The 215397-nt window shown below is 42.4% G+C and overlaps 3 protein-coding genes across 6 annotated transcripts; 1 reads left to right on the top strand and 2 right to left on the bottom strand.

Moving 5' to 3' along the window:
- Window positions 1–17553: 17553 nt before the first annotated feature.
- gpib (glucose-6-phosphate isomerase b) lies at window positions 17554–56139 on the bottom strand. The gene is made up of 18 exons (XM_060923000.1): window positions 55967–56139; window positions 54445–54535; window positions 54184–54252; window positions 51794–51913; window positions 50031–50114; window positions 44422–44568; window positions 43473–43544; window positions 43251–43295; window positions 43126–43179; window positions 42325–42385; window positions 42202–42245; window positions 37010–37162; window positions 35665–35794; window positions 34246–34322; window positions 34013–34141; window positions 30588–30663; window positions 21175–21241; window positions 17554–17937 (listed from the first exon to the last, which is right to left on the bottom strand). Exons 1-18 carry the CDS (start codon window positions 56083–56085, stop codon window positions 17814–17816), a joined length of 1662 nt encoding a protein of 553 aa, XP_060778983.1. The 5' UTR covers window positions 56086–56139; the 3' UTR covers window positions 17554–17813.
- Window positions 56140–68545: 12406 nt separating this feature from the next.
- Window positions 68546–208653, top strand: LOC132888128 (granule associated Rac and RHOG effector protein 1-like). Of its 4 annotated transcripts, none has more exons than XM_060924142.1 (14): window positions 68546–68634; window positions 143674–145096; window positions 159978–160181; window positions 164516–164656; window positions 167891–167986; window positions 172582–172743; window positions 176152–176310; window positions 179993–180090; window positions 186994–187119; window positions 191290–192311; window positions 195530–195695; window positions 198413–198550; window positions 204283–204361; window positions 206076–208653. In XM_060924142.1, the coding sequence occupies exons 2-14, from the start codon at window positions 144581–144583 to the stop codon at window positions 206397–206399; spliced, it is 3231 nt and encodes a 1076-aa protein (XP_060780125.1). In that variant the 5' UTR covers window positions 68546–68634; window positions 143674–144580; the 3' UTR covers window positions 206400–208653. The 4 variants fall into 4 exon arrangements, with proteins under 4 accessions (XP_060780125.1, XP_060780126.1, XP_060780127.1 ...); XM_060924143.1 differs by lacking the exon at window positions 68546–68634 and adding an exon at window positions 68643–68769; XM_060924144.1 differs by lacking the exon at window positions 68546–68634 and adding an exon at window positions 68959–69051.
- ss18l2 (ss18, like 2) lies at window positions 208354–212782 on the bottom strand. Its single transcript, XM_060924145.1, has 4 exons — window positions 212635–212782; window positions 212079–212155; window positions 208852–208921; window positions 208354–208777 (listed from the first exon to the last, which is right to left on the bottom strand). Exons 1-4 carry the CDS (start codon window positions 212701–212703, stop codon window positions 208721–208723), a joined length of 273 nt encoding a protein of 90 aa, XP_060780128.1. The 5' UTR covers window positions 212704–212782; the 3' UTR covers window positions 208354–208720.
- Between the last annotated feature and the right edge of the window lie 2615 nt (window positions 212783–215397).

Below are 215397 nucleotides of genomic sequence, written 5' to 3'. Positions count from 1 at the left end.
AGAAAGTCTTCGTTTATCAGTAATGTAACATGCAACATTTTGGGTTTAACAACAAGACAGATTTTTAAAAAATGAGACCGGGAACTAACTTATTTGCTGGATGATGGACTATAACTATAAGCTGATTAAAAAAAGTGATGAATTGTAATCATCTTCAAATTGCTGTGGTATAAGAGGGAAGAAAACTCTTTGGGGTGTGCTGTTATTATGGGGTGTAACAGTAATTATTATATCAACATTCACTGGATATGAGCAATAGCACACACTGATTGGCTACTCTACTACTAGGATATCAGCTCATATACCGTGAGTAGAGAAAAACAAAATGGCGGAGTGAATTAAGTCAGAGATATGTTTGTTAAAAATAAAAATAATAATAATAATAATAATAATAATAATTTCAACTTATATAGCGCCTTTCAAGAAACCCAAGGACGCTTTACAATTATAGACAAAGAAAAAATAACAATAAAAAATAAATAAATAAATAAATGAATAAATAATAAAAAATAAAAAGTCCACCAAGTAGGGGTCAGGATGTAATTCCAGTGTTGTAGCAGCCACAGTCCCACCAAAAGGTGCATGAAAACGAGTCCCACATCTCCAGCACAGCCGCCGTGACGCCGTCAGCCACATCGCTCGAACACCACGCCATGGATCCACAAAGCAAGCAGAGAAGCTCCACCACGCAGAGCGCTGGTGTGTCCCAAACCGCCTGCACAGCCGCCGCGACGCCACCGAGCAACATCGCTTGGAACATCACGCCAAGCATTAAAGCGCAGAGCGCTGGACAACCACGAATGTTAAATGAGCAGCGAGTTCACTGCAGTCCACAGCTGGGAGCGCAGGCACAGCGAACCAAGGCCTAGAGGGAACCAACGCCCAAAACTGGGTCCGGAGCTACATCACAACTGGCGGACAAAACACTCAAACAAACATCAAACTACACAAACACACAGAAAAAAAAATAAATAAAATGAAAATTGAAAAAGAAAGAAAATAAAAAGAAAATAAAAAAAAAGCTCTGGTGAAAAGTGGCAGCCAGAATGCACACGAACGTACTCTCAACCGGAAACGGAAACCAAAAATATATATATATATATATATATAAAAAATACTTGTTAGCAAGTATTTAAAAGAAACAGAAATAGCTAAAATAATATAGTCCATCCTGTATATCTCCTGTTCCACACTCCAGTCCAGTCAGTGGCGGTAAGGCCTTTTTAAATTGGTTTGCCAACCGCCAAAAAACCCTGAAGAAGAAGCAGAAAATGGCGGAGCATGTTGCTGAACCAACCAAGGCCGAAATAAAAACTCTACTTGAAAACAAAACCCCAAAAAATATTTAAAAAAGCAACAAAATATGGAATGAAAGTATTTGATGGTAAGAACGTATCTTTTTTTATTTTTCAGGAATTATTATTATCACATTTTTCACAAATTGCTCCTGTCATTTCACTGGTTTGTTAACATTCTAAGCGGAAATTATTTTCTCGGACGTTTTGTATAAAGTTTTTATTTATCAAATTTGCAAAAAATAAAAATAAAAACACTCTGTTTCTCAAAATCCAGTGAATGTGGATAGAATAAAACAGTTATTCCACTCAATATCATCGTACATGGTTTATAGCTAATGCCTCAGCGGCTATCAGCTCATGTACGACTCGATTTCATGGAAGAACTGTTAATTATTTTCCTATAACAGTACAACCCCAAGCAGTTTATTCCTTGCAAAACTGAGGACATCACTAGATCACAACATTATAGCGATAGATGGCTGTGAAGGTCATGATTTAATTTATTATGGTATTACAGCATACGTCCGTCGAGACACTCGAAGAATATTTAACAGTCCTGTGTTTTATCGTTCTCATATTTTCTTTGCAAGATTTCCAGTTATGAATAAAATCCGTTTTCTCTGAGAAGTCCCTAAAATTCCAGTGCCATCAGTGAGATCAGAATGTTTATTCAGCGGTGTTATTGCACCATATCGCAGTATGTGCTATTATGGGCTCTAATCATGGCCCTGCACGCAAACAAACCCCTTTCCCCCAGCACTGTCCCAAAGGGAAGCAGAGATAACTGCTAGCCCTGCCCTGACGCCAGATAACCACCGTCTCTATGGATTTTGCTACACCAAAATGACCCGCTGGAATGACCTCAGCTCGAACCCAGTGGTTCCAGAGGTTCAAGTGGAATTAAAATGGCCTTTTTTAGACCTTCGGCATCTGAGTCCCAGCAGATGGACGAGAAATGAAAGAGGATCAATGGACCATGGAAATAAAAGTCGAGGTCCTGCCATGGAAAAGACTCAAACACTGTGGCTATGAAGGGGATTTTAAATAAACAAGGGAGGAGATTAAGGTTTAACAATGTGGAGGAAACCAGAAGGGCAGAACAAGGCAAAAGTGAGACTTTTTCATGTTTTGGGAAAAGGAAAAGGGTTTAGAAATTGAGAGTCTTGAAATTGTGATCCTATTATCACTAGAGATGGTGTAGAAAAGAACTTTACTTGCAAGAGTCCAGCTTTTTTATTGAGTCCAGCCTACATTTTTATTGAGATCTCTGTAATAAAATAAAAAGATGTCTATCTGAATATCCTGTTCACACATCATTTATTTCCATGTAACAGTAATACATGCCAGTAACAACATCTTGCGTCTTACAGCTCGGTCCAGAACAACCCAATAATAATTTCCTTGGACATCACTGGTCACTTGGAAGGCCTTCAGTGCTTGTGCATGAGAAGACTTGGACTCACCTTCAAAGCCAAGCTCATCTACATTGACTAAATGGAGAAATGGAGTTCCCTTCTCAGCAGGACATCTGTTTCTACCAAAAACCACCCAGCTAGACTCACCACAAGCCTGGGCGATATTAGCCATGTAGTAACGCTGACCTTGACATAACTTGTGTAACCGTGCAGGCCGTGGGAACTGGACACAGAGCTCCACTCAGTGTAATATCTCGGATAGATCTCAGTGCCAAAACTACGCAATATACAATTCTGTAATATGGTGGTTAGGCTGAGAACAAGGCCTTGGGCAGTTTATGAGAAATGATTTTGGGGTGCAAGTTGCTTGGATGAATTGCATCATTATAAAAATTGTTTGCTTTTTTGTTTGTCAGAGTGCGAGGAATGATTAATGATTGCCAAGAGAACGTAATGGGAAAAATGGCATGCAGGAAAAACCTATTTTATCCTAAATATAGTTGATAAACCAAGACAAGTATGAGATCCAGAGTTTGCTTCTGGACTGGTCTTAATGTTAACAAGGAAAGGAAGCTTAATATCACAGTTACAGTTTAATATCGCCACATGTTTTTCTTAGCAAGGCAATTTCTACATAAAGTGTTTCATAATCCTGCTGAAAAATCGAGCTTGATCTGACAAAAACACCCAGCTGGTCAAACTGGTAGACCATCTTTGCCAACTGGTAGATTATTTATTATAGCTTTGTTATTACTTGTCAAAGATGATCAAAAGTATGAAGTTTTAAAATTGCTTTGTTGATGTTGAGATTTTCTTAATAATAATAACTTGTATTATTATTATGAAAGCATTAGTAGCAGTAATTCAGTAAATGTTACCAGCTGGCAAAGATATAGACACAAGTATTTTTACTGGGAAATACGCCACTTGTATTTTTCATACAAACTACAACTGTGACATAAATCTCTATGTGTCACTTGTGAGGAAATCGATGAACTGTTTTGATAAATTTGGGGACTTTATGTTGGTGAATGTGTCACTATAATAAAAAGAAAATCACACATTGACTTGAAGATAAGAAGTTTATCTTCTCGTGTTGAAAAACTCGCATTTTTCATATGAAATATGCGACGAGTCATGGAATCCACGGACATGAATAACATTAACTTTAGCATAATCTTGCCAAATAAACAGAATGTAGAAATCTTTCTTTTCTAGTAGCATTAGCTACCCAATATGATTCCGAGTTTGAAAAGAGTTTGCTAGCGTGTCAGGTGGAGCTTCAGCTCTATACGTTCTACAAACTAGTCAGAAAATCCAGTCAGTTGCTTCAAAGGCATTAGGTTTTGTAAGTGTTGTGGCAATAATACAAAAATGCGTTGACAGAAAATGTACTTTTAATACTTAAGTATTTTTAAAAGCAAATACTTCAGTACTTTAACTTAAGCAAAAATTTGACTGGACAACTTTCACTTGTATCGGACTAACATTTAACCAGTGGGATCTGTACTTTGAGAGTCGGAACGTAGATTGACCGGTAAATTGAGAGCTTCGGCTTTTGGCTCAGCTCCTTCTTCACCACGACGGACCGGTAAAGCGACCGCATCACTGTGGAGGCTGCACCAATCCGCCTGTTGATCTCACGCTCCATCCTTCCCTCACTCATGAACAAGATCCCGAGATACTTAAACTCCTCCACTTGAGGCAGGACTTCTCCACCAACTTGAAGAGGGCAAGCCACCCTTTTCTGGTCGAGAACCATGGCCTCGGACTTGGAGGTGCTGATTCTCATCCCAGCCGCTTCACACTCGACTGCAAACCGCCCCGGTGCATGCTGGAGGTCCTGGTTTGAAGAAGCCAACAGGACACCATCATCCGCAAAAAGCAGAGATGAAATCCTGTGGTTCCCAAACAGGATTCCTTCCGGCCCCTGGCTGCGCCTAGAAATTCTGTCCATAAAAATTATGAACAGAACCGGTGACAAAGGGCAGCCCTGCCGGAGTCCAACATGCACCGGGAACAGGTCTGACTTACTGCCGGCAATGCGAACCAGACTCTTGCTCCGTTCATACAGGGACCAGACAGCCCTTAGCAAAGGGCCCCGAACCCCATACTCCCGAAGCACCCCCCACAGAATACCACGGGGGACACGGTCGAATGCCTTCTCCAGATCCACAAAGCACATGTGGACTGGTTGGGCAAACTCCCATGAACCCTCGAGCACCCTATGAAGGGTATAGAGCTGGTCCAGTGTTCCGCGACCAGGACGAAAACCGCATTGTTCCTCCTGGATCCGAGGTTCGACTATCGGTCGAATTCTCCTCTCCAGTACCTATGGCCATGAGCTTTGGGTAATGACCGAAAGAACAAGATCGCGGATACAAGCGGCCGAAATGAGTTTTCTTCGCAGGGTGGCTGGGCACTCCCTTAGAGATAGGGTGAGAAGCACAGTCACTCGGGAGGAGCTCGGAGTAGAGCCACTGCTCCTCCACATTGAGAGGAATCAGCTGAGGTGGCTCGGGCATCTTTTTCAGATGCCTCCTGGACGCCTCCCTGGGGAGGTGTTCCAGGCATGTCCCCCCGGGAGGAGGCCCCGGGGAAGACCCAGGACACGCTGGAGGGACTATGTCTCTCGGCTGGCCTGGGAACGCCTCGGTGTTCTTCCCGAGGAGCTGGCCGAGGTGTCTGGGGAAAGGGAAGTTTGGGCTCCCATGCTTAGACTGCTGCCTCCGCGACCCGGTCCCGGATAAAGCGGAAGAAGATGAGACGAGACGAGACGATCTGTACTTTGACTTAAGTAATGAAGTTGGATACTTTGTCCACCTCTGCTCACTTGTGAAATCTACGTTCACCACTCAAACTTCATATCCTGGCACAGCTGTGTAATAGTTTCAAGTATTCACTTCCTACCTGATTTGTTTGCTGTTTTAACACTAAGCTATGTTTTGAAGCAGCTTCAAGATGTCCGTGATGCCATTTTGCCTTATTTATAGATAACGGTGTGATGTGTCACTATTAAACATATTAGTTGCTCAAATACAAAATGAAAGAAGCAAACTTTGAACACTAAACCTGCACTGATTGATGCATTAAGAGTAAAAACAGGACTACTCTTTTAATCTTGTTATTTTTGGTCTCAGCGTATGAGTCAGCATAATGGTCCAATTTTGCAGAACTGTAGATGGTGTCTGTGACTCCTCTCATTACTTTCTTTTACAAAGATTTGACAGACATGTTCAGTGACAGCTCCCACATTCAGGCTTTTAAGGACGCTCCTGAAGGTACGTTATGTACTATGATGAAAACATCTGTTTTCCTATTGAGCGTTTCAAAGAGATGTGTACAATGGGACTCCCTGGTCATTTCAGTTCTGCCTGGAACACTTTACATTCAGTAAGCACTGGTGCGTTTTCATTTTGCATCTTTATGAATCTTAGTTATCACTTTTATTCACAGAGGTTATACAGAGCGGTTTATTGTATGAGTTTATGTTGCCATGGTGACCAGCGCTGAGACATTAGACATAAGCTGTGCATTTTATTACTGTTTTTTTTTAACACGACCTTGTTGACTTTCTCCTCACGGTCTGGATGTGCATCACACCATTGTCCCACTTTGTTCATACTGGGACGTGATTTTAATAAGAGCTCGCTCAACCTTGGCAGCAAGAACTAAAAAGCAACTGAAGATATTTTTGTTTCCTTTTCCTCTGAATTACACTATGCAGAGAGTCCGGTCAGCATGCTAATTAGCTGGATTGCTAACTAGCTGACAATAAAGCAGCTAAAAGCTGTCATATATAGCATTAATTAGCTTTAAATCAGATATTATATTTAAAAAAAAAGATTTCTAGTGACATTTATACCCAATAGTTTACCACACAAACACGACCAATTTATGACTGTTGTTTTTAAAGGAAGATTTTTTTAGACATCATTTATGTGAGCATTGTCAAGATTAAACTTTGAAAGATTGTTGGTGAAAACTCAGCAATAAAGCATTCCATGCTGAAAATAGTGAAAGAATTAATTCACAGCTAGCTGGGAAAGGCAACCCTTACAAAAAAGTTCATTCAAGTTTGCTTCGAGTACTTCTTTTAAACTAAAAATAAGAGAGTATGCTTTCAGTTTACTTTTTATTTTCTTATCAGAGATATATAGTGGTGCTTGAAAGTTTGTGAATCCTTTAGAATTTTCTATATTTCTGCATAAATATGACCTAAAACATCATCAGATTTTCACACAAGTCCTAAAAGTAGATAAAGAGAACCCAGTTAAACAAACGAGACAAAAATATGATACTCGGTCATTTATTTATTGAGGAAAACGATCCAATATTACATATCTGTGAGCAGTAAAAGTATGTGAACCCCTAGGATTAGTAGTTAATTTGAAGGTGAAATTCGAGTCAGGTGTTTTCAATCAATGGGATGACAATCAGGTGTGAGTGGGCACCCTGTTTTATTTAAAGAACAGGGATCTATCAAAGTCTGATCTTCACAACACGTTTGTGGAAGTGTATCATGGCACGAACAAAGGAGATTTCTGAGGACCTCAGAAAAAGCATTGATGATGCTCATCAGGCTGGAAAAGGTTACAAAACCATCTCTAAAGAGTTTTGGGCTCCACCAATCCACAGTCAGACAGATTGTGTACAAATGGAGGAAATTCAAGACCATTGTTACCCTCCCCAGAAGTGGTCGACCAACAAAGATCACTCCGAGAGCAAGGTGTGTAATAGTCGGCGAGTTCACACAGGACCTCAGGGTAACTTCTAAGCAACTGAAGGCCTCTCTCACATTGGCTACTGTTAAAGTTCATGAGTCCACCATCAGGAGAACACTGAACAGCAATGGTGTGCATGGCAGGGTTGCAAGGAGAAAGCCACTGCTCTCCAAAAAGAACACTGCTGATCATCTGCAGTTTGCTAAAGATCATGTGGATAAGCCAGAAGGCTATTGGAAAAATGTTTTGTGGACGGATGAGACCAAAATAGAGCTTTTTGGTTTAAATGAGAAGCATATATTTGGAGAAAGGAAAACACTGCATTCCAGCATAAGAACCTTATCCCATCTGTGAAACATGGTGGTGGTAGTATCATGGTTTGGGCCTGTTTTCTTGCATCTGGGCCAGGACGGCTTGCCATCATTGATAGAACAATGAATTCTGAATTATACCAACCAATTCTAAAGGAAAATGTCAGGACATCTGTCCATGAACTGAATCTCAAGAGAAGGTGGATCATGCAGCAAGACAACGACCCTAAGCACACAAGTCGTTCTACCAAAGAATGGTTAAAGAAGAATAAAGTTAATGTTTTGGAATGGCCAAGTCAAAGTCCTGACCTTAATCCAATCGAAATGTTGTGGAAGGACCTGAAGCGAGCAGTTCATGTGAGGAAACCCACCAACATTCCAGAGTTGAAGCTGTTCTGTACGGAGGAATGGGCTCAAATTCCTCCAAGCCGGTGTGCAGGACTGATCGACAGTTACCGGAAACGTTTAGTTGCAGTTATTGCTGCACAAGGGGGTCACACCAGATACTGAAAGCAAAGGTTCACATACTTTTGCCACTCACAGATATGTAATATTGGATCATTTTCCTCAATAAATAAATAACCAAGTATAATATTTTTGTCTCATTTGTTTAACTGGGTTCTCTTTATCTACTTTTAGGACTTGTGTGAAAATCTGATGATGTTTTAGGTCATATTTATGCAGAAATATAGAAAATTCTAAAGGGTTCACAAACTTTCAAGCACCACTGTATATACAGCTCAAAGCCACAAATTGAATTTTTTTCTCTGAATCCTGACTTGCCAGAGGATTCCAGAGAATCATAATATTTTGAGAAAGTTGGAGTTGCATCACAGTTATTGTTCATACGAGACGGCATTTTGGATTTGTATATCATCCAACATGGCGGCGGATACATACGTCAGGCTATTTTGTCACGTGGTTGCACACGAAGAATTAGAAAATTCCTTCCCTCAGTCCCTCCTGATTGCTCCATCCTATGGTTTCATCTAGTCTTCTCATTGATGGGAAAGCTATGAAAGCTGAGGAAAGTCTTTTTTTGTTGTTGTTCAGAACTATAACACAAAGGGATGCTGCAAAAGCTTATAGTGTTCAATTCAGTTGTTGTGGCTGTATTGGAAGTGCGAAGGCTACTTCCAGTAGGAAAAACCCAGAAGTGTGAAAAGGGCCCATTGCATCATCTTGCAATGCCTTCTGGGTAAGTTCAACTCCCAAAGTCTATTCATGTTTACTCAGTATCCCGAGTCTTCAAAGTCTAATCTAATGAACTAGCAGAACTGCCTGTAAAAGGGCAACTGGGATCCTCTTAAGCAGAAAACATCTAGGGCTCATTATAAACTGTACTGAAATGCAGCCTGAGATCCAGTTAGTGAAAAAGAAAGGGTACTACAGTATATGACTGGTAGATTAAACCAGAATAGAAATGTGGTTAAAGGTTGTCTGCCTTTCAGATTTTTCAAGTGTAGATCATAAAAAAATTTTCCCTGACACCCAATTATTTTTGTTCATTGAACCGAAAGCTACTGAAATAGAATCACAGACTTCCAATTTTATTAGTTTATTTTAAATAGAACAATTGATTAATTTAAGGCCACGTGGCCCTAAATTCTCCGCTATTTTTTCCTGCTTCACCATGACGCAATTCAAGATACTACGTCATGCATCACATGGTGGGTTTTCCCCGTTTGTGCAAAGCATTGTGGGATACAAATTTGAAACAGGAGAGAAAAATGGAGGACGCGAGTGTGCGAATGAAACGTGAAAGACCGACTGCAGTAACGGAAAGAAAGCGAGAAGAAAAGATGTTATGTTATATACAAAGGAAAGGAAACACAGGACCAAACTAATAAATATCAGCGCTCAGCTCGGTGTGATCAGCTGTTCGTTTAGCAACAGAATGATGGAACTGTCAGTGCACGCTCAAAGGTAAACCTGCACATGCGCACACATGGACTTCCTCTGTCTGCTTGACTGCGCAAAGCGAGCGATTTCATGCACATTATTTGCTTTAATCCCCTCTAATTAAATAACTTCCCAGCCACAGTGATATTTTGTGAGATATTACAGAAATAAACATATATCACAATGACCACATTTCAGATGGAACTAAATTTCACCGATTTTACGAAATCATAAGGCCGTCTAGCTTTAACAATTGAAAAAGGAACTACTCAGCTATTTGTTACTCAACAAAAATTATCGTACAACTTGTGACATAACAAGATGGCCGTCATGCATCATGATTTACATGTCAAGGGCAATGTTTGAACCAGGAAGGAAAAGTACATAAACGTGTTCCAATTTCATTACTTCATCTTACCGAAATCATTTCAGAACAAACTCGAGGTAATATGCTCTTGAATTGAGCATGAAAAGAAGTACAGCTCAGTTAGGCTGGAAGTAAAAAAGACTTGTTGCCAAGCAACAGGCTCCCTAAACTGATCTCTCAATCTCTGTCTGCTTCAGAATAAAAAAAAATAATGTATTATAGCTGCTATTAGTCTCACTTTATGGCTTTATCTATCTGTCTACATTCACAACAGTTGGCAGACTCTATTATAACAGCAGTTAGTTATTGGTATTGAGTCATAAAGTATACACCCCTTTCTTATTTTGACTGAGTGAAAGGAATTTAGCCAGGAACGTGATGTTTTCCAGATGCTCTTGGTATTGATTTCCCTTTCTCTGAGGAAGCCCTGTCACACAGAATAGCTTGGGATTTGAGAAAAGCAGAAAAGAGGTGACCTTCGACCTTATGTTCCATAGTGGAAGTGCTGGGAAATCAGCAAGCAGACCAGTGGCTTTCCAGGAAAAAAAAAAACATGGTGACACCTGGTGGTTGAAAGTGGAAGCTCCACCCCATAAGTGTAATGCAGAGAACAGGGTCTTCAGTGTTCTTCATAAGACTGTGTGCTGGTGTGGCTGCAAGCTTTCAAACAGGAGCCAAACCTGATTCCACTTGTTTACTCAGTTCATCTTAGTCTACAATCAGGTATCAAGTGAACCTCCTATTTGGCTGGAATGAAAATCTACAGCCACAGCATCACTTCGTGCCTTTCCAGATAAGACTGAGGACCCCTGTGTAAGAGCAGGATCATTAATTTAACATAAAAACAGGACCAAAGACAGTGATGTGGTGTACAATGTAAAAATTGTATTGTTTGTTTTTTTAGCGGGCTCTTCCCAAAGGTTTATGGCAGTTACTATAACAGTGTGCTGGACAGAAATGTCTGGTACATCCTGATCCAGATCTGGAGATACTTTGCAGTTTCAGACTCCATATGTAGAATTACATTACAGGCCAGTGTTGTAGTCGAGTCACTAAACCTCAAGTCCGAGTCCAGTCTCGAGTCCTCAGTGTTCAAGTCCAAGTCATTAAAGAAAATTGAGTCAGAGTCGGGCGGCACGGTGGTGTAGTGGTTAGCGCTGTCGCCTCACAGCAAGAAGGTCCTGGGTTCGAGCCCCGGGGCCGGCGAGGGCCTTTCTGTGTGGAGTTTGCATGTTCTCCCCGTGTCCGCGTGGGTTTCCTCCGGGTGCTCCGGTTTCCCCCACAGTCCAAAGACATGCAGGTTAGGTTAACTGGTGACTCTAAATTGACCGTAGGTGTGAATGTGAGTGTGAATGGTTGTCTGTGTCTATGTGTCAGCCCTGTGATGACCTGGCGACTTGTCCAGGGTGTACCCCACCTTTCGCCCGTAGTCAGTTGGGATAGGCTCCAGCTTGCCTGCGACCCTGTAGAAGGATAAAGTGGCTAGAGATAATGAGATGAGATGAGTCAGAGTCGAGTCCGAGAACAACACTCCACCCGCACCATTTGACGGTGGCTATTGCTGCCTTTACGTGAAAGCGTCTCTGCGACTGTGTTGGACTAACGTTGCTGCTCGACTGCCCCATTTTATTAACAGGCTACAGATAAAAAGCTTGTTCATCACTCAGCAAGCCCCGCCCACTATCAACAGGGCAAATGACATGAGAGAGGGTTAGCACGAGCTAGTTCATCGCTCAGCAAGCAAGCCCCGCTATCAACAGGGCAATGAACATAGCGTGTCACTTCCTTCTCTGGGTGGAGTCTTACCAAATGACGATTGAAGTTCGAGGTTGTCCCCGTCGTCTCCTCGATAGTTCTTCTACATATGGAACACATCGCAGTGCATTTTTTCCCACTGCACGAGACGTCTGTATAAGCAAAGCGGACAATCCTAGGGGCGTCTCTCCAGGTGTTTTAGCGCCATTAACGTTAATTTGTTCCTGAACATGACGTATGAACAGGTGAATGTGCATTCTCTTGCATGAAATTAGTATAAAATTAATGTTGATATAAATATCTTATGGCAAATTATTAAGGCTTGTTACAAAAAATAAAGAAAAAATCTGAGTCCTCATCTCCAATTTATGAGTCCGAACAGTTAATGGATGAGTCCCAGTCCAAGTCCAAGTCAAGTCATGAGTCCTTAAAATTAGGGCAGGAGTTGGACAAGCCTGTTACAGGCATTTAGTAGATGCTCTTATCCAGACCAACATACAATATACTCAGAGCAGCCTGGGGAGCAGTTGGGGGTTAGATGCCTTGCTCAAGGGCACTTCAGCCATTCCTGCTGGTTCAGAGAATCAAACCAACAACCTTTTGGTCCCAAAGCTGCTTCTTTAACCATTTGGCCATGGCTGCCCCATGGAAGTTAGAAGCTTATATCAAGAATGCAACTGAATGCATCTATCTGTATCTGTTTAGTGCTCTAAATATTCATATCATTCATGTATTTGTGTTAAATATGAACCCTACAACTTTCTTTGTTTCTGGTTTGTCTCCTGAGTTCAATATTGCTGTAATCATCCTTTCTTACAGCTGAATTAGGCGGCATGGTGGTGTAGTGGTTAGCGCTGTCGCCTCACAGCAAGAGGGTCCGGGTTTGAGCCCCGTGGCCAGCGAGGGCCTTTCTGTGCGGAGTTTGCATGTTCTCCCCGTGTCCGCGTGGGTTTCCTCCGGGTGCTCCGGTTTCCCCCACAGTCCAAAGACATGCAGGTTAGGTTAACTGGTGACTCTAAATTGACCGTAGGTGTGAATGTGAGTGTGAATGGTTGTCTGTGTCTATGTGTCAGCCCTGTGATGACCTGGCGACTTGTCCAGGGTGTACCCTGCCTTTCGCCCGTAGTCAGCTGGGATAGGCTCCAGCTTGCCTGCGACCCTGTAGAAGGATAAAGCGGCTAGAGATAATGAGATGAGATGAGACAGCTCAACATGGCCAAGTCGAAGGTATATAAAGGTGCCACTGGCAGCCGCCATACTACTTATGCTCAGATACAGTATTTACAACTGCAAGTCTTTGGACTGTTGGGGAAACCGGAGCACCCGGAGGAAACCCACACAGACACAAGGTGAACATGCAAGCTCCACACAGAAAGGCCCCCATCAGCCACTGGGCTCAAACCCATAACCTTCTTGCTGTGAGGCGACAGCACTAACCACTACACCACCATGCCGTGCCTCTTCTAGTCCCAATCTGATTTCTGTGAAGTGATCTAATAAAAGAAAGAAATAAAAAAACCTCATGTACATGTATAGCGCATATTTTTTCTTCAATCTGAATAGTGTGTTTATGTTCAGTCACATCCCACAGAGTGCATAAGCAAGGGATGTAACATCTCATCTCATTATCTCTAGCCGCTTTATCCTTCTACAGGGTCGCAGGCAAGCTGGAGCCTATCCCAGCTGACTACGGGCGAAAGGCGGGGTACACCCTGGACAAGTCGCCAGGTCATCACAGGGCTGACACATAGACACAGACAACCATTCACACTCACATTCACACCTACGGTCAATTTAGAGCCACCAGTTAACCTAACCTGCATGTCTTTGGACTGTGGGGGAAACCGGAGCACCCGGAGGAAACCCACGCGGACACGGGAAGAACATGAAAACTCCACACAGAAAGGCCCTCGCCGGCCACGGGGCTCGAACCCGGACCTTCTTGCTGTGAGGCGACAGCGCTAACCACTACACCGCCGTGCCGCCCGCGGATGTAACATCTAAAAACATTTTAGAGTCCAAACATTCGTTTTCCAACACAAAATAAAATGTTAAAGAATTTTTTTTTTCTATCTGAGCAGTATATTACATAAGAGCCCACTTTTCAGATTAAAACAGAAAACATAACGAAGGCTACTGGATTTTGGTGCAAAATGAAGAAGTGAGTGTGACAGTCAAAGTGTCCAGAAGAACTGTGGCTGGTTCTGTAAGATGCTCAGTAAAACCTACAGCTCATTTCCGCATAAAACTGCACTCATTGTACCTGAGATGAAGCAAAGGGTCGTCTCACACCAAATACTGACTTTGTTTCATTTATTATGGCTTAGTGCTTACTGTTTATAGTGGGGTTTTTTTATGTTGAAACATTTCATTTCATTATTTTTTCAGCCATTTTTGGTCGACAGCATTTCTTTACATGTGCCTAAGATCAGTGTTGTAGTCGAGTCACTAAACCTCGAGTCCGAGTCCAGTCTCGAGTCCCCAGTGTTCAAGTCCAAGTCATTAAAGAAAATTTCATGTCAAGTCCGAGTCGAGTCAAGTCAAGTTTATTTGTATAGCGCTTTTAACAATAGACATTGTCGCAAAGCAGCTTTACAGAATTTTAATGACTTTAAACATGAGCTAATTTTATCCCTAATCTATCCCCAATGAGCAAACCTGTGGCAACGGCGGCAAGGAAAAACTCCCTCAGACGACATGAGGAAGAAACCTCGAGAGGAACCAGACTCAAAAGGGAACCCATCCTCATTTGGGTGATAACAGTCAACGTGATTATAACATTTTAACAATTTTAACATGAAGTCAGTTTCGTTGATGTTATAAACTCTTCATTGATGGACACTTATTGATCCAAGTCGAGTCCGAGAACAAGACTCAAACTGCACCATTTGACGGTGGCTGTTGCTGCCTTTATGTGAAACTGTTTACGGCACATGTGCAAGAGTTTGCTTGACGCGTGCGCTGTCCGGAGCGCACCCGAGAGTCTGTCTGATGCACATGCCAAGGCGTGCAGGTGTGACACTCTTGCATGAAATTCGTACAAAAATGAATGCAGTTATTAATATCTTATGCCAAATTATAATGGCATGTTACAAAAAAATAAAGAAAAAATCAGAGTCCTTGTCTCTAATTTACAAGTCCAAATGCAGTTAATGTACGAGTCCGAGTCTCATCTCATCTCATTATCTCTAGCTGCTTTATCCTTCTACAGGGTCGCAGGCAAGCTGGAGCCTATCCCAGCTGACTACGGGCGAAAGGCGGGGTACACCCTGGACAAGTCGCCAGGTCATCACAGGGCTGACACATAGACACAGACAACCATTCACACTCACATTCACACCTACGCTCAATTTAGAGTCACCAGTTAACCTAACCTGCATGTCTTTGGACTGTGGGGGAAACCAGAGCACCCAGAGGAAACCCACGCGGACACGGGGAGAACATGCAAACTCCACACAGAAAGGCCCTCGCCGGCCCCGGGGCTCGAACCCAGGCGGCGACAGCGCTAACCACTACACCACCATGCCGCCCCGAGTCCGAGTCATCAGCGCTCAAGTCCAAGTCAAGTCACAAGTCCTTAAAATTAGGGCATAAGTCTGACTCGAGTACTACAAGCCTGCCTAAGACTTTTGCACAGTGCTGTAAATACAATAGGAACTAAAGAGACTGTTTTGTTCATAATGTCCAATATCATGAATATGTAAGATTCTGCACTATTCCGAGGTCCCTATTTAAATGTAAGCAAATTACTGATTTTCATCATGTTGTCTGCTTTGTACAAAGGTTCAGTTTTCCTCATGTCTAATCTTCTCTACTGAAGCACGTGATCAGACGACACTCCATTGGATTTGATCTAAAATGGATCAGAAGGTTTTGCACAAACTTGTGAAGTTCATGCCAGCTCGAGTATACACTGTCATTCAAGCAAACAGGGGATGTACTGAATACTCAGAAACTCTGAAATTCATGTAAATATTTCAAAGAGTCTCAAAGATTTTCATGAGTTGTTGTCAATAATATAATTTGTAATGAAACCCCTGGTGGTCATATATCATAGCTGTCCAAAATGTCATCTTGGGAGCTAATAAAATAGTAGCTCAGTGGTCAATAAGTTATTTTCCTGTATGTTGGAGAAGCTGCCAGTGCTGCTGTGTTCATGTGGCGGGATCTCAGCAGAGATGGACAGTAATGAAGTACATTTACTTAAGTACACTTTTTGAGTATCTGTACTTTACTTGAGTATTAATTTTTTTGGAAACTTATGACTTTAACTTCACTACATTTGAAAGGCAAATATTGTACTTTTCACTCCACTACATTTCTATTAAGGTCCTCATTACTCGTTACTATGAAGTGGCTTTGAAAGTGGATGTTTTTTTGTTTTCTTTTCTAAAACGTGATTGGTTTTTCGCAGGTGACACTGAGATAGCCGATCAGTAATCACTAGGGTCACGTCACGTCCATAGACTGTATAAAATCAAGTTCAAGTTCTCAGCAGTATTATTTAAACACGATCAGTTGATGGCAGAATGGAAGGAGGCGGTTCTTCTGGAGAATGCACGCTCTCATGACCATACCTAGAACCTATGTTTCAGTTTTCAGAAAGGAATAAAGATTTGTTTTGTTTTAAAATGTTTGCTTTGTTTGCCTAAAACGAACCACATCACAGCGTTCAAAAACTCGCCATCCAACCTGCGGAAGCATATTGAGTTATATAAACGTTTTATTCCAAGAGGAAGCTTGCAATGAAGTTGTCTGTGCTTTTAGATCTAGTGATAACGTTGCAATAGCCATGCAGTCTGGTTAGTCAAATGACTTTCTATGGATTTGCCTGCCAAGTTGCCATCGCCTTGTCCACAGCTAACGTTAACACATAGCTAGTTAACTTAGACACTGTTAGTTAGCATGTAAACACAGAGTTATGTTAACATGAATAATGTTAACTTTAGCATAATCTTGCCAAATAAACAGAATGTAGAAATCTTTCTTCTCATCTCATCTCATTATCTCTAGCCGCTTTATCCTGTTCTACAGGGTCGCAGGCAAGCTGCAGCCTATCCCAGCTGACTATGGGCGAAAGGCGGGGTACACCCTGGACAAGTCGCCAGGTCATCACAGGGCTGACACATAGACACAGACAACCATTCACACTCACGGTCAATTTAGAGTCACCAGTTAACCTAACCTGCATGTCTTTGGACTGTGGGGGAAATCGGAGCACCCGGAGGAAACCCACGCGGACACGGGGAGAACATGCAAACTCCGCACAGAAAGGCCCTCGCCGGCCACAGGGCTCGAACCCGGACCTTCTTGCTGTGAGGCGACAGCGCTAACCACTACACCACCATGCCACCGAAATCTTTCTTTTCTAGTAGCATTAGCTACCCAATATGATTTCGAGTTTGAAAAGAGTTTGCTAGCGTGTCGGGTGGAGCTTCAGCTCTTCAGGTTCTACAAACTAGTCAGTAAATCCAGTCGGTTGCTTCAGAGGCGTTAGGTTTTGTAAGCGTTGTGGCAATAATACAACGATGCGTTGACAGAAAATGTATTTTTAATACTTAAGTATTTTTAAAAGCAAGTACTTCAGTACTTTAACTTAAGTAAAAATTTGACTGGACAACTTTCACTTGTATCGGACTAACATTTAACCAGTGGGACCTGTACTTTGACTTAAGTAATAAACTTGGGTACTTTGTCCACCTCTGGATCTCAGTGATGTGAGCCAGCAATGAGGACGCAAATCAGACCAACATATAAAACAGGACAGGTTTAAATACACAATGTTGTTTCGTAAATGTGGTATTTTAATTGATTGAGGAAGTTTTACACTTATAATAATGAGGTGATATATTTCTAACAGGAAGTGTTGTGGTTATTATTAAAGAATTTGAATTTCAAACTCAGGCCACATGTAAAACATTCAGACTCAGTGGTTTTATACAGCTACTGATGGAAGGTTCCAGAAATCCCAGGCGGCCGTAGGGCAGGCAGGGGGCCTGTGAAGTATGTTTTAGGATATGTGTGTGTGTGTGTGTGTGTGTTCAAGCAAAGTTCTTCTTGATGAAATTGATGAGGCCATTCGTAGAGGAGTCATGGGAGCTGACCTCAGCCGTGTCCTGCAGCTCCGGCTCGATCTTCTTGGCCAGCTGTTTCCCAAGTTCCACCCTACACACAGAAATGGAGCAAAGCATCAAGACCAGACGCTGGTGTGTGTGTGTGTGTGTGTGTGTGTGTGTGAGAGAGAGAGAGAAAGTTCTGACTATGAGCTACTTGAACAAGTCATTTATGTAAAGAAATATGACAATAATTTGCAGGATGTATGTGAACCCATTCCTCACACACAGACAGTAAACAGATTTTTTTTCTGAGCAGATTGCTATAATTTCATTATGCAAATATTTCAGTCTTAGTGTTTACACTAATGTGCCGCTCAGAGTCAGTGTTATTCATTGCAAACTGAAAATATCACTGAATTTTGCAGAATTTATCCAAAATCATGAACCCTATTTTAAGACTTTTTTGTTTACTAATTTCAGTGTTAAACCCTTCTTGTTCTATTGCCAAGCATTTATTCCTAATATTTATAAAATAATTTGCCAGGAGAATAAGACTATTTCAAGCTGGAAAAGTATCTAGAAATGTCTATGTTTAATAATCTTTAAAAAGTATATGCTTCATGATAATATCAAAATATTAAAATTTTCTCCGATAATTAAAGCTAGACTGCCTTTCAAATTTTTCAAGTATAGGTCATAAAAAAAATTTGCCCCGACATCAAGTTATTTTTGTTTAGTGAACCAAAAGCTACTGAATTCGAATCACAGACTTCCAATTTTATTAGTTTTTTAAAATAGAGCAATTAATGAATTTAAGGCCACATGGCCCTAAATTCTCCACTATTTTTTCTTGCTTCACCGTGACACAATACAAGATACTACGTCATGCATCACGTGGTGGGCTTTCCCTGTTCACGCAAGGCATTGTGGGATACAAATTTGAAACAGGAGAGAAAAATGGAGGACGCGAATGAAATGCGAAAGACCGACTACAGTAACGGAAAGAAAGCGAGAAGAAAAGACGTGATGTTATATACGAAGGAAAGGAAACGCAGGACCAAAGTAATAAATATCGGCGCTCAGCGAGCACCTCGGTGTGATCAGCTGTTCGTTTGGAGACAGAATGATGGAACTGTCAGTGCACGGTCAAAGGTAAACCTGCACATGTGCACACACACACGCGGACTTCCTCTGTCTGCTTGACTGCACGAAGCAAGCGATTTCATGCACATTATTTGCTTTAATCCCCTCAAATTAAATAACTTCCCAGCCACAGAACAGAATGGCCTGATATTTTCTGAGATATTACAGAAATAAACAGATATCATAACGACCAAATTTCAGAGGGAACTAAATTTCACCGATTTTACAAAATCGAAAGGCCGTCTAGCTTTAAATATATAGAAAACTCATAAACTTCAGACATGAATAATCACATGACTCACACGGGAACTTTACACGTGGTTTTTAAACATTTGTGAATTTTACTCTTTCTTTTCTTTTTTTTACATGAAGGACATGTTGGTTCATTTGTTTAATTTTTTTTTTGTGATTTACTTCCATGAATAATCACATATTGTTCACACTTCACGTTTTATTGAGTTCACGTGTAATTTCAGGGCATAAAATTGAAAATAAATTTTTTTAAACCTGTGCTTACATATTGCTCACAATATGTGATAACACTGATCTCTGCGACTTTGGGTTTTATGGTTATCTTTAATTCTGCAACATGCTTTTTTTGTATATTTTATAGATACCAGTGTATTATATATTGTAACAAAAATTAACCACTTGACACAGTTTGCTGCAATGCAAGTGTGTTTAGCATTGATGCTGGCTGATCAACTACATTCCGTGAAAACTAAAAATAGCACCAATCTGATAAACAGGATCCCTTTCGGGGTGATATCAGTAAATAATATTGGATCAGATATCAGAGAGAGAGAGAGAGAGAGAGAGAGAAAAAAGAACAAACACAATCTAATGTATTTTTGTTCAGATTGATTTTATTATATCTATACTTGATACGTAAACAAAGCTGCAGTTTTGTGTTAGTAATTTTTAGCTATGTATTTTTCCCATATTTACTGAAAGGAAGTGTTTCAATTAAAATCAAAATTATTTGGTAACGCTTAGTAGTTTTTTTAAAGAAAAAATATCATCCGAGTCTCGGCTGATACTCGAGCTTTCAGTATCAGTCACTACGTTTACATGCACATAGAGAGAATCGAATTTCTGCCGTTGCTCGACTGAAATCGAAGTTCAAAATGCCATGTATACACCTTAATTCGGCTGAAATTGAACCGAACTTGATTTCTCGGAATCGAGCTACACGACCTAGTTTATGCGATTTCTGCCGAGCTACTTTGTGCATGTAAACCCTATCGAGCTAGTTGTCGAGCTACTTCCGGAAGTGACGAGTGACGAGACCACAAGCGGGAAACACAACAGCCTCGGTCAGCATGACAACGAATCATGACAACGGCATGAATCTTTTCTTTTTGTGGCATTGTTTGCACTGTTAAAATTTAGCTCACTTACTGTATCACCAAATACATCTGTACAGCTGTTGCATAGCTGTGAATTGTGTACATAAACAAGTCATTGTATTTGTGTGTGTGTATATATATATATATATATATATATATATATATATATATATATATATATATATATGTGTGTGTGTGTGTGTGTGTGTCCAACATCTGAAGAATGTCAATAAAAACAAAACAATTGAACTTTTTGTGTGTTTATTAAGACATAAGTTAAATTGTAAGCAAAAAAATATATATTTTTTGTAAGCAAAAAATGGACTTTAGAAAAATATTATTGTGCAAAATAAGTTGTCTTACAAAACAGTGGTCTGCGCCCGGACAGTTTGTAGCCATACAGTCTGTTAGAGCAAGCCTAACAGCTTGAACACGGAACTGCTAGTGTTGCCAGATTGGGGGTGTTAAGTGCATTTTAGCGGATTTGAACATGTTTTGGGCTGGAAAACGTCAGCAGTATCTGGCAACACTATAGCTCTTCTTCATGACGACAACCGGAAGTGTACCAACACGATGGGGCATGTAGCGCCACGTGTGGCTCGGGTGCACAATGCACCTTGCACAATAGCCCGATTTCACTTGTGCATGTAGGATTGGATTTCTCTGGCACCCCTGCTGGGACCCTTTGCTCGATTACCAACAGCAGCTCGATTTGGACGTGCATGTAAACGTAGTCAGTATCGCTACTGCGTAAGAAAAACGTGGTATCACACCATCTCTAGTATAAACTAGGAAAAAAAATTTCACCACTGTTTTGCTATAAAGCCCTTCGAATCAGTGTGCATTATACTCACCCCCATTGGTCAAAGCTGTTGATCTCCCACATGACCCCCTGGATGAAGATCTTATGCTCATACATCGCTGTAGTACCAAAAAACAAGCAACATGCTCAGCAATGCTGTCGGATTATTTTCTTCCTTCAATCAGTCATTCAATTCCTTAATCTCTGAACATATTATAATGTATTCTGTTCTCTATGAAGACCTCAGTGAAGTGCCTCAGATGTATGAGGTTGTAGTAAAACTAGCACTCATGCTAGACCATGTCATGTTTAATGTTCATATGATATTTTAGGAAATGTTAGCACTTAGAATCCATCCGGTCTAATGAAAGCTCTTAATCATTAAAGATTCTGACTGTAAAGTTGAATTCTGGGCAAAATGTTCTGTTTCTATTGCTGTTGGAGTTTCGAGATGTTTCGCTGCTGCACACACACCATATATCCTGTGTGTAAATGTTTTACCGAGATAAAAAGCATCCTGCATTTTACGATTCCGCCTCAAAATCCGACCCTATACCTCACAGCTGGCGAGGGGGTGTAACATTGAAGTAGGGGATTGCCTGCTGAGGCTGTGCCATCAGTGGTGAAGGTCATGTCCAAAGAACCACCTTGAGCGCTACATGAGGTGGACAGGCTCAAGAGGAACCTTGAATAGATGGCTAACGTGGGCGGCACAGATCTGGGCAGCAGCAGATCTGGTATCACAAGAAGGGAGGAAGACATATGGCAACATATGGCTACGAGGCCTGGACGTTGAAGAAAGAGGAAGAGACGAATCCAGGCTTTTGAAAACAAATTCATAAGAAAGTTACTGCGGATATCGTGGACAAGGAAGATGACCACTGAAGAGGTTCACCGCCTGGCCAGAACAGAAAGCAAGCTGCTATGTCACATCAAATCCAGTAAATTGAGGTATTTTGGTCACACAATGAGGAAACCACATGACACCATCGAAAGGAGCACAATGACAGGTCTTGTTGAAGGCAACAGACAACATGGAAGACCTCGTATATGCTGGTATGACAACATCCGGGCATGGACTGGCTTATCAGGAGTAAATTTATTAGCAGCTACAAGAGACAGAAGGCATTGGACAGCATTAACTCATCCATGTAGCCTACCATCGCAAAGCGACGATGGCATATTGACATGACACATCTTACGATTCCGGAGATCGCTGAAGCAAGTGAGCAACAATATCACGTGACCACTGTGGGGTGTGTCTGACCTACTTTTAACCAAAACAAGTCTGCATGGATGAACATGGCGGACTCGGCTTTCCCGCCAGCTACAATCCAACGGAAAAGAAAAGGAAACTTGCCTAGTGAGTGCAACTGCAAGATAGAGCAAGGTTAAATGATATCATTTTTCTGGACAGATAACTAAATCATTCTAGCTAGCGCTTAGCTATCTTAGCCTTAGAATCCATGGGCTCGACTCCACAGTAGCAAGTATGGAGTTCTACACCGAATGTTTTGAGAAAGAAACGATAACACAAAAGCACTACCAGAGAAAAGATATATTCGTCTTTTGTTTTGCGAATGTCAACCACAAATTACATCCCTGCGGCTCAAAACTCTCCGAAGTCGATGCAGAGTCACGAGGTTTCCCGCGCATTGCCATCTTAGTGTGACGCAGTTCCATGGTTATGCTAATTAGTTAAAACTCCTTGTGTTCGGCTATTTCCTGTTTCCGTATGGCCATACTGTTTACCTCAAGAGGGAACAAAACAGAGAAAAACGACCCTCAGGACATCAAAATGATCACATCTCGTCCGCATGATATTGTTCTTGTGAGACGTAGGAAAATGCCACACATGATTTAAAAAAAAAGTGAAAATTTCAGATGACTTTGCAGTCAGCACCTTTAAGTTTGAATTTTTCATACACTGTAGCTTTGATAGCTGAGGAGCAGTGTGTCTAACCCATAATGCACTGTGAGTGTATGTCTGGGTTAAAGGAGAACTGAAGTCATTTTTAAACTTGCTTTATTTCTTAATTAATGTGTTATTCAATTACGCTTTCAGTTTTAGTAACCTTATATCGTGACTCGTATTGGCAACTAATTGCAATTAAATATGATACTTATTGGCCTATTCGTTTTTTAGCCGTGTTGAATTTAGTTCGTTTGGTCCACGGCAGGTGTCGCTTATCCGCGCAATCTTCACGAGACTTGTGCGAGACTTCGAAACGTGAAGTGTCAGCCAGGTGTCAGTGCCACCATTTTGAAAACTGTTTTCCAAATGAAATATTGCACAAAAATGAGTTTAAATGACGATTACTGCCTACTTTTTTCAAACTTTCCTGATTGCCGTCAAAACAAACAAAACTTCCGGCTTGATTACGTCAGTATTCGAAAGAGGGCGCGCATCTTTTGACAATGTTGGCAGATGTTGGTCACTTTGATTTCCGCTGTATGTTTTACTTCCGTCCTATGATATCTCGCACAGGTCTCAGTGAATCTTGTTTACGACCATTGCTTTGACATAAGGACTGATATATTACAGAGCATATTTCAAACACTCATAACTTGCTATAGCAGTGACAGAATAGCTCTCAAAAATGCATTCTTATATTTAATAAAATGAGAAAAATAGAATGTTGATAATTAACAATTTGCCTTCAGTTCTCCTTTAACATTCAGAAATATCAACATACAGTGATTTAGCTTACAAATGTAACATTTATGATTGTTAATGACATTATGATTAGCACATAGACAACGGGAAGATGTGTTGAGTTTCTATTTGAGCCATCAAGTGTAGATTTAAGTTGAGTGCTAACTCGTACACTAACTAATTCACTTCTTTATAGCTAACAATGTAACAGCTTGCTGTAGAAAGGGATTTAAAGGTGACAAGCTATGCTATTCTTTTATCTAACAAGTCTTAACCCTTTGATGCAAAACATATGCACACCCCTTCTAATGCACAACATGGGTCAAAAATGACCCGCATTCATTTTCCAGGTTATTTCATGCTGAGTGAGTTTTTCTTTGCTCTATCTTTTGAAATCAATTTATTTTATGATTGAATATTCCAAGTATTCTTTAAATATCTTGTTTTTAATTACCACAGATCATTAATTTAATTTTTTCTTTCCTACTTTATGAACAAAAATACTTTTTATATTACTACACATGGGTCATCCAAGTGTGATTTAAAATTAAATGTCTTAATACTATAATAATAATTTGTTTGAAGTAATTACTTTAGCAGTGAATGGGGCCAGTTATTTATTTATTAACTATGTAGTTAGCTAAGCCAACTACAGTAAAATTAGCTAACTAAAGTAGAATATGTCAACAGCTCGGTAGCTAATAGTAATTACTTGTAACTTTCTGACAAGTAATCTACTCACTCTCAAGGTAACCTAAACATCATCAATTTTTTTCTAAGGTAATGTGAGAACAATTGAAAAACATTACTTCCATGTATGAGATGGGCAAAGGGCGCTGTGCTGAGCTGTGAAATGTCTGACACAAGCACAATTCACAGTTCCCACCAAACGCTGGAGTAAATGCATGGGGGTCGTTTCTGACCCATGTGTGTAAACTTGATGTAGAATTACAAAAGCTGTGCTTGTTCATAACTTAAGAAAGGAAAAATAAAAATGATGATTTGTGCTAAACAAAAACAAGATATTTACTGCATATTTGAAAAGTAAATGACAAAATGAATTTATTTCAAAAGTATATCATAGAAACACTCAGCCATACATGAAATAACCTGGAAAATGAATGCAGGTCGTTTTTGACCCATGTTGTGCATTAGAAGGGTAGTGATGATACAAAAAGGGTTTTTATTCAAAAAGTAAGAAAGGAAAAAATAAAATAAGGATGTATGATGATCAAAAACAAGTTAATTGAGGAATACCTTGAATACTGAATGATGGAATTAATTTATTGCAAAGATATAGAAGATAAAAACTCAGCCGGGTCACTTTTGACCCATGTTTTGCATCAAAGGGTTAAAGGTAAAATCCAGCAGATTTATTCTCAAACTTATTTTCAGTAAAAGTAGTCGCAGATTTCAAAAATCAAACTTTCATTTTTGGAGACCAAATAGTGTTCGAGAAAAATGCCACACTACACTACACACACGCTTTTCCACACACACTATCTGTAAAAAAAAAAAGATTTTGCAGCGCGAGGTCTTGTATCTGACCCAATTTCTATCGGTGACCCTCTGCCACAGCTGATCAAGCACATTTTGCATTTTCTCTGCAGAAATGCGGTCTAGTTCCAGCTTGTGCTTTCTTTTTAGCATCATTGTGGCATTTATATGCGACAAAATGATGCATACTCATTAGGGTGCATCAGTTGCCCTCACTTTCATAAAATCTGATGCATTTTTGTTTGGGTTTTCCTTTTCACCAATAAAGATATCCTGTAAAATTTTTTGACCAGGGCGGCACGGTGGTGTAGTGGTTAGCGCTGTCGCCTCACAGCAAGAAGGTCCTGGGTTCAAGCCCTGGGGCCGGCGAGGGCCTTTCTGTGCGGAGTTTGCATGTTCTCCCCGTGTCCGCGTGGGTTTCCTCCGGGTGCTCCGGTTTCCCCCACAGTCCAAAGACATGCAGGTTAGGTTAACTGGTGACTCTAAATTGACCGTAGGTGTGAATGTGAGTGTGAATGGTTGTCTGTGTCTATGTGTCAGCCCTGTGATGACCTGGCGACTTGTCCAGGGTGTACCCCGCCTTTCGCCCGTAGTCAGCTGGGATAGGCTCCAGCTCGCCTGCGACCCTGTAGAAGGATAAAGCGGCTAGAGATAATGAGATGAGATGAGAATTTTTTGACCATATTGAAAAGTCTAATGGTGGCACCATGAGGTTCATTTTTTGCCAAAAAACGCTTATTTTATGTTTTTGCGTAAGGTTTGAATCACAATGTTGGACTCCATTTATTGATTTCTTTTGAGCCAGAGATCATCTTAAGAACCTTTGCAAGGGATCGAGAAGCATTAATGTGATTCATAATACATTTGTATTGTTTAAAAGTAGTTGAACAATGATTCAATGAACAGCTAAAACTCAAACTGTGCTTGATAATATATTTAGAATATGTACTAAAAATGTGTATCTAAGATATTTGGTATACTCTATAAGGTGCCATAATGTTTCATTAAAAGTGATCGAAATTTTGTCATAAAAGTCATAAAATAGCAGCTTTTTCCATAACTTTGAGCTCCTGGTGCCACCATTAAACTTTTGAATTTTGTCAAAATATTTCACCCAGTGTGTTTTCTTACCAAAAGGAACATAAAAACAAAAATGCATCATAATCGTAGGAACTTTTAATTTTTAGGGGGCAACTGATGCACCCTAATACTCATTTAAAAACTGATAAATTCCATAAAATATTTGTAAAACTAGCAAAACTATGATGTAAACAGAGAATATAAATAGCTGAGTTGCTCCAAGCGACCACTACCTGACGTCATCGCATACGTCACCACCACATGAAGCCCATCTGGCATTTTAAAGAAAATTAAGTTTTCCTGAACATTATTTACATCACTATATGAGGTACCAGCAGATAGCCTGGACCTTTTGATCCAAGTAGATGTGGTGGGTCATAAAGGACCAGAAGAAATTTAATGTCACTACACGGCGCAGAAAAACTAGTTCATGCTTTTGTTAAAACTGTTAAAAATGTTATAATCACATTGTCTGTTATCACCCAAATGAGGATGGGTTCCCTTTTGAGTCTGGTTCCTCTCGAGGTTTCTTCCTCATGTCGTCTGAGGGAGTTTTTCCTTGCCGCCGTTGCCACAGGCTTGCTCATTGGGGATAGAGTAGGGATAAAATTAGCTAATGTTTAAAGTCATTAAAATTCTGTAAAGCTGCTTTGCGACAATGTCTATTGTTAAAAGCGCTATAAAAATAAACTTGACTATTTGGTCTCTGAAAATGAAAGTTTGATTTTTGAAATCTGCAACTACTTTTACTGAAAATAAGTTTGAGAATAAATCTGCTGGAGGATCCCTTTAATGATGCAGGGGAAATCTCAACCACAAACCCTGATCTAACCCACTCGTTGCTTAAAGGAGATACGCAGATTTGTTTATAAATGCCTTGAGACCTCAAGAATGGCACAGGAATAGTTTTACTCATTAACAATAAATCTAATATAGTAAATTTTACGATTAAAATGATTCATACAGGGCGGCACGGTGGTGTAGTGGTTAGCGCTGTCGCCTCACAGCAAGAAGGTCCTGGGTTCAAGCCCCGGGGCTGGCGAGGGCCTTTCTGTGTGGAGTTTGCATGTTCTCCCTGTGTCCACGTGGGTTTCCTCCGGGTGCTCCGGTTTCCCCCACAGTCCAAAGACATGCAGGTTAGGTTAACTGGTGACTCTAAATTGACCGTAGGTGTGAATGGTTGTCTGTGTCTATGTGTCAGCCCTGTGATGACCTGGCGACTTGTCCAGGGTGTACCCCGCCTTTCGCCCGTAGTCAGCTGGGATAGGCTCCAGCTTGCCTGCGACCCTGTAGAAGGATAAAGCGGCTAGAGATAATGAGATGAGATGATTCATACAGGTAGCTGTCTGAGTGAATGACCTTGACGTCTGTGATGTCACATCAGAAAGTCTATCGGTCTCATAGCCATTTCCGCTATACTAAAACACAGAGCTAACTGCAACTTCGATCCTCCATTTTGAGCTAATTTATCGCCATGCCATGTAGATGTGTTGCTGGTGGGTGCAGCAACATGACAGAAGGTGGATTTATGTTGCATTCATGGCCCAAGCATGTTCAAACTGCAAAGACTTGGACGCATTTTGCGAGAAGTTCACGGGCACATTTTACTGACAACTTGTACGAAACCTCTGATCTGTTGAGGAGCGTTGGCTATAAGCCCGTATTGAAAGAGGGTGCAGTACCAACAATTAAAGGAAAAGAAAACTACAAGAATAGGAACGTAAGTTCAGTTGCACCAGTTCTCCCGGAGTGTGAGCCAAGCAGTAATGGCGGAGTACTCAGTATGGAGAAGATGGAGAATGAATGGACCAGTCGTCCGATTTCTCTGCTGAATATGCTTCCCCCCCCCCCACTGGATATGCTTTTTTCCCCCCCGCTAGATATGCTTGCCTCAGCAGCAATAGTTACGTGGAAGAAGCGAATGAACGAAGAACTGAAAGTCAGATTGTTTCAAAACAATCAGCCCCAAGATTGGCCTTCAAGAAGCGAGAACACAGACGGGTAAGCTCCGACTCATTTGGTTGCATACCAACAACAACAACACTCGTTGTTTACTTGCATTTAGATTAATACATGTAACTTGTATTGTGTGTTTAAGTTACCGGTATAAGATTACTTAATTTGCTTCAGAATGTGATTGTCTCAGTTCGTCTGATTATTTAATTAGCCTTTTACATTTTATCGGTGAAAATGCATGCATGTACATGTATGTTGCATAAGTTATGACACCTATCCTGTTTTAATGAGAGTCACATGAGACTGTCAGTTCAATTCCATCCAATTCTCTCGACGGCTTTGTTCTCTGGCTTTATTTCGTAAGGTGGGGGCCTCCATGGCCACTGTGTTACTATTGGATTCACTTTCCGATGGTTCGAACTGATACAGTTCTATGTGTATAGCAGTAGCATGTACACACATTCCAATTTCAGGACTATCACAGTCAGATGTATCATTATCTGAGGAATCCGAAGAATCTCCAATAAATCCGAATGAAGAGGCCATTGCAACCACTCTCTCCTGCCGAGTCTGGCTTTGGTCTATAGCTGTCAAAGGCCTCGGCCTTAAAACCGGTTCCCGCTGTGACGTCACGCACTCAGGGCTGGCTGGTTCAGCGGGACAACTCAAATGCCAACTTTGCGGTCGATTTTAACTCTCAAAAATATATTTTTTAAATTCCCATTTATGCAGCATGCAAGAGTCAAGGACGGAGATATAACCCCAATTCCAAAAAAGTTGGAACGCTGTGTAAACCGTAAATAAAAATAGAATATGATAATTTGCAAATCATGGAAACCCTATATTTCATTGTAAATGGTACAAAAACAACATATCAAATGTTGAAACTGAGAAATTTTATTGTTGTTTGAAAAATATATGGTCAGTTTGAATTTTATGTCAGCAACACATTTCAGAAAAGTTGGCACAAGGGCAACAAAAGACTGAAAAGTTGTGTAATGTTAAAAAAAATCTAATTTGGTTAATCAGTAATAGGTCAGTAATATGATTAGGTATAAAAAGAACATCCTAGAGAGGCGGAGTCTCTCAGAAGTAAAGATGGGGAGGGGTTCACCGCTCTGTGAAAGACTGCGTGGGCAAAACAGTGCAACAATTTAAGAATAATGTTCCTCAGTGTAAAATTGCAAAGAATTTGGGGATCACATCATCTGTGGTCCATAATATTGTTAAAAGAATCTGGAGAAATCTCTGTATGCAAGAGACAAGGCTGAAAACTGACATTGGATGCCTGTGATCTGGCATCAAGGTCTGACGAATCAAAAGTAGAAATTATTTTTAGAAATCATCGACACCACATCCTCCAGGCTAAAGAGGAGTGGGACCATCTGGCTTGTTATAAGTTCACAGTTCAAAAGCCAGCATCTGTGATGGTATGAGGGGGCATTAGTGCACATGACATGGGTAGCTTGTACATCTGGGAAGGCATCATTAATGCTGAATGATATATACACGTTTCAGAGCAATATGCTGCCATCTACACAATCTTTTTCAGGGAAGGCCTTCCTTCTTTCAGCAAGACAATGCCAAACTGCTTTCTGCACATATTAAAACTGCATGGCTCCGTAGTAAAAGAGTCTGGGTGCTAAACTGGCCTGCCTGCAGTCCAGATCTGTCTCCCATTTAAAACATTTGGTGCATTATGAAAAGCAAAATACGACAAAAGGAGACCCCGAACTGCTAAGCAACTGAAACTGTATATCAGGCAAGAATGGGACAACGTTTCTCTTTCAAAACTACAGCAACTGGTCTCCTCAGTTCCCAAACGTTTACAAAGTGTTGTTAAAAGTAGAGGTGATGCAACACAGTGGTAAACATGTCCCTGTCCTAACTTTTTTGAAAAGTGTTGCTGACATCAAATTCAAAATGAGCGTATAGTTTTCAAAAAACAATAAAATTTCTCAGTTTCAACATTTGATATGTTGTCTTTGTATTATTTTCAGTGAAAGATAGGGTTTCCATGATCTCCAAATTATTGCATTCTGTTTTTATTGACACTTTACACAGCATTTCAACTTTTTTTGGAATTGGGGTTGTACTATCCACTCAGAAATGTATTTAAAAATAAAGGTTCTGCGTATCTCCGTTAAGATTGAGCATGTATGTGTTGCTAGGGCTCAACGACAGTTACCATGGCAGAATGGATGTCTAAAACATGGGCAATCCTTCTGTTTTAAAACTTCAATACAGTCTAATAAAGGACTACTAAAGAATCTCACCGATAAGCACTCCCAGGGTGAATGGTGTCAGCTTTTTGAAGACAATCGAGTTTGTTGGTTTGTTTCCTTGGAATACCTTTAAACAGAGAGACGTTTGTTAAAACAGAAAAAGCTCAAACACACTACCGAATTGTAGGATAAATGTTTTCTGCCCTAGAGCTGAGTATCAAATCACATATGATGTCCTAATAGTAGAGCAAATTATTACACAGGACACACTTTTAAGTAGTTTTGTAGCCTACTGTATATGAGGACATACGTTTGGTACATTTTGTACTGTAATAACTAAACCAACCGTGTTTTAGTTTATTTATATAGCACTCTAGGTACAAATCTACAATATCCAGGTCAGCTTATTCACTAAAACAAGGGGCAGACTGGGACATCAACGATGTTTGTGAAGTGCAAATCTTTACGATACCTGTGTCAGACCATCTACACTGGCATAAGGTGAGTCACAAGTGTGTTCTTTTTTCTTAATGCCCTGTAACGTTAAACATTTTGACACTGAGATACAGCTACAGACAAACTCTCTACTGCAGTCCCTGGTAGCCATGTTGGTTTTGTCTATAATCTGGTACAAACCCCTTCTGTTCATTTTTCCTCCTATTATCCATAAAAGGACAGGTTAGACAGTCCATCATCCAACTACGGTTATTTATCCACCATTTACAAAATACAGACGAGTCACGGAATATGAATTTACGGAAAATAAAAAAAGATCTTTTATTCACAGATATGTGATATTTTCTGTGAAATATCAATAGTAACTTAATAAAGAAAACATAAATGCAGGTAATATATTTTAATTATGAACTTTGGCAAAACAAACATTTAATTGTTTTAGATTTCTTAATTTGTTTTAAGAAGTTGAAGTTGAAGACTTTGGTTTAATTTGTTCAACATGTCTTCCATGCCTAAAATTACAATAAGATCCGGAAAAGTTGCAATAAAATGAAAAAATCCTTCGTCTTCATATGCCATTGCTTGCAAATTTATTCAGGCGTCTTTATTCAGCCTTTCTTCTGTTTTTGTTTTTCTCTTTGAGGGAATGGATTTGACGGCCGTTCCGTGATTTATGCCTTCTGTTTTTTGGTTACGGACTCTTTGTATAATTACCTTGCCCAGGACAGAGTCCATCAGGGGGCGAAGTATTGTTTTCGGTAGGGTTTCTTTGTTTTTTTTATTAGCAACATTACGGAAAAATGGCTGGACCAATCTTCATGAAACTTTCAGGATAGATGGGCATTGGTCTCAAAGAGAACCTCCAACATTTTTGAGGGTCATCCAGTTAAGGTCAAGGTCACAGTCACCCAAAAGGTCAAAATCATTTTTTCACGATATCTTCCTTCATGTTCATCATATTTACTTCAAACTCAGTCCAAAATGTTCATCTTTCAATTCTGCTGCCATTGATATGCTACATGATGGGGTATCTCTTCATAGTTTTCTTAGTGGATGGGGTCAAATGTCAGGGGTCAAGGTCACAGGTTTTCAGAGGCTCAAAACTGGGAAACGGTTCAAGATAGAGAGATACTTAATATTATTGACATATGGGAAGTCATATATGGGCTTTCTTTTGGCACCATGACCTTTAACCTTGAGTGACCGTGAAAGGTCATACGCAGGGCCACGGATTTTCAGAGGCTCCTAACTGTGAAACGGTTCAAGATAGACAGATACTTAATATTATTGACATACAGAAAGTCATATATGGGCTCTCATTTGGCACCATGACCTTTGACCATGAGTGACCTTGAAAGGTCAAACTCAAGGTCACAGGTTTTCAGAGGCTCATAACTTTAAAATGGTTAATGATGGACAGATGTTTATCATTTTCAACATATAAAAAGTCCCATATGGGCTTTCAGTTGCCACATGACCTTTGACCTTGAATGATTTTGAAATATCAAACTCAAGGTCATGGATTTTCATCGGACTATAACCTGACAGCTGATGATTGAGAAATATTACCATTATCAACATATAAGTAGTCCCATATGGGCTTTCATTTAGCACCATGAATGTTGACCTTGAGTGACCTTGAAATGTCAAACTTAAGGTCACGGATTCACCTTGTAAGGTGAATAGGCCAGACTGCCGGGCGAGGTTTGTTTTGCCTGGCAACATTTGTTTATGGGCACTTCGGTCAGTCCGTGATGCTTTTTACCGTCTCCTCCATCTTTTTTCCAGTTTAGACATAGATTAATTGCCGGTGTATTGTAACACTGCAATGTTCTTAAAGTTTGGTGACAACGGGACGTAAACTTCTTCTTTTTGAACTACTTTTCTCCATCAGTCTTTGGGTGAAATATATAAACTTCACCCCTTTTGGCAAAATGGCATTTCAGAGTTGTGTTGTCTGTATATTATTATTAGATGTTCCACATCTCTTATCGAAAGACTTGTCTGCCGATTAGTTAGTATTGGCTTGATTATGTGTAGCTACCATCGGCAGATAACATCACCGTGGAGACGATCTTTGTAATGTCTATGTCGTTATTCTGTAGACTCATAGCAACATCCATAAAATTAACCATCCGCGATACATCATCCGTATGAAATCGGTAACCAATCTGTAATATACTGAAACGTCCATAACCAATCCGTAAATTACTAGCATCCGTATTAAAATCCGTAACCACTCCATATTTTGTACCCTTTTTTTATTACATTTCCGTAATCCGTAGTCCGTGACCTATCCTTATTTTGTCAACCACCTTATTTATCTTTCTTAGCACAAATGCACTAGATGGTTATGTATACTGAAATAATGTCTAGTATAGTCTGTAAATGTAATGAACTTGCACATAGCAGTCATATTCATGTTTCAATAACAACGTCTAATACAGAGTCCTGTCCCAGAGGGTCACAAAACTGCATTCTGTGTATTCCTTGATTTAACACAATTCGACCTATCTCATTAGATAATGGCATTCATGAGTGATGTCTTATTACAAGCTGTATTAATTAAAAAAAAATGCTTCTTTGATTGTGAAAAGGAAATTTCCAAATATTCAGCAAAACAATCAACTCCTGTTAAGCTGAATATTGTGAAGAGAAATGACAAAATAGCGTGATGAAACAGAGACTAAATAAAACCCCACACATCTGAATAATACCTCTTGTTTCCTTGGTGACAATGATAGTCATCATCAGATCATCAGCAGACAAAATTAATCATTGATATCAGGTATTAATCATTGATATTCATCAAATTCAGCTAAAAGTTTACATTCTATCTATCCCCCCTTACACTTTTATTCAAATGAAAAAAAAATCTTGAAAGGTATTTACAATTTCACTGGTCTGACATTCACTTGAAGGGAGCACTAGGCTAAGCTCCACCACTAGGGAGTGTATTAAATATCCCCACTATACTAGGGGGCAGTAGAGTATACAGTTCTTCACAAAGGGTCTCTTACTTTATGGGGAAGAATCTTCTCCAGTTTCTCTCCACTCATTCCACCAGCCTCCAGCTCCTTCTTTGCCTCCTCTGTCGTCTTTCCTTTCATCAGAGCTTCGGTCTGGGCCAGGAAGTTGGCAATCAGGATCTACACACACACACACACACACACACACACACAAGATCAGAAATGAACTAATACTAATACTGTATGTGTATAACAGTTATATTTTCTCTTTAATCTTCAGGTACTTTATGGTGCAGGTTGTTTCTGACTGGATGCTGAGTCTGGGCTGGGATAAAGAAATCAGCAGGGACCATACGAGTTCCTATAGAGGAGACAGAAGGATGAAATATTTTTACACACGAGAGAGAGAGAGAGAGAGAGAGAGAGAGAGAGAGAGAGAGAGAGAGAGAGACCATGTCTGGACAGAATGGGACTGAGCAGAGCTTTTTCTGCTGGGAGATATTTAGAGATTTTAATTCTGATTCTGACTGTGCAGAGAAATTCTGGCTTCTACATTTCAAATTAGCTAAAGCTTAATTTGAATCCAAATCACATGTATTCAGATTACAAATCTGATTCTGATACTACATTCCAAATTGGCTAAAGCTTGTTCTGAATCCGTATCAAATTATTTTGATTCCAAATCTGATTCTGATACTACCTTCCAAATTAGTACAGAATCAGAATCTGAATCACTTTGATTCCAATCAGATTCTGATACTACATTCCACTAAAGTTTGTTCTGAATCTGAATCAAATTTATTTTGATTCCAATCTGATTCTGATACTACATTCCAAATTAGCTAAAGCTTGTTCTGAATCTGAATCAAATTTATTTTGATTGATTCCAATCTGATTCTGATACTACATTCCAAATTTGAATCAGAATCAAATTTTTTTATTCCAATCTGATTCTGGTACTACATTCCAAATTAGCTAAACGCTTGTTCTGAATCTGAATCAGAATCACATTATTTTGATTCCAAATCTGATTCTGATAATACATTCCAAATTGGCTAAAGCTTGTTCTGAATCCGTATCAAATTTATTTTGATTCCAAATCTGATTCTGATACTACCTTCCAAATTAGCTAAAGCTTAATCAGAATCAGAATCTGAATCACTTTTTTTTATTCCAATCTGATTCTGGAATCAAAATCCAGAATTTTGATGAATCAGAATCAAAATTTTTGATTCCAAATCTGATTCTGATACAACATTCCAAATTAGCTGCAGCTTGTTCTGAATCTGAATCACATTTATTCTGATTGTGATTGTAGAAATATCCGCAACAGCTAAAGCATATCTGATGTTCTGTTTGTGCATTAATTTGTTGAAGCCTTATACTGGAATCCTGACATGGATTAGTGAAGCAGCTTTTAAGGTTGTTTTTTCTTTCTTTCTAATTTTGTGATATCTCAAAGGACAAAATAGGAGTCTGCTGCTGCTATAAATATGTATATGAAATCTGAGTCAGTAGTAATACTGAAACTTGTTTAGGACAGATTTGGTTAACTTCTCTCTCTTATCTCTCATTGCCTGAGGGCTTAGCAGGAAATGTTATTCAAGACAGAGTCACTGAATTAAATATTTTATGGAAGTCTACAGGAAAAATAGCACCATGTTCATGTTCTCCCTCTGTAAAGTGTATCTTGCAGATATCACCTTGGTGAATTAGCTGGTAGAAGGCATGTTGTCCATTAGTGCCAGGCTCCCCCCAGACAATGGGTCCTGTATGGTAGTTCACACGTGTGCCATGGTTGGTTATGTACTTCCCATTCGACTCCATGTCACCCTGGACATGGCAAGAGAAGTAAATATCAAATTTATTAATGAAATGTTGTACACTACATGTTATACACTAGGATGTCAACTTTCATCCATCTGTCCCTGCCATCCAACCCTGTCATCCAATCATCCATCCATCTTTCCCTACCATCAATTTTACCATTCACCATCTCTACTATCTCTATTATGTAAAGTTGTTTTGTGACAATGTCCATTGTTAAACGTGTTATATAAATAAGCTTGAATTGAACTGAATCTCTACCATCCAACCCAGCCATCCCATTCATCCATCAATCCCTATAATCCCATATCTACCATTCATCCCTACAATGCATCATTCCATCTCTATCATCCATCCATTAATATCTGCAGTCCATCCATCCATCGCATCAATCCATTCTGACCATCCTACAATCCCTCCCATCAGTCTATACCATCCACCATCACTAACATTCATCCATCTCTGACCTCCCTCCATATTTACCATCCATCCTTCCTTTTCCACCATACAACAAACCTTACCATCCATCCATCCATACTTCTCTACTATCCATCATAGATTCCCTAACACACATCCCAACCATCTATCCACCCCTGCCATCAATCAAACCCTAAAATCTATCCCTACACTTAATCAGTACCATCCATCCATATCTACCATCAATCCTTCCATCCATCTATCCCTCCCTACTACAGGTATGTATCATTCCATCCCAACCATCAATCCACATCTACCACTGATTTATTTCTACTATCCATCCCTACCATCTATCCATGCATACCATCAATCCAACCCTGTAGTCCATATCTATCTATCCATCCATCCATCCATGTATGTCTAGGGCAGTGGTAGCTCAATTGTTTCTGGGTTGATGAGAAGGTTGGGGGTTAAAGCCCCAGCACTACCAAACTGCGACTGTTGGATCCTTGAGTAAGACCCTTAACCTTCTCTGCTCCAGGGGCACTGTATCATGGCTAACCCTGTGCTCTGAACAAGCTGGGATATGCAAAGAAATGAATTTCACTGTGCTATAATATATATGTGACAAATAAAGGTTTCTTCTTCTTCTTCTATGATCCATTCATCCTGATCATGTATCATTACATCCCAACCATCCATCATCAACTTCCCACAATCATTCCAACCCTATAATGCATCCATCCATTCATCCAGCCATCTATCAAGAATCTGGGTGTTCCAACAGTACAGTCAGGTATCCACCTGCTGGAAGTAGGCAGCGAAGCGGTGCATGTACTGATCGTAAGGCAGCAGACAGTGAGTTTCCACCTGGAAGAAGTTGATGTACCAGATACCCAGCATAGCCAGCAGAACCGGTGCATTCTGATTCAGTGGAGCTGTCCGGAAATGAGTGTCCTACACACAATGTGAGTAATATGTTAACATTCACAGGTTGGCAATAAGGTGTTGTGTATATTGGACTCCAATGATTTCTTTGAACTGTTTTTTTGTCTTTGGAAGAATAACTGTACAGCATAACTCTTTAATAGAAAAAAAACAAGAATTTGGTGCACAAGTTTTAATTTATTTGAGGTTTTCTGAAATCAACACAGGGTTTTAGTGCTTCTTTGGGAGCCAAAGCAAGGAGTAAGAATGAGGGGAAGACCAGCACTTACTTATGTTGACCAGTTGAGGAAAGACACCGGATTACCCACTGAGGAATTGAAAAACATGATTGATGACCATGAAGAATGGAGGAAGCTAGTTGACAATGTCCGAGCTAGCTTGAACTAGTAGTAACACAGGGTCAAAATTATGCATATGTGAGTTGTTTGGCCATCATAACCAGAGGTACAGAGGAACACTCTAACAACTGCTAAGTTTAAAACAAGTCCTGACCTCAACCCTATCAAAAATACATGGACTGTGCTTAAAAGTCAGGTCTGTGCTAGGAAACACATGATCCATCCATCCATCCATCCATCCATCCATCCATCCATCTTCTACTGCTTATCCAGATCTGGGTCATGGGGGTAGCAGCCTAAGCAGAGCAGCCCAGACTTCCCTCTCCCCGGCCACCTCCACCAGCTCTTCCGGGGGAATACCGAGGCGTTCCCAGGCCAGCTGAGAGATGTAATCTCTCCAGCATGTCCTGGGTCTGCCCCGGGGTCTCCTCCCAGTGGGGCATGCCCAGAAAACCTCCCTTGGGAGGCGTCCAGGGGGCATCCTAATAAGGTGCCCAAACCACCTCAACTGACTCCTTTCGATGTGGAGGAGCAGCGGTTCTACTCCGAGTCTCTCCCGAATGACCAAGTTTCTCACCCTGTCTCTAAGGGAAAGCCCAGCCACCCTGTGGAGAAAACTCATTTCTACCACTTGTATCCGTGATCTCATTCTTTTGGTCACTACCCATAGCTTGTGACCATAGGTGAGAGTGGGAAAGTAGATGGACCAGTAAATTGAAAGCTTTGCCTTTTGGCTCAGCTCTCTCTTTACCACAACAGACCGGTTTAGCATCTGCATCACTGCTGACGCTGCCCCGATCCTTCTGTCCAACTCCCACTCCCCCTTACTCTCACTCATGAACAAAACCCTGAGATACTTAAACTCCTCCACTTTAGGTAGCAACTCCCCCCTGACCTGGAGTAGGCACTCCACTTGGTTCCAGCTGAGCGCCATGGCCACGGACTTGGAGGTGCTGATCCTCATCCCAGCCATTTCACACTCGGCTGCAAACCATCCCAGCGCGTGCTGTAAGTCACAGATTGATGCAGCCAACAGGACCACATCATCCTCAAAAAGCAGAGATGTGATCCTGATGCCACCAAACCAGACACCCTCCACCCCTTGGCTGCGCCAAAGGACAGCCCTGGTGGAGTCCAACATGCACCGGGAATGAGTCCAGCTTACTGCTGGCAATATGAACGAAACTCCTGCTCTGGTCATACAGGGACCGAATGGCCTGCAGTAGTGGGCCCTGAACCCCATACTCCTGAAGCACCCCCCACAGGGCACCATGAGGGACATGGTCGTAAGCCTTCTCCAGGTCCACAAAACACATGTAGACCAATCGGGCAAACTCCCATGCACCCTCCAGTACCCTTGCAAGGGTAAAGAGCTGGTCCAGTGTTCCACGACCAGGACGAAAACTGCATTGTTCCTCCTGAATCTGAGGTTCAAAGTTCAGGGGGGCTGAGATGTGTGATCCCCCTATAGTTGGAACACACTCTCCGGTCCCCCTTTTTAAAAAGGGGGGCCACCACCCCAGTCTGCCAATCCATAGGCACTGTCCCCGACCTCCACGCAATGTTGAAGAGGCGTATCAGCCAAGACAGCCCAACAACATCCAGTGCCTTCAGGAACTCAGGACGAATCTCATCCACCCCTGGAGCACAGCCACTGAGGAGCTTTTTAACCACCTCGGCAACCTCAGCCCCTGTGATAGGCAAGTCCTCCCAAGCAGCCTCAGACTCTGCGTCCTCCTCGGACAACATGAAGGTGGGATTGAGGAGATCCTCAAAGTATTCCTTCCACCATTGGATGATGTCCCCAGTTGAGGTCAACAACACTCCATCCTCGCTGTAAACAGTAGAGACAGAGCACTGTTTTCCTTTCCTGAGCCGCTGGACGGTTTGCCAGAATCTCTTTGAGGCCGACCGAAAGTCACTTTCCATGGCCTCTCTGAACTCCTCCCACACCAGAGTTTTTGCTTCAGTGACTGCCAGAGCCACATTCCACTTGGCCCGTCAGTATCTGTCAGCTGCCTCTGGAGACCCACAGGCTAACCAAGCCCGGTAGGACTCCTTCTTCAGCTTGATGGCTCCCCTCACCACAGGTGTCCACCAGCGGGTTCGGGGATTACCGCCATGACAGGCACCAACAACCTTGCAGCCACAGCTCTGCACGGCTGCCTCAGCAATGGAGGTGCGGAGCATGGTCCACTCAGAATCAATGTCCCCATCCTCTCCTGGTATGCAGTTGAAGCTGTGCCGGATGTGACAGTTGAAGATTTGACGGACGGGAGCCTCCACCAGACATTCCCAGCATACCCTCACTACTCGTTTGGGCCTGCCCGGTCTGTCCGGCCTCCTCCCCCGCCATCTGATCCAGCTCGCCACCAGGTAGTGACCAGTTGACAGCTCTGCTCCTCTCTTCACCCGAGTGTCCAAGACATACGGTCATAGATCAGATGAAATGACTACAAAGTCAATCATCGATCTGTGGCCTAGGGTGTCCTCATCCCACGTGCACTTATAGTCACCCTTATGCTCGAACATGGTGTTCGTTATGGCAAACCATGCATGGCACAAAAGTCCAACAACTGAACACCACTCGGATTCAGATCAGGTAGGCCGTTCCTCCCAATCACACCCCTCCAGGTCTCACTGTCATTGCCCATGTGAGCATTGAAGTCCCCCAGTAAAACAATGGAGTCCCCTCGTGGTGCACTGTCTAGCACCCCACTCAAGGACTCCAAGAAGGCCGGGTACTTTGAACTACCATTTGGCGCATAAGCACAAATGATAATCAGCAACCGTTCCCTGACCTGAAGGTGCAGGGAAACGACCCTCTCATTCACTGGGGAGAACTCCGATGTTAGCGCACCAAACTGGGGGGCTACCAATAGCCCCACCCCTGCCCGGCACCGCTCACCCTTGGCAACTCCAGCATAGAAGAGAGTTCAACCCATCTCCAGGAAATTGGTTCCAGAGCCCAAGCTATGCGTTGAGGTGAGCCCAACTATATCTAGTCAGTACCACTCAACCTCACGCACAAGCTCAGGCTCCTTTCCCACCAGAGAGGTGACATTCCATGTCCCAAAAGCCAGTTTTGTCAGCCAGGGATCAGTACACCAGGGTCTCTGCCTTTGGCTGTCACCCGATCCACAGGCGCCCCTAGGCGCAGGAAACACATGAATGTAATTGAAATCTACTAATTCTGCCAAGAAGAGTGGTCAAATATCCAACCAGAATTCTGTCAGAAGCTTGTTGATGGTTACCAAAAGCATCTGGTCAAGAAACCTGTTGAGGGACATTTCACCAAATATTAAGTGTGCTGTATGTATATTTTTGACCCTGTGTTGATTTCAGAAAAGCCAAAATAAATTAAAACTTGTGCATCAAAGTCTTATTTTTTTCTATTAAAGTTATATGTTGTACAACCATTCTGCCACAGAAAAAAAACAGTTCAGAGAAATCAGTGAAAGTCCAACACTGCCATGAAATTCATGTCCATGATGAGACTTATGTCCATGTATGTAAACTTCTGACCACAATTGTGTGTGTGTGTGTGTGTGTGTGTATATATATACATACACACAGGCGGCACGGTGGTGTAGTGGTTAGCGCTGTCGCCTCACAGCAAGAAGGTCCTGGGTTCGAGCCCCGGGGCCGGCGAGGGCCTTTCTGTGTGGAGTTTGCATGTTCTCCCCGTGTCCGCGTGGGTTTCCTCCGGGTGCTCCGGTTTCCCCCACAGTCCAAAGACATGCAGGTTAGGTTAACTGGTGACTCTAAATTGACCGTAGGTGTGAATGTGAGTGTGAATGGTTGTCTGTGTCTATGTGTCAGCCCTGTGATGACCTGGCGACTTGTCCAGGGTGTACCCCGCCTTTCGCCCGTAGTCAGCTGGGATAGGCTCCAGCTTGCCTGCGACCCTGTAGAAGGATAAAGCGGCTAGAGATAATGAGATGAGATGAGATAATGAGATGAGATATATACACACACACACACACTCCATCTTTATTTCTCTACTTGTTAACCATCAACTTGTCATGATTACTTGTGTAACCCTTTGAAAAATAGGCCATATAGTTCATTGATTCATAAATAGGGAATTAATAAATAGTTATATAATAGTTAATAAATAAATATAGAGAGTAAGTTCATTAAAAGAATAAATAGGATTTATAGGATTTGCCGGCTATAGCTAAGAGTTGGGTGTTAATATTTCAAGTGAAATTGAACTGTTGATTGTGTGGTCAATTGGACCACAACATATTGAGTGAGTGAGAAAAAGCTAAAGCTATTTTGTTTACAAATCCAACTTAAAGTGTACATATTTAAACTTTTTTCTAGTAAATAGTTACTATATTTTTATAATCCTTTTGTTGTCTCTGAATGGTTATTTGCATTGAAGCCTTGACATTTAGCTTGGGTTATCACCCCACACTTTGTAGGAGGTTATATGGTACTTAATATTTAAAGGTAAGTCAAAAGACATTTATTTAAAGAAGATTTAATGCTCATTAGTCCAAGTAGTCTTGCTATATTGTTGTTATTTCCAAAAACAGATGACAAAGTACAACATACATTAAAGGTAGAGATACCACTCTATTTAAAGAACTCAGGATAGCCACCCCTATTAATGCCTGCACAGCAAAGGGGCGCAACATCCACTATTTCTGATCTATTGACTGTCATTCTACTCCTTTTATTTATAAAGGAATTAGCACCTACCATCCAGTGAGCTCCGGCGAGGAGCTTTTCAAAGTTCTCATAGCCTAAGAAGGAAAAAAGATGGAAACCAAGTTTGAGTTTAATAAAACAATAATATATTAAACAGTGACTGTTGTGACTTACCAATGTGCAAAGCGATGGATAGTCCAATTGCAGACCATAGGGAGTAGCGCCCTCCAACCCACTAGAAAGCAGATGACCTTGTTAAAAATAACAATAAACTCCACTGTTCTGCATTTCTGAGATTTCACTTTTTCCAGCTTCCACCTACACGACATACTGTTCTTTAGTCTTGATCCTACATAAATAAACATTTGCTTATTGCATCAACAAAACTTTCTCAAAACGTTTTTTTGTTTTTATTTAGCAAATATTTCTACCTTGTACATTTTTCCATCTGTTTATCAGCAAGGATATATTTGGGATGAAGCTATGAGACTAATGTAACTAAATAATAATAATAATAATAATAATAATAATAATAATCTAATTCATCAAGCTTGCTTCGAAAGTCTACCAGGAACTGTTGGAACTAAGTAATGCTGAAATGTATTTGTTTTCATTTTTTGCCAGCTTGCTTCTATTTGAGCCTAACTTTCAGACAGGACATGTCCACACAGCTGAGACCTTGCACTTCAAATATCAACAATGTGACGAAAACCAGCCTACTGACCTTTGGTGCAACCCAACCATTGATTGACCTCTGCATAAGATAAGGTCACGCTGTATTTATAACATCAGCCAGAGCCATGAGGAAAGATTCCAATTACCGTGCAGCTGCCAGTGTACGGATCTAGACGCCTACTTCACAGGTCAAACGATCAGCTAATAATAGCCTTTGCATGAGCCTCTTTCAATAAGGCAGGCTCAAACACTCAGCTTAAAGATAGGGTCTCGTATACACACACATACACACACACTTACATCCCAGAACTCAAACATGTTCGTCGTGTCAATGCCGAAGTCCTTCACTTTGGGCTAGAGGACAAAAAGACAGAGATTACAACAAGGACACAGAAAACTTGAATATTAAATGTGAATAGTCATACCTCATTGGTAGACAGGGCAACAAAGTGCTTAGCAACAGCAGATTTCTGCAAGCGTGAAAGATAGAAAAAGTTCAAATATATAGTATGTTAAATTAGGATACGGTTTCTTCTGGTATCTACATAAATTTGACTATCAATTGTTCAGTTTCCAGACTCATGTCCACAAAGTGCACTCAGAGGACACAAATAATGAGGCTCAAAATTCATAGCAAGATTCCTCACATCTTTGGCAGCCTGCAGGAACCACTCCTTGGCCGACTCTGCATTAGTGATGGTCTCTTGAGTGGTGAAGGTCTGAAATGGACAGAAGAGACTTCAGGTAGATTCACAAAATACATTATTCAAGATGATTATTAGAAGAGTTGGTCAATCTCTGAAATAATGAATAAAACACTTTCGGTGTACTGTAATAGAAAAAATAATCAACAGTCAGTGCATTCTGAAGTGTTGTATTCCTCTAAACCGACATGCCAAAAAAATACATTATTTATTTATTAAAGAATAATGCCTCCTAGTTTTCATCCATTTATTGGTACTATTAGTGTTGTGAATAAGGGAACCGTCAGGGCCTTCTAGACCTTTAGAGAAGGCCCAGACATATCAGCATTTCAAATGTTATCTTTAATTTCTTTCATTCTTTAATTGCTTTCAATCTTTCATAATTTCATTATAATTATTCTCTTTTAATTCTAATTTGGCCCCATTTTCTGTCAAATTTGCTTCAGAAATGAGGGCGGCATGGTGGTGTAGTGGTTAGCGCTGTTGCCTCACAGCAAGAAGGTCCGGGTTTGAGCCCCGTGGCCGGCGAAGGCCTTTCTGTGTGGAGTTTGCATGTTCTCCCCGTGTCCATGTGGGTTTCCTCCGGGTGCTCCGGTTTCCCCCACAGTCCAAAGACATGCAGGATAGGTTAACGGGTGACTCTAAATTGACCGTAGGTGTGAATGTGAGTGTGAATGGTTGTCTGTGTCTATGTGTCAGCCCTGTGATGACCTGGCGACTTGTCCAGGGTGTACCCCGCCTTTCACCCATAGTCAGTTGGGATAGGCTCCAGCTTGCCTGCGACCCTGTAGAACAGGATAAAGCGGCTAGAGATAATGAGATGAGATGAGATCTTTCTTCTCCTGTTTAATCTGAAGTTTGATCTGAGCACCATTATCCTAACTGATGATACCTTTGAGGCGATGATGAAGAGTGTGGTCTCGGCGTTGAGCTCCGCCAGCGTCTTGGCGATGTGCGTGCCATCAATGTTCGACACAAACCAGACACGTGGTCCACCTTTGGAGTATGGCTTCAGCGCCTCAGTCACCATCAGGGGACCCTAAAGAGTGCAGGTGCCAACAATGAGCTTGTATATACAGTTGCAACCAGAAGTTTACATCCAGTTTAGAAAAAGACATAAAAAATGTTTCTCCATGTCTGACAGTAAAATTGAGGAAACTTTTCCTGTTTTAGATCAGTTAAGATCCCAAATTATTCTTATCTTTTTGTAAAATGTCAGAATAATCAGACAGATAATTTTTTAGAGAATTTTTAATTACTTTCATCAAAGTCAGAAGTTTACATACAATAAGTTGACTGTGACTGTAAACAGCTTGGAGCTTTCCACATGATGATGTTTTGGCATTAGAAGCTTCTGATAGGCTAATTGACATCATCTGAGTTAATTGGAGGCACACCTGCATCTGTGGATGTATTTTAAGGCACACCTTCAAACACAAAGGCCTCTTTGCATGACATCATGGGAGAATCAAAAGAAATCATCAGGAAAAGAATTGTGGATCTTCACAAGTCTGGTTCATCCTTGGGTATAATTTCCAGATGCCTGAAGGTCCCATGTTCATCTGTTCAAACACCAATAGGAGCACACAGCCATCATACCGCTCAGGAAGGAGATGGCTTCTGTGTCCCAGAGATGAATGTGCTTTGGTGCGAAATGTGCAAATGAACCCCAGAACAACAGTGAAAGACCTTGTAAAGACGCTGGCTGAAACTGGTAAGAGAGTATGATTATCCACAGTAAAACCAGTTCTTTACCGACATGAGCTGAAAGGCCGCTCAGCGAGGAGAAAGTCACTGCTCCAAAACCACCATAAAAAAGCCAGATTACGGTTTGCAGCTGCACATGGGGACAAAGATCTTCATTTCTGGAGACATGTCCTGTGGTCTGATGAAACAAAAATTGGTCATAATGATCATCGTTATGTTTGGAGGAGAAAGAGGGAAGCTTGCAGGCCTCAGAACCCCATCCCGACCAGGTGTGGCAGCATCATGTTGTGGGACTGGTGCACTTCACAAAATAGACGGCGTCGTGCGGAAAGAAAATTATGTGGATATATCGAAGCAACATCTCAAGACATCAGCCAAAAAGTTAAAGCTTGGGCGTGGATGAGTCTTACAAATGGACAATGACCCCAAGCATACCTCTAAATTAGTTGCAAAGTGGCTTAAGGACAACAGGTATTGGAGTGGCCATCGCAAAGCCCTGACCTCAATCTGATAAATTGTGGGTGGCACTGAAAAGACGTATGCAAGCAAGAAGGCCCACAAATCTGACTAAACGCCACCAGTTCTGTCAGGAGGAATGGGCCAAAATTCCAGCAAGATATTGTGAGAAACTTGTAGAAGGCGACCCAAAACGCTCAATCCAAGTTCAACAGTTCAAAGGCAATTCTACCAAATATGAATCAAGTGTACAAGTATGTAAAGTTTTGACTTTGATGAAAGTAATTAAAAATTCTCTGAAAAATGTTCTCTCTGATTATTCTGACATTTTACAAATTTAACCCTTTGATGCAAAACATGGGTCAAAAGTGACCCGGCTGAGTTTTTATCTTCTATATCTTTGCAATAAATTAATTCCATCATTCAGTATTCAAGGTATTCCTCAATTAACTTGTTTTTGATCATCATACATCCTTATTTTATTTTTTCTTTCTTACTTTTTGAATAAAAACCCTTTTTGTATCATCACTACCCTTCTAATGCACAACATGGGTCAAAAATGACCTGCATTCATTTTCCAGGTTATTTCATGTATGGTTGAGTGTTTCTATGATATACTTTTGAAGTAAATTAATTTTGTCATTTACTTTTCCAAATATGCAGTAAAATATCTTGTTTTTGTTTAGCACAAATCATCATTTTTATTTTTCCTTTCTTAAGTTATGAACAAGCACAGCTTTTGTAATTCTACATCAAGTTTACACACATGGGTCAGAAACGACCCGCATGCATTTACTCCAGCGTTTGGTGGGAACTGTGGATTGTGCTTGTGTCAGACATTTCACAGCTCAGCACAGCGCCCTTTGCCCATCTAATACATGGAAGTAATGTTTTTCAATTGTTCTCACATTACCTTAGAAAAAAATTGATTATGTTTAGGTTACCTTGAGAGTGAGTAGATTACTTGTCAGAAAGTTACAAGTAATTACTATTAGCTACCGAGCTGTTTACATATTCTACTTTAGTTAGCTAATTTTATTGTAGTTGGCTTAGCTAACTACATAGTTAATAAATAAATAACTGGCCCCATTCACTGCTAAAGTAATTACTTGAAACAAATTATTATTATAGTATTAAGACATTTAATTTTAAATCACACTTGGATGACCCATGTGTAGTAATATAAAAAGTATTTTTGTTCATAAAGTAGGAAAGAAAAAATTAAATTAATGATTTATGGTAATTAAAAACAAGATATTTAAAGAATACTTGGAATATTCAATCATAAAATAAATTGATTTCAAAAGATAGAGCAAAGGCGGCACGGTGGTGTAGTGGTTAGCGCTGTCGCCTCACAGCAAGAAGGTCCTGGGTTCGAGCCCCGGGGCCGGCGAGGGCCTTTCTGTGTGGAGTTTGCATGTTCTCCCCGTGTCTGCGTGGGTTTCCTCCGGGTGCTCCGGTTTCCCCCACAGTCCAAAGACATGCAGGTTAGGTTAACTGGTGACTCTAAATTGACCGTAGGTGTGAGTGTGAATGGTTGTCTGTGTTTATGTGTCAGCCCTGTGATGACCTGGCGACTTGTCCAGGGTGTACCCCGCCTTTCGCCCGTAGTCAGCTGGGATAGGCTCCAGCTTGCCTGCGACCCTGTAGAAGGATAAAGCGGCTAGAGATAATGAGATGAGATGAGATAGAGCAAAGAAAAACTCAGTCAGCATGAAATAACCTGGAAAATGAATGCGGGTCATTTTTGACCCATGTTGTGCATTAGAAGGGGTGTGCATATGTTTTGCATCAAAGGGTTAAAAAAAAACACTTTGGGGATCCTAACTGGCCTACAACAGGAAAAGTTTCCTTAATTTTACTGTCAGACATGGAGAAAAAAAAGTTTGTGTCTTTCTCTAAACTGTATGTAAACTTCTGGATGCAAGTGTAATACTAGAAATCATTTGAATCAGAAGTTAGAAAATAAAGTACACTCTGGGTAGAAGAGACCTTCCCAAGTTTACAGGTAGGAAATCCAAGTTGAGAGGACGTTTTCTGTGTTTTTTTTTTTTTTTACTCGTCTAAGAATGGCATTTCTGCGATACAGGTTTATTCATCCAACAAAAAATGCTAAATAGACCTTTAAGGCTTATTGGTTTAACCCAAAGACTTCATAAGAGAAGAGATAAGATTAGATATTCCTTTATTGAGCCCTATGAAGGGAAATTTAAGTGTTGTACCAACCTGTACCTGAAAAATCCTCCATCATCATGGAGACAAGATCATACACTTCTGTACTAGCTAGGTGAACTCATCCCTTGATTGATTGTGTTCGTCTTTTAGCTTGCTCAATTGATATTCCAAGCAGTTTTAATATTTTGATCCACGGCTCTCGATAAGGATTCCTGGTTGGTTTGGCAAACGTCATTTTTTTTCCTTTGTAATAGATGTATTCTCAGCTCTACATGCATGAGCAGTATATTTAAGGTATTGCGCATCAATGAAGCTGCTCACAGTTTGAGTAACAACAATCTTCCTGATTTGCTCGTTGTGGTACACATAGCTATAATCTACATCAGTACCTTCGTTTTCCTTTAGTATATTATTTCACGTCCAACCATTCGCCTCTCACCATGCTTCTCAAACACTGGGGCCAACATATTTCAAGCTTCCTCTTCTGTTCCTCAGTAGAGTACCATGCTTGTCCTGTACGTTAACCTTGAACACATGAAACTTTCTAATAGCTTCTGACGAGTCTGTATAGTTATGGTTTTATCAGTTAGGACATTACGGGTTTCAGTAAACTTTGCCGTTCTTTGTTCGATACGATAACTGGTGAAGCACACTGCTTTATCGTTACTGATTACTTGGCCAAGGTATGTAAATTGTTGAACATTCTCTATTGTTTCATCTTTAACACTAATTAGAGAATCTTTTCTAGCAAGTTCATCATTGTTAAACACCTGTGATTTGTTTTTTGGTGTTGGTTTTGTTTTTTGCTTTTCTTGAATGATGATGTTCTCAGTGTCAGGAACAGATTTGCAGAAGAGGACTACATCATCCAGGCAGCACGGTGGTGCAGTGGTTCGCACTGTCGCCTCACAGCAAGAAGGTCCTGGGTTCGAGCCCAGTGGCTGATGGGGGGGGCCTTTCTGTGTGGAGTTTGCATGTTCTCCCCATGTCTGCATGGGTTTCCTCCGGGTGCTCCAGTTTCCCCCACAGTCCAAAGACATGCAGGTTAGGCTAATTGGTGGCTCTAAATTGACTGTAGGTGTGAATGGGAGTGGTGACTGTACCTAGCCTCTCGCCCATAGTCAGCTGGGATAGGCTCCAGCTTGCCTGCAAGCCTGTACAGGATAAGCGGCTACAGATAATGGATGGATGGATGGATGGATGGATGGATGGACGGACTACATCATCCCCATAGAGTATCCATCTGATCATTTCTATTCCTCTCAGTTTTCCCTTTCCTCTCTGTTCTCTATTTGTACACCAGTGTGAGATCTCATCTCATCTCATCTCATTATCTCTAGCCGCTTTATCCTTCTACAGGGTCGCAGGCAAGCTGGAGCCTATCCCAGCTGACTACGGGTGAAAGGCGGGGTACACCCTGGACAAGTCGCCAGGTCATCACAGGGCTGACACATAGACACAGACAATCATTCACACTCACATTCACACCTACGGTCAATTTAGAGTCACCAGTTAACCTAACCTGCATGTCTTTGGACTGTGGGGGAAACCGGAGCACCCGGAGGAAACCCACGCGGACACGGGGAGAACATGCAAACTCCACACAGAAAGGCCCTCACCGGCCCCGGGGCTCGAACCCAGGACCTTCTTGCTGTGAGGCGACAGCGCTAACCACTACACCACCGTGCCGCCCCCCAGTGTGAGATATTGTATTCAAATGAAACACCCCAGCCACCTGGGTAGGCTTGATCAATCTCATGAGCAGTGAGTTTTAGTACAGAATCAAAGTAATAATTAAAGAGGCAGCAGCTCATGTACAGAGTAAAATATAGATAAATAGTAAAAAAAATAGAATAGAATGAAAATCGAACTAAATAAGGACAATTGCTCACAAAAGACAGCAACAAACAACAAGGATTGGGAGTGGCATAAACTAGTGGTGTAGAGCCATATAAAGTGATGCAATGAAGACAGGTAGCTGTAGGTGTGGTGGAACTGGAACAATAATCGTGCAACATGTGACAAGGTACATGATAATGGTGCAGATAAGAGTGAAAAAAATGATACATGATCACACATTTTTGCTAAATTATCACAAAAGGACAGAACAGGAAAAATGATGATAAAGAAAAAAGGATGATCAAGTTGACATATTGCATTTACCAGATCAGAGCCTCCGATGCCAATGTTCACCACATCAGTGATGGATTTCCCAGTGTAGCCTTTCCACTCTCCACTGCGGACTTTCTGCAACGAGACACGCAAACACAGGCTGAGACATTGTCCACATTGCATATGATTATAAATCAGCCAGCAACCTAAATCTAACTAACATTTACTATCCAGGTGAAACTGGTTTACAAATATTATATGCGATGTTCAGTTTAGCAGAAATTGCATAATGTAGCTAGAACTATATGGATGCTGTTGGATTGGATTGCATGATTTAATATTGCAACATCATCAAGACTGATGATTAGCCTCAATCTGAGTGCATGGACTACTTGGAAATGAAACCATCCCACATGACTGGAAGAAAGGGCTAATAATAAAGCTTCCAAAGAAAGGAAATTTGAAGGAATGCAAGAACTCAAGAGGTATCACATTATTGTCCATTGTAGGGAAGATACTTGGAAGAATTGTTATTGACAGGATATGGAATGGTGTTGACAATAGGTTAAGGAAAGAACAGGCTGGCTACAGAAGAGGAAGAGGAACTATAGAGCAAGTATTTATACTGAGAAACATCATAGAGCAAGTAAATGAATGGCAAGCAACTCTGTATGTAAATTTCATAGACTTTGAAAAGGCGTTTGATTCCGTTCATCGTGAAAGCTTGTGGGTAATAATGCAAAAGTATGGAATTCCAGAGAAGATTATACGCATTGTGAGGCTATTTTATGAAGATTTCCAATGTGCAGTTGAAGATCAGGGTGAAACTGGAGAGTGGTTTAATATCAAGACAGGAGTGAAACAAGGTTGCAATATGTCAGGTTTCATGTTTTTACTGGTCATGGACTGGATACTACGAAGAACGTTTGGAAAAGGTGAAAATGGAATAAGATGGAAATTTACAACCAGACTTGACGACCTAGACTTTGCGGATGATATAGCATTGCTTTCCTCCACTAAACATCACATTCAGGAGAAGACAGCAAGACTGGACGGTGAGGCCAGGCGAGTGGGATTAAGGATAAATTGGGACAAAACGAAGATGTTGAGGATAAACGCAAAGCAACATGGAAAGATTACAATCAGTGGAGAGGAGATCGAAGATGTCAGCGAATTTACTTACTTGGGAGCAAAAGTCTGCAGAGAGGGTGGGGGGATGAAGGATCTCAGAAATAGGTTATTGAAAGCAAGGAGTGCATACACTAGGCTGAAACGTATATGGAACTCAAAGAAGATCATGAGAAGAACAAAGATAAAACTCTACAAGTCGTTGGTACTTTCGGTTTTGTTGTACGGTTGTGAGACTTGGAAGATGAATAAGGAGGATCAAAAAATGTTAGACGTATTCCAACAGAAGCGCTTGAGAAGGATCCTGAAGATTCACCAGGAAGACTATGTGATGAACAAAGAGGTGCGGAGAAGAGCAGGCGTACAGCAAATTGAGCTGTGAAGTGAAGAGGAGGCCATGGAAAATGATTGGACACGTGTTCAGGCAGGATAGAGAGAACGACTGCAACGTAGCATTGACCTGGGCACCAGAAGGCAAAAGGAAACAGGGAAGACCAAAAACAACATGGCAAAGGACTGTGGAGAAGGAAAGAGGCGAGGCGGGGTGGAGGACCTGGGAGGAGGTGCGGTCAAAGGCAGCGAACAGGGAAAAGTGGAAAAGCGATGTGAAGGCCCTATGTGCCACCAGGCTTGAGGAGGACAGGTAACATGTGTTTCAGCTCTAATTCACAGTGCATCATACTCACGTGGCAAAACCCTTTCATCTTTTCAAGGACCTTGTTGACCTCGGGCATGACATCTTTCCCGTCCACTTTTATGGGAGTGTTAGAGCGGTTCCGCAGCGCAACATGGAGCACAGCACGACCCTGAACGCAAACCCAAACGGAGATTTTCTAGGACCATCATGCAGAACTACAGATGTTATTTTAGGTGTTTTTTTTTTTTTTTTACCCATTTGTAATATACAGTCCTGTGCAAAAGTCTTACACATGTAAAGAAATGCTGTAGACCAAAAAATGGCTTAAAAATAATGAAATGAAATGCTTCAACATTAAAAAAATACTATAAACAGTAAGCAGTAAGCCATAATAAATGAAACAAAGCCAATATTTAGTGTGAGACGACCCTTTGCTTCGTCTCAAGTACAGTGAGTGCAGTTTTATGCGGAAATGAGCTGCAGGTTTTACTGAGCATCTTACAGAACCAGCCACAGTTCTTCTGGACACTTTGACTGTCACACTCGCTTCTTAAAGGCGTCACGCAGTGGCGATAACAGTCGCATTATTCTGCACCAGAATGCTTTTGAGATTCGAAATAAATTGACCGTCGATTTTTCAAAAGCTTCCCGCGGTTGTAATCGGTCCTTATTTGGTTATGCCCATCACTTGAAATTTCCCGCGTTCGCAGCGCCCCCTCTCGGTCAATGGAACAGCTGCGTGACGTCATACCAGTAACCACTCGGTGCAGTTGCAATGACGGACACACCAGAAAATAGGAGCGATGCTGAGGAAATTAGCTTTGATTTTACCGATACAGAAGAAGAAAATGGCCCACAAGTAGAGATTTTGACAGCTGAATGTCCTGGTGGTATCCAGCCTTACAGATTTGAACCTGAGCGCTCATCTTCAGAAGAAAATGAGGACAGTTCTGAGGACGACAGAAACGAAGACAAGAATGAAGAAGACCGGCGACTTGAAGACTTGTTTTGGTTGGTTTCTCTGACTAAATCACTACTTGTGTGTATTTTTAAAGACCATTTTCACTTGAATTAGAATGCTGTGTGATTAATCTATGATTATGTGTAATACTGATAGCTGTAGGGGGTGAAAGTAGAGCTAGAAAGATTGAATTCTAGCAACTTGACAGCTTGCGATCTCGCGAAATGCAGTGGGCCTTCTGATACAGTAGACCCCTTGATATTCCAGTTTTCATCATTTTTCTTTTATTGCGGTTGATTTTAACTTGATATTCAGTATGTTATAGGCTGGGAGTATTGAGCTTTGTATTGTATTGTTTAGTAAACGTACAATCGTCAGTAATAAGTGATAATTATTAGTTAAAGGCAGCTCTGTGGCATAAATCTTTCAATTAATCTTCTGTCATCCATTTGCTAAAATTATGTGCCACATATGTTATCAAGACAACACTTCATGTGACAAAGAAAGATATGACAAATACATAAATGTATGAAAATCATTTTGTACAATTAATGATTGATACATAGAAACACTTAACATGTGTTTTTTAAAAAAATATTTTTTTTTCTATCAATACCTAGCCATGACCTTGAAATCAGATCCATTGATAACAACAGTCACAAATAGTGTTCAGTGTTCGTTGTTACAGCCAAACACAATACACCGATTAGGCATTTTGTATCACAGAATATTAATACATCATTTCATAGTGTTTTGAGTGTTCAAAACTATCCACAAACTGAATAAATCCACAAAATCCGCAATGTAAACAACTCTGGTAAACGCACGCTATAGAGAAAACATGGCGACAGGCCAGCATCACCCAAGGGAGGTTACTGGTATGACGTCACACATAAGTTGACCTAGTTAACGGCTGGCTGCCTAAATTTGGCTGTGCGCGTCAACTTTAAATGCTTGTAGCGGGCGCATCGTGACACTGAGATCGCGGGAAACCGAGGGGCTTGAATAACCCACCAAACCCGACATTTTGACACATGATATAGCCTGATTGCTGAAATTACCGCACGACGCCTTTAATTTTGCACCAAAACCCAGTAGCCTTCATTATGTTTTCTTTTTTTAGTCTGAAAAGTGCTTTCTTATGTCATATGCTGCTCAGATGCAAACTTTTTTTTCTGTAGCATTTAATTTTGTGCTGGAAAACGAACGAACGTTTGGAACTTTAAAATGTTTTTTATGCTGACTCGATAATGTAGAAGTCATAAACTAGAAATTTATAACAAAGTTTGTATGGGGAAAAAATATCAGGGGGGCTAAGACTTTTGCACAGTATTGTATGTTAGCTTCATATGATGTGTCTGATTGTATTCTTGTGTTCAGGGGGGAAAAATCTATATACTAAACTATACAGCGCAGAGATTCTGCTTTCCAAATAAAGAATAATTTCTCATCAGAAATGCACGAGCCATGATTTAAACCTCAGTGAAGTTGATCTTCTCGCCGGAGAACATCCTATCACGTGCAGCCTCCACTCCCCTGGACTTCGCCTGAAAGCAAACAAACAAAAACATATAAGGAAGATTCTTTTTTTTTCATACAAACTTGCAAGATCAAGCTCTAAACCCTGAGCCAGTCACAAGAAATTTGGATATAGAACTGTATCTGCACGTTGTTTTGATGATCCTATGCCATTATCATACTGTAGGTTGAAGTAATGATTTATTAGATCTCATCATTACCAGCTCAATCAACATCTTCATAACGTCCTCATTGATGAGATTCTTGGAGTAATCCAGAAGAATGTCACCATCATCGGTTTTCAGTGTTAGGCTGTTTAAGCAGACGGAAAACAGTGACAGGACAAAAGTAGTTTTCAAAAAGTGCAGGACATGGACATTTAGGGTCATTCATTTGCAGAAATGTTTAAACAAATTTCTGGATCATTTCAATCTTTTCATTCAGGCTCCCCAGTGGTCCGCCTTCATTTTGGGATCCTGTGCAGTCACAACCACGATCTCCTTCATTTATGAAGGTAATAAACTAATTATTCTCATCTCATTATCTCTAGCCGCTTTAATCTGTTCTACAGGGTCGCAGGCAAGCTGGAGCCTATCCCAGCTGACTACGGGCGAAAGGTGGGGTACATCCTGGACAAGTCGCCAGGTCATCACAGGGCTGACACATAAACACAGACAACCATTCACACCTACGGTCAATTTAGAGTCACCAGTTAACCTAACCTGCATGTCTTTGGACTGTGGGGGAAACCGGAGCACCCGGAGGAAACCCACGCGGACACGGGGAGAACATGCAAGCTCCGCACAGAAAGGCCCTCGCCGGCCACGGGGCTCGAACCCAGGACCTTCTTGCTGTGAGGCGACAGCGCTAACCACTACACCACCGTGCTGCCCTAAACTAATTATTGTTTGAAAAAAAAAGATAAATTACCAAGATTATGCCCACGTTTTTTTTTCTTCAATATTCAATCATAATATTACTGTAGATTTTAACGTTTCTCATAATCAAGCAGCACACACTCACCGGCCACTTTAATAGGAATGTGTTCTTGATTCTAAGATCCCACCCGCTCACCACGGTTGTAAAGAGTTCCTATGAGTTCCTATATCCTTCCTTCCTGGCAAAAAAAGATCGAACCAATCTGTCCATTTCCTTCTGACCTGTCTTATCAACAAGGTGTTTGTTTCCACCCACAGAACTGTCGCTCACTCACTCGATGTTTTTTGTTTTTCACACCATTCTGTCTGTGTAAACTCTGCAGACTGTTGTTTGTGTGTGAAAACCCCAGGAGATCAGCAGTTTCTGAAATACCCAAACCATCTGGCTCAAACCAACACCCATGCCACAGTTAAAGAAAGTCACACTTTGAGATCACAATTTTTTCCCATTCTGATGTTTGAACATTGTAAACATTCATAAACTGAAGCTCTTGATTTGTATCTGCATGATCTGATGCATCGCGCTGCTGTCAAGGGATTGGCTGATTAGAGAACTGCATAAAACAGCAGGTGGATGTATGGATGGATGTTCCTCATAAAGTGGCCGGTGATAATGGATAGTTTGTGCAGCATGCATTGCAGTGTTATTTATTAATATCACAATATCAGTTATCCTGCAAAGATAACAGATGACAGATATAATAATGTAGCTTCTCGAGCTCTTTAAGGTGCATGATGTGATTATTTTTGTACACTTCGGTTATTTTGATGTTGAAGAGCTGAAAACTTCTGCAGGATCATTTACCTGAACTTGCTGAACCTCTGCTTGTCAGCCTCGAACATCTGCCTCATGTTGAGGCTCTGAGAGTTGGCTGTGTACCATTGCTGCAGTTTCTGGAAGTTTGGGTCGCTGCTGAGTCCCATGCTGAGCGCTGTGACCGTGTGTGTGTGTGCGCGTGCCTGCCCCGGAGTAACACACTGGCACTGGAGAGCCTCACAAGGACAATATGAGGAGAGGAGGGGTAGGGCAGGGGGTGTCTAGTGACATCACGACAGGGTCCGGAAGTAAACTCCCAATGAGATGAAGGTACTGGTACTCAAAAGCGTATTTATCTCATGAGCTGTTTTATTTTCTCTCATTGTATAAGTTTATCATATGAGTTAATGTGAATCTGAGGAAAAATATATAGATTTAAAAACATATACAGTGTCTTGCAAAAGTATTCATCCCCTTTGGTGTTTGTCCTGTTTTGTTGCATTACAAGCTGGAATTAAAATGGATTTTTGGAGGGTTAGCACCATTTGATTTACACAACATGCCTACCACTTTAAAGGTGAAATTTGTTGTTTTATTGTGACACAAATAATAATTACGATGAAAAAAATAGAAATCTGGAGTGCACATAGGTATTCACCACCCCCCAAGTCAATATTTTGTAGAGCCACCTTTTGCTGCAATTCCAGCTGCAAGTCTCTTGGGGTATGTCTCTATTAGCTTAGCACATCTAGCCACTGAGATTTTTGCCCATTCCTCAAGGCAAAACTGCTCCAATTCCTTCAAGTTAGATGGGTTGCGTTGGTGTACAGCAATCTTCAAGTTATGCCACAGATTCTCAATTGGATTGAGGTCTGGGCTTTGACTAGGCCATTCCAAGACATTTAAATGTTTCCCTTTAAACCACTCCAGTGTATCTTTAGTAGTATGTTTAGGGTCATTGTCCTTCTGGAACGTGAACCTTTGTCCCAGTCTCAAACCTCGGGCTGACTGAAACAGGTTTTCCTCCAGAATTGCCCTGTATTTCGTGCCATCCATCTTTCCTTCAGTCCTGACCAGCTTTCCTGTCCCTGCAGATGAAAAACATCCCCACAGCATGATGCTGCCACCACCATGCTTCACTGTAGGAATGGTGTTCTCAGGGTGATGGGTTTGCACCACACATGAAGTTTCCTATGATGGCCAAAAAGATCAATTTTAGTCTCATTTGACCAGAGAATCTTCTTCCATGTATTTGGGGAGTCTGCCACATGCTGTTGGGCAAACTCCAAATGTGTTTTCTTAAGCAATGGCTTTTTTCTGGCCACTCTTCCATAAAATCCCACTCTATGGAGTGTATGGCTTAAAGTGGTCCTATGGACAGATGCTCCCATCTCTGCTGTGGATCTTTGCAGCTCCTTCAGTGTTATCTTTAATGTCTTTGTTGCATCTCTGATTAATGCCCTCCTTGCCCGGTCTGTGAGTTTTGATGGGCGGGGCCTTCTCTTGTCAGGTTTGTAGTGGTGCCATATTCTTTCCATTTTGCTATAATGGATTTAATGGAGCTCCCTGGGATATTCAAAGTTTGGAATTTTTTTTTATAACCCAACCCTGATCTATACTTCTCCACAACTTTGTCTCTGACCTGTTTGGAGGCTCCTTCGTTTTCATGTTACTTGTTTAGTAGTGTTGCAGAGTCAGGGTCCTTCCAGAACAGGTTGATTTATACAGACATCATGTGACAGATCATGTGACACTTTGATTGCACACGGGTGGATCTTAATCAACTAATTATGTGAATTATGAAGTGAATTGGTTGGACCAGCTCTTATTTAGGGGTTTCATATGAAAGGGGGTGAATACTTATGCACACTCCAGATTTCTGTTTTTTTCATCTTAATTATTGTTTGTGTCACAATAAAACAACAATTTGCACATTTAAAGTGGTCGGCATGTTGTGTAAATCAAATGGTGCTAACCCTCCAAAAATCCATTTTAATTCCAGCTTGTAATGCGACAAAACAGGACAAACAAGGAGGATGAATACTTTTGCAAGACACTGTAGCTCTTTCTGCAGGTCATAACAAAGACATTAGAGGGGAAAAAACTTGTTACAACCAACAATCTAACCGTTATAATGTTGTTATAATTATATTATGGGCCTAATTCCATACACTTTGACATGAGATGTACAGTACAGTCAGGTCTATAAGTATTTGGACAGTGACACAATTTTCATAGTTTTGCTTCTTTACACCACAACAATGGATGTGAAATGACACAATTAAATATATTTTTTGGGGGGGCTTTTGGGCGGCATAGTGGTTAGCGCTGTCGTCTCACAGCAAGAAGGTCCTGGGTTCGAGCCCCGGGGCCGGCGAGGGCCTTTCTGTGCGGAGTTTGCATGTTCTCCCCGTGGGTTTCCTCCGGGTGCTCCGGTTTCCCCCACAGTCCAAAGACATGCAAGTTAGGTTAACTGGTGACTCTAAATTGACCGTAGGTGTGAATGTGAGTGGTTGTCTGTGTCTATGTGTCAGCCCTGTGATGACCTGGCGACTTGTCCAGGGTGTACCCCGCCTTTCGCCCGTAGTCAGCTGGGATAGGCTCCAGCTTGCCTGTGACCTTGTAGAAGGATAAAGCAGCTAGAGATGATGAGATGGGGGGCTTTTTTTCACCTTTATTATTGGATAGGACAGTGTAGAGACAGGAAACGAGCAGGAGAGAGAGACGGGGAGGGATCGGGAAATGACCTCGGGCCGGAATCGAACCCGGGTCCCTGGATTTATGGTATGGCGCCTTATCCACCTGAGCCACGATGCCCCTGAAATGACACAATTAAGATGTGCATCAGGTAATTTTATAAACTAACATAATCATAAATAAAAGGGTTATTTTTAATATTTGGATGCAGATCTGGTGGCACGGTGGTTCGAACAGTTTGAACTTTGCGGCTGACTTTGTGTGGAGTTCTCCCTGTGCTTGCATGGGTTTCCTCTGGGTGTCTCTGGTTTCCTCCCACAGTCCAAAGAAATGTAGATTAGGTCAACTGGCTATTCTAAATTGCCCGTAGGTGTGAATGTGAGTGTGAATGGTTGTTCGTCTCTGTGTTTGCCCTGTGATAGATTGGAGACTCCGCCTCTTGTCTGAAGTTACCTGGGATTGGCTTCAACTCCACCCCCTGATAGATAAGGGGTATAGATCAGGGGTTCTCAACCTTTTCTGCTTTAAGGCCCACCTATTCATACTTGTAACGAGTCGGGGCCCATTAAAAAAGACCCTCAATTATTTTTGGTTCATCTATTCTATTAGAATCTAATAATCTATTATAATGGGATACAACATCACTCCCTGTTATAGATGGGAGTCCAGGAATGAAATGAATGCAATAAAAGCAAACTGTTTTTAGTAGGTATTATATTTAAAACTGTATGAATGTGCCAGAAAGAAAAATTTACTAGCTAAATTTGACATCAGTTGAATAAATTTTGATCCTATTGTAGCCGTAACTAAATACAAAGACAATAGTTATGCAGACTATTAATTAACTTAATGTGAGGATAATTAACAGATAATCAACAGATTTTAAGGTTTTTTAAAGATTGTGTATATTTTTAGTCTTTTGTATTTGTAATTATTTGTATCTGTACATGCACGACACCACCAGCTCTACTGATCAACTTATCATGTTTTAAATAAAGTCATTCATTCATTCATTCATTATGAGTTGGAAAATTATCCATCCGTTGAGTTCCCCGACATCTCAAACTACCTGGTGCTGCAGATATCGTTCTACACAGGGACACAGATGAAAACCTGAAAGAGCATGGAGGAGTACAACTTTTTATATGTGGCTGGGTTAAAGATCTGGGGATCAGGACACTATAAGATAAATTCTGTATTGTTTTTTTCCCTGGTAAGGAGGAATTTCTGGGCTTTTATACGTGTCTTTGCAATGGTTGCTAAGACGCTACAAGTTTTAGTATCAGGTGTAAACAAACAACTGCTCGATCCCAATCCTCCCTGCTCTTCTCTTCCAGCAGGCATCACAGATCCATATATAGTAATTTACCCACAAACATATTTATTTCTTCAGCACCCTGCGCTCTCTGTGTGTGTGTGTGTGTGTGTGTGTGTGTGTGTGCGCATGCACGCACGTGCAGGTTAAATGTGACAAAATAAAGGCTTGTTCTTCTTAATTTATCCACAAATGTATATATTCCACTTGAAAAATATATGGCAAACCAGCTACCGGATTTGGGACACTACAACATCCTGAACTATTTAGTATTTGCCTTCAAACTTGAAAAAATTTCACGGCCCACTAGATGGCACAGTGGGCCAAGGCCTAGTGGTTGAGAAACACTGGTATAGATAATGGATGAATGGATGGATGCAGAGCCTTTGCAGTCAGTGATCACCTGAAGTCTGGAACCCGTGGACATCACGAAATGCTGAGTTTCCTCTTTTGAGATACTTTGCCAGGCCTTAAGTCAGCTGCCTTCAGTTCTTGCTTGTTGGTGGGTCTTTCTGCCTTGAGTTTTGTTTTCGGTAAGTGTACAGTGGTGTTTGAAAGTTTGTGAACCCTTTAGAATTTTCTATATTTCTGCATAAATATGACCTAAAACATCATCAGATTTTCACACAAGTCCTAAAAGTAGATAAAGAGAACCCAGTTAAACAAATGAGACAAAAATATTATACTTGGTCATTTATTTATTGAGGAAAATTATATAATATTACATATCTGTGAGTGGCAAAAGTATGTGAGCCTCTAGGATTAGCAGTTAATTTGAAGGTGAAATTAGAGTCAAGTGTTTTCAATCAATGGGATGACAATCAGGTGTGAGTGGGCACCCTGTTTTATTTAAAGAACAGAGATCTATCAAAGTCTGATCTTCACAACACGTTTGTGCAAGTGTATCATGGCACAAACAAAGGAGATTCCTGAGCACCTCAGAAAAAGCGTTGTTGATGCTCATCAGGCTGGAAAAGGTTACAAAACCATTTCTAAAGAGTTTGGACTCCACCAATCCACAATCAGACAGATTGTGTACAAATGGAGGAAATTCAAGACCACTGTTACCCTCCCCAGGAGTGGTCGACCAACAAAGATCACTCCAAGAGCAAGGCGTGTAATAGTCGGCCAGGTCACAAAGGACCTGAGGGTAACTTCTAAGCAACTGAAGGCCTCTCTCACATTGGCTAATGTTAATGTTCATGAGTCCACCATCAGGAGAACACTGAACAACAATGGTTTGCATGGCAGGGTTGCAAGGAGAAAGCAACTGCTCTCCAAAAAGAACATTGCTGCTCGTCTGCAGTTTGCTAAAGATCACGTGGACAAGCCAGAAGGCTATTGGAAAAATGTTTTGTGGACGGATGAGACCAAAATAGAACTTTTTGGTTTAAATGAGAAGCGTTTATAAGTGTGCATGCGCCAGCTCATGTGCAGCCTGCAACAAATGCTCCTGATCCTTTTTCTCTATTTTTTTCAACTTATCTTGTTTTTTTTTTTACTGTTACCATAACACTGTAATCAAGCCACTATGAGGGTTGCAAGAGTTTTGGTGTTTTTGCTCGCAGTCGCAAAACTTTTTTTCAGTGCAGCCACGCAACAACTCCACGCCGCCCACATTGTTTACACCAGGGATCAGCTGATCAAACTGAAGCCGGCCACTCTAGCGACAAGACTGGAAGAGATCCCTGTGGAAATTTGGCGGAAAACACACAGAGGATGCAGAAGAAATAAGAAGCTATGGAGGAAGAGGGTGGCTTTGAGACAACGGAAGCTTATTGAAATATCTTATAAGCTGTTTCTCCCCTCTATCATCATGGGGAACGTGAGGTCCCTCAGGAATAAAGTGGACGAGCTGACGGCACTGGCCCAGAGTCAGACAGAGTATCGGGAGTGCAGTTTAATGTGCTTCGTGGAGACATGGCTGCACCGGGATGTTCCTGATGACAATGCTACAATCAAGGGCTTCCACACGGTGCATGCAGACAGAGACTGCGCCAGGAGCAGTAAGTGCAAAGGGGGAGGGCTTGCCGTTCTTGTGAACAACCGGTGGTGTAACCCAGCTCACATCACCGTGAAGGAGCGCATCTGCAGCCCGGATGTTGAACCGTGTGCTGTCAGACTTCGTCCATGTTATCTGCCCAGGGAGTTTTCCAATGTTATCATGGTGGCTGTTTATGTTCCCCCCTCTGCAAACCCACACACTGCTTGTGATACTATTCACTCTGCAATAGACCGGCTACAGACTCAACACCCGAGTGCATTCATTGCTATCTCAGGTGACTTTAATCATGTTAATTTGGACAAAACACTTTCCACTTTCATCCAATTTGTGAACTGTCCTACCAGAGAGGGAAGAACAATAGACCTGCTGTATGCTAATGTTAAAGAGGCTTACAGCTCTTCCCCCCTCCCCCCACTGGGCAGGTCAGACCACAACCTGATTCACCTCTCCCCCTGCTATGTGCCTCTGGTGAAGAGACTGCCCACCACATCAAAGATAGTGAGGAGATGGACAGACGAGGCCAATGAGACACTGCAGGGATGCTTCGAGGTAACAGACTGGCAGACACTGTGTGAGCCCCGCAGAGACGACATTGATGGGCTCACAGAGTGCATCACGGGATACATCAACTTCTGTCTGGACACCATTGTCCCAGCTAGGACTGTCAGCTGTTACCCCAACAACAAGCCGTGGGTAACAAAGGACATCAAAGCCCTCTTAAATGAGAAGAAGAGGGCTTTCAGAGCCGGCAACAAGGAGGAGGTGCGAGGAGTACAGCGTGAACTGCGAGCAACGATCAGGGAGGCCAAGGATAAGTACAGGAGGAAGTTGGAGTGGAAACTCCAACAGAACAACATGAGAGAGGTGTGGAATGGAATGAAGACCATCACTGGTTACAAGCCAACCAACAGTGAAGGAGTGGATGGCAATGTGGAAAGGGCGAATGAGCTGAATATCTACTTTAACAGATTTGATGGCGTGACCCCAACCCACCACCACCAATCTTCTGCGGGATGGCTACAACCACACACTTTACATTCTCTCCCCTCCCCCACCTCTTCTTGCCCAACCTCATCCCCATTTCATGACTTTGCTTGCACCTCCTCAACAGACCCCCTGGCTGAGCAGACCCTCCAAGAAACACCTTCATCCCTCCCCCACCCATCACCCCCACACTGATCATCAGTGAGGAGCAAGTGAGAAGACAGCTGAAGAGACTCCATGCAGGAAAATCAGCAGGCCCGGATGGTGTTAGCCCCAGGGCCCTGAAGACCTGTGCCCTTCAGCTAAGTGGAGTACTTCAACATGTCGTCAACATGAGCCTGGGTCTTCAGAGGGTCCCCGTGCTGTGGAAGATGTCATGCCTTGTCCCTGTACCGAAGAAGCCGCATCCCAGCGACCTCAAAGACTACAGGCCCGTGGCATTGACATCACACATTACAGTATGAAGACCCTGAAGAGACTCATCCTGGAGCAGATCCGGCCTATGGTCCAACCACTTCTTGACCCCCTTCAGTTTGCCTACCAGCCCCGTCTTGGAGTAGAGGACGCAATCATCTACCTGCTCAACAAAGTCTACGGACACCTGGACAAGCCAGCCAACACTGTGAGGATCATGTTTTTTTATTTCTCCAGTGCTTTTGACACCATCCAGCCGGCTCTGCTGGGTGAGAAGTTGACAGCGATGCAGGTGGATGCCCCACTGGTGTCCTGGATTGTAGATTTGACTGGCAGACCACAGTACGGGCGCTTGCAAGGCTGTGTGTCAGACAGAGTGATCAGCAATACCGGGGCTCCGCAAGGGACTGTCCTTTCTCCTTTCCTTTTCACTCTCGACACCACTGATTTCAACTACTGCATGGAGACCTGCCACCTCCAGAAATTTTCTGATGACTCTGCAGTGGTTGGACGTATTACCGGTGGTGATGAGAGCGAGTACAGGATGGTGGTGGACAACTTTGTCACATGGAGCAGGAAGAACCACCTACAGCTCAACGTGACGAAGAGGAAAGAACTGGTGGTTGATCTGAAGAGAATCAGGGCTCCGGTGAACCCTGTTAACATCCAAGGGGTCAGTGTGGACGTGGTGGAGGAATATAAGTACCTGGGGGTGTACTTGGACAATAAACTGGACCGGTCCAAAATGTGGACACTGTATACAAAAAGGGCCAGTGCCGTCTTTATTTTCTGAGACGGCTAAAGCCCTTCAACATCTGCTGAACGATGCTGTGGATGTTCTATGAGTCTGTGGTGGCCAGCGCCATCCTGTACGCTGTTGTCTGCTGGGGCAGTGGCTTGAAGGTGAAGGACACTAACAGACTCAATAAGATCATCAGGAAGGCCGGCCATGTTGTAGGCATGCAACTGGACTCCCTGACAGTGGTGTTGGAGAAGAAGACACTGTCCAAAATAAAAACAATCTTAGACTGTCCTTCCTACCCTCTACATGAGGAGCTGATCAGCCACAGGAGCACATTCAGTAAACAGCTGATTCTTCCACGCTGCACAACTGAGAGACACAGGAAATCATTCCTACCTGTTGCTGTCAAGCTGTACAATGCCACTGTATAACTGTGGTACACTTCCTACCATGTATCCTTAACTCAGGTGCAATATATGTATATAGGAATCATTGTATATAAAATCACTTCATTTTGCTTTTACTTAAGTTATTGAACTTATTTAAATTTATTTTATTTATTCTCTTTTAAAGACTATTTTATCTTCTATTTTTAGACATGTTTACTTCTTCCTTGATTCAGGAGCTTGGTTGCACATTTGAATTTCCCTCCGGGGATTAATAAAGTAATTCTGATTCTGATTCTGTTATGTTTGGAGAAAGGAAAACACTGCATTCCAGCATAAGAACCTTATCCCATCTGTGAAACATGGTGGTGGTAGTATCATGGTTTGGGCCTGTTTTGCTGCATCTGGGCCAGGACGGCTTGCCATCATTGATGGAACAATGAATTCTGAATTATACCAGCAAATTCTAAAGGAAAATGTCAGGACATCTGTCCATGAACTGAATCTCAAGAGAAGGTGGGTCATGCAGCAAGACAATGACCCTAAGCACGCAAGTCATTCTACCAAAGAATGGTTAAAGAAGAATAAAGTTAATGTTTTGGAATGGCCAAGTCAAAGTCCTGGCCTTAATCCAATGGAAATGTTGTGGAAGGACCTGAAGCGAGCAGTTCATGTGAGGAAACCCACCAACATCCCAGAGTTGAAGCTGTTCTGTATGGAGGAATGGGCTAAAATTCCTCCAAGCCGGTGTGCAGGACTGATCAACAGTTACCGGAAATGTTTAGTTGCAGTTATTGCTGCACAAGGGGGTCACACCAGATACTGAAAGCAAAGGTTTCACAGATATATAATATTGGATCATTTTCCTCAATAAATAAATGATCAAGTATAATATTTTTGTCTCATTTGTTTAACTGGGTTCTCTTTACCTACTTTTAGGACTTGTGTGAAAATCTGATGATGTTTTAGGTCATATTTATGCAGAAATATAGAAAATTCTAAAGGGTTCACAAACTTTCAAGCACTACTGTAAAGCATGCTCAGTTGGGTTGAAGTCAGGTGTCTGACTTGGCTGTGAAACACCATCCTATGAGTTCTGTAGCATTTGACTGAATCTGAGCAGAAAGTACAGCTCTATATACTTCAGAATTGATCCTGCTACTTCTATCAGCAGTCACATCATGAATAAACACCAGTGACCCAGTTCCATTAGCAGCCAGACCTGCCCATGCCATAACACCGCCTCCACCATGTTTCACAGATGATGTGGTATGCTTTGGATAATGAGCCCTTCCTTTCCTCCTCCAGACTCTTCTCTTGTCATCATTCTGGTTCAAGTCAGTCTTGATTTCATCTGTCTAAACAATCTTGGTCCAAAACTGAGCAAACTTTCTCACGAAGTCTTATCTGGCCTTTGCGTTCTTGAATGTTACTTGTGGTTTGAATCTTAAAGTAAACCCTCTGTATGTACATTCATGAAGTGCGTCACTCTTGATTATAAATTTTGACAATGATTTCCTGACTTGCGAGAAAGAGATCAAAATGGAAGGCTTGTGTAATAGTAGTGTAATGCAATATCTGTATTTGTATCTGTTTAGTGCCCAAAAAAATTACACAGTGCCCTCCACAATTATTGGCACCCCTTATAAAGATTAGTAAAAAGGGTTAGAAAAAAATCCACTTTTTGGTGAAGTTGCTTCATTTCACACTGAAAAAATGAGAAAAATCCAACATTTAATTGAAATAAATGTATTCAGAGAAAAACACATCCCTCATCAAGAAAATCATTTTCAACAAAAACACGTGTGCCATTATTATTGGCACCCCTGGAAATTATAGTGAACACAATGTAACTAAAGCATGTTTCCTATTTAAATTGTACTGTATTTTTGAGTTGATTGGAGTGTGTAAGAACTTTCAACCTGCAATCCATGACTTCCTGATGAACTGGGGAAGAAATATGAGGTGACAGAGATGCCAGTCAAAGTCTACATTTATCAATTTTGACTTTAGAAATCACAAAGGTTAACTATTTTTGTGTACAGAAAAATATTTTGGGGCGGCACGGTGGTGTAGTGGTTAGCGCTGTCGCCTCACAGCAAGAAGGTCCGGGTTCAAGCCCCGTGGCCGGCGAGGGCCTTTCTGTGCGGAGTTTGCATGTTCTCCCCGTGTCCGCGTGGGTTTCCTCCGGGTGCTCCGGTTTCCCCCACAGTCCAAAGACATACAGGTTAGGTTAACTGGTGACTCTAAATTGACCGTAGGTGTGAATGTGAGTGTGAATGGTTGTCTGTGTCTATGCGTCAGCCCTGTGATGACCTGGCGACTTGTCCAGGGTGTACCCCGCCTTTCGCCCGTAGTCAGCTGGGATAGGCTCCAGCTTGCCTGCGACCCTGTAGAACAGGATAAAGCAGCTAGAGATAATGAGATGAGATGAATGAGAAAAATATTTTTTTTTAAGTATCAGGATCCTCGCTTTAGTATGACTTGGTATGAGATCAAAAAGAAAATCAGTGGTACCGCCCAGTTCGAAAACACACCCATATTCCCGGATACATTTGTATTTAGCGCCACCTGCTGTAAATCAGGCGTATTAAATTACAGATGCTGTAAATATGTGATACGAGTTCTGACCACTAGAGGGCGGAACAGTTCAATTTAACATCTCTACTATTTTATTTCTGTTTCAATCTTCAGTTTCTCAAAAATATCTCTATTCCAATACAATAATTGATCGATCTATCTATCTATCTATCTATCTATCTATCTATCTATCTATCTATCTATCTATACGTCTTAGGCACATGCAAAGACCAAAAATGACTTTAAAAAATGAAATATTTCAATGTTTAAAAAAAAATACTATAAACAGCAGTAAGCCATAATAAATAAAACAAAGTCGATATTTGGTGTGAGACGACCCTTTGATTTAAAAAAAATAGTAGTCTGAGGTACAACGAGTGCAGTTTTATTCAGGAAATGAGCTGTAGGTTTGACTTGCAGAACCAGCCACAGTTCTTCTGGACACTTCTGTCACACTTGCTTCTTAATTTTGCAGCTAATTTTTTTTCATTATGTTTTCTTTTTTTTAATTTGAAAAATGCTCTCTTATGTAAAATGCTGCTCAGACACCCCCGGTAACATTTAATTTTGTACTGGAAAACGAACTTTGGAACTCTAAAATGTTTTTGTCCTGACTCGATAATGTATAAGTCATAAAATAGAAATTTATAACAAAGTTTGGATGGGGGGGGACTAAGACTTTTGCACAATATGTAAAGTAGTAATTATATTAATGGTACTACTACTACTACTATCTCTAAATCTCTAAATGGTACAGGGCCCAATTACCTCTCTGATATTTTGCAGCGGCCTAACCCAATCAGATCTACCAGATCGCAGCAGAAAAATTTACTGTTAAATCCTGTTGTTAAAACAAATTGTGGTGAAGCAGCTTTTAGCTACTATGCAGTACAGCTGTGGAACCAACTCCCAGAGGACATTAAAAATGCTCCTGCTGTTGGCAGCTTCAAATCTAGACTAAAGGCCAAGCTGTTTTCAGATGCTTTCTGCTAAATTATTAATATTGCCATCCATCTCTACATGTTTTAAACTCTTTACTTTTACAGTCTCTGCATGTTTTAAATTTTACTTAACTTTTATTCTATTTTATTCTGCTGGGTTTTTAATTGAACTTTTATCTCATTTTATTTCTACTATTGTTTAATTCTTATTAATTTTCTTCCCCATTTATTTTATGTAATTTTATTTTCTATTGTTTACTGTTTTGCTTTTACTTCTGTAAAGCACATTGAACTGCCACTGTGTATGAAATGTGCTATATAAATAAACTTGCCTTGCCTTACTACTACTACTACTAATAATTAATAATAATAATAATTATTATTATTTAATTTCGTGAGTCTTTTATTGTAAGCCGAATTATTATTATTATTTAATTTCGTGAGTCTTTTATTGTAAGCCGAATTATTATTATTATTATTTAATTTCGTGAGTCTTTTATTGTAAGCCGAAGGACTTCCGGTGGCGCGCGCGCGCGTTCTCGTGTCTCTAGTTGTCGTTGTCTTCGCTCGCACGCGCGCGCTCCCGTGTCGCTGGTTGTAGCTGTCTTCTCGCGCGCGCGCCTGCCTGTCAGGAGGGTGGGAACACGGAGCGGTAAGTGATGTGATTATCAAGTCGACATTAACGGCCACTTTTACTGAAGAACCGCGACGCTGAGCGCCGCCTATACGGACATTCGCTTGCTGCCATTAACTGCTGCGCCACCGATAACCGCCGCTTCATTATTTTGTAAGTTCTCGGTGCGGGTTTTTCCGTTAAAGGGCACCGGGGCTAACATGTTAGCTGGAGAGAAAATCCTCCACTGTTGCTGCTGCTAGGCTGCTATCGTTATTCGTTATCCTCCACCCCACCCTTATTCAGGTTTACTGCTCTCGGATTGGCTGAGCGGTCATATTTATTGAAGCTGTCCAATCAGATCACAACTTTGAGACGCCACTAGCCAGTCACAGCCGAGGAGGCGGGATTTTTTTTTTGGGAATACGGCTGAGGAAGAAAAACGCCTCTGAGGAGGTAACATTAGTTCATATTAGCAGGTTAGCAAAGCGGGTATGTCTGTATGTTTGTATGTATAGATGGATGGATGGATGGATGGAGCTAGCTAGTTATCTCTGCGAGCTCTTTTCATCCCGTTTGTTTTTCCGGGAGGCGTAAAATGGAAATGAATCAACGTTCTGGTCATTTCAAGGCGTGTTGTTAGGTTTGAAGTGTTAGTGTTGGTTGGTGTCGTTGCTAAGAAAGACAGCTAATGGAAGCCGATTAAATCGCATTAACCTGGAAACTATGTGGCAGCAGCACAACTGGAGGCTCCTTTAAAATTAATCCCTGAAATGACTCGGTAGGTTCATTATCTTCTCAGATTGGTTCGTGAGAACTTTAACTTTATCCATCTTTCCTATTCGACCAGGGCTCGATTCTAAATGTCCAAGCTGATTGTGTAGGTGCCCTAGTAAGTAACCCTATATTTAGCGTACGTTATATGTAGAAAAATTTAGGATTTAGGTTTAAGATGTCTTTGAAGAGGTGCTGGGGTTTTTTTTTTTTTATATTGTCTTGTGCTTTCTGGAGAAATGCTAGCATGTATATTCTCTCTCATGAGGACTTTCTTTCTATTAAACCTGACTGATTGTGTTCTGATCCACTTCCTGCACATCATCTTGATATATGTTGAACAGAACCAGGTGTCTCATCTCATTATCTGTAGCCGCTTTATCCTGTTCTACAGGGTCGCAGGCAAGCTGGAGCCTATCCCAGCTGACTACAGGCGAAAGGCGGGGTACACCCTGGACAAGTCGCCAGGTCATCACAGGGCTGACACATAGACACAGACAACCATTCACACCTACGGTCAATATATGGCCCTTTTCCACTACCCTTTTTCAGCTCACTTCAGCCCGACACGGCTCGCGTTTCGACTACCTCAGAGCAGCACGACTCAGCACCCAAAACTCGCGCGGTTTTGGAGTAGGGCTGAAGCGAGCCAAGTGGGGCTAGGGGCGTGAGGAGACGCTCCCCTGTGCACTGATTAGTGAGGAGGAGTGTCCTCACATGCCCACACACGCCCCGCGAGCACGCTGGGATCTGTAAACACCGTAAACCCGGAAGAAGAATAATTACGAATTACGAGAATTTCTGAAGCCTTATGCGCCTCGCCTCATCTATACGCTCTTGCCAGTATCTGTTGGCGTTGTCGGTGACAACAAGCCACAGCACCAAGACCAGCAACACTAACGACTCCATGTTTATTGTTTACTATCCGGGTCGTGAGACTACCGCTTAAAAGGTCACTGATGTCACTGTTTGCGCCGCCTAACGACATCACGTGACGTCCACACACTTTCGTTAACTCCACCCAATGTGTCCACCCACTTCCAGCCAGCACGGTTCAGCACGGTTGTAGTCGAAATGCAACTCCAACAGCCCCACTCAGCTTGACTCAGCACGGCACGGCTCAGCCCAACTCAGCCGCGTTGGTAGTGGAAAAGTGGCATTAGAGTCACCAGTTAACCTAACCTGCATGTCTTTGGACTGTGGGGGAAACCGGAGCACCCGGAGGAAACCCATGAGGAGAACATGCAAACTCCGCACAGAAAGGCCTTCGCTGGCTACGGGGCTCGAACCCAGACCTTCTTGCTGTGAGGCGACGGCGCTAACCACTACACCATCGTGCCGCCAGAACAAGGTGTGTATAGGAATTTTTTAATCACCTAGGGCTGCATGGTGGTGTAGTGGTTAGCACGGTTGCCTCACAGCAAGAAGGTTCTGGGTGCGAGGGCCTTTCTGTGTGGAGTTTGGATGTTCTCCCCGTGTCTGCGTGGGTTTCCTCCAGGTGCTCCGGTTTCCCCCCACGATCCAAAGGTTAATATGGGACGGCCTTAGGCTGAGGTGCCCTTGAGCGAGGCACCTAACTCCCAACTGCTCCCCGAGCGCTGTTAGCATGGCTGCCCACTGCTCTGGGTATGTGTGTGTACTCATTGCTCACGTGTGTGTTCACTGCTTCAGATGGGTTAAATGCAGAGAGAAAATTTCACAAGTGTGTGATGAATAAAGTTGTGCTTTCTTCTGTATGCAGGAGATCATACACGTTACTACCAGACAGTCTCTTTTTCTAAAGCGTTACTGTAAACACAGTGAGTTCCAGGGCTCGACATTAACTTTTAAACCCACTTTCCCCTACTTTGCAAGTACCACCTTTTTTTTTTTTTTAAGGAAAACCATAGAATAGTTGTGAATTGTAGCCTAAAATGAAGATCACACATTGAGCTGAAGTTTGGTAATTGGTTACTTTCTACTTGTAACGGACAATAACAATTTTATCCAATATTTTTCCTGCCTTAGTCGATTTATTTCCATTTCACATGCATGCAGCTGTTGTAAAGTTCAGTGTGTTTGTGTAGAACTCTCAAGACTGTAGGTTCATAACTCGATAATGTCGAAATCATAAAATAGAAATCTCTGACAAAGCTTGTATGAAGAAAACAATAGGGTGCCAAGACTTTTTAACAGTACTGTGTTTGAGAATATTTATATATCGTGGTTTTTTTGTTTGTTTTTATCATCCACCTCTAGGTTTAAAAAAAAAAAAAAAACTGCGCTGCATCATGACACAGGATAATGTTTCCGTTTAAAATTTAGTGTGTAGGTTTGGGTGTTTTTTATACAGACCTGGCAACCTGTAACTGAATCAGTCTGGCCGGTCTGTCATGGCGCAGCTTTTTTTTTTTAATAAACCTAGTGGTGGATGATATTAAAAAAAAAAAAAAGTACATGTTGGGGCGGCACGGTGGTGTAGTGGTTAGCGCTGTCGCCTCACAGCAAGAAGGTCCGGGTTCGAGCCCCGGGGCCGGCGAGGGCCTTTCTGTGCGGAGTTGGCATGTTCTCCCCGTGTCCGCGTGGGTTTCCTCCGGGTGCTCCGGTTTCCCCCACAGTCCAAAGACATGCAGGTTAGGTTAACTGGTGACTCTAAATTGAGCGTAGGTGTGAATGTGAGTGTGAATGGTTGTCTGTGTCTATGTGTCAGCCCTGTGATGACCTGGCGACTTGTCCAGGGTGTACCCCACCTTTCGCCCGTAGTCAGCTGGGATAGGCTCCAGCTTGCCTGCGACCCTGTAGAAGGATAAAGCGGCTAGAGATAATGAGATGAGATGAGAAAAGTACATGTTACCAGCTGGGAGGTTCATATTGTGAAATACCGTGACCGAGGTCTTGAAAGTACTGAGCGAGGCCCTCTGGGCCGAGGTCAGTATTCAAGGCCGAGGTCACAGTACTTCACCATACGGACCGACCTTAAGCTGGTAAATATTATATATATTTTTTCTTTACCAAATCCTAACAGAAAACGAGAGTGCCCGAAAAGGAAAAGCGAGGTGAGCTGCCATTTTGAATCCTCATTCATGGCTGTAATGCAAATTGCTTCCTCCTCGGTATACAAGTGCACTTTCATGGCAGGAAAAAAAAAAACCCTACATTTTTCCGCCTATGTAGTCCCCTATGCAGGCTTTCGTCTAAACCGGGGAACAGGGGTGCTGCGCCCTCTTACTCTCGAGTCACACTTAGGCCATGCACTTATATGCTACTGCACAACATGCAATCTTTCTCAAACCGATCTTTTCTCCGTGAAAAAATCCCAGCAACACCACGTGACAATGTGTCTGATCAAATACGTTATAATTACTCCAAAAATATTCCAATCATAGTAGATACACCGCCAGACGGTGCAAAAACAATCCGAATTGGCGTTTTCCAGACTGAGGCGCCATGTTGTTTGTTTACTTGTCGCGGCTGCTCTCGCGAGATTTGACATGGGTTACATCATAGACATATGGGTTACATACAAGGTCAGCTGACTTGTAGAGCGAGATTCCTCGAGACGGGATGACCTTTCACCCACCGGCGCAGGAGCTTTTGACAGAAGTAGTTCGCGAGTTGTTTTTGTTGACACTTGGGCATTTAAAGATGTCATCCCGCGGCACGAAACGGAAGAAAGCCAAAGACTGTCCGGGGCAGAAGAAGATTACTTCTTTCTTTTTCAATGTTGACAGACAATTTGTTACAATTTCCCTCTCAGACAGCCTCAGAATGTCCCATTGGAGCCTCAATTTTTCAAAGGCTTCGTATGGCGGAGGGGGGGACGGACACCCAGCACCCCCCCCCCCGCTTCACTCCCTCGCCATGGTGAGCGCCCTCATACTAAATTTTTCTAGAAAAAAACCCTGCCTATGTATACAAAATTGAGTCTTTCGGTATTCAGCCATGTTTTTGCTCGGCGTTGGCAACAGTTACGGGTTTTTAGCTTTCTCCTAAAATGTTTTCTTTTATTTCTTCTTCCTCAGGGTAGTAAAACTCGCTTTCTCTGTGAAGACTGTCGTTATCGCTGTCCATGCTGTAAAATTAATGCTATTGTACTGAGAAATGCGAAAATAAATGTTGACAAAAATTGCTACGATGTTTGTTGTTATGAATGAGCGAGTCGCCAGAGGTCCGTAACTGGAGTCTGTATCGTAGGATACGGACCCGCTCGCCAGCCAATCAGAGTGCAGGATTTGATGGAAACTGGACTGCGAAAAAAATAAATATAATAGATATTTTTCACAGGACTGTGTTCCTCTGATAACAGAAACAAAGCTCCAGCTCTCTCTGCTCTTAATCTGTTCTGTTCTTTCAAGATTCATCACGCATGACGCTCCTTGTTGAGATTTTTTTATGCCCGAGTTGTTTGAAACCAGTCTAGGCTTTGTGTCTAATAAGGAAGCAGCTTCACCTGTAAGAAAATCAAACACTTTCATGAAGGCGCTAATTCGAATGTGAGCAGAAAAAAAAAATTATAAAATGAGATTCTTCAGCAAACTCTTCCATCCTCACTTCCAACTTTGTTTTTGTAAAATACAATCGTGAATTTCTCTGGAGTTTTCAGGCTGAGCTCCTCTCTCCGTATTCTTTAACCACTCATTTCCTCGTTCTTGAAGCATTTGCTTCTATTTGTTAACATTTTTCTTCATAGCGGGGAGACAGTAATGCCTTTTCTCTGTTTGTGCAAGCAAAAACGGCGCAAAAATTAACCATATTGAAGACAGATTAAGCCTTGCTTGCATGAAAGACGGTGTCTGTTTGACCCCACCTGTAATTATCACGTGATGCGTGACGTCATGTACAAGGGGTCTATAAACAGTACGCGTACCATACTACAACAGCGGGAGTATATAAAATTAAAGCCGCAAGCGGCCTCGACGGGCCCTCGCGCCAGCGGCCAAGGGGGGCGGGGGCATGCGTCCCCGCGAAATACCGTAAAGAGTTTGCTTGCCAAGTTTGACAAATAAGAAGCTGCAATATCATTTTTGCCATAACCAGCACCCCCAGGGGCGAAAGTACACAAAATTTGGCGCATATGTCAGGTGAGCTGTAAAGAGTTTGCGTATGAAGTTTGATGACAATTGAGTAAATAGAAGATGAGATATAGATTTTTGAAGAATAAATTTTTTGGTTTTTCCCATGTCAGTAGGTGGCGCTATGCTGTACATGAGCGATCATGAGTTGGAAAAATAAGTGTCTACAACAGCAACGTACTTTCACAAGGTAGTGGAGTGAAGGAAAAGCACTATGGAATTATTTACCAAAAACCCGTTTTGGAGCAATTGCGTCGGCCAAAAACAGCGCCCCCCCATGGACAAAAATTCCCAAAATGTGGTATACATGACATGGGACATAGTAAGAGGGTGGCCGTGAAGTTTGACCAAATTAGAGGAAAGATTCGATTTTTTTGCCCAAAAATCGCGCCCCCAGTGGCGAAATATCACAGAAATTGGGTACCATGTCAGAAGCCCAATGAGTGATTTGCGTGTGAAGTATGAGCAGTTTTGAGCAATCAGAAGATTTGTTAGGAATTTTTATGCATGTAAAATTTTGCATCGAAAATTGATTGACGTATAACTTCTGAACGGTTTATCCGACGTGAAACATATTTAGTAACTTTTGTCAGCCATGTCTGTAGATGATGTGTATCAATGTTGTTGACATTCCTATGAACGGTCTAGGAGGAGTTGCGCCGTCTTCGTGGCCATGCATTTCGCACAAAAGTGAAATTACCTCACTTCCTGGTGGGCGTGGCTAATGCATTGGCATTACATTTTTGTCCGGCTTAGTGAGATACATATGCGTACCAAATGGCATGCCACTACTACAAACTACATGGCAACCAGGCACCTTAATGCGGGAGGCCAAAATCACAACGAGTTAGGGGGCGCTATAGAGGCCCTGAGGCCCGCCTGGATCTGGGCTTCTGGTTCTCAGTAGCGGTGGCAGTCTAAGAAAAAGGAGCCAAATTTCGTGCGTTGTCGACCATGGCAAGCGCGCCAATAAGGGTCTTGTAAAGAGTTTGCTTGCCAAGTTTGACAAATCAGAAGCTGCAATATCATTTCCGCCATAACCAGCACCCCCAGGGGCGAAAGTGCACAAAATTTGGCGTACATGTCAGGTGAGCTATGAAGAGTTTGTGTATGAAGTTTGATGACAATTGAGTAAATAGAAGATGAGATATAGATTTTTGAAGAATAAATTTTTTGGTTTTTCCCATGTCAGTAGGTGGCGCTATGCTGTACTTGAGCGATTATGAGTTGGGAAAATAAGTGTCTACAACAGCAACGCACTATCACAAGGTAGTGGTGTGAAGGAAAAGCATTATGGAATTATTTATCAAAAACCCGTTTTGGAGAAATAGCGTCGGCCAAAACAGCGCCCCCCATGGACGAAAAGTCCCAAAATGTGGTATACATGACATGGGAGGTAGTAAGAGGGTGGCCGTGAAGTTTGACCAAATTTGAGGAAAGATTGGAATTTTTGCCCAAAAATAGCGCCCCCAGTGGCGAAATATCACAGAAATTGGGTAACATGTCAGAAGCCCAATGAGTGATTTGCGTGTGAAGTATGAGCAGTTTTGAGCAATAAGAAGATTTGTAATGAATTTTTAAGCATGTAAAATTTTGCATCGAAAATTGATTGACGTATAACTTCTGAACGGTTTATGCTACGTGAAACGTATTTAGTAACTTTTGTCAGCCATGTCTGTAGATGATGTGTATCAATTTTGGTGACATTCCTATGAACGGTCTAGGAGGAGTTGCGCCGTCTTCGTGGCCATGCGTTTCGCACAAAAGTGAAATTACCTCACTTCCTGTTGGGCGTGGCTAATGCATTGGCATTATATTTTTGTCCGGCTTAGTGCGATACATATGCGTACCAAATGGCATGCCACTACTACAAACTACATGGCAACCAGGCACCTTAATGCGGGAGACCAAAATCACAACGACTTAGGGGGCGCTATAGAGGCCCTGAGCCCCGGCCAAGTTTGGGCTTTTGGTTCTGAGTAGCGGTGGCAATTCTCGGAACTGGTGCCAAATTTCGTGCGTTTTCGCCCATGGCAAGCGCCCCGAAAATGGCCCGACAGCGGAGAAAAATAAAGAAGAAGAAGAAGAAGACGGAAGAATAATAATAGTGAACTCTTACAAGAACAATAGGGCCTTCGCCCATAGGGCTCGGGCCCTAATAACTTGCAAAGCAGTAAAGAAAACAGCCAAGACATAATGGTGGATACCTGAAATAAAAGATTAAAAAGCCTAACTTTTGTGGTGCTAGTTTGTAATACATGCTCATTCCAACTTGCCCAGTCAGGCATGTCGGGGACATATCCCACTTGCCCCGGGCAATCGGGCAGTGCTTAATGTCGAGCCCTGAGTTCAGTGCTTGAGTGTTTATCTTTATTCCTAATCCTGCAGGTACGAGTTCCTAAATCAATACCGTCTCAAAAAGATCATTATGCATCTCATCGGAGTGGATTTCTTAATCTGTGATGTCAGGTTTGATTGATCTGGAACGATATTTGAGAAGTGGTATGATGCGATCGTGGGATATTTTATACTGTGTAGAGCCGTAAGTTTTAAAGAAACGTCTCAGCTGGTTAAAGATTTTCCCACCTTTTTTTAATTTGTATTTGATTTAAATATTTCTGTTGGTGTAGAAGTGAGTCAGAATTACTTCCACTTTTCTGCCTTTACCCTGAGCACTCGTTTCGTGCTCTCAGCTGTCTGTGCACGTTACCTTTTATGGAGTTTTGTGGGCGTCACTACGTGCAAAATGAGCAGTGTTGGGAGTGTGCTTTGCAGTTTATATGTGAGCCAAAGGGGGGGGGGGGGGGGGAATTTAGGCACAACTTTTACTAAATTTTGATAAACGAGGCTTAATGTTGATTCGGCAACAAACTGTCAAAACCTCAGTGAGAGATTTTGTCGTTGCTTGATTTTACAAACCTGGTCATGAGAGAAAAGAATTTTTTCTTTTCTTTATTATTATTTTTTTAATTTTATTTATTTATTTATTTTTTACAAGTTAGTATCAGAAATGTCAGATTTTGTGTGATAACATTTTAAAATTTACTATGAGTCACATTTCAGTAGCCTGGCAAGCCAGACTAAATGTGAATATTTAGTCTGGCCTCGATCCGTAGACATTTCCGAAGCGGGTAGGAGGCAGGGCTCGAAATTAACTTTTTTTCTTTGTGTCCCCCAGTGGTCCCGAATTCTGTGTTGTATTGTCCCGAATGGAAGCAATAGTGTCCCCATTTTTTTCCTCTCTGAAATAACCAGTGGTTAATATTATCATATGAAGTTACTATTATATTTGTAACTATGCGATTTTGAACCCTTTATATCATTTTTACAATAAGTCACAAGACACAAGCGACACATGTCCTATACATCATCTACTTCAAAATTACAGTTATTGCATTTTCAGTTTAAACTTTGGCGATCTCACTGTATGAATAGATACCCGTTTATTTAAAGGGGCCAACTAGCTCATTCAGAAAATGTTTCAACTCCCTACATCTGCAGTACACTTTAGTTGAAAATAAGACCCCTTTTATGTTCATTTCATCTACTTATACCTTGAATATCTGTTGGCACTTATAAGGCCAACTTATAATTTTCACCATTACCATTATCCATTTTATGAACTTTCCGTTATCCATTACCGTTATCCATTTTTATGAACTTTCCGTTACCCATTTTATGAACTTTCCGTTATCCATTTTATCCATTTTTTTCGTTATCCAGCCACATCATTCCTGTTGTATTTTATAACGTGTCTAACAGTGTTCATTAAGTTCATTCAGTTGCTAGCGTTGCCTGCAGACCAGGCGATGACACTTTGGATCCTGAAGGTCCCGGAGACGTTATGTCTGGGCTTTCAGTTTCTTCCCCGCGGTCGGTCCGCTTCAACCACTTAAGCATTTTTGTTCTGGCAAGAGTCGGCGCAGCGTGTGCGGTAGCAATTCCATTCCAAGTCCATATAATGCGGACTCCGGCCGAAGATTCTAGAACAGAATGCGCTGCTCTGTAGCCTACGGATGCAGGTGCATCGAAAGTGTAGCTACTATGTATTTTTCGCTGTTAACGTTTTAAAATTAAAATTGTCAAATTAGGTGAATGTCTACGTATGGTTTACGGCTTTGTAAATAATATTAATGTAGAACTTTTTTTCTAGATCTATTTTTTTCCATTGTCCCGGGATTGTCCCAGATATAATAATTTTGTGTCCCGATGACATTTTTTATGGTCCCCGGGACGTCGGGACACCATTAGTTTCGAGTGCTGGTAGGAGGAACAAACCACTGTCTTTCAAACTGTCTCTGTGCGGATAGGCCAACGCTCTGACCAATCAGCGCAACTGTGACGTAGTCAGAGCAACAGAAAGCAGTGGGGGAGACCTTGAAATAAATAATTTTTCAAAATGCGTATTAATTAATAAACAGGTTCTAGATATTAAGAAGTTTGGAGATAATGACCACAAGTTTGGAGTCTGTACCACATACACATTTTTTTCCAAGTGTTTTTCAAGGGTTTGCTTAAACTGTTTTTGAGAGTTTTTATTTAGTGGTGTTTGGTGAAATAATTTTCCTTAAATTTAAAATAACGGGAAAATAAGAAACAATCAAAAAGTAATGTTTCAAAGCTGTTTATTAATTCTTTGTACTGCACAAACTAGCCCCATCCTTTTGGCTACGAGCGGAGCCAGCTGGTAGATCAGACTTTTGCCATAGCCGGTCGGCAAAACAGCGAAAACGTCCTTCTTGAAAAGGAATGAGCGGAGAGCCTCTTCCTGCTCATGTTTCAACGAAAACTCCAAGTCTGATTCTTCTAAAACTGATTCCAAAGCGGAGTCAAACGCGCGCTGTTCACTAGCCGTAGCCATCTTTCCTGCTGTGCTTTCTCCAGCGTCGCGCAGCTTTGTCGTCACTCCTGCAAAAGCCCGCCCAAAGAATCCAAACAAAAACCTTGCGTTGTGATTGGCGGGCACGATTTGATGCCCGGGGTGTTTTTGTTTATATGGTGTGAGGCTAGACCCACTCGCTAGGCAAAAATATTTTTGGCCGCTAGGCGGGTGGGTCTAGTTTACTAGGCTAACATTTCAGTGGAGTCGCATTAAATTATGTCTGTCTGAGTTTTTTTTGTTGTTTTTTTGCTATCCCGACATACGACACGTGTAGTTCAGGAATAATTATTATAATAATAACAATGGATGAGATTTTCTGTCCATCTACTTCTACTAAATCCACTAACATTGTGTCTCAAATCACATACTTGTGTACTATTCTAGACTGTTATGGCACACTAATACTAATAGGAAAATCAATTAGTTAGTGTTTGAACTTTTAAAACCCTTTCACGTCGTTATCAGGCCAGCAAAAGATCTGCGTGCCAGTCTTCTGGACTTTTCTACATTAGTAATACATTTGTATTTAAGGTCAGAGTTTTGGATTTATGATGCAGAATCAAGAAGACAGCAAAAGGTTTTAAGGGAGACGGATGATGCAAGGATTTTTTTTTTTTTGGTTTTTAGTCACTTGTTACGCGTACATATTTTACTGATGTAATAAATAGAGGATATTACACAGTGGTGCGAAGATATGCTCTTCGAGTGTTGAAAAATATAAACTTCATATCTTCCTGCCGCCGTGTAATGTTCTTTATATTATTTGGACTCATCCACGCAAAAAAAAAAATGCAAGTTAATCAAAAGAATTTTAACTTTGAATCTGTTCGCCAGTTTGACAACGCATGTCCAGTCAGTGGGAAAACACTGGGAGTGACATCATCAGAGTGAAATGTCAGGAATTATTGCACATACAGGACACTTTTTCCATGGAATAAAAACGCGTTCTATTCCCTTCTAGCGGGTTTCATTTAGGGCTGTGCGATATGGGAAAAAATGAATATCCCGATACATTTTCTCCATTTCACGATATACGATATATATCTCGATATATTGAAATCTCCTCTAAAGGACCCCATGAAATCTAACGGTTACTCTTTACTGTTTTCACTACAATCCCTGCAGATTAAATAACATTCTTGGTTAACTTTACAGGTGGTTTTCAACAACACATTTTAAATTTTCATGCTCGTGATTAATCACAATTGAGTTGAAATAAGACTATTTTTATTCAACAAAGATGTGGCACAAACTGCAAAAACAATCTTGAAAATTGCAACAAAGGGGCAAAACAATACAGAGCTGCTCAGAGCTCAAACCAATAAAGTGCAAGCTCAACACTGAGAAAGACATTTATGGCCCTTTTCCACTACCCTTTTTCAGCTCACTTCAGCTCGACACGGCTTGTGTTTCGACTATCTAAGAACAGCACGACTCGGCTTGCTTCAGCCCTGCTCAGCCCCCAAAACTCGCACGGTTTTGGAGTGGGGCTGAAGCGAGCCAAACCGAGCCGAGTGGGGCTAGGGGCATGAGGAGACACTCCCCTGTGCACTGATTGGTGAGGAGGAGTGTCCTCACACTCCCACATGCGCCCCGCGAGCACGCTGGGATCTGTAAACACCGTAAACCCGGAAGAAGGAGAATTATGAAGCCTTATGCGCCTCGCCTCATCTATACGCTCTTGCCAGTATCTGTTGGCGTTGTCGGTGACAACAAGCCACAGCACCAAGACCAGCAACACTAACGACTCCATGTCCTCCATGTTTATTGTTTACTCTCCAGGTTGTGAGACTACCGCTTAAAAGGTCACTGATGTCACTGTTTGCGCCGCCTAACGACATCACCTGACGTCCACCCACTTTCGCTAACTCCACCCAATGTGTCCACCCACTTCCAGCCAGCACGGTTCAGCGTGATTGTAGTCGAAATGCAACTCCAACAGCCCCGCTCAGCTCGACTCAGCCCGACTCAGCACGGCACGGCTCAGCCCAACTCAGCCGCGTTGGTAGTGGAAAAGCGGCATTAGCCTAAATAAGAAAAGTGCTCATTCATTAAATTATTTAAAAAAAAAAAATAGATCTCCAAGCTATTAACCTGACTACTGAGAACCACTGGAACATTCACAATAGAGAGAGAGATTGAGGGAGAGAAGAGAGAGATCTGCAAAACAATTTTTCTCTTTGCACACTTTTGAACTGAATGTTTTCTGGCTCTGCCTCTCAGATGTGTATAATTCCGGCAGCCTTTCATGATGACAGGTTTTTTTTGCACACTTTACAAACTGGCATTTGCTGTTCCACGTCTTCCTCGCGATATCCAAAAAAATGCCGGATGACTGACCCCTTACTAGTTCTTTTAGGAACCAATTCCTCCGCTTCCATTTTTAATTTGTCGCTGAAATTGACAGAGCTTACATGGTAGAGCCCTGCACTCCCGCGGGAGTCCTGCGGGACTCGCGGGACCCGCCGCAAAGCAGTGCGGCGCAGGACAAATTTTGAAAGCTCATTGCGGGCGCGGGCGGGACCGGAAGTGCACATATGCAGGCGCGGGTGGGAGCAGGAGTGCACATATGCAGGCGCGGGTGGGAGCGGTGATAAGCTGCAGTCCCGCTAACTAAAAACGTGTTTTAAACAGGTTACACAGTGACGGTAGGCTTGACTCAATGCTATCCCAGAAATCCTTCCTGTAATATGCAAATTTGGCTGTCCAATCAGAGGCGGCCAAATTTGCATATTACAGGAAGGATTTCTGGGATCGCATTGAGTCAAGCCTACCGTCACTGTGTAACCTGTCTCTCTGATTAGAGTTGTAGACTAACTCAAGCAGTAAATCACTTCACTCATGGTACAAAGCAAGCCCATTCACTTTTTTATGCTGATCAATGGTTTCTCATGTGACAAAAATGTGCGATTCGCGATTAAATATTTTAATCGCTTGACAGCACTAATTATTATTATTAGAGACACTACATGCCGAATTCAGAAACAAGGTAAATAATAACAAATGTGAATGTGAGCTGTAGATATTTATGCTCAAATCCACTCAAAGTAGGGGGCGGGGCACCATCGCGCGGTGTCAAGACAAGAACTTTCCTGAGAAATAACGCGAACGTCTGCATCATGCGGGATTTGCGGGCGGGAGCGGGACTGAAAATCATAATTCTTTGTGGGCGGGAGCGGGACTGAAAAATCATAATTCTTTGCGGGCGTGGGCAGGAGTGGGACTGCACAATGCGGGCGCGGGCGGGAGCGGGACTGAAAAATCCGACCCGCGCAGACCTCTATTACACGGTAGCCTGTGCAACACCAGCGATTGCACGAACTGAGTCAGCGCTGTAAACCGGAACTAGGAAATCTTCCCGCCGGCAGTGTTGCCAGATACTGCTGACGTTTTCCAGCCCAAAATATGTTCAAAACCATAGATTTACATAGAAGACTAGATGCCTCGTCCCCGTTGCCCGTCAACGAATTCGAACGTCCGCACATGGCGGCCATCTTACCTCAGACAGCTGGCTTACCCATTACATTGTGTTGGTAGCGATATGTACTTTTCAGATGACCGTAACTTCCTCAAATTTCAATCGATATTCAAACGGTTTGGTTTGTTATATTAAAAAAACAAACGGAAGTATGTATTTGATATTAATGATGAATAATCATTTTATGTTTTAAAAAAATACGCATAGCTTGGCGAAAATATTTCAGTATACTACAGACTGTAAGACAGGATGCATGCTGAAATTCCTATGCTGTGAGAAGCCTAACACTGCATACTTATGGATAACTGTGGCCTTAGGACAAATAACCATACAATTTATTTCCAATTTTTAGTGAAAATATTTTTACATGTGATAGGGCCGTAGGGGAAGCTAAAGTTAAATAAACGGCTTACTCACTTCTGAAACTTCAGAAATACTTCATCCACCTCAAAAACCTAATGCACTCACATCATAGCATAATAACAAATGTAAACTCACATCATAGCATAATAACAAATGCACTGCCCAAGTAAGTAATAGTATAAAACAGTGACAGCGACTCACGGTAGTTTGTGACAAAAAAAGCATTTAATTAATCATGTGGTTATACTTCCAAGGATAAAAAGATATCTTTACATTTACAAAAAGAACATTCAAAGCTGATTATCATGTCAAAGTCAATATATGTTAGCACAGAAGATTGAAATTTCATTTGACTAGGCTCCAATGTGCAGTTAGAATAAAACTAAACATACTGATATAAACATCTACAATTAAAACACACACAGACACACACATCATCTCGTCATCAAAGTCAGTACTTTGATTTCCTGTAAATCATAATGTGAGTGCTGGGCTGTGCTTGCGTAAGTCTTCATACCCTTTGTCTGTGGTAAGATGGCCGCCCTGTGCGGACGTTCTGGAATACGCGGTGAGGAATCTAGTCTTCTATGTAAATCTATGTTCAAAACCCGCCAAAGCGCACTTAAAACCGCCCAATCTGGCAACACAACCGAAACTAGAAAATCTTCCCGGGAGTTCCTTTCAGCACCGAGATGTCGCCCGGGATTGGTTGGCGAGTGCGTGACGTTATTGTTTTCTTTACCCTTAGGCAGCCTCTCACGTTACTGCCTGAGGGACAGGGAGAAAGCCACCGGGAAATGTTTTAAATAAACACAACAAACACGAAACGAACGCAAGTCGGAAGATGACCATAAAATACTCTATAGTTATGATATAATAATTTTATGTATCGCACACAGAATTTTCGGCGATATATCGAGTATATTCGATATATCGCACAGCCCTAGTTTCATTCATTTGGTTTGATAGCATGCAATATTATCATATCGCTTATCCTAAGTGTATTACATCACTCTACCCAATGGAGAATGAGCGTGCGATATTGTTATAATATTGCACGTTGTCCAGACAACACGATGTCACATGTCGGAGCTCATGCGAAGATACAATCACACAACTTTTCTGCTGCGCATGCGCAGAATCATTTCTTTGTCAGCCGGGAAAGAGAGAAGACGAGGCTAATCCAGTGCTACTGCTAGGATTAGCTATGCTATGATTAAGGACTAAATAAATAAACTGAAACTAAAGACGTGCTGAACACCCGAAAGGCTACCAAAACTTTATTATATATTCTTCGCACATATTTACAAGAGAAAAACATACCAACGGACATTGAAAAACTGGAAAAGGGACGCATCGGAGATGTAAAATTTCCCCATTAGCGAGTGACTGTGACGGTTTGTAAAGAATCATGGTAGCGAGGTTTGCTTCGTTAAAAGCGGAAGATTTTGAGAATTTTGGCTGCCAGGTTGCTCCGTTGTGTGTAGTTGTCAATGTTGATTTTAAAAGTAACTAAGTAAATTATGTAGGGATCAGGCTTTCGTCTAAACCGGGGAACAGGGGCGCTGCGCCCTCTTACTCTCGGCGTGCGCCCGCTTACCGAAATGCCGATTGAACCCCAAGTCACATTTAGGCCATGCACTTATATGCTACTGCACAACATGCAATCTTTCTCAAAACGATCTTTTCTCCATGAAAACATCCCAGCAACACCACGTGACAATGTGTCTGATCATCAAATACTCCAAAAATATTCCAATCATAGTAGATACACCGCCAGACGGTGCAAAAACAATCCGAATTGGCGTTTTCCAGACTGAGGCGCCATGTTGTTTAGTTGTTTACTTGTCGCGGCTGCTCTCGCGAGATTTGACATGGGTTACATACAAGGTCAGCTGACTTATAGAGTGAGATTTCTCGAGACTGAATGACCTTTCACCCACCGGCGCGGGAGCTTTTGACAGAAGTAGTTCGCGAGTTGTTTTTGTTGACACTTGGGCATTTAAAGATGTCATCCCGCGGCACGAAACGGAAGAAAGCCAAAGACTGTCCGGGGCAGAAGAAGATTACGTCTTTCTTTTTCAATGTTGACAGATAATTTTGTTACAATTTCCCTCTCAGATAGCCTCAGAATGTCCCATTGTAGCCTCAATTTTTCAAAGGCTTCGCACGGCGGCAGGGGGGACGGACACCCGGCACCATCCCACCTGCTTCGCTCCCTCGCCATGGTGAGCGCCCTCATACTAAATTTTTCTAGAAAAACCCCTGGGGATGATGATATTCTGTTTGACTGCGCTAGCATTGGCCTGTGCTAACACTACACCAATTAGAAAGTAACTGGACTGCAGTGCTAACAGCACACAGTTGTGGGTAAGCTCGTGTCGGCCTTCCCTAAATGCTACTGCTACACCTGCTAGAAGCTAACTGGACTGCCACGCTAACGGCACCAAGTTGCGGGTAAGCTAGCGTTGGCTTTCGAGAATGCTGATATGAAGCGTGTGTATGTATAATAATATCGGCTGGCTTTTTTTTGGTGGTATATCAGCTCTATTCCATTCAGCAACTCTTCTTCAACTTGTTCAGTATCCTGCTAGCTGAATGGAATAGATCTGATAGACCACGGAAAAAAGCCAGCCAATATTATTTAAATAAGGTGGGGTTTACATCAGCGGATCATCAGATTAATGTTTTTAAAACGATTCGCGTGCACACAGCAACGCCAATACACGATTCGCGTGCACATAGCAACGCCAATACACGGATACGCTCGGCTCCGCAGGCATCCTGCGCTCCAAATCACTCCGCCCTGAACAGCGAGTGCCCTCTGGAGGGTGCGCACTCCGGCCCTGCGCAGCTCACAGAGTGCGCGAGTGAAGCGCACGAGCAGTGATTCGGGACTGAGCCGCTGTGTGTGAGATCCCAGCGCAGATCACTTACCACTTGCAAGTGGAAGGATGGCAAGCCTAAAGACAATCATAACTACACAATGGGCAGTATTTGCATCAGTATTTGCAGTATTTTCATACTTTTATACTCTTTAATGAAAGGTGATACAAGGCGGAAGTCCGCGCCGTTTTTCAGCAGTCGCGTCACATGACCAACGCCAGCGAATCAGGAAGGTGGATGTCACAGTGACGTTGTCCAATGACGACGCCAGCTAGAGCTCAGCACAGCGTATCCGCGTATTCTCAATGTTTACACAGCACCGGACCAGACACGATCTGGATTGAATACGTGGACCCTGGCGGATTCCCGTTTCCCGGCGTTTTAATGTAAACGGACAGTGCATCCGCGAAGAAAACGAGACAGATACGGTCTAATGTAAACTTGGCCTAAGTCACTCAGATCTGCAATGTATTTTGTATGAAAAGTGAGTTTTTCAGCACAAGAAGATAAACTTCATATCTTCAAACCAACATGTGATTTTATTATATCAACACATTCACAAACAGTCCCCAAATATATCAAAACAATTCCTCGATTTCCTCACGAGTCACATGTAGAGATTTGTCACGGTTTTGGTTCTCCATATCCCAGATGGGGCTCGGAAGAAAAGCACATGTGGTGTATTTCACAGTAAACCACTCGTTTCCATATAATAAAATGTTCATATGTTACAGTAATCCTATATTATAAATCTAGAATTTAAAAAGGCTTCTCTCACTGGAAAGAACTTTTTGTTTATAGCTGCTTTAACGTAAGTGATAACAGGAGCCACTGTCTTGTAAATGTACTCATAAACAAAAAGTAAACAAAAAGTTGCTGTGGTGCAAGAGGAATAAAACACTAACTCTGCTTCATGCCAGGCATCACACCACTGCATCTTGGATTATTTTCCTATAAAAACACATCTTTTGAGTGTTTTGTAACTCTTATATACGCGTGCACACTCCTTAACAGAGCCACGTTTTTGTTTCTTTATGATGATTATTGAAATGATCGTTCATGAGCGTATATTAATTGTAACACCGTGTCCTCTTGAAAAATGACACAAAAATCAGTTTAAACGTAGATAATTAATTGCTGGTGTCATGGAGCAGTCTACTGAGCGCAGCTTTAAACTCTGGAGCCGTTTTCCCTGAGCACCGAGAGCAGACCGAGGCTCTGGGCATTGTACCGAGTTTGTCAAGTGAAGCTGTTTGGCAGTCTTGCTCTCGCTGAGGTCATGTGGAATGTATTTCCTGTTTGGGTCCCTTCAGTATAGGAATGAAAGGAGGGAAAAAAAGTACGCCTTGCTGCTGAATCGATGGTAGTCTTTGGAAAAATGATCCAAGGACTTTTCAAATATGTCATGTAAAGAGTGTGTGGGTTTTTGCCAGTGCAGACTCACTGTTTTATTTATTTATTTATTTATTTAGACGTTTATACGAAATGATACGCTGTCTAGAAAGAAGAAAAAAGGATTTAAATTTGCTGAATAAACAGTACATTTCCTAATGAAGGAATTCCAGTTCAACATTTAGTAAAGAATAAAACGTTTTCTGGGAAAATAATCAACAACGGGATGTCGTGATATTGCCTGATGTGTAGCAGAGATACACCTACAACACAGAAAGTTGATTCATTTCCTGTAACAGCACGTCCTGAAGTGTTTTATTCCTCTTGTATCACAGCAGTCTCTTCACAATTACGTTGGTTTTGTTTATGAAAGAACGTCACATTTCTAATAAAACAAAAACCCTGCGTTTCATCATATTAAGTCACAAACTGTTAACTCGTCCATCCAGATGATGTCAGAAAGCATTGTTAGTTTTATCTTTGACACTAGAGACGAAGGGCCTCTGCATGCTCTTGCGACAAGGTTTTCGCAGATAGCTTTTCGCAGACAGTTGTAATTTATCGTTGAGCGGGGAGTAATAGGCGTGCGCGATGTTATTCACCGCCACAACGCAAGGGGGTGCGAAGTCGCGAAATCGCTAGGAGTAGTTGGTTGGTGTGGTTAGTGGAGTGCTTATCCTCCGGTTACTTATGATTAGAACTGGAGTCGTATAGATGTACGTACTTCCTCACTTCCTCGATCAACCGCTCTTCGTGCTGCTCCATCTTCGCTCGTGTTTTTAAAAATGGCGGTCGTGGAAAGAAACCAAACCGGGAAAGTAGGGAAGCGGAAGTGCGTGTACAGCCGATGTAGAGTGGACCAATCGGAGCCCTCTTGTCTGCGACGCTGTCTGCAAGGCTTCTGCGGTGGTCATAATTTTTGGGAGGTGCGCACAGAGCATCTGCGAAGGTGGGGGGGCTACGCAGACGCCATCTGCGAGGACTGCGTTGTCAGCATAAATTGGCCTTAACGTTAAGGCCCCCATCACACTTATTCGGAATTAGCAGGAATCAAGCAGAACCAGCCGGAATGAAAAATTTTTAAAAATTCGTGCGGGAATTTCAAACTGACCAACATTCTTACAGCTTTGTAAGAATGCCGCTCGAATACTTCGAACCCGCCTCGAATGATTCTTGCGCGTTCCGGGTGTATTAGCTTTCGAATGCAGTTCATATGTAGTTGGAACACGGTAGGAATACCTAGAATGCAGTAAGAATATTAAGAATGCACTTCGAATGCCGTACGAGTGCGGTTCGATTGCTGCCCGAATACCACCCGAAGTCTGGTCGGAAGGTGCCTCGAATGCTGTACAAATTCACCTCAAAGGCAGTCAGAACGCTCCCGGAATAGCCGCCGAATATGTTTTAAACATCTAAAAATTGAAAGAGAATGCAGCTCGAATACTTAGAATGTACTTCGAATATCCCGGAATATACGAAGAATTTTCATTCCAGCTCATTCAAGGCACATTCGGGACATTCTGGCAGGATTTGAAGTGGCTTGCCGTTTCGATTTTTCCCTCGAACGCGATCAGAATGTTTCGAATGCTGTTGGAACGCCGTAAGAATATTTAGAATGCTGTTAGAATACACTTCGAATGCCGTTTGATATTTCTCCCCTTCAAATGCACCTCGAATGTTTTGAGCATGAGCAAAACATTCGGGTCAGCCACAAGAATGGGCCCGAATGTTTGGAATGCACTCAGAATTTTTAGAATGCACTTCGAATATCCCAGAGTATCAGAGATGCCTACTAGTACGGATTGGCCGTATTTTGTACGGAAAAGTTACGTAAATACGATGTTACGGCAAACAGTGTTATTCTGTACGGAATTATTATAAAGTCTTAAATTCCAGTGAGTTGTTTTTAAATGTCCGAGCGACTTTTTCAATCCATGTGCGATTCACGGCTATTTATTTTTACGACAACCGCACATGCTGTGTGTGACATGCGCAGATTCCGCACATTTGTTCGCGCTATTTTCGATACGGTAGAATGGCCGTGCATTACACCCAGTCAAAAGGGCAATGGATACGCGCACTGCAAACTGTGTAGAACTGACATTAACATCACTCATGGTGGTCGCGATGACTGCACGCGGCATGTCAACTACAAAAAACATATGGAGTATGCTGAAATGGCGAGTCAGGCGGAAAGTAAATCTGGGGATATCCAGCAGTTTTTTACGAAATCTGTGGATGAAAAGACACGGAATGTGACACGTGCTGAAGCGGTGATGGTTGACCTGTGCTTGGAGTTGAACTTGCCAATTAGTGCCATGAAATGTGAGTTAAACTTATTCAGTTTCTTTTTACATGTCTGATTTTTATTCACGGAAATATCAAACACTGGCTGGACTTCTTTAATTCAAAGTCTTTTCAGTGTTGCAAGTGCAAAATGTAGTCTGATCAAAAACAGAATTTTATGATTAGTGCTGTTGGGATTGTGGCAAAAAATTTATCATTCCACTGTTTTAAATACAATTATAAATGTAATTTTATTCAATGTCTCTTCTGAAGCATTATGCTGAAGTATTTATATATTGGGACATTAAGATAACAATGTCGGACTCTCTTTGGCATGAAATAAGAAATTTTTTTTAATTTTATTAGAATCCGTTAACAGGTAGAACATTTTGCCAGGCAATATAATATAATACTTTTGAGGAGTTACATTCAATACCAATGATTGGTAGTCAACCGTAATGTCTGCGAACAGGGAACACTATTGTATTTATAAAAATGTGAGAAATTGTATGCTCTAGAAATTTGTTGAGTGGAAATTCAGTTGAGATGGCTGCTCACGTTTTGTTTATTCAATTCACACAAAACAGTTCTTTTTAATAATTTAAATGTTAAACACATTGGTATATACACCTCTTTATAATGGAAATGCGCATAAATTAATGTTACTGAAAGTCATTCCAGAATACTGAAAAATGTCTTCAAGAATACTAAAATTCAAAATTTGGGGTAGGCATCTCTGGAGTATATGAAGAATTGTCATTCCGACAGCATTCCGGCTCATTCTGCCTCTAGTGTGACTACCCTATAAATAAACAAAATGGTAACATCATCGACGATTACACAGGCACTCTGAATAAAGAGTGTATTAATGTCATTAGGGCTACAGTCACATTACAGCTCGTGATGGGTTTGCGAATACTTGGTGATGAAATCGCCACCAATCATGCGATGCACAGCGAATGTTCTCCGAACTTCTCAAGTTATTTTTTTGGTGCGTCTCCGCCTTGTGAGTAGCCAAAAATGTTGCGAAAAATTTTAACGCATGCGTTGAAATTTGGTGCTGATGTTTTCATCAGTAAACTAAGCGGCGAATACTTACAGATGGGTTTGGGAATGTTTCCCAAAGTTCAGGGAACCTTCTTCGAATTTTGTTTGTTTGTCTCGAATCCATGTTCCCGATGCTCGCAAGAGCCTCATCAACACAGCGGTGAGGTATAGCCGAACCTTCAACGCGACTTATAGAATGCATTTACGTTCTGGGATCCTTCAGAGCGCGCTGTGCACGCTCTCGGGACCCAGTCGTTATGGGAAACGCCTGGTGCTGATTTGAACACAATCAGCATGTGCATATAAGGACGCTGTTTTCACAGAGACCTTGTAAAGTATTCTGTGCAGAAGTGTTTATTAGCAGGTGTGATCTTTGCAGAACAGAAAGCAGTCATGAACATGGCTAGAAACAAACGTGACGGTGATGACAATAATACTCCACAAAGTCTCTGTGAAAATGGCGTCCTTGTATGCGTGTGCTGATTGTGCTCAAGTGAGCATCAGGTGTTTCCTATAACGACTGGTTCCGACGAACGAGCGTGGCCAGTCGAACGCATGAAGCCGTGATGGTCAAGTGTTCGCCTGTTGTACGACCACAACTTTTATCTTGCCTGTATATCGCCATGCATCGTCACCAAAACACCATTTTCATCTCTAACCCATCGTGAGCTGTAGTGTGACCGTAGCTTAAAACCTCACAGCCGGAAGTGGTGTCCAAGCTAATTTCTAGTTTATCGAAACTCAACCTCCATTTCTGACCAGTCAGAGTCGAGAATTCAGCAGCACTGCACTATCAGTCTCATTCAGCCTTTAGTTCCATTCTGCTAATATGATTGGCCAAGCTGGTTCCTCTAACCTCACGCAAAATTCCACTTCCTGGTTTGAAACGGTTACTATAGTAGGCTTAGGGACATCATACATCGTAGTGATGTCAGTATGTTTCAGATATCATGTTTGTCTATCAGATGAAAAGGAAGAAAGGACACGAATTTACTTCGACGCACCTTTAAAAGGAATGTACAGATCAGCGTGAGCAAGCTAGTGAGCTAGCCAGCGTGCTCTATAGTGAATGTGGCTTCTTCGGGATCCGTTTTCGCTAGTGGAGCATAAATAACGAGAATGTTTGGCCATATTGTGTTCAAAATGGGGAAGCCATGATCTAATGGTTAGAGAAGCCGTTTTGGTACCAGAAGGTTGCTGGTTCGACTCCCTGGACCAGCAGGAATGGCTGAAGTGCCTTTGCGCAAGGCACCTCGCTCCCAAATGCTCCCCAGACACCTCTGGATAAGAGCATCTGCTAAATACCTGGTTTTCATCATTCATTATTTCTTCAGTAATCATTTTATCATGGTCGGAGTCAGGGTGGATCCAGAGTCTATCCGGGCTGCGAGTCAGGAAGACGCCCTCTATGTATGCTGCTCCCTCAGCTGCCTGGGGAGCAGTTGGGGGGTGAGGTGCCATGCGCAAAGGCACTTCAGCCATTCCTGCTGGTCCAGGGAGTCGAACCAGCAACCTTCTGGTACCAAAACTGCTTCTCTAACCAATGTAATGTCACTTGATTTATATTAATTTCTTGTTTGTAGAACTTGTATAAAATCAATACACAGCGTTAATTATAACCGCACAATAATCACAATCGTGCACTTATCCTGAATATCATCTCTTGCTCGTGTTGTATTTCTTAAATATCGAACATTTGTTTAACACGCTATCGTATTATTGTTGACGCTCTTTTGAGAGTTAATGACTGTTTATTTGTGTGTGTGTGTGTATGTGTGTGTGTGTGTGTGTGTATATATATATATATATATATATATATATATATATATATATATATATATATATATATATATCACACACACACACACACACATATATGTATGTATGTGTGTGTGTGTGTGTATATATATATATATATATATATATATATATATATATATATATATATATATATAAAAAAAAAATAAATTTCCAGTGTATAAAATCAGGAGTTGTCATAACTTCAGGTTCGTACATGATGCAGTATCGTACAGAATGAACTGGAAATAAATTTGATCTCCTCACTGAGTGTTGCCCAAACATCTGGGTTTGCTGGAAAAGGTGCATCTGCTTTTAGCGTGCAGGACGTGTAGATGATATTACATACTTCATTGAGTATCATCCCTCTAATAAAAAAAAAAATAGTGTCTGAATCACGATAAACGTCACCTCCATGTCATAGTGTCATATCGCTTCAGGAGTCGTGTTACCAATATTCATTAATATCAGATTTGATTGGAAATTCCAGACGTGTAATATTGTGTATCGTAGCGACTGTGTGTTCCGCTTATACCACAGCCGTTTTCCAACATTACAATATTTAATTTATTAACCAGTGACACATCACACTTTATTAATGGTTTATAGTTGATATGGAACGCCTTCAGCTTCTGTTGGTTAGTTCGTGACATGATGGTGTAGCAGGCAGCGTTCCCGCTTCACAGCTCCAAGGTCTCTGGTTCGATCCTGAGCTCAGGTTCCTGTCTGTGTGGCGTTTCAGCCCGTGTTCTCCCCGTGTCTGTGCGGTTTTCCTCTGGGTTCTCTGGTTCTGTTAAGACTGACCCTCTCCTCCCAAATACATGGCACTGGGTGAATTAGCTGTGTTAAATTGCCCGTGTGTGTGTGTGCGCACATGCCTCCAGGGTGTCTTCCTGACTCGCACCCCAGGATAGACTCTGGATCCACCCCGACTCCGACCACAATAAAATGATGACTGATGAAGTAATGAATGATGAAAACCACTCAAATTAATAAATCTCTTTCTCCCTTCCTTTCTGCCCCTCCATTTCTCCCTCCCTCCATTCCTAGCCCCCTCTCTCCATCTCTGTATTTCTTTCTCTACCCCATTCTCATTCTCTCCCTCTCACTCTGTCACTCACTCTCCCTCTTCTGTCTGTCTCTAGCGCTCTGTCTGTCGCTCTTGCGCTGTCTTTCACCCTCACTCTTCTGTCTGTCTCTCTCTCACTGTCACTCACTCTCCCTCTTCTGTCTCTCTCGCTCTTGCGCTCTCTTTCACCCTCAATCTTTTGTCTGTCTGTCTCACCCTCCCTCTTCTGTCTCTCACCGTTCCTCGTCTGTCTGTCTGTCTGTCTGTCTCTCTTTTTCACTGTCCCCCATTCTCTCCTTGTGTCCCCCCCCCCCATTCTTTTTGTCTGTCTGTGTGTTTATTAACCCTCTGGGGTCGAGAGCTTCGCTGGTGAAGCTCAACAGGTTTAGAATGAGTAGGTCATGTATTTAGGTAAATTATGTTCGAGTTTTTCATCATGCAAGCATGATAAACATATTGACAAACTTTTATACTTTACACTCTCCTAAGTGCCGACTGCCAAATAATATTATAGTTTTTAAATGATCTAAATTAGGTGAAACATAAAACTTGTCACCTTACTCGGTCACACCGGAGTCGGAGCAGTGAGCGCCCACTTATTCATGAAGGACTATTCACATGGTAAAGGCATGATAATCACTTTCACTATTTCGGTTTCAATTGGTTTCTCTTTCACTGTGGGAACGCCCACCGTAAACAGGATAAAATCTGTCAGCCATATTTTAGGCTGTTTGGAGGTAAAACTCGTTGTGAGGTGGCACGTGGATTTTATGCGCTTCGGATGATTCAATTCAATCTTGAGAACTGCGACACGGATGAACAGTGCCTTTTTTTTTTTTTTTAAACTTCGACTCGATCCAGCCAAACATCAACTCGAGTAAGTGTAAATATTTCTTCTATTTCTGATGAGCAGATCGGTTGATGTGTATGCTGTAGTGCATACACAGGAAAAATGAACGAGCAAATTTCCCAGAGTTAAAAGTATTTTCCTCAAATAGTTAATTTTGCTCTATTTTGAGTTTAGAGAGTAAAATTTTGAGTTTGCATAGGAGCAGAATTAGAGTAATTGTGTAACAGAGTCGGTTGTGGCTCTGAACTGAGTAAAATAATGCAAGAGTTAATTTCAAGACACAGTGAATAGAGTCAAATACCAGATAAATGAAGCTGTTAGTAAAAGCAGTTTTAGAACTGTGCTGTAATGTGTGAAAAAACATGACCTTTATTGGAACTTGACCTGATGGGATTAAGAGTTGGCAGTGGGAGGGGTTTTCACTCTTCTCATTGAATGGAATGGAATTTTTTACTCTTCTCATTGAATACCCCTCCCACTGCCAATCCTTTATCCCAGAACAATAGGACGTAAATTTTTTTTTGATGGCCAGTTAATTGTCCAAGCCAGTGGAGCAGATTTAAGTTTTGTGCTTGATCCATTCCTAAGACTGAACAGAATGACCTCAAGTGACTAAAACGGTTTGACACAATGGGTAAGATCATGTTTTTTGTGTTTTCACACATTCCAACACAGTTCTAAAACCGCTTTTTACAACATCTTCATTTCTCTTTGTACTTAAAAAAAAAAAAAAAAATCATGACATACATAGATATAAGGGGTGTTCACACGGCACATATTTGCATCGATGCTGCACCGATGTATTTTGTTGCGATATATCTTACACCAGTGCAAATTTTGTGGAGCGTTCACACGTCACAAACCTGCTTACTAGAGAGAAGCGTGTTAGCACCGGTGCAGCCCCACTTGCGTTCACACGGCAGTTTTTGCGACCGTGCTATACGATAGTAGTAATGCGGAAATGAAATATGCGCATGCGTGAAAATGTACTTCCTTTCCCCGGTTGTCATGGCATCAGGAAGCGCCGGGAAAACAACGTGGATGAAGACACCAGTGTTGCCAGATACTGCTGACGTTTTCCAGCCAAAAATATGTTCAAATCCGCCAAAATGCACTTAAAACTGCCCAATCTGGCAACACTGGAAGACATGCAGTTCTGTTGTTGTGGATATTCGCCATTTTGGAAGCGCAAAATACCAGGATGCAAATTATGCAATGCCCGTATGTAATCAACTCTCCTCACGCGTAGTGAGTCTACCCCTGTAGCGTTCAGACGTCCCATTTTATATCGGTGCTGCCCCGCAAACTTAGCCTGGCTAACGTGACTTCAAAGCTCTCCGAGCTATTGGTCTGGCCAAGATATTAAGCCCAACCGTTTCCCAGAGCCCGTGGTTGACCCACCTCCCTGAAATGCCTCAGTTTGCTACTGGTCGAAGCCAGAAAAGGCTGTGACGAAGCTTAAACCAATCACATCACTCTTTCCTCTGACGTATGCGACGCGACGGGGCTAACTGGTAGATTAAACTCTTACCAAAGCCGGTCGGGAGCAAGGCGAAAACGTCCTTCCTTTCAATAAATACCTCCAGGGCTGCTCTTTGCTCCGTTTTCAATGAGAACTTCCCATTGAATGCTTTCAATACAGCATCTATGCGTAATAGATGCGGAAGCGTGAATGAAGCGCTTCCGGCATAGATTCTGTAAACAATCTATGGCTTCCGGTCGCAGTTCTACTACGTCAGTGCCTTGAACACGCCTCTACCCAGGGCCGTTGGAGATGCTCAAAGTTGATTGGTTCCCGATTTTTCAGGAGCTTGGAAGAGCTGTAGATAGCTTGCCTGGCCAGACTAAGCTCGCAACAGGCCCTCGTGTTGCGTCACGCTTAGGATGGGCGGGCCCAGGCTACCGCAAACTAGCATTTACTCTGGAGTAAATTTCTTAAACCACCTCCTGAGCAGGGTTAGATTTGCACCGGTTTAAGCAGCTTTCAGGGGCTACACCGGTATAACTTTGTACCGTGTGAACACTCTGCCGGGGCAGCCCCGGTGCTACACCGGAGCAAAAGCTGCCGTATGAACGCCCCAATTATTGTAGCTGAACTTGTGCTGAATACAAAAGTCAGACGACTTTGAAAATACTGCTTAGATTTGTTGAAATTCACGACAAAATCAGAGCATGCCAAAATCATTAGAGTGCCAGGAAATACCTTCAGACCTCAGAGGGTTAATGTGTAATGGTGGTGTAACAGGGGCTAGATTAGGAAAGTGCTGCCCCTTGTTTCGTGTTTCTGTTGTTGCTTGTTTGTTTTTGTTTTTTTTCTCTTCCCTGCCTGTGCAGTGATGTGTGGAATATGTGACTCATCTTATTTGTGTGTACCTGTTAGTGTGTTTGTGGTGAGTGCAGGAGTCAGAAACCTTTCTTTGAGATTTGTCCTGAATTAAGATGACTTCCTCATCCCGATAAGCAGAGCGAGCTTTTCTCCTCGAGGAGATTTTAGGAGAGTCCGTGTTTCTGACACAATCATACAAGTCCTACAAGTGTACTCTGGTGTTTTCCAGCTGGTAGGGCTGAACGATTTTAAGAAAAAATTGAATTGCGATTTTTCTGGCAGATATTTCGGTTTCAACCACGATTTTTTTCCTTTAAATCGAGTTTCAGTGCAAATTAATTAATACAATGAATTCCATAAAGCTACATTGAGTGCCTGAGGAACAAGTTATAATAACTTAAAATAAAAATAAAGAGAGCGCCATCTTTCTTAAGTAAACTTTTTTGCTTCTTTTACTTTTCCCATCTACAACATAAAAATGCCACTGCATCTCTCTGCCCCGTTCCACAGTTAAACACAAGCAGTATTGGGAGACTTCAAAGTTTACCCACGAAAGGGTTAATTTTTCTCGTCTTCTCACAACCCGTCTTAAAATGCAGATGATCCACGAGTTACACATTTTGTATATTGAAAACCTGTGTTCTTGAAGCATTTTGCAATAAACTTGTGTGAAATTAATGCAAAAATATTGAATATAAAGCTGCTAATGGCGATAGACAGCCTTTCTATGGCGTTTGTATTGTTAAAGTAGCCTTGCGCTAACAGTTTGTCAGCTAACGATAGCTTGACTGCAATCTTGTCAGTGTTTCATTTTTTTTTTCCCCTCCCAAACTGTATTTCAGTGTTCCGAAACAAAGTCAAGATCTACTTCAGGCAAACGAATTATGATTGTTACCGGTATTGACTTTAAGGGACAGAGAGGGCAGAGTAATATAGCAGAGACTAGAGGAACTCTGCGAAGATAATTACAAACATACACACTCGCACAAACACAGGTTCCTCATCTCATCTCATTATCTCTAGCCGCTTTATCCTTCTACAGGGTCGCAGGCAAGCTGGAGCCTATCCCAGCTGACTACGGGCGAAAGGCGGGGTACACCCTGGACAAGTCGCCAGGTCATCACAGGGCTGATACACATAGACACAGACAACCATTCACACTCACATTCACACCTACGCTCAATTTAGAGTCACCAGTTAACCTAACCTGCATGTCTTTGGACTGTGGGGGAAACCGGAGCACCCGGAGGAAACCCAGGCCATTATTAAAAAATGTTCTGTTTCCGGTCCACCGGCCAGGTGAGTGCCGTTTGTGCGGGTGAAATTGTTTTTTTAACGCCGGTTTTTCGACATTTTTTTTCGGGCTCGTAAATCTAAACTCGAACTTGACATTTACGCATTCCCAAGGCTTTCCACTAAGGCTCATACTGCCTCCGCCGAGTGCGCGCGCACACTACCGCCTCCGCCGAGTGCGCGCGCACACACCGCATGTCGGGGGCGCGGATGAGTTACTCTCCCCTGATCAATGAAGTCGGCGGGGAATTTGTGGTTATTATCGGTACAAACAGCGCGAATCACAACTTAAATGAGTGCGGTTCAGTTTGACATTATTGTCAGTCCGTTAGATAAACATTTAATTTTATTAAAATCGAAAATTAATATTTGGAGCCTGTGGGCTACAAAAATAGTCATTAAAGTAGCCGGCTGGACTTAATTGCGTGGCCGCAGCCGGCGCTTGTGGAAAGCCCTGTCGAATCAGCTCTGCGCATGCGCCGTGCGGCACAAAAAAATGACAGTCACCATGAAGGAAGGAGATCTGGAATTTTCAAACATTTGCTTAAGTGTGAAATCGCAAAATGGTATTCTAGCGAACAACAAAATAGTAAAGATTCAGAAAAACAAATCATTCAGTGATCATTTTAATAGTGTAATTTCATCCGAACTAGGCCTAACGGCCGATTTAGAACTACAAAAAGTCCGCGTGTCGGACATTTTAAGTACCTTTGTAAAAGTTTTGCAAATATTGCAGTCAGCATTTAAAATGCTAAAGTTTTTGTACAAGTTTCAGTTGATTTAAAATGTCATATTGTATTAAATGTGTCTGCTTTTGTAATAAAGTACTGAAAGAAAAAGCAAACCGCATTGCAATTTCTTATCCATCCATATATAATAAAAAAAAAAAAAAAATCCCTCCCTCCCGACTGAATTTTTTTGCTCACCCGGTGGACAGGAAACGGATTTTTTTTAAGGATGGCCCCACGTGGACATGGGGAGAACATGCAAACTCCGCACAGAAAGGCCCTCGCCGGCCACAGGGCTCGAACCCGGACCTTCTTGCTGTGAGGCGACAGCGCTAACCACTACACCACCGTGCCGCCCACACGGGTTCCTGTACTTACCAATTGCAAGATGCAGTCTGTGTCCGAAACACTGCAGTCTGGTCCATTGGTTAAGTTCCATTGCTTTTATCATATTTGTAGCGTTGTCTGTTATGCACATCTGGGCCTCTTCTTTTAGACCCCAGCTTGACAAACACTCTTTCAGCCCCATGGCAATATTCTCTCCGGTGTGGTCAGTGGGGAAGTATGCGGTCTGCAGGCAGCGACTTCTCAACTCGAAGTTGGCATTGACGAAATGCACCGTCAGACTCGTATATGGCTCGGTCGTCCCAAATGGCCCACGTGCTGTTTTTCTTTGGGATCAAATCCCCTGACTCCGCTTCAGCTCCCGCTTCAGTCATGTCTGAAATTGAATGACCAGCTACACTGATTGGAGTGGATAACGCGTGACCTGTCCACGCGCAGCATGCAGCTTCTTGATTGGTAGCTGACACAGAGTGTTTTTACACCATGCTGGGGCAATACGCAGAGCATACATGTGTGAAATTATTGACGAAACAAAACATGGGTCAGTTTAGGAGCACTGAGAAAAACCGCGGCTTTGACGATCCCAAAATCGTGTTGTCTGAGATGGCGATTTTCGGTCGAAAACGATAGATCGTTCAGCCCTACCAGCTGGTATGCAACACGTGGGTGGGGGTGGGTGGGTGTGGTCATCAGAGGTTTGTGTTACTGTAAATCATTATCTGTCGTGCTGATGGACAGGGTTGTAAAAATTCCTTTGTCGGTTTCTTACACTTTTTTGATACAGTTGAGACTTGTCATATTTAGGTAATGAAAAGCAGACCGTTTTGGACATTGTACAGAGACTGAAACGGCTGCGTGAGCGTGAATCAGAACATCTAAAGGGATATTATGGGTGAAGGTAACCGGTAAATGTCTAGACACATTATTCACACTTCACTTGCAAGTACAAGTCACAGTTGCTAATGAAAACTTCATTGTGTGCGTCTCTCTCTCTCTCTCTCACACACACACACACACACACACACACACACACACACACACACACACACACACACACACACACACAGAGCTAGCTCAGTACTGAAAGTTCAGACCAAAATTATTGACTGATGGAGAGAATCCAGAAGACTGGGACACAAAACAGAGCTTTCAGCAGGTTTAAGAGGTTTTTAAAATTTTTTATTAGTGTAGTGCACAAGCAAGTGACGCATCAAACTGAGGATACCTGCAGCGGCCATCTTCGTATGCGCCACACACACCCTTGCGTGCGCGCTCGCTCTCTCTGTCTCTCTCACACACACACACACACACACAAAGTGGTGCGTGTACACACTCACACTCTCCCTCTCTTGCTCGTCTCTTTGTGTGTCTGTCTCTCTCCCTCTCTTGCTCGTCTCTTTGTGTGTCTGTCTCTCTCCCTCTCTTGCTCGTCTCTTTGTGTGTCTGTCTCTCTCCCTCTCTTGCTCGTCTCTTTGTGTGTCTGTCTCTCTCCCTCTCTTGCTCGTCTCTTTGTGTGTCTGTCTCTCTCCCTCTCTTGCTCGTCTCTGTGTGTCTGTCTCTCTCCCTCTCTTGCTCGTCTCTGTGTGTCTGTCTCTCTCCCTCTCTTGCTCGTCTCTTTGTGTGTCTGTCTCTCTCCCTCTCTTGCTCGTCTCTTTGTGTGTCTGTCTCTCTCCCTCTCTTGCTCGTCTCTGTGTGTCTGTCTCTCTCCCTCTCTTGCTCGTCTCTCTGTCCCTCTGTTGCTTGTCTCTGTGTGTCTGTCTCTGTCTCCCTCTCTTGCTCGTCTCTGTGTCTGTCTCTGTCTCCCTCTCTTGCTCGTCTCTGTGTCTGTCTGTCTCCCTCTCTTGCTCGTCTCTGTGTCTGTCTGTCTCTCTCTCTTGCTCGTCTCTTTGTGTCTGTCTCTCTCTCTCTCTTGCTTGTCTCTTTGTGTCTGTCTCTCTCCCTCTCTTGCTCGTCTCTTTCTGTGTCTGTCTGTCTCCCTCCCTTGCTCGTCTCTTTCTGTGTCTGTCTGTCTCCCTCCCTTGCTCGTCTCTTTGTGTGTCTGTCTCTCTCCCTCCCTTGCTCGTCTCTTTCTGTGTCTGTCTGTCTCCCTCCCTTGCTCGTCTCTTTCTGTGTCTGTCTGTCTCCCTCCCTTGCTCGTCTCTTTGTGTGTCTGTCTCTCTCCCTCCCTTGCTCGTCTCTTTCTGTGTCTGTCTGTCTCCCTCCCTTGCTCGTCTCTTTCTGTGTCTGTCTGTCTCCCTCCCTTGCTCGTCTCTTTGTGTGTCTGTCTCTCTCCCTCCCTTGCTCGTCTCTTTCTGTGTCTGTCTGTCTCCCTCCCTTGCTCGTCTCTTTCTGTGTCTGTCTGTCTCCCTCCCTTGCTCGTCTTTCTGTGTCTGTCTGTCTCCCTCCCTTGCTCGTCTCTTTCTGTGTCTGTCTCTCTCCCTCCCTTGCTCGTCTCTTTGTGTGTCTGTCTGTCTCCCTCCCTTGCTCGTCTCTTTCTGTGTCTGTCTCCCTCCCTTGCTCGTCTCTTTCTGTCTCCCTCCCTCCCTTGCTCGTCTCTTTCTTTCTGTGTCTGTCTGATGTCTGATTGTGAAACAGGTGTTATGGAATTGGTTGCTTCAGTTCCCTCAGGGTCAAGCTTCACCTTTTGCAAATCTGCTCATGACTCTTACATAAGAGGCCCCTAACACCATCGCCTCAGGCCGCTCTCAGATCTCTTTCAGCCGGACAGAAACACACAAACGACCTACATCTTGAAGACAGAGTAACAGAATGATAGTAAATAAACACATCAGTATGAAGCAAATTGAAACTCTACTGATAACAGAAGAATAACGCGTATAATCATTAATAAATGTAGCAATAATTTGGAAGGGGAAAAATTTCAGTCTGGTCCTGTAACAAATCTAAAAGATTGGGAGTGGATTTGGAAAATAGTTTCAGTTGAACTGAATAAATAAAGCTGTGGTTTTGTTTTTAGCTGCGTACAGTATTTTCGTGAAGTCTGTGTTTCTCAAAAAAGTGAAAAGATATCATTTTAAAGCTTAAGTTTTTTAAAGGGAAAATCAGTTGCATTTTGTGAAAAGAAGAAAGATTGTGCTCTGTTTAAATATTATCGTCATTGTCGTAATCATGCGTGTAATTTGTTTGACAAAAGATCCAAATCCGCCTCTATTGTTCAGCAGTACCTGTAAATAGTTTTACCCTGGGAGGAATTATATACCTGTCAGGGAGCATTTTGTGAACATTCAGGCTTAAGAAAAATACAAACTCGCATTCACGAGCAGCTGCAAGAGAGAAAAAGGTCATTTTGTGTGCAGCAGCAGCTCAGGAAGCTCCTGTATGGCGTCGTGATGTGGATTTGAACAAAACCACCACGACATGTCGTGATTCTTTATCTTAACACACGCCATACGTTTGTGTTGGTCCTGCGTGTAAAAGTCGACTTTGTTGAGATGTTGGGCTTCAGGCTATGTTTACAGGAACGTTTTGGACCCCACACACACACGTCACTGATTTCCATGAGGACGTTGCTGAACGTTCAGTGGGCTTCCTGCTCACATGACTGCTGGTCACACTGGTGGAAAAATCCCCATCAGTCCACGCCTGGAGCACAGCAGATATCAGGACAGCCTTGTGAACTTGGCCTGTGATTCTCCTTGGTTAGATCCTGTTTGTGAAGTTTTAATTTCCTTAACGGTACTCGAGCATTCGTTTGGAAGAGCGTTCGTAAACCTTTCTACAGAAACGTATTGCAGCCGCGCCAGAACGCGGCTCAGTATCACGTTATAACGTGAAAACGTTATTGATAGAATATTTTCACGTTCTAATGACCTACAAATAAGATACTTTTCTAGTTATAGCAACATGCTATTTGTCTTGTTATAACCTGATAATTTATGCTGTAAGGTGTGGAGAATGGATAAACTGATCACTGGTGGAAAACCTCACAGGATCTTTAAGGATCCATGAGGATTTTCAAAGACCTGCGAAAGATCCTTAAATAAGGGGTTTTTTTTTAGGATCCTTAAAGGAGCTTAGAAAGATCTTCGTATGCAAAATCATTTGTAAAGCTCCTCAAGGATTTGACTAAGATCTTTTTAGGAGCCTGCAAAGATCCTCATAATGATCCCCGCAAAGATCTTTGCAAGGATCCTTTAAGATCCTCAAGGATCTTTCAAAGATATTCGAAGGATCCTTCTAAGGATCTTGTTAAGATCTTTGCTAGGATCCTTGAGGATATTTGATGAGGCTCTTTTGCAAAGATCTTGACAAGTTTTGACAAGGATCCTTCAGAGATCTTAAAGATCCTTTTCAGGATCTTATAAAAATCTTAACTGGAATCCTCAAGGATTTAATCAGGATATTGTCAGGATCCTTGTCAAGGTCTTTGAGATCTTTGTGAGGATCCTTTAAGATCCTCAAGGATCTAATGAGGATCTTTCAGGGTTTTTTATATTTTTATAAAAAATTATCCTAATTCAACAGAATTGGCAAGGATGGAAATCGAAACTTACATAATTAGGATTCATATGGATTGGATAAGGATATACCAAGGAATCCTGAATAGCCAACATCTTAAAAGAATCTTTCATGATTTTCAAGGTTTCAAAGATCATCTTCTCCTGGAAATGTAAGTGTATGTTACGATGGCATCAGTGAAGAATTGTTTTGTTTGGAATTGAATGTGGGGTGGGTTTTTATTTATTTATTTAAAAAGATTCTTATAGATCTTGTCAAGAATTTCAACAATCCTTGAAGACCTTGAAAAGAACTTTGAATATTCTTGAAGGTCCTTGAAAATCTTGGCCAGAAGTTAAAAGATCTTTTGTTGACCCTTGTAGATCTTGCCAAGAATTTTAAAGATCCTTGAAGATCTTTTGAGGATCTTTTGTTGAGATCCTCAAAGACCTTCACAAAGAATTTTACGGATCCTTGAAAGGTTTTCACCCGGGGAGGAATACGGCTCGTTGAGTCGCATTGTTCAGGTTCTACTTCATGCTTGGGTTGAGACACAGTGAGATTGTTCTGTTCCTGAGCACGATGGATGATGATATAATATCTCCTTAGAATGTGAGTTTCTATTTCATAATGACGTGAAAATATGATCTTAATCAACTTTTCATAACATGATTTGTTTTCTTTCCTGGTGTGGCAGGAGTACGCGTCCGTACCTTTTTATTTGTGTTTATTGGGAAAATTATTCCTTTACCATCTTACCCTCTTTAATTTCTCTCTAAATTGGCCTTGTCCATCAGCGAGGGTGAAGTCTGACAGTAACAGGGCAGCGTGCAACAGTCGTATGCAGAAGAGGGTAGATAGCGTTTTCCTCCATGAGCTCCCTCACGATTGGCTCGTGCCAGTGTGATTGACAGGAGTGTGTGTGCGTGCTTGCTTGTGCATGCCCCTCCTGCCCAGAGAGCATGGACAGTTTTCCTGACATGGATGTGTGTTTATAGATAAGTCTTCCGGATTTACCCGGAAATCCGGATATTTGACAAAACTCTTGAAAATCTCCGGTTTTCCGAATGGAAAAATGTATTTTTCGGATTTTTCGCGTTCCTAGACGCGGCGTAATACTTTGCATCGTCCTTGCATGGGCGCGGTCCTTAAATAGCCCAAACATAGTTCATTGATTAAAGACAGATGCTCTTTGTTAACGGCGCGCGTGCCGGAGCGCTCCTTCAGGTGCACGAGCTAAGGCGCGCAGGACTGACACCGTTCTGCGCAACACAATCGCACTAGAAAGCATGATCAGGCTGCCAGTGTAGCTGCAGTCTTTTTAGTTGCAAATTACAAGTATTTCCTCTTGTGTTAATAATTCGCCATGTCAAAACAAGCAAAACTTTCCTCCTTCTTTCGACGTGAAGAGAGGTAAGCAATTTATTAGGGGTTTTTTTTTCCATCAAAATTGCATTTTGTGGCTTCGAAGCCAAGTTTTAGTGCCGTTTCTAGAACACAACATCAAGAAACCGTGGAAGAAACAGCAATAATGGAAGAGCCGGTTTCTAAGCTGCCTAAAACTAGCAATGGTAATTTTATTTTTTTGTTACATAATGCACTCAGGCTGCCAGTCAGTGTGTGACACACACACACCCTGAAAAATCCTCGCTACGCCCCTGATTTACATGAGAAATTTGGTTTTCATTGGTGTGTCTAAATTTACAGGCAATACGAACTAATGTAAACAATTGGCTTCAACTCGCATAAATATGAATTGGAAATGTTTAGTTCACTTTAGCTTACGCAAACGCACAACTCTACTAAAAGATTGATAAACGAGGCTCAATGTCCCCAACATTGAAACCTGAAAGCTTTAGGCTACATCCATACAACGGCAACGAAAATTTTTTTTTTTTTAAATATCGCGTCCACATGGGCAACGGATCAGTAAAATTTCAGGTACATATGGCAACGCAATGCTTGCTGAAAATGATGCAATACACATGCCACACCTCTACGTGCGCTGTAAGACTGTCCCATCGGAGACACCACGACAATAGAAGTAGACGCATGCACATAAACCCCTTTTTCTATAGCATCAGCCACATAAAGTTTTGATTATTAATCAGTAGCGTAAAACGAAAGACGCGGAAAGAGGAATGAATGGGGGTAGATGGAAGCCGGTACGCCAACATTCTGATATCCTCCAGAATTTTTAATGGTCCGGAATAAATTGAATGCTACACGTTGATGGATTACTTTGTTATTCTGCGCCCTTTTTGAGGAATGTATTGTCGGACTTAAACCAACATCTGAAGAGGTGAGATCGCTCCTTTTTTTTTTTTTTTTCCTTATTTATGCTGGCGGGATTGTTTTTGTTTTTGGAAAGCGCACGGGCGGTGCGCGGTTTGGTTATACTCAGTACTTCCGCAGTGTTTGGACTAAAGACTCTGCCCTAAGGGCTATTCTCTCTCTCTCTCTCTCACTTTGCACCATTACACAATAAATATTCACAGTGAAAAATATTTTGTAAGCGCGTTTCATGAACCAAGTTATAGGATTTGTTGACAACTCGCATCGAGTTCGTTACACTTCTACCCGGCGTGAAGCACTGACAGTCATGTGGTTGTGACGTCATCGTAAACAAATCCGTTCTACTCATCCAGACGACTTCGCAACGGCGCCGTTGCCAGATTTTTCCACTCTGGGACCCGTTCTTAAAAGATTTCGCTTTGGGCACCCAAAACGCCGGTGCCGTGTGGACGCCAGGCCGAAACGATAAACAATTTTGTCAGATTCACCTGAATCCGTTGCCGTGTGGACAGGGCCTTAGAAACTCTAACAGACCTTTACTTTTTAACAGGACTGTTTTGGGATTTTGCTGAGTTTACCTTCAATTGTCTGATATCTTTCAAAGTAAGGAAGTGTGTAGGCAGGAAAATCACCGCATTTTCTAAACGCACTCCTGAAAATTACTCATTAACTCGGGGAATTAAATTTGATCTTTTTGACATGTTAATCATTAGTGTACATGAAAGAAAAAGGCTTAAAAGTTATAACTTGTTTTAGTGAAAATAAGTACTAAAATGCACTAGAATGCAGGGTTTTGCGTGTTATTAAAATTTTTTTGGGGGACGTTGCCCCCCCCAATCTTAGTTTGACTTTCAAAAATTCAGGATTTGTTTCTTTGCTCCACTTTCATCTTTGTGTTGTATTGTCAGGGTTTGAATCTCCAAGTTTGGCAAACCTTTTTCTGTTGTGCCAATCTGTATCGTAGTCCTTCTTGCCAGATAGAAACGACACCTCCTGGTTTCACCGAATCGCAAAGAAGTTTGCGGACTTGACATGCACACGAGCAGAACTGCATGAAATTGAAATGTTTTAAAGTGGCTCGTTATCGCTGCACTAAAACATTTACTTGACCGTTTATAGTTACATGTGCTATACATTGTGGAATGTCCACGAAACAAGTTCACCATCTGAGGTTTTTCAATGGTTAATATAACAAAAAAATGCACCTGGTTGTATCCTGACGACTTCCTGTTGCAAAGCGCCGACACTGGAGACTCCTTCCATAAAATGTTACAAACGCGTCCTTCCAGAAAACCTCAGTGTCAGCGATTATACTTTAAATTAAGCACGTTGTTCTGTTTATTAGTCTTCGATTGTGTCCATGCGATTGAGCTGTTACGATAGAAACGAGAACATACGAGAAGTCATGCGTGAGCATAAACCTGTAATTAGTCTCGACCAATCAGATTTGAGATGAGAAGGATGTTTTTAGAAATCAGACTGGCCTCAGAGAGTGGGAGAAAATGGCCAATGTAAATCGGAGGAAACAAATGAGACAAAAATATTATACTTGGTCATTTATTTATTGAGGAAAATGATCCAATATTACATATCTGTGAGTGGCAAAAGTATGTGAACCTCTAGGATTAGCAGTTAATTTGAAGGTGAAATTAGAGTGAGGTGTTTTCAATCAATGGGATGACAATCAGGTGTGAGCGGGCACCCTGTTTTATTTAAAGAACAGGGATCTATCAAAGTCTGATCTTCACAACACATGTTTGTGGAAGTGTATCATGGCACGAACAAAGGAGATTTCTGAGGACCTCAGAAAAAGTGCTGTTGATGCTCATCAGGCTGGAAAAGGTTACAAAACCATCTCTAAAGAGTTTGGACTCCACCAATCCACAGTCAGACAGATTGTGTACAAATGGAGGAAATTCAAGACCATTGTTACCCTCCCCAGAAGTGGTCGACCAACAAAGATCACTCCAAGAGCAAGGCGTAATAGTCGGCCAGGTCACAAAGGACCCGAGGGTAACTTCTAAGCAACTGAAGGCCTCTCTCACATTGGCTAATGTTCATGAGTCCACCATCAGGAGAACACTGAACAACAATGGTGTGCATGGCAGGGTTGCAAGGAGAAAGCCACTGCTCTCCAAAAAGAACATTGCTGCTTGTCTGCAGTTTGCTAAAGATCATGTGGACAAGCCAGAAGGCTATTGGAAAAATGTTTTGTGGACAGATGAGACCAAAATAGAACTTTTTGGTTTAAATGAGAAGCGTTATGTTTGGAGAAAGGAAAACACTGCATTCCAGCATAAGAACCTTATCCCATCTGTGAAACATGGTGGTGGTAGTATCATGGTTTGGCCCTGTTTTGCTGCATCTGGGCCAGGACGGCTTGCCATCGTTGATGGAACAATGAATTCTGAATTATACCAGCGAATTCTAAAGGAAAATGTCAGGACATCTGTCCATGAACTGAATCTCAAGAGAAGGTGGATCATGCAGCAAGACAACGACCCTAAGCACACAAGCTGTTCTACTAAAGAATGGTTAAAGAAGAATAAAGTGAATGTTTTGGAATGGCCAAGTCAAAGTCCTGACCTTAATCCAATCGAAATGTTGTGGAAGGACCTGAAGCGAGCAGTTCATGTGAGGAAACCCACCAACATCCCAGAGTTGAAGCTGTTCTGTACGGAGGAACGAGCTAAAATTCCTCCAAGCCGGTGTGCAGGACTGATCAACAGTTACCGCAAACGCTTGGTTGCAGTTATTGCTGCACAAGGGGGTCACACCAGATACTGAAAGCAAAGGTTCACATACTTTTGCCACTCACAGATATGTAATATTGGATGATTTTCCTCAATAAATAAATGACCAAGTATCATATTTTTGTCTCATTTGTTTAACTGGGTTCTCTTTATCTACTTTTAGGACTTGTGTGAAAATCTGATGATGTTTTAGGTCATATTTATGCAGAAATATAGAAAATTCTAAAGGGTTCACAAACTTTCAAGCACCACTGTAGATGTTTGTGTGCTAAGCATATAGAAACACGGCGGCATGGTGTCCGATACCAAACCTGGCAAATTCTCAGTGAAATGGGGGTGAAAGTCACGTTCATGTAAACTCTCTTGCAAAGCATTATCCTGTGTCGTACACGATCGTTTTGGTAATCGGTGTGTTCATGGAGAGTTCATAATGTGTTGTGTTAGTCACATTTCCTTCTCTTTTAAAGATGTGGAAAGGGAATAGTTCTCTGACGTGAAACAAAGTTCTGTAATTGGCAGGAACCGAGGAAACTTATTTATTTATTTTCAAGTTATTTGAGACTAAATGTTTCTTTTTATGTCTCCGCCACCTTAAGGTGCAGGAGGCGTTGTTTTCGGGTTGTCCGTGCGTGTGTCCGTCCCGAAACCTTGTGAACACGATATCTCAGAGACTAATGAAAGGAATTTCACCAAACTTTCACCATTTGTGCGCTTTGGGACAAACATAAACTGATTAGATTTTGAGGTTAAAAGGTCACAGGTCAAGATTACTGTGAGGTCAAATGTCCATCCCCAAACCTTGTGAATGCCATATCTCAAAGACTAATGAAAGGAATTTCACCAGACTTTCACCATTTGTGCACTTTGCGACAAAGATGAAATAATTAGATTTTGAGATCAAAAGGTCTAAGGTCAAGGTCACTGTGAGGTCAAATGTCTGTCCGAAAACCTTGTGAACACTATCTCCAAGGCAAATGAAAGGAATTTCACCAAACTTTCACCATTTCTGCATTTGGGGACAAACATTAACTGATTAGATTTTGAGGTTAAAAGGTCACAGGTCAAGATTACTGTGAGGTCAAATGTCCATCCACAAATCACAACTTAATAAGGCGTGTAGTCTACCAGGCGGAGGCGTCCCCATCGACGCCGTTGGCATCGAGTTCTATCTAGTTTTTTACTCCAGTCACAAGAATCATGTTCTCATAGTCGGATTATGGGATTGTGTGTGTGTTTAGAGTCAAGAGGGCAGCTTTTTCCTGTTGGTTTCTGAGGTAACGCGTCTGCCGCCTGGCTGCTCTGTTTGCATGTGAAATTCCCTGAGAGGAGCTCAAACAGTTTCTGTATTCCTTTTGCATTGAATCTCAGAAGATTCAAAGTTTAGTAAAATTATAGCTGTGTGTTCCAGTCGTGATTTTAATGCTCATCAATTTTTGTCTCCGAGTGAAATTTCACTTCACAAAGTGTTCGATTGATTGAAGTGACCTGCTTGCTTGGAGTCATATAATCATTCCAGCTTGTTAAACTGTTTAACTAGCTTGGAGAATAAACTGCATAAGCTACTGCAGCTGGTTTATAGATTCCGTGCTACATAACAAACAATTTAAACATAGCAAATTTATGGTGTTGGGGAAATTCTGCCATGGCTTAGGATGTGAAATTTCACAGTATGATAGATTTTTTTTTTTCTTCATCCAAAATATCTCTTTCAAAAATGCACAAGCTGGTGGTAAAAATTACATGAGATGTTAGATTCTTTGTAAAAAAAAAAAAAATTTTTCCCTCCCCCTTATCCACATCCAGATACCAAAAGAAACAAAGATACCATGAGTGGTGTCCCTTCTTAGACGTTTTTTACTTTTCCGTATAAGCTGTTACACCTGTTAGTATTTGGCACGTTATCGTTATAAACAAAGAGAGAGGGAGAGAGACGGACGGACAGGGGAAGAGGGAGAGAGACAGACGGGGGGCGAGAGAGAGGGGGAGAGACAGGGACTGGGGAGACAAGGAGATGGGGGGGGAGAGACGGACTGGGGAGACAAGGGGGGGGGGAGAGACAGACGGAGACGAGGGGGGAGAGAGAGACAGAGGGAGAGACGGAGAGGGAGACCGGGGGGAGGGGAGAGACATGGAGATTGGGAGAGACACGGGGTGGGGGGGAGAGAGACAGACGGAGACACAGAGATGAGGGGGGAGAGACACGGAGACCGGGGGGGGGGGGACAGAGAGGGAGACTGGGGGGAGAGACACGGAGATTGGGAGAGATGGGGGGCGGGGGGAGAGACAGACGGAGACACTGAGATGAGGGGGGAGAGACATGGAGATGGGGGGGAGAGACACGGGGTGGGGGGGAGAGAGACAGACGGAGACATGGAGATCGGAAGAGACGGGGGAAGAGACAGATGGGGAGAGACACGGAGATTGGGAGAGACACGGGGATGGGGGGACAGAGACGGGGGAGAGATACGGGTGGGAGAGACACAGGGATGGGGGAGAGACACAGAGACGAGGGGGGAGAGACACGGAGTTGGGAGAGAGACGGGGACAGGGGGAGAGAGAGAGGGAGACGGGGAGAGACATGGAGACGGGGGAGAGAGAGAGAGGGAGATGGGGGGGAGAGAGAGGGAGATGGGGAGAAATGCGGAGGCCGGGGGGAAAAACACAGAGACGGGGGGGGGGACACGGAGATTGGTAGAGACGCGGAGGCAGGGAGAAACCTGGAGACTGGGAGGGGGGGGCGAGAGACGCGGGGAGAAAGACAGACGGGGAGAGACACACAGAAAATGAGACATGGGAAGAGACACAGAGAGAGAATGAGATGGGGAGAGAGAGGAAAACTAGCACACTGAGCCAAAAAGGTCAGAAATGCAGTTTAATCTCTATTTTGTAAAAGTCAACGTAGCGGTAAGTGTTTGATTGATTAATAACTCTGATTAATCATGACGATCCTAAAAGAGACTAGACTTTGAAAAACCACTCTTTTGAGGAAATGAAATTGACTGATGTGTTGTAAAGACTGACTTTTTTTACTTTCCTAACAAACGTCGATTATGAAATTCCAAAAATAAAAACACCAGCGTGTGCACTTTGGAGAGGAGCGAATTAGGGGTGAACGATGCAACAAATTTATCATATCGCCCTTCATGGAGACTTTTTTCTGTGATACATGATATGGCTTATGAGATGCACATAAACTATGAGTTTGCTAACAAACTGCCTGGAAAAAAAAGTCTGTAAAAGTAAATCAGAAACTGACGAGTAAAAATAAATAAATAACCCTGAATTTTAATCAATTTAAAAATGAATTTCAAGAAGTAAGAAGCTTTAATGTATATAAAAATTTACATTGAACTGAAGAGGGTACAATGTGTTTTATTTTATAAAATGTTCAGTACAAAATATTAACATCAAACAAATCGGCTGCTTTTGATCCCAGATGCATTTAAAAAAAAAAAAATTCATGATATATGTGATTTTATCCAAGAAGTGTATCATGATGTAATTTATCACAAGATGACGATTACATCACTCAGCCTTGTTTTCTTTATCATGGTTTGAAATAATCCTAAAGATCCACTCGTGTGAATTATTTATTATATTTTTTTAAAATACAGAAACTAGGACAAAGTGCAGAGTTGAGGCTTCAGCTCATGAATCCAAATGAATTGCTTGTGCTTGTGATTCAGGTGCTGTTCTGTTACGTGTGTGTGTGAGTGAGGGTGTAAGTAACAGAAGGTATAATCTTGTCTCCTGTCTCTGTTAAACCCCAGTCGAGTTGTTTGAGCGCAGAAGTCGGAGCAGCGTTCCTTCCCAGACCTTTAAAGGAACAGTCCACCGTATTTCCATAATGAAACATGCTCTTATCTGAATTGAGACGAGCTGCTCCGTACCTCTCCGAGCTTTGCGCGACCTCCCAGTCAGTCAGACGCGCGGTCACTCCTGTTAGCAATGTAGCTAAGCTTAGCATGGCCAATGGTATTTTTTGGGGCTGTAGTTAGATGTGACCAAACTCTTCCACGTTTTTCCTGCTTACATAGGTTTATATGACCAGTGATATGAAACAAGTTCAGTTACATGAATTGAAACGTAGCGATTTTCTATGCTATGGAAAGTCCGCACTATAATGACAGGCGTACTAACACCTTCTGCGCGCTTCGGCAGCGCATTGATATCTGAGCTCCGCATCAATGCGCTGCCGAAGCGCGCAGAAGGTGTTAGTACGCCTGTCATTATAGTGCGCACTTTCCATAGCATAGAAAATCGCTACGTTTCAATTTGTGTAACTGAACTTGTTTCATATCACTGCTCATATAAACCTATGTAAACAGGAAAAACGCGGAAGAGTTTGGTCGCATCTAACTACAGCCCCAAAAAATACCATTGGCCATGCTGAGCTTAGCTACATTGCTAACAGGAGTGACAGCGCGTCTGACTGCGTCTGACTGACTGGGAGGTCGCACAAAGCTCGGAGAGATACGGAGCAGCTCGTCTCAATTCAGATAAGAGCATATTTCATTATGGAAGTACGGTGGACTGTTCCTTTAACACGGCGTGCGAGTTTGAAACCTGAGCCACGTTCTCTTTTGGTCCGCCACTCAGACGAAGCCCGGATCGTCCTGGAGTCAGGAGGTCACTTTGCATCCATGATTTGAAAGAAAGTGAGCTCAGGGATTATCAAAGGCGTGAAATTTTGGTTTCAGTAAAAACGTTACGTTTTAGTGAGTAGGAAGCATGCGGTCATGAAACACGCGACTTCTAAGATTTTACCGAGTCCGAAGTATAAACTTTGTGTTGTCTTTTACGTTTAAACATCTGTGTTGTGAAGTGAACCATGTAGAAGACACACTTGTATTTTGTTGTGTGTTGGATATTTTCCTCAGCAGTAAACGACACAGTTGCTTCTTGCCACTTGTGCCGCTGCCGAGTGTGACCTCTGCCCTCCCCACATTGGGAATGTCCATAAATACTCTCTCAGAGCTGAATAACTGCTCACACACATTTTGTCCAACACGTCCGGTATTCAGTCCTCAGTGAAGCTTTCCTTAAAACGCCTTTTAAATGTGGCTTCATAAACGGCACCTTGACTTATTACTGTGTTTGTAAAATCAGCATGAAGCCCGTTCTGGTTAATTTTACAGTCATACTCTCAGTCCTGGTGTGTCTGCTTACTTAATAATCTCAGATCAGACTGAAAAACGAGCGAGGAATTTGGCTGAGCATGTCTAGTCTGTTAGTCAGCTCTGAGCAGCGTTCCTGGTCGCTTATATCATTGGTCTGTTCAGGCGAAATTAAATTACAGGAGTATGTGGAGGTGCAGCAGGCTGGGTTTAGACACATTTCATTTTTTCCCTCGTGTTTTAATCACCATGGATATGACTGACTGGTAATTAGAAGCCATCGGAACGTCAAGGTTTCTCCATACAGCGACAGGAGTGAACAAATCAGTCAGGCAGATTTAGTGTCCGTGCATCCAGCAATCGGAGAAGGAAAATAAATTAACTGTATACTTTGATGGTTTCACACCAAATTGCAGCAAATTTGATTCTTGGTTTGTTTTGTGAACCAAAAAGCAATAAAAAAAAATGTTGGATGAAAAGTGTGTAGGACTAACACGGCATACCAAAAACTCTTATATTTATTGGTCAGAAAAGTTTAATAATAGGATTTAAGACATTTAGTGCATCGTGTCCAGCGTGGGTTTTTTTTTTTTTTAAAGGGGTACCAAATATAATATATACAGTTGCTGATGTGACAAAGTAACGTATTCTTAAGTATTCTATCAAATTTATAGACTAGAAAACAACGAAATATCTTGGTAATTGTAAATATAATAGTCGGTACGCTAAACGGCACAAGAGTCGCCATTTTTAAAAGACCGTGACGTCAGCGCTACCCACTGCACTAGGAGAGAAGCGTGTAATCATGGCGTCGGGCGCATCAAGTGAAAGCGACAGCTCTGTCGAATCATACGAAGAGATCCCGCAAGACACACTGCAAGCAGGCTATGGCTTAGAAGGGTACCAGTTTGAACCTAGGAGAGGTACTCTCGACTCCGGTGATTACGAAAGAAGAGAAGAAAGCTCGAACTCGCTTGGTGTTTTTCAGCGGAAACGAGTGAAAAGACACGTCTGGAGGATCGTTATGCTTTCCATCGGTCCTGTTATCACACCCGAAAGCAACACACTGTGGCATTGTGTAGCCGATCACTTACAATTCATCCTACTTTCCGATTCACACGTACTATTCCCAAGCTCAATGAGCCAACACAACTGGGCACATACATACGTCATGAGTGTTGCGCAGAGAAAATGAACGCGCATTCAGATTGGATAAAATTAATATCATGGCGGGCTGTTCAAACTGCGGAAATAGTTTGCTCGAGCTACTTTCAAAACACTATAACTTTCCAACCTTAGAACAAAAAACTTTTGTAAGTCTTGAATAAGGTTCGTTAATGTGTGTTTTATTGTTATATTTGCTCTATATATTGCCCTCTGTTCCCCTTTAAGGATTCCAAATGCCTAATATTGGAATGTTGTTGTTGAACAAGAACAACAGAAGTAGTTGTTCTGCTTCTGGTTCTTGTTCTTTGCCGCTCGTCTGGCCGACAGGTGATGAGTTTACGCCATCGTGTGTTGTCCGTCTGACATCATCCATATTTCATGAAAATTGCTGCTTCTTTCTCAATTCTTCACCGATTTGTATTCTTGTTGGCAGGAAGGTAGGTCTGCCTGGGGTGCACATGGCTTCTACCCAGATTTGCATAATTGCAGTTAATAATGGAGATATGGAGTAATTAATTAAGCCCTAACGAGCAGTTTCCACACATCACTATTTCTCCCTCAATTCTTCACCGATTTTGATTCTTTCTGGCATGAAGGTTGGGGTACCTAGGGTGCATATAACTTCTACCCAGATTTGCTTAATTGCAATTATTAATGACGTTATGGACTAATTAAGCCTTAATGAGCAGTTCAACAAAAATCGCCGCTTCTTGCCGTTTTGGATTCTTTCTGGTAAATAGATCGGTATTCCTAGGGTGGATATCACTTGTATATAGTGTATATAGCTTGCGACATGTATTGTGCAAGGTGGCCCATTTTAGATCGCTCCTTCTGGACTAGACGGGACTGGAGTGAGCTACGCCGTCATTGACGGTCTCCTTGTTGTTAATGTTATTGTTCTTGTCTTTCTTGTTGTTGTTGTTGTTGTTCTTTGATGTGAAACTTGGTCATCAGGTAATACTCGGTGTCTGATCCCTGACAAGTCCTACGCTCATATAATGCAGGGGGATATAGCTATTTCTCTGTCCGTCTGTAAACATTTTAGTTTCCGGAGCTTAACTCAAAAACTATTATGAAATTATTATTTTTTTTTTTTCCACAAAACTGGACAGTTATGTTTAGTGACTAGAGGAGTTGTGCCTTTTGACATTTTGGGATTTCTGGGTGTCTCCCATAACCCGGTATGGAAAATATGAACCGGAACGGGACGGCACATTACAATAACGTTACGTTTTCTAAATATTCAGGGGTTTCAGACTTGTACTCTCACGTATCACTCAGTGCGTTTCCATGCACATCCAAATCGAGCTACTGTCGGTAATCGAGCTAAGGGTCTCAGCAGGCGTGCCAGAGAAATCCAGTCCTACATGCACACAAGGAAATCGAGCTATTGTGTGAGGTACATTGTGCACCCGAGCCACAGCTGGTGCTACATGCCCCATCGTGTTGGTACACTTCTGGTTGTCGTCATGAAGAAGAGCTATTCAAGAGTATAAACAAAGTTATCAGTTCCGTGTTCACAAGAAGAACGAGGACAGCAACATCGAGAGATGTTGTTCCTCTTGACCTCTTCTGCTGCTCGCTACTACTACTGTTGTCATGCCTACCGAGGCTGTTGTGTTTCCCGCTTGTGGTCTCGTCACTCGTCACTTCCGGAAGGGGCAGTGCTGAAGTAAGTAGCTCGACTACGTAGCTCGATAGGGTTTACATGCACTAAGTAGCTCGGCTACAATCGCATAATCTAGGTCGCGTAGCTCGATTACGAGAAATCCATTTCGGTTCGATTTCAGCCGAGCTAAGGTGTTTCCATGGCATTTAGAACTTCGATTTCAGTCGAGCTACGGCAGAAATTCGATTTTCTCTATGTGCATGTAAACGCACTGACTGTCATGTATTCTTTGATTATCCAGTATTATATCTTGTCACATTGTATTAACGTTATATTCACGATATTTTCAATCGAAATTGATCTAAAAGCCCGGAACTCCAATTATGGAATATTGACCCTTCCCACTCACGTGACCTTCGTAAACGCGACCGCCATTTTGGACATGAAGTGGACTTTGGTTCGAATCGGTTTGAATGTGAGGAAGACAACAAACGAAAAACAAAAGAAAAAGGAGCGAGATGCAGAAAACACTTTCACTATCCAGTGACGTAGGGCATTTACAGGGTGAGCAGAGGGAGAGGTATTTGCAAAAATTGAGGTTAGCAGGCTTAGAGAACAACGTTTACCGTACAGAAATAACGGTTTATGGCGCAGACCCTTTCGGTTCTCGCTCATCTAGCTGCTACAATGACTGCTTAGACTGCAACAATAATACCTAACACACGTTTAAGTATCCATCGTAAAGACGTGAAACTCGTCGAGTGACGAGTGTGTTCATTGATAAGCTAACACAATCTAAAAGTAGACATACCATCACACTGCCCTGGCGCTGTGTACAGTTTACCTTCTATGGGTTGTGCACTCACTATTGGCCATTACTTTCTCCAACCGTTGTTGCAGATTACAGGGAACGGCCTGGATTTAAGAGACAAATACATGTTCCTCTTGTTTTGAACACTTATTTGTAGGACATTACCTCTGATCTGTCCTACAGTCTACCAACAGCAAAGGAACACAACGTTAGCTAATGTCGTTAGCTAATAGCTACTACAGAAGAACAAAGAGGTTACAATGGGTTATTTTAACCTATTTGGTTACACACTCGCCGCCACAAAATGTTAACAGCAATGTAATGCCTTTTCTGGCTAATTTTATTCGTCTTACCTCCAACAAAGTGGTCATTACACAAGCGTTGGTATGCCGAGGGCTGCCAATCTTTCCTGTTAATGGCCGCTATCCATCTTCTCCGTCGGTCAGCATCTGTCGGGATCTGATAAAATGATGCCTTGTGTGTTGATGGTTACTACATCCAGGTGCACAACAATATAATGGCATGATGGAAGTCTCGCTGAAAGTAAAAACTTTCTTTGATGGCTATATTCCTTTCGATGCTTCGCCGTCGTTCCTCGTTGTTGGCTGTGGTAGACTACTGGTAGTTCATGCCCAAAATGGCAGCCGCATTTGTTGTGACGTCACGTGGGATGGGTCAATACCTCGGCGTGATGTCACAAAGAAATTCCGTGTGGGATTTCAAGAAAGATAAGGACTTGAAATGTATACGATGTCAGCCGAAGAAACGAAAAGGTCGAGGTAGGGGAAGAGGCAAGTAATTGTAAAATAGGTGAATAAATGTGTTATTTACCAGCTGGGAGGTCCGTATCGTGAAATACCATGACCGAGGTCGGTATTCAAGGCCGAGGTCATGCTATTTCACCATACGGACCGACCTTAAGCTGGTAAATAATATATTTTTTCTTTACCAAATTCTAACAGAAAACGAAAGCGCCCAAAAGGGAAAACCAAACCGAGCCGCCATTTTGAATCCTCATTCACGGCTGTAATGCAAATGGCTTCCTCCTCAGTATACAAGTGCACTTCCACAGCAGAAAAAAAAAAAAAAATTTGCCACCTATGTAGTCCCCTATTTATACAAATGGGAGTCATTCAGGATTCAGCCATGTTTTTGCACGGCGTTAGCAAGTTAGAGGTTTTTAGCTTTCTCCTGAAATGTTTTATTTCTTCTTCCTCAGGGTAGTAAAACTCGCTTTCACTGTGAACACTGTCATTATCATTATCCATGCTGTAAAATTAATGCTGTTCTCCTGAGAAATGCTGGCAAAAATTTGAGTTTTGATAATCTTATAAAAAAAAGATAAATGTTGACAAATTCTACTGTTTGTTGTTATGAACGAGCGAGTCGCCAGAGGTCCATAACCGCGGTCTGTAACTGGGGTACGTATCATGGGATACGGACCCGCCCGCCAGCCAATCAGAGCGCAGGATTTGATGGAAACCGCACTGCGAAAAAAATAATATACATTATGTAAATAAAGGTCACAAAAATGGTCTTGCGGGACGGAACGCTTGTTATACGTGGGACGGAACAGCATATAAAAACCCTGAAGGCAAATATAAGAAAATACGTGACACCACATTAAAATACACGGCTGTACTGTTCCGTCCCATTCTGTTCCGTACCGGGTTATGGGAGATGCGGATTTCTGTGATATCCCCCCCCGTATTTCCATGGCAACCAGTTGAACTTAGGAACATTTTGGAGTGGGGTTTCATGTGGAGGCCAGGAGTATAGGTTATCTCCTGATGGCTCTTGTTTTCCTCTTATTCCTTAGCTTGAGTGAATTATTTTTTTTTTAAACACTTTTTGGTTCAAAGTAATTTTTTACATTGCTGAGAAGCATGTTTTTATTTATTTGTTAAATCTAGCACTACTACATCACTACCAGTTGGTTGTATACATACAGTATATCATGGTGCATGTAATGCATCGTACAAATGTTTTAGGGTATTGTTATACACAGTTTTTTAATTTTATAATGCTTTTAACAACGGACATGGTCACAAAGCAGCTTTGCAAAAGTCTGGATCGGAAATTAAAATTTATCCCATGTGAGCAAGTCAGAGGCGACGGTTGCAAGGCAAAGCTCCCGGAGACTAGCCTGGGAAATCCCATGCTGCTTTGCACAATCGTTCCGATCTGAAAAGACAGCATGGAAACTATGGTCTAAAGGCTCGCCTGAGTTAGGGAGCCAATCAGAGAGTGGGGAGGGGTGGAAAGACGGTGACGCGTACTACTCGACAAACGGAAGCTTGTAGTTTATTTGGGACTGTTTACGGATCACATTTAACATGGCGGCGAGCGATACGAACCAAACCAGCTTCTCTCATATTTGTCTTGCACAAACGGCAGTAATCGTTCGGTGCCATTGTTTTCCTATTTTTGTTTTGCCTTCTCTTTCTCTTTCCTCCTCTTCTTCGCCTCTTCGTCACTCTAACTACGTCACCGGGTACAACTGCCATGATTGGCCATGGGCTACATATACGTCAAATGATAGACATTCGCAACGTCCAGTAAACGGCCGTTGACAATCGTAAACCACACCTCCCCTACGAGAAATTCAATTGGTGGATTCCAGACCATATTTCACTTGTGATATGGTCTGGTGTTAACCAGACTACCCGGAGACCACATGAAGTGCAAACCTTGCGAGGGACCAGATCGTTTCTCATTCCGTAACTCTATAATATAAAGTTAAGCAGAGTTAAATGTATTTAAAGGAACTCGAGTATGAGCATCATTTGAGTTTTAACTTGAAGTCTGTCGTGTCAAACGGACGTTCAGTGACTGAGTGTAAACTGTTCTCTGTAATTGCAGCCTTGATGCTATCTAATGCCCCTTTTCCACCAAAGCAGTTCCAGGGCTGGTTCGGGGCCAGTGCTTAGTTTGGAACCGGGTTTTCTGTTTCCACTGACAAAGAACTGGCTCTGGGGCCAGAAAAACCGGTTCCAGGCTAGCACCAACTCTCTGCTGGGCCAGAGGAAAGAACCGCTTACGTCAGCGGGGGGGCGGAGTTGTTAAGACCAACAACAATAACAAGACCGCGAAAGATCGCCATTTTTAAGCGACGAGAAGCAGCAGCTGTACAAACGCAAAGTCAGCCATTATTATTGTTGTTGTTGCTGCTGCTGCTTCTTTCATGTTGTTTTTGCTTCGATATTCGCGCCAAGGTTTAAGCAAACGTAGCGACGTAACTGACGTATACAGCGACGTAATGACGTGGCACCGCGAGCTATGGAAAAGCAAACTGGTTCTCAGCTGGCTCGCAAGTTGAACGAATTGTGAACCAGTACCAGCACTGGCCCCGAACCAGCCCTGGAACTGATTTGGTGGAAAAGGGGTATAAGGAAGAACGTCCACAGCCGTCTTTAGAGTGGACACGTGTTTTTAGTATCGTTTAAACAGGACCACGTTAAATTGCACTGGCAGTGACTGAGAGTGAATTGTACAAAATGTTTGTTACATGATGTCTTGCACCATGTAAGGGTAACACGACCTTAAGCTCTATCCGGTAGGTTTTAGCTGGAACTCGGCGAGCTGTGCTAGCGGGGAAGACTCCCAGACGGGCTGTGAGGTAAAACATTCCTCTGCTTCATTGGCACCAGATGTTCAGGACGGCTGTGAGAGCCAAAGCAGCTCAGAGTTGGCGCTCTTGCTCTCACACACACTCTAGCTCTCTCTGCGTGTGTAAGAAGGATAAGGGATGATGATAAAACTGATATTAAAAGTGAATAAATAGTTAGAAGCACCTCTGTAGTTCTCGTGTTGAAGTTTGTGAGCAGCAGGCCTTCATTTTATCTTGTTTAACTTTTCTAGCGCTTTATTTGTGCACTTTTCTCTTCTGTGTGAAAGCACATTCTTTAGATTTGCAGGAAAGGTAATGTACACATTTAAACTCCAACCATAGATCATCAGACACAACATCTAAAGTGTCTGTCTGCTTTCTCAGCTTTGGACCTGAGTAACAGGAGTCTATATGAAGTTTTTGCCAAACTATTCTGATGTTTTGTCGATAGACATTGTATTAGGTACGCCTCCTCTTTCATGCAATCATCGCCTCGGTCACAACCGGCCGTACGTGCTCCTACGGCCGGTCTACGTGCAAAAAATGCAAGAAACGCACGGAGGGCGTGCATGTGAGGTGCTGATTTTCAAGCCGTAGACTAGCCGCAGAGGTTCTTTGTCATGTCAAACAAACTCTACGGGCGCTTAGGTTTTTTTTCAGGTTGCAAGACAAACTTACGGCCAACGTGCGTCTTTCTCCACGAAAAAAAAAATGCAGCGATTTGGGAAACGCCAAAAATCGCACGGCCAAAAAAATCGTATATCCGGTTGTGACCTAGGCTTATGTAATGAGCCAATCACGTGGTAGCAGCAGTACGGTGTGTTAAATCCTACAGAGACCAGTCAAGAGTGTCAGTTGTGTCATTTTTCTTTCTTTTTTTTTTTTTTTAAAGATTTTTTTGGGGGGGCTTTTTTCACCTTTATTGGATAGGACAGTGTAGAGACAGGAAATGAGCGGGAGAGAGAGACGAGGAGGGATCGGGAAATGACCTCGGGTCGGAATTGAACCCGGGTCCCCGGATTTATGGTATGGCGCCTTATCCACCTGAGCCACGATGCCCCGTTGTCATTTTTCATATCGAACATCAGAATGTGATCTCGGTGATTTTTTTTGATTGCTGGTGGTAGGTGGATTGGTTTGAGTATTTTCACCCATAACGGGCTCAAGAGTTTGTGCGAAAAACAAAAAACATTCAATGAGCAGTAGTTCTGTTGGAAGAAACGCCTTATTGATGAGAGAGCTTAGAGGAAAATGGCTTGGCTATCTCGAATAATCACTCTTTACAGCTGTGCTGAGCTAGTCTGGTTAACACCAGACCATATCACAAGTGAAATATGGTCTGGAATCCGCCTATTGAATTTCTCGTAGGGGAGGTGTGGTTTACGATTGTCAACGGCCGTTTATTGGACGTTGCGAATGTCTATCATTTGGCGTATACGTAGCCCATGGCCAATCATGGCAGTTGTACCCGGTGACGTAGCTAGAGCGGCGAAGAAGAGAAGGAAAGAGAAAGAGAAGGCAAAACAAAAATAGGAAAACAATGGCACCGAACGATTACTGCCGTTTGTGCAAGACAAAGCTTGATCGAAAGTTTGGTTCGTATCGCTCGCCGCCATGTTAAATGTGATCCGTAAACAGTCCCAAATAAACTACAAGCTTCCGTTTGTCGAGTAGTACGCGTCACCGTCTTTCCACCCCTCCCCACTCTCTGATTGGCTCCCTAACTCAGGCGAGCCTTTAGACCATAGTTTCCATGCTGTCTTTTCAGATTGGAACGATTGTGCAAAGCAGCATGGGATTTCCCAGGCTAGTGCTGAGCAGAAAAGCATTTCAGAATGCACAAAGCTCGAGTCGGATGAGGCACGATGGCAGAAAACATCATCGGGTTCCGCTTGTCAGACAAGAACAGGAACCTGAGGTTGCAGTGGACTCTCGGTACGGCGCTTTTGCTGTCCGTGTGTAAATCGGAGCTGAGGCACTGAGACGGGGTGCAATTTGTAGTCAGCAACAGTAAGAACAGTTGAAGAAACCTGAGCTGGTTTCCTGTCCGAAGGAACAGCCGGGAACAAACGTTAGAGAGCTCGCTAAGCTCAGCTGGCTCAAGGCCAAGTCCTCTGTCTCCGTCTCTGGCTCCGAGAGTAAATCTGTCTTAACGTCTCGTTAGATTTCCATTCCTCAGCTTTTTCTGCGGAATTTTTACCCAGTGATGAAATAATACTGTAGGTTAAACGCATTCATGTTAATTCTCAGTGACGGTTCAGTGTTAGAGGTCCATCAAGCAACGGTATGAACGTGTCTCTGAAGGCGTGTAAGGGAAAATTTAAAGTCTTGCTTTTCCATGATTGAGTAAAGACACAGATTCATCGTGATAAATATTGTGATGAATTTAGTTTTTGGTCTGTCATTGATTTCTAAACTGTATGAGACTGCAGACGTAACGAGAAATTTAACCGATTTTTAAAATATTTTAATTTGTAAGAACCCAGACCAGGTGATCATATCAACGTGCAGGACCACACACTTGGTGATTTCTACTAGGGATGTTAACTGATGACCGTTTGACTGGTGGTTGACCGAATCAACGTCAACCGGTTAATTTTTTTTTTGGTTGTCGGTTAAAAAAAAAATCAATCGTTTTGAAGCTGCCGATTTTGGAGCGGAGAACCTGGAATTCTGTGTTGTAAACGCTTGGGGCATGCCATGTGGTGTAAGGACGACAGCTGACAAATCAGAAACACCCATTCAGTCATGTCCCGCCCCAGTTGAACACAGCTGCCACTCGGCGAAAGAAAAAGTGTAGACACAGGCTTTTTAGCTTGCAAATTACTATTGTTTTTTTTTAAATTATTATTAGAAGGCACATCGAGTTTAGTCCTGCTTTGGCCAGTGCATTCTGAAAGTATGTTTCGGTCTGTAGCCAACAATGCATGTTATTGCAGATCATATCTCTCCACACAAACTAAAGGCGCAGATGCCGACTTTTTCACGGCTGAATCGTGCAGATCCGATTTTTTTTTTTTTTTTTTTTTTTTTTTAGGGGGGCGTTGGAGTGTCTGAATAATCTCATCAGAGTAAATTCTGTATTAAAATTACTACATAAGCAAATGCCGTTACAGTCCATGAAACATAGGAAGTATGAGAAGAAAACAGTAAATCAGAAAGCTGCGCACGTAACTTATTCAGACCCCCCCCCCCCCCCCCCCCCCTTAAAAAAAAAAATCGGATCTGCACGATTCAGCCGCGAAAAAGGTGTGCCGTTTGCATCCCTGTTTAAACTCATAGGTTAACCGGCTAATGAGGCTCGGTGGTCGGTCAAGATTTTTTTTTTTTAGTTTTCGCCATCCCTAATTTCTTCTGAATGATTTCAGAGTGGCGATTCTGGGAACTTGGGATCTTGTAGAAACTCGCTCTGAAAAGTTCAGAGTTTGAAGCACTTGGAGTGGCCAAGCCAAAAAAAAAAAAAAGACGGCGCGCTCTGAGAAAAATATCACTACGTTCACACTGCAAGGCTTAATGCTCAATTCCGATTTTTTTGTGAAATCCGATTTTTTTGTGAGGTCGTTCACATTAACAAATATATGCGACTTGTATGTGATCCTCAGTATGAACGAAAAGCGACCTAAAAGTGTTCCGCATGCGCATTGCAGGATACGACGACGTCACACGCAGTGAGCATGGCCAGTGTTTACGGAAGTAACCTAAAGTTTCCTGTGTATGACAGTAGCCAGCATGGAGTACCTGGCGATGATGCAGTTGTTGTTGCGACGGAGCCAGAACATGCACAATAGCCTGATGTTAAGGAGGAGGTTGAGAAGGAAGAGGGCAAGGGTTTTGGCTCAGGCGTTCTGCGGGGTAGTGACCGCAACCTCCGTTCAAAGGAACGTGTGGGTGCGGAGTCGCATTGATGTCATGCGCCATGTTGTTGTAACTTTTTTTGAGAGACCCGCCGCCTACTTCAGCGCAGAATAGTGACGTTCGTGGCTTGTTGATGACGTGTAAGTCGGATGAATGCTACCTGGTGGTTCAGACTGAAGTCGCATATGAAAAGATCGGATAGGAATCGGAATTAGGCCCACATATCCAAACGGCCTGGGTCGGATTTGAAAAAATCGGATCTGTGTCGTTCATATTGTCAATAAAAGATCGGATACAGGTCACATATGGGTGAAAAAATCGGATTTGAGTCACTTCAGCCTGCAGTGTGAACGTAGTGCAAGAGTGCAGTGTTCACTCATCATTGGGAACAACCGAGACACTGGGCGGAACACGGTATGGACACCTGTCCCTCTACATTTTGCAGCGTGAGCTGGAGGTGAGCTAGTGCAAGCTCGTGATGTGTGCACAGGCGGAAGCGAGCGTGAAACCCGGGATCATTAGGAATGTTTTTATACATTCTCCGACCTCCTACTGCATTGGAGATGCCATGCTAAACATGACGCTTCCTGGTCAACTCGCTCCCGACTTAATATTCATCGCTGTGCCTTTCACACCACACCATTTCTAGTGCATGATTATATACTAAGTAACTTTAAAAACGCACAATGGAATTCAACACGATATCACTTTAGATCCATGCATATATTTGAAATTTATGATATTGTATGTAATGCATACACATCTTGAAACATCGATAAAGGACATTTATTGTCAAACTCAAGAATTAATTCACAATAAAAAAATTCAAAGTGACAGTTGGTCCATGTTCGGACCGTCATGCTGGAGATTCTGGGTCTGTGTCGTCCAGGGGTCTCAGCAGCAGTGACTAAAGGCCTCTGCATGCTCATGCGACAAGGCTTTCGCAGATGGCTTTTCGCAGACAGTTGTAATTTATTGTTGAGCGGGGGAATAGACGTGCGCGATGTTATTCACCGGCACAACGCAAGGGGACGCGAAGTCGCTAGGAGTAGTTGGTGGGTGTGGTTAGTGGAGTGTTTATCCTCCGGTTACTTATAATGACTAGAACTTTTTTTATTTTTTATAATGACTAGAACTGGAGTCGTATAGATGTACGTACTTCCTCAATCAACTGCTCTTCATGCTGCTCCATCTTCGCTCGTGTTTTTAAAAATGCCGGTCGTGAAAACAAAACAAACCGGGAAAGTAGGGAAGCGGAAGTGCGTGTACAGCGGATGTAGAGTGGACCAATCAGAGCCCTCTTGTCTGCGAGGCTTCTGTGGTGGTCACAATTTTTGGGAGGTGCGCGCAGAGCGTCTGCGAAGGTGGGGGGGCTACGCAGACACTGTCTGCGACACCGTCTGCGAGGACTGGGTTGTCAGCATAAATTGGCCTTGAGGGTGTCAGGAATCTGTCACGGAGGTGAGCTAGCCTGATGTGCTGATCCTGAACTGGCGTCGTGACTCGAGGCTGACCAGGGCGTGGACGATCCCTGGTGCTCCCTGTCTGTCTGTAACGCTGACTCAAACAGGAAATGGTCGAATGATGAACACCGAAGTGCCGGGCGACCTCTGTCTGTGTACTTCCGGCACGCAACATCCCGATGGCCTGTTCACGTTGATTTTGGCTTAGGCGTGGCATCTTCAATAATGACAATTTTCCCATCATTTCGCCCGGGTATTTACAGGCAAGATTGTGTGTGTACAGTGTGTGCAAAATTTGTTTGAAAATTAAAGCCTGTCCAGTCATTGACTACCCGAGTCATATTGTACGTTATTGAGTACAACTCCCTTAAATTCTGATTTGAGCACAGATTTGGAACTTATTCGGGCGGAACGAAGTTATTTTTCCATTGTGATATATTTATTTTCTTCTTGAGATAAACTCAGCACGAATTCAGCAAGTTTTATCAATGTGCGTTTTTAAAGTTACTTAGTGTATGTTTGATATTTGTGATTCAAAATCAGGGAGGCGCCAATCCAGTCGGTGACCTTGTGTCTGCAAACTCCTCACACTATAGGATCATTTGGGCGGATAATCCCTTCCAACCAGCCTCAAATCGGGAACGCCCTCGCGATTATCAGAAGGGGAAAATTGAACCCAAAATCAGCCTGATTATCCTCTGGTGTGGGGTCAGTCTAATCCACCACGGTTTTTCCTGCTGGTAGCTTTGGGTGATGTGATTTTTCTCATGCTGGTTGTCATGCCGTAGTGTTTACTCTTACTGTAACAGGTTTTGCAAATGACAAAAGTCTTGTCAAGTGTCTTTCCTTCCTTCCTTCCCTCCAGTCTCATAAAACCCCAAAGTGTTTACCAAATGTCAACCTTTTAAAAAAGAAACTGCTGATTTGACTTCATGCTGTGAAGGTTCCTTATGACTTCTCAGAGGATCTCTGTGCCTGGCTGTCCCTCTCTCTCCTTCTGTCTCCGGCTGTCCCTCTCTCCTTCCTTCACTCTCATTCTGTCCGTGGTTCTCTCCCTGTCCCTCTCTCCTTCCCTCACGGTCTCATTTTCTGCCTCTCATTCTTTTCCTCTGTCCTTTTCGCATTCTGTCCCCGTCTGTCCCTCTCATTCTGTCTCCGGCTGTCCCTCTCTCCTTCCTTTGCTCTCATTCTGTCTCCAGCTGTCCCCCTCTCCTTCTGTCCCTCTCTCTTTCCTTCACTCTCATTCTGTCCCTGGTTCTCTCCCTGTCCCTCTCTCCTTCCTTCACTGTCTCATTTTCTACCTCTCATTCTTTCCCCGGCTGTCCCTCTCTCATTCTCATTCTGTCCCCGGCCCTCCCTCTCTTCTTCTGTCCCTGACTGTCCCTCTCTTCACTCTCATTCTGTCCCTGGTTCTCTCCCTGTCCCTCTCTCCTTCCCTCACTGTCTCATTTTCTGCCGCTCATTCTTTTCCTCTGTCCTTTTCTCATTCTGTCCCCGGCTGTTCCTCTGTCCTTTTCTCATTCTGTCCCCGGCTGTCCCTCTCTCCTTCCCTCTCTCATTCTGTCCCCGGCTGTCCCTCTCTCCTTCCCTCTCTCATTCTGTCCCCGGCTGTCCCTCTCTCCTTCCCTCTCTCATTCTGTCCCCGGCTGTCCCTCTCTCCTTCCCTCTCTCATTCTGTCCCCGGCTGTCCCTCTCTCCTTCCCTCTCATATTCAGTCCCCGGCTGTCCCTCTCTCCTTCCCTCTCTCATTCTGTCCCCGGCTGTCCCTCTCTCATTCTGTCCCCGGCTGTCCCTCTCTCCTTCCCGCTCTCATTCTGTCCCCGGCTGTCCCTCTTTCCTTCCCTCTCTTTCTGTCCCCGGCTGTCCCTCTCTCCCTCCCTCTCTCATTCTGTCCCCGGCTGTCCCTCTCTCCCTCCCTCTCTCATTCTGTCCCCGGCTGTCCCTCTCTCCCTGTCCTTTTCTCATTCTCTCCCCGGCTGTCCCTCTCTTCTTCTGTCCCTGACTGTCCCTCTCTGCCTCCCTCACGGTCTCATTTTCTGCCTCTCATTCTTTTCCTCTGTCCTTTTCTTATTCTCTTCCTCTCTCCCTCTCTCCTTCTATCATTCTTTTCCTCTGTCCTCTGTCTGTCTCCCCAGCTCTCCCTCTGTCCTTGTCTCCCTCTCTACCACTTTCATTCTCTCCCTGGCTCTTTCTCATTCTCCCCGTTTCTCCTTCTGTTCCTTTTCCCCCCTCTGTCTCATTTTGAATGTCAATATGATTGTTTTTAATGATCAGTTCCTGCATCAGTGTAGAATCATTTAAGCGTCTTGATGCATTGTGCAAATGATTATTTCCCCTCAGTGCTGCTCATAGAGTCTGTTAACAATTTTCTGAATAAGTAAATAAGTACAAAGCGAGTTTTCCACCGTTTTTTGCTCAAGCTGTTTTGATCCCCCCCCGACACACACACACACACACACACACACACACACACACAGTGGTTTGTTTGTTTGGGTGCTGGCACTAATTCTCTCTGCAGCACGACAAAGAAAGTGCAGTCAGTCACATCAGTATTGATTCCCCTATTGTCCTTTAAACACTCCAGCTCCTGTATCTACTGACATGGAATGCATCATTCGTCAGTAGAGGTGTCATGATGCACTCCAGTAATGATTCGATTCACAATACTGACTTCACAATTTTGATTCCCGGAATATTTTGACTGTTTTTATTTGTTAATTAACAGTGCAAAACATTGTGCCTTCTTGTCTGTGTAAAGCTAAATAAATTTTAAAAAGCTACAAATGGAGGTTTAACATTGTAAATAAAATGTACTATAGAGTCACCATATTATAAAAATAAACAGATTTATAAATTCCTCCAAAAATTTGAGCAAAGTGTCCGACCTGTGGAAAACGATCGACTGAAACCGAATGAGCTCTGTAGCAGACATGGAGCATGTCGAGAAATGTCTGGTTTCCGCTGCCTTTGGAGTTGTTTATAAGCTACTCGAGAGCTCTTTTTAATCGTTAGAACGTGGTCGTATAACGTATCATGCGTGTTTGTTGCAGTCCAGTGCTTTCAGTCCCTTCACAAGTGCAGATCTCACAAGCTCTCCACGAAAGAGCATGATCACCTGACCAGCGTGTACGTTGTATCTTTTAACTCTATGGGTCGCACAAATTGGGACCCCTGATGTTCAAACAGTGCAACTGCATTGCATGTATGATTTAATAGCACACTTTCGTGATGCACGTCGTCATATTTTTGAAGCATCACATTACAATATATACAATACATATGTTATTTACCAGCTGGGAGGTCCGTATGGTGAAATACCGTGACCGAGGTCCTCTGGGCCGAGGTCAGTATTCAAGGCCGAGGTCACGGTATTTCACCATACGGACCGACCTTAAGCTGGTAAATAATTTTTTTTCTTTACCAAATTCTAACAGAAAACGAGAGCGCCCGAAAGGGAAAACTGAGCCGAGCCGCCATTTTGAATCCTCATTCACAGCTGAAATGCAAATGGCTTCCTCCTCGGTATACAAGTGCACTTCCATGGCAGGAAAACAACTGCATTTTGCTGCCTATGTAGTCCCCTATTTATACAAATAGGAGTCATTCAGGATTTAGCCATGTTTTTGCTCGGCATTAGCAACAGTTAGAGGTTTTAGCTTTCTCCTGAAATGTTTTATTTCTTCTTCCTCAGGGTAATAAAACTTGCTTTCGCTGTGAAGACTGTTATCACTATCCATGATGTAAAATTAATGCTATTATACTGAGAAATGCTGGCAAAAATTTATAAGATTTTTGATAATCTTATAAATAAATCTTATAAAAAAAAAAAGATAAATGTTGACAAAAATGCTACCATGTTTGTTGTTGTTGTGAACGAGCGAGTCGCCAGAGGTCCATAACCGGGGTCCGTGACTGGGGTCCGTACCGTAGGATATGGACCCGCTCGCCAGCCAGAGTGCAGGATTTGGACCGCGAAAAAAATAAACCTTTATTAATTCTCCCAAATGGGTTTTTCCGAATTAATTTACAATGTATTGTTAAACCCGTTAGTTATTAGTCATGGTGCGTTTTATGATACGTATATTATTTACCAGCTTAAAGTGCCATTCCACCATTGGATGTATTCTTTGGCATAAAATGCAATATATTTTGACAACATATATAAATGGTATCACTAGATAGAGAAATCTTTTAGCTTCAAAATGATATATCAAACATAATTTTTTGACAACGACAAGTATATTAATTTTGCGACCAAAGTCACCTACCCTTTTAATTTCCGCGCGTGATGTCATCGGCAGGTTCCCCTTCTTGTGTACCACGTGACGTGGCACATATTATCAGCAATGGCGGATAGAACGTGATAAAAATAATACCAATAAATCTAGCTAATACCAATAAATCTAGCTAACTGAAAGATTAACTCAAAATTTTTCGCAATTTTTTTGGCCCCCATATACGAGGAGAAATGACTCTCTCACTTTAGGGGTTTCCTGGTCTAAAAATAGACCGACACGTGGTACACAAGAAGGGGAACCTGCCGATGACATCACGTTTCACTACCGCGCGGAAATTAAAAGGGTAGGTGACTTTGGTCGCAAAATTAATATACTTGTCGTTGTCAAACATTATGTTTGATATATCATTTTGAAGCTAAAAGATTTCTGTCTAGTCATGTTGTCATAAAATATATTGTATTTTATGCCAAAGAATACATCCAATGGTGGAATGGCACTTTAAGGTCGGTCCATATCGTGAAATAGTGACAGAGGTCTTGAAAATACTGACCGAGGCCTCTGGGCCAAGGTCAGTATTTAAGGCCAAAGTTACAGTATTTCACGATACGGACCGACCTTAAGCTGGTAAATAATAATTATTTTTTTCTTGACCAAATTCTAACAGAAAATGAGCGCGCCCAAAAGGGAAAACAAAGCCAAGGCGAGCTGGCGTTTTGAATCCTCATTCATGGCTGTAATGCAAATGGCTTCCTCCTCGGTATACAAGTGGCACTTCCATGGCAGGGAAAAAAAAAAGTATATTTTGCTGCCTATGTAGTCCTCTATTTATGCAAAAATAGTATAAGTCATTCAGGATTCAGCCATGTTTTTGCTTGGTGTTAGCAACAGTTTCAGGTTTTCAGCTTTCTCCTGAAATGTTTTCTTTTATTTCATCTTCCTCAGGGTAGTAAAACTCGCTTTTCGCTGTGAACACTGTTGTTATCGCTATCCATGATATAAAATTAATGCTGCTATACTGAGAAATGCGAAAATAAATGTTGGCAAAAATTGCTACTATGTTTGTTGTGAGCGAGTGAGTCGTCAAAGGTCCGTAACTGGGGTCCGGATCGTAGGATTCCGGATCGCTTGCGAGCCAATCGGAGCGCACGATTTGATGGAAACCAGACCGCGAAAAAAATAAATTTCAGTACATATTTGGCGATTTTGATATGTTAAAGCTGTTCTGCGATGCACACTGCGTCCGGTTGTGTAATTGGGACACGTTCTCATTGTCTTCAACTGTGTAACCTTTTTTTCACAATTGGTTACAGCGTGGCTATTATTATTTTATTATTATTATTTAACCCGAGACCTTCAGGGCACACATGAGCAATCATGAGACTTCCTTATTCGCCCATGTGCACTTCACTTTCTCAATCGGATCTTTTTCTTGAGAAGAATCCAAGTAGTGCTTGCAAGTAAGTTCAGGCCTCAGGGCTCTTTTGCTGGGCTTGTGGGTACGCCTGGAGTGGCTATTAATCTGTCAGATTTACAAGCAGGAGCTTTATTTCAAAGCCTTGAAATCGACCCCCATCACTCACTTTCCATCTGCGCATTTCGAGAGAGGTGAGGTGGTGGGGGAAGTTTGCTTTTGAGGAGGGAGAGTTGTTCAGCAAAGAGCCTCTTGACACGCTGTAGCCGAGGTGGCATAATGGCCAGGCTGGGTAAACACATGGATCTGTTTGCACTGGTGTTGGAATCAAGATTGCTGTTTGTCGTCACCTCCGCCCTACACACACAGACACGGAGACGAGCTGTGGTAATCCATGGGACCTCCAGTACATGATGAAACTTTTCAGTGTTTGTTTATTATGACTCTGTCTCTGTTACACTTTCTCTCTCACACGTACACTTTGTCAAAGGAAGCGAGGTTTGGAGATCAAGCTATGTGGCGTACAGGAATGTTAGCTCAGTGTAACTACGACGATGCCTGGAGCGGAGGGCCGACGTCAACCAGACGCATCCTCAGGAAACGAGTGTATTTTTCTTTCCCATTTGTTTCCCTCTCAAGCTTCATCTCCAACCAGCAGCACGATTCACACAGAGCCATGTGCATCACATCATAACACACCCGCCAGTGTGTTTTTCCAAGCAGGGGTTTGGTGTCCATTTTTCCATTGCGGTCGCAGTTAATTTAAAAAAAAAAAAAGTATTGAGAAACAAAACGATTGCTTTTTCCACTGAGGTTACTGTTCGTTCTGGGGATACGATGTGCAGAAGGAAGTATTAATAACGGGTCACTTAAAAAAAAAAAAAGTATAGATTTACCATGATCCCCCCCCCAATGTAAGTTTTACCTTAACTAATTACAAAGCTGTCGTCTCTTCTTCTGCTCACTTGTATAGGTGAAAGGAAAGCCGGATATTTGACACAACTCTTGAAAATCTCCGGTTTCCCGAATGGAGAAATTTATTTTTCGGATTTTTCGCGTTCCTAGACGCGGCGTAATACTTTGCATCGTCCTTGCATGGGCGCAGTCCTTAAATAGCCCAAACATAGTTCATTGATTAAAGACAGATGCTCTTTGTTAACGGCGCGCGTGCCGGAGCGCGCCTTCAGGTGCACGAGCTAAGGCGCGCAGGACTGACACCGTTCTGCGCAACACGATCGCACTAGAAAGCATGATCAGGCTGCCAGTGTAGCTGCAGTCTTTTTAGTTGCAAATCACAAGTCTTTCCTCTTGTGTTAATAATTCGCCATGTCAAAACAAGCAAAACTTTCCTCCTTCTTTCGACGTGAAGAGAGGTAAGCAATTTATTATATATTTTTTCCATCAAAGTTGCATTTTGTGGCTTCGAAGCTAAGTTTTAGTGCCGTTTCTAGAACACATCATCAAGAAAACGTAGAAGAAACAGCAATAATGGAAGAGCCGGTTTCTAAGCTACCTAAAACTAGCTATGGTAATTTATTTTTTGTTACATAATGCACTCAGGCTGCCAGTCAGTGTGTGACGCACACACCCTGAAAAATCCTCGCTACGCCCCTGATTTATATGAGAAATTTGGTTTTCATTGGTGTGTCTAAATTTACAGACAATACGAACTAATGTAAACAATTGGCTTCAACTCGCATAAATATGAATTGGAAATGCTTAGTTCACTTTAGCTTACGCAAACGCACAACTCTACTAAAAGATTGAGCGTCGTTTATCAATCAGGGGTTTTTCTAGAAAAATTTAGTATGAGGGCGCTCACCATGGCGAGGGAGCGAAGCGGGTGGGATGGTGCCGGGTGTCCGTCCCCCCCTCCGCCGTGCGAAGCCTTTGAAAAAAATTGAGGCTCCAATGGGACATTCTGAGGCTATCTGAGAGGGAAATTGTAACAAATTGTTTGTCAACATTGAAAAAGAAAGAAGTAATCATCTTCTGCCCTGGACAGTCTTTGGCTTTCTTCCGTTTCGTGCCGCGGGATGACATCTTTAAATGCCCAAATGTCAACAAAAACAACTCGCGAACTACTTCTGTCAAAAGCTCCCGCGCCGGTGGGCGAAAGGTCATCGAGTCTCGAGAAATCTCGCTCTACAAGTCAGCTGACCTTGTACGTAACCCATGTCAAATCTCACGAGAGCAGCCGCGACAAGTAAACAACTAAACAACATGGCGCCTCAGTCTGGAGAACGCCAATTCGGATTGTTTTTGCACCGTCTGGCGGTGTATCTACTATGATTGGAATATTTTTGGAGTATTTGATGATCAGACACATTGTCACATGGTGTTGCTGGGATGTTTTCACGGAGAAAAGATCGTTTTGAGAAAGATTGCATGTTGTGCAGTAGCATATAAGTGCATGGCCTAAAGGCCTCTGCATGCTCTTGCGACAAGGCTTTCGCAGATGGCTTTTCGCAGATAGTTGTAATTTATTGTTGAGCGGGGAGTATAGGCGTGCGCGATGTTATTCACCGGCACAACGCAAGGGGGCGCGAAGTCGCTAGGAGTAGTTGGTGGGTGTGGTTAGTGGAGTGTTTATCCTCCGGTTACTTATGACTAGAACTTTTTTTTTTTATAATGACTAGAACTGGAGTCGTATAGATGTACGTACTTCCTCAATCAACCGCTCTTCGTGCTGCTCCATCTTCGCTCGTGTTTTTAAAAATGCCGGTCGTGAAAACAAAACAAACCGGGAAAGTAGTGAAGCGGAAGTGCGTGTACAGCGGATGTAGAGTGGACCAATCAGAGCCCTCTTGTCTGCGAGGCTTCTGCGGTGGTCACAATTTTTGGGAGGTGTGCGCAGAGCGTCTGCGAAGGTTGGGGGGCTACGCAGACACTATCTGCGACACCGTCTGCGAGGACTGGGTTGTCAGCATAAATTGGCCTTTAGTGTGACTTGGGGTTCAATCGGCATTTCGGTAAGAGGGCGCAGCGCCCCTGTTCCCCGGTTTAGACGAAAGCCTGTCAATGTCCCCAACATTGAAACCTGAAAGCTTTAGAAACTCTAACAGACCTTTACTTTTTAACAGTACGGTTTTGGGATTTTGCTGAGTTTACCTTCAACTGTCTGATATTTTTCAAAGTAATGAAGTGCGTAGGCAGGAAAATCACCGCGTTTTCTAAACGCACTCCTGAAAATTACTCATTAACTCGGGGAATTAAATTTGATCTTTTTGACATGTTAATCATTAGTGTACATGAAAGAAAAAGGCTTAAAAGTTATAACTTGTTTTAGTGGATATAAGTACTAATGCACTAGAATGCAGGGTTTTGTGTGTTTTGTTATTAAAATTTTTTCGGGAGACGTAGCCCCCCGACCCTGACACCCCCCCCCATATCTTAGTTTGACTTTCAAAAGTTCAGGATTTTTTTTTCTTTGCTCCACTTTCATCTCTACACTTGGCTGTCTTCAAAACAAAGTGTTCACTCTTGGACAGACTCAGGCTACGTTTACATTACGTCGAATCAGCGGATCATCAGATTAACGTTCTTAAAACGATTCGCGTTTACACTAAAACCGTTAGCCGTGCACACAGCAACACCAATACGCGGATACGCTCGGCTCCGCAGGCATCCTGCGCTCCAAATCACTCCGCCCTGAACAGCGAGTGCCCTCTGGAGGGTGCGCACTCCGGCCCTGCGCAGCTCACAGAGCACGCGAGTGAAGTGCACAAGCCACGATTCGGGACTGAGCCGCTGTGTGTGTGATCCCAGCGCAGATCACTTACTACTTGCAAGTGGAAGGATGGCAAGCCTAAAGACAATCATAACTACACAATGGGCAGTATTTGCATCAGTATTTGCAGTATTTTCATACTTTTATACTCTTTAATGAAAGGTGATACAAGGCGGAAGTCCGCGCCGTTTTTCAGCAGTCGCGTCACATGACCAACGCCAGCGAATCAGGAAGGTGGATGTCACAGTGACGTTGTCCAATGACGACGCCAGCTAGAGCTCAGCACAGCGTATCTGCGTATTCTCAATGTTTACACAGCACCGGAGCTGACACGATCTAGATTGAATACGTGGACGCTGGCGGATTCCCGTTTCCCGGCTTTTCCAGGTGGTTTAATGTAAACGGACAGTGCATCTGCAAAGAAAACGAGACAGATACGGTCTAATGTAAACGTAGCCTCAGTGAGGCTGTAAAAAGTAAAAACCAACCTAACTAACTTTCTGTTAACATTCTGCAGTTGTCAAGTGCATTACGTTACATCAGCGTGTTGTCTAGAAATGGAGAGAAGGGTGTCTGATGGCCAAGCGAAGAACTGCTGGGGGGTCCGGGGGCATGGTCCTCTAGGAAAATTTGAAATATTGAAGCAAATTTGTGGCCCTCTGGTGCATGAAAAAGCAGTTGTGAGAAGCTCAAGGTGTTTTAGGTAGTGAATTTCTGAAGAAGGAATCAGCTGACTCAAATAATTTCAGGAAAATTCTTTCTAGTGCATGTAGCCTTTGTGCCTGATTTTGCAATGCCCAGTCCTGATTAGTATGCTGTGGTAAATCGGTAATGGATTTCCCAACCACACAAGCTAACCTTTCAATATGTACATATTGAGCATGTGTAAATATTAGAGATTTCACACACGCCTCAGATGAGGTTGCATGAAAAGTCCCTCAAATGAGAAGTCCTCAATGGCTATCTTGGCGTAGCTTAGATGAGCAAGGCGGTCCAATGTCCAGACGCTAAGTTGTTTGCGGAGGCTAACCTTTATTCTGTTGCGACAGCTGAACCTGGGTGTAGTACGAAACAAGGACTATGGTTGGTTGCCGTGCTGCGCGTTGGCCAATGGGAGCGCGCCGTCGGTTCTGAGCAGCAAATCACGTCCCGCCTCAGAAGTAAGGCGGAGCAAACATTGGACCGGAGAGAAACACACGTAGGATGCAGAGTTACTGTGTGGTTCGGGGTCCCCATTCGTCTACTGGCATTTGTTTTGATCTGCCAGTGCTTGTTTTTGTTTCATCATAATTTTCCCTAATAGGAATTTTGAAGCCCGTCCTCGTATTGGTCGTTGAAAAGACGGGTCTCTAGAGGCAGATTCTACCATAACAGAGGCCAGTTAAGTCCCATCTCTTTAAATTGCTGAATTGATTATTTTGATCATTCTATTAAGTTTTTCTAGTAGCATTTGGGGTCTTGGACATTCACAGTAAATTTTAGGACAGTAGTCCTGGTAACTAACGCTACGTTCACACTGCAAGGCTTAATGCTCAATTCCGATTTTTTTGTGAAATCCGATTTTTTTGTGAGGTCGTTCACATTAACAAATATATGCGACTTGTATGTGATCCTCAGTATGAACGAAAAGCGACCTAAAAGTGTTCCGCATGCGCATTGCAGGATACGACGACGTCACACGCAGTGAGCACGGCCAGTGTTTACGGAAGTAAAACCGCCCGGTTGCGGTATGACCCATCCAATCTAGCTTGAATAGCTGCATCCCCCCAAATGGAAATCAGCTCCCTAACCTCTGCGTCCTTCCATTGAGAAGATTCAGAACCTTCACAGCCCGAAGCGTCCCTCGCATTGATGTCATGCGCAGGGGCGCAGATACGTTTTTTGAACTGGGAGGGACAAAAAACTGGGGGGGGACAAAGCTGCCAGCAAACCAACCCCAACCCCGATATGCCTGTCAAACTTGTTGTTAGTAACCATAGCAACCAAGCTCGAGCTCGCAACCTGTGCAGTCTGCGCAGCTCAACCAACCGAATATCAGTCTGTTTTATGTGAGTTGTTGCAACTATGTATACACTGCTGTGCACCTCAATAAACCGAATGGTAATTAGTCTTTTGATTTTTCCGTGAGGTTTGCCTTATGCAAAGAAAGACAGCATAGACGTTTTTTCCTCCCTATAAGTGGGGGGGACCGAGCGAGGTGAATTTAAATCTGGGTGGGACGAGTCCCACCCTCTATCTGCGCCCGTGATTATGTGCCATGTTGTTGTAACTTTTTTTGAGAGACCCGCCGCCTACTTCAGCGCAGAATAGTGACGTTTGTGGCTTGTTGATGACGTGTAAGTCGGATGAATGCGACCTGGCGGTTCAGACTGAAGTCGCATATGAAAAGATCGGATAGGAATCGGAATTAGGACCACATATCCAAACGGCCTGGGTCGGATTTGAAAAAATCGGATCCGTGTCGTTCATATTGTCAATAAAAGATCGGATACAGGTCACATATGGGCGAAAAGATCGGATTTGAGTCACTTCAGCCTGCAGAGTGAACGTAGCCTAATTAATAAAAGCCTGACATGACCGACATGGTAAATGACAATAGAAACACATCGGTTTCTATCATCAAAATCTGACAGACAAACTAACGTCTACCATCATATTCTGACAGACACTCTAGATGACAATAGCAACAAAACTGTTTCTTACATTATTAATCTGACAAATTTAGTAATAATATTAAATACCTCATCACTAGAACCAAATAAAATAAAATTTATTTTCAAAATTGAAATATCATCAATAATTGTCAGAACAGTGACGATAGACACGACTGGGTCACTTTCGCGGGGAAATAACACATTGAAATGGCCTGTCGGCTGAAAGGGTCGCAAGCGGCTCTGATTTATCTCAACTTGCGATAGTTTTCCTCCAGAAAATTTTAAATACGAATGCACAAATATATTCTCAATGTTTCTATTGTCAAAAATTTCTATCGTCAGGATAGCTGACTGAAAATCTTACCTTGATTTATTTGATGAAATCTAGCTGTCAGAACTCCAAGTCTTGCCCGGAAGTAAATGTCTGCTGTCACAAAAATCACGCGCAGTAGAATTTCCTCTTTGCGTCAGTCAACATGTGCGTGGTGAGGGCTTGAATTTCGCTATCGTCAGGTGCATTTGACTGACAGACTGACGATAGCATTTTTTAAAAATAACTGTGGGCTTCTCTCGTGAACGAAATAGTTTTTTCGCTGTTAATCTATTTCAACTCTATCTGTCGACACCCAAAAATGATAAAGCCTACTTCCACACGATAACTACCAAAGATCCATAACGGCCGAGTCTATCGTCAGGTCATCTGACAGAAATTCACTGACGATAGCAACAGAGATAATGAAAGGGATTTTTAAAATGGGAGTTATGTCTGTCAGATATGTCAAAGAAATAGAACTTTATTCTTTAAAAATCTTTTATTGATATACTCGGTGTATTTTTAAATGACGTGCTGTTTTAGAAGACCGAATACCATATTTTCAATCTTGAAAATATTACCTCACTGAAAAAAGGACAAGAAAAATTTCTTATTTTGTGGGCAAGTGGTTAATGGATCCAGTTACGGTAGAATCTGCCTAGATAACACGGAGCATTACGTTACGTTAATGGCATTTAGCAGACACTTTTATCCAGAGTAACGTACAACATACTTGGAGCAGTTGGAGGTTAGGTGTCTTGCCTAGGTCAAGGGCACTTCAGCCATTCTTGCTCGTTCAGGGAATCGAACTGGTGACCTTTTGATCCCAAAACTGCTTCTCTAACCATTAGGTCATGGCTTCCCTGGCCTATTATATCCTGTCCTGAGGTGTGGTGCTTTATCTTTTAGTATTAATACACTCCAGGAAGTGCATACTCTTTTCCTGTCATCAAAGTTTAAAGCACACAACAATAAAATATAGACAATGCTATGGTCATGTGAATTATGAATGATCGAGTGCTCTCGCAGCCGCGCCCCCGACAGCACGGACCAGAGCCGTGAGTTTGTATTAAAATAAGGTGCGTGGGATTTATTTATTTATTTTTGTGACTCTATATTTTGAAGACACCCCCACCTCTGTGCTGTATGCATTGCTTATCACATGCAAATCAATCATAATTACTACACATGTCCTACAGCAACATTTACGTCATTGATAAATATCCAGAAATGATCTCGTCTGAATAGTACTTTGGACAGGAAGATGATCAAGAGTGCATATTAGAATACAAGGCTACGCCCAGATACTTTGGACGGGAAGATGGCAATCAAGTGCGCTTATCTCGGATGCGTATTCATACATGTCAACCTTTGGTCAATCAAACCTGTATAACCAACCTCCAAAATCCGTATTTCCCTTATAAAATCCGTATAAGATGCAAATTAAAATAATTTGCCTAAAATTTGAATGATAATTAACAATGATGTATCCCAGTTACTTTTTATTCAATATTAATAACAATAAACCTTCAGAATGAATACAAAGCTCCAGTGTTCGACAAAAACAGTGTTATCAGCGTAGTTACGAAGGAAATACTTCGTTGTTTGGAGACAGGTTTCACCGAGCGGCTATTATGCACGAGACTTCATATTAGCCGGAAAATCTGTTCGTAAAATTACGTTATGACCAAATAAAATGAAAAGTATTTTTCCAGTCTCACCTGTGAAAGGTAATCCCATGTGATCTCGTTTGGACGGTAAACCTGTTGGTACAGTTAAACGCAGCACATGAATGAGGCATCTTTATTCTCGGCTACTGTCTAGACGCTATAGAGGATTTCGACGTGACGTCACAGGTGACGTGACGCCCCGGTGTCCGCCATTTTGAAGGTCAAGCTAGCTAATGTCAACAACAGTAGCTAGTATGTTACTGTAGCAATGTTTACGTTCAGTCATTTGGATGACTGTTAAAACCTTTCAGTCTCAAGTTTTTCCTTTACTGTATTTACTAGTTTACTGAGCTAGCTAGCTCGGGCAGGCTGGGAGCGAGCGCGCTAGCTCCCAGCCTGCCCGAGCTAGCGCGCTCGCTCCCAGCCTGCCCGAGCGCGCTAGCTCAGTAAACTAGTAAATACAGTAAAGGAAAAACTTATAATGGGCCATGTCTCAACAGACTAAGAAGTTATTTCAATGACATTTAATAACATTTTGTTTATCCTGAGGACCGAAAGTAAATGAAAATGTGAACAAACCTTAGCTGTCAGTGAACAGTCCTGGTGGAAGCAGGTAAACGTCGTTCTCTAAGCCTGCTAACCTCAATTTTTGCAAATACCTCTCCCTCTGCTCGCCCTGTAAATGCCCTACGTCGCTGGATAGTGAAGGTGTTTTCTGCATCTCGCTCCTTTTTCTTTTATGTTTTTTCCCTGGTATTTCCCACACGCCTGACTGCAGGTCAGGAAGATCACCCACGCTGCACCGCTGCAAAGCCAAAAAACGATAGCCTGGTAACGTGTACGGATCACGTACACCAGCATCATTGATTTTCTGGTGATATCGCTTCTTACTCGCGTCATCTAGGCCAGATAAAATACTCGACAATGAGACTTCGTCATGATCAACAGTGTATCGCTACCGGTAGTCGCCATATTTGTGACCGTCAAAATGGCTCCGGCTACTTGTTGACATGGCGACGGTCACGTGGGTCGAAAACCTCTATACCAGAGACGGGTGAAGAATCTCCACTTTGCCACATCCAATGTGGCGGCGAGGATGACGTATGATTCTACGCAGAAGACGGCGTCTATGTTTATATGTCTATGACTTCACGGTTGGCGGGATTCTCGCAATGCGGTGTGCGCATGATCAAAAGTGGAACGAAGTCTCGCTAGCACAAGATAACGCGCGATTTCATAAGACTCTTTACTGGCTGTCTGTGGTGTACAGTACGGTTTGTAAATGTTATGCGCTCTTTTATCATCGTGGGAATTGATTATAGCTCTAAATATTGAAGTTTTTTTAAAGAATCCGTATAACTTTATTTATACGCCCGTATACTACGTTTATTGAATCAAATCCGTATAAAATACGGACATTCCGTATAGGTTGACATGTATGCGTATTGTGAAATAATTTATCATGATCATCGCCTAGTTTGCGCTTGAACAACAAAAAAAAAAAACCTTCAAACCTTGGTGTATTATAGGTTTCGAAAGCGGTGCTGTGTGAGAGCTGTAAAAATGATCATTTCTGCTGTTCAGATATTATACTTGAGCCTTTTTGGAGAGAAGGGGGGAGCTGGAACATTTTGTGCTGGCCAATAGAGAAAGCACATTTCCAGACTCGTGGTGCTAAAAGTTCTGGTACTTTGTCTATAGGAAGAAGAAAGCAGTGGGATTTCACTAAGGCTCAGTGTCGTGAGAACCACTGCTCAACCTTTCACCTCGTGAGCTCAGCTGTAGGCTTGAATCATTTCCCGTCTCCGTTTTGGATAAAAGCATCTGCCGCATGAATAAATGTAAATGTCGCCTTTTTCTATTTCCATGTATGCAAATTCGGCGCTGGTGGTTTTTTTTTTTTTTTTTTTTTTTGGTGCTGGGATGTCAGAGTGGCAGTGGTGGAAATGGGTTGAATGGTGGTATTGATTCTCTGTGTACAGATCATCAGTGTGTCTGAACAATGGGACACTTTGGTTCGGTCTCGAAGCGGCTCCGTGTCCTGATATGTCGTGTGTGTCGTGGGTTTCTGAAGCAAAGCATCTAGCACAGCCTGGACCAGGAAATGACGTCATGTTTCTATGGTTACTCAAGTCTTAGGCTCCCCCCCCCCCCCCCCCCCCCAAAAAAAAAGCCAGTGCAAGGTTTGTAATGACCTTTGACCTGAATGAGTTTTATTGGAGCTATGCTTTGAATGCCAGCATTGCTTTATTAAACAATATACATTACTGAATATTAGGGCTGTAACGATACACCCAACTCACGATTCGATTTGTATCGCGATTTTTGACCCACGATTCGATACACCCACGATTTTTTTTAAAATGTATTTTTAAAGTAGTAAATTTGACTTATTAACATTTACTTACTTACATTAACTATTTAATAACAAATAATTCAGACCACTGCAGAGAATGAGTAATCTGTATGCAAAAATGAACAAATGTATATCCAAAGACTGTTTTATTTCTCAAAATAATACTGTTGAGCCGGAAGCTCTGTTTTTTTTCAGTTCTGAAAGTCATTTTTCCAAATCGTGTAAATCCGTTAAGATTTTTTTTGGGGGGTGGCTCTCTCACTGTCTCACTCTCATAGGGCCAATGATTTTCTGTGATCGCGGAAAACAGATGGAAATTACGGAATTTTTATGGTGAAACATTGCTCGCGTGTCAAAATGTAACTGCCGCAGAAGGCTTCCGCCCAAGCAGACATGCCTTCAGTGTTGCCAGATATTGCTAACGTTTTCCACATATGTTCAAAACCAGCCAAAAAGCACCTAAACCCGCCCAATCTGGCAACACTGCATGCCTTTCCGGTCAAGTGATTGTGATTGGCTTGTGGCACACCTAGCCAGCCAATGAGCTGCTTGTTTACAGATTCGCTCCCCGCGTCGCAACCAGAATGGCAGCCACTTAAAAGAAATGAACGCTCTGCCAGTGGCGAGTGTGGACGTTGCGTGACTCGCAGAAGATTGTCGCAGGTCGGCGAAAAAACGACTTACTAATAGATGTAAAAAAATAAAAGTAATTTAAGTAAGTTTAAAATGTAATTTAAATAAAAAGTAAAGTATTCATAAATTGAAGTTTGGAAGCGCCTCTGTTTTTGGGCTGAGGAGAAGTTTGAAAGGGTGTACCGCGATTCTGCCTTCTTGTATCGCGACACGGATCGTGGCTCTGCGTATCGCGATTTCGATACGCATATTGTTACAGCCCTACTGAATATCATTGTGTGTGTAAGAGAAATGGTGTGAATGTTGGCGCATATTTCCTGTGATATCATTTTGACACTCTCTCTCTCTCTCTCTCTCTCTCTCTCTCTCTCTCTCTCTCTCTCACTCAGGAAGTGACCGTGAGGCCTTAGACACGCTGTGCTTTGTGTCGCTTTCCCGGAGAATACGAAATCTGCGAACACACATGCTTCCTTTGAAGATAAACTACCTCCGGGGCATTGGGGAGGAATTCTAGACGGGATCTGGATGAGTTTCCCAGCAGCAGCAGCGGTGTGTCGTCTCTCTGACAGACTGGATCTGTCAGCCTCCTAGTCTTCAGTCTGTGCCAAGGCTCCATCATCCTGTAGCTGGACATTCGCTTTTTCACTTTCCTTACTGTTGACCAGTGGACCGTTACTATTCTCATAATCATACTGTGGGATTGGTTTTTTTTGTTTTGTTTTGTTTTTTCTTCTGACACCTTTTTAAAAGTTTTCTATTTTTTATTAGAGGTCTATATATACACAAAAAAGGAAACACATTATAAAGCTATAAGGTTTTTTTTTTTTCCCCTCCACTTCCGTTTGAAGGATATATTATGCACTTTTTTCAGGATTTATGGTTACTTGTGGTGTAAGGATAGAGATTTTATCTTTAACTCGATTACAAAAAATAATATAGCATTGATCCTGTATTTTGTTTATGGTTGGATTATTATTTTTTTTTCTTTCCCCTCCACGTTGTGAGCTACAGCAGTGCTGCACGTCTCATTCAGACGTCAAACTAACGTGACTTTGCTTCCCTCTCTCTTTATCACTTCTCCGCCACAATAAGGAATACTGACATGACAGGATATCTCTGGCTCATGGAGCATTTAAGCTATCAATTTACTTGAGGGGAAAAAAAAAAAAAGTTTCCGAGGCTTTACATCCAGGCCGAGATCATTATCGATTTCCAAATCAAAATAAAGGCAAACGGAGAAAGTCTTTGTCGAGCCTGTGGTGGGAAAAGGGCACTTCCTGGCCGTGTCCACTACTTATGTATTGTTGCAGCGCGCAAGAAAGTAAAATGGACTACAAGCGACGCTTCTTGCTTGGCGGGTCCAAGCAGAAAGCGCAGCAGCAGCAGCACCAGCAATACCCGCTGCCCGAGCTGAGCCGAGCCCTTAGTGCCCCTCTCGGGACTTCCTGCTCCACCCCGACCCCGCTGGCACCTGTAGGCTCCACCCTTTCCACTTGCCATGATGTTTCAGGCACAGGCAACGCCACAACCGCAATTGCTGACATCCAGCAAGGGATCTCGAAGTACCTGGATGCTCTGAACGTCTTCTGCCGCGCCAGCGCCTTCTTGACTGACCTCTTCGGCAGCGTGTTTCGCAACTCGCGCTACTCCAAAGCTGCCATGCAGCTCAAGGACGTGCAGGAGCATGTGATGGAGGCGGCCGGCCGCCTCACGGCAGCCATAAAGCCCGAAATCGCCAAGATGCTGATGGAGCTCAGTGCCGGTGCTGCCACCTTCAAAGACCAGAACGACTTCAGCCTTCAGGACGTGGAGGTACGATGCAGGGAGTAAACAGCATTTATTTTATATAGTGTGATCCTAATTATGCTGATGAAATTAAACTCGTTGGGTCAAAAAGAGCCAACAGAACAGCTTCAGCACATCCTAGACATCTCCAGGAACTCGACTGGAGCAAAAAAGCCCTCTAATTCTTCGATAACGTTCGCTTCTGTGTCACTATAAAGTCCCAGTGTACATTGGGTTGCGTGATGTCTGGCGTTACAGGCTCACTCGAGCATTTAAATCCACTTAAATCTGGTCTTTTCGTTTCAGTTCAGGATGCGTTCCCGGTAGAAATGATGAATCAACTTTTGACCTGTCGACTGGGACACTTCTCGAAAGTATAGCTGCTTTTTTTTTTTTTTAAAGCACTGCCGTTATTTGCTGAGTAAACACACTGACTGGAGAGAACAGGGAAATAAGTTCTGCTTATCATTTTGAAAGTTATTTCCATTTATGTGCAATATCGTCAGACACTCATGATTTTGAGTAATGTCTGCGAGGGCTGTTCTCCTTTGTTAACATGACCATCTTTTTCCAAACATGAACTACTTTTAATGCTGATGTTGCAGCATATCTCTGATATATGATGATTCAGTAGGATTTGATTTATAACGCACAATTGATGCACAGTAATTAATAATGCATGATGGCAGCAGAAATTAAAGCATGCACATCTCCTCAAAATCACAGTCCTTGGTATTTTTAAAGAATAAGTGTTCGAAAAACCTTTTTTCTGTATTGTTGGCGTTATTCCTACTTGTTTGTATCACATTACGCTGTCATTGCAGTCGTCCCAGCTTCAGCCGTCACCACTTCCCAGGCTACGTTTAAGCTGTGTTCACATATATACCGGTACGATAGTGGTATACCCTTTTCAGTCACGTGACCTTTGTAAACGCGACCGCCATTTTGGACATGTAGTGGACTTTGGTTCGAATCAGTTTGAATGCGAGGAAGGCGACAAACGAAAAACATAAAAGAAAAAGGAGCGAGATGCAGAAAGCACCTTCACTATCCAGCGACGTAGGGCATTTACAGGGCGAGCAGAGGGAGAGGTATTTGCAAAAATTGAGGTTAGCAGGCTTAGAGAACGACGTTTACCTGCTTCCACCAGGATTGTTCACTGACGTACGGAAGTACACGAAGCCCTCGTCTTTACCTGACTTCGGCCCACATGATCTGTATACCTATGTCGTTAAAAACCCATCGCCATACACAGGTATTGATCTGAAAGCGTATAAGAGTTTGGATGCCTACAAATATTTTGTGTCAGGCTGGGTAACATGCCTACATCAGCGGGTCGTCCCTGGAGCCGGTGGTCGCCATCTTATTACAGCTAATGTTTGTTCACATCTTCATTTACTTTCGGTCCTCAGGATAAACAAAATGTTATTAAATGTCATTGAAATAACTTCTTAGTCTGTTGAGACATGGCCCGTTATAAATTTGCTGTTACCAGGCAATGACCAAGAACTGTATTATTAGGGTCAGTGTCTGTGTTGTAGCAGTGTACTAGCTGTTAGCACTAGCTAATGTCAACAACATAGTAGCTAGCATGTTACTGTAGCAATGTTTACGTTCAGTCATTTGGATGACTGTTAAAACCTTTCAGTCTCAAGTTTTTCCTTTACTGTATTTACTAGCGTCCATGTTGGTTTGATGTCGCGTCGTAAAGGGGGAAGGAACTGGTTGTTGAAGACTACCCCAAGTTGACCATTTGGAATCTCAAGTTGAGGGGCGTTTGAGGGTTTTTACCGCTTGTAAGCAGGGAATTAGAAGGCGCCTCACAGCTACGTGTGAAGAAATAAAACGGACTGAAAGTTATCTTTTCATCCGAAACGACCCAATGCTTCTACTCCTAACATGGATGCATCATTAGCCTTTTAACTGCCAAGTTGAAGTGGTGTCATGTCAAGACGCATTTGAGAACATGATCATTTCGTGCTCGCCCAGTCTGAATATTTCCAAATATTTTGAGCGTTTATTTAAAAAAAAAAAAAGGCGTTTTGCCTTTGGTAGTCCTTTTTGGAGAAAATGTGCATCCTTGCTACACCACATACAATGGTCTTGGTTTCGCTTTGAAAAGATCAGTGTGAAGCCTAGGTCACAACCGGACGTACGATTTTTTTGGCCGTGCGATTTTTGGCGTTTCCCAAATCGCTGCGTTTTTTTTGTTTGTTTGTTTGTTTTTTGTTCGTGGAGAAAGACGCACGTTGGCTGTAAGTTTGTCTTGCAACCTGAAAAAAACGTAAGCGCTCATAGAGTTTGTTTGACATGACAAAGAACCTCTGCAGCCAGTCTACGGCTCGAAAATCAGCACGTCACACGCACGCCCTCCGTGTGTTTCTTGCGTTTTTTGCACGTAGACCGGGCGTAGGAGCACGTACAGCCGGTTGTGACCGAGGCATAAACTGGGTCAAGGGTGAATTTGAGTAGGGATGGCAAAAACTAAAAAAAACCAACCACCGAGCCTCATTAGCCGGTTAAAGTCGGTTAACCTATGAGTTTAACAGGGATGCAAACGGCGCGCCTTTTGGCGGATCCCGCCTTTTTCACGGCTCAATCGTGCAGATCCGATTTTTTTTTGGGGGGGGGGGCGTTGGAGTGTCTGAATAATTTCAACGGCATTTGCTTATTTAGTAATTTTAATACAGAATTTACTCTGATGAAATTATTCAGACACTCCAGCGCCCCCCCCAAAAAAAAAAAATCGGATCTGCACGATTCAGCCGTGAAAAAGTCGGTATCTGCGCCTTTAGTTTGTGTGGAGAGATATGATCTGCAATAACATGCATTGTTGGCTACAGACCGAAACATACTTTCAGAATGCACTGGCCAAGGCAGGACTAAACTCCATGTGCCTTCTAATAATAATTTAAAAAAAAAAAAAAGAATATTAATTTGTAAGTTAAAAAGCCTGTGTCTACACTTTTCTCTCGCCGAGTGGCAGCTGTTTTCAACTGGAGCGGGAGGGCGGGACATGACTGAATGGGTGTTTCTGATTTGTCAGCTGTCTTCAACTGGGGCGGGAGGGCGGGACATGACTGAATGGGTGTTTCTGATTTGTCAGCTGTCATCCTTACACCGCATGGCATGCCCCAAGCGTTTACAACACGGAATTCCAGGTTCTCCGCTCCAAAATCGGCAGCTTCAAAACGATGGATTTTTTTTTTTTTAACCGACAACCAAAAAAAAAATTAACAGGTTGACGTTGATTTGGTCAACCACCGGTCAAACGGTCATCGGTTAACATCCCTAAATTTGAGTGAAGACAGCACCGAGACCCAAAGCAGTCTTGTTGCTCATCGTTTGTAAGCAGCTTAAGGGTGTTAGCTACTGAAACGTTTTCTCAGAGCAGGAATTGTTTGAGACATTCGAAGTGTGAATAAATATTAGCTTATTTGTCCTTTTGTTCAAGTATCACTATCTGGCCGAGACTTTTCTCTGAAGCAAACATCAGGTTGCACAAACATGACATCTTTTGTAGATTTTGATTTGAAATCGTGTTCAGGGTGTAGAAAGTGCGATTCTGACTGGAATACAGTGGAAAAAAGCTTTAGAAAGATTTCTGGCGTGAATTTTAGACTGCGTTTTCTAGAAGCTTTAATCAGTTAGTGAATAAGTAGATTCCAGAGTGGCACGAGGGTGTGAGGTCTTAGTCTGGTGTCAAGAAAGGGACAAGCTCGGTGTTTGTTTTTTTTCTAATTTAGTTCTTTTTTGAGATCAAAACACTTTCCTAAACAGGCTTCGGTCTGACTTAATGGAAATTCAGTTTGAGTGCCTTATAAAGGAATTCTTCCTGTCGCTTGTCCAAAATATTTCAGCGGCGCAGTCTATTTTCCCCTCTCTCAGGCAACAGTAATCTCTCCTTCGTCTTGCCGGTCGTTCCTGAGGTTAGCCGTGCTCGTGTTTTCCCAGAGTCGGATCGAGCGAAGTTTAGCTCGTCAGCTTGAATGAGTTTAAAACGGTCTTTTATGATTGAAGGAGGACCATGCCTATGTGGATGTGGTTGTGCCCAGAGCAGGAAGGCCGCACGCCACAATCCGTAAAGCAGGTCATCTTGTGGTGAGGAGCAAGAGCCGCCTCAGAGCCAGCGAGACCTCAGCACTTCTTCGCTTCCTGCTGAAGTTTAAATGTAGATTTCTCACTGGAAACTAGAAAATTATTTAACTTTGTTTGTGAATTTTGGAAATTATGTAATCAAATCAGATAGACGTGCTCCCCCCCCCCCCCCCCCCCCCCCCCCAAGGTTTTTTTTTTTGACTGCTAATGTTGGAGTTGCTTTGTGCAACTGGAGAAAGTGTAAAAGTTTGCTAGTGTATGCTAGCTCACCGTGAACACATCTCATGCCATTTCCCTTCCTATAACTGCTATTAGGATGTAGCTTAAGTCCTATAATTCACTCAACATTATTATAGCACCAAATATACTTCCGAGTGTATACTAATTATCCCCCGCTGGCCGAAAGGCCCGAGGGGGGATTGTCGTAGCGATTTCCCTCCATCCGTCCTAGAAATCACCTTCTGAAATCAACTCCTCTCACAATTTTTGGAGGAATTTCACGAAACTTGGCAGGATTCTTTGTTATATGTCAGTAATACACACACACACACACACACACACACACACATATATAAAATATTAGTGCTGTCAAGCGATTTAAAATATTTAATCGCGATTAATGTCGCGACTGTCATAGTTAACTCGCGATTAATCGCAATTTAATCGCACATTTTTGTCCCATGAAAAACCATTGTAATTCTCTTATCAGCATAAAAAAGTGAATGGGCTTGCTTTGTACCAATGTTTGTTTGGTTTTTTTTTTTTTAATTGCAGAGCATAACACGTCTTGTCACAGCCCCTGACATCCATAACTTCCATATTAGATGAGAAAACCAAGGGATGAAAAATAAAGTGCATATCACTGTGAAAATAAAAAAATGTTTTATTTTACTCTTCATTAGTTTCTTTTGAAGAGAAGTATTTGCCATAAAAGAAGAAAAAAAACAGATAAAAATAAAAACATTCATCATACGTTCAAAAACGTTCATCATAGTGTGGCACTGTATTATCTAATTCTCACTGCTTATAACTCTACACCTCCCCGGTGGAGATGAGCTGGGAAACTGAAGACTGAAGGAACAGTATTGAAAAGTATTTTTCCAGTCTCACCTGTGAAAGGTAATCCCATGTGATCTCGTTTGGACGGTAAACCTGTTGGTACAGTTAAACGCAGCACATGAATGAGGCATCTTTATTCTCGGCTACTGTCTAGACGCTATACCAGAGACGGTTGAAGAATCTCCACTTTGCCCCATCCGATATGGCGGCGAGGATGTTTATGCCTTTCTCCATCACTCACACGTACTCTTATTGAAGCAGCGCGCGACAAGCCTCAACAGGAACTACGGGTGACTCGCAGGGCCAAATTAGAATTTGCGTTAACGGCACTATTTTTTTTTTTTTTTTTTTTAATCGCGTTAAATTGAGATCGCGTTATCGCGTTAACTTTGACAGCACTATATATATATATGAGTGATTCCACGCTTATGGGTACTGAAATGGGGACATGAACTTATTTTTAAAAATTCAGCTAAAACCATTTCTTTTTTTACCATCAGGTCACAAAACATGTAATCTTTAATGAATGATATGTTAAAAGATAACTTTAATTTTCTGAGATGTAATAAAAACATATTTATATGCCAAAGTCAGAACGTAACAGAAGTGTTGTGGACATATATATTCTCAATTTTAACAATGTAGAATTACTTTTTGAAACATAGGAAGGTGATATTTTAGCAAATATAATTAATAAACATGTGTAGTAGAATAAACATACACATTCTTTCAATAAGATTAACATGGTATATAGCTAGATTGTAATTAATTTGTAACAGACGCGAGATGGACAATCGTAACAGAAGTAATGGAACAGACATCATTTTGGAACTCATAGGCTTGACTTTGGCATATAAATGTTTTTATTACATCTCAGAAAATTAAAGTTATATTTTAACATATCATTCATTAAAGATTACATGTTTTGTGACCTGATGGTAAAAAAAGAAATGGTTTTTGGTGAATAAGTTCATGTCCCCATTTCAGTACCCATAAGCGTGGAATCTCTCTCTCTCTCTCTCTCTCTCTCTCTATATATATATATATATATATATATATATATATATATATATATATATATATATATATATATATATATTAGTGCTGTCAAAGTTAACGCGATCTCAATTTAACGCAATTTTAAAAAAATAGTGCCGTTAATGCAAATTCTAATTTGGCCCTGCGAGTCACCCGTAGTTCCTGTTGAGGCTTGTCGCGCGCTGCTTCAATAAGAGTACGTGTGAGTGATGGAGAAAGGCATAAACATCCTCGCCGCCATATCGGATGGGGCAAAGTGGAGATTCTTCAACCGTCTCTGGTATAGCGTCTAGACAGTAGCCGAGAATAAAGATGCCTCATTCATGTGCTGCGTTTAACTGTACCAACAGGTTTACCGTCCAAACGAGATCACATGGGATTACCTTTCACAGGTGAGACTGGAAAAATACTTTTCAATACTGTTCCTTCAGTGTTCAGTTTCCCAGCTCATCTCCACCGGGGGGGTGTAGAGTTATAAGCAGCAAGAATTAGAGAATACAGTGCCACACTATGATGAACGTTTTTGAACGTATGATGAATGTTTTTATTTTTATCTGTTTTTTTCTTCTTTTATGGCAAATACTTCTCTTCAAAAGAAACTAATGAAGAGTAAAATAAAACATTTTTTTATTTTCACAATGATATGCACTTTATTTTTCATCCCTTGGTTTTCTCATCTAATATGGAAGTTATGGATGTCAGTGGCTGTGACAAGACGTGTTATGCTCTGCAATTTAAAAAAAACACATTGGTACAAAGCAAGCCCATTCACTTTTTTATGCTGATAAGAGAATTACAATGGTTTTTCATGGGACAAAAATGTGCGATTAAATTGCGATTAATCGCAAGTTAATTATGACAGTCGCGACATTAATCGCGATTAAATATTTTAATCGCTTGACAGCACTAATTTTTAGATAGATAGATAGATAGATAGATAGATAGATAGATAGATAGATAGATAGATAGATAGATAGATAGTGATTTCGGTAGATTGGGTCACATTTTACCAGAATTACAACCCTTGATTAACAAAGTTATACTTTGTGTTTTCCTTCTGAAATCAACTCCTCTTTCAATTGTTGGAGGAATTTCATGAAACTTAGCAAAAGGTATTGTTATATATCATTAGTATGCGTATTGTAATTTTGTTCAATTCGGTCGCATTTTACCAGAGTTACAGCCCTTGGTTTTAACAACCTTGTACTTACACAATTTCATGAAGGTGTGCTCGCCTTCTGACGTCAACTCCTCTCTCAATTTTTGGAGGAATTTCTCGAAGCTCGGTAAAAGGCCTTGTTATATGACGGTAATACGCATGTTGTGATTTAATTTCGTTTGTGAAAATTTGACCAGGGTTTTGAGGCTTGATTAAATAACTTGGACAATTTCATGAGGGTGGACGTTCTTCTGAAATCAACTCCTCACACAATTTGTGGAGGAATTTCACCAAACTTGGCAAAAGGCTTTGTTATACGCATATTGAAGTTTCGTTTAATTTGGGCAAATTTTACCAGAGTTATACCCTCGATTATTAACAAACTTGTACTTCGGCAATTTCATCAAGGTGTGCTCGCTTTCTGAAATCAACTTCCTTCAATTTTTGGAGGAATTTCATGTAATTTGACCAAGTTTTTGTCCCCCGCTGGCTGAAAGGCCCGAAGAGGGATTATGTCGTGGCGATGTCCATCCATCTGTCCTGAGAAGGGTACTCGCCTTCTGAAATCAACTCCTCTCTCAATTTTTGGAGGAATTTCATGAAACTTGGCAGGATTCTTTGTTACGTGTCCATAATGCGCATATTGCAATTTCATTCAGTTCAGTTGCATTTTACCAGAGTTACAGCCTAGTTGCCAGCAGGGGATATTGTGCTCTCGGCGCACTCTTATTCTTATGCCATCACATCAGTGGAGACGTAGCATGCTTGAATCTGATTGGTCTAGGTGTGCATTATATTTGTATTACAGCAAAGCACTATTTAAAGGAATGTTTTAATATCCTGCATATTGAAGTCAAATGTGGTTTTGCGTCCCTGAAACCTCTTTTAAAGAAGACTGACGACTCACATTTTCTCCATTAAAATATTTCTGCTGTTGATTTTGTCCTCGCTTTAAAGTTGATCTATGATCGTGTGTTCAGAGAACACTGGAATGCAGTGCAAGTTCTCTTGAGTCTCCTGTTTTGCCGGGGAAATTCAGGATGCATGGAAAACAAATTGCATTGTGGCATTTTTAAATCCGAGTCGCTGTCTGCTTTGTGCGACTCAGCTGCCAAATATGCATGAAAATGTCATGGTTTATTAGCCTGCTGTCTGCTGTGCTTAGGAGCTAACCACAGGAAACAGAATTCCGGACAGGCAGAACCAGCACGCACACAGCACGGACTGTACGCAGCGTAGCATTTCTGGGTGTCTTGTTTTCGTTGTTTTTGCTCCGAGGGAAGCCTGTTCTCTGTGGGGATTGAGGTATTGGATTGCGCTAAAGCTGCCATACTCTTGGCAGGATCAGATGCCGGGTTTTCCCCACCTCCCCTAGGATACCCGATACTGCTTTTGTCTAAATTAAACACTGCTATTATCTGCAGGGAAGAACAAATAGGAAGGATATAACACCCAGCTTGCCTGGGTGTAAGGTGTCGTCTTCTAGCTGGGATTTTTCCCTCCTTCAAAGACTTTCCCATGTTGATGGGCTTTTGTGTAGAACGTCTCAGTCATGGCCTTTTCAGCAGATTTGGAAGGTTTTTCACAAACGGAGCAGATCTGCAAGCTGCTTAATCCACCCTGGAAATCCTGATGTGTGTAGTGCAAGAGGCAGTGGGATTCAGAAAGCTCAATGGTTACAGCGTCGAGGCGCGTCACATTCAGTTTAAACACAGCAAAGGAAAACCTATTGGTGAAGTCAATGTTGGAGGTTTTTCTTTCTTTATCTGGTTGTTCAGGGGGCGGCACGGTGGTGTAGTGGTTAGCGCTGTCGCCTCACAGCAAGAAGGTCCGGGTTCGAGCCCCGTGGCCGGCGAGGGCCTTTCTGTGCGGAGTTTGCATGTTCTCCCCATGTCCACGTGGGTTTCCTCCGGGTGCTCCGGTTTCCCCCACAGTCCAAAGACATGCAGGTTAGGTTAACCGGTGACTCTAAATTGACCGCAAGTGTGAATGGTTGTCTGTGTCTGTCAGCCCTGTGATGACCTGGCGACTTGTCCAGGGTGTACCCCGCCTTTCGCCCGTAGTCAGCTGGGATAGGCTCCAGCTTGCCTGCGACCCTGTAGAACAGGATAAAGCGGCTACAGATAATGAGATGAGATGAGATCTGGTTGTTCAACCTACCAAAAAAAAAACCCCACACAATTAGCCTGGCTACAAAATATGTTTCGGGTGCCCAGGCCTTTAGAAATTGTGTTGCTCATGCGCTCCCTGACAGGCGTCTCATCACTTCCAGTGAAGGAGGTGTGGCCTTTGCCCGGCAGTGTTTTCAGGGTAGGGGGCATGGCCTTTGCCTGGCATTGCATTACATCACATCACATAATATTAGACATTTAGCAGACTTGTGCATTTGGGGGGGGGGGGGGGGGTTAGGTGCCTTGCTCAAGGCCATTCAGGCATTCCTGCTGATCCAGTGGAATCGACCTGTTGACCTTTTGGTCCAAAAGCTGCTTCTCTAACTATTAGGCCATAACTTCCCCTGGCAGTTTCAGTGTAGGTGGCGTAACCTTTGCCTGCGTCTGCAATTTAAATGTACTATTTTTTACCATCTAGTCAACTAAAGGTCAAATGTTTCAAAGCTTTCAGTACACATCAGTTTAGTTTTCCTCAACCAGTGGCATGGCTTCCTTCTTTTGGTGTAGAACGGTTCGTTTGTGCTCGTCACGGAGTTCATTATTGACCTTTCCTCTGAAACGCACTCGATTTTCCAGGCTCTGAATGAAGCCAGTCTGGTTTCATTATTTGAGCTCCGTTCTTGGGGTCAGGGTTGTCTGTGTACAACTGAAACTAGTGCAGCCTTGCCTTTCCTCTCTGTTGCTACAAGGGGGATGGGGGGCACATATTTCTGTTTTTTACAGCTCAGCTTGTAGGTATTTTTGGCATGCACCTGTGGGAAGGAAAAAAACAGCCCAGCTTCGCTCGGTGAAGACGGGACGCAGCGTCCTGTCGTCTTCCCCCTTCCTTCTCTTTCACACCGCATGGTGAAAAAGTAAAGTCCCCGTGTGTTTTGGTCTGTCTGTATTTATACTTGTGAAGCACTTAGCATTGCATTCTCCACACGTTGCTTGTAGTGTGTTGGATGGCATTGGAAGACTGGAGTCAATTATAGAGGAAATCTGAGATGTTTGGAAGCAGGATGATGGGTCAGGCAATCCACACTACAGCAGGCCAAATCGAGGCTTGTTTCGTGTACCGTGTGTCTCCGTTGTAGTGGTTTGCGCTCTGGCCTTGGCCTTCACGTCCAGATGAATGGCAGGGAACGAGAGATTCCCTATTAAGGCAGAAGATCTTGTGCCTGAGCATCTGCGTAAAGGAACCAAAGCGCCGTTAGTATTCAGAGTATAGTTTAGGAGCAGCAGGTTCTCAGACAGTTAGTGCTCTCCTTCAAGTGCATACAGCTGCTCAGTGACGTTTGAGTGTTTTTTTGTTTTTTTTTTTTAGTTATTTTGAGAAGATGGAGAATAAAAACTCTCAGCTGTTAAGCTCTGAAATTTCTTCTTTCATCCTCCTGGTCACAATAAAAGTCATATTTTTACTCCGGGAAGGAGGGAAAGTGGCAACGTTTTCTTTGGAAGTTCCCCTTAGGTGGGGTTTACATTAGACCGTATCAGCGGATCATCAGATTAACGTTTTTAAAACGATTAGCGTGCACATAGCAACGCCAATACACGATTCGCGTGCACATAGCAACGCCAATACACGGATACGCTCGGCTCCGCAGGCATCCTGCGCTCCAAATCACTCCGCCCTGAACAGCGAGTGCCCTCTGGAGGGTGCGCACTCCGGCCCTGTGCAGCTCACAGAGCGCGCGAGTGAAGCGCACGAGCAGTGATTCGGGACTGAGCCGCTGTGTGTGTGATCTCAGTGCATATCACTTACCACTTGCAAGTGGAAGGATGGCAAGCCTAAAGACAATCATAACTACACAATGGGCAGTATTTGCATCAGTATTTGCAGTTTTTTCATACTTTTATACTCTTTAATGAAAGGTGATACAAGGCGGAAGTCCGGGCCGTTTTTCAGCAGTCGCGTCACATGACCAACGCCAGCGAATCAGGAAGGTGGATGTCACAGTGACGTTGTCCAATGAGGACGCCAGCTAGAGCTCAGCACAGCGTATCCGCGTATTCTCAATGTTTACACAGCACCGGACCAGACACGATCTGGATTGAATACGTGGACCCTGGCGGATTCCCGTTTCCCGGCGTTTCCAGGCGTTTTAATGTAAACGGACAGTGCATCCGCGAAGAAAACGAGACAGATACGGTCTACTACATCAGTGTTTGCTTGCTTGCTAGTTATATTCATGATCACGTTCTAGTTTAGTCCTTTAGGTTTCCATGCAGACAAAACAAGGTCTTGGCAGCACAAAGAAGCTTCCAGGGGTCCAATGGGTCAACTTGGTTTCGTAGTCTGAACGTGGTCCCTGGTCTGTATTAGGAAGTAAAAAGATTCCTGAAACTATATCCTCGTAATTAAATCCATCAAGACGTGACCCTGAAGGGAGGACAATTACTGGGTAATTAAATTTGTCCCTGTGCTCATGTATGCTGGTGTATCTGCCAAGTCAAGGAGGTGATGAGAAGAGTAAGCAGACATTCATCCCTCTGCCTGAAATTAAAAAAAAAAAAAAAATCCCCATATCACATGATATGCATCTAAATGAGAACATGGGTAATTCCTAAACACATTTCTTCCTCCTTCATATCAAAGACCTGCTTTATGTGGTCTTGTGGTTGTTTGTCTGATTCTCCCACTAGAGCTATCAGGTGTCTAAAGCCAAAATTACGACACGTTGAATTAAAGAAGCCAAGTTGAGAGGGTGTTGGGTTAGCTCGTCTGATTTAATTTAGCCGGTAATGAGGCACAAGCTCAAGTGTGTGTCTGCGTACATGAGCCAGAAGTTTTCATATTGGAGGACAAATGAATTGTGGCAGGAGTACGATTACCTGTAATGCAAAATATTACGGCTCATATAACGGTTATTAGTGGTCTCTTAGACTCTCATCCGGTACACTTTCTGTAGACATCACATGGCCCTTTTAACGTTTATATTTGCGGTATTTTTACGAATGTTATATGTGAACTGGATGTGCACTATTGCAGAGTATTTTATTCTATACAGACTTTACTCTTGGCTGAATTTACCCAAGTGTGTGTGATGTAGCGCTGATACGATATCTATAAAGCTGTGTTCACACATATACCGGTACGATAGTGGTATAACTGTATCGATACAAAGTATACCGGTACAGTTTAGTGCATCTGTCCACACTAGCGAGAAAGGTTTGCGGTTTTCTTTCACGGTAGTTGAAATGCGCGTGCGCGAAATGTTTCCGTGGTTACCGAGTAACTTCCTTCCGAGAATATGGCGGATGAAACAACGTGTGTGTGCTTTTTGTTGTCAGTGTACAGTCTGTATTTCTGGTGGTCGTTTATTCAGTCGAATCGTATAAAACGTACGAGGCAGTTGAGAAAGAAACAAAGAAAACGAATCTCCGTTCTTCACTATTCAGCGAAGACATCGATTGAGGTGTGTGAGTTTGCGCATGCGCATTATATTTGTATCGATACAGAGCCGCTTCATCTGTCCACACTACAGCGAAGCGCTACTGTACCGGTACGAAACCCATACAGTTATGGGTTTCGTACCGCTACAGTACCGGTATAGACCCTTTTCATGTAACGTCACGACAAACGCGGCCGCCATTTTGAACATGAACTATCAGTAGTCTACCGCAGCCAACAACGAGGAACGACGGCGAAGCATCGAAAGGAATATAGCCATCAAAGAAAGTTTTTACTTTCAGCAAGACTTCCATCATGCCATTATATTGTTGTGCACCTGGATGTAGTAACCATCAACACACAAGGCAAGATTTATCATTTTATCGGATCCCGACAGATGCTGACCGACGGAGAAGATGGATGGTCTCTAAAATATTGGCAAAATGATGTTTATTGACATAGCAATCGTGTGTAACGGGAAGCATTTGCATATCCGAAGTGTTGTGTTTACATCAAAGATAAAATAAACCGATATGACAACGACTGCTGCTGCCAGGTTGGGGACACAAACTAGTAGAAAGGAAGTGTGCCAACAGTGCCAACACACTTCCTTTGTGGTCGATTCTGCTTTAAGGTAAGATGCATTTAATTATTCGTCTGCTGTGGGTTTGGAATCGGTAGCCTGACCGATTCGTTCATGTTTGTGGTGCCATGTGTTTGTTGACGCGTGTTGAAATGGAAGATTGGTTGTTGACCTGATTTCCAGTGATGCTTTGGTGCTGCTGTGGATCAGATGTGTTGAGTAGCCTGACTGTTTTTTTTGTTCTTGCGTGTGGCATCATTGTTGACGCGAGGTTGTTTTTTGAACATGCCAATGCGGACACGATTTCCCCTGATGAGTTATGACTTCAGACGCGATGCATGTGTGGAGTCCGCGTGATATGTGCGTAAGAGAGGCTTCTCATGTGTTTGGAGATCCGCGCTCTGAGACGAGCGCAAGCACCCCCCAAGGGAAAAAAAGGGACCCCCCCCCAAAAAAAATATCAGCATAGTTCGAACACTGGGTTGGAGAAAGTAATGGCAAATAGTGAGTGCACAAACCATAGAAGGTAAACTGTACACAGCGCCAGGGCAGTGTGATGGTACGTCTGCTTTTAGAGTGTGTTAGCTTATCAATGAACACACTCGTCACTCAACGAGTTTCACGTCTTTACGACGGATACTTAAATGTGTGTTAGGTATTATTGTTGCAGTCTAAGCAGTCATTGTAGCAGCTCGATGAGCGAGAACCGAAAGGGTCTGCGCCATAAACCGTTATTTCTTCATGTCCAAAATGGCGGTCGCGTTTACGAAGGTCACATGTGGACAGGTGTTGCGGTACGAAAATAGTATCGTATCGGTACAAAATCCCTAGTGTGGACAGGGTATATGTCATTTTGTTTGGCTCTGGCAACGTAAATCAGAAAAACAGACAGTGGATAATCATTTCAGCCACTATAAAGAGAGACACAAATCAGTATGTAATTCTCAGCCTTTTCATAATCTGATAGTCTTTATAGATTATAAAAGTTACTCGAGTACCCCAGCCTTTCCGCATTTTTGCTCTCAGTGCACCTGAGCCAGGTAAAAGGTGTTCTCCACACTCCGTTAATCGCTGCGGTGTGTTGGGAACGGGAAGAAAGCAGGGATCTTGAAGGATGATTATACACCTACACAGTTATGTTTAGCATTTAATGATTCTCTAGAGGACCAGATAAAAATATAAACACTTATTTATTTTAAGCACTCCATACTTAGCCTTAATGTCAAAACGTTTATTTTGGAAGGTGCCTATGTTTTGTTCGGCGTTTGATCTGATCCATAAATAGAGCTCAGTAGCTACAGTGACTCTCTCCCGGTCCTTTTGGGATTTAATCTCACACCCTTGTAGTTGCTAAGCGCAGAACCTGAAACACAGAGCTGTGGCGGTTTTTTTTGTCATCTTCACCTGGTGCTCTTTTCTTCCCTCAGGTCCTGGGCCGCTGTTTTCTGACTGTGATGCAAGTTCATTTCCAGTTCCTGTCTCAGGCTCTGCAGAAAGTGCAGCCGGTAGCGCAGTCGTGCCTGGCGGAGGCGCTGGCGCAGGTGCAGGAGCGCTGCACAGGGGCTCGCAGTCAGCCCGGAGCGCTCAGCGAGCTGGATGAGGCGGCACGCTCGTGGAAAGGGGCGGCAGAGGTGTGTCGTGCATACGCTTTCAGTTACAGCACACTTGAACACTGCTGAAAATCTTACATAACACATTGATTCTCATCTGAAAGCACTAAACGTGCATGAAAGGCCGATAATCGGGTACAGCCGCGCTGAAATGTCCTCCGCTGTGTTTGTTTTTCATCTGAATTAACATTTGTTAGTGATAAATTCACCAAGACCAGAAGTGTCAAGAGTCAGGATTGTTGTCGACTTGTTCACAGATGTGGATAGAGTTATCATTAGTTAATAGAGAGAGTCATCGTTTAGTTAATATTTACACGTTAAAGTGCATATCCTGGACCAAATTTGTTTTTGTTTTTTTAATATGAAAAAGTATGTCCCTTTACACACTCATCCAGAAGGGTAATTTTGTATGGAATCAATTTTGTGCCAAAATGTTCATACAATACTTTTGAAATATCAAACGAAAACGACAAATCAAAATACAAAAAAAAAGAACAAAAAGTCAATTTTTTTTTAGACTGGCAAACAAATTATTCGTGTAATCATGTAGAATATCAGTCTATTACTCTTCAGAAACCTTTTATTTTTGTTCCGCGTCTTTCTCAGTTTTGTTTGACGTAATTTATTTTGGTTGCGATTCCAGCTTTCTCGTTTGCGCTCCCTGACTTTTTGCTTGCAGTTTTGGCACAAACTTCCCGTGTGGGTGGGCTGTCCAGGAATGCATTCCCATTGGCTAACTTGTGTTTGACTGACAGCTACGCTCAGCCATTCCCTACTCGGATTCTGGCGGACTGTTTGACGAGTGACCGATCCATTGACAGTAAACAAGGATGGAGTGGACTTGAGTGGCGACTGTGATATTGAATTTACACTTTGTTGAATTAATTCAATATCATAGTCGCCACTGAAGTCCACTCCATCCTTGTTTACCGTCAATGGATCGGTCACTCGGCAAACAGTCCGCCAGAATCCGAGTAGGGAATGGCTGAGCGTAGCTGTCAGTCAAACACAAGTTAGCCAATGGGAATGCATTCCTGGACAGCCCACCCACACGGGAAGTTTGTGCCAAAACTGCAAGCAAAGTCAGGGAGCGCAAACGAGAAAGCTGGAATCGCAACCGAAATAAATTACGTCAAACAAAACTGAGAAAGACGTGGAACAAAAATAAAAGGTTTCTGAAGAGTAATAGACTGATATTTTGCACGATTACACGAATAATTTGTTTGCCAGTCTAAAAAAATTGACTTTTTTTTTTTGTATTTTGATTTGTCGTTTTCATTTGATATTTCAGAAGTATTGTATGAACATTTTGGCACAAAATTGCTTCCATAATTTTGCACAAGGCCATCTGTCTACAGCAGAAAAAAAATAAAATAACAAAACGCGTCTGGAAGAATCCCAAGGGAGTCTGGAGCCAGATTCGTGACGTTACCTGCGGAAGCGCCAGCAGGCTGCGCGAGCTTGCTCGGTTTCAGTGCAGACCAAGTTTAGCAGCTAGCGATTTTGCATTGAAATATGGAATTGTCACCTGAGCGCAATGTTACTTCACCTTTGGATGAAGAATATAATGAGATGTCAGAATTATTTCTTACCCTGGCAAGTCAACTTGTGAATTGGTCTTTTTCTCGGCTCTGCTTGGTCCTCGGCTTCGAAGGCCTCAGTGGATGCGGCACTTCGCCTTCTGTCAGGGCAGACGAACACGGCTGGCTCCTTTGATGACTCTGACACAGATGGAGACGGTGTTGCTTTGGGCATTCTGACACATGGAACTGCGTCTTTTTTCAGATCAAGTTGCCTCGCGAAGCCCATTTCCCACTGCAAATAGTTCTCAAAGTCGTCGGGCCTTGTGAAGTGAGCACCGCAAATAATGCTGTAGCATGTAGCCGGTTTTTCCGGGTGCCTCGCACGAAGCGCTCCCATTTCTCTCATTGTCCGGTCTTTTGGAAACCGATGAGTACTAATCCCATCAAGATTGGTGTTGCTACACCCTCCTACGATACATCTGTTAACCATTTTAATAATTACATGGTAACGTGGGCGGCACGGTGGTGTAGTGGTTAGCGCTGTCGCCTCACAGCAAGAAGGTCCGGGTTCGAGCCCCGGGGCCGGCGAGGGCCTTTCTGTGCGGAGTTTGCATGTTCTCCCCGTGTCCGCGTGGGTTTCCTCCGGGTGCTCCGGTTTCCCCCACAGTCCAAAGACATGCAGGTTAGGTTAACTGGTGACTCTAAATTGACCGTAGGTGTGAATGGCTGTCTGTGTCTATGTGTCAGCCCTGTGATGACCTGGCGACTTGTCCAGGGTGTACCCCGCCTTTCGCCCGTAGTCAGCTGGGATAGGCTCCAGCTTGCCTGCGACCCTGTAGAACAGGATAAAGCGGCTAAAGATAATATGATAACGTTGGAGAAATGTGCAGAAAACCACCAGGTCGTTTTCTCATAAGCAAACCAGCGCTGACGTAAGATTCAGAAGGAGGCGTTCCGCACGCGACGTCACGAAAATCAACATTTGCCGGGAAATCCAGATGCCTAGTTTTTTCAGAGGCAGACCAATTCGCCTCAAATGGCTGGATTTCAACTGAATTTTTCTGGTATTGCGCAAGGTAAAAAAAATTGCAAAAAATGTGACACATATTTGACCAAAGTTTAATACAAAATAGGAGATTTACATTGATCTTGCTCCTGAATTTACCCGTGATATGCACTTTAAGCCACAGGTTACTTTCTTAACGTTACAGTATCGCTTAATGCTAAAGTCCGTAGTTTCTTGTGTTAATGTTAAACATGTGCTTAGATGTAAAGAGAAAATGTTTAAGGGGAGGTTTGTGAAATCGTGTACGGTATACCATCATCCTATCACTGTGATTTTGGAGGGGGTGTGTCATGTACATTGACATCATTACAATGTACATGACGTACATGGAAAAAAAAAAAAAAATACCGGAAGCTGGTTACAAGTCAGCCGCTAGCATTAGCATATAGTAAATTATTAGTTGTAACGAAGCTCATTCAAAGATGGCGTGCTTACACATGCACACGGATTTTGAAACGGCCCTGATAAGACATCGTTTTATTTTCTCAATTTTAATCTCCATTTATCATTTGCAACTGAAGACATTCATGGGGTGTTTTTTTTTTTTTTTTTGAATAATCTGCTTAAGATACAACACAACTTATTTTTGTGGTTCTTAAAGCCGGAAGCACCACGTTTCCTGACACGTCCAAGTTGATAACCATCCCGATAGATTCATGATACAATCATCAGTCATCCCAAACCTAGTTTAATATTAAAACTTCAGGACGACGAGGGCAAAATTGACCTTGTGTGGGTAGGAGGGATTACGTTAATTATAGCCCCCGTCAATCACAGTGACACAAGCCCAATCGTGTACATCTGTAAGCTCATGTATGCAGAAGAGGGTAGATAGCGCTTTCCTCGTCTCTTCAGCTGCCCCGTAATGCAGCATGACCAGCAGTTGTCTCGCCCTCCCTGATTCCTGAGTGCAGATTGGTGCAGATTCGGATTTAAAAAAAAACAACAACTCAGAATTCACCTGATGGTGCGAAGGAAATTTTCAGTAAAACGCCAAGTGCAAAAAGTCAGTGTCATCATATCCCCCGCCAAGTCACAGTGCTTGCAAAAGGGCAACTGACGTACCAGATAGTCTAGAAGTTGATGATAAAACTATCATTCTGGTTTTGGATTTGCCAGTGAATGCAACAACGGCATTTTTCCAGTAGGATAAATTAACAATATAAAATTAGCTCGTCACTTCAGATACAGATATGAAGAACAGCCACTTCTAGGTTGAACTTTGACAAGCTGTTGTCGTGTCAGAAGGAAGGAGTTTTTTTTTTTTTTCTTTCTGATTTTAAATGAGCCTCGTGGAGTTCTTGTGCCCTTTCGGAGAGCTGGTGAAGTGTAGCCCATAGCTGACATGCCTGGAATGTGAGGTCATCTGTTTCACTCGGTATTTCATTAGAAATGTCATTGGGCGTTATTGGATTTCGAGCGGGTAGTCGAGGCATGTAGTGCACTCCCTGGATGCGGAGATTAAACTGAACTACGAGCGACAATGTTGTGTTGTTTTTTTTTTTTAAATAAGTTTTATTATAGTTATATTACTTGTCCAAGTTGTGAGGTCTTGATTTTTTTTTTCTTCTTCTTTTTAAGTTTTATTGAGTAAAAGTTGGGGGGGGGGGACAAAACAGTTGTTCAGAAAGGATATCGCATCACGTGGTTTTTCTAGCACTGAGTACTAAACTAAAAACGTGACTTTTTTGCGAGTAATGAAAGCACTCACATTTGACATTATCAGAATCCGGTAATAACGGAATAATGGTGTGTGCGCTCTTCAGGCAACGGCGTGTCTACGAGAGCGAGGGCGTGACGGCTGTCTGGCTGGTTTTCAGGTGCAGCAGCTCTTCTGCTCCCACAGCCCCTCTCTCCCTGACCAGCAGCTCAAAGAGCTCAACCTGAAGATCAACAGTGCTCTGCAGGTCAGACCTCCAGCGACTATATGTCCGTTTGGCTTTTAGAATAAAATACTAGTCCACATGTTTACACAGTTACAGCAGCTGACGCACCCGAGACACTTTCTTTAAAGGAACAGTCCACCGTACTTCCATAATGAAATATGCTCTTATCTGAATCGAGACGAGCTGCTCCGTACCTCTCCGAGCTTTGCGTGACCTCCCAGTCAGTCAGACGCGCTGTCACTCCTGTTAGCAATGTAGCTAGGCTCAGCATGGCCAATGGTATTTTTTGGGGCTGTAGTTAGATGCGACCAAACTCTTCCGCGTTTTTCCTGTTTACATAGGTTTATATGAGCAGTGATATGAAACAAGTTCGGTTACACAAATTGAAACGTGGCGATTTTCTATGCTATGGAAAGTGCGCAGTATAATGACAGGCGTACTAACACCTTCTGCGCGCTTCGACAGCGCATTGATACGGAGCTCAGATATCAATGCGCTGCCGAAGCGCGCAGAAGGTGTTAGTACGCCTGTCATTATAGTGCGGACTTTCCATAGCATAGAAAATCGCCACGTTTCAATTTGTGTAACCGAACTTGTTTCATATCACTGCTCATATAAACCTATGTAAACAGGAAAAACGCGGAAGAGTTTGGTCGCATCTAACTACAGCCCCAAAAAATACCATTGGCCATGCTGAGCCTAGCTACATTGCTAACAGGAGTGACAGCGCGTCTGACTGCGTCTGACTGACTGGGAGGTCGCGCAAAGCTCGGAGAGGTACGGAGCAGCTCGTCTCAATTCAGATAAGAGCATATTTCATTATGGAAGTACGGTGGACTGTTCCTTTAAGGTCAAGGTCACTGAGCAGCAGGTAAAAGAGCAGAACATCTCAGTTGCTCTACTGCCATCTCACCGAACTCTTCGGTGTTGGAGATAGCTTCGTACATAACCAGCGCTAATGTACACAAACTCGCCCACAATCTAAAATACAGCACAGAGAACAAAACCGTCACACTTACATTGTTTTTTTTTTTTTTTTATTATCCGTTTTGTGGTTTTGTATATTGTAGGCAATTCTATAAGCTTTCAGTAATTTGTTTTTTTTATTCTGAAGCCTTTTAAAAACCTTACACACAAGCAGGATAGTCTTAGCATGATAGCTAAAGCATGAAGCAATAATTACACACACCAGCGTGAAGAGATAACAACATGATTCTGTCTGATAATGGTGTAAAATGAACTTTACATACAAAAATACAGAGGAGATGAACAACAGCACCTGACCATCGTGAGTTCTGTCGCTAAATAAGATTTACAACTGGGTAATGATGCAAAGTCAAATCTGTTATACAGTGGTATGCAAAAGTTTGGGCACCCCTGGTCAAAATTGCTGTTCCTGTGAACAGTTAAGCAAGTTGAAGATGAAATGATTGATTTCCAAAAGGCATAAAGTTAAAGATGACTCATTCCTTTAATATTTTAAGCAAAAACAATTTTTTATTTTCATCTTTTACATTTTCTAAATGACAAAGGAAAAGGGCCCGAAACAAAAGTTTGGGCACCCTGCATGGTTAGTACCTAGTAACACCCCCTTTGGCAAGTATGACAGCTTGTAAACACTTTTTGTAGCCAGCTAATAATCTTTCAGTTCTTACCTGGGGGATTTTCACACATTCGTCTTTGCAAAAGGCTTCCAGTTCTACAAGTTTCTTGGGCTGTCTTGCATGCACTGCTCTTTTGAGATCTATCCACAGATTTTCAATGATGTTTAGGTCAGGGGACTGTGAGGGCCAGGGCAAAACCTTCAGCTTGGGCCTCTTGAGGTATTCCATTGTAGATTTTGAGGTGTGTTTTGGATCATAGTCTTATTGTCGGACCCTTCAACTTTTTTACAGATGGTGTGATGTTTGCTTCCAGAATTTGCTGGTATTTATTCGAATCCATGCTTCCCTCGACCGATGAAATGTGCCCTGTGCCACTGGCTGCAACACAACCCCAAAGCATGATCGATCCTCACCCATGCTTCAGAGTTGGAGAGGTGTTATTTTCCTGGAATTTGACACCCTTTTTTCTCCAAACATACCTTTTGCACATTGTGGCCAAAAAGTTCTATTTTGATTTCATCAGTCCACAGGACTTGTTTCCAAAATGCATCAGGCTTATTTAGATGTTCATTTACAAATTCAGACGCTGAATTTTGTGGCTCGGACGCAGGAACGGTTTTCTTCTGATGACTCTTCCATGAAGGTCATATTTGTTCAGGTGTTGCTGCATAGTAGAACAGTGCACCACCACTCCAGGGTCTGCTAAATCTTTCTGAAGGTCTTTTGCAGTCAAACAGGGGTTTTTATTTGCCTTTCTAGCAATCCAACGAGCAGTTCTTTCAGAAAGTTTTCTTCATCTTCCAGACCTCACCTTGATCTCTACCGTTTCTGTTAACTGCCATTTCTTAATAACATCACAATCTGAGGAAACGGCTACCTGAAAACACTTTGCTACGTTCTTGTAGCCTTCTCCTGCTTTGTGAGCGTCAATTATTTTATTATTCAGAATGCGAGGGAGTTGCTTAGAGGAGCCCATGGCTGTTGATTTTCGGGACAAGTTTGAGGAGTCAGAGAATTTATAGGCCTATAGCTTTGAAATCTGCATCATCTGACCTTTCCTAACGAAGAATTTGAACAAGCCACAGCTCAATAAGCTTATTAAGGTTTGGAACCTTGGTAAAAGTTACCTGAGAACTCAAATGTATTGGGGTGCCCAAACTTTCGCATGGTGCTCCTTTTCTTTTTTCACTCTCCAATTGTACAAAACAAAAATAATACGCAAATCTTGGGGAAAAAACGCTGAAAAGAAATGTCGTCTTTACCTTTATGCCTTTTGGTGATCAGTTCATCTTCTGCTCACTTAACTATTTTCAGTAAGGGTGCCCAAACTTTTGCATGCCACTGTAGCATGATATTGACTCTCATTCGGATTCTTGTTTGCTTATTCTTTCTCTCCCCTGATTGGCTGAAGGGTTTTGCCTGTCACACTGTAATGTGACGACTTTTGTGCCAAAAGTTAACGTATCATTGCTGGAGCATGACACACACAAGCCTGAGACGGCACTAATTGTGATTTATTACTACAGGGATCTCATGGTGACTCTCAGCAGCTCAGGAACATCAGATTATAAAGGGTTTTTGCTGCTTTTTTTTTTTTTAACAATTTTTTTTTTAAATGCACAGATGCTTTAAATTGTGTTCACTTGCACAGGCATACAGATCTGCACTGGACTCCCTGGGTCACTGTGAGTACGCTCTTAAAGGAGGCTTTCACCTGAAACCCAAAGCTGTAGAAGCTGCCTTACAGGTACGGACTGCTGAGTCGGTGTGTGTGTGTGGTGATGTGTTTTGTCGATTTCAATGCCGTGTATGTATTACTAGATATGTATGAGTGTGTTCATGCCTTCTTCATTTATACAGTACTGTGCACATATAAAGAAATGCTGTAAAATGGCTTGAAAAATAATGAAATTAAATGTTTCAACATTAAAAAAAATACTATAAACAATAGTAAGCCATAATAAATTAAACAAAGTCAATATTTGGTGCAAGATGACCCACCCTTTGCTTTCAAAATAGTAGGGTAGTTCTTTGGTAACGGAATTACATTCACAGCAGAATGTGGTAACTTTTTTTTTTTTTTTGGTTGCAGTACTCAAGAAATGGTATTAAATAAAAAGTTCATACTGTATGGGGTATCTTTTGAACCTAAAAAAAAAAAAAGCCTAGAAAAATCGACTATGTTTTAACTCTGAACGCAAAATCATCTACAACCTCTGGCAAAAAGTATGGAATCACCAGTCTTGGATGAGCACTCATTCAGACGTTTTATTCTGTAGAACAAACTGAGATCACAAACATGATACAATAATGAAGTCGTTCCAAAGTGCACCTTCTTGGCCTTCAGAAACACTAAAATAAACGAAGAAAATACATTGTGATAGTCAGCAAATGTTACTTTTATAGACCAAGCACAGGGAAAAAAATATGGAATCACTCAATTTTCAGGTAGAAAATAAGGACTCACCCAGTCAATTTCCTTTCCCTAAATTGACACCTGCCTCAGATTAGATCTGCTCGTTAGTCTGCAGTTAGAAACAGCGCAGTTATCACACCTTGGAGGGCTGCTGGACCAAGTGGATTGGCAAGAATCATGGCTCCAACAAGAGAGATGTCTCTTGAAACAAAAGAGAGGATTGTCAAACTTCTTAAAGAAGGTAACTCTTCACGCATGGTTGCCAAAGATGTGGGCTGTTCACAGTCAGCTGTATCTAAGGCTACATCCACACGACAACGGCAACGAGATGTTATTTAAAAATATATCGCGTCCAAATGGGCAACGATCAGTAGAATATCAGGTCCATATGGCAACGCAACGCTTGCTGAAAACGATGCAATACACATGCCACACCTCTAGGGGCGCTGTAAGACGGTCCCTTCGGAGACACCAGAAGAATAGAAGTAGTAAGGACGCATGCGCATAAACTATTATGCACGAGACTTCATATTAGCCACAAAGTCAGGAAAATCTGTTCGTAAAATTACATTATAATGACCAAATACAATGAAAAGTATTTTTCCAGTCTCACCTGTGAAAGGTAATCCCATGTGATCTCGTTTGGACGGCAAACCTGTTGGTGCAGCTAATCTTTATTCTCCGCTTTGACCTATCCAATATGGCAGCGAGGATGACGTATGATTCTACGTGGAAGGCGGCGTCTTTAATGGTCCGGAATAAATTGAATGCTACACGTTGGTGGATTAATTTGTTGTTTCTCACCTGTGAAAGGTAATCCCATGTGATCTCGTTTGGATGGTAAACCTGTTGGTACAGTTAAACGCAGCACATGAATCTTTATTCTCCGCTTTGACCTATCCAATATGGCGGCGAGGATGATGTATGATTCTACGCGGAAGGTGGCGTCTTTAATGGTCCGGAATAAATTGAATGCTACACGTTGATGGATTAATTTGTTGTTTCTCACCTGTGAAAGGTAATCCCATGTGATCTTGTTTGGACGGTAAACCTGTTGGTACAGTTAAACGCAGCACATGAATCTTTATTCTCCACTTTGACCTATCCAATATGGCGGCGAGGATGACGTATGATTCTACGCGGAAGGCGGCATCTTTAATGGTCCGGAATAAATTGAATGCTACACGTTGATGGATTAATTTGCTCTTCTACGCCCTTTTTGAGGAATGTATTGTAGGACTTAAACCAACATCTGAAGAGGTGAGATCGCTCCTTTTTTTCCCTATTTTTGCTGGCGGGATTGACTCTGCCCTAAGGGCAGAGTCGCTCTCTCTCTCGCTCTCTCTCTTGCTCTCGCTCTCGCTCTCTCTCACTTTGCACCATTACACAATAAATATTCACAGTGAAAATATTTTGTAAGCGCGTTTCATGAACCAAGTTATAGGATTTGTTGACAACTCGCATCGAGTTCGTTGCACTTCTACCCGGCGTGAAGCACTGACAGTCATGTGGTTGTGACGTCATCGTAAACAAATCCGTTCTACTCATCCAGACGACTTCACAACGGCAACGTTGCCAGATCTTTCCACTCTGGAACCCGTTCTCAAAAAGATTGCGTTTTGGGCACCCAAAACACCGGTGCCGTGTGGACGCCAGGCCTAAACAATAAGCAATTGTATCGGAGTCACCTGAATCCGTTGCCGTGTGGACAGGGCCTAAGATATGGATCAAGTACAAACAGCATGGGAAGGTTTTTAAAGCCAAGCGTACTGGTAGACCAAGGAAGACATCAAAGCGTCAAGACAAAAAACTTAAGGCCATATGTCTTGAAAACCGAAAAAGTACAACAAAACAAATGAAGCATAAATGGGAGGAAGCTGGAGTCAATGTACAAGTATGTGACCGAACCGTGAGAAATCGCCTAAAGGAAATGGGATTTTCATCTAGGAAAGCTAAAAGAAAACCATCATTGACACCTAAACAGAAAAGAACAAGACTACAATGGGCTAAGGAGAAGCAATCATGGACTGTGGATGACTGGATGAAAGTTATCTCCAGTGATGAATCACGAATCTGCATCGGACAAGGTGATGATGCTGGAACTTTTGTTTGGTGCCGTTCCAGTAAGATTTATGAACAGGACTGCCTGAAGAAAACATCCAAATTTCCATAATCTTTGATGATATGGGGCTGCATGTCAGGCAAAGGCACTGGGGAGATGGCTGTGGTTACTACTTCAATAAATGCACAGGTTTACATTGACATTTTGGACAGTTTTCTTATCCCTTCAATTGAAAAGATGTTTGGGGATGATGAAATAATTTTCCAAGATGACAATTCATCGTGCCATAGAGCAAAAACTGTGAAAGCATTCCTTGGTGAAAGACACATCCAGTCAATGTCATGGCCTGCAAATAGTCCAGATCTCAACCCAATAGAAAACTTGTGGTGGAAATTGAAAAAAAAATGGTCCACGACAAGGCTCCGGCCTGCAAAGCTGATCTGGCAACTGCAATCAAAGAGAGTTGGCACCAGATTGATGAAGAATACTGTTTGTCACTCATCAAGTCCATGCCTAAGAGACTGCAAGCCGTTATAAAAGCCAGAGGTGGTGCAACTAAGTACTAGTGATGTGTTTTGAATGTTCTTTTGTTTGTCTGTTTTTCATGATTCCATATTTTTTTCCTCAGAATTGAGTGATTCCATATTTTTTTTTTCCCTGTGCTTGGTCTATAAAAGTAACATTTACTGACTTCCGCTATGCTTTTTCTTCATTTCTTTTAGTGTTTCTGAAGGCCAAGAAGGTGCACTTTGGATTGACTTTATTATTGTATCATGTTTGTGATCGGAGTTTGTTCTACAGAATAAAACGTGTGAATGAGTGCTCATTCAAGACTGGTGATTCCATACTTTTTGCCAGGGCTTGTATGAGGAAAGAAAAGTCAGTAACGGAATTACGTCGGGAAAAAAATGAACTTTGGTTTCTTAAGATTCAAATCAAGATTTCTGTGACGCGACTGTCACTTATAAAAATAGTTTTCAGTACATTTTGCCTTGGATTTCATACTTTAGCCATGTCACTGAGCTGACAAGTTAAGGCAGTCTGATTAATTTCATAATTTTGGCCTCTCTGCTGAAGTAGTCAGAGGTACAATGAGTGAGCTGTAGGTTTTACTGAGCATCGTACAGAACCAGCCACAGTTCTTCTGGACACTTTGACCTGTCATACTTGCTTCTTAATTTTGCACCAAAACCTAGTAGCCTTCCTTTTTTTTTTTTTTTTTTTTAATCTGAAAAGTGGCCTCTTATGTAATATGCAGCTCTTGGAGGGTATACTGGTTTACCTCCGTCTGTCCGAAACACCACCCTTTTTCTCAGCAACTACAAATCACAACTGCTTGATATTTGGTACCGAGCTTCAGCTTGGGGTTCTGTACCGTGTATACCGTTTTCAGGTCTGTCGCACATCGACTTCCTGTTTATCGACTGAATGTATTTACGAAGCGTATAGCGTGGATTTTGATGCCATTTCAAAATGAGTTTCCCAGGATGCTGTTTGAAATCCTTGGGGAGAACACTGCTCTTTACTTACTCGTTTCAGGGTTCATTACTTGTCGAAGTAAACGTTCATCATAAGTGTCCTGTTCCTTCAACGGCTTGCATTCTGATATAAGTGAGAACGGGGGGGGATACGTAAGTGAGCAGTAGCTCACAGTTAAGCTTGGTCTTTTTTCTGTAAAGTTTAATTTTGTGCTGGATAACGAATGTTTGGAACTCTAAAATGTTTTTGTATTGACTCGATAATGTAGAAGTCATAAAATAGAAATTTATAACAAAGGTTGTATGGGGAAAAAAAAAATCAGGGGGGGCTAAGACTTTTACACAGTACCGTATATGAGAATAAATGTGTGTGTGTGTGTGTGTAGGGTTGCTGTAGTGAGGCTGAGGCTCAGCAGGCAGGCCGAATGCAGACCACATCTCAGCCTCTCCAGTGCGAGTTACCCACAATCCCCCTGCAGATCGGCTCACACTTCCTCAAAGGAGTCTCCTTCAACGAGTCAGCCGCCGACAACCTCAAACTCAAAACGGTACACGCACTTCACAGCGCACACTACTCATGTCTCAAGTCCTGATCCTTTGTTCCAAGAACAAAATTTTACGTATTGAAGTTTCTCTACGCTGCCTCTTATCCCTCTCGCCAGCCAGTTTTTTTTTTTTCTGCAGCTCACCTGAGAATAGCTTTGCCAATCAGTCTCTAATGATGGAAGATGATCATTTTAAATGACTATTGAAACAGGCATGGGTTTTCCAATGACGGCAGTTATTCTTGCCCACACTTACCTGGAGTGTTCATCAGATCCGAGAGCTTTAACACGCAAGTCGCAAAAAGACGATGGAAACCTGTGCAACCGCTCTGCATTCCTGTCCTGTCTCGGCTCCACTATTACAAATTCCTACAAGTGTTTTCCTGCATGCTGACGTCCCCTGGAGCACAGATTTTTCCTTTCTTCCTGTCTTGCCTTGTCTTGGGAAGCATATGTTTATATTCCACTGCAGTAGTTTTCCCAAGCAGATTCTTTCAAAGTGAGATTTTGGCTAATCGTTTTTTTTTTTTTCTTTCTTCAGCCAAAACATGTTTGGTGTCTAAATTTTGCTTTTATCTTGCACTTTTGGCAACAAAATGGGGAAGTTATATTATAGTCCTCCAGATTAGCATGTTTATCAGATTGAATTTGAAGAGATGTCACAGTTAAAGACTAGAGGGGGGGGGAGCAGACCTTTAAATTCAGATTTTGTGTGTGTGTCACAAGATGATGAGTTTGTGCAAATTTATAAATAATGACTGATTCTTAAGCCTCGATTAATCACTTTTTTTATTAAACCTTATAATTGGTGATTCAAGGTGAAATCACTTGTTTGTTTTAATTACACATGAATTTAATGAAAAATCCCCCCCTTCCAAAAAAAAAAAAAAAAATTCAGTATTAATGACTTGAAAGAAAGCAGTCCAAAAACTAAATTCATAAATCACCACAAATAAGACTTGCTATTCAATTAAGACAAAAGTAATGGCACCTTATAAGAGGATGAAAAGCTAGTGTGCCTCTATAGATAGTTTTCACTGACGTCACGTCTTTCCGGGGAACGCCCCCCAGCCGCCATCTTGCAGGGCAAACAAAACGGACCATCGCCACTACCGGCTACGTTATCTCAGACGAATTTATGAAGTTATATAGTCAGTTTCCTAAAATAAAGATCAATGTTGGCAAAATCAAGCAAACGGAAGTATATGGATACATTTAGATGACATCTCACGACAGCGGTATGCAGCCAAACTGGCCTTGATTGGGGGAATTGACCCCTAAGAAGTGGACAAAGAAGCATTTTCAAGTGACTATGCAGGGCTGCCATCCATATCGTACCCTGATATTGTGAACTGTTTCGTGAATACTAAAAGCGCCTACACACTTGACGACCTCAAAGCATACAAGTCGCTGGAGTCATACAATTATTTTGTCTGTGGCTGGGTCCGTGAAGTCCACCAAAAACAAGTGAGAGCCGTATCCTAATTACAGCCAAGGTATGTACACATTGGAGTTTTAGAGCTCTCAACACTGCATATTGCATATATTTAGAGCTCTCAACACTGCATATAACACGATTGTTTATTTAAACAACTTACCACTTATAAAATGATGGGAGCAGACTTTGCTGTATTTGGAAGGCTGAAAATCCTTGCGGTTGATTCTCGCAAGCCATAGATTTCTCCTTTGTATGCTGAGTTTCTTTGTTTGCTCGCCTTCGTGCTCCCGTACAGTGGGAATTCCATAAAAGCTCCGCTTGACGTCATCATCTGACCTATTACGACAGCCGTGAATGCAACAGGTGTGCACCATTGCTAGCTTTAAATAGTAATAATGTAGCTATAAATGTAAATAATGTATAAATAAATGTAACTCGCGCGTTACAACGTGTGCTCAGTGACCCGTACGGTAAGCTTGCCCTACAAGATGGCCGCCACCAGGGAATCCCCGACTCTGTGACGTCATGTGAAAACTATCTATTGTGACTAAACTCCATGCCTGGAAGATTTATCACGCACTCTTTTTTTCAAGAGGCGCTCATTCACCGTTTAGTTGTCATTTTGTCGATTTCAACTGTGAGCTTTGCCTTTTAAGGAGTTTTGTGGGCGTCGCTACATGTAAATCAGCTGCACCGTAATTTCTGTTTGGTAATTTATTGGCAAATAGGCATTTATTAACGTGCACACAAGGATTAAAAAAAACAAAAATAAATCCGCATTGTAAAATATTTTTAGTTTGGTTTAGCCTATTCACACACAACTTGAGTGAAAGCTGGATTAATGAGGCGGAGCGTGGGATATTCTAAACTTGATATTCTTCCTTGCTTAATAGCTACTTCACTATGGAATCAATTTTGTGCCAAAATATTCATACAATACTTTTGAAATATCAAACAAAAACGACAAATCAAAATACACAAAAAAAGTCAATTTTTTTAGACTGGCAAACAAATTGTTCGTGTAATCGTGGAAAACGTCAGTCTATTACTCTTCAGAAACCTTTTATTTTTGTTCCGCGTCTTTCTCAGTTTTGTTTGACGTAATTTATTTTGGTTGCGATTCCAGCTTTCTCGTTTGCGCTCCCTGACTTTTTGCTTGCAGTTTTGGCGCAAACTTCCCATGTGGGTGGGCTGTCCAGGAATGCATTCCCATTGGCTAACTTGTGTTTGACTGACAGCTACGCTCAGCCATTCCCTACTCGGATTCTGGCGGACTGTTTGCCGAGTGACCGATCCATTGACGGTAAACAAGGATCGAGTGGACTTCAGTGGCGACTATGATACTGAATTAATTCAACAAAGTGTAAATTCAGTATCATAGTCGCCACTGAAGTCCACTCGATCCTTGTTTACCGTCAATGGATCGGTCACTCGTCAAACAGTCCGCCAGAATCCGAGTAGGGAATGGCTGAGCGTAGCTGTCAGTCAAACACAAGTTAGCCAATGGGAATGCGTTCCTGGACAGCCCGCCCACACGTGAAGTTTGTGCCAAAACTGCAAGCAAAAAGTCAGGGAGCGCAAACGAGAAAGCTGGAATCGCAACCAAAATAAATTACGTCAAACAAAACTGAGAAAGACGCGGAACAAAAATAAAAGGTTTCTGAAGAGTAATAGACTGATATTTTGCACGATTACACGAATAATTTGTTTGCCAGTCTAAAAAAATTGAAATTTTTTTTTCTTTTTGTGTATTTTGATTTGTCGTTTTTATTTGATATTTCAAAAGTATTGTTTGAACATTTTGGCACAAAATTGATTCCATACTTCACAAGTGTTTTATTTTTGGCAGAACTCTTCCTTTGATCATAAGCCTTGGAGTCCTGAGGTGAATTTTATCATAAGTGTGTGTAAATGGGTTTGTCAGTCAGTTTTGGAGTTGTAGTGTCTTACCTGGCTTTTCTTCTGCTCTTTAGCACACCATGTTACAACTCATTAAGGAAGCGTCGGGGCAGAACGGCGTATCGGCTCGTGACGACTCGCCCGTGACGGAGGTGCTGAACTTGGTGTGTCCCTCTACATGGAGGGGGGCGTGCAAAACTGCCGTGCAGCTGCTGTTCGGACAGGCCGGACTGGTGAGGCCTCTACCTCTTATGGCATCTATTTCTTTATTCGTTCAGATGAAATCCATACCCACAGCTGAGCAGATGAAGATTAATGGCTTTAAGTGTTTATTTGGCAGTCCTCTGAGCCATCACTGCCTCTTCCACAATTATAAACAGATGTATAGCAACCACACCTCCACTTTCCTCCATTATATCCTCCATAGTTCTGTGCAGGATGGAGGAGTTCATACATTAAATATTATTTACTGTCTGTTAAATTCTTAAATCTAGCACTGTAGCGTTTACCCTGATATAACTGGAATTTAGTTGTTAAGATGGATGATGTGTTTTACAGCAGGGAAACCAGTGAACTGTAGAGTTCTGTGTAAATTAAGGACGAGCTGGTCTTGAGAACCCAGAGTGTAGTGATTTTATTGGATTTAGATGGGTATGAGACAGCTGCAGAGATTGAACGTAGCGTCTACATAGAAAGCTCATGTCTCAGATCTCTCTCACACACACACACGGAGCTCGTTTGTTGTTCGTATATTATAATTAAGAAATGTAGAAATGGGTCTCTGTATCTGTTGGTCAGAGTAAAGGAGGCGTGGTCTCCCGTTCCTCAAAAAGGCCGATGCTGACATAGCGGACCGTTCGGTACGTCTCGACTTGATGAAATTTTTAAAAGAATGTTAACGCCCTCTAACCAGACGTGGGTGGCCCACCTCCCACAGCCCTTCCCTTGAGTGGGAGTCGTCTGTGAAACCGTGCTCATTTTCAAATATCCTTCACACTTCCACACCCCTTGTCCATTTTTTTTTTTTAAGCTTTTTTTAAATGAAGCAGTATGTGGAGTTAGACTCGGAGCTGAGGGTGAGGTTACACTTTAAATAAAGCTGTTGTGAGAGCTTGAGTGTGTATATGTATAAAACTTGCATTTAAAAAAAAAAGATCACTAAAATCATCCTTTCTCAATGTTCTAATCTCTAAACAGATTTCCCGCTGACCCACAAAGTGTGTGTGTGTGTGTTGGTGTCTTAGTGCTTCAAGGAGTCAGGGTCATTTGGATCGTGAGGATACACCTTCTCTATAAATAACAATAGAGCAGTTCCTGTCCAGCAGGAAACACAGCCCCCTCACGCAGACAAGGAAAACTGCTGTCTCTTTCAAAGAACTTGGATTAAGTGCCTGTATTGGAGAACATTCTTGAGAGAGAGAGAGGGAGATCAGTGAAACCTGGACTTGTTTATTGGCTTTGTGAGCTGCATTGTCGAGTTAAAAGTAGTTCTGCCCGAAACTGAGTTTTGAGCTTTGCGTGTAGTGTCACTCAGGTTTCCGATGTCCTCAAAGGGAAACCGGGCACCTTTTATTGGGTCACAATGACGACAAAACATCAAAGTGTAAACTGTTTTTGTTGTTCGTATGATTAGAGATGATGCACAGTATTATTAAAGACTTTGTATAAGCGCTTGTTCCTTCCAAGTATTGATTTGTCTAAATGCTCTTAGTGGAGTGCTTAGTTGCATATTGTGGCTTTCTGTGGAATGCAGGATTGGGACAGTTCAGCATTATGGATGTCACAGTTAATCGGAATATCGATTTTGTCATGTTTTTGCCCAAGCTTAGCATGAGTGAGACAGTTTGCATGACTGGTCATGTGACCTTTCAGGGAACATGCACATCACTGTTTGTTTGTTTGAAAGTAAGGTCTTGTTTCACGATTGCGTAGAAATTTACAATAAAAAATGTCATATTAAGAAGAGAAGCCTTTATTTGGTCACATGTACACTCAAGCACAGTGAAATCCATCTGAAACAGTGAACACACACACACACACACACCCAGAGCAGTGGGCAGCTATGCTACAGCGCCCACGGAGCAGTTTTAGGGGTTAGGTGCCTTGCTCAAGGGCACTTCAGCCACGATTCAGCCAAATATTTTATTTATTTATTGTGTGTGTTTGTGTAGTTTGTTTGTTTGAGTGTTTTGTCCGCCGGTTGTGGTGTAGCTTCGGACCCAGTTTTGGGCGTTACTCTAGGCCTTGGTTCGCTGTGGGTGATGCCTGCGCTCCCAGCTATGGACTGCAGTGAGCTTGCTGCTCATTTAACATTCGTGGTTGTCCAGCGCTCTGCGCTTTAACGCTTTGCGTGATGTTCCGAGCGATGTTGCTCGGTGGTGTCGCGGCGGCTGTGCAGGCGGTTTGGGACACACCAGCGTTCTGCGTGGCGGAGCTTCTGTGCTCGCTTTGTGGATCCACGGCGTGGTGTTCGAGCGATGTGGCTGACGGCGTCACGGCAGCTGTGCTGGAGATGTGGGACTCGTTTTCATGTGGCTGCTACACCACTGGAATTACATCCTGACCCCTACTTGGTGGACTTTTTACTTTTTTTATTATTTATTCATTTATTTATTTTTTATTGTTATTATTTTTTTCTTTGTCTATAATTGTAAACCATCCTTGGGTTTCTTGAAAGGCGCTATATAAGTTGAACTTATTATTATTATCTCATCTCATTATCTCTAGCCGCTTTATCCTTCTACAGGGTCGCAGGCAAGCTGGAGCCTATCCCAGCTGACTACGGGCGAAAGGCGGGGTACACCCTGGACAAGTCGCCAGGTCATCACAGGGCTGACACATAGACACAGACAACCATTCACATTCACATTCACACCTACGGTCAATTTAGAGTCACCAGTTAACCTAACCTGCATGTCTTTGGACTGTGGGGGAAACCGGAGCACCCGGAGGAAACCCACGCGGACACGGGGAGAACATGCAAACTCCACACAGAGAGGCCCTCGCCGGCCACGGGGCTCGAACCCGGACCTTCTTGCTGTGAGGCGACAGCGCTAACCACTACACCACCATGCCGCCATTATTATTATTATTATGATACAGAGGGAGGGGAAAGTGCTGTTCTTTCACTCATCACCCCTCACGTTTTTCTTGCCGGTCCCAGGAATCGAACCGGCAACCTTTTTGGCCCAAGGGGCTGCTTCTCTTAACCTTCAGGCCATGGCTACCCCTATGATATGAAAAGAGAAACAAAGAAGAATAAAAAGTCATTATTTTATTAACAGAGAAGAAGCATTTCAGTTCAGGAATACGTGTCGCTTTTAGAACTTGGTGTAAGTAGAAAAGGTCAGAATGTAACCATATGAAGCGGTCTTGTTTTTGCATTCTGAATGTGACCTGTCTGAACACATCCTCATCGTGTGTGTGTGTGTGTGTACTTGGTTATATGAAAGAACTAAAATATGATTTTAAACTGAAAATAAAGAACGAATACTAACCCAGCCTCAGCATTACTGAGTTTAAAAACATGCCTCTGTGATCGTAGAGGCTCAACTTTAATCTTCCATGGTGAGGTTGACATTTGTGTGGAATTGCCCTCTATTATTTGTCCTATTTATTTATGCCCCGATATTTACTGCTCGTCTGATTTGATCGTTTATTGTTCCTTTCAGAGAACTCGTGTGAAGGCCAAAGGGCATACCTAATACTTATGAGCAAGAAAATAGGTCAAAAATACACTGAACACACCAATCAAAATAATGACACATTGCAGTTCTTAAAACGGCTTGGTACATTACCGTCTGTTTCCCATTAGTAGCAAAGCACATACACAGACGATGCTGTTTTCATCAGTGTTCCCTGATGTATACTCTGTGTGTATAACATAACATTTTTTCCCCCTCCCTGTGTGTGCAGGTCGTGGTAGACACGGCTCAGATCGAGAATAAAGAGGCGTACGCTCCACAGATTACTTTAGAAGGATCCAGGGTTGTAGTGCAGGTTCCTTCCACATGGTGAGTACAACTGTTCATGTTTATGGAAAATGTCTGTCTGGACATCCTTCAAAGCTCAGCACAAATGTTTTCCTTCATCTGAACCCGGTTTTTCACTGCTTTAGAGAATCTCTGAAATAGTTCTGCACGTATTTGTTTAATAAGAGTCAGTTTCGATGTTTTCCACTGCTGGGATTTGAAGCTAGTTTTGTGCCAGAAATATTAAACAAAATCACTAGCTCTATAAATGAAGAATGAAAAAATAATGTTGCAAATACAAATAGTAAAAAATAAATAAATATAGCCTTTTTAAAATTATTATAAAATATGTGCTCTCTTTTTAATACTGTGCAGTTTTTGTCTTTTTTAATAAATGTTTTTTTTTCTTCGCTTCTGATTTTTTTTTTTTTTGGCAATTTTTCACGGCTAGATGGGTCTTAGAAGAAGCCATACACCTTAAATAGACATTAGGTCAGTTGGAATGTGGAGTGACGTGACCTCTGACCCCATTAGCCACACCCACTCGGTGAGCCGTCATTCCTGTGTCCACAGGGCAGACCCGTTTGTCCAAGCAGGAATATCCAGCTGAGCATGAACGCACACGCAGGTGACATCATTGAAGTAGAACCGCAGAGTGCAAACAACCGAAAACACTGATATTGTGTTAGCTGTTAGACTGGAAAAGATTTAGGATAAGCAACAGGAAAAGCAGCGAGGCGCTGTGACGCCTTTTCACCCCCCACCCAAAAAAAAGTGCATTTGAAAGGTGTTTGCAGCATATATTTTTATTATTATTATTATTATTATTATTGGGCCTGTTTTGTATTTATTTTTACAAACCAAAAAATGTATCACTTGTGTGAAGGGGGAATGAATGAATTTAGCTTGACGACAGCAGCCTTTTAAGTTTATAATACCAATAAAATACTTTAACACAGGGCTTTTCAAAGTGTGGGGCGCGCCTCCCCTAGGGGGCGCCAGAGTTCTTCGGGGGGGCACAACGTGAGGAAAAATAAACCAGAATGATGGTGCGTTTATGTGCTATGGGAATTATGGTAAATACCAAACGCCGACATGGAAAGCACACATGAACGCCCCCTCTTGTGGTATTTTCCACTGGGCAACTCGTAGAAAATTTTGATACACGAGTTGCCGAGATGAGATGAACTTTAACCTTTTCAACATGGCGGCAAGCGGTACAAGACTAGCTTATGAACCAAGAAAGAAGTGGTTTTCGCCTACGGAAAGCTGACTCTCGCATTTTAAACGAGTCATGTTATGTATATTATATTATTATAATATGTATATTATAGCCTAATACAAAATATTCTGTGGCTGTCCAAAGAACGCCAACAATGATCTAGATACTGGCTACTCTCATTGTGGCTACAGCCAAATTTCCAAAAACTGCGTGGCATTCAATGTGTTAAGAAAATCTCTACTTGTCATGATCAGGAAATATTCAGCATTATTTAACTTTTGACTTTTTTGATAACTCATATTCCTGCTGCAGCTGATGAACAAGGCAATGTATAATTGTTTTAGCCAAATAACAGGCCTGATTCTGAATCTGGTCCACCATCTTTAATTTGTCAACAACAACAAAAGCATGTGAACACAACACACTGGTAAATACCACTTCCCAACTGGAAAATATCATCTTCCCATAGCACATGAACGCAGCATGAGTTACTATTGCGGACATTTAGCGAACTTCAGCTAGCCTTTGCCAGAGACAAAATGGATCGATTTTTAGTACCTAAAGCTACAGTGAGTGAGGAGACAGAGTCTGGGTCAAGCAAAAAAAGAAGGAAGTATGACCACGATTATTTAAAGTTTGGATTTTCATGGACTGGATCTGAAGATGCTCCACTGCCACAGTGCGTTGTCTGCCAAGAGGTGCTAGCTAACGATGCTATGAGATGTTTAAAATGTGTAAAACAAGATGTTAAAAAAAAAAGCACAGATGTTTAAAATGTGTAAAAGAAAAAAATAATGTATACAACAACCATTTTTAAAAATACGAATGGAACATTAAGTATAGCAACAACAAAAATTGTAAAGGGGGGCGCGCTGCTGTTTCTTTGCTCTCTGAGGGGGGGCGGACTCCCCCACACTTTGAAAAGCCCTGCTTTAACAGATTGTAAGATAACGTGCTCTCCATGATAAAGATCCTATAAAGCAGATGACTACTTGAACTCACCGGCAACTTTAAAAAGAACTTGTTCTTGATTCTATAGGGGTGTTCACACGGCAACTTTTACTCCGGTGTAGCACCGGGGCTGCCCCGGTAGAGCGTTCACATGGTACAAAGTTATACCGGTGTAGCCCCTGAAAGCTGCTTAAACCGGTGCAAATCTAACCCTGCTCGGGAGGTGGTTTAAGAAATTTACTCCGGAGTAAATGCTAGTTTGCGGGGCAGCACCGATATAAAATGGGACGTCTGAACGCTACAGGGGTAGACTAGCTACGCGTGAGAAGAGTTGATTACATACGGGCATTGCATAATTTGCATCCTGGTATTTTGCGCTTCCAAAATGGCGAATATCAACAACAACAGAACTGCGTGTCTTCATCCACGTTGTTTTCCCGGCGCTTGGTGATGCCATGACAACCGGGAAAAAGAAGAACATTTTCATGCATGCGCATATTTCATTTCCGCATTATTACTATCGTATAGCACGGTCGCAAAAACTGCCGTGTGAACGCAAGTGGGGCTGCACCGGTGCTAACACGCTTCTCTCTAGTAAGCAGGGTTGTGACGTGTGAACGCTCGACAAAATTTACACCGGTGTAAGATATATCGCAACAAAATACATCGGTGCAGCATCGATGCAAATATGTGCCATGTGAACACCCCTTAAGATTCCTGTTCTTGGCTGCAGGACTGGAACCCAATGTGGTCGTCTGCTGTTGAACGCCGAGATGCTTTTCTGCTCACTATGAGCTGCTCCATCATTCCTGGCAAAAAAAAAAAAAAAAGCTCGACCCAATCTGGCCATTTTCCTTTGACCTTTATCAACAAGGCGTTTGTTCCCACCCACAGAACTGTCGTTCACTCAGTGTTTTTTGTGGCTGCTGCCTCACATAGAGGTTTAGCCACTATGTAAGAATGAGCGTAACAGTCACGCACTGCGCATGCACATACAGGTGTTCCTATTAAAATGGCTGGTGAGTGTATACAATTCGGTTCACCATTCGAAATAAATGGACTAGACCAGGGATTTTCAAAGTGTGGGGCGCGCCTCCCCTGGGGGGCGCCAGAGTTCTTCGGGGGGGGCGCAACGTGAGGAAAAATAAACCAGAATAAGTTACTATTGCGGACATTTAGCGAACTTCAGCTAGCCTTTGCCAGAGACAAAATGGATCGATTTTTAGTACCTAAAGCGAGGAGTGAGGAGACAGAGTCTGGGCCAAGCAAAAAAAAGAAGGAAGTCTGACCACGATTATTTAAAGTTTGGATTTTCATGGACTGGATCTGAAGATGCTCCACTGCCACAGTGTGTTGTCTGCCAAGAGGTGCTAGCTAACGATGCTGAGAGATGTTTAAAATTTGTAAAACAAGGTGTTTTTTTTTTAAAAAAAAAAAAAAGCACAGATGTTTAAAATGTGTAAAAGAAAAAAATGTGTACAACAACCTTTTTTTTTTTTTTTAAATACAAATGGAACATTAAGTATAGCAACAACAAAAATTGTAAGGGGGGGCGTGCTGCTGTTTATTTGCTCTCTAAGGGGGGGCTGACTCTCCCACACTTTGAAAACCCCTGGACTAGACTAAAGAAATCGCTTTCAGACATGTTTATTCTTATTATCGAGGGAAAGTGTGTTCCTATTTTAAAATATACTCCAGGTCATCCCCCTTTCCTCACCTTCTTCGGCCAGTGGTCCCATGTGTGACGTAGATGTGACGCACTTCCAAGTCGTTACAGGAAGTTATTGAAAAGAGACCGCTGAGCTCTAGCACCGGGCCTTTTCCGGGAAATAAGAGTTTGGGTCACGGTGACCGCGTGTGCATGTCCACTTTGGTTCCGAGGTTTCAGTTTCAAAAATTATAAGAGATTTAATATAAAGTAGAGACACTTGGTGTGATTTTTTTTTTTTTTTTTTATGATTCATTTTTGTGGCTACTGCCTCATAGAGTAAATGTATATGCTATATTTACTGTATGGACACGGGATCAGAAAACCATGTTATTTATAAGCAGTAGCCACAATAGGGTGCCTGTTTTTGTTTTTCCCACTGTTCTGTCTGTGTAAACTCTAGAGACTGTTGTTTGTGTGAAAACCCCAGGAGATCAGCAGTTTCTGAAATACTCAAACCAGTCCATCTGGCTCAAACCAACACCCATGCCACAGTGAAAGTCAGTCACGCTTTGAGATCACAATTTTCCCCATTTTGATGTTTGAAGTGAACGTTAACTCAAGCTCTTGATTTGTATCTGCATGTTCTATTCTTTAAGTTCGTTTCTTAAGACACGTATTTTTTAGGTTGTTACCTTGTTTGTTGACAGTTTCGGCGAACACTTCCGCCTTCTTCAAAACAGTCACCAGATGTCGAGTGGTGACGTGCCTTATCAGCTGATGTTACTCTACGGAGGCGTGAACGTCCCGCCCAATTTGACAGGTAGTCCACGCCTCCTGCTGTCAGGTCGCTGGCCCAGGACTGCGCTCCAGGTGTGTGACCGCGCGTACGCTCCCTCATCTCGGTTCATGGTCCTTTGCGCCCACTTGCGTATCTCCACTGCCTCTAAAATCCAACGCTGGTATTTATTCTCTTCAGCGTGAATGACTCTGGCCTCTTCCCAATTCATAATATGATTTTGCCGTTTGCAGTGGTCTGAAATGGCTGATTTTAAGTTTTCTTGGTTTGCTTTTTCTTTTTCGGACCTTGTGAGTCTTTTTGTTTCTTTTTCACATTCTAATTGGTGTTCTTTCCTGCAAGTGTGGAAGCATCTGCCCGTTTCACCAATATAGACTTTATTGCATGAGCGGCAAGGAATTTCATATATGATATTGCATTTATTGTCCAGTTGTATTTTGTCTTTGGGGTGAACTAGCAGCTGTCGGAGGTTCTTGTATGGTTTGACCGGGGTGTTGATGTGGTATTTCCTCATGGATCGTTGGATGCGTTCTGTAACTCCTTTTATGTATGGTAGTGTGACAAAGCCCCGGTTTGTTTTTTTTCCCTTTTTTTGTGTCTGTAATTTCCCTTTTCGAATTGCCCACAGTGGATATTGGCAGTTTTTTAATGCCTGTTGGATGTGTTGTTCCTCCTCCTGTCTGTCTTTCTCCTCCGTGATGCTCTGTGCTCGGTCGTATAATGTTCTGATTACTGACATTTTGTGTGCGATGGGATGTTCAGATGTCCAGAGTAGATATTGGTCGGTATGTGTAGGTTTTCTGTATGTTGTGATTTTAATGTTCCCTTCTTCTGTGTGGTGTATTTTTAGGTCCAGAAACGCTATTGTCTTGTCCGTTTCCTCTTCGTGTGTGAATTTGATGTTGCCTGTCTTGTCTATGGAGTTTAAATGATCCGTGAGTTGTTGTGTGTGGCCTGTTTTGGTTATTTCCAAAATGTCATCAACGTATCTTTTCCAGAAGATAGGTTTGCAGTCGTCCGGTGCTGTTTCTATGGCTCGGGTTTCCAGATCCTCCATAAAAAAGTTGCATAGAGTGGCAGATAGCGGGTCCCCCATTGCAAATCCCTCTTTTTGTCTGTAAATTGTGCCTCTGAATTGGAAATATGTGGAAGTGGAAATGAAATGTAATAGTTTTATGTCCTGTGCTGTAAGTTTTGTTCGTTTTTTCAGGGTTCTGTCTGCTTTTAAGCGGTTTTCTACTATGTTGAGAGTGTTTGTGACCGGTGTTTTTGTAAAGAGGGATATGACGTCATGTGATACAAAGATTTCATCCTTTTTCATCTTGATTTCCTTTAGTTCTTTCGCCAGTTGTTTTGAGTTTTTGCAGTGGTATTCCGTAAGTCCGAGGAGTGGTTTAATTATGTCTGCCAGCGTCTTGGAAAGGTTGTAAGTAACTGATCCTATACTGTCACCACTCGACATCTGGTGACTGTTTTGAAGAAGGCGGAAGTGTTCGCCGAAACTGTCAACAAACAAGGTAACATCCTAAAAAATACGTGTCTTAAGAAACGAACTTAAAGAATAGTTATAATAGTTATACATAATGAACTTTCACTACATATTGTATCTGCATGATTTGATGCATCGTGCTGCTGTCAAGGGATCGGCTGATTTTTAGATAATTGCATAAAACAGCAGGTGTACGTATGGGTGTTCTTAATAAAGTGGCTGGTGAGAGTACGTTCTGCTTAAGTCATCAACCAGGGCTCAAACAGAAAATGGACTCGAGCCCTCGGTGTCGTAACGGAGATGTTATTCGTAGAGAAAGCACCTTTTAAAAGGCTGGGTGAAGGAGGGTAAAGGAGGAGGTGTGGAATGTCCGTTCTTTAAACCGAAGAATATTTTTATTTAGCTTTATAGCTCACTGTACAAGAGGTCAGGCATGTAGGCTGGTAATGTTACATTAATTTATTGATGCGAAGGAGTTATTTATTTTTTTTAAATCAAAATGATTGCTCGTTTTGTGTTTCGACTTCTACAAACCTCATATCCACCATTTTAGGAATCATGTAATATTGTTGTGGTTGAGCCTCACAGCTTTTATTTTCATCTGTAAATCAGCAGCAAGTCCAAGCCTGTCTGTAAATACTGTCCTTGATTAAAGCCACATGAGAATTTTGCTGTGAAAACCAGCTCATCACTGTGTTGTGCAGGTTTCTGCAGCTCAGTTCCGAATAGCACAAATGACCAGTTTGTACCTTCATGCACACGTTTCATATTGGTGAAATCTCATCAGCGTCTTTTCATCAGCTGCATGGAATTTTAATGCGGATTAAATTCGACAGGTGTCTGAAGGAGGACCCGGCCACCATGTCCCTGCTGCAGCGCAGTCTGGACCCGGAGAAAACCCTCGGCCTGGTGGACGTCCTCTACACCTCCGTGTTCGACATCACCCGCTGGAAAGAGCGCAAGTCAGTCAGATCCTCTTGCTGCTTCTCCGTTGCTGGAGCGTTCTTCTTTCTGTATCCTGTTCCTGCGTCAAAACTTAATAATAATGGGCTAGTTTTGAACTTATTAACCCTTTTTCTAACTATCAAGCTGTTAATTATTAAAGTTTTTGTTATATTTTTATTAGAAATGTGAGACAAGAAAAATAGACATCCCTGTTTTTAAACCATGATCAGCACAGGTTAAACGGTACTGTGAAAGTTTTGCAAAAGAATAATAATTATGAGTAATAAGGATGGAAGGAAAAGAAAAGGAAATCCACCCCAACTGTCAGCTGTTCAGGAATGATAAACCTGCAACAATCTCACTTTACTACAGATGGTTGAGGTACCGGTATGACGTGGCAAGAAAGTACAACTTGTACGTTTGTTTGTTTATTTATTTATTTTAACAACACGCAGCTGTAATCTTGTAGTATGAGCTCAGAGGTTATGTTTTAAGGAATTTGTTTGTCGAGCCTCTGGATGTGTACTTGACTTTTTGCTGCTTTCGAAATTGACAAGTCTATAAACATCTCATCTCATTATCTCTAGCCGCTTTATCCTTCTACAGGGTCGCAGGCAAGCTGGAGCCTATCCCAGCTGACTACGGGCGAAAGGCGGGGTACACCCTGGACAAGTCGCCAGGTCATCACAGGGCTGACACATAGACACAGACAACCATTCACACTCACATTAACACCTACGGTCAATTTAGAGTCACCAGTTAACCTAACCTGCATGTCTTTGGACTGTGGGGGAAACCGGAGCACCCGGAGGAAACCCACGCGGACACGGGGAGAACATGCAAACTCCACACAGAAAGGCCCTCGCCGGCCCCGGGGCTCGAACCCAGGACCTTCTTGCTGTGAGGCGACAGCGCTAACCACTACACCACCGTGCCGCCCGTCTATAAACATGTTTAGACGAATTTCAGTATGAATGTATTTCCTATGAGGTTCAAGATGAAAAATCATATGGCGTTTCATTTTTATTTGGACACTGAGGATGGGTACAGGCAGGGGCGCCGCCAGAAATTTTGGGCCCCATGAAAGATTAGAATTTTGGGCCCCCTAACTTTGCCCACCCTCATCACAATTGCACTATTGTCATTATTTGACTTTTGATAGCCCATGGACCTTGAGTTTGTGACTTTATTACATTTAATGTATTAAGGCTAATTTATGCTGACAACGCAGTCTTCGCAGACGGTGTCGCAGATAGCGTCTGCGTAGCCCCCCCACCTTCGCAGATGCTCTGCGCGCACCTCCCAAAAATTGTGACCACCGCAGAAGCCTTGCAGACAAGAGGGCTCCGATTGGTCCACTCTACATCCGCTGTACACGCACTTCCGCTTCCCTACTTTCCCGGTTTGGTTTGTTTTCACGACCACCATTTTTAAAAACACGAGCGAAGATGGAGCAGCACAAAGAGCGGTCGATCGAGGAAGTGAGGAAGTACGGACATCTATACGACTCCAGTTCTAGTCATTATAAGTAACCGGAGGATAAACACTCCACTAACCACACCCACCAACTACTCCTAGCGATTTCGCAACTTCGCGCCCCCTTGCGTTGTAGCGGTGAATAACATCGCGCACGCCTATTACTCCCCGCTCAACGATAAATTACAACCGTCTGCGAAAAGCTATCTGCGAAAGCCTTGTCGCAAGAGCATGCAGAGGCCTTTAACCTACCAGGGACTAGATGAAAACTGGCTGTGTTATCAGCAATGCATGCAAGTTAGTTAATGAAAAAGTTTGATGCATTTAAATGAACTCCATACTCAGTAGCCTTACAAATGTTACCCATAAAAGACAGGAAACATCTTATTATAAATTTATTTCAAAGTGACACGGAGTGACATTTCAATCTGATCAATTACGTACGCATTTCTTCATATGTTGTAACCTCTATCCCTCTTTTATGTGTGCTGCGCTTTGTCCAGCTCCTCAATTTGAAACCAATGGTTTAGAACGTGTGAACATTCCACACACGTAACCATGTCAAACACTGACTGGTGTCCGTTATTAGCAACACTTTAATCTAGCAAACTGTATATGGCGCTCGCTCATTAAAAACTTCAATCCGAAAGCATTTATGGGTTGTATTGCTGCTTACCTCCTTCTCCAAAGGGGGGTTCAGTGGTTTGGTAGGGCGGAGGTCCCCCTGAGGCTGGATCTGTGCATATTTAGGGCACCCCATTAGTTATGAAACTGGTTATTAGCACCAGCATAACGTAATATTTCATCTTGTTTATCAGACAAGTCAGTTCAGTTATTAAAATGGGAAAAATGTCACTGTACAAACTGTAAAAGTGTTCTCTTGATAGGCTAATCCAACCACGTTCATACTGTTCATTTACCATTCGCTAATATTTTGAACTCACATGTGAGCGATAGCTACCTTTCTTTGGGAAAAACTGAGTGACCAGTTGCCTGCCTCTCCAGTCCCTCTCAGCTTTCAGCTGCCTTTCTTTACGTTTTTGACAGCCACTCTTCATATTTAGCGATCATAGACTGTACGCACTCCACTGCTGGCTGGCTGCTGCACCGCAACACAGCAGCAAGTAGCGTTGCACTGATCAGCACACAGATTTAACACATCGCGCTTCTACCAGAACTGGACCGTACCATTTCACAAAAGGAGGAGGGTTAAATGACAATATGTTGAAGAACTCAAGAAATAGACAACCTTGTTCAATTAGCTCATTTTACCAGATGGAATATTGCATTGTTGTTATTTCAAAAGTCTTATTAAAAGCATATCAGCCCCTTAAAGGGCCCCATGGCAGTGCTGGGCCCCTAGAATTGTTCTAACCTTTCCCCCCCGGCGGCGCCCATGGGTACAGGGGACAAGGCCGCAAGTTAGTGTCTGATGCGGGGGAAAAATGAAAGAAGAAATGTGTGTATATATATTTATTTTTAAATTATTATTGAACATGTCCAAAGTGTGAGAGAGAGAAAAGTTTTGTATAGCAGTCGCACTTATCTTCTGGGTCAGGAGTCAGGAAAAAGTTTGGGTTTGCACAGATGCTAATAAGTTCTATGAAGCACAGGAGGTAATATCGTCACATTTTTATCCTGATCAAACTTGCTGATGTGCCTGGTTCTCATTTCTGTCTCCGATTTATGGAAAGAGGTACTGCATTTTGAATTTCAGATATAAAATATTTCAACGCAGGCAGCAAGACGAATTGGTTTAACTTTTTTTTTTTTTTTTAAAAAGCAGCTGTCCTTGGATAGGTATGTCTGCTGTATGGTTTACTCATTTTAAAAATATTTATTTTTCTGAAAAGCCTTAAAGCTTAAAGCTGCTGCTGCATAATCCCCCCCCCCTTCAAAATGCACAGCAATCTGCTGCCTCAGCACTTTTAGCCGGAGTTGAGAAACCAGGCCAGAAAGGAAGCTGATTTATGTGTCTGTTTGAGGTCACTGGTCCTGCCCCATATCCCAGAAACCTTCTGTTTCCCAGCCACCTTGGAGAAAAATTTATACATCTCGCCTCCTTCTCTTCCTCTCGAATGGAGCTGTAATTAGTTTACACTGATATTTGTTTGTGGAAAATTATACTTTTAAAAAAAAAAAATAGTCTTACAGAGGATTTTGAAATAAAACCTAATATCTGTATTCATCAGTATTACTGTATCTAGAATAAGCAGAATGCATCATCACTGTCCGTACAGTGTTCATAATTATTGGCACCCTCGATATACATTTACACAAACGTTCAGAATTTGCCCTCGCCCAATCGGAGAAATTATTCATCCTCGTTCTAACAAAAATGGTTCTCGGTGGAGCTGCAATGCAAATGGTCATGCCTTTGGTACTCAGGAACTCTGTTGCTTACTTTAAACATGTCCTGTTTTCCTGGGGTACGGTTATGAGGTTGGACACATGTAAAATCTTTTGGTTGCCCATTACTGTGTGGAAGAACACACAATTTCAACAGGAATCACAATAATTATAAGGGTGCAGATCATTTTAAAATCAGTAATTTGCAAAAAATAAAAATTGTACTACTTGGGGTAGTTTTATTTAGACTTTTTTTTTAAAAATGTTCTTTTTATATAGATTATATTTTATTCTTATTAGCAGGCTGCAGTTTGTTTAGTCCTGCTGTAATGTAATGTAATATGGGTCTTGTGTGTCCTCAGGGAACAAGCTCTTCCCACCATTCAGATCCAGCTTCAGAGGGACAGCTCTGATTACACAGTCCCTGCCGACCTCCACCCTGGCAACAGCAACAAGTCCTCCAGCGGCCTGCCAAAGACCATATCTAAACTCACCTCCAAGTTCACCAAAAAGGCTTCTTCCAGCTCCGGAAGTGGCGGAAGCTTCTCCATCCCCAACACACCCTCTCGAAGCACAAGCGGCGTCGATGATAAACCCAAAGCGCCGTCCCAGGTTCTCCAAATGACCGTGTCGTGTACCGGAGACTCTGGCCAGCATGCGGCCAACGGTTCAACTCCGGAGGAGCAGGGAATGAATCTGCCTACGGACCAGGAAATGCAGGACGTGATCGACTTTCTGTCCGGTTTCAACATGGGCAAGTCGCAGCAGGCCTCGCCGCTGGTCAAGAGGAGGAACTCGGTCGCCTCCAGCAATGCGGCTGACCTGAAACCACCTGGCTCTGTGGCCCCACCCACTTCACAAGCACCAGTTCTTCATGCTGCAATCCCATTGGCTCAAAATCTGCCACAACAGCAGCCGCAGCAGCAACCTCCTCCTCAGCTACCAACTACACCCAAACAGCAGCAACAACAAACAGTTCCTCCACAACCACAAGCCCCAACACAGGCTTCACCTTCCCCACAGACCCTGCAGTACTACCAGCACCTCTTGCAGCAATCCCAGCAGCCCTCGCCTGTCTCACCACAACTCCCCTCACAGCAGCCCCAGCCTCTTCCCCCACAGCAGAGGGCTCCTGGAAAGTGGCCCCAGGCTCCCCCGGGTGGGCTTTCGCCCATCACTCACATGACTCAGTGGACTTTGCCTGACCTGAGCTCGGACCTGTACAGCCTGGGGTTGGTCAGCACCTACATGGACAGTGTGATGTCAGAGGTTTTGGGTCACAAGGCACCGCCAGGGCCACGCAACAACACCTGGCCTAACCGTGAGCAAAGTGAGCAGGGTATGTTTGGCGTACTGGGAGACACGATGCCCTTTGACCCTGCAGGTGAGTCACAGTATTTTGTGTGTGTAAAACATCCATACGGAGAATGCAGTTTGTCATGTTTGCACTTTCTTTCAGTGTTTCTGAGATTTATTTACTTGATTCTTTCTAAATACCCTGCGAAGTTGACCAAGATGAGTCTTTTTGTGTGTTAACATGTTCAGTGCCTGTTTAGTTCTTGACTTCAGGCCAACTCGTTCAGTGATGACTGCGGTGTTAAAAATGTGCATGGTTGATTTTAGGCTGAATGTCTAATCACTCAAATGTACTAGCTAGAGATCAGAGTCCTGAACGATGGACATGAATGTATGAGCGTGCTTGTTTAGCCTCCTCTGATGTCATTTATGCCCTGCAAACTCTTAACTCGACAGATTATCCGTGACTGTGGGGTGAAAAATGGTCCATTGTGTGCTGTTGGTTGGTGTCAGGATCTGACAGGACAGTGGGTAGAAATGCACACTGCAGCCAGTTGAATGTGCGAGTGTTATTGTAGCAGGAAAAATACACAGCTGCTAGTGTTTTTGAAGTAAAGAATTCAGAACCATTGGATCTCCTCCATAGCTCCATCTGTCATCTTTTTTCCCCTTTCTGTGAGATCTTTACATACAGCATAGCCATATGCCGTAGCTTGATGCACCCTTCCTCATAAATGTAACTACACACTGCAGCGACGCATACCGCAACAACTCTGATTGGTCCACTTGGTAGCATCCCATTTCCTCCTCCACCATTTTCGAATCAAGTTGAACAAACGTGGACCAACTTGAATAGCGGTTACCTGAGAAGGTCTGTAAATAAGTATACAGTGGAGCAAAAAAGTATTTAGTCAGCCACCAATTGTGCAAGTTCTCCCACTTAAAAAGATGAGACAGGCCTGTAATTTTCATCATAGGTACACTTCAACTATGAGAGACAGAATGGGGGGAAAGAATCCAGGAAATCACATTGTAGGATTTTTAATGAATTAATTGGTAAATTCCTCGGTAAAATAAGTATTTGGTCACCTACAAACAAGCAAGATTTCTGGCTCTCACAGACCTGTAACTTCTTCTTTAAGAGGCTCCTCTGACCTCCACTCATTACCTGTATTAATGGCACCTGTTTGAACTCGTTATCAGTATAAAAGACACCTGTCCACAACCTCAAACAGTCACACTCCAAACTCCACTATGGCCAAGACCAAAGAGCTGTCAAAGGACACCAGAAACAAAATTTTAGACCTGCACCAGGCTGAGAAGACTGAATCTGCAATAGGTAAGCAGCTTGGTGTGAAGAAATCAACTGTGGGAGCAATTATTAGAAAATGGAAGACATACAAGACCACTGATAATCTCCCTCGATCTGGGGCTCCATGCAAGATCTCACCCCGTGGGGTCAAAATGATCACAAGAACGGTGAGCAAAAATCCCAGAATCACACGGGGGGACCTAGTGAATGACCTGCAGAGAGCTGGGACCAAAGTAACAAAGGCTACCATCAGTAACACACTACGCCGCCAGGGACTCAAATCCTGCAGTGCCGGACGTGTCCCCCTGCTTAAGCCAGTACGTGTCCAGGCCCGTCTGAAGTTTGCTAGAGAGCATTTGGATGATCCAGAAGAGGATTGGGAGAATGTCATATGGTCAGATGAAACCAAAATAGAACTTTTTGGTAAAAACTCAACTTGTCGTTTTTGGAGGAGAAAGAATGCTGAGTTGCATCCAAAGAACACCATACCTACTGTGAAGCATGGGGGTGGAAACATCATGCTTTTGGGCTGATTTTCTGCAAAGGGACCAGGACGACTGATCCGTGTAAAGGAAAGAATGAATGGGGCCATGCATCGTGAGATTTTGAGTGAAAACCTCCTTCCATCAGCAAGGGCATTGAAGATGAAATGTGGCTGGGTCTTTCAGCATGACAATGATCCCAAACACACTGGCCGGGCAACGAAGGAGTGGCTTCGTAAGAAGCATTTCAAGGTCCTGGAGTGGCCTAGCCAGTCTCCAGATCTCAACCCCATAGAAAATCTTTGGAGGGAGTTGAAAGTCCGTGTTGCCCAGCAACAGCCCCAAAACATCACTGCTCTAGAGGAGATCTGCATGGAGGAATGGGCCAAAATACCAGCAACAGTGTGTGAAAACCTTGTGAAGACTTACAGAAAACGTTTGACCTCTGTCATTGCCAATAAAGGGTATATAACAAAGTACTGAGATGAACTTTTGTTATTGACCAAATACTTATTTTCCACCATAAATTCTTTAAAAATCAGACAATGTGATTTTCTGGATTTTTTTTTCTCATTTTGTCTCTCATAGTTGAAGTGTACCTATGATGAAAATTACAGGCGCCTCTCATCTTTTTAAATGGGAGAACTTGCACAATTGGTGACTGACTAAATACTTTTTTGCCCCACTGTATTTGTACGATTCTTCTTAACTGTTATTCAGCATTTATTAACTCCAATATGATCCACTCGTCGTATGAAGTACATGAAGAAACTCGACACAGCGGGATCGAAACCCCACCGTCAACTCGTGTGCAATTATGGTGGCGGCGTAATTGCAGCGCACAAGTGTAACTGCTCACAATGGTATAGGCCACTTACCTCGGCTGAGGTGTAGGATCTGATTAGAGCCTACGTACAACTATAAATCAGCCTTAAAGCACTGCTTCTCAAACGTTTTGTAACCTTTGACTGTAAAATAAATTTTACGGACCCTGCCAGTATGGATTTATTTCATGATTTTTCAAATAAAACATTTTGGAGTCATAGCGAGCACATGAGGTCTGAGTTGACTGGTGCCTGGACCTCTAAAACATCATAAGTTTTTAATAATGAGGTTTGTAATTTCCACCACTGTAACAGAATGTGGCTCTGGTGTTGGACCCTGGACCCCTCTTTGAGAACTGTTTTGTCTATAGTGTGTGTGTTTACTGTTTTCACCAGCTGAAGTGTGTGTGTGAGAGAGAGATTTGAGGGATGTGTGTGTCGTGTTTTTTTGTAAGCGTATTAGGAATGCACATCATCACAGAGCCTGATTTTGATGGCTCCTTTGTGTGATTGTGCTGTGCTGGACAACTCTGGATAAAGAGCCTGAACACACTGAAAGAGCTGAGCATGCTGAATCAAGTCCCTTCACTTGGACAAAGCTTTCTCTCCTTCCTCGTTACTCACTGATGCCCCCTGTCAGTTGATCAGTGATGCTGCATTTCATGGTTTGTATTTCTCTCTTTCTCAGTTGGCTCAGATCCGGAGTTTGCACGTTACGTCGCTGGGGTCAACCAAGCCATGCAGCAGAAGAGGCAAGCGCAGCATGTCCGTCGTCCTAGCAACCCCCGTAGCAACTGGCCCCTCCCAGACGACCAGCACAGGACCTGGTCCCACCCAGAGTACTATAGCGAGGGGTGAGTCGCTTTGCCTCAGACCATGGGGCCCTGAAGGTTAAAGAAGCAGCCTTGGGCCCAAAGGGTCGCAGGTTCGGTTACTGGGACTGGCAGGAAAAACATGAGGAGATTAGATAGAACTTTATTGATCCCTTTGGGAGGGTTCCCTCAGGGAAATTAAAATTCCAGCACAGGATAAACAGAATAGAAAACAGAGAGAACTTCTAGATAAATTACAGTGGGGAAAACAAGTATTTGATCCCTTGCTGATTTTGTTGGTTTACCCACTAAGAAAGACTTGATCAGTCTGTAATTTTAGTGGTAGGTGTATTCTAACATGTGGAGACAGAATATCAAAAAGAAAATCCAGAAAATAACTTTTAAATATCTATATTAATTTATTTGTATTTTATTGAGAAAAAGAAGTATTTGATCCCCTAGTAACCATCAAGAGTTCTTGTTAATACAGACAAGTTAGACTCTCCAAATGACCTTGTCACCTAAATTGAAGATACCTGATATCACTAATGACTTGTATAAAAGCCACCTGGCCACAGAATCAATCAGTTTGTCAGACTCCAAACTCTCCAACATGGGAAAGACTAAAGAGCTTTCTGTGGATTTAAGGGAGAAGATTGTAGACCTGCACAAGACCGGTATGGGCTACAAAACCATTAGCAAGAAGCTGGGCGTTAAGGTGACAACTGTTGGTGCAATTGTGCGCAAGTACAAGACTCACAACATGATCATCAATCGACCTAGGTCTGGGGCTCCAAACAAGATCTCACCTCGTGGGGTTTCCAGGATCATGAGAACGGTGAGAAATAGACCTAATACAACACGGGCAGAGTTAGTGGATGATCTTAAAGCAGCTGGGATCACAGTCACCAAGCAAACAGTTGGGAACACTTTACACCGCAATGGTCTAACATCTTGCAGTGCTCGCAAAGTACCCCTGCTTAAGAAAGCACATGTGCAGGCCCGCCTGAACTTTGCCAATGAACATCTGAATGACTTGGAGAGTGACTGGGAGAAGGTGTTATGGTCAGATGAGACCAAAATTGAGCTCTTTGGCATCAATTCAACCCGTCGTGTCTGGAGGGAGAGACATGCTGCTTATGACCCCAAGAACACCATCCCCACTGTCAAGCATGGAGGTGGTAACATTATGCTTTGGGGGTGTTTTTCTGCACAGGGCTACTTCACCGTATCAACGGGAGGATGGACGGAGCCATGTACCGTAAAATCCTAAGTGAAAACCTCCTTCCCTCTGCCAGGAAGCTTAAAATGGGTCGTGGATGGGTCTTCCAGCAGGATAATGACCCAAAGCATACAGCCAAGGCAACCGAGGAATGGCTGAAGAAGAAACATAAGGTCATGGAGTGGCCCAGCCGGTCTCCGGACCTGAATCCTATAGAAAATCTATGGAGAGAGCTGAATCTCAGAGTTGCCAAGCGACAGCCACGGAATCTTGATGATTTAGGGGTCATTTGCAAAGAAGAGTGGACCAAAATTCCTCCTAATATGTGCAGAAACCTGGTCATCAACTACAAAAAACGTCTGACCTCTGTGCTTGCTAATAAGGGGTTTGCCACAAAGCACTAAGTCCTTTTGGCAAGAGGGTTCAAATACTTATTTTCCTCAATAAAATGCAAATAAATTAATACAAATTCTTTAAAGTCGATTTCTTGATTTTCTTTTTGATATTCTGTCTCAGCATGTTAGACTACACCTACCATTAATATTACAGACTGATCGAGTCTTTCTTAGTGGGTAAACCAACAAAATCAGCAAGGGATCAAATACTTGTTTTCCCCACTGTAAGTATTTACGTATACAAATATTTTTTTAAAAATGTGAAAAAGCGTCCAGCAGGAGAGGTATCGCACATTGTCCAGTGTTGCTTATTGTTCGGCTAGGCTACTGCTCCTTCCCGTCTTCTCTCCTCCCGTTACCCCTCCTCCCCCCCCAGAGAGGAGTTGTACAGTCTGATGGCGTGAGGGACAAAGGAGTTTTTAAGTCTGTTCGTCCTGCACTTGGGAAGGAGCATTCCGTCACTGAACAGGCTCCTCTGGTTGCTGATGACGGTGTGCAGAGGGCAACTGGCATCGTCCATGATGTTCAGTAGTTTGAATATGGCTGAAGTGCCCTTGAGCAAGGCACCTAACCCCCAACTGCTCCCTGGGTGCTGTAGCATAGCCGTCCACTGCTCTGGGTATGCAGAAGAGGAATTTCGCTGTGCTTGAGTGTACGTGTGACACACAAAGGCTGCTTCTTGTTGTTGTATCTACAAGTCTGCTTGTCCTTCAGTATTCCCATTTATGCTACAGCTATAATATCAGCATGGCATTAAACTCCTGTATCATCATCATAGAGGCAATGATTGGACAAATAAAAGCTACTCAAAGCGTCTTACGAGGTCTCAGGATTACATCGCTGTGTAATAACTACTTCATTAGGATGGATAGATGGTGTCTGGAAGTAGCACAGCAAAGAATTAGAAAACAAGCTTGCGACGTTCTGTAGAGCAGGTTTACAAGTTGTACATGAAATAAAAGTAATATAATGGTATACTGCAACCACTGGCATAACCACAGACTGCCATAACCATGTTCATAAAAACATTACATGAATGTAAGTTATAGAACAAAGTGAGATGTAGGATTGAGTTTCATTTAGGGTGAGCGTCTTGTATTCTGAAAGGTACTGTTTACTGACGGAGTTCTGTCTGTGAGCAGGGAGGCAGTGAACAGCACCTGGTCAGCCAATCAGGGCGACTCTGCCAGCTCGAGTGATGAAACCTCCTCAGCCAACGGAGACAGCCTGTTCTCCATGTTCTCTGGTCCTGATCTGGTTGCTGCAGTCAAGCCAAGAAGGTAAAAAGCCACACCCACCAGACCCTACACTCTCCCCGTGTCCGAAATCACTCACTCGTTCCCTACTCCCTATAGAGATCTTGCAGTCACGTGATCGGAAAGTACACAGCCGCCATCTTGTCGGTCAACAGCACAGCTGAATACTGCTGCACTCGTGTACAGAATGGATCAATTTCAACCGACGGACTACACGGCTCATTTTTCTAATGAACAGATAACTAGATATATGTCTAAAATAAACAATCTACAGATTTGTGACCCTTATGGCTTACCGGACGTAGTTTTCACGACCGTGTCAGTGGATGTTGAACTGCCAGAGGTGGAATACCCAGACGTGTATGATTACCTCATTAACTTTCCCTCGCTGTTCAGTGGTGAAGCACTGCGTGCTTATAAATCTCTGGACAGTTATCTTTACAGAAATTCAGGATTTGTCAGCAACTCAGATGTGGCATCTTGTAAACAAGAATATGATCCTCACTGGATGGGTAAGTCACTTAAGTATTGAGTATAGCACTGACCAGCCGATTATAGAATAGAATAAGGTAATTCCAGCTGTAATTCCAAATCGTCCGTCTTGTTTACCATTGATCTGGCGTTGGAGAGATAGAGGCTTAGCAGTGGAGGTTTGAGTAACTGTTTTCTGAGCTTAGTCAACAGGCCGGCTCTGCCTGCAGCCTCGCTTTTGCTTCCGCTCCTGGCGCCGCCTCCTTCGCTTTGCTTCCGATAACAATCCACGGAGACCCCGCTGGTCTCGCTATCTCGTCCGGAATTTTTTTTTTTTTCTCATCCGGAATGTTGTGCATGCGATGGAAATCGCTACAAACCGTCATTTTCTGCTGGAAACCAATGTCCAGTAAGTCCATACGGTTGTAGTGGATATTGAAGTCCGGTACAGACGAACAACACGCAAAAATACACACAAAAAACATAAAAAACGTGCACAGGTAGGGAGAGCTTGTAGCCGCAGCCGTTGTAGTAGAATTGTATATAGTAGGGTTTTCCAGAAGAAAAGGTAGAAGTAGAAGGCGGAAATATGGCGTTTGACCGACAAGATGGCGTCTGTCACAATCTGGATCGGCTGTGACGTCACATGCAAGTGCTCCATATAGGGAATTATTATATTGACCCTTTTCACTCACGTGACCTTCGTAAACGCGACCGCCATTTTGGACATGAAGAAATAACGGTTTATGGCACAGACCCTTTTGGTTCTCGCTCATCTAGCTGCTACAATGACTGCCTAACACACATTTAAGTATCCGTCGTAAAGACGTGAAACTCGTCGAGTGACGAGTGTGTTCATTGATAAGCTAACACACTCTAAAAGCAGACGTACCATCACACTGCCCTGGCGCTGTGTACAGTTTACCTTCTATGGTTTGTGCACTCGCTATTTGCCATTACTTTCTCCAACCCAGTGTTCGAACTATGCCGATATTTTCGGGGGTCCCTTTTTTTCCCTTGGGGGGTGCTTGTGCTGGTCTCAGAGCGCAGATCTCCAAACACATGAGAAGCCTATCTTACGCACATATCACGCGGACTCCACACACGCATCGCGTCTGAAGTCATAACTCATCAGGGGAAATCGTGTCCGCATTGGCATGTTCAAAAAACAACCTCGCGTCAACAATGATGCCACACGTAAGAAAAAAAAAAAAAACAGTCAGGCTACTCAACACATCTGATCCACAGCAGCACCAAAGCATCACTGGAAATCATGTCAACAACCAATCTTCCATTTCAACACGCGTCAACAAACAAATGGCACCACAAACATGAACGAATCGGTCAGGCTACCGATTCCAAACCCACAGCAGACGAATAATTAAATGCATCTTACCTTAAAGCAGAATCGACCACAAAGGAAGTGTGTTGGCACTGTTGGCACACTTCCTTTCTACTAGTTTGTCCCCAACCTGGCAGCAGCAGTCGTTGTCATATCGGTTTATTTTATCTTTGATGTAAACACAACACTTCGGATATGCAAATGCTTCCCGTTACACACGATTGCTATGTCAATAAACATCATTTTGCCAATATTTTAGAGACCATCCATCTTCTCCGTCGGTCAGTATCTGTCGGGATCCGATAAAATGATGAATCTTGCCTTGTGTGTTGGTTACTACATCCAGGTGCACAACAATATAATGGCATGATGGAAGTCTTGCTGAAAGTAAAAACTTTCTTTGATGGCTATATTCCTTTCGATGCTTCGCCGTCGTTCCTCGTTGTTGGCTGCGGTAGACTACTGGTAGTTCATGTCCAAAATGGCAGCCGCATTTGTCGTGACGTCACGTGGGATGGGTCAGTAGAGGACTATATAGTGAGCTCATTGGTAAAATGAAAAGACGGTTTCGGCCACTAGTCCGTCGTGCTGGTATTTACGTCATTACTACGTAATTAAAACGTGACGGATCAGTCGGCTGGTGGGTTTTCAAAATAATAAATACATGCATGTGTTTTTGTGATAAATCCATATTATACTGAGCGCATTTCCGACATTAATCAATACAAAGTCCCTGCATCTTTCAGTTCTTTTAAATCAAGGCTGAATCCTTTCTTCTTTGCCGCTGCCTTTTATTAAATCAAATTCGAGACTTTTAATTTGATTTCTTTCAGCAATGCATGATGGGATATATTGCTTTGGTTAGTGACCACTATTGTACACTACTTTTCGTGATGCATTGTGGGATACTTTGAGTGCACTATATAGGGTGTAAATATCCTCACTAAGGTTTCGGACAGCACTACAAAATGGCGTCCGCACTATATCGTGAGCAGGGAGCGATTTCGGACACAGGGCGTGTCCCCGTATAGGTGGATTTCCACCACGGGAGTTTAAACACGTTTCCACCAGAGAAACCTGGGTTGATTTTTAGAACCATAAAATAGTCCCAGGAACCATTTTAGCTCCTGCTTCAGAGTCTGTCAAAAAGGAACTGTTCTGGTGGAGGTTTCCCATCTGAGCGTCTCATCATTCTGTTTCTCAAAACGAATAACTCTTCTAACAACCAGAAAAAAAAAACGTATATTGCTGACAAGCAAGTACTAAAGCTTGTTTTACCCAGAACCTGTCGAGTTCTTGTTCAGGATCATCCTGGAACGGTTCCTCAAAAGGTTCAGTGGAAAAATGCTTTTGCGCTTGAACATGCCCTGAGCTTTCAAGGTGCATTAGGTATGATTAGGTTAAGTAGGCAGGTTAGACATTTGAATGTTGGACATCCCGCCAAACCCAACACACCCGCCGCATTCCAACCTGTATTCACAAAGCTCCGCCTCCAGGATCTGTGGTGGCCCAGAGAATAGATGACTCATGGGAGGTTCATGTAAACACAAACTAGCAGGCTGGATGTCGGGTTTTTGTTTGTTCCCCCTTTGTCCTTAAACCATTTTTTTATCATGAACATTTACAAATTTTGCAGGTTATTTGTATAAGTAAGAAATGTAAAAAATGACTATTGCAGCTTTAAACTAGATTTTAGTGTCGTCAATAAGTGTGATCATTTAAGTCAGGGGTGGGCAATTATTTTTTCCATGGGGCCACATGAGAAACAGGAAATTTTGTAGAGGGCCGGACCAAAAGACTGAACTAAATTCTGCATAATATTAATTGTATTTCTTTATATAAAGCAGTAAATAACATTGTTTTTACAAACTGGTAAGAGTATGGGAAAAAAAACGAGGTTGCCTTACAAAAAATGTCATTTATTCAATCAAATTTCCCAAAACAATGGTTAACAAAACGTGAACGTTTGTACCTTTTTTTTTTTTTTTCCAGTTACATTCACCCCAAAACACAATAAAGACATCACGATATTGTCTTTCTACTCCAAATATTAAGCAAGATACATCATATTATAATAATGATGCCCACATTTGTAGTCTAAACACCTCATTTGGTGTTTTTCAGTTTTTTATTTGTTCAGTGAGAGAAATCTAGTCTCTGTTGCAGCGCTTGAAACTAACAGTGTCCCGACGTCCGGGGACCATAAAAAATGTCATCGGGACACAAAATTATCATATCTGGGACAATCCCGGGACAATGGAAAAAAATAGATCTAGAAAAAAAGTTCTACATTAATATTATTTACAAAGCCGTAACACATACGTAGACATTCACCTAATTTGCCAATTTTAATTTTAAAACGTTAACAGCGAAAATACATAGTAGCTACACTTTCGATGCACCTGCATCCGTAGGCTACAGAGCAGCGCATTCTGTTCTAGAATCTTCGGCCGGAGTCCGCATTATATGGACTTGGAATGGAATTGCTACCGCACACGCTGCGCCGACTCTCGCCAGAACAAAAATGCTGAAGTGGTTGAAGCGGACCGAGCGCGGGGAAGAAACTGAAAGCCCAGACATAACGTCTCCGGGACCTTCAGGATCCAAAGTGTCATCGCCTGGTCTGCAGGCAACGCTAGCAACTGAATGAACTTAATGAACACTGTTAGACACGTTATAAAATACAACAGGAATGATGTGGATGATATTGACGGAAGATACCGTTCAACAGAATAAGTGAGTTTTCTTGGTGTCTTTCTAGTTCAGAAAGTTTAGTCAGTCAGCAGCACAACTAGGCTCGGACCTGCCACTATGCTGATGTTGCTAACATTTGCACCCACGTTTCGGCAGCGAAAGTTCATAAAATGGATAACGGAAAGTTCATAAAAATGGGTAACGGTAATGGTGAAAATGATAAGTTGGCCTTATAAGTGCCAACAGATATTCAAGGTATAAGTAGATGAAATGAACATAAAAGGAGTCTTATTTTCAACTAAAGTGTACTGCAGATGTAGGGAGTTGAAACATTTTCTGAATGAGCTAGTTGGCCCCTTTAAATAAACGGGTATCTATTCATACAGTGAGATCGCCAAAGTTTAATAAACTGAAAATGCAATAACTGTAATTTTGAAGTAGATGATGTATAGGACATGTGTCGCTTGTGTCTTGTGACTTATTGTAAAAATGATATAAAGGGTTCAAAATCGCATAGTTACAAATATAATGGCAACTTCATATGATGATATTAACCACTGGTTATTTCAGAGAGGAAAAAAATGGGGACACTATTGCTTCCATTCGGGACAATACAACACAGAATTCGGGACCACTGGGGGACACAAAGGAAAAAAAGTTAATTTCGAGCCCTGCTCTGTTGGTCTTTAACGAGTGCATCAAAGTCAGGTTGAATGTCTGAGGTGGAGCTGCGAAGCACAGCTGACAGATGATTATCGGTGGGAGAGGATCTATACCTGGATTTGTTAAACTTCATCACTGAAAACGTCGATTCGGTGTAGGTATCAGATCTACAGATCGGCTCGGGCTCCGGCGCCTGCTGGTGACGTCACACTATGTGATTGGCTGGATCGTTTGAAGGATGACGTACAAGTTTGTGGTTGGTCTGGACAAATTACGGAAGTAGTTATCGCGGGATTAGGTTTCGTGGGATTTCATGTTGCGCGCATTGCGTTTTTGTTGAACACAACTTCAAAATAAAAGCAATGCACATTCAGTCCATGCATGAGGTAAAATTAGAAAATATGTTTATTTTGTAATTTCTCATTAACCTTACGCGGGCCGGTCAGAATGAACCAAAGGGCCGGATGCGGCCCGCGGGCCGTAAAATGCCCAGGTCTGATTTAAGTGAATGTTGTATTAGTAGTGAATGCATATTATCAGACAGATAGATAGATTAGCTGTAATAATTGTGTGTGTGTGTGTGTAGGAAACACAGCTGTGGTGAGCAGGAAGTGTGTACACTGCCCTCTCCTCCTCTCCACCATACAAGTGATGACAACAACCAGGTAGGACTTGTTTTAACGGTAAGACTTGGGTCGTGTTAATACTGATCATTGAGGTACTTCTGAGAGGAACGAATAGACACAGGATGGTGAGGGAATTACTTAATTGCAGCTATAACGTAACCGAGAAGAGGAACTAACATGTCTCTCGGACATTCCCCAACACTATAACTATAAAATGTTGTATGACATTATACATTATAAACGTTGACGCATTTCTGTGGTATGAACAGAATAACGCACTCCACACACTGTGCCGCTATTTAATAATTATTCGTTGAAGGTGAAGTGAATATTGGTGGTGCTTATCCATACAGGACACTTTCGATGGAATAAAAACACGCGTTCTGTTCCCTTCTAGCATTTGGTTCGACAGCATGCAATATTGTTAGCGTATCGCTTATCCTACGTGTATTACGTCACTCTACCCAATGGAGAATGAGCGTTGAATATGGTTTACGATATTGCATGGTTGTCAAGACAACATGACGTCACAAGCCTGAAGGCCAATTTATGCTGACAACCCAGTCCTCGCAGATAGCGTCGCAGATAGCGTCTGCGTAGCCCCCCCACCTTCGCAGATGCTCTGCGCGCACCTCCCAAAAATTGTGACCACCGCAGACAGCGTCGCAGACAAGAGGGCTCCGATTGGTCCACTCTACATCCGCTGTACACGCACTTCCGCTTCCCTACTTTCCCGGTTTGGTTTGTTTTCACGACCGGCATTTTTAAAAACACGAGCGAAGATGGAGCAGCACGAAGAGCGGTTGATCGAGGAAGCGAGGAAGTACGTACATCTATACGACTCCAGTTCTAGTCATTATAAGTAACCGGAGGATAAACACTCCACTAACCACACCCACCAACTACTCCTAGCGATTTCGCGCCCCCTTGCGTTGTGGCGGTGAATAACATCGCACACACCTATTACTCCCCGCTCAACGATAAATTACAACTGTCTGCGAAAAGCTATCTGCGAAAGCCTTGTCGCAAGAGCATGCAGAGGCCTTGAGACGTGAGACTTCCACACTAGCGAGCGATTGTGACAATTTGTAAACAAGCATGGCCGCCAGGTTTGCTTTGTTAAATACGGAAGATTTTGAGGGAATCTTAAAAGAGAAAGACGCGTCGAATACCCGAAAGGAATGTGTATTATTATTAATATTGGCTGGCTTTTTTTTTTCGTGGTATAGTGGATATATTCCATTCAGCTACTCATCTTCGTCTCGTTCAACGTCATGCTAGCTGAATGGAATATATCTGATATACCACTCAGTGCCAGCGAATATTATTTAAATAATATGTGACACAAAGTCAAGGTTATTATTCACCGATATTCAGAGCCTGAGGCAGATAATTTGTTTTAGTATAAATACACAGGTGTCTTATTATTCAAAAACCATTGTCTTCAAAAGCGGCATACAAATGTAATAACGGCGCGGCACAGACTTGTCCCTTATCTACGCCGAGTCACACAAAATCCTTTGTTTTGAAATTGATAAAATAAATCACAATCCCACCTTACCTTTGAATAGTTTGAGACCGAACTTCGTAGCATCTTTAGTGCTTTTAGGAACAGCATTTTCTTTCGTTTGTAATTCTCCCTCGTTTAATTTTGCCGACGATTTCTCTAATCGCCTGCAAATAAAAATAGAGCGTTGACGTACTGCGTAGAAGACACGAATTAACCGTACTTGTTTTATTCCTCCTGTTGCAGGACAGCAAAACTAAAACCTGGCCTCCAAAGGCCCCATGGCAGCACTCCACCCACTCCAACACGATGCCCAATCCCAGCTCTTCCCTCTATCAAATGACGATACCTTCCAGCCAATGGGGTGACTCCATGCAAATTCTGCAGTCTCCTGTTTGGTCAACAGCCAGCGAGTGCTCTCCTTCTAGCGGCCTCTCGTCCGGCTTCCCGTTCACTCAGCAGCAGCAGCAGCAGCAGCAGCAGGTCTCGCAGCATAAGGCTCTGAGTAAAGGCTTCAAGAACTTCCCTCTGAAACCTGAGCACCGGCCCTCGTACCTGCACCAGTACTGACCCCGCCCTCCACCACCTCACCTCACCTCACCTCGCCTTCCACTTAATCGCTGTTCTGAGACCATAGTGATGACGTTTATGTCAGTGAGGAAGCTATAGACTGGTCCTAGATCAGCGGTTAAGGGTTTTGCCACGACTGGAGTCGGTGCTGGTGTAAAGATGAGATGCTGCAGATCAACAGCATCAGTCCATCTAAAGGAAGGTTGGACAGGACGAATGGATGAAGTCAGGTGGACGGTGACACCATCGCACCCCTGCTCGCATCACACCCGTAGCCGACACTTTACTTTGGACCGGTTCCCAATTTTGATAGTCCTTTAGATGAGTGTTTTTATAGGTGAATTTATATCAAACATTGTGGCATTATATATATATTTTTTGTATTTGCCACATCCATGCAAGTCCCTGGTTTTCCTAACTGCCATTCACGCCGGTTTTAGTGCATGTGACTCCCGCTTCCAGCAGCTAGTGGTGGTGGTGTTGTTGCTTGAGCTTCCACTCCACAAGATACTCGAGTCTAGAAATTCCCAAATACGTCAAAACGAAACGCGTCACTGGGAATTCTTGAGTTTATTTCCAGGTGGCCGTGGACTCAGAGGGCGGATCGCGTAACGTGCTCGGGCCTAACAGGACGCGACCTTTGACCATACTGTATCGGGGAGGGAAAGAGGGAGGGGGTTTAAAAAGAAAAAAGCTGTAACTGCCAAATCTCTTATCAGATCAGTTCGACTACAGCTACTGTTCCATAGCGTGTAAATGACTCCGAAGAAAATAAAATAATTTTTTTTTTTTTTTATGAAGAAGCTTTGAGCAGGCTCAGCAGAAATATAGTAATCATAGCAGATGTGTAAAAAGGAATACACTACTTTTTCAACATCCGAGTTTAAAATAGACAAAAAAAAAGTTCGCAGTAAGTAAACTATGTGCCATGTTGATACATTAATAGCACTTGCGTAATTAATTTTTTCTTTCTTTCTTTCTTTCTTTTCTCTAACCAAAGCATTGTTCAGTCAGTGAAAGGTGCTTGATGGATGGAAGCAGGTGGAGTTCGGTATCCTTTAAAGAGAAAAGGCTCTCGACGTCCTGTTCTGTTCATCAGCCGCTCACTTTCTTCTGATCGGCTCTTGGTGACACGTAACACTAAAAAAAAAAAAATCAGCATAACACAAAACACGTCTGTTTCCTTTGAAATACAATATATTTCTTGTTAAAGATATTGACAGTATTAATCTTATTTTTGTATTTTCTTATGTTATACCATTACTGTATATGTTAACATAATATAGGCTTATTAAGTAAAACGTTATATTTCCCCCCCATGATGTGAAAAGCACACTTTTTTTTTTTAAACTATCTATCCACAAAAAAAAAAAATTACCAGAACAAACACTAAAGCCCGTTATAAGATTGGGGTGGTTTGGTTGGGTTCGTTTTGGGGTTTGTTTTTTCCCCCCTTCAGTTTCTGGCTGTATTGCATTTCAACTGCCCAGGATATTTTTTTTTTGTGACATTTGTGGATGCCAATGTTGCCTGTATTTATGATATGACCATGTTTTCTGAAACTAACATACTTAACATGTTTACAGAGAATCGTTTGCTGTATATAAAATATATCTTTTTATAGTTCTGTGCTTTGCACAATCAAAACCATAGGGGGTGTTGCTTGGTCTCTGTTCTCGCCCAAAACTGTTGCAACCTTTTTTTCTTTTTAAAAAAAAATCTTTAAAGACCTTGGACTGTAACCATTAGCATTACTCAGCTGTGTCAGAAATGGTTTACTAGTGGCTTCATAAATGATTAAAAAGAGGCGGTGCGGTGTGGGACGTGACGCTGTGGAGAGGGATCGCTTGGCTTATGTTGCTTATTCACTAGAGCTGGCGTCTGAATCTTTCCAAGTGTACCAGCAATGCAAAAAAATAAATAAACATAATATAGACTGAGTCACATGCTGTCATTTAGTGTGCACAAGGCTCTGGAGTTTAATTAGCAGGTTATTTTTAGCCGAAGTAAAACCATGACAGGGTCCATCCTGGAGTGTTTTATTCGTCCGAGTACAGCTTTTCTTTTATAGTTGCTCTGGAACATCTACAAAACACGCTCTCACTTATGTTACAGCAGCTATAAACAGTCATTCCTTCATCAGCGCCCCTGGACACCACGGGAGACTCCTTCTATAAATGTTACAGAATGGCATGTGTTTTAACCCCTTTCTTAGCAAGATCCTCCACCTTCCAATAAAAACAGCGTTATGGAACATTGGTCACGAGGTGTCGATTGATCACAACAAAACAGCACGTTGGTATCAGCCAAATGATCTGAAGTCAGGTTTTAGAAACGTCCTTCCTGCCAACGCCAGCCGCTGCGTCTTCACAAGGAGCCTGAAACGCAAGCAGTGATGTTAAATTTTAAAATTACGCAAACAAGTTGGGTGTGTGTGTTGTGGTGGACTTACAGGCGCGTCAGGACTGGCGTCTGCTATCGTTCCGAGGTAAACTATGTTTCGATGGAGGATCTGTTGATATCTGCAAACAAATAAAATGCTAACTTTTGCATATTAAAGTCCAAAGACTAGAGCATGTCTGGGCAAACGCATCACTTCTAACGAGTCTGATCCTAATGTATGACTAACAATACATACAGACCGAAAGCAGATTTATCAGTGTGAGGATTTGGAAATGCATGTCTGCAAATGAAAAGTTTGGCTACAAGACTCCATATTAGGTGGGGTTTACATTAGACCGTATCAGCAGATCATCAGATTAACGTTTTTAAAACGATTCGCGTGCACACAGCAACACCAATACACGGATACGCTCGGCTCCACAGGCATCCTGCGCTCCAAATCACTCCGCCCTGAACAGCGAGTGCCCTCTGGAGGGTGCGCACTCCGGCCCTGCGCAGCTCACAGAGCGCCCGAGTGAAGCACACGAGCAGTGATTCGGGACTGAGCCGCTGTGTGTGTGATCCCAGCGCATATCACTTACCACTTGCAAGTGGAAGGATGGCAAGCCTAAAGACAATCATAACTACACAATGGGCAGTATTTGCATCAGTATTTTCATACTTTTATACTCTAATGAAAGGTGATACAAGACGGAAGTCCACGCCATTTTTCAGCAGTCGCGTCACATGACCAACGCCAGCGAATCAGGAAGGTGGATGTCACAGTGTCCAATGACGACGCCAGCTAGAGCTCAGCACAGCGTATCCTCAATGTTTACACAGCACCGGAGCTGACACGATCTGGATTGAATACGTGGACCCTGGCGGATTCCCGTTTCCCGGCGTTTTAATGTAAACGGACAGTGCATCCGCAAAGAAAACGAGACAGATACGGTCTAATGTAAACTTGGCCTTAGTCATGTGAGATTTAAGACTACACTGTGTTCCAAATTATTATGCAAATCATATTTTCTCAGATTTTCCTAAATTATCTGTATTAAATGGCAGTCATCATGATTTTCCAGTCATCAACCATTAGAGTACAATTCAAATGTTTTTGAACGAACCTCCCAATGATAACAGTAAATTTTTAAGAAATAAAAAACACAAATGCACCCAAAATGCATGTTCCAAATTATTACGCACAATTGAGTTTCCAAACATTTTGTCATAATGAACAAAAAATGGTCATGTGTGAAATTAGAAACATTAGCAGGTCCTGACTAACTGAAATCAAACACTATTTAAATCAAAACATTATCACAAGTGAAGTCACATCTGAACATAGGACCCCTTGTTGAAAAGGACCTTCTCAAGTCTTCCATCCATTGAATTTGTCAGTTTTTGGATAGTATCTGCTGGAACTGCCTTGCAGGAGGACAGAATAGCCTCCCGCCATCATAAACACTTCTCTTGATGATGCTCCAAAGGTTCTCAATAGGGTTGAGGTCAGGGGAGGATGGGGGCCACACCACAAGTTTGTCTCCTTTGATGCCCATTGCAGCCAGACATGCAGATGTATTCTTTGCAGCATGACATGGTGCATTGTCATGCTTGAAAATGATCTTGTTTCGAAAAGCACGATTCTTCCTTTTGAACCATGGCAGGAAGTGTTCTTTGAGGAACTCCATATACGTTATGGATGTCATCTTCACACCGTCAGGGATCCTAAAAGGGCCGACAATCTCTCTCCCCATGATTCCAGCCCAAAACATCACTCCACCACCTCCTTGTTGGCATGGGGTGGCCGTCAACCAACCATCCACCACTCCATCCATCTGGACCATCGAGGGTTGCACGACATTCATCGGTGAACAGAACAGTTTTGAAGTCAGTCTTCATGTATTGCCTGGCCCACTGGAGCCGTTTCTGCTCGTGTCCAATGGATAGGGGAGGTCGAAACGATGGCTTACGCACCGCTGCAAACCCCTGGACGACCCTGCATCTTGTTGCTCGGGGCACGGTGGAGGCACCAGCAGCTTCAAAAACTTGTCTGCTGCTATGACAGGGCATTTTTACAGCTGCTCTTTTGATCCAACGTATTTGCCTGTAGGAAAGAGTCCTGGATTTTCCATTATCAGCACGCACACGTGTGTGCTCTGAATCAGCTACATACTTCTTGATAGTGCGATGATGTCTCTTGGCAATTTCGATTGTTGCCATGCCTTGACCCAAACATTCAACTATTTGTTGCTTTTCAGCAGCCGGCAGGTCCTTTTTCTTGCCCATTTTGGTTGAAAATGGTAGCCTGCTTAATAATGTGGGACAACCTTCTTTAGTAGTTTCCCCTTTAATTGGACTCATCTACCAAACTAATTAGCACAGGTGTCTTCAATTGGTTTCAGTGATATACAGAGCCCTGATACACATTACCATTCATGAGTTTAACTGACAAACAAAAAATCTCTTACCTTACCACTCAAACACTTGGAACACAGTGTACGTTCAGACTGCACCCTGAAACGACCCATATCCGATTTTTTTTTTTTTGCCCATGCAACCCAGGCCGCTTGGATATGTGGTCCTAATTCCAATGCATATCCGTTATTTTCACATGCGACCTACACGTCAACAAGAGACAAACGTCACTATTCTGCGTTGGCGAATCCCGCCTCTTTGGTGGAAAACAACAACATTTGTACAGTTTTCAGAATTTAAATAGACTTTTATAGAATTGATCAAGCTAATGGTGGATTTGGTAGGGACCTGGATGTTGATCTGTTAGCCTGATTAAATAAAACAGTTTCTGTAACTGATTTATAACTTAAACCATCCTGTATTACAAGATTATAAGATTGTTCTGGAAATTTCCAGTAATTTGACACCTTCGGTCTCATTAGTCTGCTGCCCACATTAATCAGATTATTGTGCGAGTTCCGCCGCCGCCACATCGCCAGGTCTCGCCTCATCTCCATGCTTTACTTGCAAACTTGGAGAGTGCGCTTTTTTTTTTTTTTACTTATTACGTGTCAATTTGCGCATGCGGGACACTTTTGGGTCGTTTTCCGTTCATATTGGAGATCGCATACAAGTCTCATATAATTGGTAATGTGAACAGCCTAACAAAAAAATCGGATTTCACTACAAATCGGATATGGGTCATTTCAGGTTGCAGTCTGAACGTAGTGATAGATGCCTTTTGAACAACCGTGAAAGAGATCCAAACATGCATACTTTTTTTTAAATGTATTTAACTAGATGTAATAAAGGATGTGTGTGTAGGAGCTCAGCGCTTACTGTACACATTCAATGGCTCTGCCCTTCTGCATGTACTCTGTGATGCACCTCACAAGCTGGTCATTTTCATTCAGCAGCTGGAATAAAGCACAAAGAACATCAGACATGACGGTTTTGTTTGATGAGGCACATTGAGACGTATAATATACAATCATGACATCTCTTTAAAAACAACTTGTGAAATAATGTAGAATTTATTTCATCAGTGTATCCCTGCAACTCTACATAACGTTATATAGGCATGAATGTTGCCCCTTCCAATATGGCGGCCGAGTTAACGTATCTCATTAGCTAGCCGCGTTTTAACCACAGAAGAAGAACGCCATGTTTTAGTGAGATAAACAATTTGAGTTTATATAAAATATTTCAAAGTGCTGAATTACACAAAAGTCCTTTTTTTAATGTTAAACGCTGTAAAATGAACCTTAATCCCGGAAAGGAAATTTGCCTAGCTGTTTATGCTAGCTAACGCGTTGCGAGTTAATAAATTAGTCAGTAGTGTAATTAAAACTTTCACAGGTTGTTGTTTTTTCCTTCTTCAGTTAGCACTACTTACTCTTTGGATGATTTCTTGGTTGATTTGCGCTTTCCCGCGTTGTCTCTTCGGCACAAAAACAACAGACATGTTTAAAATCGCTCAACATTCACCAGCGGCCTATGTGCTGCGCATGCGCGGTACTTTATCGCGGCTGTTTTCCAATGCGCATGCGCAGCAGCAGTGATCCGAACGAGTCGGGTTAAGAGCCGACTCCTAGAAGAGAACCGGGTTTTTTTCTTGTTCAGCGGTTGTTTAAAGTTAATAGAGATAACATGCGGATGTTTATAAAGTCTCTAAAAACAGTAAATTATTCAAACAAACTGTGTGAGAGTTGATTCGCTCTTCGTATACTTTTACTAGCTTAGCGTGACTCTTACCCCTTCCAATATGGCGGACGAGTTGGCGTCTCGCGCCCTCTTTAAAAAATTAGACGAAGAAGAAAAATCATCACCGGTTGAGAACAAAATGGCACTGAGTCGTTTAGGAGCCGACTCATTGGTGAATGACTGCTATAGCGTTTCCTACATCTACACGAATCGGATCTTTTAAGTGAACATTAAGAGTCGACTCTCATGCGACTCTTTTTTTTTTTTTTTAAATATGACTCACTCATGTGTTCATGTTTTAATTTTCAGTAATTGGTTAAATGCACTTGTTTGTGTAACGCCCAGCTTTTATTAAATGCTATGCAAAGGCGTTATTTTGTTGTTTAGAGGGTTGAGGAAGATTTAATTCAGTAATAGTGGTGCTTGAAAGTTTGTGAACCCTTTAGAATTTTCTATATTTCTGCATAAATATGACCTAAAACATCATCAGATTTTCACACAAGTCCTAAAAGTAGATAAAGAGAACCCAGTTAAACAAATGAGACAAAAATATTATACTTGGTCATTTATTTATTGATGAAAATGATCCAATATTACATATCTGTGAGTAGCAAAAGTATGTGAACCTCTAGGATTAGCAGTTAATTTGAAGGTGAAATTAGAGTCAGGTATGAGTGAGCACCCTGTTTTATTTAAAGAACAGGGCTCTATCAAAGTCTGATCTTCACAACACATGTTTATGGAAGTGTATCATGGCACGAACAAAGGGGATTTCTGAGGACCTCAGAAAAAGCGTTGTTGATGCTCATCAGGCTGGAAAAGGTTACAAAACCATCTCTAAAGAGTTTGGACTCCACCAATCCACAGTCAGACAGATTGTGTACAAATGGAGGAAATTCGAGACCGTTGTTACCGTCCCCAGGAGTGGTCGACCAACAAAGATCACGATTCAAGCTTAACTTTATTGTCTCACAAAGTGAGAAATTTGTTCTGGGCCATTCGCCCATACTGCAGCCACAACACAAAAACATACAATAGATATGCGCATCCATATCATACAAGGTGCCTAAAAGTGCAAGAAACACTCATCTCATTATCTGTAGCCGCTTTATCCTGCTCTACAGGGTCACAGGCAAGCTGGAGCCTATCCCAGCTGACTACGGGCGAAAGGCGGGGTACACCCTGGACAAGTCGCCAGGTCATCACAGGGCTGACACATAGACACAGACAACCATTCACACTCACATTCACACCTACGCTCAATTTAGAGTCACCAGTTAACCTAACCTGCATGTCTTTGGACTGTGGGGGAAACCGGAGCACCCGGAGGAAACCCACGCAGACACGGGGAGAACATGCAAACTCCACACAGAAAGGCCCTCACTGGCCACGGGGCTCGAACCCGGACCTTCTTGCTGTGAGGCGACAGCGCTAACCACTACACCACCGTACCGCCCTATGCTAAAATTCTAATAAGTAAAAACGTGCAAAAAACAAACCACCACAAGTCATCTGTGCTCTGGTCTCATCTGACCTTGTTTACCAGCTTAATTGACACAGGAACAAACGAGTTTTTAAATCTGTTCAGTCCGCAGTGAGGAACTCTAAACCTTCTACCAGATGGTAGCAGCTCATACTCACCATACATGATGTGTGATGGATCGCAGATAATCATATTTGCTTGTTGCAGAGTAGCCTGTTCATAAATACTCTGAATGGAGAAGTGCTCTTTAACACCAACAATTTTTCCAGCAGCATGAATTAGCCGAAGCAGTTTGTTCTTTAGCTGCACAGAGAGGTTACCAAACCAAGCTGTGATACTATACCTGATCAGACTTTCCAAGACTGCCTTATAAAAAAAAAAAAAAAATCTTTGATCAACACCATGAATTCTCAAACGACGAAGAAAATGCAACCGTTGCTGTAGTCTGCAACAGAGGCTGTCGACGTGTGTGGTCCAGGTGAGTGCGTTGTCAATAAAAGACACCCAGATATACATTTGTATGACTGCACCTGGGCAATGGCTTGATTGTGGATGACCCCGGGCCTGTGGTCACCCACTCCTCGAGGGTCGAACACCATTTCTTCCGTCTTATTCACATTCAGAATGAGGTGGTTATCATCGCACCACTCAACAAACCTCTGAATTTCCAGAAAGTAGTCAGATATCTCATGATCCTTTTTCAACAGTGATAAAATTGCAGTGGCGTCTGAGAACTTGATGTGACTGATTGTATAAAAACTTCTACACACATCTGTGTACAGAGTGAACAGAACTGGTGAACTCGCGCATCCCTGTGGTGCACCTGTGCTCAGAGTTTCAGATAAAGTTCCATTAACACTGACCCGCTGTCTACGATTTGTTAAAAACAAAAAGTACCATTTAATCTGCTAATTAAAAGATGTGGCTGCAACATATTAAAGGCTGAACTAAAAATCAACCAATAAAAGACGT

The sequence above is a fragment of the Neoarius graeffei genome, chromosome 6, assembly GCF_027579695.1.
Source record: "Neoarius graeffei isolate fNeoGra1 chromosome 6, fNeoGra1.pri, whole genome shotgun sequence".
NCBI classification, from domain to species: domain Eukaryota; kingdom Metazoa; phylum Chordata; class Actinopteri; order Siluriformes; family Ariidae; genus Neoarius; species Neoarius graeffei.
The sequence above is the reverse complement of the archived record's forward strand: the minus strand, read 5'-3'. Positions and strand labels throughout refer to the sequence as shown.

Excerpts from the sequence above, each read along its gene's own strand:
- LOC132888128 (XM_060924142.1), top strand. The coding sequence starts at position 144,581 with ATGTATTGTTGCAGCGCGCAAGAAAGTAAAATGGACTACAAGCGACGC. Across the intron at positions 164,657-167,890 it reads AGATCAACAGTGCTCTGCAG|GCATACAGATCTGCACTGGA; the intron begins GTCAGACCTCCA and ends TCACTTGCACAG. Across the intron at positions 192,312-195,529 it reads GATGCCCTTTGACCCTGCAG|TTGGCTCAGATCCGGAGTTT; the intron begins GTGAGTCACAGT and ends TCTCTTTCTCAG.
- gpib (XM_060923000.1), bottom strand. The coding sequence starts at position 56,085 with ATGGGACTCAGCAGCGACCCAAACTTCCAGAAACTGCAGCAATGGTAC. Across the intron at positions 43,296-43,472 it reads TCCTGCAGGCTGCCAAAGAT|AAATCTGCTGTTGCTAAGCA; the intron begins GTGAGGAATCTT and ends TCACGCTTGCAG. Across the intron at positions 17,938-21,174 it reads AACAGCTTTGACCAATGGGG|GGTGGAACTTGGGAAACAGC; the intron begins GTGAGTATAATG and ends TTCTGTGTGTAG.
- ss18l2 (XM_060924145.1), bottom strand. The coding sequence starts at position 212,703 with ATGTCTGTTGTTTTTGTGCCGAAGAGACAACGCGGGAAAGCGCAAATC. Across the intron at positions 208,922-212,078 it reads AGAGCCATTGAATGTGTACA|ATATCAACAGATCCTCCATC; the intron begins GTAAGCGCTGAG and ends ATTTGTTTGCAG. Across the intron at positions 208,778-208,851 it reads ACGCCAGTCCTGACGCGCCT|GCTCCTTGTGAAGACGCAGC; the intron begins GTAAGTCCACCA and ends CTTGCGTTTCAG.